Source organism: Cyprinodon tularosa, unplaced genomic scaffold (genome assembly GCF_016077235.1).
Source record: "Cyprinodon tularosa strain WSP-4 unplaced genomic scaffold, ASM1607723v1 ctg437, whole genome shotgun sequence".
Lineage (NCBI taxonomy): Eukaryota > Metazoa > Chordata > Actinopteri > Cyprinodontiformes > Cyprinodontidae > Cyprinodon > Cyprinodon tularosa.
The window spans coordinates 1-218,864 of record NW_024039160.1 but is presented as its reverse complement, the minus strand read 5'-3'; the positions used below and the strand labels follow the sequence as shown (position 1 = coordinate 218,864).

General features: G+C 38.2%; 1 protein-coding gene and 1 long non-coding RNA gene across 14 annotated transcripts; both read right to left on the bottom strand.

Annotated features, from left to right (window-relative positions):
* Positions 1–36,803: 36,803 nt before the first annotated feature.
* LOC119792960 lies at positions 36,804–37,560 on the bottom strand. Its single transcript, XR_005282047.1, has 3 exons — positions 37,310–37,560; positions 37,071–37,168; positions 36,804–36,966 (listed from the first exon to the last, which is right to left on the bottom strand). It is a non-coding gene; the product is annotated as an uncharacterized LOC119792960 (long non-coding RNA).
* A 16,984-nt stretch (positions 37,561–54,544) lies between these two features.
* LOC119792970 (ELKS/Rab6-interacting/CAST family member 1-like) lies at positions 54,545–218,404 on the bottom strand. 13 transcript variants are annotated; one of them, XM_038299841.1, is made up of 22 exons: positions 218,323–218,404; positions 217,994–218,149; positions 190,023–190,279; positions 189,755–189,926; positions 187,452–187,526; positions 186,317–186,472; positions 185,374–185,466; positions 183,592–183,759; positions 183,338–183,505; positions 177,183–177,320; positions 175,976–176,116; positions 171,115–171,255; positions 168,786–168,979; positions 161,306–161,317; positions 146,142–146,277; positions 138,773–138,904; positions 134,120–134,173; positions 127,955–128,115; positions 102,076–102,223; positions 94,354–94,461; positions 80,810–80,995; positions 54,545–54,756 (listed from the first exon to the last, which is right to left on the bottom strand). In XM_038299841.1, the coding sequence occupies exons 1-22, from the start codon at positions 218,383–218,385 to the stop codon at positions 54,619–54,621; spliced, it is 2,997 nt and encodes a 998-aa protein (XP_038155769.1). In that variant the 5' UTR covers positions 218,386–218,404; the 3' UTR covers positions 54,545–54,618. The 13 variants fall into 13 exon arrangements, 10 of the variants coding, with proteins under 10 accessions (XP_038155769.1, XP_038155770.1, XP_038155774.1 ...); XM_038299842.1 differs by having other exon boundaries at positions 185,383–185,466; XR_005282049.1 differs by lacking the exon at positions 54,545–54,756 and adding an exon at positions 94,087–94,164 and having other exon boundaries at positions 80,857–80,995.
* Positions 218,405–218,864: the final 460 nt, after the last annotated feature.

Genomic DNA, 218,864 nt, shown 5'->3' with positions numbered 1-218,864 from the left:
ATAAGAAGTGGTTGTGAGGAGTTGTAATGTCAATAGAGAATGCATGGAACAATGAAAGTTAAAATGAATGTTGCTTAAATTGGTACAATAATCAAAAATGAGGAAACCCCTGTCAGTCCAGATGATCCTAAGCTAGATATCTAAACCATGAGGAAATTTCCAGCGTGGAGTTATTTAATACAGAGCCTATAAAAGCCATTATTGAGACAGAGTAGCACTTTTATCGCTTAGTAAGTGAATTACAGTGAATTTGCATGCTGAATGAATTTAAAAAAGGCTTAGGGCATATAAGTCAGCATCTGCTGGCATTAGAAGATGTTTGCATGTTAGATATTTAAAGGAAAGAAGGGCAGAATTGTTCTTTTAGTCCTAAAACAGTATGTATGAGAATCCTGCTTTTGAACACACCAGTACAATTAAATAATAAACTACAACTTTAAGCTGATTCACAGATTAAAACTTATCATAAAATTTCAGCTTTAAAGTGAATAAAAGCAATAAATAAAAAAACAAAAATAAAATAAACAGAAAACATCCCTTATACTGAATTTTATTTCCCTTTACTGTATAAAAGCAGCCTCAGAAAGAATGCCAGGGATGTCCACAACAAAGTGTTGCAGAAACGTTTGGCAATTACTCTGCCATGATAAAAAAAAAAAAAAAAAAAAAAAAAACTCATCCAATATGACATTTTAGAATCATTTGCTATATATATATATATTAATATTGAAATATTTTCCATCTTGCTTTTTTTTAAATAAAGGAAAAAAATCTGCAATACTGTCTGATCTTAGCTTTATTGTACTGCTTACCAATGCAGTAATGCCAAAATTAGTAATAAGTGTATTTTAAGTGAAAGTTAAGAAATAGATTTTAATTGCATTATTATCTGTTCAAGAGGAACCACATACAACCGGTATAGAATTGGTCCTGATACTGATCCTTGGGGTATTTAGCCAATTCAATTAGCAAAAAACAAAAAAACAACAAAAAAACAACCTAGCTCCCCAATCTGAATTAACAGATGAGTTTATGGACAGGAAAGTTTTATTTTTAAGCTATTCTTGTAAACCTTACCAAATCTAATAAAACCAAACAATGTATCTATAGTTTCAGCTCACCTGACTTTTAGGATAAGATTTTCTTTTAGGAATTTATCAAATAAGTCTTTTTTTTCCTGAGAAAATAAACAATAGCTTAACTTGAGCTTAAATTTGGGTCACTGGGCTACGAGGAATCTGAAGTGAACTCTGTGGTGTCTGGATCCACAATAGTCATTTCAAAAGGAGACATGTATGAGACAAGCTCTGATATCAGGGATTAGGTTCTTTATATCTGTGAAGAAAATTTCCTTCAGTTTTTAGGGAATAATCAGTCAAGATAAGTAAGATTGGTCAGTAGCACCATGGAAAGCAAGAATAAGACAGCTGTGTGTTTAAAAATAGGTGTAAAATCTGACATTTAGAGAACCACGATGAGAATAAGACATGGGAGGAAGAATGAGAGAAAATAAGGGAAGAAACCGAGTGTGTAATATAAACAAGGGCTGCATTTACACCAGGTGTGCACGTCTCGTCCCTAAGGTCCTTCTAGCTGTCTTCTCCTATTGATTAGCCAATATTGATCTGGCCTGATGCATACACACACACACACACACACACACACACACACAAATACACACACACACCATGGTTCACTTGATTTATCCAGGTTTTGACACAGGGGACACAAGGGTACATTGTTAGCACACATGCAGGTACCCCCCCCCCCCCCCCCCCCCCCAAAAAAAAAAAAAAAAAAACATACCTGACCTCCAAAGACAGACCAACGCATTTTTTAGCCTCCTTAAAGGGCAACACACACATACACATGTCTCCTTGTCAAGAAGCAAACCCTTGTGATACTTGTTTACTATGTGCATTGGTTCTCTGGTGAAAAAAACAGCACAGAGTTAGGAAAAAAATATAAATTATCCCTGTTCACACTGATAAGTCTTATTTTTCTGGAAACCATTAGATTCAGTCTTTTAATCCCATGTGGAGCCGACCTTTCTGATTCCCCCAAGTTAGCAAGCAGCCAGATGAAGAAACCTTCATGGTCAGTTCTAAGCAGGGGTGGAAAGTAATGAATTACATTTACTCAAGTTACTGTAATTGAGTACTTTTTATGAGTAATTTGTAATTTTCTGAGTACTTTTTTACTCAAGTAAATTTTAACCTAAGTAGTTTTACTTTGCTACATTTAAAACCCCCTCACGTTACTGAGTAAAAAAAAAAAAAAATACTGATTGTGAAAAAATTAAATGTGGCCCTGCCTTGCAATTACCCTTTGTATTGTCTCATAATCCAGTGCTGCGCTTTGGAAGATGGCAGTTGCTAACCACAATTTAGGGAGTATGGATGAGGAAAGGCCTGAAGAGGAAACAGATTTTGGAGATGAAAGCCAGAAAAAACCTTGGCCATATTTGGAAGGATTATTTGTTTTCAAATGCACAAAAGGGAACAATGTAATAATGCAGTGCAACATGTGCCTGCCCAGCAAAACGGAGCTTTCGACTTTTAAAACATCAACATCCAATTTACGAAAAAATGTGGCGGTAAGTTAGTTATCATGGTGTTGTCAGTTGGACAGTAGGATTGAAAATTGTTTGCACTTTATGGTAAAGGTTGTGATTATCCTTGTGCTGTGAGGAAGTATGTTCCTTAGCCCAGCTGATCTTTTGCAAGTGTGGATGTATACTGAAATAAGCCTTGAAATCGATTAAAACACCTTGTGCTAAATTCGATTCATGACTCATCCTTTTTTTGCATTACATAACTCAAAGTAACTAAGTAACTTTTACTCAAATTACATTTTAAATGAAGTGATTTTGTACTTTTACTTGAGTAAATTTTGAGATGGGTAATTTTACTTTTACTCCGAGTAGAATTTAGGCAAAGTAAAGATACTTTTACTCAATTACAATTTTTTAGTACTCTTTCCACCTCTGGTTCTAGGTCTTAAAGGTAAAATTAGGATCTCGCAAATTTGAAAGGAATAAAGCAACAGACTCTCAGCAAAAAAAAAAAAAAAAAAAGCTAAATAGACTTAGATATTTGTTTTAAGTACCTTCTGGCAAATCTTCAAAGGTTTTGCAGGTATTGCTTACAGCAAGAAATACAACAAGGACGATCTGATCTTGATCGAGGACTATTTGGCTAGCGACCCTGGGATACTCCCATAGGAGTGGACCATTTTGCACATTTTAGACTCTCATCTACACTCCTGGAGCGGTTGCTATTCCCTAAGGGGAACAGAGGTACAAACGTTGGGCAAATGCATGAATTAACATACACTACAGAAACACAAAAATAAGACTAGCTTACCTCCAAAGGTTCTCTGAATGGCATCATTTATGTTTTTGCAACAAATTTGGTCCAGAGACATTAATTTGTAATAATGACCATGTCTGATACCATGTATTGATGATTATACCCCCCTAATGGTCCAGAGCGCTTAGTTTGCAATTCAAAGCTTTATTTCTTGCAAATTTTTTTGTTTAATTTTGCATGCATTAAGTTACTTGCCTAATTATTGTTTGCAAGTGTAAACCTACTTTTTACCTTTGCTAGTCTAATTTGTAGGACTTTAAAATCTGTTATACATTAAAGAACTTGCACAATGTTTTCACCCCTCGGTTACCCTATTATCCTACTCATATACAGCAGGTATATTCAAGCACGGCAACATTCGATAAATGCAAGATTCTACCAACTGTCAAGAACTGGAATTATGCTTCAGGGTTAGACTGTGCAGGGGTGTGTCTTGACAGTTTAATTTCTTACATGAGACGAGTGTTTAATTCGTTAATAATATACATTCAAATTCTAAAAAAATGTTGGATTGTGCTAAACCAATAAAAAATTTGATATAAAAACCTAGTGTAGATATAGAGAGAGTGGGTACGGCAGTTTCATGGCATGTTTATGAAACCCAGTCCATGGTTTGCAAAGCCAAGGTAAAAATATCTTTGTCTCCATCTTCAAATTTCTCTGTGAATCTCTCCAGTCATCTGTGTGCACCTCAGAAACTCATATCACTGACTTTGGCAACAGAAACACCTTTAGTACCCAGCATACATGGCAAAGGTAAAGGTTATGCACACAAACTGAAGTGAGATTTTACAGTGTGACATGTTACACCATAGAGAGGAAGATACCACACTGCATGATTTCTTGCTGCAGCAAAATCAAAGACAATTCCAATAGAGATATCAGACCAGTAATAAATGGGTAGCAGGTAATGGGCATTAACACACCTAATTAGAGCCAGACTTTGAACAGGTGCAGAGGAAGATGAGGAAAAAAAGCACTCCAAGGCTGGAAACAAGAGAATAGCCTGAAATATTTTGCAAAGTGAAGACCTTTTTTCAAAGATTTCAGAGTCTGATATTTTCTGCAGGTCAATTCTTCATTAAAATACTTGGAATCAGTGCAACATCTAAGTGAAAGACCAAAGATCAAAACTCAAATACTTTCTTTCAAGCCAAAAGAAAAAAAACTAAAGAAAAGCTTTCAATTTTACAACTGAATCTGGATAAAAGGGAATTATCTAAAAGATTCAACAGCAGAATGATTAAATATGAGAAATGTAATTTTAAAATAAATGTGAGAAAACACCCCGATCGATCGTACACAATTAGCAAAATAAAAGAAAAAAAATGCTTAAAGATATTACCTGCCCCCTATTTGACTGGATCCGTCGACACCAGCTTGAATTTTCTACCCATTCATGCCCTTTCAACTAATATTTTATTTCTTTTTTAGCCTTTTTAAGCTTACATTTTCAAAAAAAAAAAAAAGAAAAAACTTTTGTAAAATAAATTTCTTAACACAATATACTTAGATTATAAATAAACCTGAAAGAACCTGCAACATTGGAGGTATAATCATGTATTATACAATATTGAGGTGTTTTCCCTTCTTTGTATTTTGACACTTTCAGCCTGGAACTAAAAAGTCAAAGGCTCTATTCGAATCCAGCAAATCAGTAAGGGCACTTAAGCCAAAGCTGATGTGCATGATAAGTGCTGTCTGAATAGGGCTAGCAGTGGATAAGGGGGAGGAAGCAGGATGCTTTTTATCAATACTTCAGTTTGCATAGGGAGCTCCTACCATATAGGAGCATTACAGTTGCCCATAATCCTCCTGTGTGACACATAAAAAACCTTTTGTAAAAGAGAACTTCAGCCATACACTTCATTTGGTAATATTTTTGTAGTTCTGGGCTGCAGTCCGAATTCGAGAAGCATCATCCAGGAGGAAGTCCGTCTCAAAATGACGTCTGTAAATCTGAAGGCTTTTTGGATTTTAGCTTTGGTATAAGAGCACTTTGACCATTCAGATGCTTATTTTAAAAACTCATAATATGAAAAAAAGGGGTTAAAAAGACAATTTTTATGTTACAGTGAGGTTGTTTGGTCAGTTGCTCTCTATCTTTATAATATGATGGTTAGGAATTATTGGGTCACAATAAACCTTTTCTTTTGAGACTAAACAATCCCAGTCAAACATAGCAAAAAGCTGCAGTTGTAGCCTAGAGGCAGCAGCTGAAAGTAGCAGGTTTGGGACTGGAGGGTTAACTGTGCCAGCGCCCAGGCTGGCTGTGAAAAAGCAGCAAAGGGGCTACTTTTAAGAAATAAGATTTAAAAATACAGTCAGGTCAAGCTGCCCTTGAGCAAGATGTCTCACCTCCAACTGCTCTTGGGCTGTTCAGAGGCAGCTTTAGACCAGAGTATAGTTCAGAGCAGCCCCCCCCGGTGATTGTGAAGAGGTTTGAAGGTGAAGCAGGCTGTGGGTCAGGAGTCCAGTTGTGCTCATTTTGTGTACATTAAAGATGCTCAACACTGGATTGATTCATGACGGGGACTCGTGGAAGAGGTTCTGTGCATATATGTAAAGTCCCCTTTATATAAATGACAATCGTAACCAATCATCCTCTAAAGCGACCCTTTTATTTACATCTGTGGTGGTCTTCCATATACATGCATAAACGCTCACAAAAAAATAAATAAATACATTGTGTGCACAGCCACACAGACCTGCACGCACAGCAGCTCAAATACTCTGCCTTGTGCTGCTGTGATGGCTCCGAGCTGTCAAAACATCCTCGCTTTCTCTGCCTCCCTTTCTCACACACAAAAGCAGCTCGACTGTGCTTGTCTATGCAGGTTCACAGAGGCTGCCGTCGCTCCAGCCTCATTCTTCTCTTTGCTCTCACCATCTCCTCTTCATTTCTGTATCAGGGTACCTTCCTCAGTCGGTTCTCTACATGAAAATTTTTTAAGTGTTTGAAATTTTTGAATGGAAGAAGCAGCCCAGAATCAGTTCTCAACACTGGTCAGTTTTATATCTGGGTAACTAGTCATCTACTGTCATCTTCTAGTCATCTTCCTTTTATTAAAAAACAAATAAATATAAAATAATTAATTTCAGTGCAGTTATGAATTGCTGAAGCAACACTAAACTTCTCTGAATAAATGAAAAACATGAACAATAATGAATGCAAAAGCAAATAAAATGTATAAAATGGTCCACTGTTCAGCCTACAAAAGAAAAGGCTGGAGATAAGGAGAACTATCTGATGCAAATTGTGAATCACCTAATGCATTGCATGTGCAGTAAGAATTAATACACAGACCCTACAGTCATCTCCAGCAAAATTTCAGACTTTTCCCGCATTTGGACAGTTATCCCGTCCATTAAAACCTGACATGGTTTATAAAGCAAATACTGCTTTATTGTAACAATTAAATGAGTCCTAAATCCTAACCCTTCCAATAAATAACACAGGTACTGCATGCCTGATCTAATTGCAACTCATTATCATAGCATCTTATTCAATATTATAAAAAAAAAATTTAAAGTTACACAAAATATTACATTATTCTAAAATTCTGGTTTGTAGAGTAAAAAGAAAAAGAAAATACACTAATTGGAAAATCATAATTGTAGTTGTAGGAAACGATTCATTATATATATTTTTTTTAGAATAAAACATGAAATCAAGTCTTACAGTATGCTATAGATCTAGGTTAGAATGGTGACAGTGACTCAAAGTGACAAGCTACAATAAACTGCTGTATTTTGATCCTAAAATGAAAGCTGATCAGCTGATTAATGAAGCTTGAGTACAAAAATTAAAGATCAGTTAAACTGGATCTGTGCTCTTAAGAACTTCTACGGCTCTGCGGCAGCAGCCACCATCTTTTAGCTCAGGGGTAACCAATTAAAAATCAGCGGGGTCCGAATAAAGAAAATCATAAACCAGTAAAGGTCCGGAGACATTTTTAAATGATCTGCTACTTTAAAAAGCATTTAACACTGAAATAAAATTAGGTGTTTATGCATGTTATACACTGAATTTTTAAATAAAAAAAAATATAAAAAAAAAAATGGAAAATTTTTCAATTTTAAAATCTGAATTGTTTTTTGAAGTAGAGAAAAACAATCTTTCAGTTTGGTATATAGACAATTTCCTGATTCCCATATTTTCTAAAAGACCTGAACATTTGTTATTTTTCTTTTTTTCTGTCTTAATGAGAGCAGTGGGCTTTATGCTGCCCTGCAAGGCTTTAAACCTGGGTTTGAATGGAGACAAATCCATTCTAAAGCACATATCAAGGTGCTCATTTTGAGCCTGGATCTTTATTTGATTCTGTTCATGGTGGAGAATCCTGCTTAACAGCAGCAGGTTGAGCCAAACATACTCTAAATGTTCAGGGACCGCTCTGGTCCGGCCAGGGCAAGATCCGCTATTGCAGATCTGCTATTGCACCAAACAGGAAAAAGAATGGCGAGAAGATCCGGTTTGTCAAATTAAAATTTAGTAACAACAGATCGGTAACTACAAATTAACAGCATAACTCTTATACATTTAAAAAAACTAACACTGTTTATTTAAAAGATTGGATGCAACCTATTGGTACTTCAACGGACCAGGAAGCAGATTTCTCATTTCCATCAGAAACCGTACATACGTATGATGGATGCTGATGAGGATTTTTTTAAATATGTCATATTAAGCGTTCATTTCTGCATGTTTTGCTCCTACAAATTTAATGATAATATAGGTCATGCTCTCCTCAAGCTCCGAGGAGAAGTCGGAGGGCAGCAATATGGGAGGAACAGCGCAGGCTGTAGGCTTTGCTTTGTAGGAGGTCTGGTGCAGTGGCGGAGGATGTAGGACTTCGGGGGTAACAGGAGAAGCGGCACAAGTGCTGTTTAGACACTGTTGTCAGACAACATGTGGTATATTATAAATGTTTTAAATCAGGTTGGGTCCGGATTAGCCAGCAGGTGGGTCCGGATCCGGACCGCAGTCCGCTAATCCATGACTTATGTTTTAGGTTGTGGTTTAATGGAACAATTTACTTGCATCTCAAAAGAAGTGGCTGGGTTTATAGTAGGGACAGCTATTCTTGGATGCTCCCTGGATACAGCAAATAACCTTATCACTATTGGACAATGTCCCCCATTGATTGTATAAAGTTAGGCAGTTTCTTCAGTGGTAGAATGCTCCAGCCTTGGTGCAAAAAAAGGGCGCCTCCACAGATCCTTCCTCCCAACTGATGCTAGACTTTATAATCTCTGCTGCTCCCAACAGGCCCATTAAGAATTTAGAGCCATGACACCGTCTGCACATTTTTATGATCTGTATAAGAGCTCCCCCCCACGTTTAACACATAAATATCCTTGATGTTTTTGTACTCCAATGCCTTAATGTTAATGACTACAGAGTTCTTCCTTTTGCTTGCCTTCAATGATTTTCTTTCTACAATCATGGTCATTTTCACAGTTTCCTTCTTTTGGAATTGTTCATATTTTCTAACAAACATAATATATATTTTTTTCTTTTAACCTTTGCTGTGCAGTATATCTTCTAAAAATATGTTATTTAGTCTTCTGGGTAAATGAAAGTTTTCTTGTATCTGTTCTCTCCCTCCCACACCCACATTTCTCAACTCTTGGCCAGTAAGGGCGTTTCTATTATATTTTTTAGATTAGCTTAATGTTTTGAGAAAGTCACTTTGTTTTAGCTAAAGTAATAGTTTATATAGAGAGTAATCTTTAATAGTTGTTATACAATCAATGCAGACAAGGCTGTCTGGTTTCCTGCCAAGGACGTCTTGAAATCTAAAAATTCTGAGTAGAATTAAAGCAAATCTGTTCTCAAATGCAGGATAAAGTTTCAGGTCACAATTCTTGGAATCCCTTTTCTGCTGCAGTCCAGGCAACATCTGAGCAAAGCTGACACTGCAGAGGGCTCTCCTTTTGTCTGAAAAACTTATCACTTTAAGGCATAATTAAGAAGAACAAAATTGTTTTAAATTCAGCTTGTAGACGTTTATGCCCCAACAACCATACCTATTCAATTATAGCATAAGTCAGAAACCAATTTTTCTAACTAATTCGCTAACATTTTCAGTTTTTGCAAACCACATTAAAAAAATGCTTATGATTTTAACAATTGACCAAAAACCACCCAAGATGTTCTGTTGAGTAAATCCTACTGGGGTTTAGTGTTTAAGCCAAATTAGACAAGAACTAGGATCATAAATTGTAAAAAAGGAGAAATTAGTCAAATAAAAAACTAGCTGATCCTTTAAATTATAGTAATTATTTCAGAGGGAAGTGTATAAAAACAACAACAACAAAAATCATACTGCATCAGTAAAATCTGAGGAACAGGATGAAACACTTATGTAAAAAAGTTGAATAAGAGCTCAGGTACTGATTGTATCACAGCAGATTATTGAAAAGCTTAGCAAAACCTAATCACTTTTATTATATTTTGCTCAAGTACAGAACCCATTTTAGCTCATAAGACATGGAAGGAGTTTAGCATTGTAGGAAGAAAATTGGAGTTTTCTTTCATAACTTTATTTCACCTCTTGATGAAACATGTCTGGCAGTCATGCCAGAGGTTTTATGGTGAATTTCTCATCCATTTTCTATGTACTTCCCTCATTCTCCTCCAAATATTTCAGCAAAACTTTTCCAATTACATAAATATTACTACTATTTAATTAAATGTGATCTGCACCATGTCAGAGTATCATCGCTTGTCCATCTGCTACATCTTGTTCACTCAAAGTTAAAGGAGTGGATGAAGACAAGCATAGTTTGATAAAGCCAAACTTTACTATAGTGGGGGTTCTTTTTCCGGGTGGATCATCAAAATAAGTGGTCCTCCTAATTGTCAAGCATTCTGGTGATATGTTTACGTAAAGCCGTCCTACGTGCTCATCCCCATTTTCACTTATTGGTGGTGAGTCTGTTAAAGTGGAAAAACTGGGCTCTCTGGTGCACTGGTGGAGCTCAGCGTTTTGGGGTGGATGCCCGGGCGGGTACTGGCTTATTCCTGGCGGCTGCTCCGCGGGGCCTGGGCCCCCGGGGCTCCCGCCGGGGGTTTGGGTGCCCCTGTGGCCTCTGGTCCCCGCGGCCCATGGCCGGATCCACTTCAGGGTGGTTGGCTGCCGGTGGAGCCTGCATACTTATCCCCGCAGCTCCCGGGCGCTCCGGCGTTGCAGTGGCTGGGGGAATTCCTCTGGCTCGTCTCTCCTCCTCCCTTGCTTGGATTTCCTTGGTTGTCTCCTCCTGGGCGCCTTTGGGCGTCTGGGGCTTTGGGTCCCCTGGCGCTCGCCTCGGTGCTCTGGAGGGGCGCGTCTTTGGCTCTTCACAACCACTATTGAGCATTTTTTCTTTGGATAAACTTTACATGCACAAGTGCACTTTCACAAACAACTACAGGTGCTTGGTTCCAGGTACCCAGAGATTCCCTTCCATACAGAAAGCCCATATTCTTATCTTCAGCTACCACAGCATACATGTCAGATTAAATAATACTACTTATACGTCAGCGATAGTACCTAGGCTGTTTAGTGTATCTCCTATACTATATCTGAAGATGTTTTATCATCATCTCCCTGTTATCTCCTCTTTCTTTAATCTTTTCTCCTTTTTTCCTGTTTTTCCTTTCCTATTCCACTATGTCTTTAAACAAAACCAAAAGCCATTGTATTCTATTTTAGGAGGTCTTCAAACCTACCATCATGGAGGAATATAAATACATTGGAAGTGTAACAGTTCAACCCAAATGGAGGTAGTCAAGAACAGACACCACTGCTTCCATTTTCACCAAATTTGAAGTATTAAATTGAAGTGTTGAGTTTCTATCTTTTGCCGTTTTGAAAATATCACATCCAAGGAATCTGGGATCTTGGTGCGTTCAGGAACTTATTTCACGGGCTGCTTTAACCACCACTGTCTGCTGCGTATGAGGAGTGTGTGTATGAGGAGCAGGTGGGGCAAAAGGTGGGAGTAAACATTGAAAACCAAAACCAGCCTCTGCACAATCAGTTCAAACTGCTTCCCTCAGGATGTAGAGACAGAGGCACATAGGTCAGGAGAAATGAGGCGGAAAATTCATCCTTCCCCATGCAAGATATCTGCCCTCCCTTTTTAGTTATTTGATATTTAGTGGATTAAAACAGTTTTGTATTGTGGTGATTGTTGATGCAAGTTAAGTCTTTGGTTTACTGCATTGCTGAAGGATCTCTTGCTCACTGGGTTTTCCCAACTGAGTCAAAAGAAAGTAAAGAGGAGACTTTTCAGTTCCCTAACCCCCCCCCCCCCCCAATGCATATTAAATAACCCATGCAAACACTCTAACCTTCAACTCTTTCTTGCAGAATTTTGTTTACATTATTTTTCATATTTTAAAAGCTCATTACTTGTATTATTTAAGGACCAGGTATTAGTTTGAAGGTTTTTATAATTAGAGGTGCATCAGAGCATTTGCCTTTGCGCTGATTTTGAATACCAGCACAATTGTTGAAATGAATCACATCTCAGGAGAAACATAATCTTTGTTTACAACTTCTGGCCTCTGCTATGAATGATTCATACTGTGTGTTAATGTTATAATCGGGTTTTGGGAGGAGGCCCACATCTCCCAGTTACCAAGCAGTATAGGGAATCCCAGCTCTCCTGTCCACCATCAGAACAGATGAGTTTAACTCAACAATATAGACAAACTTCTTGTCTTTATCTCTATTCTCTCTCATAGATCAGAGTTTTTTTTTGTTTATATACAACTAAAATCCATCCGTTGTCTTTATGGAGTTAGAAAACCAGACCTGGAAATGTTGACAATTATTAAAATATTACAAAAACAATTTAAAGCTTAAACATGTATACTTGAACTGAACCATGTAATATCCATGTGTCTGAAAATGAAAATGCAGTCTTTCACAGGGTGTCCTAATTATTGCTCATAGCTGTAGTCAACCAACCCAGCATTGTTCATCCCAGCAAAGAGAATATTAATGCTTGACCCAATAGTTTTTATTAAAAACGACTGTGGCTAGGATCCCGTTGACCTCACTGTACAATGATGCATAAATTAGCATTTTAAAAACTGCAGATTATATAATTTTTCCCTCTAAAAAAATAAATTCTGATTAATATTCCTCGGCTTTCTCTCCTGGTCTGATTCACTTCTGTTTTGTTTCCTGGCTCTGCTATATGTTCACACACAATCAGACACCCACACACACTAGTGCCGAGTGTTTGGCCTGCAGGGTTTGCACAGCAGGGAGGAATCAACCATATGGCAGACATGAGGACGGAGCCAAATCTGGCTTGTACACATGCTCTGTGGCCGTGTTGCTCTGTGTGCTTTGTGTGTTCAGCTGACAGCAGCCTGCACTTAAATATATATCAGGGCCAGTAGTAGCTGTTAGGTGAACGCTGTGTGGTTTTCACTGGAAGGCTGCCGAACGAATGAATGAAAACCACTCTCCGTTCCGTCGCCAGTCGCTTTGCCCTTGAGCAAGGCACAGAAGCTCCTGCATTAAATCTCCATTGTAAAGGGGAAAGCAGCAATAATGCTTTGGAAACATAACAGTTTTTATATTTAAAGTCTTTATATTTAGGCAGCTGCTTGTTGCTAAGTGTATTTAAAAAAAAGGTAACGGTAAGACATTGGGTTAAGAAAATCCATTTACTCTTCTAATTCCTATACTGTAGGCTCAGATATTCATCTTTAAATCCGCTGCTACTATATGGTCTCATTGTAAATTAATCACCTAAATCGACTAAATACTGGTGCAGTTCTTGCTGAAGGTTTGACTGTTCCCCTTTAAGTACCGGTAATAGCCTATTTTAATTTGCAAATTTCCTGCCACAAACCTGGCATTTAAGCATCATCCATACATTTTTTTAGTTCATGGTAATTCTTATTGTTAACCTGTTTTTTCCATTCCGAGAAATATTACATGTGTGTTACTGTTTGCCCAATAGTCTAGCTGTTATTTAAGATGAAAGTGAATTATTCAAAAGGTACTTATTTCACCATTAACTCTTCTTACATTTGAAAGCTCAACCTCAATACAGGAATGGTATTTTTTGTCATAATTTTGGCCAGACATCTCTTATCTAATATAGATAAGAGATTTCAAACTTATCTCCCATAGATTTTTAAAACATCAAGCTTTGTTAAATAAGATCAGATATTCCATATGTCATTGTGTGCCAATGCCCAAGAATATGAGAATATACAGGTGCTGGTCATAAAATTAGAATATCATGAAAAAGTAGATTGATTTCAGTAATTCCATACAAGTGAAACTTGTATATTATATTCATACATTACATACAAACTCATATATTTCAGATGTTTATTTTGTTTAATTTTGATGATTACAAATGACAACAAATGAAAATCTCAAATACATCATATCAGAAAATTAGAATATTGTGAAAAGGTTCAAAATTGATGGCCCCTGGTGCCACACTCTAATCAGCTAATTAACTCAAACCACCTGCAAAAGCCTTTAAATGGTCTTTCAGTCTAGTTCTATAGGCTACACAATCATGGGGAAGACTGCTGACTTGACAGTTGTCCAAAAGACGACCATCGACACCTTGCACAAGGAGGGCAAGACACAAAAGGTCATCGCTAAAGAGGCTGGCTGTTCACAGAGCTCAGTGTCCAAGCACATTAATAGAGAGGCGAAGGGAAGGAAAAGATGTGGTCGAAAAAAGTGTACAAGCAAGAGAGATAACCGCACCCTGGAGAGGACTGTGAAACAAAACCCCTTCAAAAATGTGGGGGAGATTCACAAAGAGTGGACTGCAGCTGGAGTGAGTGCTTCAAGAACCACCACACACAGACGTATGAAAGACATGGGTTTCTGCTGTCGCATTCCTTGTGTCAAGCCACTCTTGAACCACAGACAGCGTCAGAAGCGTCTTGCCTGGGCTAAAGAGAAACAGGACTGGACTGCTGGTGAGTGGTCCAAAGTCATGTTCTCTGATGAAAGTAAATTTTGCATTTCCTTTGGAAATCAAGGTCCCAGAGTCTGGAGGAAAAGAAGAGAGGCACTTCATCCACGTTGCTTGAAGTCCAGTGTAAAGTTTCCACAGTCAGTGATGGTTTGGGGTGCCATGTCATCTGCTGGTGTTGGTCCATTGTGTTTTCTGAGGTCCAGGGTCAACGCAGCCACATACCAGGAAGTTTTAGAGCACTTCATGCTTCCTGCAGCTGACCAACTTTTTGGAGATGCAGATTTCATTTTCCAACAGGACTTGGCACCTGCACACAGTGCCAAAGCTACCAGTACCTGGTTGAAGGACCATGGTATCCCTGTTCTTAATTGGCCAGCAAACTCTCCTGACCTTAACCCCATAGAAAATCTATGGGGTATTGTGAAGAAGAAGATGCAATACACCAGACCCAACAATTCAGAAGAGCTAAAAGCCACTATTAGAGCAACCTGGGCTATCATAACACCTGAGCAGTGCCACAGACTGATCGACTCCATGCCACGCCGCATTGCTGCAATAATACAGGCCAAAGGAGGCCCAACTAAATACTGAGTGCTGTACATGCTCATACTTTTCATGTTCATACTTTTCAGTTGGCCAACATTTCTATAAATCCTTTGTTTTTATTGGTCTTCAGTAATATTCTAATTTTCTGATATGATGAATTTGAGATTTTCATTTGTTGTCATTTGTAATCATCAAAATTAAACAAAATAAACATCTGAAATATATGAGTTTGTATGTAATGTATGAATATAATATACAAGTTTCACTTTTTAAATGGAATTACTGAAATCAATCTACTTTTTCATGATATTCTAATTTTATGACCAGCACCTGTATTTGATTTTCTAGTGTGATGCAGACACTAAATATGCTAAGGGTTGAAGCCCTTGAAAGACACCTCCCTTTGCTTATGCTGATGAAGGTTCTCAGTCATCCAGGTCATAGTCATTCCGTAAAAATTCAAAAAATATCCACTGGACTTGGTTTTCAAGATTTGAAGTATATAAGACTCAAACTCACTGCGGATCCAGACATTTGAATTGAGAAAGCTTCCTGGAGAGGTGGCGAAACGTCTTCAAATCTTGAAAACAAGTTTCACTTTTTAAATGGAATTACTGAAATCAATCTATTTTTTCATGATATTCTAATTTTATGACCAGCACCTGTAGTCAGCACAAACTCACTTTTCTGACAGCGGCTGCCACAATTGTGTGGTTTCTGTGCAACTCTGCAAAAGCACATTTACTTGTATATCAGTCAGGTAGTATATATAATTTAACCCCTTAATAAATATTTAAAAACATATATGCAAAAAATTTGTGTTAATAAAAACCCTTGAAGTATGCTTTTGTGTAATTTCATCAAAAATCAAATTGCAGCTCTTCATAAAGATCAAAATGAATGTTCCATTCATGTTGATGCTTGCCTCTCTGCAACAGTGTTTTGTTCTACAGAGACAATTTTTTGCCCTCTTCAGGCCAATTCTCCAGTCGTATGAGAATTTTTGGATTGGACCGAGTTTCAGCCTCATCGTGTGTCCAGCATTGTGTAGTATTAAGGGGGTAACAAGAGGGGATTAGCCTCACACGACCCCCTACCGATCAGGAATCGTAAGGCTGGGAGAAAATGAAACATGTTTGAAATTCAGTTGGCCGTCGTAAGGTGTTTGTGGACAAATAATGCTGTTGAAGCAGAACTACAAGCTGATTTACCAGAAAAAAAAAAAAACCAGGGAGTTCTTATTTTTTCTCTCTTGAGGAGTCTGACCAGCGACCCCTCTTAGCTGAGTCTGATGTGTTTTTTTGATGTGCAGCATCGCATCAGAGCGTCGGGCTGCAGTGTGAGAACATGCATCGTGATCTGTGAACTTTTAAACACTGTTTCTTTGTACAATTTAAGCTATAACTGCATGCAACGACTGAAAATATCACACAGTGTATGCTCGGCTTTAGGCAACTCATTTTAGTCAGAACGCTTCTAGCCATCCATACTTACATTTATTCTGTGAATAAAGTGGAGTTTTAGTGATTTCAGCTGAAATGCAGGACTTTAAAGACTCCTTTATTTCATGCATTTAATTTACACCTAAATCTGTGATTTTTAGGTTATATTAGTTTAGAGATATAGGAAGATCATTAGCTACTGCAGTACAGCCGCCTCTGTTGGGAATACATTAAATAGTGCTGCCTTAATCTAGCTTTACATGGTTTGTGGATGTGCCATCAACACAGAACTCATTCTGCATGCAGATATAAGACTCTGCATCTAATTCAATTGTATGGACATGTAAGCATGTTATACATAAACCATTATGGCTGCTGGTGTGTGGGAGACTTCTGGGTCATGGAGGTCCAGTTCATTAAAATGTATTAATTCATGTTTCAGTGTTTTGCACACTCTAATCACTCATGTCTTGTATACTGCATACTTGCATACTCTTTTTACATGCAAGTTGGGCTATAACGTTCCTATATTTATCTTCAACTTTCCCCTTTCTCATCAGTTATTTCCTTTTTGCTGGATTGCTTCACCTACTCCCTTAAAAAGCTATGGGGGAAAAAGTAAAGGGGGGCGGGGGCAGGGGGGGAATTTGTGCCTGTGAGATGGTTCTGAAAAAATGCATACATCCTATAAGAGGCAGAAGGAAACGGAGCGAAGTGCAGGGAAAAATACAGCCTGTGTGCCCATTGTCAGTCGACTTGACATCTGATCTTGCTGAGTATGGTAAAGAAGAAGGCGCTGAAAGTTCTCCGTGTGTGTATGTGTGTGTGTGTGTGTGCTTTGTGGCCTGGATGTGTCCTCCTTTCTATGTGGGTGGTGAGAGGAGGTAGTAAGGGAATAGGCTGTGTGAGTGCATTTAGTTTAAGTGTCAGCGTGTGTGGCAAGCAGGAAGAAAAGAAAGGCAGTGGAGGAGAGGCTGAAAGATGGATGGCAGGGAGAGCAAAGGAGTCAAAAAGGAGAAACATTTTAGGTAAAAGTGATAGAAAAACATGGAGATGTTAACAGATTTCCCTGTTAGTCTAAAAATTTAATATTAATGGTTTAAGTTATGAACAAAATAGCCGCTTCCTGACAAATAGACAATTTAGATCAGGCCTTGTCTAGGCTCTTTCCTACTCATGTGTACTTTACTGTTTTTCCTGTTGTTTTCATGCATCGACAGGGAAGTGCACCGCTGATGAAAACATATCAATATTTCATTCCATAACTTCTGGAAATTCAAGCTTGATGTGCAAACAAAGAAAGGGGAGCATTAGCTGTGACAGCTGAATGCAGATCTAGTTCACCAGAAAGACTTTGAACAGAGAGGGGGGAAAAAATTACTTTGTTTTTTCCACATTTAAGTGTATTCATTGCTAAGATCCAGTGCCTTTTCAACATATTGGCATCTTACAAAGACCAACTTTAGCGTATTTTACTAGGGTCACACTTGAGAAACAAAAACAAAGTAGTATTTTTTAGTGAAATGGAAGAAGAATGCTGGATGCTTTTTGAAAAGTTATTAGGCATCAACATTGTTTAGGTAAGGCTGTAGCATGATGAAGAATAGGGTGAAAACAACAAACTTAGGAGTGAGTAAAAAGGCTTTTCAACTGCTGTAAAGAGGAAAACTTCTAAAATTCATAAATGGAAAAGCTTCTTAAATACCTAAAGCTCTGAAGTTGCCACTGTTGCGGTTTGTGTGAGCACATGCATCATTGGGAAAGGAGGGTCCTATATTCACTAGAAAACGCAAACCTGCCGGTTATTAGCTGGTTAAGCATTGTGTCACCTTTGAGCTCACTAAAAACATTCACAGCGAATTTCAAATGTTGGTTGTTTTTTCCAACACTTTATGTTGATGCATGTCAAATGCAACCAAACCTTAGCCTGATAAACCAGACTAAATGTGAAATTAAATGTGTAATTTAGTCTGGCCCCCATGAATGAGACATCGGAAGATTGTTGATGAGAACAACCTGATGTTTTTCAAACCATGTTTGTGCCTATTGGCCAACGCTCTGACCGATCGAGAAATTTAAAACATATCTCTGCGTTGTGATTGGCCCGCCAGTTCTAGGGCATTGGTCGAGGTTAGACCACTCGGAGGCAAAAATGATTTTAGCCACTGGCGGGTGGGACTAGTTTACTACGCTAACCAAACCTGCCTTTGTATGGACATCTTGTTAGATATATTGTAATCACAGTATATAAAGGTGAAATATTTTCACTAATTAGGAGATTTGAGGCTAATTTGATGCAACAGATTTTATATGAACAGCAAACATTTTAGATACAAAGTATTATGAGTCCAATTCTTTCCAATTCATTGTAAAAGCTTTCTGTTAATTAGGGGAGAAACAATCCGATTGATTATTGAAATAATTGTCAACAAATTTAGTAATCGATTAATTGTTAACTGAAGTATAGAGACTCTAAAACGTGTCTTTAGCTGACAGAGCAACCCAATTAATATTTTGCATTTAAGAAAAAAACGTCTCTATCCAGAACTCAAGTGGAAAAGATTTAGTTTCACCCTGGTTTAATTTCGAAAAAGTCTTCCAAGTCTCTAAGGAACCTTCGGGTATCCGATTTTTAATTGAAAAAATAATCACCAGATTAATCGATTTTAGAATAGAACAGAAATGGAATTTAAATTCCCTTTATTGTCCCACAATGGGAAAATGTAGGTGTTTATAGCATCCTCCATCACAGTATTCCTCTTGCTCTCCGTTCCTTCTTGCCCAACCATTTCCCTTCCTTCCCTCAGAGGAGACAAATTCTTGTGAGGATAAGCTGCCATACGGCCTACTGCATATGAACACAGACATGCCAAAGTGGCTACAAATTCAGATAAAAAAACAAAAATCATGCACAAATAAGAAAATGTAGCACAGGTCCCTCAGAGAGCGAGAATAGAGAGGAAACAAAGCCGCCATGCTGCGTTTAGAGGCTTTGGCAAAACCACCCCTGAGTGATGCCAATGTGTGTGCAGAGTCAAACAAGACAAAAAACCAACAACATGGAGGTAAAACATAAGAGGTACACAAAGCAACAGAGGAATTAGAAAAACAGAAAAACTGATTTTAAAGGAGTTTTGAACCACATAAGCAATCATATACTACCTCTAAAAACATGTTTGTGTTTAAATTAGATTTTGTAAGAAAAGAGATTTATAAAACACAAAAGTTTGAAGAGGTACGTATGCATTATAACTGCAAGTATTTTGTAATTCATCTCTACCAAAAATGCACATCAAGAGATCTTGATATTCATATAATAGTCTTAATTGTTTTCCTTCTTCCATGAAGGTGAAATTCTCTGCAGTTTGCAGTTGTGCTTTACCCCTTCCATTTCGAGATACTGGATGACACATGGCCTATATACTGATGAGTACTTCAGGCCATATGTAGCACAAAAGTTAATGAGTAAGAGTAAAGGTTTTAAAGATAGCAACATATTTAGGGATGTTGTGTGGAACAGTTAACTCTCTATAGGCCACCCAGTTAAACTTTACCTTTGTTAGTTTTATGAAATTTAGTTAAATCCAGAAACCTTTCTAAGGGATTATCCTTACTTTCAAATCCAAACTTTAACCTTAACGATGACTCCTAGCTCTCTTCAAAGCCCATTAAAGGCACAGACCAAAGTATCTATAAATGAACACTGGAGCAGAACATCTGTTTTACTTTTAACATGCAAAAGGTTTTTTGTTTTTTTTTACCCCCATATATTTCAATTTTCTTCTTTTTGTCACAGCTATCAAAAAAAAAAATCCAAACACCAATAATGATATCTTTAGTGAGAATTACTTCCCATTTGCTTGAAAAAAAAATAAGTAGAAGAACCTGGCATGTAGCAGTAGTAATTATGCCCTTTAAAAGGGATAAAATACAGGAATAATCTTTTCATTCCAACTTGGTTTACGCGTTTAAGATGTGTGTAAATGATACGAGAGATAAGTATATGTATTACTCAGATCTTTATCTTAGAAAAAATCTCCATATTTTATTAATATAACCAACACTGCTGGATTTGTGGAGCTCTGCAAGAGGACTGAACACCGTTTAATGTCTGCAGGATCTCCTGTTTTTCCTCCATTTCTGTCTCCAGCCAGAAGAAAACTTCTTCATTCCTCACATTCCTGCTCTAGATTTACCTTCTCCACCTCTCTCTGCATCAACATCACATATCCTCCTCCTTCTCTGCAGCTCAGTGCTGTTTGTCTGCTTCCATCTCTTTTTCTCTTTACCTTCTTCTTTTCTCAGGATCATTATCTCTTCTCCATGTCCACCCCCCTTTCCAGCTCTCTCTTTCTCCCCCCTCCTTCGTTTCCCAGCACGCTCCAGTAAGCTGGAGGAGGCAGGGGGCTTGCCTGAACCTTCCACCCCCAGCAGGGGCCCTTCAGCTCAGCCTGGCTGACTGGCAGGCACCCTGGCACACCTCCAGCACAACACACACACACTGAACATTTTCTCTTTATTTTCAAAACAGGCTTCTTATGCTTCTTTTTAGGTTAGAGTTATAACACACCTAAAGCCTGTCTAGGCAGATGGTGTCAGGGTACTCCTTGGTATTGCTTTGGCAGCACTTAACAGTATTATAATTGTGCTAAGAACTTTTTATTTTATTTTATCTAAAAGCAGAATTGTCATTAAAAAAACAAAACAGATGAAAAACAACATGACACTTAAAAACCTACTTTCAAAACAAACCCAAAAACCTTGAAAAACCTTGATAAAATAACTCTTTCCCCTGCAGTATATCAGAGCTGGACATGGGTTTAACAACATCACCAAACTAGGCTCTGAAATCCTTATACAGTCCTGGAAAAAGCAAAACAAAAACAAGTCATTGAACCGCTATTGTTTTCCTTTTTTGTCAGTTATATTCTTCAGGTTATGCATCTTTAAGGCCGATTTATACTTCGAAACCAGGTCGCCTGCGTAGGGGCGCTGGTGAACGCAGAGACTGCTGCACCTCTCCCAAATCTGCTCTACACTATGCACATTTCCTGTTTGGTACCTTCACAGCTTGTTTTGTTTGTATGACCGCTATTATGGAAAATTACTCTTGAAGATGGACCAGCTAGAAGAGCGAGGTGTGCGAAAATGCTGGGACCCTTTTTCCACCTTGATCCCCGCTCTTTTTCGCCCTAATGTCCCTCTGTTTTCCGACAAACTTGCCCCCACTTCCTCACCGCCTCGGACGTAGCTAGACCCACACCTAGTTCCTGATTGTCCCTCTTACGTTGTGTGGAATAACATAGTACAGACCATGCTTCAATATTGGGCCTAAATCAAAAATGTCTGACTCATAACTCCGAAAAGCTCATTGTGACACACTGCTGCAGGAGTATAACCAGCCCATCTTTAGAATGAGATACTGAATTAATTTTTTTGAGGAGTGTATAAAAAGCATAGTCAATGAAAAGAAAAATTAAGCGAACACGCAAACACCACAATATAAGAATTAATTAAGTCAAACTTCTGTGAAATCAAACCGTCCACATAGGAAGCAATACTGAATAAAAATTTCACTATAATCTTCAAATGCTGTCGTGGTTCTGCAGGTGGGGACCACAGAATACCTATGATTTCTAGCTGATTTTTGGTTAGTTTTGAATGTTGGTGGTGCTTTCAGAATTGTGGTAGCATGACACGGACCCTACAACCAACGCCAGAAGACATGTAGGAGGCCGTAGGAGGGCAAGAACTCAGCAGCAGGACTGCTACCTCCACCTTTGTGCAGACAGATCAGGAGGAGTACTCCCAGAGTCCTGCAAGAGGACCTTCAGCAGTCCACAAGTGTGCATGTGTCGGCACAAACTATTAGAAACAGATTCCATGAGGATGGTATGAGGGCCAGATGTCCACAGATGGGGGTTGTGCTCACAGCCCAACACCATGCAGTACACTTGGCATTTGCCAGAGAACACAAGGATTGGCAAATTCCTCAAGGAGATTATCTTCAGACCCCTTCTGAGACCATATGCTGGTTGGCCCTGGGTTCCTCCTAATGCAGGATGATGCTAGACCTCATGTGGCTGGAGTGTGTCAGCAGTTTGCGCAAAATGGGACCATTGAAGTTGCGGACTGGCCCACCCGTTCCCCAGACTTGAATCTGATTGAGCACATCTGGATCCATCTACCAACGTCACATTGCACTACAGGTTGTCCAGGAGTTTGTGGATGCTTTAGTCCAGATCTGGGAGGAGATCCCTGAGGAGACTATCAGCCGACTCATCAGGAGCATGCCCAGGCATTGTAGGGAGATCATACAGGCACATGGAGGCCTATATAATTTTTTTAAACCAGTTTTAAAGGACATTATATCAAAGTTGGATCAGCCTGCAGTAGTTTTTTTCAGCGAGTTTACTTTTGACTGTGGCTCCAAATCCAGTACAAAGTATTCAATGAGTATATTTCATTCATTCAGATCTAGGATGTGTTATTTTAGTGTTTCCTTCATTTTTTGGGGCAGTGTATATCCATCACTCTGACAATCGTAGAAAACGAAAGAAGAGAAAGAAAACAAAAAGGAGAGAGAACCGGAGTAATTTGGCATTTCCTTTTCAGACAGAGGAGGAAGGGCCAGTGCCCTCGATTTCGGCATGGAGTGCGTACACACTCACACACCCCTTTTTAATGACCCTTACATCCGGCCTAAGGCTCCAGAGCCCCAGAGAGAAAACAGACTGGATGGAAATCGAGAAAGAAAGAGATGGATAGATGCAGAGGAAGATGTGTAGATAGATGTAATATCAGATAGGTATGTGCCTAAGGTCAAAGATGAGAGTTTACAGACCTGACTCTCACACATAACCCCCCCCCCCCCCCCCCCCCCCACACACACACACACACACAAACACACACATCTATAAGAGTTCAACTGGGGGTTAGACCTTCAGGCCCCACAGCTCACAGAAATAAAGACACACAGAGAATTCATAAGCAGCTGGTTCAGCTCGGAGCCGACTGGTATGATTGCAGCAGACACGGAGGAAAAAAAAAAAAAAAAAAAAAAAAAAAAGGACATTTTCAGGACCATGTCCAGTTTAAAGAAAAAATGAATACGGTCTTAAAAAGAGACTGTGGCATTAGATTTCAGTTCAACAAGGTCAACAAGATGGAAAGTAAGTAAGAGACAAAGAGCTAAGTGAGTAATAACGACTTCTTCACAGTTTGAGCAACAGCTGAAGATGTTGCTTTGACTCCGAGTCGTCCCTCATACTAACAGGATCCCGACCTTGATGGTGGCAGCTGTTGACGTCACTCTGTTGCATACGAATAATATTTTTTCCTGCTTTAACCCACACATTCATGCAGGGGATAACCGCATCCCAAAGCTGCAGTCTTATTTGCTTTTTTGGAACGTTTCGTCCATCGGTTCCAGATACCTTTGAACCATAGCTGCCTCCAAAACCCTTATACTTCAGAATCACCATCTTGTACATTGTAACTCTCCAGGGTACGAACCTCTTTTTGCAAGGTCTGTGCCAGCTTTGCAACAGTAGACTGATATATGTATTTTTTCAGCTCTTGCTTTAGAGGTTGTGTGTGCAACAAATTAATGTGGTGCAGTTTTTGTCTGCACATTTTGTACCAGATAACATGCATGCCAGTTAATTTTCCATGAATAAGCATCGCAGTTTTAGTCGCAATGCAAAATCTTATGCCTCCATTCATGATATGCGGCTGCACACATTTTTTTAAGAGTTTTAAATGAGACACACCTTAATGCATAGACTACACTTTTAGAATATTTTCTACATCAATATACAGCTTTTCCCCTTTAACATTTAGATATCTTTGTTTGTCAAGTGTTGCAACAAAAACTTGATCCAGTCTTATCTTCACACGCTCCATCAGAGAACTTTAAAACAGTTGAAATTATCTTATTAGATTGCATTAATATACATAATAACCCATCACATTGTTCTACATCTGTAATTCAATGTCTTCAAGTAGACCAAATACTTTGGATAACACAGCATCACACTCCGCGCATCTATAACATTTCAAGATACATGTTGACATTTATGTTCCAATTTATAGAGACCATAAAGTAGAGCTGGGAAATGTGACCTCAAATCAATGTCATGATAAATTGGGCAGTTTTACCTTGATAACGATAAATGCTCTGACTCCTATCAGAAATAAAGGCATGTGCAAGAAATTCAACTGATCTATTTATAATTTATTGAATAAATCACATTATATTACTTTCAATTAGATATCAAAGCCTTGTACCCATTCAGGTTTAAACATTCAACAATGTCTCATTTAACAGGAGAAAAACATTTCTTCCCTTGCAAACATTTTAGCAAAGGTAATGGAGCCTTTTGCACATGTTTGAACTCAAGAGTGTGGTTGTGCTGTAGGTGGTGGAGGTTGGATGTGTTACTTTGGGTAGTGCCAGTTTTCAGGCAAGCTTTGCATTTTGTGTTCTTTTGCTCGACATCTATGGTGTAATTTTGGTGCCACCAAAGTGAGCATTCAGTGAGAACAATGTGCATCGTTTAAACTCTCACACCTTCACTGGAAACCTGTCTGCTGCATGCTCGACTCTGACAACGCAATCTCCACTTCTCTGTGCGCTCAGCTCCACAGGATTATCTGATGTAAATTCGTTTAAAGCTTTGTTAGACGATTCTTTACTGGGCTCATCCGCCATTATCTTTGTTTCTGACTGGATCGGTGGAGTCATGTGATTAGACACGTGCTGGAGTGACTCAAATGGGGAGGAAATGCCAGCCACCAGCACACACAGGAAAAACAGCAGAATTAAGTTTATTGATAAACTTAATTCTGCTCAAATTTCTCTATTATACACCCAGATCTCAACGCTGCACTGATGGGGATTCACTCGCCTGTGGTTGGTGGACGCTAGAGAGACCTTCGTAGCAGAAAATCTGATATTTTCCTAATTGTTTTAATTAATATATTTAACCTGTTGAAGAAATTTAGACTGTTGTACTTTTATCTCTAAATATTAAGAGAGCTAAAAACCATAAAGATAATTTAATGGCAAAAGTAACTTACTCGGTCAAGGGACACAACGATTATCATTATACACCCTTTATTCAAACAAAGATTTTATGAATTATAAACCAATTATAGGCAACAGACAAGTCATAAATGTGACAATTTTATCTTTTTAGAACTGGATGCAAAGCCTGAAGGATTCCCATAGCTGGACAAGCAGGTGACAAGATTTAGGATAGCATTTGGTCTGCTGGCTTCCGTAGCGTCGTGAATGCGCATGTGCGCGCTTTCAGGAAATCCTATACACTACTGTTTATGCTCTAAAAACATTCTAAATGACTTTGTTTCGAGTAAATTCTGGATGCTACCCACTCAGGACACTTGGAATACATTGGACGAGCAGTATGGAGGAATATTGACACGTTTTTTGTGGACTTTTATGGACCTTTCTGTCTCGGGCACCGTAGACCATTATTTGAATGTCAGCAGACAGCAAGAAGCCTCCCAGATCTCCAGATGCATTTGAGATATCAAAAAAGTACTCCAGAGTGTTGTTCAGCATGGGGGTGAGTAGAAAATGAAGGCTAATCATGTTTTGGGTGTACTATTCCTTTAAAGTACATTAACTGTACATGTTATTTGAAAAGTGTTTTTTTTTCTTTTTAGGATTTATTTAATGTAGAATAAATGTATTGAAAAACCTGAATGATTTTTTATTATTTACTTCAGTTTACAGGTCTTCCGTGAAAGTTTTTAAACATGTCATTCTAGCTGCTAGAATAAGATACCAAAATGTCCTTATAGGTCAAATCCAAGATTGCTGCATGGCTGAATCAAAGGGAGTTTTGAACCAGTCCAGCAGAACAGGCTTCTTAAACCAATCAGGTGTTACTACTCCAACCAAAATGTAAGCCCCCTCCACACAACACTAACATACACACAGAGCAACATTACACTCAGTGCAATCCTTAGCAATCATCCTACTTTGCTTTATAGGGCCAATCGGCCAATAAAGGGCTTAGAGCCTGTAACCGTGTGGTCAAAGCCAACCAGAAAATGTGTTTCTAGCCCAAGATCATCAAACTAAACTCATTTTATATATATATATATATATTTTTATTTTAATAAGGAAAAATAAGACAGACCTGGCTACTGTAAAGGAGAGTTAGATTTATGTAACAACCGACAACAAAGTGTCTGATAGAAAGATAGATGACCTGCTTGATGAACGTCAGGACAGATGAACTTGTGAGATGACAGATAGTTGATAGATGGATGAATGGACGGAGGAGGCCAAGGATTCAGTCTTTGATCCTCCCAGCAGAAATAATCAACAAAGCTCTGGAGCCTTAACTAGGAGTGTGTGTCTGTTTGGCCTCTTTATGCATGTGTGTGTGTGTGTGTGTGTAAGCTGTGGGGTTTTCTGGATGGATGCCAAGACCAGCTCCCACCAAGAGATAGATCAAAGACTCTCCCTCTCCATCAACCTCTGCTGCTCAGATTTCTTGCCTTTTGCCTCCTCTTCCCTTACAATTTCTTCCAAATTGTATTTTTGTACATAGGAGTAAAGACAATGACTAAACAATCTAGTATCAACAAAGTGAAGAGAAAAGAGTCAATGAGGGAACTTGGCAGTAATCCCGTTTAAAAGTGGGCATGTTTTTACCAATGTTTACAATAAAAAATATCCTAAAATTTGACAGACATAACTCCTTAGAATTTTCTGATTTTGGATCATTAAAGTGTGATTTTACTACCACCTATAGGCCTGGGACACGTGGTCAAGGTTGCAAAAAAATATATATTTTTAAATAAATGGAATATTTTTCCTCTGTAGATCTCCAGTTCTTCCATTTCTTCATTAATGGATATTGTAATTTGTATTATTTGCACTGCAGAATTAATCCCAACTTAACTTTTAGTTCTTTAATTTCACAGAGTTGCTGATTTTGTTGGGATTGTGCAGCATTAGCAGCAGGCAAACTTGCTGATTCAAAGTCACAGCAGGCAGCTAAATCGGCCTCGTCTTGCATTTTATAATTTCTAATATTTTCAGTATTTATATAAGTAAGTTGGTGGTTCTTTTCTAATCACTGTAAGCCCCATCTGACCTCTTTCTTGTAATTTCTCCTCCATCTATTGAATGTACTCATCCTTCATGCTCCCTTTCCAGAACCATCATTCAGCTCATCTCTCTCTGCTCTGCATCCCCCTTTCCTCTCGTCCTCCCATCTCTCCCCTCTTTCTGAGCATGATCCTTCCTATCCATCCAGCCATTTTTTCCTTCTCCTTCTGCCATTTTTTCCTCTCACACACACATGCGCATATGCAACACACATTCTGAAGCGGTAGTCATGCTACTTATAGCCTCGCCATAAATCAAGCTGTCATCCTCCGTCATGCTTGCCGGATCTCGCTTGGGTTGAGGGTGTACACACACACACACACTCACACACACCGACGTACACGCACACAGCCTCACAAATCTACACAAGTTAAAACAGATTGCCTCAGCCCAGATGTATAAAGCACAGAAATACACAAGTACAAGTGTTTAGACTCCACTGAAAAATCCTAAAACGACACGTACATAAACACACAAAATATTTTTTTTGCTCTTGTGGCCACTCGGTTGTTGGTTGAAAATGTTTTTGTTGTGGAAGAAGGATGACTCATGGGGTGAATCAGCAGCCAATGTTATGCAGCTTCCCTCAGATTCACCTCCGATTCTGTCGGTAATGTACATCAGGCACGGCTCAGCTGCAGCATGGTGCGTTAAGCCACAAAGGAGATTTACAGTACTGGACAATATTTCAATCACAAATAAATAATTGGTTTGAATCTATGCTGGGGCCTCTGAATAAAGTTCTCTGGAGTCTTTTCTCACCAAAAATAACAGTTACATTTAATGAACTCTTTAAATTGAACTTGGGTGGCTGTGGTCACTGATGGTGACCTGTCCAGGGTCTGTGTATGCCCACTTCTCCCCAAATGATCCCTGTATACACACACATTAAATAAGTGTGTGTGTGTGTGTGTATATATACATACATACATACACACACACACACACACACACATACACATTTTTAAACATATTCTTTGTCTCATCAGTTTAACCTGTTTTCTAGGGTGAAGGCCTTGTTGTTTTAACTTTATATTTGTAGCAGAACCATGTTTTACAAAAAAACCCAAATTCAGATCTTTTCTGTCTTCTAAATTATTAGAGTAATGACTTGAGGAAAATCCATGCAAACTTCAGCTCGCATCCTTGGCATTAACTTTACCCTGTAGGCTCTAGGGATTTTCTTCTTTCCGGAATTAGAGACATATTCTAAAGTGTGAAACAATGCTTTTAACTTTATGTAATCAGTGTTTTTAAGCAGATAGAAACTTTTTAGTCTGCTGGATACAGACACAAATGGAGCATAAATAAAAACCTTTAACATTACAGAATCATCAATGTGCAGTTTCCAGAAATATGACTGCATATTTGTGTCTAATGGTTGAACAGGTCTCGGAATTGTCCTCCGGTGACTGTGTGTCTATGCATCTTGTTTCTTGCCCACTAGGTAAGGCTCCGCACAATCGTTGCGGATCATGTGTGTGTGTTGGGGTGGGGGGGAATTTCTTTAAGGCCTCCATGACCAATGCAAAAGTCTCAATAAGTCTTCAGGGTTTTATGTGGCTTTGTGTTTGATTGCAATCAGAGCATTACAGTGCATGTGGTAAGGTCATGTAATGTTGTGGCTTCCAGATAGTGCTATCAGCACACAGATAGCGTTCAACCACCTGTGATAGCCTTGCATTTAGATAACTGAACTATGTTCTGGAATTAATGTCACAGTTTAACTGTTAAAAAAAGAAAACTGAGGTCTGATAGATCTTGGGTATTTTGGCATTAGGAAAACCACAACAAACCTTTAATTAGTCTGGATGATCTGCAGAGATCCACAGCTGCAGTGAAGCTCTTGCTAGAATGATTAAGCAATATTTGGTCTTTAAGAGCAAGGAAAAAAATAAAAATAACATAGGCAGCCCTGCTTGCAATAAATCCCAGACGATGCAGAGGGAACATCAGTTATGTAGGAAAAAAAGTTACCTGGTCAAATCAAGCCAACTTTACATATATGCCAGAAAAATCAGTGTGGAGGACATATTAACTTGTATGGTCAGCTAACTTTACAGAGAGGATATCAGTTTAACCAACCCTGAATCTGACAGTAGCTCTGCAATTGGTCCTTCAATTCTTATAGTTTGTTGGGGTATTAAAAAAGGTCTTAGATTTAATAAACAGGCTACTGCCATTCTCTATATGCTTGACTAGACAACTTTTATCTTTGCCGTCTGCAGTTCATCCAGAAGCTACTAGCCATCGGTTAGTCTAATAATAAAAAGGAAAATAAAGCTTTTTTTAATATATTAGGAAGACAATTACAGCAAAATACAGATTAATACGATAGAAAAACCTGCTAAATCTGCAAAAGACAAGCAGCTGTAATAGCAGCAAACTATGGTTCTACAATTAAAACACCAAACTCTTCAGATTATCCCAAAACAAATATACATCACTGTGTGGATGCAAACAATTCATAACTTGACAGGCTTAGGAGTTATGAACACTTCTATTCATTTCTAGTGTTAAATGCCAAGAAACAAACGCCAACTCTGATTCCACACATAAAAAAAAAAGGTAAAACATTAACTGGTTCAATTTGTTCATTACAGCAATAAATGTGGTGAGAATAAAGCTGAGCTTTTATAAAGAGTAAAGAAAAATTAAGTAAATTTTACCTCATCTTTTAAATGTGTTGCTTAACATATTTAAAAACACAGATATGTGAAGCAAACATAAGGCTTTATTCCAAGGTCACATTTCTGAATAGATCTTATACAAATCTTCCAGTTTCTCTCTGCGCTCCACTGCTCTCCTCTTCACCTCCTCTGAATTCTTCTCCGCTCCAGCTCTTGCCACCGTCTTTCACACAAACCACACTCACAACAAACAGTGCGTGTGCGCGCAGCACACACAGACACTAGTGTGCTCTCCAGAGACGTGTCCGCTGCTCTGACCTCTCTCTCGGGGGAAAGCTGGCTGTCTGCCCAGCTCTCTTTTTCCTCGTTCACTGCTTCACACATTTTCCTTTTCCTCTATATCTTTCTTCTTCTGATTCTATCTGTATCTCTCCATCTATTTTTCTAATCTCCTTTTGTCTCCCCTCCTCTGCTGCATGTCTCTCCTGCTCTCGCTTCCTCTTATCTCTTCATCCTCCTTTAATGCTGTTCACTCCTCTCCCCTCATCTTCTCCCCTTCTTGTTTCATTTTCTGCCCCCCCCTCCCTCCTCTCTTGGTGTTTCTTTTCAAGGTGCTGGTGTTGCTGTGGGGCTCCGCCTGGGGCTCCTTGCCCGGCTCATGTTGCCTCTATCTGGGCACAGCGCCCAGAGAGGGTTGGGGAGCGCTAAAGATGAGCCGGAGGGACATTTGTGGGTGTTTGTCTGTACCCAGTGATGAGGAAAGGGGTGGAGCAGGGGATGCAGAAAGTGGCAAAAGAGGGGAAGGGACAGAACGAAAAAGGGGGGAGGAGAATTGTTGACAGAGAAAACAAAAGAGCCAAAGAAGGAGAAAGAAGTGCAGAGTTCTGATGAGTCATGGTTTACTGGCTTGACTGTTACCGTGGTTACAGATGGACACCAAAGTTGAAAGTAGCATTTTGTGTTGGTGCAGGTCATCTTTGGCTCTTTGAATTTTGCTTTATTAAGAAATATAATGACTTGAATTAGGAAAAAAAAAATCTACATATTAAACACTTTTCCTGAGGCACTTTTCCTGAAACTGAAGCTTCTTGCAGGTGCAAACAGATCAGCAGCTCACCTGTCCTCAGCCACAAGCTGAGAGCTGCACTTCCCCTGCTGGTGAGCAATGGTAGTGTCCTGCTAGAGGGAGAGTAAATGGCCTGGATCCAACCATGAGATAGATGTCAGACAGAGAAAGAGGTTCAAACAAATAAAAGTTGAGGCTGTATGTTGTCTGTGCATGCCAAGTACCAGGAGCAGATGGTAAATTAAAGGTTTAATATTTGTTTAAACTCTTCCTATTCTTTCTCCATCTTTCCCTTCCTCCTTTTCCTTTAAGCATTCTCTTCTTGAAAGTTCCCTTCAACTAAAGAGCACCAGTGATTTAGCGCCCTCTGTCTGCAATTACTATAACTACAAGATGTCATCTTGAAACTTTTAATTTCAAGATTTTCAACTTTAACCTCACTGATCTGAAATGAGATTTAACCCAACTAAGGGGGAAAAAATGCAAAATGCAAACAAATCATGACTTGGGACTCAATTTATTAGATGATTAGACACTCTTTAAGCAGTTAAAGCCCTGTTGACTGAACAAGAAGTAGCATTTTGAAGCTGCTGACCATTTCATGTGTCTTGCTACCATCAGAGTGTTTTGCTATAAAAAAAAAACATAACTAAACACCATGAAGAGGTACACAAACATCCAATGACTGGCTCTGCTGGGGTAACAAACTACACATTAAAATGTGCAGGAGAACAGAAACTATGCCGATTCATATAGTTTTGCAGTCCGATCTTATTGCATTTTTTATTCTGTAATGTGATTTATGAGATTTTCTTATGCAAGGATTCCAGACTTCACATTAGGGCATCATCTCCTTAATCATCTGCAGTCCATCCCCAAGGCTGCTGGTTACTGCAGCCTAGAGTCATAAAGCCAAAGGAAACTGGGCAAACTGAGGTAACAGACTGCCTTCTTGTTATCTAAAAAGCTAAGCTGGCATAGCGTCTGCTCTCCCCGTTAAAGTAATGCAGAACTCTGCTCCTCTCCGTCCACTTTACAGACACCCTTAGCTGTGCTTTCTAATAAATCAGTTCAGCCAATCACTGATGGATGTTCTCTGGGAGAGAAAATATGTGCATGTGTGTGCCTGTTTGTGTGTAAATCAATGTCTGCTACTTCTGATGTTTTCCTGCCAGACGACTGACTAATGTTGTGTTGTTCCTTTATACTGGGCTCAAAAAGCAGCCGTGGGATTCATGGCGGACAGAAAGACTGGGGAGGAAATCAAAAAGAAAAGGAGGAACACTGAGGAAATAAAAAGGTGAGAGCAAGCCGGACGGAGAACAGCATGACGGATTGAACATTCAAAGGATGAGAGAGAGGGAGGGGCTCAGAAACAAGATAGAGCAAATAAATTTTAATTTGATCCTCTCTCTTCCCCTTTCCCACTCAGCACAGTATGTGTGTTGACAGATTGGGTATTGCTTTGGTTCCAAGACTCGCTACAAAACAAAAAAACACTCAGTAATTATCTAGAAAGAGCACCTGGGTGCTGTGAATCTCATTATATTAAAAGTACAACACACGAGTAAAGGGAGAGAGGATAGGAGTGATTAGTCAAACCCCTTAAAGGAGCTAGATGTCTTCACTGTGATTTTAATACCTGACCTACAATATAATTAAGTGTAGGCAAAATACTAAGTTTTTGTAATTAAAAAGACAAAATCTTTGGAACTCACTCTTTAAACCTGTGAAACAAACTAACAGTTACAGGCAAATGTAGAAGATGCTTTGCTGAGATGAGACCCAAAACACAGTGGTGGCAGCGTCATGCTTTTGAGATGTTTTATTCAGACGAAACTAAGAAACTTCTGATATAAATCAAATTTAAAGCAATATGCAATATTAAAACAGACAGGTCTTATAATAACCAATGTTCATAAATCATTGGCTGAGCTTAGAATGGGCCAAATTCAAATGGCCCTTCCACTTTACAAGTCGGCGCCACCTTTTCTGTGGCATCAAAGAAAAAAATTTAAACAAAATCCATTAAAGTTTGAGGTTGGATTATGCAAAGACAAGAGTATGGAAACTTTAAAGGCATTGTAGTAAACCACAAACCAGAGGAGAAACAAAAAAATAAAAATGTCTTTGTGCAATTGTGTCTGAAAGGTACCATGAGACTACACCCCCCCAGCATGAAGTGATAATGAGGCTCACCTTAGAGATATTTAGCAAATGAAATACATGTTCTATTGACGTCCTGCTCCATGGCAGCAAAAACAGGTAAATAACTGCTTTTGATCTATTGTAGTAGCAAAGAGTGACCAGTAAGAGGCAGCGTTTCCTCTCATCTGACTGACCACCATGCCTCTCCTTTTACCCTTTTTTTCTATTTTTTTTTTTATTATTTTTTTTTTTTTAACTTTCTTTTATTCCAGATGATACAAACTAAAGAGACTGAACAGATTCACCAATGGCTGCATTTTAGTTTCCTGTAAACATACCAGCCTAGAAGCCGGGTACGAGTCCTGTTGGCTTCTGATCTACAAATGTACTCGCACGGTAATTATCTGTAGCTGTATCAGTGGGCCTGCAGTGCCAAAGATCAACATGTCTGAAAGGTGAGCAGCCAGACTAAATCAACCCATAGACCATAGAGGATATTAGCCAAAAACAAATTAATAAATACTTAACTAAAATAAGCAGGTTGTGTGAGAATTCTGTATGAACTGTATGAATTCTGTTGACTACTGCTTAAAATCATGTTAAGTCAGAACTTCCAGTAAATTTTCCAACTACATAGTAAATGTTTAAATACATTTCTGTTGGTTTGATTAGTAAAGGTTAGCTATATAAGGTTATTGCTGAAGAAGCAGACCGTTCAAAAAGTTGCACCCATGCATGTAAGTGAATGCTGAGTGGAAGGAAGAACCTACAGCGATAAAAGGATGCACAATCATCAAGGCTATGGACGGCCTTAATTTCCATTCAGTGACCGTTTGTGCTGCCAGGTCATCTTCTGTTGTTCTGAGTTAACACAGACGTCTACCAGAATGTTTAAGAGAACATCGTGCTTCTGACCCCAGCAGAGCCAAAGTCACATTGATACAGTGAGCACACGGAGCCTGACTAAATAATCCTTATAAATTCAGTGAAGTAAACTAGGCTTGGAAAACATTGTGTATCAACTAGGGCTGCAACAAACTATTATTTTGCAAATCGATTAATCAGGCGATTATTTTTTCAATTAATACTGTAATCAGATGGCCAAAAGCAACTTTTTACAAAAGTAAACTGGGGGAAACTAAAACTTTTCCACTTGAGGAGTTCTGGATGCAGCATTTTAAAAGTTTTTTTTTTTTTTTTTTTTTTATCTTAAATGCAACATCTTTATTTTATTTTTACAATTTTGGTATAATTACTGCTCTAAGTGGGTTTCTCTGTCACCTAAAGGCATGTTTTACAGTCTATACATAATTGATTACTAAATTGACGATTATTTCAATAATCGATTAATCCCTATCAGTTTCAGCCCTAGTATTCACCCCAAATATTTAAGTTTAACTTTTTTTAAATGCAATTTTAAAACTACTTTCAACACATCCGACTGATAAAGCTCGACCAAAATACTTTAGACAGTTTTCCAAGATTAACATTGAAAGCTTATAGGAGGAAATAATGTCTGTATTAATCAACAGGCCATGCCGTCTCCACACATGACATTTAACCCTGCGGCAGGTGTGCTGTTGAGAGTTTTATCAGCTCTGCATCAGGGCTGCAGACAGGAAAATGAGTGAAAGTAAGGGGCTGCAACAGCAGAGAAAGGCTTTCTCTGTTATGAGATGTTTAGATGGTAGATTTACTGTAACTGGCCCAGTTAGTGCTGCCTGTCACTCTGTTTAAATTCCAAAAAGTTTCCCAGCCATGGAGATGCAATTCAATGAAAACATCAGCAGTGAGAAGCAGCATTTTCTCCTCCTCCTTGCAGTCAGGGGCGCAGCTGTTTTCATACTGGCCTGCTTGTGGCTCATCGGTCTGTGACTGCACCCCCCCACAACAACCAACGGATTTATAAAACGGTTTCAGGGCTTATAAAGTGTCCAATAAACCGTTTTTACTATTAGCCCAGGAAGCTGGTAGGATATAGCTACTAACCGCTGCCGCCACTAGTCCAACACGTCAACACACACACCCACAGACAAGCACATGCCTGGTGGTCAAGCAGAATCGGAGCATGAAGAGACATGCAGAAATACACCGAGTGGACCATAATGATGACCACAGTGTACTGTCAGCACACAGAGACTCCAAGCAGCCTCAGACCAAACTAATGTTCCTGAGTTGAGTCACCAGCTAATTTTATGTCCCGGCACAAAGCGGAGGAGATATTTTAATGATTCTAAGATAGAGGAGAGCAAAAAACAATTGCTATCTGCAAAAACACCTAGATCTTGTGTCAATAAAACTATTTTACTTCTGCTCTGTTAAACTACAGCCAGAGGTGAGATCTTTATAGAAATGAAACTGTGGTATGATACAGAGAAGTCCATTTATTCAGAGTCGGACCATCAGAGGTGGAATACAGCTGATGCTATAGTTTGGCTTTAATCTTTATTAGATTTGTTTGTAGGGGGGAAAAACTTAAATTTAAAATAAATATAAATTTGATATAGAGCTTTAGATGCCCTAAAACAATGGTACATGTTTTATCCTGATACTGGATTTTGCAATTTATTTTTCTTTTAGAGTTCTTAATAATAATTCAACTTTATTGATCTCACATTGTAGAAATTCATCTCTGCATTTAACCCATCCCCTTGGGGAGCAGTGTGGGGTTAAGGGTCAGAGACCCAGAGTGGTAGTCTCTGGGAGTTGGGCTTAAACTCAGAACCTCTGGATTCCAAGCTCTATTCCCAACGCCTAGGCCGCCACTCCACTCTGCTTAAATTGGACTTCATGTCTCACCTGACAAAACATAGAAAACCAGGCAGTTCATCCTTCCAGGAGAATGCAGCACATTTCTATTAAAGAAATTACAAAGAATAAGACTTTGGAGTCTAGGTCATTAGGCATTCCCCAGTCTGCGGATCATCCAATCCTTCCTTTCATGGATCTAAACATGTCTCAATTCTAAATTTTAAGACTTTGTTTTCTTTTTAATTTGAGTCATTTTTGAGTAATGTGAATATGCAGCATATTTGGTGGTTAGAACAGATCAAGGTTTTATATTAAAACTTCAATTTAGTTTATTCGAATGTTTCTGTGCTAGACCAAAAGTATGCATGTTAGATTTTTGAAGGTTTTCTGCCATCATTTGCAGCTTTGTATGAGAAAAAAAACAAAAAACAACCATGCATCCATGTTCATCAACTTCTAAAATATGCACTCCTTTATTAGTCAATCTCAAAACCAGAATATAGTGGGGAAAAAACAAAATATTACCACTTTTGCAATAATAAAATTCAAAAGATGGTAAGGATCATGAATGGAAATCTATGCGACAAGGAAAAACAAGGGGCAGAAAGACAACTACAGATTGTTTTATCAGGATTTACGGACTAAACCTGTATCTAAGAAAGAAAAAAAAAAAAAAAAAAAAACAATCTGAAGGCCTTTATCTCAACAACATGCAGTCACCATAAAGCATGCAGAATATCTCTCTGCCAAGTAATCATTATCCACAGTGGATAAGCACTCACATCCTGCACTGGGAGAAGTTCCCAGGATGCCACTCAGCCAATCAGATAAAAGTGTTTTAAATACCCGCTCTTCATCTGAAGAGGCCATCCTCTTCACTCAGACCACCATCTGGGAGTCCAACCTGATCATTAAAGCCAAGAGGAACCAACACACACTCACATACCAGACATGTCTCCATGCTGATGGAGGATTTTTATGTAAAAATAAAACAAAATATGACAATACCTTCTAATGCACTTCTGAATAACCTTGAGCATCCATGTGTGTCTGAGACAAAATATCTGGAGAAGGAGACTCGCTGACATTCCTTAATTACAGAGTCCCTTGGTGATGAAATCAAGGAAAGGAAGTCAAGGTTGGAAGTCAGACCCAGAGGTTTTATGGCCTCGACCATGAGACAAATGCATTCATCTTTAACTATGCAAAAAGAGACTCAATCCCAAAAGGCATAAATAAAAACATACCATAAAAGGAGGGAGGAGAAGGAGAAGAAGTTGGCTTGGATGCAGTCTGACGAGAGATTATCTCTCTCTAATGGCTGACTTGTTGACTGCAACACTTTTCGCCACCCCCATCTACACATCTAATGTTACCGTGGGCCCCAGCTCACAGCACACCCAGAGACGTACACTTCCTCTCCTCCTTGCAGGGTTTATCAGCCCTGTTGTCAGCTGCCTTAGGGATTTATGAAGATATCAGACTCTGAAACCATGAAAACCACCAAGCGAACCGGAGACGTCACCGTCAGAGCTTCCTCTCTGCTCCCATGCAGCCGACGCATGCTGAAAACAAATCGGACGATATGGGTTTACAAGCTTCAGCAGATGGAAAAGAAAAAGTAACTTCTTCTGCTGCATCTCTCATAAATCTGTCTCAGTGATTCACAGCATATTAAATAAAACTTTTGAATGACTTCCAGTCAATAAAATGTATTTGTTCCTCCTCTGCAGACATATAGAGGGCTATTTTACCAATCAAAATAAATTCAATCACACAGACTTTTATGACCAGCTTCTTATGTTTAAGAGCGGTTTTTGTTTAAATTAAAGTGAGCATTTGGGGGGGAAAAAATTTATACTGACCATAAAAACTTGAGAATGAAGCTAAAGTAGTCAACACTTTTCCAAAAGGGTGAGAGAAAGTATTATGGCCTTTGATTATATTTTTCCTAAATGTTGTATGGCTACTTAAAATTACTTAAGATGAGAGGATTTAACTTGTGAGTTTTCATGTTTGTAAATAAGGAAGCCAAAAGGAGCAACATTGCATTTTAGTACATGGTTGGATTATGGGTTAAAAAGCTCTTCATGGCACAAATATGTAGAAGGCCTCCAACAATAGAGCAGGATATCCAAAAAAGTCAAACTATGATCAAAGCAGATCCAGCTGCTTTTCTTTAGGCATTAGGAAAGTTTGGAGTTCCTCAATATTTATAATGAATAAATTGTCTTTTGGTAGGAAAACTTTTCATTCTTTCTGGCAATCATAACATTTTATCTTCTTATATCAGTATGTTCTTTCTGGTTGTTTTGCATCTTTTGTTTTCCTGTGGTGGAGATTTTCTTTTTATTAGATTTACATAATTTCTCTCAATGTTGCTCCATTTTTTGGCATTAAATGTATTCTTTTAACCAAAAAAATATTAAATCCTAATTTTTATATAGGTCTCAAAGCCTTTTATAGAGTTTTATATTTTAGCTTTTAGTTAATGTGCCTTTGTTTATCATTTTAGGCCTTTATGCTCAATTTAAATCAAGCTCGATGTGTTCGGCCTCTCTTTATCTCATTTAATATTTTTATTTAGACCATTTTCTACTTTAAAAGAAAAACATAAAAGTTGGCAAAATATAAAGTTGCCATATTTCAATAGATAAAAATTGCCCTCTTTAAAGACAGCTCTTTACACCGTTAGCAAAAGTCTGCTTTAGTAATAAATCTTAAAAGCTGTATAATAATCGATGCTTCAGTCTAGTTTCCATGCATGTTCAGTGTCTCTGCTTATCTGCAGCGCCAAAAGTATGTATATTTCTAAATTACAAATGCATATGCAAAGCAGTAAATCAGCGTGTTATATCATTTGTTATATGAAAGCTTTTCACACAGAGTGAGTCACTGCAGACACTTGTGTGTTTTATGATGGCTGTCAGAATGGTGAACTTGGTCCAGAGTTCCCTCAGAGCTGCAGTTAGTCAGACTTGGATTTCAAACAAGCCCCTGCACGGCCCAGATGAATGCAGAGCAATTTCTCTATACTGAGAGAAACATTTGTGCAAGATTTCGACCAAAATAGTCCTGGTCTGCACCGCAGAGCGGGAGAGCTGCCTTCATTTAGGTCGATGGGGTTGGCAAACACACACAAACACACACAGAGACAGATAGGCTGCCTTTCACCACTGTCAAGGGTAGCCAAAGTCATATGGAATGAGACCGTGACAATGAAAACATTAGGGTCCGACATAAATTCTTTAAGTTTAGATAAAATAAAGTCTAAACCTTTTTCACCTTGACAACATGTTGAATAACTCAGAGTCATTGCTCAAGTTCAAACCCATCATTTACAAAAAAAAAAAAAACTCCTACAGAGTTTAACTTGATGAACTCTAAGGCAGTGGAGCCACCAAATAGGGCTCCAAGGGACAGTGGTCTAACATACATGTCCTGTTTTATGAATTTAGGAAAACACAACTTTAACAATTTTCCCCCACATTGTCGTCAAACTTACTAGTCAGCAAATTAAAATACTTTTTTTTTCTTTTTTTTTTAAACTCTCCACCAGGGCATCCTCCTGATTTCACTAATATGCAAGTTCCTAACTTCAGCCATATAAAATTAAAGCAACTACAAATTTCTGAAAAATTGATTTAGGCTGCAAACAACAAATCAGCTGTAAATGACAGCTGAAGATGAACAGAAGCAGCTGCAGCTTTATGCTTCGGCTACTTTTCATTCATGTAAATATGGCTAAAATCTGCCACGTTTTCTTTAGTAGGCAAGTTAGGATTTGGTCAGCTTAAAAAAAAAAAAAAAAAAAAAAAAAAAAAAAAAAAAAAAAAAAAAGAATTTTAGGGAAGACAAATTATTGTTCTTCATAAAAAAAGGGTTAAAAACTCTAAAAGTCTCAGACATTTTTTTAAAATGACAAAAAAAACGTGAAAAATAGTGGCTAAGCAACTGATGTTGGCAAAAGACGGAAGATAATCAAGAGCTGTAATAGACTAGGATTTAAAATATATTAATTGAAAGAAAACCATTTTAAACTTAAAAATGTCCAGTTATACACTTTGAACATCAAACTTTATTTTAAACTCACTGGAATAAACACAGAATGGAATCTTGTTAAATTTTAGTCAGTCAAGACAATATTTAACATTTTTTAAATGTAGAAAAAAAAAGTTACAGCAGCAATACATCTACAATAAATAAGTAAATAAATGCTTGTCCATGATAGCTGGTACTAACTTATTTATTCTGTCAGCTAGAATAGCTCATGGTTCCAGTTTCAGTATTGGGTTTACATTTATACAAACTGGGAATTTAAACATCCAAAAACTTGATCGAAAGTACAGCAGTGATCACTTTTTTTTTTGGCTCCATGTTCCACCCTTTAAAAGAATGATGCCCTGGGTGGAGAGCCACCCTGCTGTACCTGACCATCCAAAGCTTCCTTACAGAAAACTTCTAAAAAAGTTCAGAAAAGAGTGAAATGAGTTAGAGAAAGTAAACTATCTAATCAGTTTCTTCCTACCGTATCTTCTCTAGAGGAAAAACTTCAGCTCAGCTGCGCAGGAAAACTTTCTCCTTCCACCATCCGAAGTGTTGGAGTCTTTCTGTCCGGTTGCAAACTTCACTCACTGCTGTTTTTTCCAGGCTGCTCCAGCTCCTCTTTATTTATTTATCTCTTTTAACTAGATGCGCACAGATTCCTTCCAGTGTCACTTTCTGAAACCCTTCCTTCCTGCTTTCATTTCACTCCTCGGTGTCTAAAGTCCTCCTCTTGGTCACAAAAGCGGCCGTTTTTATGAGGCGGTGCAGGGTGGAGGTGGTGGGGGTGTCCAAGCTGCAGCTGCTGCTGAAGCGATCCTTGGACACTGGTCTGGGTCAGTCCATAGTTGTCCCGGAGGGATAAAGTCCAGCTCTGCGCTTTCAGCAACAGGTGCCAGAAATAAAGTGAGATTTCTTCACAAGTTTGCAAAGCGCTTCCAGAGAATTACGCGCGGAGCGAGGAGGAGGAGACCAGCCGACAGGGCTCCCCAAAGGTTTTACGCGCAGGAGAACTGAGCGAGAAGTTGGAGCTTCAGACGCAGAGGGAGTGGAAAGAGACAGCAGAACTATGGACAAGGTTTACCTTCTCAACTGTCCACCATCACTGAGGGACAGGAGGACAAGAACTTCCAGATGATCCAATGGAGAGCTGCTGATCATCAGCTTAATGAGACTCACCTGGGAGATGCTGCACAGCTGCAGCTGATCTACATCTCATACTGTACACACCGGAAGTGGCTGTTAACCAGATACTTTACTTTTAGTATCTATTAAAAAATAAAAACTTGGTTAATAACTAAAGTAGGCTAACATGTTTTTGGCCACTCTGCCTGCAAGGCAAGGCAAATTTAATTGTATAGCACAATTTAATGTAGGAACATAAAACAAGATCAAAGCAAGAAGGAAAAAAGAATAAAATAAAAAATGCAGAAACAAAAAAAGAATATTAAAAACAGTTGGACTAAAGAAAATAAAAAAAGCTGAACTAATGATGTTTCAGTTGAACTGATTAACTAGAACAGTCCAAGGCAATCCTAAACAAATGTGTTTTTAGTCTTGATTTAAAGGAACTCAGGCTTTCCGCACTTTTACAGTTTTCTGGAAGTTTGTTCCAGATAAGTGGAGCATAGGAACTAAATGCTGCTTCTCCATGTTTAGTTCTGGTTCTAGGTATGCAGAGCAGGCTGGATAGCAGGTCTGTGATGTATTTAGGTGCTAAGCCATTCAAAGATTTATAAACTAACAGAAGTATTTTAAAGTCTATTCTCACTCAGAGGGTGTACACACACACCAGTAATAAACACCTAACTCTGTGGTGCTCCTCCTCAGATATAGATGGTATCTCCACTACTTGCTTTCAAAGGTTTATGTTGTAAAAAAAACAAAAAAACTTTTTGTTAATTTATTCTTCTATATCACATTTTAAATATGACTTCTTTGCTTGGAAAATACCAGAATTTCTTACATTGTTTAACATTTTAGTCTGTCTGATCTAACTTTATGGTCAAACTATTCATCAGTGCTTTACCTTATTTACATGTATGACTGTTACTATATTAGTTGTCTTATTTATTTGGTTACAAGGTTTGAAAATCAATCTGAGGAAGAGATGCAGGGAAACCTTAACAGACAAAATTAAGCTATAAAAATATTGCAAGAGAGATTTCCCCTCGCAACTCTAAGATCCCAAGAATCAATTTATTTATATTTAAAAGGCATTCTGACATCAAGTGACTGCAATTTGATTCTTGGTCCAAGTGATCCAGCAATATTTTGGTGGTAGTTTTTGGCTTTAAACCAACATTATTTAACTTTTCAACCTTCATAAAATATTTTCAGAACTTTTGTGATTATACATCAACTTACAACTAGTTAACTGACACCCCTGTCATGTTCCGAGGGGGTCTGTATCACTTTCACCAGCACTAAGCAACTTTCAGGAGGGTTGCACTAATCCTGCCACACAAAACAACTACAAATGTGCAGATTGCTTTATGGCACACATCACTTCCCACTTTGGAAGTTGATGTGATAAATTTCCCTGTGAGACTGTGGCCCTCTCTGAACATCCACCCTGACCCCTCAATCACTATATAGAGTGAGGACTTCGCCATCTTTGTTCTCTTTTGCCCCCAAAAATCCCATGATGCTTTGCGAGACCTTTTGCAAAGCATTGCGGGATATATTTCCTTGTCTAGTGACTATGGATGAACACTAATTTTCAACGTGTATTTCGGAAAATTTTGAGTCCACAACTTTTTTATCCACTTGACATTTGGACACTCATAAAATGTCATAAGCCATATATACTGCCGCAAATAGAGGTTAAGGTGGAGATTCGGATGCAGCCTGTATGGCCGAATCCCAAACCGGCCCCTAAGCACTACCCCTTCACTATCAAGTGTCACTCCCAATGAAGTCACTCTTGCAGCTGTGAAGGTGTCTTGATTGAAGGTGTAAGGGAGTATAACCGAGAACGGGATGGCCTCTTCCCTCCAATGGAAAAGGAGAGCCTGCACTGATGTGGACTCACTATTTAAGCGCTTAATGGTCCACTCCCCTTACCCACTATTGCTTTGGGACACTCCTTAATAAGGCAGACCCTCCACGGGGACACAAAAACTAAGGGTTAGGGTTTAGGATTCAGACTTTATTTGTGCAAATTGTGCAGGGTTGATATACAGCCAATGTGGCACCTACCTGTTGGGATCTATACGTGTGTTTACTTTGAAATTATGGAAGATAACATATTTTTCTGTTTCAAGGCTCTAAACTCGTCAGCACGAGTCGCTGGCAAGTCTGGTGAAGTGTGTATGTGTGCGGGGGTGCAGGAGCACAGTATTGAATTAATAAACAATAGAAACTACTATAATTTCAAATTATTTTTCATTTTACATCATTTAAGAAAATCTGTTCCATTCAACTTCTAATGGTAAAGCCATAGAGTTACTTGTTAGAAGGAGTAGATTTATTAGTTTTTTTCCCTACTATCTCAAATGGAAATGTTGAGTTTCTTAACCTTCCTGAGAATTTGAACTAGAGCTATCATTCTCAAATAAAGATTACAATGAGTATACAGTCAACAAACACCAGACAGGTTTTGCAAAAAAAAAAAAAAAAAAAAAAACAATTGTGTAGAAGCACAGTGGAGGATCTATGATGCTGTGGGCCTGTTGTGTAGCTTCATGAACCTACTATCTTATTTTACTCTGAAACTTTTAAAGTAGTGATAAATTTAGCCTTTATGTTTTTAAAAATATATACATACATTTATAAATACAGATTGTCAGTTTGAGATAAATCCATTTCAATAGATACATTTTTTAAAATGATACTTTTCAAGGTTACCAAGGCTCCACTCTCAGGGTGGAAAATTACATGTAAGCTTCCGTGTTCTGTTAAAACACATGTAAACACTCAAAATAACTACAAATTAAATCTGTCATGATCTCAAGACACATTCTGATTAAAATAAGGAGACATGTTCAAATTTAACTCTAATCTAACACCTAGAAAATCTTCAGGAACAAACTACAAGCTATTCCTGGCATGGTTAACGGTTGTTTTGTTTCCACTAGACTTCTAAAAGCCTGTAGCTTTCTAATCTGTCCCTGTCTGCAGGGGGAAAAGCTGCCAGATTTTCTGGATTTGAACTTAATCTAAATTTCTGACAGCTTGGACTGAAAACCAGCCAGCTGAGGGTTTAAAGGTGAGTCTCTTTGCCCACATGAACAAGTCTGAATCAGGCTGTCCCCGCCGCTTTGTGGTTCAGCAGCAAAAAAAACTGACAGAACTGGAACGACAGAAAGGGAAAATGTCATCAGTGTTGGAGGATGTTTGGCCTGTCGGTGGCTTACAGCTTATTTTAGCAGCATTACTCCATGATGTTGTTTATTTCCCTTTAAAGAGCTTCCTCCTCCATTCCTCTTTGATACACACATCCAACAGAAACTACAGTAATCAATTAACTTCAGCAAACATTTATTAGCAAACCAAACCACGACCGTCATTAATCTTCATTTTAGCATCAAAATCCTTCAATCCAGCCTGAATGTGTTGTGCAGGATGTCGGTTTCATTTTCTCTCAATCATCTTCTTCTCTTTTTTTGTCAGTCATATGTGATTCGATGATTTTTACCACAGTAGTGAACGCACCTTTTTAAATAAAACAAAATGAGACCATACTTACTTACCCTAAGTGGTTTTCTCTAAAATTTCATCTTGTACAATCCTGTAAAGTCATACACAATTCTTCTCTATAAAAAAATCAGTTTGCTAAAGTTAGTTTTCTTTACTGGATCTGGATAATTAAAATCAAATTTTTAGCTACTGCAAAGTTTCCAATCTGCACCAACTCAAAGCAGCGGGAAACTCCTCCAATCTGCTGCTCCCAGCAGGATAAAACCAACACCAACTTCTGTTTGGCAGTCAAGGGCGTAGGAATATGTTTACAATTGGGGGGGACACATGTCGGAAATCTGAGATTCGTAAATATTCAACAGAAACATATCTTAAGTACGCTACTTAAAAAAAAGGCTATTTAATCTTTTACTTTATTCCTTTATAAATGTGTTTGCAAAAATAATGCATTTAAAATGTACATAATGCATTTGTTCATAAGATGTGAGCATATCACCAAACAAAATGACTGGAGTCTTTTATTAAGCAAAGGGAGATGTCTTTCAAGGGCTTCAGCCCTTGGCATATTTAGTGTCCGCATACGCACTAGAAAATCAAAACAATTCAGTAGGCCACACAAGTGCAAAGTTTGATATGTTTTATTTTGTCAAACTTGCAGTAATGGTCAAAAATGAATTTATATAGGTTGACTGACAGAGGGAGGTGACAGTGTGTTGAAGAATTATGGACAGGGTGCTTTGAAGCATCTGGTTCAAAAACGCATTATCAACCTTTGGTAGAAATCCATCCATCCTTCCATTTTCTGTACACCCTGTCCCTTAGTGGGGTCGGGAGGTGCTGGTGCGGGATACACCCTAGACAGGTCGCCAGTCTGTCAAGACCTTTGGTAGAAATGGCGCCTTTAATTCCAATTTGCAGTACAGAACAGAGAAAACTACAGAGTTGTCAATGTTGTGTTAATCTGTTTATAGTCTAAAAAGAGGAGCCAGCAGTTTGAGGAAATAAAGGTGCAGAAGTTAATTAGTTGGTTAATTAGTGGTTGTACAACCAATGCGGCCGCCGCTGCTAAGAATTAAAATTAATTCTCCCTGTGGTTAACTAACGATCAGGAGTGCGACAGGTATAACATCTGTCCATTTCGGCGAATCAAAACCATGCAAAAAATAAAAAATCCTCGTAAAACGCACGCCCAGACCGGGCTAATTTCAACACAAGTTGTGTTAGGTGACTGTTACTCACACTGACGTTTCTCTTTTAAAAAAATCTGAGTAAGTCCTACTGCTGTTTCAGCCTTTTAGTTGGTGGTGGCATTGTACTGAAATGAGATATAAAAAAAAATATATAAAAAAAACATTTTGGCTAGCGTGGCAAACGTCTAGAGAAAGTTAGCAGTTAAATATTGGATGAGTGATCAGCCCAAGACTATGGAAGAGGATTAGGGCCACTGGAGAAAAAAAAAGTTAAGTGATTTTTACATTTTATTTCAGTTTAATACGGGAAAAAAGTCAGAATTAAGACTTTTTTTCTCAGAATTCTGACTTTAATCTCAGAATTCTGACTTTTATTTTCAGAATTAAGACTTTTTTTCTCAGAATTTTGGATCTTAATGTAGATGGGCACCATGAAGGCAGAGATGTGGAGCACTCAGCTTCACTGACAAAGATGTGAGTTGTTTGAGAGAGCCAGTGACACATTGGTGGAAAATGACAGAATTAGGCAACTTTTTACGTGCCCGAGGGGTCCCCCTCATTAATGGAGGAGCAGAAGGTCATTAAAACAAGAGAGCTAGTCTCTAAAATAGACATGGCTATGGCTTGATGCTAACATGTTTGTTGTTAAACATACTTTTCGTATATTACATTTGTGTTGTGTTTTCCAAATAGTGTAGAAAATTAATGGTGGGTTTATAATGTTTACCTTTTATGAGCAGGACAGGAAGCAGAGAAGTGTAGCATTACCTCCAACTAGTTAAACTCATAATTATGAAGTTATTCAACAAATTCCTCAAGTAAAAAAGTGCAACTTTTTTACTTATTTATTTATTTTTTTTTACCAGATTTGTGGATTAATTTCAAAATAATGTATTCCTTCCAAATCTGAAGAATTTTTTAAACCAATATCTACATTATTTAACATTTAGTTTATGTTTTAGCAGTACTTCCTGTTATATTTCTTATATTTCTTTATACGTATATTTTACATTTTCTTGCACAGCAAGCTCAGCAGATTTGAAATTGTGTGCTTGTGTAAACACTAGTCAATCTTTACTCTAAACATATATTCTGGTTATTTTTTAGGTAGACCTTCTTGTTTTTATATATCTGTATAGTCCCCCCTCCCCCCACCAAAAAAAAACTGTAAACTGATTAGAAATATTAATCATCTGTCAGATTTCTGAGAAAAAAGTCAGAATTCTGAGATTAAAGTCAGAAATCTGAGAAAAAAAGTCAGAAAAAAAAGTCAGAATTCTGAGATTAAAGTCAGAATTCTGAGAAAAGTCAGAATTCTGACTTTTCCCCCAATGTTAAACTAAAAAAACATTTAAAAATCAGTTAACGTTTTTCAGTGGCCCTAATCCTCTTCCTACAAGACTAAGATGCCTAAACCAAAAAGATTCAGTTTCTATATATGAAAGTGAACTGACAACAAGACGTTATAAATAAGCAATATTCATAGCAGCATTCCCGACAGACCATTTTACCTCATTCACAAGTTTCTGACTTTCTGTATCGCTGTTTCCCTCTGAGTGCTCAAACACTCAACAGTTCAGAGGGGAGGGGGAGTACAGTGACGTAACGCTATGCTGCGCCTTCAAAATAAAAGCACGATAGTTAAAAAATTGTCAAAATCTAATATTTTGCGGTACAATTTTTGGGGGGGACATATCCACCTGGCTTTTATATTGGGGGGGACATGTCCCCCCCGTCCCCCCCGCTTCCTACGCCGCTGTTGGCAGTACTTCTTTGCATCGCATCCCACACACTGTACAGCATTTTCACCCGATTTCAGTGTAAAATAGAGCAGCAGGCATAATCTACTCACTACAGGGGCAAATTTAGATTAAATTAAATCTGTTGAACATTCTTCTGAGCGGCAACATTAAAACCCGATTTCAGGCCTTCTGTTTCACTTTTAAAGAATAACTTGTAGAATAATTTAGATGCTTGGTCATAAAATATCTCTAGGTAAATAAATAGTACTCAAATACAAATATTTATAATAATATATTTAGTCAAAACAGTTATCATTTGAATGCCTTTAACATTTAATTTGAAGTATTCCTATTTGCATTATGCTGACTTTTATTTAAATATATTATGTTTGAAGTTCAAAATTAATCAAATTTGAGATGATTGTTAAAGGTTTCACTTGCTGTATAGAGAACAGATTAACCCTGTGCTGCTCCTCCCACACCTGTTACTCCATATTGCTGGTTAGCTGTCAGGAAATGGGCTCCTGCAGATTCTCCTTGCTTACAAACTTGCTTAATTTGAGACATTTCCACTTCCACTAGAGCAGGCTGCAGACATGCAACCTGAGCAGAAGCCAGTCTAATAACCATGCTAATATTTAAAAAGCCTGGTAAAGTTCTGGGTCCTTTTTTAAGGAATATGCATGTTTACCTATATTAGATGCTCTTTAATTCAATTCAATTAAGCTTATTCATATAGTGCATGTTCACAACACGTCATATTGAAACAATTTACAGAGAAAATACTTTCACACAAGTTAAAAGTTTCCATTAAGGAAAACCAGCTGATTGCATCCAGTCATTGATTTACAGGCTGCACTCCTCCTGGATGAACTTGCAGCAATGATAGTCGCTTGCATTTTTTCGTTGACTCTTCAGCAATTCCTCACACTGACCACACTGGACAACAAAAACTCCCTTTTAACAGGAAGAAACCTCCAGCAGAACCACGCTCAGTTTGAGTGGTCTTCTGCAGAGACCGACTGGGGTTCAAGGAGAGAAAAGCAGACATACTGTATAAAAAGAAGCAAATATACAAAACATACATAACTAAAAAGGTAAATAACTAGTTCCACAGGTGGCCAAGTCCAGGAAAGACACAGCCAGGCAGACATTCAAACAGGAACAGACTAGATGAAGCTACTATGACAAGAAAAAGCAGAGATAACATAAAGTTAGGCGATCAACTAAAATATACATCAGAATGGGAGAATAGAGATGGAATGAAACAGAATGATGAAAAGTGGTCCCTATATCCTCCAGCAGCCTAAGCCTATAGCAGCAGAAATATAGAAAACAGGCTAACGTGACTATTTTGGTTAAGATATGAGACTGACTTTATAATCTTTCTATGATAACAACAATTAATTCATGTTATCAATAATATCATTACCTCCACCAAGGAGTTTATATTTTAGGAGAGTTTGTTCGCCTGTCTGTGTGCAGGATAACTTGAAAAGTTCTGAACGGATTTTATGGACATTTATACAAAAGGGTGTTCCTCGTGCCAAAGAATTTGGAAAATTTGGTAATTATCCAAATCATGTGTGAGTTTTAGATATAGTCTGAATTTCGGGCAAAATTTGCTGCTTGGCGGAGGTCTGCACTTTGAGTGTTTTTCTCGATATCATGTTTTAGTGTTTGAAACTGTTCATTTTTAAAACTAAAATAAACAAATTATTCAGGGTTAACTCAATTTCAGATTTTTTTCTCATACTGATGCAAACAGGAAAAATATTTTTCTGTTTGCAGAAAATAAGGACTAAATCTTAAAGTACCATCGTAAAGAATTTCCCTAAATAATCTCTTACAGAATAATATCAGGCCAGACACTGATCAATCAGATTATTTACACATTAAACTGCTGATTGAAGCCATTTAGGATGAACATGTTTACTTTTTCTGATGTTAAACTGTTTGTTACATATATTAAAACATTATAAAAAAATCAGTTCATGCAATAATTCTAAGTCTGCAGGTCAAACTACACAGGAATAAATACTTATGGATGAGTAGGTAAAAATGTTTTTATTTGGTAAAGTAAGGCTCTTATTGGAGCAGTTTCATAAAATTAATACATTTTATGTAAAATATTTGTTTTTTAAATGTTCTGGGTTTTATCTAAAGTTTATTTGCTGTTAGTAATAAATCCAATTAACCTTATTTAATCTTAGATATCAAATACTTGTTCATCTCATATGGCTTTATTTTCAAACGTACATAATTTTTTACCGATTAAGAAATGAATGCCATTTTTGAAAGGTTTATGGTTAAAAGAAGCTTTTCATTCTCAAGACAATTTTTTTCTGTTAATATTCATTTTCAGGAATCTCACTTTCTGCACTCTGAAACAAATTCAAAAGAACTTGAGCAGGGATGATAAAATGATGCTTGCTGCTCAGTGTGGTGTGTCTCCATGTTTCCACCTATCTCTTTCCATCACATAAATCAGAGACTCATACAGCCGTATCTCTTCCTCCTCCCGCTCGCTCCGTCCATCCCCTCTGCCTCACTCCGCTGGCTTTTATTGGGACAGTAGATGGAGAAAACAGAAGCCTCTGCAGAAATCATGCACACAGACAGGGAGCGCTGCCATATGTGGGGGTAAACACATGTTACATTTACAGACTGTCGGGAGGTTGTTTTTTAAAGCATGGTGAGAAAGAGAGGGAGCACATTCACCTGAATGGAAGGTCAAGCGTCAGGTGAGGGTCAAAGTCAGGTCTGTTGAAGCACATTTTCTGGTTCAGTGAGCATCTACCAAACATCCATTAAGACTGTGTATGTTTGTGGGAGGCCTTCTCTGTCATTAATCTGTTTGCATACCCCCAGAAGCTGACTGAGTCGCCGTTAAGATCCAAAAAGTCAAAGAGTTTCCAGGCGGATGGCACAGCGGGGGTCAGTCTGTGTCTGTGTGCTGAAGAACTGGTGTGAGAAGAAGCCTTTCTGAAGGATGCAGGTTCAGATAAAGAGGCCTGGGGTATGCAATCATGTCCCCAAAGTAGGCGGAGAGGAAAATAAACCACTCGCAACAAGATAACAGGCACCGTTTAGTCTGCATGTGGAAGGAGATAGAGGGGAAATGGAGGAGGCGAATGGAAACCAGAGGAGAGTCTGTGAGGAGAGGATATGATATTATGCTTCGATACATGCAGCGCTGGTGTCCATAAAATTTTAACAGAGTCGGGCTGCGGCCATTACTGAAGCTTAACGTTTTCCTGCTGCATCCATATTAAAACCAGCTTCAATGTGCATGGGAAACATCAAACTTGTTCCAAGTTGTAAACTTCTAGCTGTCAATTTGAGGTGAAACCAAATTAATTTGAAGGGTAATTCATCTTCTTCAATATTTGTTTTTATTCAGAGGATGACATTTATAAAGTTAGCAGGCAGATCCCCTAAAGGTGGACTTCCAAATGGGAAAGCTTTGTGTCTATCACCTAATCAGAGCTTAAAATTCAACATGGCTGCTTTAAAAATAGAAATTAATTATATCTGATGGAAAATAAAACAAAACAAAGTTTATCTACATTTAAATGATTTTTAAATTTCATAAAAAAAACTTGAGATTGTATTACAGTTAGCCTGATAACTGAGCAGCTCAGTGGAAAAATCCTACTTGCTTTCAAGCAGCTGAGATTAATTTAATTTCATTCATCTAAGCTCTGCTTTTAGAGCTAAATTCAAAGATCACTCCTGGTTCAAATCGTCTGCTACAGTTTGTGCCGTGCATTTCTCTTTCTGCTCATTGGCTCTTCTTTACGATTGATTTGTTTGCATTTTTCTCATTTTTAGAACCTCTTAAAATGCAGTCCAAGTGCTTCCAGTAATACTTGTGTCCCAGATTAAGAACGATGGGTGGAACCAATGTTTTTTTTTCCCTAAAAGGGCGGCTGCTGGGGTCAAAACGCGCTCTTCCAACAGGAAAGTGAAACCACTTTTATTTAATGATAAAAAATGCAATATGATTTCTTAGACCTTGTTGTTTTAATCTAAATACTCATGGAGGTTTAGATTCATATAGTTAGTAAAGACTTTGTAGATTACAGCAATTTAAAAAGTTTAAAGCTCTAGCCCGTATTTCCTTTTTAGAAATAGAAAAAGATTATTTATTTTATCCTCAGTTCATTCTTAAATATAAAAAGTATAATTTAATCTAAACATACGTGGTACATTGTTACCTTTCCTTGCAGACACTGGCCCCTGCACCCGTTCCTCCTCTATCTTCTTCCATGTGCAGCCTAAATGGGGCCTGTTATCAATACATGTCTAAACAGAAACTCAAAAACAAGAGAAGAAATCATAAAAACTGACAGGACTTAAAACAAGAGTGAAGATAAAGCATTCATTTATTTATTTCTCTCATGTGTCCACAAGTTCAGAGCGAGTCGCAGTCACCGACCTTTATGGTATCGGTCAGAAACAGTAGAAACAATAACGAAAGAATGAACAACACGCAAGCTTAAATCTGACAGATTTTTTTCTTTAAATAAGACACACAGGTTTTATAAACCATCCGAAAAACATGTTTAATTAAAGAAGCCAGCGGCTTTCATGTGCGCATAAAAAAACCTGAAAACCAGTTAGATCTGAAAACATAAATCCAAATCTTCAAGCTTTGTTTCCAACCAGGTGACTTTTTAAAAGACAAAAGAAGTCTCAACAATCACACATCTGATTAAAAATAATAATCTGAACCATGCTAATACTGTCAGTGCCAAACTGAACAAGAACGAGATGAATCTGTCTCCCTGGTGGGAAACAGCTGCTGCAGGTTAAGCATACATCCATACAAACCAATTATTCACAAACTGACAAAAGAAAAGGATTTTTGACACGTCATGAATCAGACCAACAGATATATGATAATACTTTAATGCACACTTTCAAAAGAAACAAGAAAAACATATCTGTATATAACATTTACTTCCTTTATTCTCAGAAACGGTGACCTTTCAGTGAGTTCAGATTTTACCTCTTAACGCTTAAATGGACAGAGTGAAGGACGAGGTTTTAAAGGACGACTAACCTGAACAGAAGATGTTGGTTTTCCAGAAGTTGAGACGTGGTCTATATCTACAGTACATCTGTGTTTGAATAAAGTTTCTACTGCGAGATTCATTGTTGTTCATGAGCAACGACAAATTACAACTTCATGATATCAGTTAGACATATTCCTTTACAGTTTAAACAACGGAAAATCCAACTTACAACTGGAGCACCCTCACATTGCACAGCTGTGTGCACCTCTGGGAAGGATGGGTAGAAAGTCATTATGCAACACTAAAGGTATGCACTGAAAAAAATCTAAACCTAGATAGGTCATTTTTTCTTAAAATAAGTGCATTTGTTCTTGGATTGAGGAGGTAAAAGAGGCATTTTGCCAATGGAACAAGACAATTTACACTTAAAATAAGAAAACACAATTGCATTGTCTTATTTCAAGTGGATAGTATCTAATTATCTTATTTTAAGAGTAAAAATACTCATTCCATTGGCAAACTACCTCATTTACCTACTCAAATTAAGGGTAAATACACTTAATTTAAGAAACTTTTACGTAATTCTAGATCGTTTTTGCAGTGTGGGCGAAGAGTTTTTTTTTATTTTTTATTTTATTACATCTATTAAGAAGGAGAAAAAAATGTAAAAGAATATTAATATTACCTGGAAACAAAATGCAGCAAAATTTTTTTTTTGCTGATATTTTACTTCCTAAATGTGTCTTTAAAACTTTTAGTTAGTTATTAACCTACTTCTTTTTCCATTTGGGTCTAAACATGAAATGAAACGGAGGCGGGTTTCTCTCATCTACTATGAGAGGAAAACATGACATTTTAATAAGGCGTGTTTTAATTTTAAAAATTAACAGATACAATTGTTCATTTTTGCCTTAAATTTTTAGTATTAAAAGAGGCTGATTTTAATGTTTAAAATTAAAGTTAGACTGCAGGGCATCACAAATGCCAGGTAATACTGAAACATTGTAAATCAAAGTGTGGTAGAAAAAATACATTTTAACAGGATAATAAACTCAAACATTTGGGAAATAACCACCGTAAGGACAAATGGGCGACATAGAGAGACAGTGTAAAGATATATGATGCAATATCTCACTGCACCTGCTCTGAGTTTGTGATATAAAGACCATAAGCTCTCGAATGGGCAAAAGAAGGCTGTACAAAGTACTATGAACAGCAGAGCTAAAAATAATTATCCTGCTGTAAAAATGCACTTTTGAAGCTCTTTATCAATCCTTTCCAAGGTGCCTGTAGGCGAAGGAGGTACTGAGGAATTTAAGGACTTTCTAATCAAAACAAAAAAGGCCTAAATGTTAAAAAGAAAAAAAAAACATTATAGCAGCAAATGATGCAAAGAGCAAAAGGCAGCTGAAATAAAAATACTTCAACTAATCAAAAAAATGTGGCAAAAACGTGCAAGTCTAGCATCAGAAACAGCCTGGATCATTTTATGAAGCTTCAGTCTCAGGTTGAAAACGTTTTCCCACAGTGGAACCGCAGTCTGCCAGGACTTATGGTGAGTGGAACAGATGGTCAGGTGCTTTCTTTCTAAGAAGAGTTAGAAAAATATATCTATTCTGATTGAATCTGCCAATTAAGCACTTTAGACTGACCAAGGAACACCATTTCCTTCAGCTGGCAATGGAAATGTATTTTTCTCTCATAAAGTGTACCAAAAGTCTTCGTAAACTAAAGCACAGAGAACATCTCCAACAATGATGATCATTCTGCTTCAGGAAGATTGTGGCAGCTTGCAGGAGATGTTTGATTCTTTTTGTGTGTGCACGCTCAATTTTTCCTTTTTCTTTTTTTAATTTTGCATGCAAATGAGTGTGAACTCAGTCTCACTCTGAGTGTGTGCGTGTGTGTGTGTGCAAAGTCAGCAGCTGTCCTCCAAGGCGTTGACGACTTGTTCCAAAATGTCCGGGCATCGGTCGGCGATCTGCTGCAGGACCTGATTGGCATACTCCTGGAGCTCCGCCCCCTCCCTCTCACACAGTGCTAACTCCGCCTCCAACTAAAAGAAACAAGAAGAAGAACTGATAAGATTTTATTTTATTTACTTTCTTTCCATACCTTTTCATAGCATTTCAACCTTAGCTGGTAAACAACCAGGCAGCCAAAATATTCCAGTTGGTCAACTGGAGGTGAGAATGTTACAAAGTTTTGAAACCAAGAGCAGCAAACGACAAGTTGACCTGGCTTTGGGAGTAAGCAGCTCTTCCATAACTTTGCGCTGCAAGATGGATTGTTTCAAGATTCCTAATAATACGTCCGTCTCGTGACAATCAGTTAGTCCGACCAATGACATGCCAGCAGTGGTTTTTGGGGCGGGAGATGTATGAATGATGATAGTCATGAGCTGCCAGTGAGGGTCCTTAGGCAAGACGCTTCACGCTAATGCCTGCTTTGGGGAGTGGCAACCTAGTGGTTAGGACATGGCTCTTGGAATTCTGAGGTTCTGAGTTTAAGCCCCACTCCCACAGACTGCCACTCTGGGTCCCTAAGAAAGACCTTTAACCCCCACACTGCTTCCCCGGGCGCTGCACGATAGCAGCCCTCTGCTCTTTAAGGGGATGGGTTAAATGCAGAGATTTAATTTTGTTGCTCTGTACGTATGACAGAGTAATGACAATGAAACGCTGGAAAAAAAGTCAGAGAGGCCTTACCGGACATTACAGACAGGACTACGCTGGAGGACTCACCTGTTGATACCGTAATTGACTCGGTTGGACCTAAATTAGCGCCAATTTCTCGTTAAGAAAAGAGAAGCGCTTTGTGCATTTGAAGATGGGATTTGGAAAAAAAGGTTGATTTAACAGCTTACTCCACTAGTTGTGAAAACACGCAAGAAGCTGCAGATGAACCCTACTGTGATCATCCTGTCGATTGGCTGAAATTGTACTACAGAAGGCGGTACTAGCTGCCACGTCACCCAATCAGTTTTAAGCATTGTACTAAATGTCCATCTTTTTTTTAAACACAGATTAAACAGCAGCCATCCCAGATTGATAACGTAGAACTCAACTCAGTTCTACACATCAATCTGATTGTCAGGTTAGCTCTTCCAGGCAGAAAGACACAAAGCATGACTCCTAAGCAGCCACATGCCCTCCATAGAGGGGGTGGGTAGTGACGCACAGGAGCAACAGTTTCAGGCTGAGGAGGCTCTGATGGGGCTGCGGTCTGATCCTGCTCGGTCCAGCTATGGCTCTGAATGTGAAACGCTTCTTAAGAGAACACATAGGTACACTGTCTTTCTGGGCATGTTGAACAAAACCCATTATCCCAGCGCTCTGAACTACCAAAATAGCTGTAGCTGGAAATAGTAAAGGACTTCTGTCTTGTCTGAAGACCCCAAAGCTTTTTAACAACATTTAGCCATTCACACTCTGATATGTTAATTAAGCTACGTTAGCCACAACTGCCCTGGAAAAACACAAGAGGTTCCCATAGACTTTCTTAATTGTCATTTTGACTGATTTTTAAATAATAATAAAGCATTTCTAAACATTTTTATCACAATCCATGTCAAGAACGATTAATCTACCTCAACCATGATGTATATTTATAACTTTTCTCTGCAATTATAAAAAAAAACTCAACATAAAATAATGAAGTTAAGCAATTGCACTAAAACTTACCTGATGTGGCCTGAATGCATCGTCTCAAAATTCCTCCTCTTCTGTATTGACCTAAACTGTGTAATTAAATGCGTCAAGTTGGATTCCTACAAGGCTGTTTTCATTAGTTTTGGGAGTTTTGCCTCAAACAGATCATTATTGCACTTTAGCCACCAAGGGGTCAGGGTGTGAATTTCTATCTGTCAAAATGACAGATGGTTTTGAGATTTTTCAAATCCAAATGGTGGTGGCAGCCTTACGCCATGGGGCTGTTCAGCTGCCAGCGTTGCACAAGTAGATGGAGTAATAAAGAAGATGAAATACTCTTTAAATTCATTTTGTTTTACTCTAAATTGGCAGCTAGAGGTTTGAAATGTGCATAAAACTAGGGCTGGGTATTTTCGCCAAAGTCCTGAATCGATTCGATTTTGATTCATACAGTTCTAAATCGACTAATTTCGATTCAATCTGTTTTTACAATAATGAAAGTGGTTCAACTGTGTTTCGAAATACTGATGTATTTTATTTTTTTCCTGTCATGTAAAAACAAAGTGCAAACTTGTAAATCAGACAGTTTAAACTTGAGATATGAACAAAACGGTCTCAAAAGTGCAAACTTGTTTGTGAAAAGTGAAAAAGTGAAGCCTCACACAAGCAAGCAGATGTGACACAGTGTGGGCACAGCAGACATGGATGAGCTGCATTATCTCCACTGCACAAACCATATCTGCAGCATTGTCTGTAACAACTACAGGGTGTTTGCTTGTCAGCCTCCATTTGTTAATGTCTTCAGTCAAACTAGTGGCTATATTTGCAGCTGTCTGGCTTGAAGTCATCTTGAGAGCATCTTTCCTGCTTATTTGAATGTGAACGTCACAAGCGTGACTATAAAAGTAATCGATCCAAAATCGATTTTTTTACCCAGCCCTAATAATAACCAAAAATGGTAAAAACATGGAAGGTGTTTGGCAAAGGCGATTTAGGGAGACACTATTAGAGACGAGGCTGCCGTTACATCGACTCTGACCACCAACAGAATGCAAGATTGGTGAAGGTGTCTTCGCCAAGGACAGAACAACTGATATGGACAAAGTGGGACCGGTGTTCAGTCAGACCAGCATACCCTGTCAGACCAGCATACCCAGTCAGACCAGCATACCCAGTCAGACCAGCATACCCAGTCAGACCAGCATACCCTGTCAGACCAGCATACCCATAGTCAATGTGCATGCGCAAGATGTTAGATGTCTGGTCCTGTTTATCCCTTTAGCTTTGTACGAAAAATACACTTCAAACTACCTCGACAGGGGTGTATCCTTTTATTCATGTACAAAAAAACAGTTTAAGATTAGATCGCCATACGCTTAAAAAAAAAACAAACACCAAAAAGTTTAACATTTCTTTTTTTTTGTACATGACTAAAGGGATTTATGAGGTAGTTTAAAGTGTATTTTTTGTACACAACTAAAGGGATGAACGGGTATTGACTATGGGTATGCTGGTCTGACAGATTACCAGCAATCCACCAATCAGAGGACACCTACATGCTGAGGCACGACTGGAACTCAGAGGGAACGAGAGAGAAACATCTCAACTTTGGGGGAAGGACCCACGGAGGAACGTAACTCCGTTACTAACGCAGTCATTATGTAATGCTGTACTCCCAACATTAATATGGCTGGGGGGGGGGGGGTAGTTCTTGCTGACAGCAGAGAAATGAGGGTCTCTAGAGGATTAAACAGAGGAGCAGGATGGAGCCAAGTATCGAGAGAGGAGGAGGGCGTCATGGCGTAGGGCAGTAACCTCTGCCTCCAGTCCAATGTAGCCCAGTGGTTAGAGGTTTGCCGTTTGTAACTACTAAGCATGTTTGAAGTCAGACACAAAACAACTACAGACATTTAAACACATGAGTCTGTAATCTGAAAACACCACAGCGAGGCTCTCTCTCTGGAACATTTCTGTAGCAGAGCAACGCTGTTATTTTCTTTGGCCACGGTCGAGCTGAGACGTCAAATCTAACTGGCTTAATGACCGATACATCTGTATCAATAAGAGTGCCGCACAAACAGTCATGTAACACAAGCCTACATTTACCATGGTGTGTGTGTGTGAGGCCTGGGTCAGATACTGGCAAATATCCCCTCATTATATCTGAACCTCTCCACTCTCCTCTCATCCTTTAGCCAGAAAACCTTCGGTGGTTTTATATATAACAGTGGCGTTATTCATGTGTAAAAGTGCTCCAAGCAATAATACTAATGATTAATGAAACCCTCCCTATAAAGGACATGCATATATTGCTTATTATCCATATATTGGGCCGTTTTTATTATTGGAGAGACTGAAATAGTTAACTTTTTTTTTTTTTTACTGAATCTCGGCTCAAACCAGGGGATACAAATTAGGATATCTGAAACCAGTTTTAAACATTTCTATTAAATTCTGGCGGTCTTGGCAGCTTCAGTTTGTGATGCTTGATTCCAAACTGTTGAACTGAATTTGATTACATGATGATCAAAAAATATACAAACTAAAACATATTTATTCGACTAAGCATCTATTTATAGATGCTTAGTCGCTTAGATGCAGCTTCCTTCTAATTAGCAGTTTTCGCTTATTTTCATATCTATTTATCACTAATATTGTTTGCCGACAAAGCAAGTCAGTTTTTACAGAAACAGATTCTTATAAAATAAATATTAGAAAACCATCTAATTTCATCTACTTCAACTGTCAACTTAAATCTTAGAAAAATCTAATTGCAGGAGCTGCAAAGACCTTTAGCTCAGGAGGGAGAATCAACCACAAGTTTCGTACTAATGGAAGAACGTCAAGAAGGTAAGTAGACTGCAAATGGTTGCAGCTCGCCATGATCCCTGCAGGAAACACACCGATCTGGTCAAAGGCGTTAAGAACAGCATCATGCTGAGGGAAAGCTTTGCTTCAGCAGCATGAGGGACGTTTCAAAGAGTTAATGAGGAAATATAAGAGGCCAAATATAGGGAAATGCTAGAAATGACTTTAGACTGGAGGGAAGGTTGAGCTTAGAACGGGACAAGGATTCCTAAGATAGGCTAGTTTAGTCACAAACTAAAAAGCAACAGAAAATCTGTGCAAGGATTTGAAAGGTTAAGTTTCATTCATTCGGACAGAGGTTGAGCTAAATAGGAGGAATGTATGAAAGCTGGTAGAGACATAAAACAAGATATGCAGCTTTAGGAGCTTCATTATTGACCTTTTGCTTTTAGTTTATGCTCCTCCATAAGATGAAATCCAAATAAAAATATATATTTTGGATATATTTACTCAGTTTGCAAATGTTTACTGTGTAAAAGGGACAATGTAAGGAGCAGAACTAAGCAACGCAACATGTAGACAGTGCTGACGGTGTGCCATTTGGGGTTTTTAAAGGGGTTTATGATCCATTTGACCCAAGGAGGAAACTGCTTTTTGTCTTCTCAGTCATGAAACTCCTTTAGGGAAAAGCAATCACTCAAGTAATTGGTGATGGGGTAGTAAATGTCTAAAACAGACCAGCTTATCCATACCCGGCAGCGGTGTCATCATCTGCAATATGAATTTTATCTCCATTGGTGAAATGTGGTGAGGGGGGGTTTCAATGAACACAGATGTGGGGAAAACACAACAATAAAAGAAACGGTTCAGAGAAAATATGCGGGACAGTTTAATGCCATGTTAGAAGAGTAACTCTAGGCCCATTTGGGTGACTACCCCCAATACGCTCCAAACAATCAGTCTGACTCATTCACTCTTTCCAGGTGATGGATATAGGAAACACATGCTTTGAAAATCTACTGTGCACCACCCAAAAACCTCTGAGGAGAAAAAGGAAGATAGATTTTAGGGGCAATTTTGAATTTAAGGGAGAAAACTATGCAGCATTATCAGAGCTTTCAGGAATCTCAACCATATAACAGGCAAGGGAAATTCGATTTGAGGAGGAGCGGGGAGTTTTCAGCACATAGTCCAACTCTTATCAAGGTTATCTGTTACGTGACAGTTTTCACCCAGATTTTTATCATTTTCATCCTTTCATATCAGTTCTTCTAACCCTATCAGGCCACAGAGACCTTTGAGAGTGTTTCGATTGAGGGAAGGCTTTATTTTCCAGCGAACCCCAGTGACATCGCCAGCATCAAATTGACCGTGTTTTTAGGGAATTCAACTTAATAGCTTTGCATTTTAAGCTGCAATCTTTCTGAACAACACGGCAGTAAAGATAAGGGACGATTAAGAAGAGATAATTGGTTTAGTGGAGCTTTTTCACGCGGCCTTGACCCATGTTTGACAAAATCAGTCCAAAATAGGCCAGAAATGGGTTAAAAAGAACAGCTTTAGTACAAACAAATGAACAGGAGAAGAACTATGAACCGATAATTGATTTTTTAATTTTTTTATATCAGGATCAGAAAAGATAAAGATTGCAACACAGAAATAAAGTGTTAGTCCCTTTCTTGATGTTACATTTTCATTATCTTGCTTTTGTTTGATTACAGACTTCTGCTTCATGTGTGAGCTGCAAGACATTTAATTGAACTTAGTCTGTATCAAAAAAAAAAAAGCAATATTCCCCCCTAAGTTTTAGCACTTCTTAATAATTATTTGCCAACCATCAAGCTTGTTCTCTGTTTTGCTGTGTAAATTCTTGCTTGTTTCAAAGGTTTTGTTGTTTTCAAGGTTACATTTAGTCTCTTCCTTAGATACAAATATCTAATAGGTATAGATTAGGGCTGCAACTAACAATTTTTTTCCAAATCCGATTAATCTGTTGATTATTTTTTCGATTAATCGATTCATAATCTGACAGCTAAAGGTTAATTAAAGAAGATTTTTTATTAAATTAAACCAGTTGAAACCAAAACTTTTCCATTTGATGAGTTCTGGGTGGAAAATATTGACAAATAAATAATTTTTTTATCTTACATGCTAAATGTTTATATATTTTTTAACAGTTTTGATATAATTACTTCTCTAAGTGTGTCGCTCCGTCAGCTAAAGGTGTGTTTTAGAGTCTCTAGACTCCAGTAAACGATTAATCCATTAATTGTTTCAGCTCAAGTATAGATGTACACCGGTTAGAGGGATTTAGTTGGTCAATAAGAGATTTTTGCGAGTACTGGTCTAAATTTTTCATTGGAAATATGAATTACGCATTTTATTCTCATTATTAATATCCCTCTAATAGTAAGACTAGATAACTCAATCATTTGACTGATAGTAACTTGATGTTTTTCAATTTCTATGCAGAATATCGACACTATTCTTTATTGAAATCTGGTTTATTGTTAAGCTACTTAGTGGGCTTTGTAATTCCATCCCCCAATGAGAAAGTCCCACTTGAGGCTAAGCAATAAATGCTCCATCTGCGTCTAAATCTAAAGCTCTACTGCAGGAACAGCTTCAGTTTTTATGAATTTGGATGCTCTGTTTTAAATCAAAGTGTGTGGTTGAAAAAAACGGGGCAGATTAATGTAAGGGGAGAGAATGAAGAGGCCAGATTCGTCCTTCCTGACAGAACGTATGATACGGTAGTTTAGCCTTTTTAAAGTGACAGGTGAAGGAGTTCACAGCATGAGGTTAAAGATCCTATTCTGATTGACTGAGAAGGGTCTAAGGAAAGAAGGGAAGATGAAGGTGAAAAGGGTTATGTGTGTCTCTTACACAGAGAGGGTCTGTTTTGCTTTTTTTTACTGCAGCCATTAAAACTCCATTATCATGATTGATCATTATCTGTCTTAGGGGGAGGGGGGCACACACACAAACACTGCAGAAACAGCCTGTGCCCCATGTTCATTCACACACAGGTTATCAGCCCTAGAATGAGGATGACAGCTTAGATGTGTGTGTGCACTGACCTCCTGACACATGTTGCAGGGCTTGAACCTCTTTGCAGAGGAATGCTAATGTTTTCTAAAGACACCATAAGTCAGAAGAGGAAGATAGGAGCATGAACAAACACTCCACAAAGGAGGAAGAAAGGAAAGGAATTACCAATGTATCATCTGACTGTGAAGGACTTAATTACCTTTGGTTTCTCAAAGAGGGATTTAATTTAGAACAACTTAAACCAAATGTCTCTTTCCATCCACTTCACTGCTGTTTTGTTCAACACCCAAACTTTTTAAGGATTGGACTAATTTAACCTTACCTGAGTAGTGAATCTGGTGTCTCCTCAGAGAGAAAAAGTTCACTATGAAACTTTGACTTCATATTTTGTGATAAACCTTTCTTTTAACGTTAAAGGGAAAAGAAAAAAAACTCAAAATTATTTACAAATAGAAATATGGCGAATGTTAAGTTGCAAATGTGTAAAATCCTCTTCAAAATGATATGTCAAACCCTAAATTCCAAATACAACCCTAATTCCAACCTCCTCAGGGTCACTTACTATAGATATTAGCATTGCTTATTAAAGATTTTAAAATGTTTAAGCAGAGCTTTATTCAGAGCAGCAGCAAATAGGCTTATGGTGACTCTGGAGGAGCAGCAGAGATGCAGAGCCAAGGCGGAAAAAACAAATTTAAGTTGTTCACACCATAAATAGGTTGGAGTTGTTCAAAGAAAGTCCCAAGCAGTCCTATTTGCAGAATTAATGTGAGTATTGATGGATATAAAATAAATATAAAATAACCCTGGAGGCCAAACAAGTGGAGTCTGAAAAAGACTTAAGATTAGGGAGAAGGAGGAATACCCCCCCCCCCCCCCCCCCCACACACACACACACACGCACACGCACACACACAGCCCAAATAACTCTTACAGCAAGTGAAACAGTGAAATGGGTCTCGTCATGTTCAGATCAGTCCAGTCAATGGATTTTCAAGGGATTTTCTCTACTGAATCGACTAGCTATACTGCAGAACCCCCACAAAAAACTATGGAAATGCTGCACTTTTCTGCAAGCTGGTGAGACAGTGTAATGAGCTTTTATAAGGAGCCGTATAAACTGCATCAACAATATTCATTAGCCTAGTTTAGTTTGTTTGAATACAGCAACAGATATATTGAGAGGGGCCTTGGAAGAAGCTCAAATAAAGAAAAAAAAAATCAGGTGGTTAAAGATAAAGGGCCTTTTAATTAATGAAAGAAGATACTTTTGTCCTAATGAAATCTGAAACAAAATGAATTAGGGCAACTGTATTAACTAAGACTTTGTTTCTTATTAAAGCAACTGAATGTTCTCTTTAAACCATAATTACACCTAAATAATTATAAGAAAAAACATAGCATTTCCTAAAATCTTGTCTTTGAAAACTCTTTAAATAGGCTCAAACTGCAACAAAGCAAGCATGTTCGTCTTTTAAATATATAGGAAAACAACTATCAAATGCAGAACTCTAAAGTAGAAGCAGTACAGAAGAAAAACACTTAGGCGTAAAGAGAGCAAGGATCAGGAATCTGAAAATGTCTGCAGGGTGTATTTGAACCCATTTCTACTCTATAATGGGGGGAATTATATGATATAAAGCCTAAAGCAAAGTAGAAACACTAAAAAAGTGCCACAGAAATACTATTATGAGCAACAAAACATATAAATAGGCCTCTACAGACTTCAAATCTGCCTGTTTTTCTTCAAACTCTCCTGCTCTTACAGACTACACTGTGTGTAAAATGCTTCAGAAGTTGGCCGTGTGCGCTCCACCAAACCCAAACGTGCCCACATAATGTCCAGCACAGTCGCACTGGAGGCAGCTTGGCTAATAACATAAGCTAACGAGCGGTGGTGGGAACACTGCTTGACGACTTGTGGCTAAAAACTGCTCCTGGAGGAATGGAACACTGCGCTCTTTAACATCTCTGAAGAAAGTGTTTGGTGGGCAAAACAACATAAGTTGGTTATTTTATTTTAATGGGCTATTTAACAAGCTAAACTGGTTTTAGGAACAGATGCATATTTACAAGCTCAGACTTCAAAGGTTTCCACCATCTAACAAATAGGCCACATGGATCTGTAGCTTGCATTACAACAACATGGGGAACAGGACTTACAAGGCATATAAATGAGACTTGGATTGGCCCTCGAGGACCGAGGACACAGGGCTGGACTTACAATATAAACCGCTGAAGAGAGAAAACGAGAACAATCCTGCTGCATTAATTGTGTGCAGTCAAAGCAGATCTATTGAGACAATTTGAAGCATATAAAGAACATTAGTTCAACCTTTGTAAAGCAGATTAAGTTATAAACACCCTGGTTTTGATTTTATTGTAAAAATGTCACCTTTGAAAAGACGAATCATAGAAAAAATAAAAAAAATCAACATTTAAATTATATTATGGCCTTCTTCTTTAGCCTTCTTGGTGTTTGCTTAAATCTTCCTCTCTCCTCTATCATTTCTACTCTGGGCGAAGAGTAGAAATGATACTGACAAAAAAATATATAATTTCTCAGTAGAAACTTTATTTAACCCTTTATAGGGCACTCTGTGAAAGACTTTAAATATCTAAATTAAGTAATTTTCTCTTATAATAAGTGCATTTTTTCTTGAATTGAGCAGGTAAATGAGACACTTTGCAAATGGAATAACAAAATTTAGATTTAAAATAAGGAAAAAAAGTGCAGTCTCCTATTTCAAGTGCATAATATCAAATAATTTGATTTTAAGGATAAAAATGCTTCTTCCACTGGGAGATTTACTTATTTACCTGCTCAAATTAAGGGTGAATACACTTATTTTAAGACATTTTCACAATTTTTTAGATCATTTTTGTAGTGTGATACTGGAATCCAGCACGAGACCTTATTATCTTTGTAACATTAAAAAAATATGGATATTTTGATGGCAAAAATTAGTGTTAATGTATTAATAAGAAACACAAACTTGCCCGAATATATTAAGAAATTCATGAAAAACACTTTATTTTTTATTTTTTATACAACATAACCTTAAATGCATATTAACCCTTTAGCTTTACTTTCTAACTTTTCAATCAGCTTTTTACCCATTTTTCTTGACTTGCTATTCTTTTTTCCAACTTAATTTTCAGCAGGTCATCTATCATTCAAGGGCTCATCTATTTGGTCAAATACCAAAATAAGTTGTACAGCATCTGTAGAATGGCTGTATATAGATATTGTGCTTCTAGATCCATTTCTAAGGGGTATGCAAGTGATCCAAAACGGTAACTTGCCCTATAAAGGGTTAAATGCTTTGCTGGCATTTCCATATGTGGGGGTAGTGATAAGAAGGCAAGTCAAGTTCAATATTGTCCATTTCTGGTCACCAGCTGATTTTTTAGAGCCTTTCTAAGGCTTTCCCAGCTGCTAGCCTTAATGCTCATGATTTTTTTCTGAAATCAGACTATTAAAGGAATAGTACACCCAAAACATGATTAGCCTTCATTTTCTACTCACCCCCATGCTGAACAACACTCTGGAGTACTTTTTTGATATCTCAAATGCATCTGGAGATCTGGGAGGCTTCTTGCTGTCTGCTGACATTCAAATAATGGAGGTCTATGGTGACTGAGACAGAAAGGTCCATAAAAGTCCACAAAAAACGTGTCAATATTCCTCCATACTGCTCGTCCAATGTATTCCAAGTGTCCTGAGTGGGTAGCATCCAGAATTTACTCGAAACGAAGTCATTTAGAATGTTTTTAGAGCATAAACAGTAGTGGATAGGATTTCCTGAAAGCGCGCACATGCACGTTCACGACGCTACGGAAGCCGGCAGATCAAACCAGATGAAAGTGCGCATTCAGCGTCTGCTCTTCCAATAATGCAAGCGTAGAAGAAGAAATGTGCTGTTTACCTGTGCAAAGAAAGAAACAACGAAAGAAAAATAACTGAGGACTTCAGTGTTGAGGAAGAGCATGAGTTCTTTGCCGAGCTGAATGCGCTGGTTTGGTCTGCCGGCTTCCGTAGCGTCGTGAGCGCGCGTGTGCGCGCTTTCAGGAAATCCTATACACTACTGTTTATGCTCTAAAAACATTCTAAATGGCTTCGTTTCGAGTAAATTCTGGATGCTACCCACTCAGGACACTTGGAATACATTGGACGAGCAGTATGGAGGAATATTGACACGTTTTTTGTGGACTTTTATGGACCTTTCTGTCTCGGTCACCATAGACCTCCATTATTCGAATGTCAGCAGACAGCAAGAAGCCTCCCAGATCTCCAGATGCATTTGAGATATCAAAAAAGTACTCCAGAGTGTTGTTCAGCATGGGGGTGAGTAGAAAATGAAGGCTAATCATGTTTTGGGTGTACTATTCCTTTAAGCGTTCAGCATGTGCAGTAGAGGATGCAATGACGTCACACATAGCGAACATGCTGTTTTTATAGTAGTAAACATGGAGGGTAGTGCTGGAGCACATCTTTCATTTCTTTTCCAAATGCAGCCAGTACATTAACAATGCAAACTTCTTAAGGGAAGTTCTGCATCATCATCTATCATGGTTGTTGTTTATCCTTCGTTTTCTGTTAAGCAAAATGCAGAATAATGACCTTTGCCTAATATCAATACCATACAGGCTTGCATTTGAAAAAAAAAAAAAACGGACCTGTGTTGTTCAGGAAAAGATGGGAACGTAGCTTTAATTACTATGTTTTTTGTGTCTTATAAAACCTTACCTTTATTAAAACCCTACCCAGGGCTTCAAAGCCTACACTTTAAATCCATTTTAACAAAGGCCTGCCCCTCCCCCACATATTGTTTACACAGTAAGTCAACTGGCTGCAACCAGGCTATCAAACTTTATTTATGCTTATAGGATAAAAAAAAAAGTTTCAGCTGTTTGGAAATACATGATATAAAAAAAGAGAAAACTTATAGCTTATGGGCCATAATAATCTCATTTAAAAGCCTTTCAAAACTAGTACTGTATTCTGTAGTTTTTTATTTCTGATTTTTTAAAGAAGTTTTTAACTGAAATAACAAAGTTAAAAAAACAAAAAAACATTGTATACATGACATTACTTTAGCAGCAGCAGGACTAAGTGCTGCTTTTGGTCCAATGCCTACAGTGTCTTACAACAATCATGAAGTAAATTGTTCCAGTACGTCTGCAGAGGGCATGAACTTGTTGAGGGAGACATCTGCAACACTTATGCTGAATGAAAGTGTGAAGCTGGACCTCCGCTATGAATAACTCTGTGAGGAGTGCAGGACTTTGGATAAAAAATGGGAACGGCTTGAAGGTGGAAAGCAGCTCTCTGAACGTTTGACTTTGCGTGTAAATGGAAGTCTTTGGCCTTCACCTGTCGCCATGGTCAGCTTGTATTTGCATTACCACCGAACGAGGAAAGAAAGGGAAGCAACCGCAGAAAGGAAAGGCTGCAGCCAAAATGGGACCAGAGAAGAAGATGGAGCAGCCAGAGCGATGGGCAGTGACATTAGGAAAGTCAAGAAGAATGGGAAGAGACAAACAGAAGAGAGAAAGGGATACGCCAAGAGGAAAGTTCAAGGTTGAGGAGAGAAGGACAGAAAAAAAAAAACCTAGGCATGGGAAAAGAGGTCGCCTGGTAAAGCCATTAAGCCCGGATTCAACAAGTCTGAAAACCAGCAGTTTGTCAGTAATGACCAGTGAAGGCCAAAATGTGTGCGTTTGTGATTGTGTGGCTTTGAAATAGGTACTCAGACCTGGTGTGTGTCACTGAGTCCCACAATTTATTCATTTCTTTAATTTTTTTTTAATGTGTATTTGGTTTGTTCACACAAAATAAACACAAATGCCTCAAAGCACACACATGCATTAATCACTTCAGACTTTGTTTTTGGACCAGTTTGGTGTTTGTTTATTTTTGGCAGCAGGAGATAAGCTGATCTATTGTCCTTAAAGTAATGAGACACAGCGTATGGACATGTCTATGTGCACAACAGTCATAATGGTCCTATGTGTCATTATTTGAAGAGAAAACAACCATCCTTGGAGCAGGAAGCAGAGCCTCCAAATGAAAGCCTAGCCTAGACACCCTAAACCACAACTCCGAACAAACAGATGGGACTCAGTTTCTGCTAAACACAAACCTCATTTCTCCTCCTTTTTACTCTTCCCTGCAGTTTAAAGATGTCCTTTACATGTAGGTAATATGTAAAGTAAATATGTGTTAACATAATGTCCAGAAATTAAATCATATAGATATATTCAGCATTGTAATTTTTTTTTTCTATTCCGGGTATTATTTACAACTAAACCGCAGTATATAGTCAATTCTAATGTACAAAACAAGCACTTATGTACACACATCTGCAGTGCTAATTAATTTAGTGGATGTGTGCATCTCAATATTTCAGGTGTAGATTACTAAAGTATTCATACTTTTAATTTAGTTAGAGCCACAAATCTAAGGGCATTAAAATTACAGATAGGATAAATGCAAATGTTTGCCACAGATAACCAGGATGATATTTATAACCGTTGACTTTTCATGCGAGCTGCTAAAGAGGATGTACCTCTTTTTTAACCATGACTGAATGCTTTAATCGCAGCGGATGCTAAAATCCCACTTAAACAGACAGTCATGCACATAGCTGGACTTCCACTTCCATTGTTAGCCATGTATTTACAGTCTGCATTATCAGTGGTGATGTTTAGGTTCCAGCTCTGCCCTGTCCTGTTTTTGTATGTCCTGTCAATCAGATTTCACCCAATCTGTGACCTTAGAGCCAAAGCCTTGCTTTCACACAGACACATTATTGCTCACACATTGTTCCTGCCAGTCCAGGAAGAGGGCATCATTTTACCCTCCGGATATCAGAGGATAAAACTGGAAAAACAATGATTATATACATCGGAAACCAAATATATTACATTCTATATCTGGAACAAAGAAAACAGTTTTCCATGCTTGAATAAATGAGAGTGTAAATACGGACACTGGAAAAAGGGAAAACAAATTAAACAAACAACATCTAAGGTCTTGATATTGTTCTCAACAATTCATCCAATTGGAGATTTAAACAAAACTATTGTTAACAAACTAAAAGAGTTCATATGCATCATTTTCTCCCCTTTATCAATACCTTAAACTGACAGTGATGCATTAATACTATTTAAATTTAAAGAAAGGAACATAGCTGGTTGCCGTTGCTTGTTGGTTTGTAGAGCTCGCATACTATCCTTATTTCCTTCCCCTAAAATTAGAAAAACAATAAGTTTTGGATTCATTTTGCTTAAAAAAATGCAAAAAATCTGCATTTACTTAGAAAATTACCACAAGTTACTTCTAGAAATGTATAGGTATTATTGTATACATACAAATTTATTTTATAAATAATTTCAGACAAGCTTTAATAGAGTCTATAAATATTTTTAAACATCTACAATTCAGACCGTTGCAGTTGCATGTAAATAAATGAGGACATAATCAGCAAGTATATTCATCCAAGCAGTTTAAAAAGTGAACTCCAAATATTATGAATGGTTAATGTCTAAATTAAACAACTTTTATGATTATTGTCAGATTAAACTTACATACTGAAAATAACCTTTAAGCAAGTATTAAATGTTTTTATTATGCTGAAGTTTCTGTATTAAAAAGATTTTTTTATTGGTCCAATCTAAAATAATATTCCTTCCTTCCTTCCCTCCTTCCTTCCTTCCCTCCTTCCCTCCTTCCCTCCTTCCTTCCTTCTTTTTTCATCTTTTTTTCCTTCCTTCCTTCCTTCTTTTTTCATCTTTTTTTCCTTCCTTCCTTCCTTCTTTTTTCATCTTTTTTTCCTTCCTTCCTTCCTTCTTTTTTCATCTTTTTTTCCTTCCTTCCTTCCTTCTTTTTTCATCTTTTTTTCCTTCCTTCCTTCCTTCTTTTTTCATCTTTTTTTCCTTCCTTCCTTCCTTCTTTTTTCATCTTTTTTTCCTTCCTTCCTTCCTTCTTTTTTCATCTTTTTTTCCTTCCTTCCTTCCTTCTTTTTTCATCTTTTTTTCCTTCCTTCCTTCCTTCTTTTTTCATCTTTTTTTCCTTCCTTCCTTCCTTCTTTTTTCATCTTTTTTTCCTTCCTTCCTTCCTTCTTTTTTCATCTTTTTTTCCTTCCTTCCTTCCTTCCTTCCTTCCTTCCTTCCTTCCTTCCTTCCTTCCTTCCTTCCTTCCTTCCTTCCTTCCTTCCTTCCTTCCTTCTTTTTTCATCTTTTTTTCCTTCCTTCTTTTTTCATCTTTTTTTCCTTCCTTCTTTTTTCATCTTTTTTTCCTTCCTTCTTTTTTCATCTTTTTTTCCTTCCTTCCTTCCTTCCTTCCTTCCTTCCTTCCTTCCTTCCTTCCTTCCTTCCTTCCTTCCTTCCTTCCTTCCTTCATTTTATTAAAGCAGCTCTGATAAAGATGTTCTCATATCCTCAGGGAATGGACTCGTAGCTGTATTTGTCCTGTCAGATCTCTGTGCTGCATTTGATTCAGTCGCTCCTGTGGAATCACCGACCAATATCAGTCAACGAATTTGTTAAGGCCTTATGCTGAAGAGTCTAAGAAACTAAGTTTTGTTATAATTGTTTAAAAATCATAATCACCAAAACACTTAAAATCTGTGTTTGAAATGTATAAAGCCACAACGAATCTATATTTGACCTGAATTCCAAATGTCATCTTGAATAATTGAAGTAAATGTTATATTGATATACAAATTTATTAGACATAACTTGACGTTGTGAAAATTATACAAAGACTAGGCTTTGCTAAAGGTTTTAATTTAATCTTAAGTTGAGTTGTAGCTCAAAAAGTTACAACTTACTGGACCAAGAGTTAGTTATAAGGTGACTTTGATCTGTTCTAACAACATCCAACATTTATCTTATTGTATAAAAAAGTTGTAAACCCACAAACCTATTTTCTTTAACATAAAGACGTCCCAGTATAAGACTGACGTCTACATTCTGTAATTTTGTGGCTTTTTTTTTCATTGCAATAACTTGCCGAGTTGTACATACTGGATCAAGAGCCCATTTTTCTGATGTTTCTCCAGTTTGAGCTGGCCAAAAAACACGCACTTACCAACCTGGAACTATTTAAAGTTTAGCTGATAGAGAGTCACACGCTGACATTTCAGCCAGTAACACTTCATTCATTTTTATGGTACCAAAGACACACAAATATACAAGCTGGGGACTTAAATAGACTTACAGTAACACATACTCTAGTGCAAACATCCACCACAAGGTCCAGAGAGCTTCCAAACAGTAAGGCGGCGCAACACCCACATGCATTTGCACGAATAAAAACACAAAAAATACGTTTTTCTTTAACCACCATATTTCAGGCCTTTAATAGGGACAGAAAGAGACTTCCTGAGTTTGTGAGGGAGAGTGGAAAAATTTGCTGCCAGCTCTCTTCAGTGCTCATTAGAGGCGTCATTGAGCCATAAAGCTTCTTATTATTATGACTATGGTAGAGAAAACCGTGCTTTCAGGATAACCTCACCATACAAGACAGAACTTTGTAGTCCAACTGAGACTAAACAGAGAGATGAAGCTAACGCACATTAAGGGAGAAAAAGCATGCTTAGGTTCATTAAGAAAATATGCAAAGGCAAACATTTCCCAGTAAATGTCTAAATGTATGTATGGAGGACCAATCTGTGTGCCTTTACTGCTTTCATGCTTCAGAAAAGTCTGACTAAACAGTAAAGAGTTGCCTTACAGTACGTTACCAGCTTCAACCACATCTGGTGCGATTCTCTAACATCTGCGGTTCAAGAAAATCTCCAGTGAGAGCTTTTTGACATCCGTCACTCACATGTTTGTGCAGAACAAATATGCTTCCGCTTTATCTGATCTATCAATCCACACTGTCCTCACATTACATACGTGGGAAATACCCCCCCCACCAGTTGCGCTGTACAGCTTCATGCAGTTTATATGGTTTGAGTTTGCTCCAAACATTAAAGACTTCTTACAAAAAATGCATGTATTAAAACATTTTTTATCTTTTCTAAAACATCGTTTATCATGTGCTAGGCTGACAGGAGAGCAATGTAAGCGCTTGGAAGCATACATTACATTGGTATGTGATGAAAAAATTTGCCTTTCACAATGAGGTGACATCATGTTTTACAATCAGCTCCAAAAACATGAAGGTGTGCATCCTTCTGGAGGGGAAAATAACCTTCAAATAAAACATCACCTAATGCACTGATCAGGATAATCCAGGAGGGTTCCAGCTAAAATGTTTATTTAACAAGGAACTAAAAAATATATTAGTTGGAGATAAATTATTTAATCAGAATATCTAAGAGAACAGATGTGTAATTGGCTTTAAATCGCCAGTACATGAGGCTGAAAAAATAACCCTGTTTATAGAACTGACTTATATAACCAGGGTATGTCCAATTAAAGAGTCACATCAGCCATCTGGTGTGCTCCAGGATCATCTGCATTCAGATTGCTAAGCCACAGCAGATATTAATGTCTCGGAGTAACTCTGAAGCTGGACAGAAAGAAGCCATCTCGATCTATAATGAAGGTGTTCATATCTGGAGTGATGCTGTTTATGTGTGAGTGGATCATCCAGGAAACTTTACGCATTGGCTCTGTGAAGGGCTGCAACTAAGCTACTATATAAAAGTTGTTTTTTACTATATAAAAAATGCTAAAAATAAACCACTGGACTTTTTTTTTCAAATTTGAAGATGTTTCTCTTCCCATCCAGAAAGCTTTCTCAATTCAAAATGTCTGGAATAGCTTGAGCTCCAGGCTTTATAGAGTAGCTCAACAAAAACCTTGATATGGCTTAGAAAACATGCAAATTGAACCAAAAACAGGTCCACCCCTTTGTAATGGGGACCTGCATGACTGAGAATCTTCAACAGCATACTGGAGTAAATTTAAAGCCAAGAAATAATTCAAAGTCTGCACCTTTTGTCAGCAGAAACAAACAGTAGCTGTCTTTCCATTACAAATATGAACAACTGTCTGCAAATTTAAAACATTTTTTAAACTTGCTGTACTTCCATTTAATAACAAATATGGTTAAAATTGCAAATTAATAGATTTGTTCATGCAAGGAAAACAGAATAGCAGTAGTAGATGTAAAACATACAGACATATCCATATTTCAGCCACGGATCTAGAGGGCGCCTTCATCCCTTCTGGTCTACTTCGTGTTTTTGCAAGGCATTAAGGTCCAGTTGCAGATCATGTGACTCGTGAAATTTTTTTTTTTCAAATTGCAGTTTTGCGAAATAAACAAATTTCAATACAACAGAAAAAAACACCAAGTTTTATTGAAAAACAATCATAATTTGCTCTAGTTGATGGTTAATGGAATCACTGCTAGTAAATCTTTTTAAAGCTCCTGTTCAAAGTTGAACGGCCAATAGGGGTATTTTTCCTTAGTCCTCACCATATAGTAATGTGTGTAGTAAAGGTAGAGATCTCTGTAAGATATTTTGATAAAGTGAAAAAAATTGGATTTATATTTAGTTAGAACTCCACAACCAAACTAAATTCATGTTTTATGGTTTGTTTAAAAAACAAAACCATAAAAAAACAACCCAGGAATATAGAGCACTTTCATTATGATAAAAGGTTCAGAATGAAAATAATGCTGAATCCTGGACTAAACTGTAGACAGTATAGGGAACAAGAACGAGAAACAGAAATTTCCAAAAATTTATGAAATTAGAATTTTTTTTTGCATTGTTCCTGTGGTAAAATAAACTATTAGGAAAAACTGAAGTTAATAACTATAGAATCACAGTTATCATCTCAATTTTGTTAATGCAACATCAGCGACCCTAATGCTACGTTCAGACCGGACGCTGCAATAGCAGCAAAATCGCGTCTGCTGCTTCATTTTTGCTGCTTGTACCAGTTAGTTCTGACGCGCGGCTGAAGCAGCTTTGCTGCTCTGCCTGCGCGGTCCAAAAGTGGCTCTGACGCGCGTTGGGCGGAGCTTCACTATCCTTTCTCTGCCTTGCAGCTATATTTGCTGTGATCAGTGGGAATAAAGTAGTTTTAATATGTTTTTAAGTGAGAAAATACACCTGAAAACTTCCTCAGTGCAGTCAGTTCATCCAGATTACAATCCTGCCTCCCAATATTATTTCTGTCGGAGCCGCTCAGACCCCCACATAACGGCGGTGCGCCGACAGAAGGAATCAATTCATCAGCAGCCTCTGGCGGGTCGCCTCCTCGCGGTTTACCGCGGCTGCTGGTAGGTGTTTTTCATCTAAATATTCCGATCTGCAGGCACCACAATAATAAAAGCGAACATATTCTGCCGGCAGATGTATATATTTTAAGTTAATTATGCGTTAATAAACTGTTTAAGAGGAGTAATCAGAGCGGTCTGTGTCATCAGCGCTGTGTCTCTCTCCCAGCCAGCTCCCAGATCAGCTTCTCTGATTGGTTGACGCGGCGCGTCGAGCAGCAAAAATTCAATTTTTCCATCTCGAGCAGCAACGCGTTTGCGGCGCGTCACGCGCGTCAGATGCTAAAACGCGCCCGACGCGCTGCTTCAGCTGCTCAGACGCGCTGCGCCTGCTGCTCAAAACGCGCCGCGGGACCTTTTGCTGCGCCTTGATGCGCGTCAACCATTGACTTTGCATGTAAACTCGCTGCTTCTGTCGCGCCAGCTGCCCCCGGTGTGAACGCAGCATAAGAGCTTCTTGGCAATAAACATGTCCGGCTACTATATTTCCAAAGACATTTAGTAATACTTGATACTTCTAAACATTAGATACCAAAATCCTTTTATTCCCAAACCTTTATTTGTAGAATGAAAATGTTTTATTGTTATACCTGCTGTTATAGATGAGAGATTCACAGCTCTGTGTGTGAGGTTTTCCACACTGCAGGTGGAAATAAGTGTTTGAACTACTGTGTATGAAAAGACAACACATTTAACTCATGTACTGAAGCCCTCGCTGCTCAGGTATAAAAATCATGTACAGAATTTTCTAAGAGTTTGTGTCTTACATGCTATTTTAGCGCAAAGCTAATGTCTTTACAGAGTGCCGTGCATTTTAACAGAGCCAAGTAAAGGCTTGTAAAACACACACCGCCGCCACAAAACAGAGCAGAGAGGCTGGCACACTGTGGCCCGGTGGTCTGGAGGGAGTCTGTGTGCCAGTCTCAGTGTGTATTAACAGGGTCAGTCAGGGTGATGGCGACAAATGATGAAGGAAAATGAGAAACACGGCGCTGAATAAAAGACGACTGCTGTGCTCTTTGTGATTGTGTGTAAGCATTGTTGGTAGCTAGAAAAAAAACAAAAAACATTATGCATTTTGCCAAGTGGTAGGTAAAAAAAAACAACAAAACGAAAAAAAATAAAAATAAACAACAAAAACCCCTCATGCATTGTGCCAAGTGGCACTGCCTGAGTCTGGGTGAGTCTGGCCGGAGCATTAAGCAGAAAGATTCAAATTGTGAAGGGAATTGCTGTCAAGAGAAACCTCCCACCCCAAAATACTTCTTGTAAGGGCTTTAAAACCTCAAAAACAGCACCGACATGCAGTGAACGAGATGTGAATAGGAAATACAGAGTTAATGCAATGACTCCAGGGGGAACAAGCATAAAAGAGGGAGTGGTAGGAGACGGCAAGGCCAGAAGAAAATAGAACATAATGGAAATTATAAAAAATAGGAAGCATATTTTAAATAAAACCTTTTTTATTCTAACATTCAATCTTTACTGGAGAAGTTCATAAAAAAGATCACAGTCCTTTAAGTGTAAGCATTTCTTGAAACCTGTCTGACACTTTATCAAATAAATGAATTGGATACAAAGTCTTTATTTTTATTTTTGTGGTCATTACTTAATGTTTTTATTCACCACAGTTTGGTGATAACTTGTGCTACTTAATGTTAGCATATTTTCTCCCGGTTACAGCAGCAGTTTATGTTACTGTTTTGCATGAAGTCTTATAGAAGCAGTTCTCCACCCGTTTAAAAAAATTTGCTATTTTCTATTAACATCGTTAAATATAATCAGGACGGCTTTAGCATTTCTCTCCAACATAAACAACTATATGTAGAAAATGAACGCAGCTTGGATTGTGGGTGATATTAACCATACAGTCAGGAGGCTGTAGCAGCCAATACTGTCTCTTTCACTTTAAAAGTGAAGTAATGAAAAATAAAACCTTAAACTGATAAGATAAAGATGTGAGATGTGGTAAATTAAATATGTATGACATTGTCCAGATTTAGTTTAATATAAACAGCAAAAGTTACCTAATAAAGCTTTAAAACTCAAAATCTATCTAGTTTATTTTTTAAGGGTAAACCAGCGCAAAGTATGAAGATGTTAATATAACTACTAAGGAGCATTTTTATTTTCTATTTTCTAATGGGAACCATTATGATAATTTTCTTTAGCGCCTTTATAAAAACAGAATTCATAACAAATAATGACAAGAATGAGATTTAGGGTTTATTGTGTAAAGATCTGAACTATATGAGAGAAACTGAGTAATGGGGTGAATTTTCCAAAGGATTAAGATCAGGTGGCAGAACTAGGATGCTTAAAGGCAGCCGATTATAAGGTAATTCTCCTCACAGGCCACAACACAAAGTATTTAGATTTGGGTTTGAACACAGAAGTAATCTTTCTGATGGATGGAGCATTTAGCACCACGTAGCGGTATCCGTACTCGTCATACTTTCTAGATTTTGTACCATAGGAGTTGATGTATTTCATTAGATTTATATGCGACAGATGAACACAAAGAAGGGCAGAACTGGGGCATAAGAGAAAAAAAAATATCCATCCATATAAATACCAGAATAAACACCCTTTGCAATAACCCTGTATATTGATCCTACTATAAAAAAAAAAAAAAAAAAAAAAAAAACTCATATATGGACGCACTGTATATACTGTATATATATTCGATGAACCCGTTTCTTCCTTTGGCACATTCCTCTTCTTTGACCATATGAGCTGATTTAACAAGTAAATATCTTTACTGTGAGATCAATAAAGTTAGTCAATCAATCTAGAACCAGGTTTTACTTCAACTGAAGCAGGATGTTCTGGAAGTTGAGAGTGCTGAATCCAATATGGCCTGCACTCACAGAATGTAATGAAAGTTAGCGGCTTTAACTAAAGACACAGTCTGACTCATTAAACCTCTTCCAGCAGTGCATTAAAAAACAGACAAAATAAAACACTTTCTCTATACATGTCTATTAGCGGTTAGATCCCTGCTCTTCATCTAGAGTTTTTAATGTAACGTCTCTTCAGTCACTCAGACAAATTAAACAAATCACCAGAATAGTAAGATTTCAAACCTGAAGATATCATTTTAATGTTATTAACTTCTCTAAAACTCCTAAACCTGTCTTTTTTTCAGCTGTCTGCTGAATTCTTTGCTAATCATGATGCTTCATAACTCTCTTTAATAATCTAAACAGCTGGATTATAGTGATGACTAGATTGATCAAAGGCTATTTTAATTTGCAGGTATCAGATTAAATGGGGCTGAATAAAAATGCTGATTATCATCTTTCTATTTGTTTTGGTTTAATAGAAAATCACAGTTCAATTATTTTTTTGTGCCTGTAATGTGAAAAAAGTGGAAAAGTTCAACAGAAAAGATTATTTATTATCCATTGCTGATGGTTGTGTGATAAAGCAGGGCTTCTTACTAAGAGTTCAATTTAGAAAATGAAAAGGCAATGAAGTTGGGTCGATTTATTAGAAAGTTAGTTAGGATCATTTTTCATCCCAGCTGTACATTTGGCTGGTTTGTAACCATGAGAACTGTTATGGATCAAATATTTTTCGGTTCTCTCTGAAAATAATACACTGCAGGCTGCATTCCTTCTTAGATAAGCTTTAACAGCTGCCCACATAATCAGTTTTAATAGAGCGCGCTTTTGCATTTGAAAGCTAATGTCTGGCCTCCTGACCGCAAAATAAAGTCTGCATTTCAGGCTGATGATGAAAAATATGCATTATGTTTTCTCTGTCTGAGAAAGTCCCTCGGATTGTTTTATATGCATTGGGATAAAATGACAGCTTGATTCTGTATTTTCCAAGTTTATTCAAAGCAACAGGAAACCGAGCCGCTCCATATGTGAAGCGCTCCTGCTAAACAGAGACGTTTCTCAGCACTGAGACGTACAATAAGGCTTTCATGGAGACTGTAGGAAACTGGTAACCAAACCACACACTTTGTTACTGAGCTCCGCAAGTGTGTCTGCGTCTATAGTTACCGGTTTCAATGCGTACCACATGTAGCAACCATGTTTTAGCTGATATGTTTTCAATATGGAGAAAGAGGAAGCCTTAGACAGACCCAATTTGTTTAATTGAATAATGCACTGTTTATATTGAAAGCCTGAAAACACAAGTGGTAACCATGATAATGAAACAACATGTAGGCATTTCCCTGAGCCCCAATTCTGCCTTGATTTCTTCAGCAAAACAGAACCTCTTCCACTGTCTTGCTGCGGTGCACATGAACCCACCTTCCTCATCCTGTCAGAAACCTGAAGTAGAGTTCACTCCCTGCACTGTACGGTCAGATAAATGTCTTATCCAGTATTTGTTCTGCAGCCAGTTGCTTGTCAACAAGAGACCCGTTGAAGTAAATATTTCAGAAACGTCAAAACTATTGCCAGAAAACCTCCCAAGCCAGCCAGTGTGGGCCTTGAATCTCACTCATACACATGCCAAAATTCATATGTCAACAAATAGAACTCAGACACACTCAGGCTAGTTTTAGAACCTGAAGAAGTTGTGAATTTGATCCAGGTTCTGGGTAATAATTAGCCTAAAAACCTCAGATACAGGGAGGAAAATAAGTATTTGAACACCCTGCTATTTTGCAAGATCTTCCACTTAGAAATCATGGAAGGGTCTGAAATTGTCATTGTAGGTGCATGTCCACTGTGAGAGACATGAAAAAACATGACATGAAGAAGATAAAAATCCATAAATCACAATATAAGATTTTTTTAACTATGTATTTGTGTGTTACAGCTGCAAATACGTATTTGAACACCTGTCTATGAGCTAGAATCCTAACACTCAAAGTCCTGTTAGTCTGCCTTCAAAATGTCCACATCCACTCTATTTATTATCCTAAATTAGATGCACCTGTTGGAGGTTGTTAGCTACATAAAGACACTTGTCCGCCCAATACAAACAGTAAGAATCCAACTGCTAACATGGCAACGACCAAAGAGCTGTCCAGAGAAGCCAAAGACTAAATTGCAGGCCTCCACAAGGCTGAAAAGGGCGGTAGGGAAATTGCCAAGCAGCTTGGTGCACCTTTGGAGCAATCATTAGAAAATGGAAGAAACTAAACATGACTGTCAATCTCCCTCGGACTGGGGCTCCATGTAAGATTTCACCTCGTGGGGTCTCAAGGATCCTAAGAAAGGTGAGAAATCAGCCCAGAACAACACAGGAGGAGCTGATCAATGACCTGAAAATGAGCTGGGACCCCAGTTTCCATGGTTACTGTTGGTAATACACTAAGACATCACGGTTTCATGTATGGCACAGAAGGTTCCCCTGTTTAAATCAGCACATCAAGGCCCGTTTGTCACTGACCATTTGAATGATCCAGAGGAGTCATGGGAGAAAGCCATGAGATCAGGTGAGACCATAATAGATAGAACAATGATGAGTAGCTTCCCAAGAACACCATCCCTACTGAAAAGCATGGAGGTGGTAGCATCATGCTTTGGAGGTATTTTTCTGCATGTGACGGGGCGACTGAACTGTACTAACCAAGGAGTAGCTCTGGAAGAGACATATCAAGGTTCTGGCGTGGCCTAGCCAGTCTCCAGACCTAAATCCAATACAGAATCTTTGGAGGGAGCTCAAACTCTTTGTTTCTCAGTGACAGCCCAGAAACCTGACTGATCTAGAGAAGATCTATATGGAAGAGTGTGCCAAAATCCATCCTGCAGTGTAAAATAGAATGGAATAGAATTCAACTTTATTGGTAAGTACAAAGCAACGTAATTAACTCTCGGATTTAACCTTTCCCCTAGGGGAGCAGTGGGCTGCCATTGTGCGGCACCCACAATGGCAGCCCACCCCAGGGAGCAGTTTGGGGTTAAGGCATTTGCTCAGGGAGCCAGAGTGCAGGCTGTAGGGTTCGAACCGGGTACTTGCAACCCTCTCAGAGCCCAAGCACACTGTTCTAACCACTAGGCCATCACTCACCACTGTTTGCAAACCTGTTGAAAAACTACAGGAAATGTTTGACCTCTTAAATTGCAAACAAAGGCTACTGTACCGAATATTAACAGGGAATTTCTTAGGTGTTCAAATAAATATTTGCAGCTGTATCATACAGATAAATAGTTAGAAAATCATACATTGTGATTTCTGAATATTTTTTAAATTATGTCTCTCACACTGGACACGCACCTACGATGACAATTTCAGACACTTCCATGATTTCTAAGTGGGGGAACTTGCAACATAGCAGAGTGTTCAAATACTTATTTTCCCTCACTGTATATAGAAAGAAAGATAAACAAGTTTGCTTATCTTGACAATGATGCAAAAAGAAAAACAAACTCTGTCACCTGCTCCTCCGTCATGCTGTGCAGCTGCGTGTGCCAAGAGGCGGAGTCAGAGCGGTGATAAGCTGGGGGCGGGGCAAAGTCCTGCAATATGATTGGATCTCGCTCCTGACACAGAGAGGTTAGGTGACTTATGTACAGCTTCAGTTTATTGCGGTTCTGATGCAGGTCCAGGAGAGGAGAGAGAATCTATAGGAAGGGCAGAAAAAAATATTTAATTAATACAAATAAAAACGGAAAAAAAACAGTAATAATGGTTAGTTTAATAGTCGAGGAAAGAGAAAGGCATGCAGATATGGTTGGAAGAAGGTGAAACACAGACTTGATAGACACTTCAATGTGGAAAGTACAAACAATCAATTACAACCATCAATGGTACAAAGTAATGAATGAAATTTACAGAGTTAGTGGACTATGTATGCCAGAGATGTTAACCATTACTCATCAAAAAGTGATAAAACATTGGGATACAGGAAATCATTTTGGTACTGAATTCAAAAGCAACCAGTACCAAAACATCCTCGCGTGATTACTCAAAGGGCTTGTTTGATGTTTAATAACATTTGGAGTTAATATTTTGTGGTGTTATTACCTTAAACATCAATGCATTTAATTAAAATTAAGCTGCTGAGAGAAAGCAGAGTGTAACTGTGGAGTGGAGGGACAATTACGACACATTTTTAAAAAATAAACACTCCTTAAATCTGCAGATATGTCTAACATGTTCTTTGAGAACACTGCTATTTTACCAACACTGTACCCAGTGCAACACAATGGCTTGAGAAGGCACCTATTTATCATGAAGGTTCCATTGGGTAAAATTAACTCACTGCTTGTACTGAGATGGTCATAAAGAGTCCCATTAGGTTTATTCACAGGTTAAAGTAAATGTGCTCTGAATAGATGATGAAAAAAATTATACCGGTATGTTTGGTCTAAAACTGTGACACAACACACCCTACCTACTACCTTATTTATCTATTTTAAAGTAACCAAGGCTGCAACAGTGCTGCACATAATAAAGTAAAAATATTATACAAAATATTAAGAACACAACGTTTAAAAATAACAATAAATCATTCACTTGACTGTTGCCGGCATCATAATGAAAATCACTCCTACACTTTTAAAGTATAGAACCCATAGGTGTCAGGTTGTGTGGAGGTTTTGAGGACCCAAATGCAGAGAGGAGTTGGCACGGATGAGTTTGGATAATTTAATAAAAGTCCGAAGGGAACAGAGGAAAAAATACAAAAATACTGAAAACCAAACAAAAACCAATAACGTAAGGGGAAAATACTTGAGAAGAAACTAGAGACTAGAAGGAAACGACAAACTTCTACTACACACAAGAAACCCACCCTGAGTAAAGGCTCTGCTGCTCTTTTAAGCCCAGCACTCTGATTAAGAACATTATCTTCACCTGTGTAGGCTATGCAGGTTCTCCCCAAAGATCCTCTCTGAATGAAGATGCATAACTCGCACTCACTAACACACAGGAACCCTGACAATAGGGGCAAACAGAAGGAGAAAAGAAGGAGACCTATGACTGAGCCCTGTGGAACCCCACAGGATAAAGGAGAAGTAGAGGATTAAATAATCTGGTGTTTTAACACATATAGCTCTGTCTGCATGCAGAGGAAATAGCGAGGACACCCCTCAACAGCTTTTATTGTAATGGCCTAGTCAAAGTCCAGAAAATCACAACAAACAACAAAAACTAGAAACATGTAAAAGGGATGCAGAAACATTTCAGTTTATTTGATGGGCAGAGCTCTTAGAGACATGCCGCTTTAATTATAGCAGAATGTGGTTCAACAAGGTCTGACTCAGATGAGTTGAATGCAAATGCTCCTCACATTTTTATGAATATAAACCACATGGACATTTCCTCCTTCCCTTCACAATGTTGGACTTTGTGTTGCTCTATCACGTAAAACCACTAAAATACACTGAATTATATCTGTATAATTACAAGGCACCGGGTGTGACTGTAGTATTACACTACTAAAAACTACAAAGACTTAAAATATGCCTTAAAATGCTGTGTTCTGCCTAAAAAAAGGTTGGGCAGTGGCATTACACCAAACCAAACACTACTAAATTTTATATGTCTTTCATATTTTCAGATTTTACAGACAGAAAATCTTTATTTTTTACTGTGTAATCCATAGAAAATGCTTCTAAATAGCAGAAGGAAAAGTATTTTACATTACATTGTTTTTCAGTTAATCGTGTTTTTACATTGTAAACAGTACATTAGGTGATAAACAGGCTACGGTAACAATATATTCAAGATGTGTGTCTGGTTAGCGTGGGAACGGGGATGAGAGGAGCGAAAGAGGTGCAAGCGTTTAAGGGATCTGAGACAGGACCGCCCATGAGACGTGCCCATGACAGACACACACTCGCACAGATAAAACAAACAGACCAAACTCTTCCCCTTGTGGAATACCAGGATTTAAGTGCAGAGGAAGCATTTTAAGAGGGCCAGCAGTATAAGTGTGTGTTAGTGAGCTATATTTAACAAAGTACTGTCGTCCACACCAACCCTCTGTGCTTTTTTTATTCGGCAAACACACAAGCAGAATTAAAAAGTAAGATCCTGTCACTCATGTGAACTCCATCTTTGCTCTTTACTCATCCCTCTGATCAGCTTCTAGAATAGATATCAAGATCTGTACATTGTTATCTTGTCTTTTGGCTTTTTTTTTGCAGATGCCATTTCAAACTCTTCTATTGAATGTTCTAATTTTGCAATAGCACAGTTCTGAAGCTTTTAGCATTTTCTTTTCAAAACACCTTAATTGGGAAAAAAAATGCACAGTATTGGTCAGAAATGTTATAGTAGACGGCATTTTGTAAAACTCATTCTTAATTTATTTACTATTTGCCTCTGGGGAGGTTTATTTGAACCTCTTATTTTTCTAATACTTTATAAGAGATTTAGTCTTTAAGCATTTATAATAATCTACAATCAACACACTAAGCAGAACATCAAATAAAATCTTTAGGCAATTTATTATGGAAGTCTGCCACAAAGACAATTTGTTCCTAACTTTGTTTATTGGAATTATGACTAATGCCAGAAAAATCATGGTTTGATATGTAAACAGTATTTTATTTCAACCAAAGTGATTTGAAAACATCTATTAGGTGAAAACTCGGCACTCTGTCTACGTTTAGTTACAGGTCTCTCGTTGTGCAAACAACATGATTATGATACTGTGTTAGCTCTTTTGTCCTTCACTTGTCCATTCTTCTAATTCTTTAAGCAAACACTGAACCAGTGCTGCCACGGTCAGACACAAGGACTGCAGAGAAAACTGGTAAAAAAAAAAGAAAAAAAAAAGGAAGGAGCAAAGAAATTAATATAATCCAACAGTTCGAGGTAACAGGTTGGAGTCAAACAAGGAGGTTTGCTCAGAAAATTGGAAATAAGGCTTTCATATGCCAGACTATACCCAGACTGGATCCTTATGTTTGACTAAATCAAGGACAGACTAAAGGCAGCAAGAAAGTAGGGTATAATGACTGATGACTAGCTGAACTTTTAAGATGATGTTACCTCTGTTTCTCGATCTTGTTACTTGACACTACTAACATAAGAAAGATCTGGCCATACCTAACCCAACATGCTACCCAGCTCCTGGTGCAGTCTGTGGTTGTCTCCCACCTTGACTATTATAGTCAAGGTGGCCCAAATTGTCTCACGTCACCTTGCTCTGCTTGTCACAAGATCTGAGTTTTTAGTCTCACAACACTAATAAGTCAGTGTCGTAACACCAAGCGCGTTGGGCCAATGACATCCAAGCAGTGTGTTTTGGGTCAGGACATGTCGGAAATTACGACAGTCAGAATGGCCTTGCTGGGGCATTGCAAACATGGCTATGCTGGAGGACTCACCTGTCGATACTAAACTTGCGCTGCAAGACTTTTATGCAGAGGTTTTTCTGGCAAATTCTACAAAAATCATTGCACGATGACATGATGACTTCTCCGTAAACTTCCAACAATGGTCTACATTTCAGTAAACACGCCCCACCTGTCATTCCTGGCGCACGTCTAAAACGTTGTGATTTGCTGCTGCGATTGTAGCTGGGATGTCACCCAATCAGCTTCAAGTATGGTAGTAAACGTTCGTCCTTACAGACAGACTGTACGCCAGCCATTCCAGATTCTTAACGTAGAACTCAACTCAGTTCTACACATATCTATCTGGCTACTGCCAGGTTAGTTACCCCTGGCTGCCCACATCAAATACAAGACGCTGATGGTAGCATACAAAGTGCTTAAGGGTACGGCTCCCGTCTACTTGAACCCTCTGGCAAAGACTTACAGTATGTCACAACTCAGTCAAACCATTCAGCAATGGATTGTCTTCTAGCAGTGCCTACACCACGCTTAGGAAAATCCAGACTGTTTCCATGGCTTGTTCCAAAATGGTGGAATGACCTACAAGAACAGCAGCGTCCCTATCTATTTTCAACTCCTAAAGACCAACCTCTTTAAAGAGCATCTCCAATCCTAATTCTTACCTACACCTCTGTACCCCTCAACTACTTTTTATTCACTTCCCTCTTTGCTATCACCACTGATTCTGACTAGGAATTTTCCTCTAGAGAACTTATTGAGATAGTGATGATAACTGTAACATTGTGTCTACTAAATGCATCTGCTAAATGCATAAACATATATGTGGACAATATATAATCTTATTTATAAACTGGACTTTAAAGACTGAAATCACTGTCCCTATTGCCCATTCTCCAATAAATGAGCTGATATCAAACATTTGTAAAACACTTTTTAACTATATCTGTCGTTGAAGCCAGTTAGAGAGAGAATAATTGTTTAGTCAATGACAACACCAGCATTGTTCACTCACACAATGGATGCGTCTGTACTTGTAGAAGGTGAAACTGTGAAATATTATTCATCTATTATAAAATTTATTGTTTTCCCCTTTTTTTACAACAGAAAATCTGCAAGCATATTTACAGTCCCGGCAATCCATTATACTTCTAGCGGGAATGAAAACTTCCTTAGATTTCACCTGAATGAAGCCAAAAACATAAGACTCCACGTGGACACAATGCTTATTATTCAGTAACTTCTCGTGATTTACAAAGCTGACAAGCAAAGGAAACAATGTGGATGTGGGTGTTTTTAATGCTAAAATATTCTTTGCAAACGTTCCTCTCTGCACTAAATCTGCAATTAAAGCTGACAGTGAATCAGAGGATCTGTCACCTTTAATTTCACCTTATTGAAAGCGACCACAGACACGGTGATGCACGCCTACACATGTACACACTGAATGTTATTCTGAGCTGCTCCTGATTATCTCCACGACCCATAAAAAGCACCTTCTTGGATCAAACCCGCCACCAACACAAACAGGCGTACATAAATTGTATACATCCAGATATTTCAATGTTAAGGCAAGTGCCGCTGCAGTACACAGATGGAAATGCATCGCAATTTAGGACTCTTATCAGCACAGAGAGAAGCTTTGGTTGCAGTATTTTCCACAGAAAAGCTCCCTGTAGGAAACAGTCTATTAAAAAATCTATTGCTGTCCATTTCCGTTCAGTGGAAAAAGGGAGTTATGAGGAGAAGTGAGGAGCAAAGGATGGAATATAAGACTGCAGGGTTTTATATTCGGGCTTGCAAAAATTATATGCTGCCTATATGAAGACACTTCAACAGAGTTTGTTTTATAGCCCCAAAATAAACCTTGCATGTGGTCAACAGCTGGTATCTCACACGTTCTAATTTATACTATTCTGTCAAACAGTAAAAAAAAAAAATCCCTGTCGACACTTTCCAGACCTGCAGCAAAGCTCCGAGGATCAAACACAAGACAAACTAGAAGCAGACACAAAGAAAGGAATGAATGAAGTGATTTGGTAAATACTTTCACAGCAAAGGAACAACAGCAGCCATTTCTTTTGTCTCCTAAAATGTGTCCAAGTGGAAAACAAGATTTGGAAATCATAAAAAGAAATATGAAAACAAAAACTGAAATCTGAACTAAACACTATGAATTTAGCAAAAGAAAAGACAGAAACAAAAAAAATCTCAAAGCTTTTTTAACAGAAATTATGCTGAAATAATCTCTGGGTGTGGTTAATGGATCTACAGTGGTTTTCAGCATCTTTTTAAAACAATCCAAATACCCTGCTTTGGGACATAGTGGTAGCTTGAGCCATTTCATTAGCCTCACATGTCCCTGCAGGATTCTCACTGTAGTATAAAGAACGCCAAAGAGAAGCAATCAGGAATCTCTACAACAGTAACTGCACTAGAGGAAAGAGAACAATCGAGGACTAACCTGATCTTTTCTAGGCCTCCCTGGTTTAAAAAAAAAGAAAAAGGAAAAAAAAACTGTTATGGAGACTCTAAGATATGATTTTTTTACCATTTCCCTGAGGCTGATCACAGTGGGAGAGTTCTTTGATGGTCCCCTTTCTCTGAATCTCCAAAAATAATTCAGTCATACAGCTTTATGATCAACATCAACCTCTTCAGCCATTTCTACTAAAGGTTTAGAGCACACCACATGACCGTGACTACATTTGTATAAACACAATAAAATACACCCGAACTCAATCACACTGCTGGGTTTGACACTTCTGATCATAACACACTGATTGATAGATTGCAACAATGGGTGGTGGGATTGTGTGGTGCCATGCTCAGCAGTTTTTCAGGTCCTATTTGCTAGTAAGGGATTACTTTTTGTCATATGGTAATTATAAATCTGTGTAAACAAAAATAAACTGTGGCCTTCTCCAAGGATCCATTATTGGGTCATCTCTGTTTGATTAAAATTCCTTTATCTCAGAATATAGTGGGCCATGACATCTCTAGCCACGTTTGCTGATGCAATAAAAGCTTATGTCTATTCTCTGAGTCAGTTTGTAACTAATAGATAGGACACAAATAAATACTTAGGAGTCAGAAATATTACGATTAAAAAACAAGCTAGTTAGGCTTTGGACTCAGGTCTAAATTCTGTTAAATATCCACTTGCTGTCATAGAAAACATTGTTTAAATAGAAGGTTACCTGTCAAAGCAGGACACAGACAAACTGCTGCACATACACTATATTGCCAAAAGTATTTGCTCACCCATCCAAATTATTGGAATCAGGTGTTCCAATCACTTCCATGGCCACAGGTGTATAAATTCAAGCACCTAGGCATGCAGACTGTTTTTACAAACATTTGTGAAAGAATGGGTCGCTCTCAGGAGCTCAGTGAATTCCAGCGTGGAACTGTGATAGGATGCCACCTGTGCAACAAATCCAGTCGTGAAATTTCCTCGCTCCTAAATATTCCACAGTCAACTGTCAGCTGTATTATAAGAAAATGGAAGTGTTTAAGAACGACAGCAACTCAGCCACGAAGTGGTAGGCCACGTAAACTGACGGAGCGGGGTCAGCGGATGCTGAAGCGCATAGTGCGAAGAGGTCGCCAACTTTCTGCAGAGTCAATCACTACAGACCTCCAAACTTCATGTGGCCTTCAGATTAGCTCAAGAACAGTGCGCAGAGAGCTTCATGGAATGGGTTTCCATGGTCGAGCAGCTGCATCCAAGCCATACATCACCAAGTGCAATGCAAAGCGTCGGATGCGGTGGTGTAAAGCACGCCGCCACTGGACTCTAGAGCAGTGGAGACGCGTTCTCTGGAGTGACGAATCGCGCTTCTCCATCTGGCAATCTGATGGACGGGTCTGGGTTTGGCGGTTGCCAGGAGAACGGTACTTGTCTGACTGCATTGTGCCAAGTGTAAAGTTTGGTGGAGGGGGGATTATGGTGTGGGGTTGTTTTTCAGGAGCTGGGCTTGGCCCCTTAGTTCCAGTGAAAGGAACTCTGAATGCTTCAGCATACCAAGACATTTTGGACAATTCCATGCTCCCAACTTTGTGGGAACAGTTTGGAGCTGGCCCCTTCCTCTTCCAACATGACTGTGCACCAGTGCACAAAGCAAGGTCCATAAAGACATGGATGACAGAGTCTGGTGTGGATGAACTTGACTGGCCTGCACAGAGTCCTGACCTCAACCCGATAGAACACCTTTGGGATGAATTAGAGCGGAGACTGAGAGCCAGGCCTTCTCGTCCAACATCAGTGTGCGACCTCACAAATGCGCTTCTGGAAGAATGGTCAAAAATTCCCATAAACACACTCCTAAACCTTGTGGACAGCCTTCCCAGAAGAGTTGAAGCTGTTCTAGCTGCAAAGGGTGGACCGACGTCATATTGAACCCTATGGATTAGGAACGGGATGTCACTTAAGCTCATATGTGAGTCAAGGCAGGTGAGCAAATACTTTTGGCAATATAGTGTATATCCATGTGGACAAAATTGTTGTTTAATGAAAGAAAAACCCACAACCATGACAGAAATAATTTGAATCTGAAAAATTTTATGAAGACATAAAAGTCAGATGATTTTTAACTATGTTTCAGCAGAATGATAAAAAAAATAAAAAAAAAATAAGTATGTCTACGGGTCTATGAATAGGGCTACAGATGGTCACTGTGCTGTTTGGTGAGATGGTGTGTACCACACTCAACATTGGCCAGAGGAAGCAAAGGACAGAGTGGTCTCAAGAGTATTCTGGTAAAGCTAAAGACTATAGGAGCATATCCAAGCAACTGTGACTTCAGCTGCACATATTTAGAAATTTAGGATCCATGGGGCTGAAGCCAAACTCCCTGGATGTGGCTGCAGAAGCCAATTTGATGAAAAATCAAAGAAAATGATACAATGAATGGTATCAAAAGAGCCCAAAAACCTTCCAAAGAAGAGGAATGACGGAAACCTTCTTAAATGAGAGCTTCAAGCTCAAGGAATCTCAATGTCCGATTGCACCGTCCATTGTTTGAGAGACGACCGACAGGGACAACTTTGTTTTCAACGAATAAATATCTAGAACACCGTCTCTACTGTGAAACATGGAGGAGGCTCTGTTATGTTCTGGAGCTGCTTTGCATCATCTGGCACAGGATGTCTTGAATCTCTGCAAGGTAAAATAAATCTTAGGACTATCAAGTGATTCTAGCGGGAAATTTGCCTCCCAGCGTCAGAAAGCTTGGTCTTTGTTGCAGATCAATAGGATAATGACCCAAAACACACAGCTAACAACACCCAAGAATGGCTAAGAGGAAAACATTGGACTACTTTGAAGTGACCTCCTATGAGCCCTGATATAAATCCTATTGAGCATCTTTGGAAGGAGCTGAAACATGTCACTGAGGAAAGGCATCCTTCAAACTTGAGACAAGTGGAGCAGTTTGCTCACGAGGAGTGGGACAAAATACCTGCTGAGAGGGGCAGAAGTCTCATTGACACTTACAGAAATTGTATGATTTCAGTGATTGCCTCAAAGGTTGTGCAACAAAATATTAAGCTAAGGGTACAAGTATTTTTATTCAGGCCTGTTTCATATGTTTATTTTTGAAATCGTTGTGTTATTGCACTGTTAAAAAGCAATGTCTAACTTTCATTTGTTCATTTTCATAGCTTTTATGTTAATTATTACTTTGCCAGATTCAAGTTATGTCTATCCATTGTTGATTTTTTTCTTTCATTAGAAAATTCCTATACTGATTTGAAAAGTAGTATATAAAAAAAAATAGAATTTTTTAATTTTTCTAGCAAAGAGGATTTTATAAATTCTTCATTATTTCAACTGCTGCAATAAAAAATAAACAAAACATTTTTATTTTGCAAAGCTTTACAATCTGAACTAATATTTACAAAGAAAGCTGTAAAGACTATTGCAAGGGAAAATCATATGGTCATGTCTAAAAACTCCTCTCCTTTCACTGCTTAATAGTTTTAATGAACTAAAAGCTGAAACACATTTCAGCCAACATGAATTACACAAAACCTCAATTAAATGTAAAAAATTAATTAAGTATTTGGTTAAACAGAATATTAAACTTTGTGCATATCGTACATCTTTATATTTTTGGTTCAAATTTTACTTTATAAATAAAATTTAGAAACGATATGATGAGGAATTGCAGAAACAGTTTTCTGTCTATGATAATCATTTGTTTTATGGCTCAAACACACTGATTTAACATCTTGAGTAGTGTGCAGATTCCCTTCACTCCCCCATACTGACATACTGTAAGCTCACAAAATAGGGAGACTAAGGAACTCATAACACCAATTCATTCTGAATGTTGTGTTTCCAGCACGACGTATGGATAATAAACCGCTCTCAATAATGCTTGGGGTATGTTAAAGCTGCTCTCCCCTGCTCCTCTGCAGCAATTCATTCTCAACCTGCAGCTCAGAAACCCCTTACAGACATACACACAAGCGCTCACTGTTTGGATGAAATGTGCTATGGCAAATTAACCACCTAACACACCAGGAGGAAGCTAATGTAGCTGCAGGTGGTGATAGAAATGGAAAAAGATGGTAGATAGAGGTTGGGAGTGCTGGTTGCCCTGCTTCACTCAGCAGGAAGGTGCTCTGTCTAATTAATAAGAAGGGCTCAACTTAGATCTGGTAGAGAACCTTGGGGCTTTTAGCATCCCGATGGGAAATCCCATCAAGATGGGAGGCACTAAAGCCAAACTGTCTGGCTTGTATTACTATATTCTGATAAAGGGATTAAAACTAATATAGTTAAAATTTCATAACCAATAATTTAAATACTAAGTATTAGGAATGGGGGGGTTGTCTACAGTAGGATATTATGTAAAAACAAACAACAAAAATATAATAGCTTTAATCTAAATGACAGATTTGTGATAAATCATTTTCTCTGATTTAAAATCTCAGACCAATCATAAAAAACTCCCATTATAACGTGATCATTAGTGCATCAACAGGTTGAAGTAAGAATCAGTAAGAAATATTCTGCTTTACCTCAAATCGGAAACGCCGTCAGAGATTTTAGCAAAAAGAAGGAATGCAGAAGAGTTTTCCATAGAGATTGATGTGCACTCTAAAGAATATAACTCTATATTAGTACAGAGCTCTGATTATATATCTTAGTGAATAGAGTTCAGACAAAATCTCACATAAAAAAAAAACTAAATAAAAAATTGTGTTTTGAAACGATCTCTTTCAGGTTACAGTGTTACAGACACACAACTGATGAAGCATTAATTTCTGCATCATTATAAAGTTATACTATATATCCCTTTAGTTGCTTCCTAACTTTGCTTTATCATAGTTACTGTAGTTAACTAAAACTAATGAAAAACAATGTATAATGTATTTTGTGTTAAAGGTAATAAATTAAAACTGCAGTAAAAGGTAAAAAACCTATAATCAAGTCACACTATATTGTGCTTCTTTCAAACCAACTAAAAAGTCCTAAAAAATAGACACCTTTTGCTTTTATGTTCATCAATTTTCTTGGCAGCCTTGCAAAGTGGGTTTATATCAGCTGTGATAAAACCATTTTTTGAAAATGGTATCTTGTTGAGTTTTTATTGCATTAAAACCTTTTTATAAATGCAATACTTTTTAAAAAACATCACCGTACTGAATGCTGCGTCTAAAAGTGAATAAAAAAAAAAAGAAATGAACACATCACTCCTTGATTTAAACACTGCTAAAAAAAGAAACACTCAAATAACAAATCCTAGCACTGAAATAATTAAATATTATCATTGAAAACTTCGCTCTGTACAAAGATTAATGTGCTGACGACAACGTCACATAAAAATCATCATTGGAAATCTATTTTAGTAACCAATAAAGGCTTAGTTTTGGGCTAACACGAGAGGTGTAAGCATTTTCCTGCATTAGGAGGAATCAAGGGCCAACCAACCCAGCATATTGTCTCACAAGGGGTCTTAGGATCTAATCTCTGTACCTATCTACAGTCATGATTCCTCTGGAGAGTGCTTGGAGGGATGTGTGGCCCTCCAAAGAAATGCCGCCCCTCACCATTTCTGACCCACTACCAAAGCGGTCATGCTAAAGGATGTTTCAGGTAGCAGATCACTCTCCATGGTGTCTTCAGTCTGTCACATCTGTTGCTTGTGTGTACCTGCTTTCATCTCAGCAGAGCACAGTGCACCAGTGCCAAAGTTGCCTGCCCTGGTGTTCTCTAGCAAATGCAAAGTGTTCTGCAGGGTTTTGAGCTGTAAGTAAAACCCCGTCTGTGGACATCGGGGCCTCATACCATCCTCATGGAGTCAGTTTCTAACCGTTTGTGCAGAAATGCTCTTATGGCTAGTTGAATGTCATCTTGCAGGGCTCTGGCATTCCTCCTTGCACAAAGGTAGATGTAGTGGTCCTGCTGCTGGGTTGTCTCCCTACCTTCGGCTTCCTCCATATTTCCTGATTAACTGGTGTGTATCCTGGTAGCGCCACCATCTTGTGGACACTACGCTGACAGACACAGCAAACCTTCTTCCCACAGCTCGTACTGATGTGTCTGTCTCATGCTACGAGTGTGAAAGGAACCGCTCCTTTACTGTGTGTCTTGCTAATTGCCAATAATTTCCACCTGTTGTCTACTCAAATCTCACATCATGTGAAATTGATTGTCAATCAGCGATTTATTTAATTGACGTTATATTGTCTTCCCTTTATTTTTTGAGTAGTGTATGTAGCTTAAACTTCTTAAAGAAAGTTCACATGCTAATTTAAAGTAAGCTGGCACGTTACTTCTGACGTAACTCTAATCCCAAAGTGTTACAGTATATATGTACATATATGTATATGTGTTGAAGTATAAGCATCAAGCCACCAATGCAAGTCCTAGTTAAAAGTTAGTGATGATTAATTAACAAAAACACATGCAGGGGAAGAATTATGATAAGGCAAATGCTGTTACCAGCCTCCTACAAGGAGTATCATGGAGTATCATGTAAACAGGATTTAACAAATGTGCAACTAAACTATTGTCAAAAAAGCTTGTCAAAAAACAAACAAACAATAGAAATAAACATCTTTATCTGAATGGAAAGTGATGAAGACTGATGGTGAGATGGAACGATCTCTGATGTGTAAAAACGACAAGGACCAAGTGGATTTAAAAATTTGGACAGGTAAAAAAAATGAAGTTATTGAAATAAGCAGGAAATGCAGTAGAATTTTCAAGATTAAACGTTTTCTTGATTATAAAATGAAGAAAAGAGTGAAAAGATTTAGAAAAACAAGACAAAATGTGAAAAAAATGTATGAAAGAGAAACACTTAAGAAAACAGAAGCAAGACGGTGATCTCAGTCATGGATGAAAGAGGAACGACACCAAAAAGTGACCAGATCCAGTGAAAGAAGCTCACCCTTCTGTACAAAATGGCAGACTGAGGGTGAGAAAGAAGGCATGTGATTGGCTAGGCCCAAATGCCCTCCTCATCGTCCTATTGGTTAGTTCAGTCCAGCCGTAGCGCGAGTTCAGAAAAAGCAGGAAGTTAGTTAGGGAAAGATATTGTGGGTACAGCATGAGCAGTTATTGTTTTGTCATAATATTTTCTGGTAGTATTAAAACCATATCTTGGTAAGGCTTCCAAAACAGTTAAGGAGATTTAACAAACTTATGGTGTTGTTACCTGGTCCGGAGAGGGCTTGTGATTGTTGGGCTGGTCAGAGGTTGGGGAAGCCACCTTCAGATGGTCGTCCTCATAATTGTCCGCCATCAGCTTCATCCTGTTCTGTGTCTGCAGAAAGAAAGGCAAACATGATTTCTTAAAGTAGTACTAAACAACTTCCAGTTTCGGCCGATGTTGGCTCCCCCCAGTGGACAATAGCTGTACTGTTTCGCCTGAATGAAGACAGCATTTCCCATGAGCACCAGAGTGGTAAAGACCATAGTGTGGTGAAATCCTGATCTCGTGGTCATCTGCAGTTGGATTGAACTATATTTCTGTTTCCAGTGGCTGTGTGAAAGATGAATAGCAACAAGGTAATGAAGCTAATTGTGGTGAAACAATGTCATATGACGATGTTGAAAATAAGAAACATTTAACTTTGGTTTTGTACCATATTCCTGCAGAATTTCCAATTCTAAAAATCGCTTTGCATATCCTCCACCCATCAAATATAGTGCAGCTTGCTCATTAGAATGTCCTCTGCATATTAAAGGGAAACAGTGTTTTTTTTTGTTTTTTTTTACATTGGGTCGTTGATTTTAAGTTATTACATCATGTTCTACTCACCCATATGAGTTTTGTGTCATTTGGAGCTGTTCTGAAGATATTCTGTTAGGTTATATCCAAGTAGTGTTTTCCTATGGGCAAAATACTTGAAGCATAAACTAAACTGTCCATAATTTATGGTACGCCAGCATTCATAACATGTAGGTCAGGGGTGTCAAACTGGTTCCAGAAAGGGCCGTGTGGCTGCAGGTTTTCTTTCCAACCAAGCAATGGCACACCAGATTCAAGTCAACTCATCAAGGGAGTCCAATCTGAACATGATGACTTGATGAGATGACTGGAGTCATGACTGAATCACTGTCCCCCAGACATCCGCAGTTATATTTTTTTATATTTATATCTTTCAAAAAAGAAGCGGCATGTGTATGACGTCATCAGCGCGCGCCGGCTACTGTTCATTCTTCCTGTCTGCCGAACTGCTGCTACTTTTACTCACATGCCTGGAAGATGTCTAGTGCTACTACAACAGATGATCTCGCTCTCGAAATGGAATTGAATGATTCAGATTAGCTCGCCGAATGAATAGAAGGGGTAGAGCGTAGCCGCCTGTGGCTGTCTGTCACAACTCCAGTCAAAAATATAACCGCGGATGTCTGGGGGACAGTGATTCGCCTACATGTCATTCATGCTGCCGTACCATAAAGGATAAATCATGAAAAGTTTAGTTCGTGTCTTCAAGTTGTTGCCCATAGGAAGACGTTACTTGGATATAACCTAACGGAATATCTTCAGAACAGCTCCAAACGACACAAAACTCATATGGGCGAGTAGAACATGATGTAATAACGTAAAATCAAGGGCCCAACATAAAAAAAAAAAACAGCGCTTCCCTTTAATGTAGGAAACCAACATTAAATAGCTTACACCCACTTTATGCTATATAAAAAGCTCCAATCACTTGATCATTTTGCACCTTCTTTTAAGATCTGCTCTGCACGTACAAACAGGTTTGCCCCTATTTTGAGACACATAGACCTTCTGCACATTAGGCCCATAATGCCTAAGAAGCCTGGTGTGCATTCATGTTGGTCTACCTGAGTCAAAAATCTTGAGCAGCATTCAAGGCAGCAAGACTTAACTATGTCTCCATTAGATTTTTATATCTAAATGCAACATATTGGTTAAATACTTTTCTGCTACATAGCTCAAACAAGTTATCTGGATATATATACGTCCATGTGTGTGAGTGTATATATATCACACATCACACTTATCAGCACACAATTTAATTTTCTCATTTCCCTGTTCTATTTTTTCTTGCTTTTCTCCCATTATCACCTTGTCATCTCCTCACTCCTCCAACCGTAGGCTTCCTAGGATCCTCTTTCCATTTCCTCTCCTTGTCTCACAGCTTCAGGTTTCACACATTTTAGTCATACTTCGGGTTTCACAGTAGGCCTGTAAAGTGTGAGGGGTGGGGGGGAATTTAGAGATAAAAAGCGAGGGAGGGCGTGGGTCCAAATCTGTTGGTGTTGTACAATCTAAATCCCCTTAGTCTCTCAGTGAGCGCTTCAAGGAGCCTGTGCTTGAACAGACCAGACAAGTTTTGCATGTCAGTGTGGGCACTGATTTCATACAGGAGGAAAGAGAAAAATGTTAAATTTGATCTCATCTGTTTGAGGACCAGAAGAAAGATTGATTTTGTTTTTTTTAACGAATGACGGAAATTAAATCCAACTCTGAATGAACAAAATAACATTTCATTTTTGGAGGGGTCTATTCAAAGTCCGGCTTTAGATTTGATTACAAAACTATTACATGATGTTAAAAAGAAGATTTATTGTAAAACACTGAAAGGTGAGCAAATACAATAGTTTAAAGACAACTGGTCAAAAAACTTCTCCATTATGATGTAAAAGATGTAGCATAAATTAAAACTTTTATACAAAAGGAGCCATGGTTTGGAGAGCTTCTACCTCTAAGAATTAAATGCAGGTAAAATGATAGAAAATCATCATAATCACAAAGGTAGACAACGGTTAATGCAAAAGGAGACAAAGCTGAGAAAAAATGTCCCAATTTTTTATCTGGTTTTCTGTTACATCTTCTCCCATTTCTCTAATTGTCAGGAATGCTGACCTCAGCTCACTTGCTCCTGTGCCAATTCTCCCTCTCACTTAATCTAATCATCACACCATTATTTCACTCCTCCTCCCTCAGACCTCCCTTTGCCTCCATCTCCATCTCCCCTCCACTCCAAACGCCCCCAGACCCAGTCTCTGCTTCAACCGAACAACAAGTAAAAAAAAAAAAAAAAAGGAAATGAGGGGCAAACTGATGACTCAGGCTCAGAACTAAATTATTTCTTCTTGATAAGCCTCTGGGGAATTTTCCATCAGATTATTTTATCATGTATTGTAGCTTTTCATCGACAAAGGAAAACCTTTGTAAATATCAAAGCAATCATGGGCAATGAAAAGTTGCTGAGACATAGTTGTTCAAAAACTATTTTATCATGATAACACATTTAATTACTTTACCCATTTTTGTACATCAAAAAAGGCAACTGTTAATAAGTGGAAAATTAAAAATGATGGGGGAAAGGAGTTGAGTATAGTGCTGTGGGGAGTTATTTAATCCTGACAAAGTGTCTGCAGAGTAATTAAATTAGACCAAGACTTTTCACTTTGCTACAGTGGAAAATTTGAGTAATGGACCTCAGATTAGAGTTTGTCAATCAAATAAAAAGACCCTGGTTCTATACCATTATAACAACGTTATATGGTCATTAAAGTTCAGTATTTTAAAGGCTCCAAGTGGTTTTGGGATACGTGACTAACTCAGTTTATTTGCAACATGAAGAAAAAATACGTCTAACAAGAACAAGTTTTTTTTGCCAGAACAGAGGATATTCCTCAACATCTTGTTTGCCGTTTCAAATCATATGTTTTTGCTTTCACTAAAACTCTGCAAGAATTTATCTCTGCCCTTCCTGATCCAACATGCAGAAATGAAACGGGCTGGAGAGGAAGCAGACTGTGACAGTGGAGAAGAGAGTGAGGAGAGCTGAGGTCATCTTGATCTACAGCTGTCTGAAGGAAAGGGTCAAAGGCTGACAGAAAGGCAATGCTCTCAGGGCCAATTGCATTTTAATCACACAAACAGGAGGGTGGGGGGGTATGTGTGTGGTGAAAGTCTTACCACAACATGTTGTCACTTACAGGTATTCACATCTGCTCAGAATAAGTCGTTTTCAAAGCTATGTTACAGCACGTTCTCATGCAGGTTTATGAGTGGAGTTTATATCTACTCTGCAATTCCAGCTGAACAGGCCTAGTTTTGCAGTGCATGACTTCAAAACAGACAAAAATGATTATTTGGACATAATTTCAGTCACAGCCTTTTGGGGGCACATATAGAGATTGCAGAGCAGTCAGCATGGAGGTAGAGCAACTGAAAGTAATTTTTTTTAAGGTAATTTATTTAAGTCCTTTATATCAAGACAAGATCTTGATTCACAGCTTGAATCAAGATCTAGTCTTTAGCAATATGGTCCTTTCGCTACATGGATGTGCTTTTATATGAACCAATCTACTCTTAGCTCTGATTTTATTACTCACGCTCCTCCTGGAGGGTGAACCTGAACAAGCCGTTTGTATCCTCTGAAAAAGCAATAGCATCCACACAGCATAATGAATTCTACTGTATATCTGATCGCCTCTAAAATAAGCTTGAAAAAGTTGTTAACTTCCAGGGGTTGGTTCCAAGAAGCCATCCCCAATTGGGCCTTTCCCCCTGAAGGTTCCAATCCTACCCCCCCCCCCCCAAAAAAACAGAAAAAAAAATAAATAAAAATTATAAAACTTCAACTCCAGCTTTCTAGACTGAACTTGATCAAGCTTGACCACGACATGGATGACTGAGAATCTTCGCAAATATCGTCCAAAATCAACTCTTAGGTAAATTAACAGCTCATTAATGGCATAGTTTTGGAAGACATGTCTCTATTATCATTTTTCTTCCTGACACATAAGATTCTCTCATGGTTGATAAATCATGTCGGTGCTAAATGGTTACATTTTCATGGCCCTCTCCAAGTATTTTGCATGATCTGATAGATAGCATAAATACAGTATATTTATGGTGCAAACAGGCTAAATGGATTGCACAAGTTATTTTCCTCGTGTCACAGATGCATCTAGTCAACAGGTTACCTTTGCTCGCATTATCGCATTTGCATGTCTTAATAAATGCAAACCTTTAGTAGATCTCATTGTTTTTTTTCATACAGATTGAAAAGCCACATTTTGGTTTCATCTGAGCAGAGCAGCCTTTGTGTCTTCCAAACATTTGAGCCAAATTGAAACAGAGCATAAAATTACTTTCTTTCTTTCTTTTAACAATGACTTTTCTTTGGCTGACCGATTTGGAAGGGGGTTTTGAAGAAAATATAAATTTCCATCCACGGCTCGGTTATATTATATAATTTTTCGTTGGTTTATAAAAAAAAATCCCAATAAAATACATTCAAGTTTGTGGTTGTAATGTAAAAAGTGGAAAAGAGTTCAAAGGTGTGTGAATACGTTTGCAAAATACAGTAATAATTCGGAAAAGGTTTTTTTTTTTATGTGAATTTGACAGCAGTAGAGAAGTTTTTAGATAGGAAAACCTTGAACTTCTAGCAAAACTCTTTTCACACTGTACAAACAAACAAACCCACCCAAAGGAAGAGAGAGTTGGGCTTCTGTGCTGTCAGTTACCACCTTGGGGGCCCTGAGGTGTCATAAATGTCTTCATATGCAACATAAATAGACAAGATGGTGTGAGGAAGGAAGTGGAAGATGAGGGATGCTTGTTAAAGTGATTTCATTGGACACAGCTACTCTCTATAACACCAAACTCACCACCACCTCAGATTCAGATTCTCAATACTACTTTCTTAGACAAAACATTTAAAATTGAATCTGTTTTTTCTCATGTTCAGTAACTTTAACCTAAAATAAACTTTAGTCTTGTGTTATAAATTAGTAGTTTTACCAAGAACAACCCAACCTCTGAATACAGCCCTCTGCAACCACAAGGGTTTTTGGTCGTGTATATTGCTTTGCTTTTGGCCTTGGGTGAGTGTGAACATAGTGTCGACACCCCACAGTGGCGAATTACTCGATATGCAAGGCCTTTTGTTAGAGTATATCTGGGAAATGTGTCCATTGATCCAAATATCTAAGTCCGTATTGCCAGTAAATATGGGTTAAAGACTGGCTAAATTTTCTCCTGGTGGTTAGAGAGCTGTGGTCACATCTGGACTCACTTTCTGGCTGCCTTCCTTGTTTTCCTTTCTCTCCTCATCACTGCCACCTCACCTGAGCTCCCTTGCTTTTTATTTACACCTCTCTAAATATGGCTCCCACCTTCCTCAAGTTCATTCTATCGTTATTTTGTATCTACAGGTGCTGGTCATAAAATTAGAATATCATGAAAAAGTAGATTGATTTCAGTAATTCCATTTAAAAAGTGAAACTTGTATATTATATTCATACATTACATACAAACTCATATATTTCAGATGTTTATTTTGTTTAATTTTGATGATTACAAATGACAACAAATGAAAATCTCAAATTCATCATATCAGAAAATTAGAATATTGTGAAAAGGTTCAAAATTGATGGCCCCTGGTGCCACACTCTAATCAGCTAATTAACTCAAACCACCTGCAAAAGCCTTTAAATGGTCTTTCAGTCTAGTTCTATAGGCTACACAATCATGGGGAAGACTGCTGACTTGACAGTTGTCCAAAAGACGACCATCGACACCTTGCACAAGGAGGGCAAGACACAAAAGGTCATCGCTAAAGAGGCTGGCTGTTCACAGAGCTCAGTGTCCAAGCACATTAATAGAGAGGCGAAGGGAAGGAAAAGATGTGGTCGAAAAAAGTGTACAAGCAAGAGAGATAACCGCACCCTGGAGAGGATTGTGAAACAAAACCCATTCAAAAATGTGGGGGAGATTCACAAAGAGTGGACTGCAGCTGGAGTGAGTGCTTCAAGAACCACCACACACAGACGTATGAAAGACATGGGTTTCTGCTGTCGCATTCCTTGTGTCAAGCCACTCTTGAACCACAGACAGCGTCAGAAGCGTCTTGCCTGGGCTAAAGAGAAACAGGACTGGACTGCTGGTGAGTGGTCCAAAGTCATGTTCTCTGATGAAAGTAAATTTTGCATTTCCTTTGGAAATCAAGGTCCCAGAGTCTGGAGGAAAAGAAGAGAGGCACTTCATCCACGTTGCTTGAAGTCCAGTGTAAAGTTTCCACAGTCAGTGATGGTTTGGGGTGCCATGTCATCTGCTGGTGTTGGTCCATTGTGTTTTCTGAGGTCCAGGGTCAACGCAGCCACATACCAGGAAGTTTTAGAGCACTTCATGCTTCCTGCAGCTGACCAACTTTTTGGAGATGCAGATTTCATTTTCCAACAGGACTTGGCACCTGCACACAGTGCCAAAGCTACCAGTACCTGGTTGAAGGACCATGGTATCCCTGTTCTTAATTGGCCAGCAAACTCTCCTGACCTTAACCCCATAGAAAATCTATGGGGTATTGTGAAGAAGAAGATGCAATACACCAGACCCAACAATTCAGAAGAGCTAAAAGCCACTATTAGAGCAACCTGGGCTATCATAACACCTGAGCAGTGCCACAGACTGATCGACTCCATGCCACGCCGCATTGCTGCAGTAATACAGGCCAAAGGAGGCCCAACTAAATACTGAGTGCTGTACATGCTCATACTTTTCATGTTCATACTTTTCAGTTGGCCAACATTTCTATAAATCCTTTGTTTTTATTGGTCTTCAGTAATATTCTAATTTTCTGATATGATGAATTTGAGATTTTCATTTGTTGTCATTTGTAATCATCAAAATTAAACAAAATAAACATCTGAAATATATGAGTTTGTATGTAATGTATGAATATAATATACAAGTTTCACTTTTTAAATGGAATTACTGAAATCAATCTACTTTTTCATGATATTCTAATTTTATGACCAGCACCTGTATTTACCACTTCTTTTGTCATTTTTCCATCCCTGGTCCCCTTTGGTTATCTTTAAACCTGATCAAATATCTCTGCTCGGAAGCTTGCTGATGCAAGGCCTGAGCTTTCCATCTTACCTGCTGTTTGAGCTGCTGAACCAGGCTATCCTTCTCCCTCTTCAGGGCTGCCACCTCTTCCTGGGTTCTCTTCTTTTTGGATGAGGAGAGCTCCAGCAGGGCGATGTTGGCATCCTTCTCGCTTATGGCAGCCAGCAGCGCTTCTTGCCTGTGAAGAAAACAATCCAGGGTAGATATTTTATATTAAAATTTTCTTTGAAATATATTATCCAGAGCAGATTAGGATAAATGAATAGTTCATGCAAAGATATATAAAGGAAAGTTGTAACTTCATGAGGTATTGACCTCCTAAGGTCAATTCAAGTGAATCTCAGCCTGAAACTTTTAGAAACATTAACCTGAAATATTTCAATATGTTAGGACTATTATTATTTGAACACAAAAATTATTTAAAACCCTTACTTTAGCATCGACAAAGTCTAAAAGCAGCATTTGGTATTTGTGCCTGTTTCTTTACCTGATGGAGCTCTCAGGTCATTATTTTTATTGTATGGCAGTCATTAATGTTTAAATGGTAGTTTCCCTTATATGGTAATTTAGGTGTAGATAGTTTAGGTATGAAAACCTTAAAACTGAATAGTATTTAATCCCTTTCTTAATTATTATTATTTTCCCACATAATGAAATACAAATAAAAACTAAGAAGCAAAATAAATATAATAATCAAAACATGAAAACATTTTTGATTTAGAACCAAGATAACATGAGTTGAGTAATTTCGACTTCATTGACTATATTTTGAAATACAGGAAGATGATTCTGGGCTTCAGTGCAGCTCATTTCGGATCATACAGTAACCTTGATATGTTTGAAAAATGTGTTTCTTTCTAACCTCCAACGTGAAGTGGCGGGTCTTTTAAAAAATGTGGAAAAATCCTCCACAATATCTTTAACTTTATAATGGGATGTCTAATACTCAGTTGTGCATCTCATAATTTTTACATGATGTGTTTTAATGCAATTTTATTCTGAATAATAAAAGGAGCATTTGTTTATTTTATTATAAATAAAGATTTTTTTATGTTGCTTCTTGCTTTTACCCTTCTGATCTATAAGCACATGAGAACCAGTTTAACCAATTAGTTGCTCCTCAGATGTAATGAGCTCTCTCATTGGTCCTTTTGCGAACCAAGTGTTGCAGTCTAACCAATCAGAGGACCAAAAGGGTCACAGAGAAGGTAAATATAGAGGGTGAAGTAAAAGGAAAAAAACAACTGCAGAAAGAAAATGCAAGAAAACAAGGAATAAGGAATTATCTTTTGTAATTGTGTGATTAAGAAAGGTATTTATAATCAGATATATGAGTGTTTAAATCTCAGATAAGCCAAAGCAGGCCCCATCTCCAGCCTTCCTGTCCCCATATAACTCTCCCTCCTAGTTTGATTGGGAAGCTGACAGATGAATAACATGAATAACATTCTTTGTGGCCTGAAAGCAACAAGCCGCATCAAATTCATCCCATCAAATTGCACCGAGTTAAGATCCAAGGCTGTTAATTCTCAGAATCAAATGTTTTCAGAGGGAATCTAAATCACCAGAGGAATTTTTACATTCCCACAAAGCTGAAGTAAGGGACACACACACATAAATACACTGAAAGCTAAACATTTCTAAAAGAGCGGACTTTAAAGAGCATAACAATAGGCAAGACTTTTAATAAACAAATAAACAGCCTCTACACAATGTTAAAATGCGAAAAGGTCTGCATATCAGGATAAATTATGTAGTTAATTTAAAAACCTTAAACAAACAAGAGTTGGTGAATACAACCGTTTTAAGACAGGTGTAAAGGCTGGGTTGCTTTAACAAACACCAGATTGTTAAGTGTGATTAGCCTCCTGCTGGTCAGTAATTTGACCAATAGAGGCTCCAGCTGAAGCAAGCTATAATCCAACATCTGAGTGTTTGTGGATGTGCTGGAAGGAGTCCGATAGCTCCAGCATGAGCGCGATATCAGGGCCGATCCTTTCGGTGCTGCTTGAGGAGCAAACATCGGACCTGACAGCAGAGCTGGGGATGTTCTGTTACATCAGGACATCCACAAACGTCTATCCCAGAAATGACAGAGATGAAAAAAATTAATTAATCAAATGAGATGCTGTTCATTCCAGTTTTGTTCCTTATGTATACCAGTCTTGCATAAACACTGACACAGCCTTGCAGGGAGGAATGCAGGGATGAAGACATCTAAATGGAGATAGATTGTGTGTTTGGACTAAAGAAAAAAAGAATCCTCGGTCAACCTCACCGACCACAGCTGTCAGTGGAAAAATCTCCCATCATGCATCTAAAAGTAAGCAACCCTCTTGGGTTGGTACATCAACTCTAAGATAGTGAGACATCTGTGAGAGAGATAAGGTTATATCTATAAAAAGTATTTCTGTTTGGACTATAAACAGAAAGTATTTAAACATTATCAGCACCTTAACATATATAACATATATTTTAGCACATAAGCTGTTGCATTTTATGAGTGTTCCTGCCTTCATTTAGCCGATTCAGATGGCTGAACAAACTGCACAGCTTATTTGCAATTTACTGAAGTCTTGTAATGAACCAATTTTTTTGTTCAAGGTGATCTTAACCAGACATGTATCCAAAACATGCAGGACATCAGTTTAAAAAGACTATTATTAACATTCTCCTAAATTACATACACACAACTCCTATTACATACACTGTACGTAATCTGGAAATATATATATATATATATATATATATATATATATATATATACATATATATAATTTTTACTATAATTTTAACTTAATTTAACTTAATACTTTTTTGCCCTGTAAGCTGCTGGTAACCTTAATTTCCGGAGGGAGTCTTCCCAAGGGATCAATAAAGTACTGTCTAAGTCTAACTCTAAGTCTTCTGATGTGTTGTTTGGAGTTAATAGACCTTTGAAGCCAGAAGTTCACACCTAAAAAGATTAAACATGTCTAGTTGTTGGTGCTATTGTACTTCACTCTAAAAAATGTAATTACTGGAGTTTGCTCAGACTGCAAATATATTTTACAGTAGCCCTGGTTTAAAAAACTTGGAAAGACTAGAGATTGGAAGGTGGAAGGAAGAAGGATGGAAGGAAGCATAAAGAAAAAAATGGATGAATGTTTTTCCATGCCAGTTTCCTGGTCCATTCAGGCCTAGAAAATATGTGAATGGAATTCCAGACGTTTTCAGACTGCAAGTAAACCCTCGTACATGAGGAGTCTATTACAATTAAACATCTGAGCTACTAATTATAATAAAAACAACATCTTTTAAATGCATGTGCATCAATCAGTGTTCCATCTATGCACTAACAAAATAGTTTTACACTCCTTTCTCTGGACTAAAAATACTAAAAGTGAATTGACAGCATCAGAGAAAAGATTCACACAAAGAAAGACTAATGGAATATTATTCTTATTAAAGCTAACAGAGCGTCTTTTATAGACTTTTATACCATATTTGAGTTACCTGCCAGTACTCGGCACGTATAAATTGCTGGTGATAATACTATATTCATTCCAGATGCACTTGTCTCATTCTGGGCCTCTCCCTTCATCTCTGTCAGACTCATACACAAACACATACTTAAGACACTGGACTTGGCCTCCTCAGCTTGCAAAGCTAAAACACGTGCTCTTGACAGGCGCTGGCTGCAGCTACTGCTGTTGCTATGTAATCAGAAAGACACTGTTTCCAGAGCAGCAATCTTTTGGTAAATTGTGAGATGAGTCGTGTGTCAGATGGCTTACAGAACTGCGTGCTCCTGGCACTGCCTGCAATATGTCATTATCACAGAAAGTAGAAAGGACAGCAGAGCGAGCAATGGGAGGATGAAAGATCCCAAGAGGATAAAGATCTTTAGATCTGAAACTCCTCTTTCAAGTCAAAGGAACAGAGCAGAATAAAGGAAGGGCCACTAAAAGTAACTAAAGAATCAAAGCTTTTTGAGAAGGTTCACTTCAAGATGCTCCCCTATTCACCTCAATCCTTTGTTTCAAATTCTAAACTTATCAACAAATCCAAGGAGAAATGTATTACTTTATGTTAGGACTGTCCTATACAGTAGTAGGTCTGAATACCCAGAATGCCGAATGGCCGACTAATAACCACGCACAAGCTTCTAGACAACATTTCTATGAGCAGTGCGCTTGTGCTTTGAGAAGGTTGCAAGTATCCAGTTGGATCCCCAAAGCCTGCACTCTGGGTCCCTGAGCAGGACTTTTAACCTCAAACTGCTCCCTGGGCGCCGCACAATGGCAGCCCACTGCTCCCCAAGGGGATTGGATATATATCTCCAGTGTGAGATCAATAAAGTTCAATAAAAAAATTTAAAAAACACAAGTTAAACATACATAAAATAAAAAACTGTGAAAAAGTTCTATGCAACATAAAGAAGGTGACCAACAATTTTTTTCATCTGACCTTTTATTGTATTTAAACCAAAAAATGATCGTTCATTGTTTTCAATGCAATTTAAACATGGAACACTCACAAACAAAGAAGGAAAGAATTCTATAGATACAATATTTAAATCTTTGGCGCTCAGACCTCGGCACGAAACAGCAGTGCTGAAGTTTTACTTTAATCTCAGGCATGAGCTGATGAATGAGAAGGAGGATAATTACCCCCAGACCTGGAGCTGGTGGTGGAACGGAGATAGAATGAAGATGAATAACGGCTTGAATGAGGCACCGGTTCATATGAACGGAGTTAAGCAAGCATGGAGCGACAGTGGAGAGAAAAAACAAATCTCTGGCAGAACCAGGCTCAACATGGCAGTCTTCTGCAGGGCAGGTTGGGGATGCCTCCTGAATGCAGTAAAACCAGATGAATCGTCTGATAGAAGGAGGGCGGAAGCAGAGTGAAGAAGGGGACAGATGGAACTTTTGATAGAGGTGGAGAAATGGATGGAGGAGGGTTGAATCAAGGACATGGAATTCAAGTCCTACATTGCAGGCCAACTTAAAGGATGCTTGGTTGGGTAGAAGGCTGGGTTGTGAATAAAAAAGTAATTTAAACTATTGCTTTAGAACGAGGCATGGAGTTTCCAAATGCCAGATATGTGCATGCTAGGTTAACTGGACACTTTAAATATACAGTATGAGTGCCTGCATGCAGGATTAAGACATGAAGACCCTAAACAGAAAGTACTTTCAGCTGACACCGTTTTAAAGAGATGAAAAAACTTCATACACCCATTAACACACAGGTTTGTATGCCTTGCTTTTAACAAGGAAGAGCTAAAGCTACAAATGAAGCAAAAGCCTTAAACAAGCTTTAAAAGTCACGCAAAATAAATCTAGTTTATTATTTACTAATCTCTTGATGCTGCTTAAAAGTGTAAAATCCCTTTCAGAGCAGAAATACCCAGAATTTCATGAGTGTTTATATAAAAATTTTATAGCCAACTTGTAACAGGCTGCAAAATGTTCCCAACAGTTGGTAAAAGTGGCATAAAGTAAGGCTATCAGGTGTTTATAGGAACATTTCATAGGTTAGTCACACTTTACCAGGTTTGAGTTTATATTTCTACTCTCGTCCCACTTCTGACTTTAAGCCTAAAGCACATCTTACTCTGGTCTCCTTCTCTCTCTTAACGCCGCCATCTTAGTAACTTTCTGAATCGTTCCACTTTTTCCACCTCTCTATCTGTAAAATAGGTTGGGGGGGGCAGATTCTTTCCGTTATTCTCCAGTCGTGTGCCATGATGTCATCGCTGCGGCGACAGGGTAGACAGTAAGCAGAAATACACAAATGCACCAGGCACCTGACCCCAGCCCTAACACACACACACCGACACGCAGATGCAAAGGCAATCTCCTTCCTCCAACCACTTAAGGTCTCCCACTTTATCAGAGACCCTAATGCTTGGTCTTAGATCACTGGCATATTTCTACTCACACACTAAAGCTGCTTCACATGTATGCTGTCTTATCGCTTTCATGCAGTTAACATTGACTGCAATCTGCAGTGTTTAAGTTGTGCTCAAAGGGATGTGTGTTCACAGGTTGTATTTTAACCTCCTGTGCACATCGGTGTCCATGATGGTGTGTTCCTGCATGTGTGTATAGTAGATTTGAGTCCAGGGTGACATTAGCCAGCCTCTGTCTAAAACTAACAAATCTATTCTAGAATTAATCCCCTTTCTCTGCTCTCGGTTTCTGGCTCAACAAAACAACAATCCATTGTTTTCTCTGATACCTTCTGCTCCAGTTCACACAAAACACTGAATGCAGACCACCAGACTTTTACTTTTAAAGACTATTATGTGTGATCGACTAACTAATCGTCCTGATGTCTGATAAAGAAAGGTTCTCTTCTCACGTTACACATAGAAAAATAAACAGTTAACGCTTCCACATTTCTTTAAATAGACATTCACAAGTCAGATATTTTCTTACTTGAAGTGAAATCAGTCTCTATTGACTAAAAGTAATCTTTCCTGGTGAATGCATGAAATATCTTCCTATTTCAATTATTAAACCAGACTTTTTGGATAAAAGGTACCACCTATTTTACAGCCCAAATGATGAAGCGTAACAACATATTCAAACACTAAAAGGGTCGTTCTTACTAAAAGCCTATAATACTGCATTGTTGCGTTTAGCAGATATGAGCCCTCTACACATTTTTTAGCAAACTTAAGATGTTAAACTTTCCTCATAACCTAAATAACTATGAATAATAAAAAAAATGGTAGAATTAAATAATCAAAAAGACAAACATGAAGTGCTTTATTTTTAAGAACTTCGGGCATGTCTGGTGAAACATTCATCATCTGGTCATTTTTTGCTCATAGGCCTTCACTATGCAGCACATTATGGACATTTAAGGCTTTTCTTCAACTTAGTCAAATGTAATAAATTGTTTGGTTTTGTTAAGAATGAAATCTGTAGATTTGACTTTGAGTTCTGCAACCGATTGGGGAAAAAATGCAAATATTTAAAGATATAATTATTAATATTTATAAAAGCAACCTGAACCTGCATTTATCTTTCTATAAGATTTTTCAAATGATCTAACACTTAATGAAAACACGTCCAAGTGAAAAAGCAGCTTTCATTGTATTCTGATTTTTCAAAGAACTAAAGATTTATTTTGTTTGGATTCTTATCATGATAGCGCAAAGATGTCTGCCTCCATGGCTGCGAGACCCGCTCCTATGTAATTATAAATAACGAATTCTAAGGCAACGCAAATATTAAGGTTAAGAGGCTGAGCTCGTAGATGATGATAAATAACATAGTTATGTATAATATATTACATTTCTGACTGTATATCCCTGTAATTATTACACACTGTAGCTTTAAAAAAACGGAAACAAAACTGGAGTCTCAAAGATGATGATGTCTCTGATCTGAGCTTTAAAGGCACACTATGCAACATTTTTCAGTTAATTAATGTGTTCCATAACGTTATGGATGATTAAATGAGTCATTTCAGGTTGAACAAAGGTATTCTCGGCCGCCCTGGTGGTCTGTGGGGGAAATACTGCACTTGCAACTGCAGGAGCACCGACCCGCACCCACAGGCTCAGAAGTCTCGTGAGAGTCAGTCTTGCTTTACAGCGAGAACTGCTACACCCACCCAGTTAAAAGCATTCTCGTTGCTAGCACAGTGGCAATCTTTGTGCAGTAATGCTACGTTCACGCAGCAAAAGCACGTCTGCTGCTTCATTTTTGCTGCTTGTACCAGTTTGTTCTGACGCGCGGCTGAAGCAGCTTTGCTGCTTTGGCTGCGCGGTGCAAAAGTGTGTCTGACGCGCGTTGGGCGGAGCTTCACTAACCTTTCTCTGCCTTGTAGCTATATTTGCTGTGATCAGTGGGAATAAAGTAGTTTTAATATGTGTTTAAGTGAGAAAATACACCTGAAAACGTAATCAGTGCAGTCAGTTCATTCAGATTATTATCCTGCCTTCAATATTTTTTCTGTCGGAGCCGCTCAGACCCCCACATACCAGGGATGCGCCGAAAGTATGGATCCCTTCATCAGCAGCGGTTCACCGCGGCAGCTGGTAGGTGTTTTTCATCTAAATAATCCAAACTGCATATTCTGCCGGCAGATTTCTGCATTTTAAGTTAATTTAGGCGTCAATAAACTGTTTAAGAGGAGTGATCATCAGCCCTGTGTCTCTCTCCCTGCGTTAAACGCGCCCGATGCGCTGCTTCAGCTGCTCAGACGTGCTGCGCCTGGTGCTCAAAACGCGCCGCTGGACCTTTTGCTGCGCCTTGACGCGCGTCAACCATTGACTTTGCATGTAAACTCGCTGCTTCTGTCGCGCCAGCTATGTCCAGTGTGAACGCAGCATTAGTCATTCGCTGCTAAGCTCAAAACAACCGCGCCTGGCTTGACGGAGAAACCAGGAGAACAGCTGAGCATATTTACGACAGTGCACTTTTACTTTCGCCCTCTGGGGGGAGCCTCGCTGGAAAATCAACACCGGTTGCATAGTGTACCTTTAAAACAGAACCAAACAATTTGAGAACAAAAACACTTTGGTAGTATATGTGAAAGCCAACATTAAACACAAAAAAAAGGAAATGGATGTTTGGAGATTTTTTTCTTTGTTGAAAGCTTTCAGTAATGCAATAAACAGTTAAAGTCTATTACTTTTTTCATTTAATTTTGATCTAAATCAGTAGTTAATATGTACATTTTCCAATAAATATTTCTTCTAATCCTCTTTGCCAATTTCCAAAGCTTCTAATAGGGGCAGTGTGATAGTATGAGGCTAAATCTCTTAATGGAAGAACAAGTTTGATTAGCAATGGGGCTGCTCAGTGGGGCAGTGGGTAGCACTGCTGTCTTGCAGCAGGAAGGGCTTGATTCCCAGCCTGTTGTCTTTCTGCATGGAGTTTGCATGTTCTCCCTGAGCATGCGTGGGTTCTCTCCGGGTACTCCGGCTTCCTCCCACAGTCCAAAAACTTGACCGTTAGGCTAATTGGCTCTTCTAAAGTCCCCTTAGGTGTGAGTGTGTGTCTGCTATGGACTGCCGACCTGTCCAGGGTGTACACCGCTTCTCGCCCGTAGACAGCTGGAGATAGGCACCCGCACCCCTCGCGACCCCACTTGGGATTAAGCGTGTTGGAAAATGGATGGAAGTTTGATTAGCAATAAAGGCAACCTCAGTATAGAGAGATATTGCCTTGTGCTTTCAACCCAGTGACAATCCCATAATTCCAATCTTAGGAAGTAAACTCATCATGCAAGATATCACTCCTGGCCTACTCAGATCAGAAGCTACCTCCAGAACCTGGGAGCAGACACGATGGTCTGCTGGCCTACAGCGATAAACTCAACCCCCCTTTAACACTAATTTGCATTATCCATGATATGCAGTTTGTTCTACAGATGGATTCCTGGTTAAGGAAACCAAGCTGATGACTAGCATTAGAAAAGTGATGAGGTTGCTGTGATCAGTTAACCACAAACATTCGATGGCCCTTAGAAAAACTGCTTTGTTTCCTAGACCAATCTAATCAATGACGCCAAACAAGAGTCAATGATTTGCTTGGAATTACTAAAAAAAAAGATCCATAAACTCAATTTACCTGCTCGACCCATTGTTGCATTTTCCTTACACATGTGACTCCATACAGGAGGATTAAACAAACCTAGAGAATAAAGTTAGATTTATTGCCAATGAGCATTTTTATTCAAAAATCTTTTTCTTTCAGAGCAGATTTTAGTTCCAGTTCTTTCCTTTGTCTCTGCCCGTCTCATTTTCCCCCTTTCACACATATCAGCACACACACACTCACACATTTGACTAGTTTTTAGTCTCCTGAGTGAAATCCTGCAGAGAAGTATTTCTCGCCCAGCTGACAGCTTTTGACCTGCGGCATACAACCAGCGAGCAGTGAGCCAGCTCCCCTCCATTCTTATCTGCACTAAAACAATACCCTTTTTCTCTCCATCTCCCACAGACTCAAACCCTCACAGACATCATGGATTTAATTTATGCAGCAAAAATATACATGCAAAATGAAGTGGGTAGTCCTGGTTGCTTGGTGCTTTGCCTCCAGATTAACTCCCTCTAACAGGATCTCAGGGAAACTCCCCAACAACTACCGTTGCACCCTGTTTTATAGCCCGACTAGAGTAAAACACATCCCAGCGGGTCTTTATGGAACATGTGTTATAGCCCGTCTGCCATGTGAGCGGCATCAAAGTGAAGAGATCCAATAAAGCTCTGGTTTATTGTTGAGTGTTAACTGTAGCTGAGCTCCATCATTAAGTTTCCCTGCAGTGGTTTAAAACAGAGCTTATTAAAGAAAACTATCAACAACTAACATAATAATTACATGCGTTTAGAACTTTAAAGCTGGGCCACGCTGCACATAAAACACACAAAAGGACTAAAAGCCTGAAAGAAGATGAAATGATTATATATGAAAGCAGGTACTGTAAGAATAACTGATTCTCATCAAGTTTTAACTGATCTGAAAAGTTTACTTGTTTAAGAAGTATAAGAGTTAAAAGATGGTAAAAAAATATATTGTCGACAATCTGGTCTTAAACTACTTTCTTTACAATTCACAGTAGTTTGGGGTTTAAGGTTCTCGTTCTGCTTCAATGCAAACCTCTGTTCTCATCCAAAGCGTTTTGCAGACACTAAATGCCTTATTTTTAATTCCATCATTCCAGTAACTTTAACTAGATTCCCTATAATATATAAATCTTTTATTTGCTATTATCTTTCATCATTTATCCTGTATTATAACCCCAGTAATATATAACCCAGACCCTAACTTTCCTATAATCTGTATATAGTTTTCATATTTATCTTATTTTAATTTTATTTATTCATTTCACAGAGAGTGTACATTAAAAAGCATTCCTGCAAATGAACCAGAATTAGCCAAAAGGCTATTTTTCATCTATTGTCCCTGGACAGATCTTAAAATTGTGTACCTAAAAAAAAACACAACAGTAAGCATGCTACAATGAAAAATACAAATATAAAAAGAAATAAAAACAGCTATGACTCTTTAAAACGGATTTAAAAATACAGAATAAGTGTTTGCTGGATTAGAGCCTGTTACAATTACTCTCCGTTTATATATATACAATTTATAGTCAATACATACATAGTCTCTGTGTTCATGTAAACAAATATTTATGTCCTGTACCGCACTTCTGGATAGATGCATTTCATTGCTTTGTACTTGTAGTGCTTACAGTGCAATGATAATAAAGTTGAATCCTATTCTATTCTATTCAGTCAGTGCTGAAGGACAGCGTCCCTATGGCATTATGCTGCTGCGAAATAATTTTGCATAGAGTCTAAAGGTTTTAGTCCTGTTGCATCATCACCTAAATGGCTTCTATGCTGCTAGTTTGCCCATATAAGCCAACTTTATGTGGAGCAGTTCTAATAGTTCTCCTGCTTGAACTTTCTCCAAAGCAGTGAATGGAGAATGCTTCTCCGGTTCAATTTAAGAGGACCACTGTGAGCCGTAGTGTTCTCATTTTTGATTGATTGGTTTAACAGTGCTCTCTGAGAGTGTTTGGAGATTTAAATGCTGTTTCATAATATTTTACTCAGCTTTAAAATTTAAAATAAAAGTTTTCAAACATTTTCTTGGTCTCTGTGATGTTGAATGTTGACTCATCTACTATTTCATTGTGGTAAAATTAGGAAAAAGGATGTAGTGACTTTTAAAAGTTTGAGTAAAAAAAAAAGAAAAGCACAGCAGGATTTTGGGGAGAATCTCTTGGAGAATTGTCTCTATCCTGTCTGCGCCTTTAAACTAAACTGGAACTAGGTCAGAGAGGCTGGACATGAATGATTTAGCACAGAGTCAGAGGATGGCACCGTCAGAGGGAAGTGTTGGGGAAATAGGTTAAAGCTGGTGCATGGGATATCTCTGTGTTTTCGTGTGTTTTGGTGTTCCAGAGCGGAAAGAAAGCTCCCCTCAAGAGCTGTTGTACATCAGAGAGCTTTAGAGAGAGGAGAAAAAAAAGCTTCATAACACACACACATGCTGAAACGGGCAGAGTAACGGCACTGACAGGGAAGGGAATAGAATAACTGGAGGATTTGGAGGGAAAACAAATCAAAGAGACATGAAGGGGGAGAGGGAGGTGGAGAGACAAAGACGATGAGGAGGGAAGAGAACGCGAGCAGGAGAAGAGGGCAGGTGGGACTACTGGATGACAGAATGAGGATCTGTTCTTGACACATTCCCCATTTTTCTCACTCCCTTTTTTCTCCCTCCCCCCAAAAAAAAAAACAACTTCTCTCGCTCCCTTGCAGTTTTTCTTTTTACCCGTCACTCAGACTCTCTCACACATTCACAAATACATATAAAAAAAAACACACTGTGACTAATAAGAGAAGTGTAGAAAAAGGCTTTAGCTATGGTCGGCAGGAGCTGGCTCCGTCCAGCAGACCACACACAAACAGCGGCTCAGAGGTGTGACTAAAGATGCAGCTTTGTCTTCACCGGGGCTCTGAACAGTAAATCCATTCCAACGCTCTGCTACTGAGACCAAGACATCTGCTAACAATCTGTCAGCACTCAAACACTAAGCAGCCACAGTAACGGACACCTGCGACTTCCAGATTTGCACCAAGGAATGCTGTAAATTTGAAATATTTCTGCAAAGTGTTTGACGATAATGACCTTTATGATGAGACCTGCTTTTCGAGTAAATTCCTCCTATAGCAGGAGCATAATCTAAAAACAAAACACCTAATCTTAAGTTTTATTGAGTTATGTTAAAAATCTAATGCAGAAATTCAAACATGTTTGATAAACATAGTATATTTATTTTCTAACAGGAACTTTTCTCATTTAAAAATGTTTTAGTCATTTAGACTTTCAAGGAATTTTTTTTCGGGGAAAACTTTTGTTTCCCCTAAGTGTAATTTCGCGTGTACTTGGTCCAAATACTGAAACTGGGTCATCGTTGGGCAGCATAGCGATCCAAACAACAGAAAAATGGCTCACATAAAACAAAATCAACTTTCCTTCATGTTCATCTCAGTCCCAAGAGCCGCATCCTTTAGAAGAACTGTGAGGAAAGATCCCCTACTGTGTGCACAAATCTTTTGAAATGTCATGAAGGGAAAACTATGAGCACTTCAATTGGAAAAAAATTAGCTTTCCATGTATTCAGTGAGCTTTAACAGCAGGGGTGCCAATAATCTACCTCACTGAACCAATGTTTCTTAATGTAGGGTTGATTTTTTTGTTCTGCATAAACATTCTTGTATTAAAGATGGGATTTTTAAAAAAAATGTCTGAGAAACTGCTATAAAATGTGGATTAATTTTAAGATTTTGTTTTAACACATCATTACCAGAGGTAACAATTATTGGGGAAATCATTTCCCTTTAATGATCTAACTTCTTAGGTTAATGAATATGAATTATATTGTAATATTATTGTGAAAAGGTAGGTTTTAAGCTTCTGAGCATGTTTTTTTAGTAGCCATAACAAAAATCTGGCAAAATACTTTAAAAACAAATCTGTTTTGATGATGTTGTTGATCCGTTTGTGGCTCTTGTTTATTGCTGTTTAATAAAGTTTGGTGGGTTGGCCTAAAAACCAATTAGCAGAGGAAAAATATTAGTTGGGGTTCATTTTGCATCCTTTATTTACATTTTTCCCTTTAATATATTAGTTCCAGCTTAACATTTCTTGCTTCCTGTAATAATATTCCATCCAATTAGCTTTAATTGCTGCAAAACATTCACTTTATAAACTGCAAATAAAATAATGGTTTAACATTTTATTTTTAATGAAAAATACGTTTTGTCACAATCTTTAAGTCTACAGTATTTTATATAAGAGGAAAAAACTAAGTGGTGAAAAATGGTCAAAATGCAAACATAAGCCGCTATTGGAACACTGCAGATGTGGATTAAACTCACTGGCGTGTGAAAGAATCAGTGCACGAGTTTCCTCTGGTGTTGCCATAAGCATGTGTACATGCATTCGTGTGGGAGGATTTTTTTTTTTTTTTTTGAGGGGGTTGGTTGCATCTTTATGTGTGGGTTTGCATCTTGGAGGGCTGTTTTCAGTGTGAAAGCAATGAACAGCTTTTGGAAGTAACGACACGTGTGTTTGGGATGCTCACATTTACTTCCTTTGTTGGTGGTAGCATAGCTGATGGTGTGTGTGTGCGTGTGTGGGGGTGTGTGTTGTGAGAGCCTTGCTCACATCTTGTTATATCTGCAGAGATGATGGCTGCAAAAAGCGGAAATGTCGTTCTGCTGGCAGAGCCGCTGGAAATGGGATCTTTGACAACACTCTGAGTCGCACACATCATTGATTAGTTTCAGCATGCAGTGACAAGTGTGACGACAAACACGGCGAGAGAGGATGAAATACGGCCAGAAAAAACACTGATCGGGTCATAACGGCATTTCCACACGACTCAAAGAATGGAAACTAGGGGGGGAAAAAAGATGGAAGGAGGAAATGATGAGGAGGAAAAGGAGGATGAGATGTATAGAGCTGAGGTATTTCACAGTGAAGGATGGAGTGAAGGAGGGGCAGGAGGAATGATGGGAGGGAGATAAAACAGAACAGAGCAGCTCAAGAGGAATAAACTGAATTTATTGTGTTCACCTTGAAGCATCAGCCAACCGTCCCGGTGCAGGAAGCTTAGAGACAGAAAACTATCTTGGAGGATTCGCACAATGTGTTTAAAGTTCAGAATCGCACCAACCTCAGCGATGCTAAGCAACATTTAACAAAAATAAACAGTAACCCCTGAAAATATTTACCTGATTATGTTTTTATCAAACGAGACGAGGATCTGCTGAAAAGTCTGTTGATTTAAATGAAGAAAGTTTTCCCAATCTGAACCCTGCCAGAAAGCATGTCTAAGAATAACAAAAACACACCTTTTATTTAGCCAGAAAACATGTAGACTGAAAAAAAAAAAAGTCACGCTTTGCACTGCCAAACTCAGAACTATAAACTCAGCAAGAAAGCACAGAATTATGTGTTTAGTGGATTATTTCCTGTTTGAAACGATGTTGCTTGGCGAGAAATGCAACACCGTAGCAAAGCCTGTTTATTTCCCTTCAAATGTTTCCAAAATGCATTTATGTGTTGAGCAGCAGAGTTCAGCATGTGGGTTGCAACCAGTAAAAACAAATCTGGATCATTGACTACAATCTGAAGAAACAAAACATTAGGAAAACTCAACAATTTATCCATTTAGCAAACAGGGATTTCAAAGACTGACTCGGTCACAAACACCACTTCCTGCCACTTAATAAAACTGGTCCCCAGTTTGGTCACATACTAATAAACCAGAGACTTAATAAAAACAAGCTCTCTGCTGCCCTGGCTTCCTTACATGGCATTCTTATTTGATTTTCTTTAATTACTTCACAGATTATAAAGCATGACGTTTAGCAAGATATTTTGCTTCAGATTCATTTACACCCCTCTGAAACCGATCCCTGCCGAGTACGGACCGAACTTCGATCAGTTAACTGTACAGAGCTTGGTTCTTACGACTGTTTACACACCACGCTAGCACGGTTCCTCACCTCCTATCGACGGTCCACGACACTACAGCTCTCGAGGTAGGAATTACGCAAACAAAAATGACGGCCCCCATAAAATTCAGAAACTTATGTGCTTGGATAGCGACCTCTGCCCAAATTTCAAATGGAGCCTCGGTCTCTGCATCATCCCAGGTCGGACCACGCTCTTTTAATGCCATTTATCGTTAATAGGCTGAGAAGAAGTTCCTGTAGTGAACAGGTGAAGAGATCTGGGAATTGCAAAGCCAGAAACACAGAAAAAATCCACGAAATGACTCATCTGACTGTAAATAGGGGATCATGTGGTTTGTTCATGCGCTTTTTGTTATCAGAGAACCGAACCAACACTGAACTGTGTCGAGCCTTACTGTTGAACTAGTAGATTTAATGCGGTTTGGTTGTGTCTGGCACGTTCCAACTCAGTTGCGTTACATTTACACTCAGTTATCTTGGTTACCGTACTCAGACCTTTCTCAGCACGGTTTCAAAAGGGCAGTGTGAATGGAGCTAGAACGTTTCATGCTTTGATTTTAAGGATGATAAAAAACAAAAACAAAACTATACTGGAGGTTAAAGGGGGACAAAGAAAAGTTGAGAAAAGTTCAGTGTGAAGAATTGAATCCAAGCAACTGGTGCAAGGAGGAACCAGAAATATAATATTCAACAACATGCTTTTTATTGGAACAATTAAGGTGGTTAACATCTGTCTTTCTTTCCTGTTTTTTCTTGCAATCCTTTTTTTTTTCTACCAGCTGAAAAAACTTTTTTTTTGGATACATTTCAAACAATATTAATCCTAACCTGATCTAGTCAGTGTCATCTTATGATTTTTTATTCTTTCCTACATTCAACTCTGCTTCTCTCCAATATCCTCGTTATATAACCCCGCTAAATCAAGCTGTATCTCTTTTTTCCATTGCATAAATGCAATCTAGAACGGCAGCTTTACCTCACATGCCTGTTTTGGACTTTAGGAGAACACGCAGAGTGAAAAATGCAAATTCCAGGCTGGGATTCTAACACTGGGCAAAGAAGCAGAGCTTAAACTTTGTGCAAAGCAACAAAAATGTAATTGAAGTCCCATCCTCAGACACTCCCAAAGACAGGAGTAGAGAAAATTGACAAAAAGAAAGAGGGATGCATCATAAAAGAGGTGTACAAAGCAGAACAGTGGAGGTGTTTGATTCAAACGGATCTCACACCGCCTTCCCTGCTGTTACACACACATTGTCAGCACATTCCTCCTACTGTATCACAGAATTGGTTTGCATGGTCCTGGAAAATGCACACCGCCACAGCGCACTGTGTGTGTGTGTGTGTAAAGAGGAAACAGGAGGGTGCATGTGTGCTCTCCCAGCTGTATCTGTTATGCATTGCTTCATGGGAATGAGCGTGTGTGCATGTGCGTTAAGGTATCCTGTGTCCGTGAAACACTTGGTATCATATATCACGTCTTAGAACAACATTAAACCCTACACCGATTTAAAGCGAGGCATGAAATCAGACATGAGACCCCCGGGAATTACAGCCGCCCCCGTGAGTACACACACAGTTTGGTGTGAGATATATGAACGCAGCGCCGTTTAAAAAGCAGGGCGTTTAACTGTGGGAGAGAGCCAGAAACAAATGACGTATTTGCTCACATCTTGTGAAATATGGGAGCAACCGTGTCATTAGCATAACTCAGTCCGACAAGCAGCAGCTATCTCTGCAGCAGTTCTTTACTGTGAAGTGTCAGACGTTCTTAGTGCTGTAAGCTCCTACAGGTGATTCAGGGGAGTTTTCCTATAAAAAGGGATTTCCTGATGGATTTTCAGTAGGCTGCTTTTAATCAGATAAAAACCAGAACACAGGAGAAAATAGTAGGTTTGATGAAGCTCAGCCAAATTACCATAAACTGCTGACTGGTACTGAACACTTTGCCAACTATAATCAGTTTTTTTTAGAACAGAGAGGAAATTTGGCTCCAGAGAGAAATATTGTCAAAGAGTTTATGATTTAAACATGTTTTCTTAACATTTAGTTATATGTGAAATAAAGAGCTTCCTCTCATCTTTATATATTGAAGTTAAATCAGGAAAGACGTGCTCTTATTTAGTCATGCAAATCCAAGTGGGATGGTGCCCAATTCTTTTTCTATCCAGGAAGGCTTTTAATGCTTTTCCAGATTATTGCAGTTTGTTTTAAATCTTTCCAGGTCTTAAAAGTTGGATTCTTATCTAATGATGCTGAAAAGCTTTGACACTACCTGACTGAAAGAAAGTCAGTTTAAAGGTGGCATCTCTCACTGTCCTTAGTTTTACTCACACAACATTTTCTATGGAAGCAAATCGTCACCATATTTCAAATGAAAATAATCCTGTTTGCATTTTCACTTTCTTCTTTAACACTGCTCATCCTTTTACTTAATTAAAATGAAAAATACATTTGAGATTTATTTTTCAAAATTACCCCAGCAAATACATACTAAAATTAAATTTGAAATGTAAAATTTGAAAATGAAAAAGCATTTCCAGAAATGCTTTTTCATTTTAAGAATGTGGCTGCATTACTTGACTCATAAATTAAATTAGTAATCAATCATCCTATTTGCATTTGCATTTTCTTCTTTAAGACTGCTCATTTTATGCCATAATCAAGGAGAAAATACAGCGGACATTGCCTTTTCGTTTTCATGGTCTGCCAGCAAAGTACTGTTCATAACTCGAAAACGAAAAAGAATTCTGAGCAGCGGGGGCAGCAGAGTGACGTCAGCAGCCGTTCTTCCTCAGGTCATTGCAGTCAGGCTACCCATCTTGTTCAGTAGGGGGCCCTGATTATAGCAGTTTTTTTTTAAGTATTTATATGTATTTGCTTGGGTACATTTTGAAAAATAAATCTCAAAAGTCTTTTTCTTTTTCATTTTAATTAAGTAAAAGGATGAGTATTCTTGAAGAAGAAAATGAAAATGCAAACAGGATTATTTATTACTAATTTCATTTGTGAGTCAAACAATGCAGCCACATTCATAAAATGAAAAAGCATTTCTAAAAATGCCTTTTCATTTGAAATATGGTAACGATTTGCTTCCATAATTTTCTGCCCCTAATCAGATGTTTTACATCCACTCAACATCAGCATAAGTGCAATTTTCGTTCTGGATTATCAGATATTTCTATGTATCATTTATTTTATTTTGGGAAGATTAGACAGCATATCCCTTTAAAGATAAATTCCCAAACATATAGGCATAATTCATTCATTTGCAACAGTGAATTCAAGGAGCTTAAAATAAGCTTTCCAAAACCAGTTCTTATTTATGTTAACTAAATCTGTTCAAATTATACTCATTTGACCCAAACCATTATAACTTTAAGCAAGTTAGTAAGAATGTTTGATAAACCAGAAGATGCTAAACTGGAGCCACCAGTATATTACTATGAAATGAGAGTCTGCAGACCAGGAAAGCAGCCCCTGCTGTACAGTCTAGCATTGAAATGTGCAGGTTCCCACATTATCAAGGTGAAAACTTTCTAGAGAAAAGTTTTATGGCCAGAGCTGAAAGACATTAAATTCTTCAGCCACAATAAAAAGAATATCTTTAAAAGGCATTTAAATCCGAGGATTGTTAAGCATGTTGGAGGTAGCATCATACTGAGGGTTGCTTTAAGAGTCTGTACTGATGAATGTCATAATGGACGACTTCCAACAGATACTTGCTGAAAGATGGACACAGCTGGATATCCCAGTAAAAAAAAATCCCAAAAAACTCATCCAAACTACTTTTGAATTGGATAAGGCAAGTTAACATCAAGCTTCTGGAGGGACAATAGGCTTAACCAGATAAAAAAGATATAATTACTATTCAAGAAATAAAAAAAAATCTGAAAAAACGCTCCGATTTCTGATAGGATGAGTTGTTAAATATTTGGTCAGAATCCTACCTTCAACTTGTTGATGGCTATAACCAGCTTTGCAAAAACTCTAATAACCAAATGTTATTAGAGTTTAACAGTATATTTCACATCAGTCATAATTCCGCACCTCTGGAGATCAGAGAAAACTTGTAGAAACTCTCAGAGAAAAAGTACAGAACAAAATTATAAAAAATGCACAAAAATACAAACACGCACACAAAGAAATATTGAGCCAGATTATGCATATATGGGAAGAATCTTAATGATCGAAGTAGGTTTATTTGGAGTCCCACAATGTTTAGATTCTTTTCTTTGCAACGTTAACTCAGCTGTTAGTTTTCTGCAAGGAAAGAAACACAAACAGCTGGATAGTATTTGGTTATCATGCTCTGTGAATGTAAAACAGCCTGAATATTTGATACAGATCAGCATAAAGGCTTAAAATAAGTGTCAATAATCTGAAGAAAGAGTAGCATCAGAGTATTTTCTATTAAAGCAAAATTTAAAAATAGGCTCTCAAAAAATTACTCTAGTAAAAATAAAAAGGTATTTTTTTATAAAAGCTCCTTCAGTGCTGATGAACTTGCTACTCGTGGTCATAACCTCTGATTTAATATCATTAAAATGATGTAATGTTACACAACATTTCAAGTTACATGCAGATTCTATAAGATTAGGATTTAAAAAATAAATATAGTAACCAGCAAATAATCAAATTTAAGTGGATGAAATCATTTAAAATCTATTTAATGCATTTATCAGTACAGAGAGTATATATGAATATTGGGTAAGAATATGATAAGCTACTTCCAGTGACCCAGAAAGTTAAAAAATAAATAAAATTGGATATAAAAATTAAGTCTAACTTAAACATCCAAAGTATCTGTGTCTCATTCAGGTGCATTTTTGGTTAAACAAGCTAAAAATTGGTGGAGTAGCCAGAGATCGACTCAGGTACAAGTCTGAATTACAATGCTGTAAAAACAAATAAGTTAAGTAAATGCAACTAAGTAAATGTATTTAATCATCACCTCCGGATTTAAAGCCTCAAATCGGAAAAAACAACAACTTTCTTTTACATAAAAAGTGCACACTGACATCAGAAATAGCACCATGGCGGGAAGGTAGGTTGGCTTCTATGATGCTGCCCACTGACCCTTGAGTTGTTTTGGTCTGGAGCAGCAAGGAGTTTACACTGCTCTACCAGATTTCCTGTCTTGGATCAAATGCTTTGGTTCAAATGGAAGGAATGAGACTTTGGGTTTGATTTAGAACCAGCACTGGATTCAGCACTTTAGTGTTAAAAGGTGCCTCAGTAGCGGAGCCAAGTAAACACAGGCATGGAGAAGAGGAAACACGGCTTCCAATATTACATTTAGCATTTCACTAGTTGTAAGTAACACTATATGTGTGCATATATTGTATATAGTTAACGCATGTAGATGCAACATTTGTAATTTTAGTAAAAAGAGACAATCTTTTTGGTTGATTTTTATTTTTTACACAAATTATACCAAATACTGAAAAAAAAAGACTGTTACAACTTCCGAAGTTAACAAATTTTTTTTTTCTATGATTTGGGGTCAAACTACTACTGAAATCTTGCCATATTTTTCTACGATGATAAAGAGGGAAGCAACGTTTACTTAAAATCCAAGGACAGATTTGCCTCTTAACTTAAATTAACCAATCAGACTAAATGTATGTTTTAATATCTGAAATATATATATATATATATATATATATATATATATATATATATATATATATATAAAATTTCAAATTGTATTAAAATATTACATAAAAACAAAACATCTCTAGAGCTCCAGGGTTTTATGTTTGAAAATTGAAGAACTGAGTTGGTTTTGCCACATGCATACTAAACAGGTTAACTCTCTATGGAGCAGACATAAATCAGGATGAGGCACTAAATTATACATATATCTGTGCTCACTGAGCATCAATAATAACATGGAGGAAACACTGCACCAGTGTGTTTGACTTTTATAGTCTGATATTAACTTAACTCTGCATATATGAGCAACTAAATGGACTCCATAAAGAGAGGTGAACAGCAGTTATTACCAGTTATCCTGTTTAGATAAATGCTGCTGGCAGATGTGCAGCATCCTGTTTCTTTACTTGAAGGTGGACCTAGAGCACCTTTTTTTGCATATTTTTTGCAGCCTCCATAATGTTGGTGATGAACTGTTTTATTCCTGAACATAATTTCTACCAATAAAGTGCCTTATTACACATGCAGCACGCTCTGTATTTATGAGCATGGCTGATTAAGATTTTACAAAAGGTTTAATTTATCTTTTAAAGCAGCAGTTTCATTTTTTGTTAAATGTACATAAAATGTCTGGACATTATAAGAACATTTCAATGCTCCATGAGTTTACGGAAAATGATCAATAAGTAAAGGAAGCCTCGACGGGTTCAGTTCTAGTTTAAATGCTACAGGATCTCAAGGTGAACGAACAGCCTGCATAGCAAAGCATGAGATTATGTAACGTTATTAATGGGTCACTGCTGTTTGAGATGCACTTACGTTAGTCTGTAGCAGCTGTGCACATGTGCAGTTCAGGGGCTCTGCTGTGTTGATTAAATGATGTATGCTACAGTGTTAAACGCCTCGGAAGGCAGCGTGGGTGAATCATTTCATTCTGGCATCTTGTCCTCCAAAACTATTAAAAGAAAAGGCTGATAAGAACTTGCAGAGAGCTAATAAAGCTAAAAAGATAAATCCTTTTGAGTTACCCTTACTTTATCAGGACTAGGCTACTGTTAAAGGAAAACAAGGAGGCAGAGGGTGTTAAGTATCCGAGTATTGATTCTTTTTCCAACTTCTTCTGCAGGAGCATAAATATTTAAAGGCAAATGAGACAATATGAGAGTTTAGAGTGAAATATTTGAGTTTTGACCCACTGCAGGAAAAAAAACCTAACCTCGTCCACTTAGAGGGAACAAGAGACGGAAAATAAAATCATAATAAAATCAAATCAGATAAACATCGTAATCAACCTGTAACACTTTCACACAAAAACAAAGAAATACAATCCTAAAGGAAAACGTAGAGGTCACAGTGCAGGGGAGTAAAATCACAGGGTTTATTTCCCATTTGGTCATAATAAAACATTGTCTCATAGCCCGCTTTAAGAGGAAGGACATGCCTAACATGGATATTCTCCATGGCTTCAATTTCATCCCAAAGTGTTGTTCCACTAAATCAGATGTCAGTGAGGCTCGGAGAGGATGTAAATTTGAAGAAAATACATGACTGCTTGACTCATCTCAGCAGCACTTAAAACACAAACCCATCTATTAAAACAACATTAAAACGAACACGGGCGCACAGCCTGGTGTCTGCATATGTAATCAATCATGCGAAGAGTCGGACAGTGGGACACGGTCGCTGCATTAGCATCATCTCAGCAGCTTTAAAGTGCAGAGTGAAGGAGAAGGACGATGAAGAGAGGAGAAGAAATGAGAGGAGAGTTAATGAGGTGTCTGGTGAGGATCGTGTCATTGGGTCCAATCACCATCTTCCTGGATCATTGAAGCTACATGGAGAAACTACTGCAGATAGCAAGAGATCAAGGACTTAACGATGGCGAGTTAAATGAGCTGAGCGCAGAAAATTATTATTTTTTTTTTAAAGAGGCTGATTGGATATGTTGTACTGTAGCTCCTGCTCACAGCGTCAGATAGGACAGAAATGTGGAAGAAAACACACATTCTGAATTTAATATCAGATGAGGATTCTAGAGATGATACAGCAGGACAACATTTGTCTTAACACTGCAAAGAAAGTCTGTACTTCATTTAGTCAGTTTACAAACAATTAAAACAATCTAAATGACTAAAATACATCTTTATTTGTGACAAAACTTTGTGGGCAAATAATCCTGTGCCGCAGGAAAGCCTGGTTGTTTTCCTATAACTGGAGCCACATTTGTAAGGAAAACGAATCAACAGAGTGGGGTTTATCTGAGACTATCCATGGAAGGAACACAGAGGGACCAACAGAACCACAACTAATGGCAATGCTGGTTGAAGAATGGGACTTCATCCCACAGCAGCGTGTGACCAAACCGCTGAAAGCACGCGAGGAAATGCCCGGCTGCTGTCATGGTAACATTCCTCCTCCATGGTGGCCTCTGCTTATATATCGCTATATAGCTAAAGAGCTTCGTTTCTACAGTCCAAACAAGAGCCGGTAGCAGGATAAATTGTTTGGAATATGACGTCAGCAATTGGCAAGTTTTCCATGTGTACATGCATTTCTTTACAACTGTGGCACCATATAAGGGCCCTGTCACACTTTGATGATCCAGCCAGCATATGCCCGACTACCCATAAGCTCCTGAAACGCTGGCATACGCTGAAGTTTCTATGTATTTTTTCAATTTTGGGCGTATGCATAGCGTATTCATAACGAGTCCAGAACTTATGCCCAGCCTGCATGAAAAGACTTATTTGATTGCTGTGTTAACCTGGCTGCTTTTTACCACCTGCCCAAAAAAAAGAATAAAGAAAATAGAAGAAGAAGGTTTGCAGTTGCAGCAGATTCAGCATCATGTCTGCTAGGAAGTTTGTTGGTCGCGGCCATGGGCGTGAACGCAGGGAGGATTCAACATACTCACCTTCACGCGAACCCTATGATGGGGATGAAGTCTGGAGGATTATTGACCGTTTCCTCCTGTGAGACCCCTTTTATAGCAAAACGCTGCCAATATGCCATTATACTGTAGCTGTACATTAGAAACACGTTCAGCGGTCCTCTGGAACACTTCAAATATGTTGATATGCATTGGAGACAATTTCTCGATAAGTTATTCACAAGTTACTCATAGGTTTTAGATAAGCTAAACACCACGACCTATGAGTAACCTACACTTAACGTATTTTAATGATCAGATGACTTACCTGTAACTTATGCCCCATGTACTCACCATATGTCGACGTGTTCCAGTGGGCTTCAACATATTCATAACTTATACAAAACGTACCTATAACTTATCCAACGTTTGCCAGTGTTTTTGCCAGATTTTATGTACGTCAGGCAAATCGTCAGGGTGTGACAGGGGCTTAAGGTGATAGTATAAGAAGTATGGTTTCTACAAAGACAATAAGGACTAATGACAATGTTTTTATGTTATTTATTTATGTTTTATGTTATTTATTTGTTTTTGAACATTAATATATTGTAAACTTTATTGAGTTAAAAAAGCGACAATGCTTTAATGAATTTTAAGCTTGGTTAAAAGCCTAATCTCAATGTTCAGTGAAGCTCAGATTTATTAAGTGTGTTTGATGAATCATATATTTTATATTTTCCTTAAATTAAGAAAGTTACTTTAAACGGTCAGTTGTTATGATGGGTAAAAGTTGACGCTTCGGTAAAGGAGGTGGCGGCGCAGAAACATGGTAACAGTCAGGCTGTGTCAGTGCTTTTTATTTCAATTTATAAAGAATTTATAAAGTCAAATCATTTATAAAGAATTAGAACATTTTGTATACACAGAGTATATACAAAACAAAATTTCGATGCATACAGCTTTTCAACAGTGAATGAGCAGGTTACAACAGTGAAATGAACATTTCCATTTATAAAGTGCAGCAGAGATCAAAATGTAAACTCCGAACTCAGGGGATTCATTACTGATCTAAATACTTTATTCTTCTTTCTTTCAAATACGAGTAATGGATCTTTAAGTTGTTACCACTGCTTTTTTCCCCCCACATTTGACAAACCATAGAGTTTTTTTGTCTTCCAAAACCCGGTTATACTATTTAACGCCAGATGCATACATCTCTATATGTTCTGCTCAGTGATGTCAAAGCTTTTTTCCAACCAAAGCTTGGTGTCTTTGAGAAACAGGCTATTTATTGACCCCATGAGAACCGTACACCCTAGCATTTATGTGGCTGATAGCTATTAAATTTAATACACCACGGTACAAAATGCTCAGCCCATAAAGCCTGAAAGATGGCATTAAAAAGTAATAGCATCTTTGTTTGCAGTGGATTTCTAGTCGTTAAAATGACCATTACAGAGCAAGCCAACTTCCTGAAGGAAAGACACAAGAATGAAAACAGAAGCCACATCCTGAGAACAATCATCTAATACTAAAATGATTTTTATAAGTCCTAAAGTATTTATTATATTGGAAAAAAATGAAACCACAGCAACTAAATGAACCTGAATAAGAACTTTTCTTAAGAAAAGCCTAAACAGATTAGAGAATGGTGAAAATCAAAAATGGGATTTTTTGTGTAACCTTTGACTTCCTTTATTGGTACATGTTTCGAATGTGTGTGCTTGAGCAGAAATATCTGTATTGGCTCACTACCTTATAGTTGGACGGATAAAACATGTAAAAACACCTAAAGAACAGCTGAAATATACATTACTGTAAAGAAAAACACTAAAACATGAGAGATGAGCATTTTTTTATATTCTTACTTCATCTCAAGGACCTCCTCCAGGTGCTTCCGCCTCTCGGCTCGCAGGGCAGTCAGATGGCCTTCCTTCTCAGCCAATGAGAGCTGGGTCGACGACAGCTTGGCTTTCATCACCTCCAGTTCCTGTTTCACCTTTTCCATGGCAACCAGTAGGTCCTCCACCTGACCCAGGAGCATAAACATATATTTAACATTTTCTTCCTAAAGATCCTCTATAGTTTGAAGGGTTTACTTAAAGCTACAGTGTGTAATTTTCAGCGACATCTAGCGGTCAGACTGCAGACTGCAGCAACATGAACGTCTCCCCCCCACCGCTTCTCCCCCCCAACAGTACGGCGAGCGTTACGGGACAAAATGTCTTCCACGACGTCCGCATCACCTACCTTCTCAAGTGATGAGGTTTGTTTACATAGATAATTTTACAGATAGTATTTCATTAGTCTGTGTAGGGTATAGATTTCATGTAGACTTAAGATAATAAATATACCCGTTATTTTTTCTACGTCGTCGTGACATTTTGGTGAGCTGCTTTGCATGGTGATATAAACAGACGAAGTAATTGTAGTCATTAGTTTAACAGCGAGATTGTGTTCGCTGGAAGAATATATATTCCCCGTTTACAGAGTCCAAGTCTTGTTTGTGGCACGGGGGTTACAAGGCAAGGAAGAGGGAAAGGAAGAGGGCAGAGAGGCCGGGGTGAGCGTGCAGCTAGGGCCAGGCGAGAGAGGGGAGCCAGCGGGGTGAGAGCAGAGGAGGAAAGGCTTGAAGATCTCCAAAGGAGCCGGAGAGAAGTAACCGAGGTATATATCCAGAAAATTATTTTACAGAAAATTACTGAATCATTACCTGTGAAACGTCAGGGACGTTGCTGAATAAGTATACTGGAGAGTAACAGCATCATCACGCAGCATGTTATTGTTTTAGACAGGTCTGAGCATCCTGTACTCCAAAAACTGCAGTGATATAAGACAATTGTGTGTATAGGATTAATTACCTGTCCAAGAGAAAACTGGCAACTTGAGCGTCACTTTGAAAACCTTTTTCCTCCATCAGTGACTTCCATCGTGTAAATGCCGTGCCAATGTTGATCCGTGTTTTTTGTCGTTTCTTGTCACTCTTGCGTTTATTCTCGTCGTGTTTCCGCTTCTTAGATGACGGGGGTTCGGTGTCCGCCGCTTTTCGTTGTGATACAGAGTAGGCATGATCCTCCATTCGTCTGATGTTTGGCCACACAGTGTCAAACAGTTTGCAAAGTCACTCACGCCTGCCGCCTTGTTTACCTTTCTTGTTACCGAGGCGCAGTATACTTGCTTCTTCTTCTTCTTTGGTTTCAGGCAGACTAAACGCTTCTCAGGCATAATACTGCCATCTACTGTTCAGTACCGTCTCAGTTCATCTCTCTCAACTTGCCGTAGTTATTTTCGAGCGTCATGGGAGATCTCGCAATCGCTAGTTTGTTGCCTCTGCGCTGCCGTAGCGCAAAGATGTCAGCCTCCATGGCTGCGAGACCCGCTCCTATGTAATTATAAATAACGAATTCTAAGGCAACGCAAATGTTATGGTTAAAAGGCTGAGCTCATAGGTGATGATAAATAACATAGTTATGTATAATATATTAAATTTCTGAATTTATATGCCTGTAATTATTACACACTGTAGCTTTAATTTATCTGTTTTTGTTAAACTCGCTCCACGGCAGAACATCAAGCAGCTCATTTTCCTACTCCCCATTTTGCCTTTTTATAATCTCCAAGTTGTTTCTCTTTCTCCCTCACTTTTCTAATACATATTTCATCTCAGCCTGTTCCTTTCACTGGCTGTATATCACCGTGTCAGTTTAATGCGTGTGAGGTCAGTCTGTATTTCTTAAGGCCAGACAACGACTCGGCTAAGATCCAAAGAAAGGAAAAAGCAGAGAGAAGGGAAAGAAAACCATCCAACAGAAAAGGTGAACAATTAAAAAAAGTAAGGTTTTCAAAGGAAAAGTCAGATTCTGCATTCAAAAAAAGATTTATTTCAAACAAAATAAACCAAAAAAGTGACCTTAGCTACAATTCTGAACCATCTATTAACAACTTAAAATGGTAGGGATTACGAACTAATTAGCATTAACATTTAATTAGAACATAAACCGAAGATTTTTTTGGAGATCTTAATATTTAAAGTACATTTACAACACCATAAAGAACTTAATGAATGTTAGAATTAGTGGGTTTTCTCCTACTCGTTCAGGCGCAAACATACAGTGGTACTTAAAGCTACAGTGTGTAATAATTACAGGCATATAAAGTCAGAAATTTAATATATTATACATAACTATGTTATTTATCATCACCTATGAGCTCAGCCTTTTAACCATAATATTTGCGCTGCCTTAGAATTCGTTATTTATAATTACATAGGAGCGGGTCTCGCAGCCATGGAGGCTGACATCTTTGCGCTACGGCAGCGCAGAGGCAACAAACTAGCGATTGCGAGATCTCCCATGACGCTCAAAAATAACTACGGCAAGTTGAGAGAGATGAACTGAGACGGTACTGAACAGTAGATGGCAGTATTATGCCTGGGAAGCGTTTAGTCTGCCTGAAACCAAAGAAGAAGAAGAAGCAGGTATACTGCGCATCAGTAACAAGAAAGGTGAACAAAGGCGGCAGGCGTGAGTGACTTTGCAAACTGTTTGGCACTGTGTGGCCAAACATCAGACGAATGGAGGATCATGCCTACTCTGTATCACAACGAAAAGCGGCGGACACCGAACCCCCGTCATCTAAGAAGCGGAAACACGACGAGAATAAACGCAAGCGTGACAAGAAACGACAAAAAACACGGATCAACATTGGCACGGCATTTACACGATGGAAGTCACTGATGGAGGAAAAAGGTTTTCAAAGTGACGCTCAAGTTGCCAGTTTTCTCTTGGACAGGTAATTAATCCTACACACACAATTGTCTAATATCACTGCAGTTTTTGGAGTACAGGATGCTCAGACCTGTCTAAAACAATAACATGCTGCGGCGTGATGATGCTGTTCCTCTCCAGTATACTTATTCAGCAACGTCCCTGACGTTTCACAGGTAATGATTCAGTAATTTTCTGTAAAATAATTTTCTGGATATATACCTCGGTTACTTCTCTCCGGCTCCTTTGGAGATCTTCAAGCGTTTCCTCCTCTGCTCTCACCCCGCTGGCACCCCTCTCTCGCCTGGCCCTAGCTGCACGGCCTCCCTGCCTTCGCCCTCGTCCTCTCCCTCTTCCTCGCGTTGTAACCCCCGTGCCACCAAAATGACTTGGACTCTGTAAACGGGGAATATATATTCTTCCAGCGAACACAATCTCGCTGTTAAACTAATGACTACAATTAGTAGTCTGTTTATATCACCATGCAAAGCAGCTCACCAAAACGTCACAACGATGTAGAAAAAATAACGGGTATATTTATTATCTTAAGTCTACATGAAATCTATACCCTACTCAGACTAATGAAATACTATCTGTAAAATTATCTATGTAAACAAACCTCATCACTTGAGAGGGTAGGTGATGCGGACGTCGTGGAAGAAATTTTGTCCCGTAACGCTCGCCGTACTGTTGGGGGGGAGAAGCGGTGGGGGGGGAGATGTTCATGTTGCTGCGGTCTGCAGTCTGACCGCTAGATGTCGCTGAAAATTACACACTGTAGCTTTAAGGTTACAAAATGCCTTCGCAACTTCTTGTGATTGTCTTTGATTGACTGCAGCCTCGAGTTTCTCTTGGCAAGCGTACAAAGGTTCTGTTTGAAACCAAAAGTCAGAACAAAGCAGGAAACCTCTTTGAAGATCTAAAGAATATTCTATCTATCTAATCAATCTAATATCGCTTTGCAAGAAATTATTTAGAGCCGTTTCTAAACCAGATCGGAAGTTCAAGCAAATCCACATGAAAATCCTATTTGGAAGCATCGAATCTAAACCAAAAAACACCGTTAGATGAAAGGCGATTGCTTTGGATGTTCAGCAGCAAATCTGGATCGAGTCAGACTCACCGAATGGAAAACTGCTTTTTTTCACTTAAGGCTGCACAATTAATCATATTTGCAAGAAAATCACAATTTTATAGCGACTTTATTCCACCCTGGTTCATTTTAAAAGCCCTAAAGTCAACGATAGCCATATCCATCAGGGGTTTATGTAAACGTTTCACTGAAATGTTTCCCTTAATTTACTGACTTTACTACAATTTAGAAAAGGGCAAAATTCTGCAGACGTTTGCAACATCAGGATCAGCCATTAAACACAGAAATATACATAAAAAAATGTCTATTAATGACTGGAATGAGTGAGGATTAGGCAGATAAACTAAAAGAAAGACATATTCCAACATTTTACATATCTAGAATTTAAATAATTAATTAATTTTGTTGTTTTTTTTTTTTATTACTTATTTTTTTCCATATCTGACACCAAGTTCCAATATGTACACTATATTGCCAAAAGTATTTGCTCACCCATCCAAATTATTGGAATCAGGTGTTCCAATCACTTCCATGGCCACAGGTGTATAAATTCAAGCACCTAGGCATGCAGACTGTTTTTACAAACATTTGTGAAAGAATGGGTCGCTCTCAGGAGCTCAGTGAATTCCAGCGTGGAACTGTGATAGGATGCCACCTGTGCAACAAATCCAGTCGTGAAATTTCCTCGCTCCTAAATATTCCACAGTCAACTGTCAGCTGTATTATAAGAAAATGGAAGTGTTTGGGAACGACAGCAACTCAGCCACGAAGTGGTAGGCCACGTAAACTGACGGAGCGGGGTCAGCGGATGCTGACGCGCATAGTGCGAAGAGGTCGCCAACTTTCTGCAGAGTCAATCACTACAGACCTCCAAACTTCATGTGGCCTTCAGATTAGCTCAAGAACAGTGCGCAGAGAGCTTCATGGAATGGGTTTCCATGGTCGAGCAGCTGCATCCAAGCCATACATCACCAAGTGCAATGCAAAGCGTCGGATGCGGTGGTGTAAAGCACGCCGCCACTGGACTCTAGAGCAGTGGAGACGCGTTCTCTGGAGTGACGAATCGCGCTTCTCCATCTGGCAATCTGATGGACGGGTCTGGGTTTGGCGGTTGCCAGGAGAACGGTACTTGTCTGACTGCATTGTGCCAAGTGTAAAGTTTGGTGGAGGGGGGATTATGGTGTGAGGTTGTTTTTCAGGAGCTGGGCTTGGCCCCTTAGTTCCAGTGAAAGGAACTCTGAATGCTTCAGCATACCAAGACATTTTGGACAATTCCATGCTCCCAACTTTGTGGGAACAGTTTGGAGCTGGCCCCTTCCTCTTCCAACATGACTGTGCACCAGTGCACAAAGCAAGGTCCATAAAGACATGGATGACAGAGTCTGGTGTGGATGAACTTGACTGGCCTGCACAGAGTCCTGACCTCAACCCGATAGAACACCTTTGGGATGAATTAGAGCGGAGACTGAGAGCCAGGCCTTCTCGTCCAACATCAGTGTGCGACCTCACAAATGCGCTTCTGGAAGAATGGTCAAAAATTCCCATAAACACACTCCTAAACCTTGTGGACAGCCTTCCCAGAAGAGTTGAAGCTGTTCTAGCTGCAAAGGGTGGACCGACGTCATATTGAACCCTATGGATTAGGAACGGGATGTCACTTAAGCTCATATGTGAGTCAAGGCAGGTGAGCAAATACTTTTGGCAATATAGTGTATGTGTCATATATTAATATTTATATGGACAGACACACTTTGGGATTTTTATCCAAACATTTTTTTCTTGTTAGCCATTCCATTGCCTTCAGAGAGGAGAGCGACCTACATTTTGTCCACAGATAGCTTATAAATACTGTCATACAATAATACAAAACAGAGGGGTCTGATGTAAGACGTCAGAGAAATGTGAAACAGAAATTAGAAAAAAAAAAACAAGACCAAAAACAAAGGGATATTTTCTTCATAGTCTGATTGATGCAAAGTTCTCAAACTAAAATCGTTTGAGCCGACGAGACAACCAGTGGAAGGGAAAAAAAGAAAGAATTCCCCATCCGGCTGTTCATTAAAAACAACTTTCGCAGATAGATAAATGAAAGAATGGAATAAAAAAAAAAAACGAAATAACCATCTGATAACAGGGGAAATATAAATAAATGGTATTTGAGGATTCTTGGTTACCTTCGACCATCTAAATCCGCTTGTGGTGAACTCATGAATTGGAATGTGAGACAGCTGCATACAAATGACAGAAAAAAGAGAGACGTGAGAAGAAGGAGTGATTGCAGTGAGGGGAGACGAGTTTAAGGAAGGGGAGAGTAATTAAAAAAGGGGCCTCAGGATGCAGAGTAAAGTAAAGAGAAATCAAAAGGTATGAAGGAAAAATATATAAGGACAGGGAGGCTGTTTAAGACCGGAGAAGACGAGATATAAGAGATGATGAGGGATAAATACCGATTACACAGTAGACTGCAAAATACAAAGCAGTGAGAAATATAAGCAGCACTTAATCAAGTAATTTATAAAAAAAAGGATGGAAAAGGTGACACTGAACAATAAGCATGTCTCAGTGAGAGAGGGGTGGAGGACAGGGCCAAGCAGGGGAAGTGAGGAACTGGAAAGAAGACGCTTCGTTTGGAAATATTTCTGATGTTAGGGTTTCAAACTGCCCCAAAATCAAATATATATTTTTAGTTAAACAGAAATACTGAGGTTTACTATGATCGTATTGTATGGATGCAGCTCTGTGAACCTGCAGACTGAACATTATAGAAACAGCAGGCTCCATTTGGAGGTTTCTGTTTAGGAAGGATTTCAGGTTTATTTAAAGATCAAAACAAGATGAACCACAAGAGAAAGAGCAGCGAGTTCAAGAATAAAAATTCTCCCTTAATAGAAACCGGGATGCAAAGGAGGGGCACGTCTGTCTCCAGTTTGAGACAGATGGAGTGCGTCCCGCTGCCGGCTCACTGCTGCGTCACACACATGCGCACCTTTCTGTGCAGATCACACATACAGTAGTGACTCATGTCTAGCTGCAAAGGTTTGGTTTGTTTTCATGTGGTTCTGGTAAAAACGGTTTTGACAGGCAAATCAGATTCATAAGGCAGCCCCCCCTCCCGCCCCACACACACACACTTGTTGACAGTATGGTTGAATATAAAAGCCGTCTGCGTACCAGTATTGAGTCAGAGTGTTTATAAGTGGGTCTAGTTTGGCAGCATTTGCATGTGGGAGCCTTTGAACCGGCCGGCCTCATTACGGGAGGAAATCTTCTTCTCCCGTCATCTTTTTATAAATAATTATGTTAAAGGTTAATTGCCCTGACGCAGCTGCATGAAAAGAAACTCAAAAATATTTATTTATGATTTACTTGCGCCCACAAAGACGCATTTCCAGGTCGAAATCCAAAGCTGGTTTCCATTTGGTTTCTGCTAAATGTGCGATTTTAAATGGTCAGAGCTCGGTTTAAACATCGGATTGCCCTTCATTCCGCCATATTTGTCTGTTTGTGTTTGAAAAAAATGTGTCCTCTGTCCTGCCTGCTAGCGCCACATAACACACATGTGTACGCTTGCTGAAAGGTTGAGTTAGAGTTGTTGATGTTGGGAGAGGACTGCAATGGGTGTTTGGCTGACATCTCCACTCATTCACCACAAACTGACATCCCTGTCCTTTCCTCTTTGGAGCATTTTGAGACCGGGCCCCACTCCACCCTTAATGGCCTCCGCTCTCCCTAATTAAAGTTGCACTTGCAGCTTTTTGATTCCTTTCAACGTTTCCCAACCAATATAAAGTTAAAACAGTTACTTTCAGAGGGAAAAATAAATAAAACCTTTTGTTTTTATTTTAGAAACCTGTTGTTTTTAAACAACCTGTTCAAATTCTTCACTTATTCAAGTAGATGACAACAAAGAGTCCAAGATGACATGCAAACTAGATCCCTTCCCTATCAGTCTGCTTCAGGTTAAGGTCACATACTGACGGAAGGACGTCCCCCCTAAAATTACACAACCTATTAAAACCTGAATTAGTTTCTGCATGAAAAAAATTTCATGTTTCTCTAATCAGTCTAGATCAGGGGTGGGCAACTCCAGTCCTTGAGGGCCGGTTTCCTGAAACATTTAGGCTATGTTCACACTGCAGGCCTTGATGCTCAATTCCGATTTTTTTTTTTAAATCTGATTTTTTTGCCTTGCCGTTCACATTTCCAAATATATGCGACATGTATGTGATCTCCTGTGTAAACTGCATTCTTTCAGCTTAAGTTTCCAACATGCGCAGTAGAGGAAGCAATGACGTCACAAGCCAGCATGCTTCATGTTTACAGAAGTAAACATGGATGGTAGTGCCGGAGCGCATCTAGTGAACTTTCTAGACCTTAAAACCTCAATCTTTTCAAAACAGGTCGGACACAGGTCGCATCTCAAAAGACCAGATTCGTATCGAATCCAGGACCACATAGCCAAGTGGCCTGGGTTGCATTGGAAAAAAAGGTTGTGTTGTTCAGACTGCCATGAGAAGATCAGATCCAGGTTGCATGTGGGCAAAAAAAAAAAAAATGGATTTGGGTCTCTTCAGGTAGCATTTGAACATAGCCTTAGATTCATCCTTGGTCCATCATACCTGAATCAAATGGTTGAATTACCTCCCCAGTATGCAATCAATTTCTCCAGAGTCTTTTTAATTATCTATTTACTTGATTCAGGTAGTTAAGTCAAGGACATACACTGCAAAAAATATAAATCTCAATAAGTTATTTTTTCTTAAAATAAGTGTGTTTTTCCTTGATTTGAGGAGATAAGTAAGACACTTTGCCAATGGAACAAGACAATTTCCTTTTAAAATAAGAAAAAACTATTTTATCGTCTTATTTCAAGTAAATATTATCTAACTATCTTATTTTAAGAGTGAAAATACTCATTCCATTGGCAAATCATCTTATTTACCTGCTCAAATTAAGGCTAAATATACTTAATTTAAGCCATTTTTTACTTATTTCTGGATTGTTTTTGCAGTGTATCTAAAAGTTGATGGACACAGGCCCTCCAGGACTGGAGTTGCCCACTCCTGCTCTAGATTGATAATAGTTATAAATGAACTTTATTGATTTCACATTGGAGAAATTTACCTCTGCGTTTAACCCATCCCCTTGGGGAGCAGTGGCTGCCATCGTGGGACGCCCGGCAAGCATTAGGGGTTAAGGGTCTTTGCTCAGGGACCCAGAGTGGCAGTCTGTGGGAGTGGGGCTTAAACTCAGAACCTCAGGATTTCAAGCTCTATGCCCTAACCACTAGGCCACCAAGTTTGTGGTCCAACTATTCTACTTTGTTTACTATCTGCTTTTATCTTTACTTACTTATATCTTCCTTATATTCTATTGTTTAATTTGTGTAAAGCACTTTGAATTGTCTTTGTTCTCAACTGTGTTAAATAAATAAACCTGTCTTTCGTTTCTCGCCTTTCTCTCTGCATAGCTAAAATATTTTTGGGTAAATGGCAGAAAGGCCCTAATTTGACCATTTCTTTGTTGATGCAAAACATCAACATGCAAAATGAAAAACAGAGGAGAGCCGTTAAGAGTTTTTCCAGGCAATTTAGCTGAGGATGGTATTTAAAGGATACGTCCTCAGTTATAAAACATAACATTTGAATCCTTCTCATTTCCCCCTGCAATATGAAATCTACGTACAGTCTGTGTTATTGTTCCTGTCAAATGCGCTCATCAAAACGGTTTCTTTTTCGTTGCATCATTACATCATGAGGGCAATCTAACCTGTCAGCTGCATCACTTTAAACTGATTTTCTTGTGTTTGATGTCTCTGAAACTTGACTGGAATTTGAAACGGCATGTTTGATCTTTTTTTCTTCTTCCAGCAGACGAAAATGTTTTGTAAGCTGTATTTCACCTTCACACATCCGTGTGACTGCCTTACTCTGTCCACCGGGCCTTTAATTATCTGTCCTTCCTCTACACCGTCTGTCTGTGCGAAGCGTCTTCTGCCGTGCGGCTCGTTAGCACCCTCCTCGGAGGAGGACGTGAGGAAGCATACCTCAGGAGTAAAACATCTGTTTTCATGCCTGCCTTTACACGTCTCTTCAGAAGCCGGCCAGTAAGTAAAGGCCGGAGCAGACGTTTAGAGGCAGTAATAACAAGAGTCCAGCCGTTTTGCCAACATCTACAGCAGGCCGTGTTTTCTCAGTGCAGCTTTAGTCCTCAGCCCACACTGCATTCCAGCCCCCTCCACTTGTCAAAACCCATCGTGGCAGTGGGGAACGTTTCCCATCTCTATGGCCTCGTTAAGTCACCGCCGCTCCGGGGAGCGAAACACACAAACACACTCCTCGCGGTCTGAGGTTGCATCCGCCGAACCGTTCCCTTCTGAGCCTCCATTTACCACCGCCGTGAGCTCTCCCACTGTCTCCATTTAGATGAACTGCAATACGACTTAAAGCGGTTGGTGCACAGTCCATTTAAAATCATGGCTGGTTGTGTGTTGACTGTATAGAGGGACAAAATGTAGCTGTTCTTAAAATAGGAATGTGTTTACTTCTGCTCTAAATGAAGAGTGACTGGGCAAACACAGAGCCGCACCTGAAGGGGCTCCGCCGGGAGTGGGCGTGCTGGTTGCTGCTCCCGTTTTTAGTGGGGAGGATATGTAGATGTTAGAGAATTTTTTGCTTCAACTAGTCTGTTTTAGGTGAACTAAGCACAGTCTGATAAAACATGGACTGAGTTTAGGAAAAGTTTAGGATAGAGCTTGGTTCACAGATTTACCATTCAGGGGAAACCAACTCGTGCATCACAGCGGGAGTCCACCGCACACACTTTACCTGCTTCTCAGCATGTGAGCGTGCGTGCTCCTCCTGGGCCAACACCACCTCCCGCTCTGCTGTGATCTGAACACTTTCCCTCAGTGCCTCCTCCAGCTCCTCAATGCGCTCCTCCTTCTGTCGCAGAGAATCCTGCAGAGAACAGGGATGGGAAGATAGAGATCTGATCAAAACCTGTTTTCTCACCACGTTCATCTATCCAACTGTTTAAACATGAGAGTTGCTAATAGAAAAAAAAAAAACGATTTTCAGCTTGACCCTGACTGGTAACAAGCTGGCAAGAAACGTGAAAAATCTCCAGGTGACAAAGGCAGTTCATGATCTAAATGTTGGTATCAAAAAATATGGGCTCCTTATATGACTCTAAATGTACCCATTTCTCTTAGCCACCATTTTAAAGCAGAGACACTAAAGAACATAAATCCAAGACAGACGTCTACTAATAATCAAAACTCTAGAAAACATCTAAACCTGCTCCTGTCTGCAGTCAGAGATGTAATGATTAGGTGAAACAGCTTGTAAAAATGGGTCTTAACACAGATCTAAGTTTGTTCTGCTAACATGCAGCGTGGGAAGGATGGGAGGTAAAATACTTTGCGAGTCTGCAGTTTTAAAAAGGGACCAAAAACCGGCGAGCATCTTATAATCTTTGTCTAGAGCAGAGGTCTTCAACAAGGGGTCCGTGAGCCTTAGGAGGTCCACGGAGGTACTGCATGGGGGTCGCGAAAGACTTTTTTTAAAATATTCCCCCTGCCCTTTTTTCCACTAACTGAAATGTTTTAAATCCACATTATTGTGAATTCAACACACTGTAGTAAACAGATATATGGAGGCAGAAGATGTCTTTCAGGCATCAATGCACACATTCAGCGATACACGGGAGCTCTTTTAATCTGGGCACCGTTTCATTCACAACACCTGTCCCATCAACCAGGAATCAGAATCGTACAATTCATACAACATACAGGTGCTGGTCATAAAATTAGAATATCATGAAAAAGTAGATTGATTTCAGTAATTCCATTTAAAAAGTGAAACTTGTATATTATATTCATACATTACATACAAACTCATATATTTCAGATGTTTATTTTGTTTAATTTTGATGATTACAAATGACAACAAATGAAAATCTCAAATTCATCATATCAGAAAATTAGAATATTACTGAAGACCAATAAAAACAAAGGATTTATAGAAATGTTGGCCAACTGAAAAGTATGAACATGAAAAGTATGAGCATGTACAGCACTCAGTATTTAGTTGGGCCTCCTTTGGCCTGTATTACTGCAGCAATGCGGCGTGGCATGGAGTCGATCAGTCTGTGGCACTGCTCAGGTGTTATGATAGCCCAGGTTGCTCTAATAGTGGCTTTTAGCTCTTCTGAATTGTTGGGTCTGGTGTATTGCATCTTCTTCCTCACAATACCCCATAGATTTTCTATGGGGTTAAGGTCAGGAGAGTTTGCTGGCCAATTAAGAACAGGGATACCATGGTCCTTCAACCAGGTACTGGTAGCTTTGGCACTGTGTGCAGGTGCCAAGTCCTGTTGGAAAATGAAATCTGCATCTCCAAAAAGTTGGTCAGCTGCAGGAAGCATGAAGTGCTCTAAAACTTCCTGGTATGTGGCTGCGTTGACCCTGGACCTCAGAAAACACAATGGACCAACACCAGCAGATGACATGGCACCCCAAACCATCACTGACTGTGGAAACTTTACACTGGACTTCAAGCAACGTGGATGAAGTGCCTCTCTTCTTTTCCTCCAGACTCTGGGACCTTGATTTCCAAAGGAAATGCAAAATTTACTTTCATCAGAGAACATGACTTTGGACCACTCACCAGCAGTCCAGTCCTGTTTCTCTTTAGCCCAGGCAAGACGCTTCTGACGCTGTCTGTGGTTCAAGAGTGGCTTGACACAAGGAATGCGACAGCAGAAACCCATGTCTTTCATACGTCTGTGTGTGGTGGTTCTTGAAGCACTCACTCCAGCTGCAGTCCACTCTTTGTGAATCTCCCCCACATTTTTGAATGGGTTTTGTTTCACAATCCTCTCCAGGGTGCAGTTATCTCTCTTGCTTGTACACTTTTTTCGACCACATCTTTTCCTTCCCTTCGCCTCTCTATTAATGTGCTTGGACACTGAGCTCTGTGAACAGCTAGCCTCTTTAGCGATGACCTTTTGTGTCTTGCCCTCCTTGTGCAAGGTGTCGATGGTCGTCTTTTGGACAACTGTCAAGTCAGCAGTCTTCCCCATGATTGTGTAGCCTATAGAACTAGACTGAAAGACCATTTAAAGGCTTTTGCAGGTGGTTTGAGTTAATTAGCTGATTAGAGTGTGGCACCAGGGGCCATCAATTTTGAACCTTTTCACAATATTCTAATTTTCTGATATGATGAATTTGAGATTTTCATTTGTTGTCATTTGTAATCATCAAAATTAAACAAAATAAACATCTGAAATATATGAGTTTGTATGTAATGTATGAATATAATATACAAGTATCACTTTTTAAATGGAATTACTGAAATCAATCTACTTTTTCATGATATTCTAATTTTATGACCAGCACCTGTATATATAATAAGGGGGTCCCCGCTCCATCTTGCCATCAGTTTGGGGGTCCTTGGCCTGGAAAACGTTGAAGACCCCTGGTCTAGAGCTTTGAAAGAGCGTTTTGCTTGTCAATCAAAAACATAAACACTTACATTTCTGAACTTAACTCGAACTCTGGAACTCCGTCAAATGCAGACTAACATTGCAGTAAAACCGTCCTTATAAATGTGTAGAAATAAAACTCCTGCTTCCAATTAGGTGCAGATCTGAGATGCTGTGGGCCTTTTCATCTTCTAAAGGCTTAAGGAACCTACTGGAGGCCATTATGGTAGAAAAAAAGAAATAAAATTCATATGACTAAGCTGCTGTATGCTCAGATTTTCAGCATAAACCTTGATAACATCTATAAATATTGCCCATATTTCCCCTCTAATGCAGCATGTAGGCATCTGCTTCATGAACAATGAGCAAGAAAATCAAATTAGCACAAGTTTATCATTATTTAATCTCCTTATGACTAATCCACATATAAAATTCTACTATAGTAAATGGAGGCTCTGAGGTGTACTGTTCACTGCACGCAGATTTCAGTATGGAGGTCAAACAGGGAAAAAGGCAAGTGTTGAAGAATGACGGAAACGCAGGGTGTAATTCAACAAAATTCTAAACCTGGAAACCTTAAAGAAAGCTCTGTACAAGTAATTATCACCCGGAACCATCTCAATCCTGACTGCATCAAAGATTAACCAAACAGAAAAACTATTACCTTTTAAAAGTGTTATTTCCTCTGACACATTATGTAAATAAATGCTCAATAGTAGAGGAGGATACTCCACCCTGGTGCCAAATAAGTTGTTTTTAACCAGAGGGAGGCGGTCAGTTGAGTTGGTGGTCCTTCACTGCATTAAGGACCACCTGTGAAAATGCTCTAAATGACTGGAACTCAAAGAATCCAAAATGTGTCCTGGGTACGATCACATGGGCAATTAAGAGATTTTGGGCTCACTTCGATCGACTCGCCCAGGATGCACGTTAATTCCAGATGTGCACAGGGCCAAAGTGTACCTCAGGTGGAAGGGAATTGGTTGTAAAACAGAACACATTATGGTGTGTGGATTTTTCCTCTCCTTTCGCTGTGTGATGCAGCTATGTATCTATGTATCTATTTAAAGGAAAAAACTATTCGAAACATGAAATAAAAAATATTTTTTCTATATTATTGCACCAAATTCCTTATCTGTTTGTTTTGGACAGGATGTCTCTTGAAATGTGAACGATTTCAACCACTAATCAAACCCAAGTAACTCTAAATGACCTCCTGCTGGCACATTTTAATAGTTTGATCCACAAATACTTACATGCATTATAGAAAATTATTTATACATTATATGTATTAAATGCTCTCTCGGAGGAGTTAAGTTTTTACCATTTGGTATCAAGACAAAATGCTAATTAAAGTCAAAATGAAGGGTCAATTTCACACCTGGAAAGCTTTAAGTCCTCTTCAGCAAACTAAAGGGCCTGAATAATATAATAATGTAGCATTTTTTTCTACAGAGCATCATGTTGCTCTGTTTACCTGAGACGACTGCAAAAAAGAAAAAGAAAAGAGAGCTGGAGAAACCGAATTTTCTTCTACACAGACCCAAACCAAGGTATTGTAAGAATGACTTATAAGTCACCAGATGGTTAATTGTTGTTTTTGGTCACTTAAATAATAGAGGACTCTGAGGAAGAAGTATGGCCCACAAACCTGACTCTGTTACATCTGCTCTCTCAGGAGGAATGGGTCAAATTTCCAGAAAACTACGATGACAATCTTGGGAGGAAAAATCTAAAACATTTTACCCAAATAAAAATAAAAAATCCACTAAATACAAAGGATGTATTTTAAGCACAAAAAATGTAAAAATCCCTTAAAATTTCATAATTTTGACAGTACTGCATGTTGCCACTGTTACCACTGCTTCTTTGAAGCAAGCAAGTCCTTACTTTAAATTATGATTGGGGACTTTCTGCAAGAAAGTATTCTTGGGGTCGATATTCTGCTAAATCACAATCGTGGAATTTCCATTAAATGACAAATACAGTTAAAATTGTATGTGAATACATTTGTCCCACTATATTTCAACGTGGTGGATGTAAACAAATGATGCATCCAAATCTCAGCCCTAATGGTTGCCACCATCCTTCAACTAAGAGTTTTGATTCAATCGAAAAAAAACCTCATCGAAGTGTTTTTTTTTTTTTTTTGGAATTGCAGTGGAACGGTAACGTTAAGCAAATTCATTTCGTAATTATAATTTGCGCAATTTGATGGTTTATAGAAAAACACCTTACGGTGTCCTTTGGTATAAGTGCGTGTTTTTGCATCAGTTTATCCTGCGTTGCCATTAGGGGTGTAAATCACATCCATCATGGCGATTCGATTCAGTATCGATTTCCTGACCCAACGATTCGATTATTTTCGATTCTCAAGAATACACCACGATTTCGATTCGATTAATCGATTAATCGGTTACATTTTTCCTTTATTATTTTTTACACCTTACATGCTAAACAAAGTTTCAAGTTTGAAATAAATCAATGAAAGCTGTAATATCATTATGCATTTTCTTTAGAAACAACAGCAAATAACAGAAGTGGAAAAGTTGCATCAAAAAATACTGCAAGAATACTGCACAATATCAGTGTAATGAGTTCAATGCAATACCTCGGCTCCAAAGAAACTGTCCAACATATTTTTTTAGAATGTAATAAATATACTCAGGAAAGAGAGATGTTGTCTAGAGAGTTAGACAGGAATAAAAATAAACTAGATATAAGGGAATTGTTTAAAAGGTCATCTGGGGATGTAGTTTTTGGGAGTATTTTTAATTTTCTAAGAAGAACGGGTATTTTAGGGAGAATATAATAGTTTGTCTGGTCCATACTCCATTCTGGAAGGTGGCGGTAATGCACCTATAAGTTGTTTGCCAACCGCCATAAAAAAAAAGAAGAAGAAGAAGGCTCCAGTGTGTCGACGTCACCGCCCCCTTGAGAGACGCTCCGCTGCACCTCTCCCAGATTGTAGCTGACCACAAACAGTGCAGCAGACAGGAGGCCGGCTTGTTTTGTTTTTATGACCGAAATTGCGGAAAACAACTCGTGAAGTTTGACCCGCTAGAAGAGCGAGGTGCGCGAGAACGCTGGGACCCTTTTTCCACCTGGATCTCCGCTCTTTTTGGCTCTCATGTCCCTCCGTCGTCGGACTAAACTCGCCCCCATTTCCTCACCGCCTCGGCCGTATCTAGACCCACAGTGTGTAGCTCAGACCACGCTTCAATACTGAGCATAATTTAAAAATGTCTGTGTCAAGCTTACTGCAACACACTGCTGTAAGAGTATAACCAGGAAGCGCGGTAGGAGGGCAAAATAGGTTTAGCGGCACCGCAGCACGGGAGGGAGAATTACGCCCAGGAGCAAATGGATAATCGATACAAAACGATTATTATTTACACCCCTAGTTGCCATGTGATGGATTGGTGACCCACAAAGACAGGCACCTGATGGATCATTCTGGTAACAAGTGAACAAAAAGCTTAGCTAAAACAGGCAAAGGTAAATTCATCTTTAGTCATTTTTTTTCTCTCTAGAACTAAAATAATCAAAACGCTCATAGACTATCCATACTGATCTCTCATTAGCCTTGGAGGATTCTAGTCACACATAGAGGATAGTCACTGCATGGCGTTCCCACAAACTCCCAATTAAAAAAGGTCAATTTTTCTTCTTCTTTGCAGGGTAAATTAGGTCTGAATGAATAACTGATGGGGACAGGAAGGAAGCGGGACGATGAGGCATTACAGTGGCCGTGAGCAAATCTCCAGAACATCTCCAACACATGTGCTGAGAATCCGAACCCCCGATGAGACAACATTACTTGGTGTCTAACTATGCAGAGCACAGTGGAATTCATTTGGAACAAAGCCGGCACTTTTTGTATCGAATTAAATTTACAGTCCTGTCCTGTTAGCGTCTGCAGGGTTGTTTAGGTTATGCATGCTGGCCCGGAACCGACACACACACACACAAGTTCTGGTTGTAACCGCTGCGGTCTCATGTGTCTCAGTGACTCACATCGACTCATCCTCCAGCCGCATACACACACTGCAAATGACAGCTTCCTAACTACTTAAACCAAATCAACCATAGCTAAAGGGTGCATAAGCTTGTTCACACAAAACACACACACACACACACAGAATGACAGTTTTCATCTGTCTATAATCAGCGAGCCATTGAGGTTAGCAATTACTGGAAGAGAAGAACGAGGATGAGGAGGAAGAAAAAAACAGGCTGAAGGATTTCAGGGGAGGCCAGGAAGAAATTTAAGGTGAAAGGGTGAAGTTAAATGAAAAAGAAGCAAAAGAGAACCTATTATCTGCAGCTATATGGCGAAAACCACACAGAATCATCACACCACATGGGAGTCTTATCTCGGGTGACTTGATGCACCCAGCAAACAATTAGGAGTGCTCCTCAACCACAGAGAAGCTTTTTAAAACCCAAAAGCATTAATTTTTTCCTTCTCCTTTAATCACTCCCCTCTTCTCCATCTTCCATGGGCTCCCCCTGCCAATTATCCACGTTGGCCTACTCCTCTCACATCTTCTCAGCTGAGAGCTGCAGCATGTGGGAGTGAGTGTGTTTGACATTGCCTCAGGCTGCTCTGGATCACGTTATGACAACATGGTGTTGTTGTAGCAGAAGTTACTCAGAGGACATAGACAGAAACTTTTCTCCAGCTTTCTACAGGCTTTCGTCCTTTACCTTTATCTGCTGAGAACTTTCGTTGAGATTGTCCTCCCTCTTCTTGGCCTCCTCCATCAGCTGGGCATTTCTGTTCTTTTCCACTTGCTCCTTGTGTTTCATGTTGGCCACCTTCTTCGACTGGTCCTTAATTTGTCTGCAAAAACACAATAATATTTTACAAACAATACATCATCTGCATGTTCATGACTGATGCTTTTTGTTTATGATATTCATAATGACTTCACTGAAGCTAATTTAGACTAAATAGCTCAGAACGGGGCTATTATTCTTAACAGGCCTCCAGTTCTTTCTGGTTTTGCTTCTTAAATTAGAGTTTAAAATCTTTAAAAGTTATTTTGCACCCCAGTAGTCCAAGCTTTCTCCACAAAATTGTACAGCTGCAAAACACTTTCACATTTTCAAACTTGTTTTTCAATTATCACCATTATTATCATTATGGTTTTGCTAAGCCACTTGGAGGCAAAATAGTCCACGGTCATTATGCAAACACAGGAGCATAACAGAGTTTAGTTTGGGGCATCACAGCTTTGACGAGGACATTAACAGTGGCATCAAAAATGTATCAGTGAGGTTGGAATTGGAGTAATTAAGTGTGGCAAATAGTGCAAAACAGAGTCTAAAGAGAAGTGATGGCCTAGACAGCTCTAGGGAAGAAGATGTCTTTAAAGCTGTTAGTCTGTGTTTTGTTGTACAGCTCTCCTGAAGGCAGCAGTACAAAGAGTCTGTATGAAGGTAGGCAGTGATATGCCTGACTCTGTTCTCAACCTGTCCAACATAAATGGAATCAATATTGCAGAGAGGATATCCCACAATCCTCAGGGCTGTGGTCATTACTTAAACTCTCATACCACACTGCTTCAATTAGACATGGGATGGTCTCAGTTATTGCCCCCTAAATGTTGACAAGCACTCTGGGGAAGAAAGAGGCCATGTTAAGCTTCATGTGTAAGAGGATCCTCTGAGTTTCAATCTGGTTTTAGAGCTCATCATAGCACTGAAACAGCTCTGGTGAAAGTCACTAATGATATTCTCATGGCCTCAGATAATGGACCAAATAGTCCAAGATTTGTAGGAATCAAAAACACAGCAATTGGCTGGTTTAAATCTTATTTATCAGACCGATTTCAATTTTTTCACGATAATAATAAATCCTCCTCAGAAACCAGGGTTACCTAATCCAGGGATCAGTGCTAGGACCAATTCTCTTTACTATATACAGGTGCTGGTCATAAAATTAGAATATCATGAAAAAGTAGATTGATTTCAGTAATTCCATTTAAAAAGTGAAACTTGTATATTATATTCATACATTACATACAAACTCATATATTTCAGATGTTTATTTTGTTTAATTTTGATGATTACAAATGACAACAAATGAAAATCTCAAATTCATCATATCAGAAAATTAGAATATTGTGAAAAGGTTCAAAATTGATGGCCCCTGGTGCCACACTCTAATCAGCTAATTAACTCAAACCACCTGCAAAAGCCTTTAAATGGTCTTTCAGTCTAGTTCTATAGGCTACACAATCATGGGGAAGACTGCTGACTTGACAGTTGTCCAAAAGACGACCATCGACACCTTGCACAAGGAGGGCAAGACACAAAAGGTCATCGCTAAAGAGGCTGGCTGTTCACAGAGCTCAGTGTCCAAGCACATTAATAGAGAGGCGAAGGGAAGGAAAAGATGTGGTCGAAAAAAGTGTACAAGCAAGAGAGATAACCGCACCCTGGAGAGGATTGTGAAACAAAACCCATTCAAAAATGTGGGGGAGATTCACAAAGAGTGGACTGCAGCTGGAGTGAGTGCTTCAAGAACCACCACACACAGACGTATGAAAGACATGGGTTTCTGCTGTCGCATTCCTTGTGTCAAGCCACTCTTGAACCACAGACAGCGTCAGAAGCGTCTTGCCTGGGCTAAAGAGAAACAGGACTGGACTGCTGGTGAGTGGTCCAAAGTCATGTTCTCTGATGAAAGTAAATTTTGCATTTCCTTTGGAAATCAAGGTCCCAGAGTCTGGAGGAAAAGAAGAGAGGCACTTCATCCACGTTGCTTGAAGTCCAGTGTAAAGTTTCCACAGTCAGTGATGGTTTGGGGTGCCATGTCATCTGCTGGTGTTGGTCCATTGTGTTTTCTGAGGTCCAGGGTCAACGCAGCCACATACCAGGAAGTTTTAGAGCACTTCATGCTTCCTGCAGCTGACCAACTTTTTGGAGATGCAGATTTCATTTTCCAACAGGACTTGGCACCTGCACACAGTGCCAAAGCTACCAGTACCTGGTTGAAGGACCATGGTATCCCTGTTCTTAATTGGCCAGCAAACTCTCCTGACCTTAACCCCATAGAAAATCTATGGGGTATTGTGAAGAAGAAGATGCAATACACCAGACCCAACAATTCAGAAGAGCTAAAAGCCACTATTAGAGCAACCTGGGCTATCATAACACCTGAGCAGTGCCACAGACTGATCGACTCCATGCCACGCCGCATTGCTGCTGTAATACAGGCCAAAGGAGGCCCAACTAAATACTGAGTGCTGTACATGCTCATACTTTTCATGTTCATACTTTTCAGTTGGCCAACATTTCTATAAATCCTTTGTTTTTATTGGTCTTCAGTAATATTCTAATTTTCTGATATGATGAATTTGAGATTTTCATTTGTTGTCATTTGTAATCATCAAAATTAAACAAAATAAACATCTGAAATATATGAGTTTGTATGTAATGTATGAATATAATATACAAGTTTCACTTTTTAAATGGAATTACTGAAATCAATCTACTTTTTCATGATATTCTAATTTTATGACCAGCACCTGTATATGCTCCCAATCTGTAGAATTATTAAACAGCATGGGATAAATTTCCGCTGTAATGCTGATGATACACAACTATTTATGTCTATAAATCAAAATGAATCCATTATATAGACTACAGGCATGTCTTGAAGACATAAAAACCTGGATCACTCTTAACTTTCTGCTCCTGTCCTCAGACAAAACAGACGTTTTAGTCTTTGGACCAGAGCCTTTGAAAAAGAGGTTAGTCAGTCACTTCATTTGGATGGGATTCAATTGATCTCAGATAATAAAGTAATAAATATTGGTTATTTCACTTCCTGTTAAAAGGGAGTTTTTGACTAGAGCAGAGGAGGAAAGGCTTGAAGATCTCCAAAGGAGCCGGAGAGAAGTAACCGAGGTATATATCCAGAAAATTATTTTACAGAAAATTACTGAATCATTACCTGTGAAACGTCGGGGACGTTGCTGAATAAGTATACTGGAGAGTAACAGCATCATCACGCAGCATGTTTTTGTAATGGGCGATCTCGCAATCGCTAGTTTGTTGGCTCTGCGCTGCCGTAGCGCAAAGATGTCTGCCTCCATGGCTGCGAGACCCGCTCCTATGTAATTATAAATAACGAATTCTAAGGCAACACAAATATTAAGGTTAAGAGGCTGAGCTCGTAGATGATGATAAATAACATAGTTATGTATAATATATTAAATTTCTGACTGTATATCCCTGTAATTATTACACACTGTAGCTTTAAGTCTGGCCTGTAAGTCTTTAAAACATAAACAAGCTTACAAAGTGAAACAAGCTGTTTTATTCAAAGCAACAAAAAAAGATGAAAACAGAAGGCTGTTTTCCACCATTAAGCCACATATACTCAGATATAAACCTAGCCAAACTCATTGCCTTCAGAAATTCCCCAGCAATTCAACAGTCTACTTGTCTATATGAGCACCATTAGTTTGTGAGAAGTCACAGGTTTGCTAGAGAGCATTAGTGAACAAACATTGAAGACAAAATGAAAAACAGAAGGTTGTGGGGATGTTTAAAACATGATAAGGTTTTAAGACTATTACCAAGCTAGGTTTTTGTGAAGTTTTGCTGTGTTTGGATATGCGTTCATGTGGTCTCTGAGGATGGACTAAAATATGCATGAAGGCTCCACATATATGTGTATTTATGTTGAGAATAACTGAGTTTTAGTTTCAAATTTGCACAGTTACTGCTGTGCTAAGCAAAAGGCAACTGTAGTGAAACCAGTTTTACAAAGTACTGATATACTGTAGGAGGATAGGATACAAATGCCTGCCACACTTATCAGAAAAGATCTACACAGCATCATTTTAAACCATTTCATACTGATCTATATAATAAATTCCTCACAAGATACATTAAAGGCTCCTTATGTTTCATAACAAAGTGAAAAACTTTGTGGATAGTAAAATTATTTTGCAATGATCTATCAAATAATAACACAAATGTACCTCTGTCAAGAAATTTGAACTTTACATCAGGATTCTGTGCAACACAATGCTGTCCTAAATACCCTGGAGTCGATATAATGTCAAAATCGGTCGAGGAATTTGGTGAAAAGCTATGAATCAAATACTGGATGACATATTTGATGTCTGCACAGCGGGAAGCAGGAGGGCCTCGTCACAAAGGGATTACTGGGTGTCGGGAAGCGGGGTTTAAATCATCATCAGGAAAATGAACGAGACTGTAATGGCTAGTAAAGAGCGGGAAGAGCAGAAAGTCTTTCCTTGTGGGAGATGCAGGCTTTACAAGATGGAGAAATAGTTTAATCCCTGTTCAAGACGCCTGGAAGCCATTGTGGCTCTGTCACAGAGCTATCAGATAACAGCAGCTTTACTTGATCAGGACCTCTTACGGGCCCCAGACATGAACACAGGCACAAATGCTGAAAAAGTAAACCTCAATAACATCAATGGAATAAAAACACTAGGAAAAACCAAAGGAATGTGTAAGCATACTGTTAAAAAAAAACACTAGGGGACATAACAAAGACACTAAACTGCAGGCTAGGTAGTTCTTACTTTCACTAGGTTTGCCCGTGACTATAGTAAGCCTCTCTGCACAAAGCATATCTTTATCCATTTTGCGTCGGTCTTAACCCTTTATAGGGCATTCACTTTAAACATCTACATTTCAAGCAAAGAGTACACTGCAAAAAACTGAAATCTAAGTAAGTCAGGTTTTCTTAAAATAAGTTTATTTTTTCTTGAACTGAGCAGGTAAGTAAGATACTTTGCAAATGGAATAAGAAATTTTACATTCAAAATAAGGAAAAAAATGCAGTTTCCCATTTCAAGAGCATAATATCAAATAATCTGATTTAAAGGATAAAAATGCTACTTCAGCTGGGAGATTTTCTTATTTACCAACTCAAAGTAAGGGTAAATACACTTATTTTAAGACATTTTCACAACTTTAAAGATATTTTTTTTAGTGTGTCATTGGAATCCACGACAAGACCTTATTACCTTTATAACATTAAAAAAATATGTATATTTTGATGGCATAAATGAATGTCAATGTAATTACAAGAAACACCAACTTGCCCGAAAAATAACAAAAGTATCTCTATAAGAAACTAATGAAAAACACTGATCAAAAATGGTAACTTGCCCTATAAAGGGTTAACCGTTTTACTGCATACATTAATTATTTTTCCAACGGCTCCAAAGTATTCAGACCTACTGACAATCCTTTTAGGGCTCTAGGATAATTTAACAAAGCACATGCTCTTTACTTCCTGATTCCTGGAGTAGATTTAATCTGATGAAACATGCCAATTAAGTGCAGCAGCTGTGAACATTTTGGTTTTATCCGTTTCTGTGATTATCACAGAGATCAAAATGTACAATCACTGAAAGAAATGGTGTGACTGCACCAATACCTGAAGTGGACAAGCTCAAATGTTTGCCCGAATAAAGATAAACCCCTTAATTTAAATTAACAATTTAAACAAATATTACCAACAATTTCCAACCCCAAGTCTTTGAAATTGGAAAACCTCCTTGCCATAACACTAATCTTTAAATCAGATTTGAGCAGGTTCAGTTCAGGACTCTCTAGACCATAAAAATAAAATTGCTATTGTTTCAACTCAGAAAATAACTAAAGATGACCTCCAATCTGAGTCTTTTAAGGGTAGAAATAAATTTAGGCTGTGCAGCTCGTCCCACTGAATGATACATAAATAGTTCCCAAGATCGACTTCTTCTGGATTATTTTTACCACCTTTTTTTAAAGGTGCTGAAAGCAGTGGTGATCTTTAAATTAAAAAAAAATTTGCATTATCATTTACTCAAATATGGTGAAAATTGGAGCAAATGCTATAATGATGTATAATTTAATAGTGGTCTGTATTATTTCAGTGGGACTAAATTCAGGATTAAAATTTAGATCCTGTTTTGAAATTAAACCATTGCGTGCATTCAGCATGCAGAAATGTCTCCATGCATATCGGTATATATTGTTGCAGAAGGTGTAAACAGGGCTTTACATTCAAATGACCTTCGAGCCTCAACATATATAGCTCTACTCTCAGCCCTAACCCTTTCTGATAGTGCTTTTAGTTTACTCAGCTTAGCGCAAAGCATAAAAAGATAAATGTACTCAAATATATAACCCATTTATGACAAGCCTTAGCTTTCATCTTCCTTGTCTGTGTAAGCCATAAACTACCTTCTAAAGTTACATAAAGTAACAGGAGTAATCCATCAAGTGGCTTTTACATCAATATTGCTGCCAGAAAAGTTGAGAAATGATATTGGCAAAAAAGGGTAGCATAAAATCGGTTTGCTAAAAAGGTCCAAGGGGCCTAATTCCAAACTGTCCTGAGATATCTGGGAGAAGAGAAATTGAAAAGCAGAGAAGCAGCCAAAACCGCTCAGCAGCACCTGCATGTTCAAAGCTCACACCATAATCATCAGCCTTTGTGTGTGTGTGTGTGTATCGACGTTTCTCACTTAAAGGTCTGCCATTGGAAAAGCCATGTGTGGCTCTTGTGTTTACATCCAAATTGGGTTTGAATGTTAAGTGAGAACGCAGATGTAGTAAGTGAGCCCTCTCATTTGTTATTTTGTTCCCTTTGTTAGGCCATGATTTTAGCTTCCATGTACAGTAACTGTGGGATACGGTTATTTCAATATTTGGGGTTCAGTTTGGTTCTGTATGCCCTGCCTTAGTGTAACAGGCCATAAACAGGCAGGAATGTTCCTATTGGAGGTTTTCCAGGAAGCCCCAAACATCTGGTTGGATCGCTGAGGTTTTCTTACTTCACGCTGCATTTGCTCTGTGTTTTATATATATATATATATCTTTTTCCAATTGATTCAGCACAGTCAGGGCATTTTCTGACCCTTTTTCCTATTTTTTGAGGAAAATAAACATTTGTTTTAGTATTTATTCTCATCATTGCGTTGCACCTCTAGTATTTTCTCACCTGAATCAGCTCTTTTTTAGACACTTCATCTGCTTGTTTCAGTCTTGCATAAACTCTGTTATCTTTCTTCAACAAAATTGCAAGACTAAAGTATATCCTTATTTACTTTGTTTCATATACTGCTTTAAAATGAAAAAATTCTCAGAATAAATACTCTTTTTACAGATATTAGACCACCATTGAATTGCAATGATTCTTTAATCTTCATAATACTTTGTGGCAGCCATTTTTTCATTTCTACTTTAGGTCTGTAAATTCAATAAAACTTGAGGCCTAATTCCTCTGGCAAACTTATATTTTAATATTACTATTTTTTTCTTCTAACAGGAGGTGATAATTATGTTTAAGGTTAGCTCAGATGGCAAGAAGGCCGATTCTCACTAATGATGTACCAATCAGTCGGCCAGTGACTAAACTCATCCAACTTTACCTCCATTTGTTCTGACCGGTGACTTGAAGGCCACAAACTGAAACATTTTACCTCTTCATTAAAAATGCATCATTATGAAAACTGCCAACATCCAAAACAGGCTCTGCTATATTTTTTGAGTAGAAATTCTGGTTTTCAAACCTGTTAATTATAAAATGTCTTTAAATCCAAAATTGGCACAAGGGGGTCATGGCCCAAGCGTTTGTCCTGGATCATAAAATTTTAGGCTTTATATAATAAATACGCTAACAGGGATTTATTGATCCCACTGGACACCAAATACCAGACACCGAGTTGGTGCCCCACCAGGTGAGAACATGAGTGGACTGGAAATAAAGCACAGCCCTGTACTTTTCTCCTGGATATATGCTCTATGTTTAATAGGATAAAAGTGAAAATAAACAATCTATTCTTGCAACTTTCAGCAAGCAGCCATTTCACATGGGACAACTGACTTTTCGCTTTACTGCATGTCAGTCTTATGAAAATAAAGTTATAAATGATAACTTTACAGATGATTTGAAGTGATTTAGGAATGAAGACAATAATGTATTTCGTTTAAGTATTTTATGCATCATTCTATAAAATAAATGCTTCATTTATTATTTATCTGATCTCTTCCAGTTTAGGGCTTTTTTAAAATAATAATGCAACAGATGTCTGTTCCCTATTTTTTATGCATCGCCTTTCCTTAAAAGCTGCTCTCTAAGGTAACAGAAACTGCCCTTTAAACCTCATGGTTTATAAATCTCTGGCCCACTCCCATTCAAAGTTACTTAAATATGCAAAACCTATTTTTCTCCTGCAAAACAACTGAATCTAATCGGCCGAGGAACCGGAATTACTGGAGATTTTCTCTAACCGCGGCGCAGTAAACACCAACACGGATATCTGCACACACAGAAGCGAAGACCAAACACGAACGGTTAAACATTCCTCAACACACGATTCGAATTTCTCTGGGTTGGACCACACACAAAAAGCCGAACACACGCATAATAACGCAACGCAAACACCCGAGATCCATTTGCCAAGATTCACACAGATGTAAACACACACCGTACAAACAAGATGGCAACCACGGCAAATATATATCATGTGCTAAGATTAACCCACACTGGTATACTTGTTAATGACATTTTGATTTCTTGATTCTTATTTTACTCCCTTCCAAAATACACATAAAAAGTGCTTTTGAACTAGTTGCTAATATACACAGAAACATAAGAAATACTTTATCTGAACTTTTGGCAGTGAAAAATGCAGGTTATTGCTTTTAATTAGAAGGAAAACACACATGCAATCTGAGAAATTTCCGTAAACCTCCCAACCTCCTCATTAGCATGCTGCTCATACTCAGGGAGCCACATAAAGGTGATATTAATATTACATTTGGACCCCTGTATAAATATTTGATCAAAAAATGCTTGTGGGCCTCATCTATGTTTACTGCTTGTAGTTTGCCCAAAATTAACATCAAGCAGTTCCTTCAAACCACAGGGAAATCAGTATTTCCTTTGAAAAAAAAAAAGGAAGGAAACATGGATTTGGTTTTCTTCATCCTTAAAAGAAAAATTATACAGCAGATTAAAAAACATAATTCAAAACATAACAGGTCCATCTTACAACATGATAATAAACCAGATAATAAAAGATTGTTTTTTTAAAAACAAAAAGGGGAAAACACTTTATTAAACAATTAATGTGGACAAATGCCTCAGAAAAAGATTTAGAGTTGAAATAGGCATGTGCTGTCTGCCACATCTGCCATCATTTTAAATTGTAGGAGGTTAAATTCACACTTGGAATGAAAAACGCTTTAATTTTAATGCTAATTCAGAAGGTAATATTATCATAAATAACTGCTTTGTTTTAAAAGTGTTTTGTTATACCAGTGGCCATTACTTATTAGTAGCTAGAAAGGAAGAGGGTGCTGCTAATAAAATTTGAATATCGTGAAAGAGTTGATTTATTTTAGTAGTTTCATTCATGAAACGTGTACTTTATATTAATTAAACACAGTCTGGCATATTTAAAGTGTTATTTGTTTTAATTTTGATGATTTAAAGTGACAGCTAATGAAACCCCGAAATTCAGCACCCCAGAAAAAGAAGAATATTGTGAAATGGTACAAAATTGCAGGGACCGTGTGTCAGCTAATTAATCCAAAACACCTGCAAAGGTCTTTACATTGCCTGTCAGCGTAGTGGCCACACAATCATAGGGGAGACGGCTGAGCTGACAGACAAAAAGAAGACCATTGATATCTTGGAGAAGGAGGGCAAGACACAAAAGGTCATTGCTAAAGAGGCTGGCTGTTCACAGAGCTCAGTGTTAAAGCACATTAATAGGGAGGTGAAGGGAAGGAACAGCTCTTGTGACGAAAGTGTACAAGCAATAGGGATAACCACACCCTGAAGGGGATTATGACACAAATCCCACTCAAAAATGTGAGGGAGATTGGCAAAGAGTGAGTGGACTGCAGCTAGAGATTGATTCAATGATCACCAAGTACAGATGTAGGAAAGACATGGATTATGCCATTTTGTCAAGCCATTTTTTAACCTCTTAAAACCCAACGGTGGGCCTTAAGTGGGGGGTAATAATTCAGAATGCATTAAATTTCACCTGTAAAATTTCTACCAGCAGGTGGAGCTATTGCGCTCAGCTCCAAGCTGACGTCAAAGGTTCCAAAGCTCACAGCTCTGGAACTGTTATAGCTAGAGGTCTGCAATTTTCTGCATTTTTGGTTGACATGATGAAGAACAAATATAATACTGCCTTTTCTCAAGAATGTATTTATTACTGCTGTTTAAAAAATACCTATCATTTCCGAAATTAAAAAAACAACAACTTTGAGTGATGTTTGAACTCATGCAGGTTGGTCTGTGTTCTAGTCACCCAATGTTAATGTATATATTAGGAAACTAAAGTGTGTTAGCTTTCAAATAATCTATTGCACATGTAATTTGGGCTTGCAGGTCCTAAGTTATTTGCTTTTCCATTTGGGTATACAAAATAGGCGAGGATTACCAAAATGAGGTGGATGTTGAGAGGTTAACAATAGACGGCGTTGGAAGCATCTCATCTGGGCTAAAGAAAGAGGATTGCTGCTTATTGGTCCATAGATATGTTCTCCGATCAAATTAAATTGCATTTGGAAATGTAAGGCCCCAGAAGAGGCACAGAATCCAGGTTGCTCGAGGTTCAGTGTAAAGTTTCCATATCTAGTGATGTTTGGGGTGCCATGTCATTTGCTGGTGTTTCTCCCTTTTCTGAGGTCAAATGTCGCAGACGTTTACCAGGAAGTTTCAGAGCATTTCAAGCTTCCTTAGCTGATCAATGTCTTGGAAACACAGATTTCATTTTCCAACAGGACTTAGCACCTGCGCACAATGCCAAAGCTGCTACCACCACCAGCTTTAAGGACTATGGTATCTCTGTTCTTAATTGGCCCGCAAACTTGCCTGACCTTAACCCCATAGAAAGGCTATGGGCTATTGTAAAGAGGGAGTTATTATCAGAGCAACCTGGACTCTAATAACACCCGAGCAGGACCCCAGACTGATGGACTCCATGCCGCACCGCATTGCTGCAGCAATCCAGACCACAAGAGCCCTAACTGAGTACTGAGCTCTGTGCAGGTTTATACTTTTCAGTTGACCAGCATTTCTGGAAATCCCTCTTGGTGTTGGTCTTAATATTCAAATTTTCTGAGAAATTGAATTTGGGGTTTTAGTTTGTTGTCAGTTATAACATGAAAAGGAATAAACAATTGAAACATAGCAGCCAAGTTCCACTTTTTCATTCAAATCATTGAAAATAAAATCAACTTTTTCATGATATTCTAATTCTATAATTAGTGCCTGTTTACTTTCTTTTTAAGCTGATCAGGTTTTCTAGTAACTTCTAAGCAGTTACTCATCTTTTGATTTATGTTTTGTTTGAGAGATAAATATGTCAAGACAAAGACGGTAATTTTTTCGAGGCTCTGCACAAAACAGGAAAAATAAGCAAGCTTTAGAATTTAAGAAGTTTCTAGAAAAAAAACAGCCATTTTCCTAAACTTGCCCAAATTGTCATAATTATTAACATTTCAAACAACTGCGACTAAAAGGGCTGGATGAGGATCTGAGGTTACCTTGTAGCCAAGCACAGTGGAAAACATCTATGTAGCTCTATAGTGACAGAGCTAAATATAAGAGAGCTTTTCAATGGCATCTTTGAATTAACTACCATGTCCTACCATCTCAAAAGTAAACAGCTGGAGCCTAAACTGGAACTATGCAATTTGGTCTCAGAGGGTTTAGTTTGAGCTTTTCAGTAAGATTAAACAACTGCTGCCAAGTATGGTGAAGGATCTGTGATGCTTTGGGCCCATTTCTCTTGTCATAAACAAAACTAGAACCTGTATGGCACTTAAAACTCTTCCTAGGATATTTATATAAATATCTCACAGCCACTCCTATGGTCCTTCAACAGGGTTAAGATCTGAAACATGCAGCCAAATCAACACAACATAACTAAGAGCAGAGAATTTCAGATAAAAAATACCAAAGTGCTTCCAGTTGTATGCAAAAGGTAAAAACAGCAGCAATAACCAAGGTAAACTGCTGATTTTTTTAAACCAACAAAAGCTCTTTTATATTCTTCAATAGTGCGAATGAATTTAATGAGATAAATCTCTGCAGTTTTCAGCTCTTTGGTGTTTTCACCTAATTGCTGCCAAATTCCTCCTCAGAAGTGTTCTATTGCATGTGTGCAACACAAAACAAACAGAAAAAAACACGCATTATGCTTTGTTTGTGATGGCAGGAGTGTGCCTATACTTGCTGTCACCCAATAGCTCACAAATCCCTGCAAAAGCTCAACACTCAGGACCTCCGCTAGATCAAACACAAACTAAAGCGCACATACAAAATGAAACCCTGCAATGGAGCTTTGGAAACATTGACGTTGGACGTTTTTAGAGTTCTTCAGTTCAGATCAAAACAGGAAATAAAAAATACAGAGGAGGAGATTCTATGTAAAAAAAAAAAAAAAAGTCTCTGTCATCTACCAGAAAGTGAGATTGTACCAGCTTTTTTCTTTGTTTGCTCTCCTTCTAAAGCAGAATCGCAAAGCTGCAGAAAACCGGCAATGAAAAGGCAGACAAGATGCCAGGGGATTCGTGGCTTTAGAAGTTAGAGGAAAAGAAAGAAAAAAAACATAGGAAGAGCTGGTACTGTGGAGAATTAACAACACATCTGAGGACACAAAACACTCAAACCAGCAGATTTATGCAAAAACCAGAAGGAACAATTATGTGGCTCATCGCAATGCGTAGGTCAGAAAGTTTATATGATTTTGATAGATCTATTAAAAAGGAGCATATTCAGACCCCAGATTTCACATAATGAAATCCCATTACAATGGTGACCTCTAAAGAGCAAATAGGAGAGCTAAAAAGCAAAGAAACTATAAATTAAGGCTATAAACATTGCTATATTATGGTATCTGTTAAAATAATGGGTAATAAAACTAATAAAATGTTGATATCGTTTGTTTTGTCAGACTATTTGTTCTGGTTAACTGACTGTCCATATTTTGATCAAAGACGTCTTTAATTTATGTGAGATCTTCCTGCAAATGAGTAAAAAGTCTAATATTAACCTTCTATCCAGCGGACCAGCAGTCCACTGCAACAGGTGAGGGACAGAAGTTCTGGGATTTTCTATTCACTCCCAGTCAATAAGAAGAAACAGCGCCTTTTGTAGCATTTTAGTAAAAGGAATTTAAAACAAAGGATTATATGATGAAACAAAAGTCTGTTTAAAACCACAAAACAACCTTAAATTGGAGAGAACCAGAGTTTCAGTTTTTCTGACATGGTTTCAACACCTTTTGTGGTGTTGAAACTGGTGGCTCCGCTAAACCGATTTGTAGTTGGATTTGAAGAATTTGAAGGCCGATCCTTCTAATCCAGTTCCAAGTCAGATGCTAAGTCCCCCCTCCCAGTCTTTCTCCCTGTCATTAGAGTCTGTTTTGGTTTTGGCTGTTTGAATCATGATTGTTGTGTGACTGCTTGTGTTTTTGGAACAAGTACCAAGTAAGACTTCTATCACTTGGGAAATGAAACCGAAAAGTTCCTGCTCTGTTCGGTGATGACTCTTCTTTTTCAACAAAGATGTTTTCCTTCACCCTTCTTTTAAAACACCTGTTCTTAGTCCTAAATCTGAACATCTGTTTAAATCCAACTTTTTAGAACAATGATACACCATTGTACCAGAAAGATGTTAATTACCCACCACCATAGTTCTACAGTTGTCCACAAGTTACCTAGATGTAGCAGTTCTTTCTGTGTCTGGACTCTAAGGGTTATATATATAAGGGTGGACCATATCATCTCAAGCAAATTAAGGTGCTTAGCTGGAAGATTTTGTATTTGCCTTCATATTGTTGTGTATTAGTTGAACTTCTGTTCCAGAGATCCATGGAAAAAGGTGAAATAATAAACAGCCTATCAACACATCTGATAAGGTAAATAATTTTGGACCTGCAATTAACAAAAAAAAAAAGAAAAAGAAAATCAAGAATAATAATATTACTTTATGACATGCTACGCCACACAGACCCTCTGTATGCACCCAGGAAGATTTACTCACCTCAGCTTACTCTATGCTTAAGGTGGCAAACTCTGCAGAGGAGTTGGCCTTATTTTCTGACTATTTAAGTTGTTAGTTTTAATACCTGGGGGCACTTATAGTATTTAGTCTGAGACTGTTTTCATCAATAAGTTTTTGATAAAATAATAATTAGAAAATTATGTCACAACAAAAGGTACTAACCCTGTCATGGCACAATAACATCGTACGTCTTCCCTCTTCATCCCAATACAATGCATCATCACCAACATTTATTTTATAGTTTTTCGTGCCACAAATCTGCAACTGCTGCAGTAAATTGTGATAAAATGAACAAAAAAAAAAAACACAAAAATTCTGAAATATATTCAATACAGACAAAACGTCCACAAAGAATATGGGTAAAAAGACCTAAATAAAAGTACAAAGCTGTCCGAGAATTTGGTGGCCACAATTGATTACATTTCATCAGTTATAATGTCTGTATAATGTTAGATTTTTTTTTCTGTGATACCTTACATTTACATTTTTTTTTAAAACTGTTTGCGTCAATGTTAAGACACGTGTAAAGTGAATAGACCAGCAAAAATGTTATACAACACAGATGGGAAGAAAGAAACGATGATGTTTCCTGTTCAAAGAGGGAGCAATGTGACAGAAAGTGAAGAGAAAGTCAAGGTGTTTCCTACAAAGACAGACTTGATGAGAATTATTAGACGCAGTTTGTGACAGAGTGTCTCCATGCAAGGACACGCAGTATGACAATGAAGGAGAGAGATGAAAAAACGAAGGGAGACGGGCTTAAGAAGAAAGATAGGCGTGCGATACTAACCTTGAGGCAAGACTGGGTAGCGCAGCAGACAACGTGGCATCGTAAAGATAAAAGAAAGACAGAGAGAAGGAAAAGAGAAAGGTGAGAGAGGGGAAAGAAGGGTTGAGTTCTGGGTTAGCTGGCTTGATCAATCTTCAAAGAACAGGAAAGACAGAAGAGCTGCTAGAGAAACATAATTAACCAGAGAGACAGCTGGCAGACATTTATGCAGGGAGACGGACATGACAGGGCAGACAGACACCAAGATCACCTCTTGCTCTATTTTGTAAATGAATGTTAAATAATAAGAGTCATGCTTTCCTCAACTCATTCCCTCACCAATAAAGCTCCTTTGAATCAGCCAATCAAAGCATGAGATGGTCCAAGTTCATTATTATAATTTCTTGAATGGATTAGCCCAGTAACCAAACTTCCCACACTGACAGCATGCACTCCGTGGATCTGCACTCAGCACTAAATTTCATGCAACTTTCAAAGTATACAAAAATACAAAGAAAAAAAAAGGACTTTCCCAGTCTCCACAAAATGGTTCACATGCTAAAGTTGGCACAGCCCTAATCCCAACATAGTTTTATAGTCTAGAACATGCTAATGACAAAGTGTAAGAGACAAATTTGTCCATAAAAGAACAATACAGCTATAAAATCTGTGAATTTCTCATTAGTTGGGTTTATAGGCACAAATCTCTCCCAACCCTGTCAGGTTTTCTTACATCTCCACCCATTAATAAATGACATTCTTACTGTTTTTCTTCCTCTACCACCTTCCTTTCACTTCCCCTGCTGCTCTCCCTCTCTCTGTTTTCCACTCGTCCTTCCAAATCCTTTATTTTGGCCATCGGGGCAGATTTTCAGCTCCATTTCCCCTCAGTGTGAAGTCACTTTAGAATGCTCCAATTACCATCCCAGTTCTTGAAATAAATAATCTGGTACCTGTACAGCTGGATTTACACGAGGGGAGAAAGAGGCCTGATTTCTACTCCTGTTGCTCTCTTGTTTAAACTACGGCTGAACTTTTTACTCAACATATTCCCGTGATTAAATCACTGCACTGAGTCTACCATTTAATGTAAATATAATTGCAGTTGTTCTGAAAAGGCCTCAGAGGTTTATTGGAGAACATATGTGAACAAGTAACATCCTGGAGCACACCATACAGGTCATAGATAAAGTTGAGGATATGTTCCAGCCAGAATTTGACTATAAAACAATATCACAAGATTTTAACATCTTACTGAGCACCTTAAAGGTCAATAGTAACTGGAGAAGCAGCAGCGATCCGGGGTTCACATGAGAGATTCTGAAAAAAATTTCCCCACACATGGTAATGGAAGCATCATGCTATGGGGAAGCTTTTCTTCAGCTAAGATGAGGCTGCTCATGATGACATTGGAGAGGAATGGAGATCGTTTAGTTAAATCTAGTCCAGACCTAAATTCAATATAGAGTATATTGCAAGACTAATAATTTAATTTTAAGACTCTCCCATTTAATCTGACCCTGAGCAAGACCCTTGTCCCCACAATGCTCCCCGGGCGCCGCACAATGGCAGCCCACTGCTTCCCAAGGGGATGGGTTAAATGCAGAGATGTAATATCCCTCTGGGATTATTAGAGTATTAAAAAAAACACCCTGATCCCATAAATAGCCTATAGCTGGAATTGCAGTTAAAGCTGATTCAACAAATAATGTCTCACAAAGGCTGAATAAATAAAACTATTTTTTCCATTAAACTATTAATTTTGTGTTTTAACCCTTAAATCCAAATAAAATCCATCCCTGATATACGAAGAGTTGAAAGGTATGAAAAATTTTGTTTGAGTTTTCTTTTTAAGTAAATACAGTTTGCCAAAATACATCAATCTTAATGTTTGATGTGGCAAACCAAATACAAATGGTGGCATATACTAATAGCTAAAAAAATAATATTTTTAATTAATTTTCTGTATTTTCCCAGGCAGGTTAATGATGTCTGGATCTGAATTTCTTTCATTTTTAAACTAATTCTAACCTTGAAATGGGAAAAAGCTATATATTTCCAGACTTGTTAATCCTGAAGCCTTTTCTGGATGTTGTAGATGGCATAATTTTATCTAATCTATCATAATCTATCATAATTTTATCTAATGACATCTAGATTATTTTAGCTACAGGATTAGGCAGCGGAGGCAGAAATAAAAAACTACCTTTTTAAAGGCAGTTTCCTGTAGATTAACCAAACTATATTTTCAAAAACTTTTAATAAATCTGTCTGTTAAATTAGAGGGTGTTGAAATTGTCACAATAGTTTTTGATTCTGGATGACTCCCATAAAACAGCAAATTATAGTTCCCAGGGAATAAGCAGGGGGCTTAAACTCACTGATTAAATTCACTTTAGTTAGACAAACACAATTGTTTTCAGAGAATTGCCTTTTCATCAGTCCCAATCTGCAGAATAAACCCACAGCACTTCTAAAAGTATAAAAAAGTGAATTAAATCAGAGTCTGTCTGCCTTCTTTTATTCTTTGAAAGTTTGCTGCCCCGAGGTTTGCTGTAGTCTTTTGTTGGAACATTAAATAATCATTTTTTTTTTAAAGTTAAACCTTCCTTTATACTTCTACCCAAACATATTCACTCAGTTTAATAGAAATAAGTGTACTTTACTCCTAAAGAGTTTTTTAAACAGCATGTAATGACATTTTTTGATATCAGAATGCCACAATAATGACAAGATGTAAACACAAGAAACCCCATAACTGTTAGGATTCCAGTTTGTGTGGGTTGTTTTTGTGTTTTTTCTTCTCTCCACCACCAGATGGTGCCCTGTCCTCGTTGGGCCTTGACAACCTGCGGCTCGTTGGGTCATTACCAGAGGAGTATTTGAGCAGTGGGCTGTCACTACCTCGACACCAGAGTGTTTGCCAGTATTGGCTACTCTAGAGGTTAGACTCTGAGATTAGCAGAGTCTAACCTTAGTCTGGTCTCTCTGAGTCTAAGCTTGTTTTGTCATTGTTCTTCGGCAGGAAGCCTTCCTGAAACACTGGATCAGCCTGGACCTTCTACCCCCCTGGAATGATTATCTGAGTCACACTGAGCAAGGGGAAATCTCCACATGATCCGTTCAAGTCCACTACTGGAAAACCAGGTGACAGTCCGCTCCTTTACTCCCCTGAGTCCAACGTTAGTCTGTCTGTCTGCTTTCCAATGAGTTCCTTCTTCTCTGGATTAAACTCCACAAACTGGAACCAAGGAATAACCAAAGCGTGAGTGCCACTCCAGTAAAATACAAGCCTCAGTCCTTTTTTCTCACGGTCCCTGAACTGATCATAGTGATCTTCCCTTCAGTGTTTCTGGTTCCGGTTCACGTGTTCACTGAGGTCCGACATAACCCAGCAGAACATCACTCTCCATCTGTGTTTCTTTGCCAACCTTCAATAAACCTGTTAACTTTTATTCTTGGTCTCTGAGTCGGTACATTATTCGAAAGATTAATATATTAGAATATTAAATTCTTCGCAGAGGAAAATGCCAATACAATTAGGTGACAAGTTTTATCAAAAAGTTTTGATCCCATCTAATCTAAAAATAGGGTTGCAGCCCATTTTATATGTGTTGATGAATGGATGGAATCTCTTTAGTTTTCCATTATGCAAAAAAAGGAACAAAAAAAATGCTCCAACACAACCAACATGTTTATTAGTCAATACATATAATTACGAGTGAGGGAAGAATGGAGCGGGAGATCGATAGACGGATCGGTGCGGCTGCTGCAATAATGCGGACGCTGCACCGGTCTGTCGTGGTGAAGAGAGAGCTGAGCGAAAAGGCAAAGCTCTCAATTTACCGTTCGGTCTACTTTCCTACCCTCACCTATGGTCATGAAATTTGGATCATGACCGAAAGAACGAGATCCCGGATACAAGCGGCTGAAATGAGCTTCCTCCGCAGGGTGGCTGGGCTCTCCCTTAGAGATAGGGTGAGGAGCTCGGTCATTCGGGAGAGGCTCAGTGTAGAGCCGGTTCTCCTCCACATCGAGAGGAGTCAGTTGAGGTGGCTCGGACATCTTCTTCGGATGCCCCCTGGACGCCTCCCTCGGGAGGTGTTCCAGGCACGTCCCACTGGGAGGAGGCCCAGGGGACGGCCCAGGACACGCTGGAGAGACTACGTCTCTCGGCTGGCCTGGGAGCGCCTAGGGCTTCCCTCAACAGAGCTGGAGGAGGTGTCTGCGGAGAGGGAAGTCTGGGAGTCTCTGCTTAGTCTGCTGCCCCCGCGACCCGGTTCCGGATAAAGCGGGAGACGACGAGTACGAGTACGAGTACGAGTACATATAATTATAAAATATTTTTGTTTTACTCATTGGGGGGAAAAAAGCAAGAACTTGAGTTGCAATCCAAACCCTACAGTATTTAAACCTTTAAGAGTTTAACCCTCCATTAACAGTGTTTAACTTGACGGCAAAGCTTTTCTCTGCTTATATTACCCAGAATGCTGTGCAGTTTTGTCAGAATTCAAATTATATTGTGACAATAATTCAAATGTCTATTGTGACATACACTATATTGCCAAAAGTATTTGCTCACCTGCCTTGACTCACATATGAGCTTAAGTGACATCCCGTTCCTAATCCATAGGGTTCAATATGACGTCGGTCCACCCTTTGCAGCTAGAACAGCTTCAACTCTTCTGGGAAGGCTGTCCACAAGGTTTAGGAGTGTGTTTATGGGAATTTTTGACCATTCTTCCAGAAGCGCATTTGTGAGGTCGCACACTGATGTTGGACGAGAAGGCCTGGCTCTCAGTCTCCGCTCTAATTCATCCCAAAGGTGTTCTATCGGGTTGAGGTCAGGACTCTGTGCAGGCCAGTCAAGTTCATCCACACCAGACTCTGTCATCCATGTCTTTATGGACCTTGCTTTGTGCACTGGTGCACAGTCATGTTGGAAGAGGAAGGGGCCAGCTCCAAACTGTTCCCACAAAGTTGGGAGCATGGAATTGTCCAAAATGTCTTGGTATGCTGAAGCATTCAGAGTTCCTTTCACTGGAACTAAGGGGCCAAGCCCAGCTCCTGAAAAACAACCTCACACCATAATCCCCCCTCCACCAAACTTTACACTTGGCACAATGCAGTCAGACAAGTACCGTTCTCCTGGCAACCGCCAAACCCAGACCCGTCCATCAGATTGCCAGATGGAGAAGCGCGATTCGTCACTCCAGAGAACGCGTCTCCACTGCTCTAGAGTCCAGTGGCGGCGTGCTTTACACCACCGCATCCGACGCTTTGCATTGCACTTGGTGATGTATGGCTTGGATGCAGCTGCTCGACCATGGAAACCCATTCCATGAAGCTCTCTGCGCACTGTTCTTGAGCTAATCTGAAGGCCACATGAAGTTTGGAGGTCTGTAGTGATTGACTCTGCAGAAAGTTGGCGACCTCTTCGCACTATGCGCGTCAGCATCCGCTGACCCCGCTCCGTCAGTTTACGTGGCCTACCACTTCGTGGCTGAGTTGCTGTCGTTCCCAAACACTTCCATTTTCTTATAATACAGCTGACAGTTGACCGTGGAATATTTAGGAGCGAGGAAATTTCACGACTGGATTTGTTGCACAGGTGGCATCCTATCACAGTTCCACGCTGGAATTCACTGAGCTCCTGAGAGCGACCCATTCTTTCACAAATGTTTGTAAAAACAGTCTGCATGCCTAGGTGCTTGAATTTATACACCTGTGGCCATGGAAGTGATTGGAACACCTGATTCCAATAATTTGGATGGGTGAGCAAATACTTTTGGCAATATAGTGTATATTGACATTGTTTTATTGCCTAGCCCTAGTAAGAGACAAGTACAAGAGTTAGAACAGCATGCAGAGGAAACAGGCAGACGATCTGACAGATAAAAATAATTTAAAAGGTAAACATAAGGTTTTGTGGAAGACAGAGAGGTGATTGATCCAAAATGAAATAGATAATTGAAAAGAGGTTAGAAACACATAATATTAGTTAACCTTTACATTCGTAATACAAGATAAAAAAAAAAGGTGAGTTAGAAGTTTAAAGTCAAGCATCCTCTGCTGAAAGTTAAGCAAAAGTGAAGCCAGAGAACAGAACCGCAAACTTAATAAAAAGAGTTGCATCATTGACAAGAACAGAGGCTCAGAGAGCGCCAGGCCAGGCAGCAACAGCAGCGCCTCATTTTACAAAGCTGTTTGGCTTGTCATGCCGCAGCAACAGACGACCCAAACTCTGCTAATGTGGAGTGTGTGTCAGCGTACAAGTGAGCACAATTTCTGGATTCCAGAGACGGAGCTGTCCAAATGTGCAATAAAGTGTGATTTGTGAGTAATGAGCCAATGCCACAACTCTTTGTTGGTGATTATTAGTGAGCATACGTACTCAGCCCGGCCCATGTGGAAAAGACAAATATGTCACCTTAAGCTTAAATTCTGAAAGTTTACACAACCAAAGATATTACTGCCGTTTTAACCTTGGTCGAGTCTACTGTTAATTGTGCAAAATGGAGCCAAATAAGGACCTTACAGGTACATTACCTACGGCTTGCAAAAGTAGTTACATCCCTTAAATCTTTGCACATTTTGGGCAATTTTATAAGGATTTTATATCATAGACAGGCAAAAATTTGTCTGCAGAGCCTGAGCTATTTTAGAAACAGTTAAAGGTCAAAATGCAAAGCTGGTAAAGACTTTACTTTGAAGAAAGGCTGAAAACAAATGGACCTCCACCACACAAAACTAGGCATGCTTTGCATTTTCACTGATGCATTTTGTGTTTTACATAAAAAAAAAAAAAACACAGATGTGTGTGATTGTCATCTGAGAAACCTTGTTAAAAATGATCAGCGCTTTTGCAAGGCTCTGTAGGATCCCAGCTTGTGGTTATGATACTTTAAACAGCATCCTGTTATCAAGCAGCAGCTTCTCAAGGACTTTTCCACATGGGTGGTTGTAATAATCGTGCCCTTATCGTGCAGTGGTCTCGAGTTAACCGAAAGGGGCCACCAGCCACTCACGTGCCCAAGTAGTCCCACACCAGCCCCCCCATTGGCTGCTGAGAGGCAGCCGGGGGAGGGGCCTGTTTTTGCGAGCGCCACAGATGAGAAGCTGAAGGATTTCTGAGATGTTATGAGTCATACAGGCAGACATAAACGCACTCATCCCAGTTCAAACATAAATGAGTATAAGTTTGAACACACACGCATACATGAAGAAAAGAGTTGACATGTAAAGGAAAGCAGAAGAAGGGGAGGGGGAAAATAATACAGTGATAAATAACGTGTCATTTATACCAGAGATTTCCATCAACTTCAGCATTATGTTGTTTAAAACTAAGCAGACGAGGAACGAATGGAAATTAAAGTCGTTTTGTTTTAATTACTCAGTTTTTCCTTCTTACTTTTATGCTGAAATAAGAAGGAAAAAAATCAGGAAAGAGTTAGAAATGGTTGATTTTGTTTCCCTAACAAATCTAATTCTTCTCTCTCACCTCTCCAACTCATGGATCTTTTTCTCCTTGTCGTTCTTTTCATTCTCCATCTCCCTAAGGATCTCCAGAAGTCGCTCCACCTCCGACTGTGCCTTCCCAGCCTCCTCTCTGCACCGGGTCACTTCCTGCTCCAGGGACGAGATGCGTTCAGTAAGTTCAGTGTTGGCCTGGGACTCTGCCGCTGCACTTTGAGCCTGGAACAGAAAATTATTATTAAAAATAAACCAAGCATTGGCTTTCAAAATAAGCGGACCACCGTTTGATCAAAACAATACTCGACCCAGAATAAATGTGCTTGGCCTAATGTGAGAGCTGGGAGGTGAAACAGATACATCCTCAGGGGACTAATGGAGCCACAAAATTAAAACGCCGCTCTAAAGACACTTTATATTTGAACCTTCATATAAAGAAATTCCTATAGAGCTACAACTAATGATTATTTTGCAAATTGATTAATCTGTTGATTTTTTTTTTTGTTTTATTGATTAATAATCGGATAGCCAAAGGTTCCTTAAAAAATATTTTTTTACTAAATCAAACCAGGTGAAACTAAAACTTTTCCATTTAAGGATTTCTGGATAGAGCATATTGACAAAAAACTTTTTTAAAATCTTTTTTACAATTTTGGTATTACTGCCACTCAAGGTGGGTCGCTTTATCAGCTAAAGGCGCGTTTTAAAATCTATGTCTTCCAGTTAACAATTAATTGATTACTCAATTAATAAATGATTATTCAAAATTAATCAGATTAATTTTTCAGCCCTAAATTCCTTTATTTTGAACAATCTTAGATTCATACAAGCTGATGACCCTTAGCATGACGCAGCCTCTACCATGCTATTGGGAGAGGCCCTTCAAGTTAGAACCTAAACTCCTCCAAGTATACTTTTTGTCACTGATGCCACATATTTTATTTTTTGGATATCGGATGCTTCCTCCCCCCCTTTTCTCACTTCCTGTTTAATGTGAAAATTCCACCTCCACTGTTGGTGCAGTCAGAAGTCACCATGTCACCTTGTTTCATTTCACATTCCCAGTTTTTTTCATGCTCGCTTATAAAAATGTGTTAATAAGCACATAAACACAGCTGAGGCTCAGGGTTGTGTAAATGTTTGACTGGGACGCGGTCATAAATCATCACATTTGCATGGGGAAAGTCTTCACTACGGTTCAGGAAAAGCAATTAAGTCATTCCATTTATAGATTTAAAGTATATTGTTTAGCATTTTTTAGTGTCACTAAAGATATGCGAACGTGTATGCCAGTGGAAAGTTCTACTGCAGGCATTTCCTGATAGGTTAAAATCATCATGTCTTATGGTATATTAATTTATCTTCACATTTTAAAGCTGACCTACAGTAATTAGACATAAGAAATTATTGAAAAGTTAGGTAAATAAATAGGGATTGATTGATGCTAAATTATCATTGTGTTACTAAAACATTTTTTTAATGTCTCTGCATAGCCAATAACTGTAATTTAGTCTGAAATATTGTTCGTGTCTAGTTGAGCTAAGTTTAAACATCAAAGCTGAAGCTTCTTGTTATGGACATCATATTTCTGAACTCCAAGGGGCAAATTACAGTCAATTCAAGTGGTTTTTATCTTTTTTTTTCTTTTTAACTCAGCTGTAATGATGGAACAAATTGGTTGCAGAAGAAAAAATAGATAAAAGAAAAATACAACAGGTTAAAACCAGCTTAGAGGTTAGAACAGCTGTGTGTTTTCCCAGAAGTAAATGTTGCTCTTGGGACAGATTGACGCTGTGTGTGTGTGCGCGTCTATGTGCGTGCGCCCTGGTCCAACAATACATAAACCCCTATTAGTTTTGGAAATGGACGACAATTTTAACAGCTCCTTATGTGGAGAGGAAATGTTTGGGTGGCTCACGATATACTAGGAACTTGGTGGAGTAAAGAAATACGGCGGAAAGTCTTGCATCTTACCTCCATCCATTGTGGGGGAAAAAGAAAGAGACTAAAAATAAAGGCTGGCGAGGGGAAACGCTGCACAGACATGTTCGTACATATTCTTCTTTTCTCTGTTTCTCACATTTTTTCACATGTTAACACACACACAGCCAAACACACTCAGGGTGTCATGGTGGTGATGTCTTCCCGAGCCTGTGAAAATGACTGTAAGGCTGTCAGCAGGCTGTCACACATACACACACTTCTCTACTGTGAGGGAGAAGACATCTGATACACAAGCAAGCGCAAACACACACATACAAATGTATTTTCATTTCCCTCCCTTTCTATAAGACAAGGAAATATTAGGAATGAAAACATAATTATCTCCTTTCATCCACAGGCCAGAATCCACTAACCTTTTTGAGCTGGTTCTCCAGTTTGATGCACTCTTCCTTCTTCTGTTCCAGATTGATTTCTAGATTCTTCAGCCTGTTTTCCTTCTTTAGAGTTGAGGATGCAAGTGAGGAGGCCTTTTCTTTCAGATCCAACACCGAGGTCTAAAGGGAAATGATTACCAGGATGAAGAGAAACAGTTAAAGGGAACAAGATGAATCCCATTTTAATTTAGACTTCAACTTAGACAGCTTTTATTGTTATCTTGCATACACAAAGTGTAAACAAAACGAAACTCTGTTTTGTGCAGCTTTAAGAACATTTCAGTTTCATAAAGTGCAGCAGTGATCAAATGTAAACAGTGCGAAAGAAAGAAAAAAAAAACTGTTGCAAAACCGCATCGATACAGAGGTGCAGAGCATTAAACATATATGGTGCAAACATACAGCAGTCAATCTAATAAAAGTTGTCTAAAGCTGGCCTAAAGTAATTAGTCATAAGTTATTAATGAAAAGGGAAATTAGGTAAATAAATAGGGACTTGATTGATGCTAAAAGATTCGTTTTGTTACTAAAATCTTTTACCAGAGAACATTTCCCTCCTTTTAATAATATCTTCTCAGAAAAATATACTGAAATTTGTTCCATAGTGGATGGATGAGCAAATGGATAGAATATATGAAGTTACAGTAGAACCTTAGACCTCAATGCATTTTATTTATCTTTTATGTTCTAGACAGTCGTAGCTCATAAGTTCCAACTATACAGCAACTGAGAAGTGGATGGAAAACCATGTTATTTTAAAGTCTTGTATGAATAAATATCTCGAAAGATTGGTGTTCGTCATCATTATTCAGCCCTGCTGAGTAGACATTTTCTAAAACCACCGTTTGAAGCAACTACAGCTGCGAGTCCCTTAAAGTCTCTAGCAGCTTTGTACGTCAGGAGACTGAACCTTTCTGCCTATTTCTCTTTAAAAAAAAAACAGTCCAGATGGTCTCCGTTGGATGGAGGGCGTCTGTGAACAGCTATTTCCAGTTCTTATCAGGGGTCTCATCTTGATTTGGGTCTGGGTTTTGACAGGACATGAGTTTGCTTTGATATTAACCATTCTTTTGTAGCTTTGCTGTAGGTTAAGGTGGAGATCCTGCTGGAAAACAGACCTTCAGTTTCTGTCCTTTACAGATTCATTCAGTTTTTTCTTCTCTGGATTTCTGTTAACCTGAAACCCCAACTCAACATTTTAAATTTAGATATCATGTGACCATGAAGCCCTTCTTTTGTCTCCTACATGGTACTTCTTTCTTTCAGCTTTGGGATCAGGTTTGTGGCCAAATGTGGATCTCTTCAGCTCCTCAAAAGGCACCATGAGGCTTTCTTTTTATTAATGCTTTTTCACCAGGCATCTTTCCTTAGGAAAAGCTTGATATATTTTTTCCATCCAATTCCTGCTTTAAACATCTCGCCTGTCCAGCCAGGCCAACAATTCCCCCCTAACGACCCCCTTTCAGAGACATAGACCAGTATCAGGTATTGCAGGATAAAAAAAGAACACAAATACCCCCCATTCCTAAGGGGGGGACCCGTTCCATCCATCCATCAATCCATCTTCTTTACATGCTAAATCCCAAGTGAGGTCGCGAGGGGTGTGGGTGCCTATCTCCAGCTGTCTACGTGCGAGAGGCGGGGTCCACCCTAGACAGGTCACCAGTCCATCGCAGGGCAACACAGAGACAAACAGGACAAATTTACTCACACACTCACAACTAAGGACAATTTAGAGAAGCCAATTAACCTAACAGTCAAGTTTTTGGACTGTAGGAGGAAGCCGAAGTACCCGGAGAGAACCCATGCATGCTCAGGAAGAACATGCAAACTCCATGCAGAAAGACCCCGGGCCAGAAATCAAACCCAGAACCTTCTTGCTGCAAGGCAGCAGTGCTACCCACTGCACCACTGAGCAGCCCGGGGACCGTTCCTCAGGTTCAATTAGGAAGTTTTCTAAGCCAAAACTACGCCTTGTTTTGTTCCACTCTATAAAGCCTCAAACTCAACGCTAGTTCTGGCATTTTGAATTGAAAAGGTTTCCTGGATGGGAAGCGAAACGTCTTCAAAGGTGGAAACAAAGTCCAGTGGATTGTTTTTTAAATTTCTTTTGGAATAACTATAACCTGAAAGACTGATAATCTTCACCAGCATACTGCTTTAAACTTCTTTACAGCTTTACCCATCTCCGTGTGTTCCTAGGTGTTGTAGGTTACTCACCAAAGTCATCTAAAATCCTAATTACATGTTTTGATTCTTTTGGTTAAAAGAGGTATGAATAGTTTTCCATGGCACTGCATGTAAACACATATCTGCCTCCCCTTTGTTCACATTTAAAGGCTGAAAGTATTTTAGCTTATAAAAACATCCCAACCTGCTTATTTCCTGGCAGCATCTTTCAACAGAAAGGTTCCTGAGGGAAACCTTTACTGGGACCTTTCTGATTATAATTTGCATGCTTTGTTTGTTGCTGGATGGATTTTTTCCAGGTGATCCAGTTTCCCGTCACGGTCTTCAGTTATGCATGCTAGGTTGATTAGTTTTTCTAAGTTGTGTGACGGTGCAAAGGTGGGTGGAATCTGCGACAAGAGAGGAGTTTGTCTTGCCCTTTTAGCCCAAAGTCAAGTGGTTTAACACGGATTTATCCTTTTTCCTTGTCTGGATGTAATACTTCCTATGACCTGGCTCTTCTCACACTTTTAGGCTCAATCCTTCCATCTGTGAAAATCTCTCTCGCCTTCCTTCTCGTCTTCTCTTTTGGTAGAGACAGTGAAACAGAAACCAACGGGACCAGAAGGAGAGATGCTCAGACATGTAATTTCACCCATGACTGACCTTACCAACTTCAGACTTCAGATCATCATGTTTGACTGGGTTTTGGTCAGAGAAACCTTCCTGCTTACTCAGAGTATATTTAGGGTTGTGTATACACTGGTGTTGTCAGACAAACCTCACATCTGCGTTCGGCAGTGCAGAAAGGAATGCTTGTTCTCTTGGGAGACTCTGTGTATTTTTCAACACAAACGGACAGGTTTTATGATCCCACAATCACTAAAATTAGCCCAAAAAAGAGGAATTTTCACAAAAAATATCTCTCGTTAACTTTTAAAAGTAAAATTTTGATTGTGTGAACTTTGCAAACGCATTTTGAGATCAAAAGTAGAATAAACTTGTACTTTTACCACAGAGTTTCATGCTGCCAGTAGATTAACAGGACATGAGTTTCTCCTTTTATACCAGCTTGTCGTAATTTAGCTTAGCACAGCTAAGCTTTTTATCCATATTGATTCATTGATTGATTGATTGATTGATAAGGCTTTATTGATATTGCAAAGGAGAAGGTGTCAAAAGGAGGAAAAGGTGCATGGGGTTTATACAGTATATACAGTTCCTCCACATAAATATATATATAAGTCTCTTATTTAAAAGGATTATTACACAGGGTGATTGAACAGGGTATTAATGGGTGTTTATATAAATAGGCATTTATATATAAATATATATATATATAGTTATTGCACTGGATATTAAATATAAAAGATGTAATTGCACAGGGTATTAAATAGTGATTGCACATTAGTTGTTGCACACGTATCTTTATCTTTGAAAGTGTCTCTTTAACACATCAAAACTTAAGAAATATCTAAGGTTTGGAAATGATTTAAATGCAACCTTAGATCAATAGAAATTAACAGAGATTCTATGTAGTCATTGGTAATGAAAGAAATAAGGAAAAGCTTGAAATGTGCAGAAAAGTTAAATATGCCATATAAGCTTTTGAGAGAAAGTCATGACCTTCATTTATCTCAGAATGTTTAAAAGAAAAAGAGGAGGAAAATAATCCAGACGTTGCAACCGAGTCAAAGTTTGGACCTCAGCATGACTAAAGTGCAGCCAGGATCTTTGTATTTTATTTTAGATTTACTTTACAGAACTTCAGTGTTCTTAAAAAATCTTAAAAATAATTTTTTACATCCTGCATCATATTATTACCCAATTTGACTCCTAATGTACCTATTTAAGAAACAAAACAAAAACGTCAGGTGTTTTTTTTCCTGCAAGAAGCATTTTGCCTTTCGCTGCTTTGTATGAAAGATGATCCAGAAATAAAGTTAAATTGACTCAGTGACGTTAAAACTGAGAGGGGGTATATCTCAATAAAATAAAGCAGGGAAGAGTGGGCCGATAAAGCCATATAGAAAACCATTACTTTGACTTATGCTGCTAAAAATGGCTCTACAAGCTATTCAATAAAATCGTCTATTTAATTTCCTTACATGCTGCTTTGCCAAACTGTCTTTGTTTTCTAACCATAGTTTTTGCAAAGCTGCGGTTTCAACTTCAATAAATAAAACCTGGTAAAAACCCGCAGATTTCTACATCAACAGAACCTAGATTTGGATCGAGGCGTTTTGTTTGTCCCTTTTTTCCTCATCAGCACATATCTGGTTATTAATATGCTTTCAAAGGGTATTATTGTCCATCTCACCAACATGTTTCCGCATTGATTATCTAGATTGACACCTATAGAGTTCTGGAAATCTAATCATTTTAATTACTCGTGGTTTTCCTGACATAGTCAGCTATAACTTTCCTGCTGTGCTTCCCGACAGCTCTGGGGTGAAAACAAGGAAAATGAAGCGAGTAAATGCTTCATCTCTCTTCCTACAGCCCTGTGCAGCTCACAAGGGTCACAACTGGAAAATAGATCATTGTTTCTAACTGTTTATCTGTGCATTTCACACATTTAAAATAGATTTACAGTAAGGCTTTTCTCCTGCGACATATCAAGTTGGTTTGCATTAAAACCAAGTTTTCCGAGTTTTTGTGGAGATTTTACCTCCCGATCAGCCAGTTCAGCCTGCAGCTGAGAGACCTTTTCTCTCAGCTCCTTCAGCTCCTTCTTACTGGTCTCCATCTCATCTCCCTTTTCTCTCTCCTCCTTTTCTCGCTGCTCCTTCAGTCGCTCTATTATCCGCTCCTGGTGAATGAAATAAAACAGAAACTACTAAGTTAGACAAAAAAAAAAAAAACAATCCATTCAGAAAAAGAAAGATAACAGAATGGAGAAGGAAAGCGGACAATGTGAAAGAGCCATTAAAGAAAAAGAGAATAAAACACCTTTTAGTTTCCAAGAAGCATTCACCGTCACTTAATATCAAATTTCTCTACTAATAACTGTCACATTAAAGTTTATGTACATGGCAGCTTTGACAGGCTCTGACAGCCAAGGGTGATTTTACATACGTAATGTACTTTGGCGCAAAATGTAGAATTTGCAAGCAGTAAAACAGAAAGTCCCATCTCTATAGCTACAGGACAACAGAACGGCCAGTTCAAAGAAAAGAAAAGTTCACACACCTAAAAAGAATTAAAAAAAAAAAGCAAAAGGCTAAAGAGTACACACTAATGAATGTAGGAGAAGAAATGTTGAAAGGCTTGAATGTAAAAAACAGGTCAGAAAGCAGAGAAGGGATGGAAATAAAAGGGAAGGAGGTTGGATAGCAGGAGTTTGTCAGCTGCTTCTTCCTGCCAACAATCACACACCTCCCCGACACCGTGAATATCAGTCATTGGTCAATTCAAAGCGTGCTTCCTGAGTGTGTTTGAAGGGCCAAAGAGGATAGAGTTTATAACATAATCATCTATAAGAGTAAAAAACTAAAACTTTAATGGTTTTATTTTCTGAGAATTAAAGCGGGGGTCCCCTGAAAAAGCAGCCTGCAGAGTCATAAACCCTTCAATGCAGTTTTGAACCTAAATGTTCACACATAAACAGTGATCAATGGGTAAATCTGAGCCATGTGGCTGCATGCCGGCCGGCTCCTTGTGTTTTATAAAAACAGCCTGTGAATAATTTCATATTATGACAGCTAGTGTAATTATTGGTTCATTTCCATTTATTTCGAGTCACCGGGTCAACATGTGGGTGGTCGGTGGTTTTGCTCATAAAGCTTTTATTAATGTAACCTTGCTCGGGCGCTGACCTGAGGTTGACCAGCGGTGGGCGTCGATGTGTTCACGTACGTGCGTCTGTGTATGTGTACCTTCTCAGCCAGAGCTTCCTCCAGCGTTCCCAGCGCGGTGTCGGTGTTGGACGTGTCCGTCTGCAAAGACTTGACTCTGTCTTTCAGGCCGCTCAGCTGTTTTTCCTTATCCCGCAGCTGATCCTGGAGGTTCTCTATCTGCAGACGGAAACAATCATCAGCTACACTAGTTTTTATGCATATTTCATTGCCGAACATTGAGAATTAAAATTTTTGGGCTAGTGTTTTTGCTCCAGGAGTTCCTAACATAGAGAATACTACCTGAAAACACAAAGCTAAACATCTACAAATGTTTTTTCAGTCTCTAAATGAGCCAAAAGATAATTTCAATTATGTTACTTAAAGAAATATTTATTTTTGACACGTATATCGCCTCCAGAACTTTCAAAAATAAATCATAAGAACTAGCAATAACAGGAGAGAAAAAAGCTAATAATGTTAATTTGAATTAAAATAAAACTAATATTGTTTTAAATCATTTTAAGAACATAAAGTGACCAAAGAAATAATTTTTTGTTAAGCAATAATGAAATAAGGAGAACTTGTGAAGCATCTTTTGAACGAGGAGATTGTAAAATCGTCTCAGCTTATTTTAAAAACATTTTACCACCTCCAAGAAAGCATTAAAACATGTAAAGTTAGCCACTTTTATTGATAATCTCTATGCTTTGGATTTAGAATGTACTAACTTACATACTTTTGGAATAACTGCAAATGTAAACACATCTAAAACTTATGAACTAGGCTTTAAATTGAAATATATAAGCACAGTCTCCTTTAGAAAACATGTCAGTCAAGTTTTTAGCTAATTCTAAACTCAATCCAGGGCTGCAATCTCTGCTAGAAGTCACACATGTTCTAATCCAGCTGTGTGTAATCCAGTCTCAAGTATAAATCCAGCTGTTCTTAAAGGTCAGAGGTTTAAAAGTCAATTACTTGCATCTATAATTGCATTGGAGCCTTATCTGCGTCTTTGAGTTAATAAAATAAAACCCCAATAAAAAAAAATCTGACACATTTGGTGATAATGTGATAAAACCACATATATTGAAAGTATTAAAACATCTGGTTCCTGTTTCACAACCAAAAGAGAAAGACAAGGCACTGTATATCAAACTAAACCTTTAATACCTTAAAGCTTATTTCTATAGTAACTTTCCCTTCTTTTCATTTCTTTTCTCCTATTTCAAATTCTTTTCGAAGCAAAACAATTTTCTCTTAAAAAAAGCAAACTAAATTTCTCACAAGCCTCTGAAACAAAAATAGAATCACTTCTTTCTGCAAGTTTCAGGCAATTGAAGAGTGAGAGGTAGGATTTCATATACAACCTCTCACTTTGCTCCCTTTAACCCACAATCCAAATACACATTTCTCTCCTTATTCTCCTTTCCTTCTCAACCCTTGTATTCCAGTTATGATTTGGTAAAACATTGATGTTTCTCCCCTAAAACACCAAACTACCAGATATAATCTAGATGAAAAACACAGTATCTCCCAAAACGGAATAGTACACCTTAAATTTTAAACACTTTATCTTATTAGAACCAGATTTTTTTTTCTACACACAAGCAAACTGTAGTGGAAAATTGTTAATTATAAAGAAAATTAATAGTAAGGCTGCAGCTAATGATTATTTTGCAAATTGATTAATCTGCTGATAATTTTTCCAATTAATCAATTAATAATCAGATAGCAAAAGGTTCCTTTTTTTAACAAAATTAAACCAAGTGAAACTAAAACTTTTCCACTTGAGGAGTTCTGGATATAGCAACTTTATCTTAAAGATAAAATATTTATTCCTTAATATACAATTTTGATATAATTACTGTTGTTCTGTTGGCTAAATGTATGTTTTAGATCCTCAATACTCCAGTTAACGATTCATCGATTACTAAATTAGTTGATATTAATCCGATTAATTGTTTCAGCTCTAATTAATAGGTTATGTTTTTTTTTTATAAAAGTTAAAATCAGAAAGCATACTTATATAAATGTACTCAGCTCTGATAGATCAAATAAACTCCAATGCATCTTATTGACTCTTTAATGTTTTGCCTGAAAAATAACAGCTAGTGTAGTTGTTGTGGCCTTTATGCACTAGTGGCCCAGAAATAGCACAACACACCATCAAAGTGAGGAAGATCAGACCAGAATAGATTAATTTCAACATTTTGGCTTAAATATAAAATACCATACATGGTAAACAGCTGAAATTACCAATAACCCTTAAACCACAATACATTTTGATGATGATGACATGATGTTATAGAGATGTTTTACTTCAGCAGAGAAATGGGAGCTGGACAGAACTGTAGAAAAGATGATATATTTATAACGCTGAGGGAACACCTATAGAAGACGCTTAACCTGACAAGCTTAACATTTTTATCAGAGCAACAGATCAAATGGTTTAGATCAAAGCATCACCAGACATTAGGATAATCCGGCCAATTGCAGAATTAAATCCAATCAGACATATTTGGTAAGATTATTGAAGACAATCAATTCTTTCCACTAGGACTACCCCTACATTTATTTAGCAAATTGATTAATCTGTGGATAATTTTTTTGATTCATCAATTAATAATCAATAGCCAAATGCTCCTTTAAAAAGACTTTTTGCGGAATTAAAACAGGTGAAACTAAAACTTTTCCACATGAGGAGTTCTGGATAGAGATAGATTGATAAACGAAAACTTTTTTCAAAACTTTTTTTTACAATTTTGTATTACTGCCACTCAAGATGGGCTTCTTTGTCAGCTAAATGCATGTTTTAAAACCTATATTACCTATAATATCTAAATTAATTAATGATTATTTTAATAATCAATTAATCAGATTAATTGTTTAAGCCCTAAATTCCTCTATTTCAAACAATCTTCGATTCAAACAAGCTGATGACCCTTAGCATGACGCAGCCTCTACCATGCTATTGGGAGAGGAAACCTTGAGTTTGAACCTAAAGAAATATATTTTTTGTCATTGATGCCACATATTTTCTTATATATCTTAGTGTAGTTCCTGCTCTAAGTTGCTCTGTCAGCTAAATACATTTTTTCAGTCCCTATACTCCAGTTAATGATTCATCTATTACTAAAAAAGTTGACAATTATTCCAATAATCGATTAATCACGATAAAATCCGATTAATTGGTTAAGCCCTACTTTCCACCCAAAACAACTATACTTCAGTCAAATACTGGAATAGTAGAGACATCAAATAAATACAGGTGATGAGCAACAGGTAAAACAGTCAAGAAAAAAACAACAATCTTTAAAAAACAATGTTCGGGTGTCATATATAGCTGGTTGGAAGAAGTGCAAAAGTTATTTTTACGTTTCTAATTGTCTACATTTTTGGATTTCTATCTGGAAAAACTGGCAGCATCACTCAAAAAATAAGAGAGGAAAAAAAAAAACTTGATGTGTAACCTCCTCTGCAGGTGAGAGATGCACATTTCCAGCAGTGGAGAAAAGTGTGTGTTCATACAGTAAAACATTTCAAGCACCTCATTAATCAACCGTTAGTCTGACAGCTTGACTGACACGTCCTCCTCCTCCTCACACTCCTGCACACACACAGAGGAGCCCTCACACTTGACATTGAGAGGCTGCGGGTCGCTTTGATCTTGATGGCAAATGAGCGCCACACTTATATACATATAGAAACGCCGTCTGCGCATTCTTCTCCTTCTATTTCAGCCCAAAGAAGATCACACGGATACCTTTGCTACTAATCGGCTCTACGTTCCTGGTAATTCACTTACAAGGAGCAAGTTAAAACATAGGAAAGGGTGTAAAAAAAGCAAGAATAAAGAGAGGAAATGAGGAAATCAAGGAGCAGGAAACAGCAGCGTCTCTCACATGCCTGCTCTGAACTGTATTCTTTTTGAAGACAGCAGAGGTCATCATTTATTAAACAAGAGGAAGTCATTAGTATGCATCAGATTTTAAACGCACCATGTCTCTCTCCTCCCCCTCCGTGTCTCTGCTTTATATCTGCCCGTTTGATTTTGCATATCGATTATCCACACATATCTTTAATATTCTGACATGTTCCTCAGCTAAGATAGAGAAAAAGGTTAAAAATGAGGGTTTGGAGAGGAAAAGCAAAAATACAGGAGACAGGATTATAATAAAGGGGACAATACCGCGTCTTCCTAAGCTTGTTATCCCCTAATTACTTTATTCCAGTTAATTTTATAATATATATAGGAATGGATAATCAAGACTGCCTATCAAACATTATTTCCAATGAGATCCTCCCACACATGCCACTTTTTCTAACCTGCAGAACGACCAGCCTCTTCTCTGTCCTACACCGCCATCTAGTGGCTAACATCAGAAACAGATTAACAAAAACTTTTTTATATTTTGAAACTATAGATCTCTCACCTGTCCTATATGCTGATCAGAAAAAGGAAAATTCCAAAGATGTAAAAAAAAAAATAAAAAATAAAAATTGATTTTGTAGGGATGAAACATGAGTAGTTCTCAAAAAACTATATTAACATTGGTGTTTACTGATGCAGGAGCTAAAAGTATCAAAGCTGTTAAGTTGATGGATGTGTGAGTAAGTACTGCAAAAATGTGTTTTTTATGGTGCAAAAATAATTTTCAGGGTCAAAAGAGACTGAGTAAACACTACTAAGACAAACGCTTGTTGTATACAGACTTATTAAATATAAGTTTGTTTGTTTTTTAAAGGTAGAGAAAAAGATCAAACATATTTAGGAAAAGGACGTGTGTGCAGAAGTTTAATCATTTTTTTTTTTAATGTCCTCCAATCCACACAGGCTCAAACAAATTTTAAAATTGCTTTAGCATTCAATTGCCTTTAAACAGGGTAGGAATACTAAACACATCCTAAAAGTGGCTAAATTTAAGCTTCTGAAATCACCTTAACCTTGGGCTGGATGATGTCAATGGGGTAAGATAGCCTTTAATAAAAATGTAAGTATGCTTGAATTTAAAAATGTAAATCAATAAAGATAAAAATCACAAATTTACGAGTAGGAACACCTTGGTGAAGCTGTTAAACTACTTACCAGCTGGTGGTAATGCACCTAAAAAGTTATTTCCCCAAATAGCATTAAAGGAATGGTGGAAATATTTGGCGAATTTTTGAAAAGACTCGCCCTCTCCACGTTTAAAAATAGAGCACATGAACAACCCTGTAACTGCTCCCGAGAGGGAACACCTACTGCAACAGACTGTTGTAGTTGTGTTTTGTAAATAGTTTTGTAAATTCCAAGTAGGTGGGATGTTTACACCTATTTGAGAAGAAGATCTAAGGTCAGACTAAGATTCAGATCTGATTTGGAGGATGGTAGTTGGGGATGTTTTTAACAATTTATAGGGCACTCACTGAAATACCTTGGAAATCTAAATTTTAAGCTAAGAGAGCTATCGGAAGATAGAACAAGACCTTTTTTGTAACATAAAAAAGCATATTTCTATGGCAAAAATCAGAGGCCATGTAATAAGAAACATTCCTTAATATATTAAAAAAAATAACAAAGGTTCTTTTTGAATAAATTATTGAAAAATGCTCAAGAGTGACGGAAATATTTTTTTGTTAAAAATAACCTTAGAACATTAATGCCAATGCAAGAACTTGCATTTTCTACTTTTTAAATAAGAACCTCTTATTTTTTAATTAGCATTTAACTTTTTCATCTGATTTATTAACCTATATTTTTTCAAATTAATTTACTGTAGGTAACATATCTTTCAAAGGCTCATTTAACAGATCAAATACCAAAATTATGTGAATCTTTGCTGAATAGCTGGATATATATTGTGCTTCTAGACTTCACTGACAGATGGAGGGACTCCATTCATTAGTGATATATACAAGTGAATAAAAAATGTCAACTTGCCCCATAAAGGGTTAAGACGTTTTAAATAGCTGGTGGGTTGCTAGTGGAGATGCTCTTGTTTAGCTACACAACGTAGGTTCTCTTAACTGATTTGATCTACTTAGTTTGTTTCTTGTTTTCTTTTACAGCACCCAATCCTTAATGCTGTCAGCTTAACTCATTTTCCCATGTAGTTTCCTTACATTTAAGGTTTAACTTTACTGTATTTGTGAATTCTCTTAGTTTGCAAAAGAGTTTAAAGGGTTTGTTGGATGCACAGGATCAGGCTCCTCACCTTTTTCTGTAGCACATTAACTTTGCGCTCCTTAACATCCAGCATGTCTTTGAGATCAGTGATCTCTCCTTGCTGAGTGCTTTTCTCCTCCGTCAGCTCCGAGATCTGCTGACTCTTTTTTGAGAGGAGAGACTCCTTTTCTTCCAGACGGAGACGCAGAGCATCCACCTGAGTAGAAACAAGATCCAGCTAGTAGAAATAAAGCACAGATCAAACACGAATAAACGGCGGTAAGTGAGAAATAAAAGGTTTACCTCGGTCTGAAGTATGGCAGCTCTCTGCTCCTTGGCGGTGAGTGACTCTTTGAGTACGTCCACATGCTGTTTGCTGTCAGAAAACTGATTGTTTAAAGTTTCCAGTTTGGTCCTGAGAGCCAGCAGCTCGCTGTCTTTACGACTCAGCTCCTGCTTTGCCTGCTCCATCTGGGAAACATGCAGGAAGGACAAGAACAATATGAAATGTTTGCTTTAGAACATTAAACAGTCTCTTTATGATATTCATTCATGTTAAAATTCACTGCAGGTCTTCCATGCTTTTATTTTTGAGAGGTCTTGTTATGCAACAAACAACTTCAATAATTAATATTAATAAATATTAACAATTTGTTAATTTATGCCAGTTACAATAATTTGTTTTGCTGGGAGGTCATTATTTCCCTGATTTTAGAATCCTTACAGTCTATGTAGACAGTAAACTGGCTTCACACTTTACAGAGACATAAACATTTCATCATCTTACAGTTTAGGGTCCGACCATCTTGTCATTAGAGGTCGGACTTTGGCTCAAACAAATTGATTTTGAAAACACAAAAACTGGTTTTAGATTAGATAAACCAGCTGGATGGTCTGAGGCCTCTGCCATAAAACCTAGACAACACAAATGAGCTCCACTAATTTGCCCCAGAAGAGTTAGTAAACCAAACATTCCACTGAAGGTTGCTGACGTCAAGACAAATTCTCAAACTTTTGTTTGAAGTAATAAGCAAATAAAACAGGGAACATCTACAGAGAAATCCTACAATAATAAACAGTTTATGTCAAATCCCTGTTTTTAAAAACTTGTTTGTTGTTTCATTAGCCCATCGCTGCAAAAGAACAGTTCAAATTATTCATTCAAAGAATGACATTTTGTACTATTGTTTAACGGTCTAAAGCAAAAGTCCGATTGAAAGAAATAGGATCTCCATAGTTGGCTTATAAACAAGTTAGTTATGAAGCATCTATTTATTTTGATCATTTCCTTTTTGCTAAAAGGAGAAGAGTTAAAAACACATGGAAGTCAGTCAATAACTTTGCCCTACAGTTAAAATGAGGTCTGGTTCTATTCTGTTCTGAAGCCATCTTTGGGTTGGAAGTCTTAACTCAAACCCAGAGGTAAATAGTTGATGCTACTGTAACATAAAAACTAAATCCTCCTATTTACAGTAAGAAATGTTCAAATTATAAGAATTATAAACTTCAGTTAATCCGCTGATTAACCCCTTATTCTACACGATAAAGGCTTCAGAAGAGAATCGAAACCAAACCTTTTAGAGAGATATTGGTTTTAGACAACAGAATGGAGTTCATCAGCAAACGGATCCACTCGATAGGTCATTCAAGAAGAAAGAGATGCAGGTTAGAGATGAAAATCTGCAGAAGTCTGTTAAGCAGCTATTTCACTCACACTACAGAAACAGAGTCAAAATGCTACAGATCCCACCCACAGTGGTGTAATACACTCCGTTTAAACAGCAGCTCTGCAAGTGTGTTTTTTTTTTTATATAACATTGAAAAAAAACTGATAAGGGGAATTTTCTCCAACTTCATGTGCATTAGAAATGATGCAGTGCTTCTGATGGAGCAGTGGCAGCAATTTAATCAGAGAGTGCATGCAGAACTTTATAATGTGCCGACTTATTACAGCGCTGCTGTGAGATCTGAGCGATCGCTGCTTACAGCCGTCCCCACACATCGTAGAGCTGCGATTCTACTGAGAGAGACTAATCAAGCCTAAGAAAGGAAGGAAGGAAGGAAGGACAGAGGTGCTTCTCTTACTGCAGACACCTCCTGCTGGAGCTCATTGGCTCGTTGCTTCAGCTTCTCCTTCTCTGATTGGCTGTGAGTTAGCTCTTCCTTTAGCTGTTCCACCTGGCAGGAGAGGAGGGGGGTTAAGGCTCATGGAGGCTACTTATTATGAGGCCCGGCTTCGTGGCCTTCAGCTATACTTAGACGTGTACTTTTCCCTCATATCTCAGCTCTGTAATCAGCTGTGATGGTAGGAAGAGGAGGAGCCCTGATCATGACACTCAGCTTGTAAATGTTGCACAAAATAGAAGAGCAGCAAAAATGTCATAGAAATAAAAAAAACAGCTTTTACTGCAGTTAAAAGAGAAAAAAAAGTAGAATTTAGAAGCAAAATACCAGCTTTAATTAAAGTAATTTAAGCAGCCTTTCATGTTCTATGTATTTTTTTATTAAGTTAATTCAAACGTCTTTGTCTCTAGAAACACATCTCTATGAGACGCATCATTATTTCTATAATATATTAGCCTTTCAAGCTCCTCTGCTTCTGATCACTGTGGATGTGGGTGCTCTGTGATTTACACCCCCACATGATATTTCAGAAGAAATGGAAGCATAAATCTGACCCAGTTGGACCAGGCATCACATTCCCAGGGATGTCAGGATGAAGAACGAGAATCATAAACGTTGTCTGGACGTCTGTGTTATTGGATTTCTCTCAAACAGATCAATGAAACCATTAATATTATCGTTGTAAACAGTATAACACATCCTCAGGTACGGCGCACATAATCTAAACCAAACTCCATGGAGGCATAACTGCACTAAAAAGAAACTGCTGCCTTTCACAGTCTATAGCCAGTTAGCTCACCATAAATGTCAAACTGCTAAACTGACTAAATAGTTAGTGAGAAAATATTAAATGTTCATTTGTTTCCCCTAAATAGGAGGAAATGCATTTTAATGCATTGATCACCTTGTTCTTCATAAACTTGGAGTGGGATCTGTAGACCTCCATCTGTTTGATCTCCTCCTCTCTCTCCTCGCTGCTCAGAGCTCCGTTGGACTTCAGCATCATCACCTCCTCCTCCAGCTCCCTCATGCCACGCTCCATAGAGCTGATCTTTGCATCCTACCGGATGAAAGAAAGAAAAAATAATACAAATAAGTTTGTTAAATCACTGGACGTTTGATCTCATCTACAACAACATTCGAAATATATTACATAAAACCTATGTAATATAAGGCAGGTTTAAATCATCATTTTTCTTCTAATTCATCAGATTGTCCACAACCATCCTAGATACAGTATGGTTCCCGTCTCTGACTGGACCATTTTAAGACCTTCATTCTTATTAGTTTTAAGCTTTGACTCACATATTCTTCACTTTTCCAGCAGAAACCTGTAGGGATTTGACCATAACTGTCATCATGGCTTTTTATTCTCCCTAGAGAAATATTTCTCTGCTTCACAGAAATTCCTGCAGCCTCCTCAGTGATGCAGCCGACCTCTTAGCAGCCTCACCGACTATCCTTTGTATTTTTAATGAAATTCCATTCTTGCAACGACAGCATTGTCCAAATTGTCTTCTAGTCATTGATGAATGGCTTTATTGTGATCTGCTGCAGAGATAACTCCATGCATTGTGTGTGGTACCCTTCTCCAGACGGATTATATTGTACCATAAGATTCTCCTCATCTGGCCGTGATTTCTTTTAGACTAAACAGATTTAATGCAACTGAGGAAAACTAAATAAATCATAAAGTGTTCTAGAATGTTTAATAGTCTGCAGACTTGAGCAGCTTTGTTTCTGTGTTTTCATTTCTATATTTTAACATTTAATCTCAGCTTTTGGGCTGAATTGAACATAAAAAATATCAAATTAGAGTAGCTAAAGATTGTTTGGAAGTAAATGACAGCTTTTTATCACAAAACCTACTATTAGTGTTTCAAAGACTTACTTGCATTACTTTATATTACCAGGATTATTTTTATTTGAATTCATGCTCCAGGAAGACTTAGATGGTTCATCTAATAATAGAGCAATATAAGCTATGATTAACAAATGAAATAAAGATATGAAATTAAATTGATTATCCAGACGTTTACCTTCATTTCGATAACAGTCTGCAGGGCCTTGGTCTTCGTTGATTCTGGAGCTGCTTCATATCTCCTGTGCAGCTCCTGGGACACAGAGACACCCCAATGGTCAGCAGAGGAAAAAGAGGAAGACACAGAGGGATGAAGGGGAGGACGCAAGGAGGAAGGAGACATGGCAAGGGTGGCTGATTGAAAAGGATGACGGGAAGGCTGGATGACTGGGGTAGGCCTTGGAGCAGGAACAGGGAAGGACGGGGAATGCTGGATGGGAGATCGGTGGGAAGGATGGGCTGAAGAAATGACGACAAAAGAAGGAGAGTGAGCAAGACAGGATGAGGGGAAGGAGACGGGATGGATGGAGTGGCGTCTGGGAGGGGGTAATGGGGCAGGGAAGGACGGAGAAAAAGGGAGTGAGGGATGATGTGACGGGGACAATACTGGAGAAGGCAGAAAAAGAGGGGACACATGGAAAGGAGCTGAGGCAGGGATGGAGGGAGGAACCGGAGAGGACAGGGAGGTAGGGAAGAGAGGTTTCCTTTGAGCAGAGGCGCTGGATTTTCGCTTTCTGCGGTCGATCCGGCCGTCCCACATAGTTAAAACAGGGTCGAAAGAGGCTGATGCCACTGACACAGTTTCAGGAAGCAATCCGATCTGACAGCCTGAGGTGAGGCTAATTCGATTAGTTTTCTCACAAAATCACTATAAAAGATCTTTGACAGAAACAAGCCGAAGTCTGAAACTAAATCCTAAATTTCCTAAATTCTAACTGATTTCTAAAAACACAGCTGCCTCAAGATTCAAAGAGATCTGTGACTAGATCCTACAAATCTGGTTGATCCTAGTCCATCACAGCCAGCTCATCTAATGAAACAGGAGCGAAGAGGAGAGGTAGATGGGGGAGTGCAACGTTTAATGTAGAGGCACAAAAGGAGTGGACAGAGTGGAAAAGAGCCGAGCAGGGACAGAAGAAAGCCGATAGGAGGAGATGACAGTATGCATGGCTGAATTTCTTTAGCTTCTTACAGTTTGACAAAGACAGCAAATGCAAAAAGCCAGGAAGCATAAAATCCTACACATGTGAAGCTGGCAGTAGGAAGATGTCACTGGAAATGCAGGCGAAAATGACCACAAAGTCAAACAACTCCTTAAAATAAATGATAAAACAATGACAGACATATTTTCGGTATGGAAATAAATACCATCTGTTTGATTTATTGGTGAAAGAAATAAGCAAGTTAAAATTTTCTAAGCATTCCCAGAACATGCATCTTTACTGAGTTACTAAACACAGCAACATAAGGTCATTTTTTTCATTGTGGGTTTTCCACATTTAAATCCCTTTAATAAAGATAAATAAATAGATTGACATTAAAACAAGAAAATTATCTTTTTAATAACCGTTTTTTTAAATGACTGCACAAGTAAAGTTGCTGCTAAAGGCTCACACACAGTGTTATACTTGCTTTGCCCTAAAAAAAAAAAAAAAAAAATCATAAAGCTGGTTAAGATAAATCTTAATAATTTCAAATCAAACCAAGCTGGTAATCTGAAAGAGACCAGCAAAAAATCCTAGTCCATGCATCCCAAATAATAACCTCTAAAGCCGTTTTTTAATTTTTGGTTTGATTTTTAAGTTTATTTAACTCAACTATAGCGGAGATCTTTCATTAAGTGAACAGCAGCTCTGCTCCCGGGAGGGAGCAGGAGGTGTGCCATCAGAACATCAGGAAATTAATAAGAGAAAACCTCAATAGGAATCATCTTTGAAAGACTGCATAATGGCATCGAAGTTCCTCAGGAGACTGAAGTTCCTGTATTTCTCTGAACGCTGTATGAGAGGAAAGCAGCTGAAAAACACAGGAAATTTGTGCAGAAACAATGATAGCAAACAAGGGCTGGGCATTAAAGGACTGCATTAAGCAGTTGTTGATAGAAGCCCCTAATTAATGACTAGAGCCTTTAAAGGATCATTTTCAGATTCTGTCCTGTTAAAATCACCAACTATTAATGTATGGTTTAAGCATACTTAAAGGAAAGTTTTTGCAAATGAACATCTATAAGAAGCAACTTTTTTTAATTATTTGCAATAATTTTCCTATCAGCAGATTTTGCATTAGTACCATGCTTTGTTTCACCTTTATGAACACTAGGGGGAGCTGTTTGACAAAACAGAAGCATGGTAAATATGAATATAAAGTGAAAAGGGTGAGAATTTAAGTAAGAAATAAGAGACTAAAAGAGGGATGTAGGATGAGAAATGCATAAGGGATTATTACTAGATAAATTCTGCACCCCGTGCTGATCACACACACCTCTCTGAGCTGAAGCATCTCCTTGTCTTTCTGCTCCAGCAGCCCCTCCAGTTGGTGGATGGTCATCTCTGCGTCAGCCAGTCGTCTCGTTCTCTCGTGGTCCTCCTCCGCCGCCCGCGATGACAGACCTTTACTCTGCAACATCTCCAGTAACTTCTTTATTGACTCATCCCTGTCAGACAGGAAGGACGCACAAGTCATGTAGAGCCTGAGGCGTTTTTTCAGCCAGAAGACGTTACACAACGGTCACATTTCTGTCCATCCATACCTGGCGGTCAGGGTGTGTTTCTGTGTGTCTATCCTCAGCTCCATTTCTTCCACCGTCTTCCTCAGGAGGAAGAGCTCCTTGGCCTGCCGCTCGAACTCGCTGTGAAGACGGAGGAAGTTCTCTTCGGTCATCTCCTGAGGGGGAATGGGCTGGGCTCCAAGTCGACCCGACTCAGAGTAATCGGATTGGAAGAGCTGATTGAGATCTCGCTGGATCCTGAGCTCATCTTGTAAGGCCTGGATGGTGCACTGAAGATGCTGGGAGAGGTAGAAAAATCATCGGTTCATCACTGGCAGCATTTAGGGACGTTAATGAGGTGATTAATAGAGCACAAGAAAGAGCAGAATAAAGCAGCTTTTGGTTAAAACTGACATACGCTCTGCTGTAATAACAGGAGCTTTATCTCAACACAAAGCATGTTCTTTTCCCTCCTGCTTTTCTTTTTATGTGTTCTGGCTCATCCCAGAACATGCTGTGGGGATTATATTTCCCTGGTGACCTGTGAGCTCCTGGGGATCACCAGGTTGAGCCGAGGTAAGCTGCAGAGCAAAAGCACATTTGCCTGGGCTGCCATCATCCTTTTGTCTACTCGGCGGAGGATAAACGGGAACCACCGGAGCTGAAACTTTCAGCGTTTCAGCATGCTTTGCTTTAACAGCGGCTGCTGATAAAATATGTGAAGAAATGCCTGAACTAAACCGCTTTACAGATGCAAACACTTCCGATCCAGTGTGACAAATTCAGGGGGATAAATCTGATCAAATGCAACAAGATGCCACTTTGTTAAACATAATAAATCACTACATGTGTGTTTATAAGACATACATTCCAGCTTCTGTTGCGAGGGCTATGCAGGCTTTCATTTTCACACTATTTATTTTTAAATTTCTTTAAACAGTCACTCTACTTTAATTGAATATGATTATTATTGCACATTGTAGATTATTTAGCCTTCCAGGTGGGTTTTAATTTAAATCCAAACCTCACTAAATACTTATATTTTTACTTTTCTGGTAAAATATGTTTTAAAGGAATTAAAATTAAAATCAGACCCAAGCTATAAAAAATGTAATTAAATTTATTGGTAATCCTCATATTAAGTTATGAACTCTAATCATAATCCTAATCATAATGTAATCCTAATCATATGCAATATTCTAATCAGTGATAGACAACAACATTTATGTACAATTTATATTTATTCTACATCTGTATATTAACCATGTTTGACTAGACAGTGCGCACTTCACACTTATTTCTACATGATTAAATTGTATATATTTCACATACTTTTCTTATTTCCTTTTCTCCTACTGTGCCTTTGCACTGATATTGATCATTTTATTGTAACACATATAATGATAATAAAGGCATTCTGATTTTCCTGATTCTAAAGAAAATGGTGCACCCAAATATTACTTTTTTTGCAAAAAGGCTATTTAAAAATGCATTCTGTTTACTGGACAATGAGGCGAAACCTGGAAAAAAAAAAACGTTATATATTCTTAATGCAAAAAAATAAATAATCTAATCTTTAAGCGCTGCATCCTTTTAGTTTAGTGGAGACTTTTGGATCAGATTTGCATCATAATGCCACCAGGTGACTGCGAACTGATCAGAGTGTTGAGAAAATGCTTAGAACTGATCAATATGTGGATATTCAATCATTTTCTATAACTGAATAAAAGCCAAACTGAGGTAATAAACTTCAGAACAAAGGAGGAGAGATTCAGAATTAACTCAAAGCTTTAGCTACTACAGATATAAACCATTATGGCTGAAATCTTGTTGTCATGATGGACATTTCCAGAATTAAAGAACTAATGTCCAATTAGGGTGTAGAAAAATTCATTCATACAGCATTAACGAAAAACAAAAACGAAAGTCAATTAATAAATTACAGGCAAACAGAGCCTGGAAACCTGATACTTCTATTATAAGATAAAATAATTAAAGTCCAAGCACTTCTTCATGGTATGCAAACTTCTTTCAGTCATGTCGCTGTAAGGTTAAACCTCCAATACACCGTGCAACCTCAGCTGTGTGGTTCCAGAGGAGACAGAATGTTCTGATTCTCATCAACAGTGGAGCTATTGTTAATGCAACAGAGACAGAAACAAAAGGGAAAACAATCTACAACAACTCAGCTTTGTTAAATTATTCATCATAAAACTACTGGAATGAAGCAGGAGGCATTTAGAAGTTGGTTGTAATTTAAAGCATCAAAGCCAGGTGTCACTATACTGCACAATTCCTTCATCCCTCTGCAATCTGTGCAGGAATACCTACTGATATGGAAGTTTGTGTTGGATTAAAAAAAATCCCATAGATAATTATCTGTGCAAGAAAGTATAAAGTCCATATTGCATCGTATATGATGTAGGAAAACACTGCTTTGTACTTTAAATCCTCTTACAGTGAGGATCAAGACTCTTAAGCAACGTCTCGGACGCAGACAGAGGCTGACAGAGAGAGCATATGTGTGTCATCTTTGCAGATGTGTTACTAAAGCAAGCTGACAGGTGCATATTCACAGCTAGCCTGGCTAAAGGAGATCTGACACAACCAGGACTGAGTCAGTGTGAATTAAAACCGTTAGTCATGTCATCGTGTGGTCTGCTTAAACGTGTCACACGGGACTCGTACGGCAGCCGGGTCGTCACCCCCAGAGTCATGATGTGGTCCCAGAGCTGATGCAGGTAGTTAAGAGAAAGAGAGAAAACTGCAAATAAAAGGTGAACTAAACAAAGCAAAGGATGATTGTCTTGAGCTTAGAAAAGAGAAACGACTGCATCACCTTCCTGCAGCAACAGCTAAACAGCAATTGGAAGAAAATTAAGGAGGAAACATGTACAGAACTGATAAAGAGTTCAAATAAATAAGAAGGTAAAGCAGAAATACAGAAATAACAGTTAGCATTAAAGGAGCTATTACAAGTAAAACCGTTTTAGCTGAAACTCTCCAGTTTTTGTTTCCTGGAACCCAGGAAAGATTCCCGTTTGCTTTCTCTCTCCCCATGAGTTTATTGCAACCCGACTGACACATATAGAAGACAATTGACAGTTTTATATCATCTCAATCTTCCTGTCTCTCTTGTATCCCTCTGTGAGAATGTGGGTTAGTTTGCTGACTCATACAGTTGAGCTGCTTAACACAGACCCAAATAGGCTGATCGCTGACATTTCTGGGACTTCCCTCGACACTGAGAGGCTGACGATGGAATAAAGACTCTTGTTTTCTTCATTTTGGTTTCTTTTCCTGGACTAATCACCATCTTACTGCCAACAGCACCTCATATATGAGATTACACTGGCTTGATCCAGCTGTCAAAGTATCCTTCCACATAAATAAGTTAATCGTAAATAAAAAAAATAATACTTTATAATGCAAGGAATAAATAAATATTGGTAATTGTTTTCTAATTTCTCTTTACAAGAAACGTTTGTAAAATATTCACTAAATTTAGCAGATTTAACAAGCTGCCAGCGCGCATAACATAACACCTCAATAAAAATACATTAAATGTTATTACCCTCTGAAGTAACTTTACTAGTAAAGAAATGCTCACATGCAAGTTATTTCTTCTCAGTATTAATGCAGCTGTCATGGAAAAAATTAAAGGTTTTCTTCAGAAAAAAAAAGAATAAAGTTAAGAAGTAGTTAAAAAACAGAATTCGGGTTATAAAACAATATTTTATTTTAAAAAATATTGACAGTTTAGACAAGGAGAACATTAATTGGAGAACAATCCCAGGTATAGTCTCTGAGGAACTGCAGATAAACCACAACTAAGGTGAGAAGACGTAATACCAGGATAACTAATATTCCACAAATCCATCCTTTATAAGAGAAACTAATTTTCTAAATTAAGTCATAAATCTCCTGCTTGGACTTTATAACCAGTCATGTAGGGGACTTAAAAAGGAGAATGTCTTCAGAGAGAAACAGATTTTTGATGTTGGCCTAAAAAATAAAAAATAAAAAATAAACATTCATCAAATAATGTGGTTTCCTATATTTGTAAGGAGGTTTTTAAAATCATGCACCTTCTACAATCTACCCAAAATGAGTAATGAGGGAAGGCGCTTCAGTAGATAAACCATTGCTATAACACTAAACAGGTGCAGAGGCCAGATCTAGATATCTTCTTAAATTTTGCAGAAACAAACTTTAATTGTCAGGAGAAGCAAAACTCTCATTAAATATTTCAACAAAATACAAAGTTTTGGCTTCAAGTAGAAAAGAAGGCTAGCACAAGCATGGTGGTGGCTGCATCATACTGTGGGGATTATTTTCTGTCAGGAATTAGGTGCATAAACAAAGATGGCAGTTGATTAATGCGTGGATATCAAATTAAGGTTTAAGGGAAGAAACAAATTAAATCTGTTTGGTAAAAGGCCGAAACATTTATTATACGGTAAGTCAAATAAATAGTTTCATATTTGCTGTAGTAGGATTTATGAGCACGATGAGGAGCTTTGTAAACATGGAAGAAATGACCATTCATCCAACTAAATGTTTTTGTTACAGAAATAGATGCACCACCTTAAAATTCTCAGGGGGGGAAAGCCTCGGCGGTCTTCCTCAAATGTAAATAAAGTGGACTCCAGCAAGAAATCAGGCAGATGCAGTATGAGCACTGGCACACAACTTCAAAGGGCTACATAAGAGGAATTCAGAAGGAAGGAGAGTGCGGCCATCCATGCAGCTGGAATGCAGAGCTGAGAAATGCCAGACCAGGAGGAGAAGGAGGAAAGAAAATATCACAAGGAGAAAAAGAAAAATATCCCACAGAGGGAAATAAGAACAGATTAAGGAGAGAAAACTGGTTAACTCTGTTTGCCAGAAACAGAAGGAAGGGAGAGGGTTTTAGGACAGAGGTCAGAAGAAGCTTTATTTTCTTCTTCTTAGTTTTCACTGAGTCGTCTTTGGCATCGTCAGCTTTAAACCTGACAGAAGCTTTTTGATTGTACGGGAGAAAGAGGAGTTCATCCAAATACATATATCCACCCAAACACAGCCAAACATAATGGGTGGAAAGATTGAATAAAACACACAAACAGGTAGAGGTGATCCAAAAGCCACATTTAGGTAAAAACCTGAACTTTTAACTGCTTGGATACCGTTTTACTCAAATTCTGTGTAAAACTTTCACTTTATCCCATTATTCATGCCAATCAAGCTTCCTCAACAGTCCTGACATGTTTGCAACAGAAACATCCTCCAGGATGTCAGCTACATGTGCAGGGCATGCAGCAGCCATGAAGACTCATTTACAATGAGTGAGGATGCAGATCTGGAAACACATATGAGTGCAGCAGACTGAAATGATGTGCTTTATATGAGCAGTGATCTCATCATATTTTAATGATGTAAAATAATTTCAGCAGAAAGCAGAATCAGTTTATATCCTGCATGAATTCCTCAGCAACCTTAGCTGCCCTCTGCATCAACATCCAAACAATAAACAACATTTCTGTCGTCTATTACTTAAAATATATGAGATGGAAACATAAGTACAATTGATCCAAACGTTTTTGATATGTATAAGGTAGAAAAAAAAACAATATAGTCATGTGATTGAAATCAATCCTCTAATCAGCTTCTCAAGACGTTTAACATTTTTAATAAGTCAGAAAATGAGAGATGATGTTGGAAAAATATGGAGGACCGATCCTGCCATAATTAAAAATACGTACAGAAATAAAGGACTTAATAATATAAAATTGCTTAAAAAAGTAGCTAATAATATGAATTTGTCTGCGCCAAAATGTGACAAAATAATAAAAACAACACATTTCTTCAACAATTGATCAATTATTCATCAAAAAAATATATATTTTAACTTACACTTTTATTTTACTTTCCTACTTTTGCTCCCCTCCCTCTCCCTTCCCGGCATCGTTTAAACATTAAAGGAATAGTACACCCAAAACATGATTAGCCTTCATTTTCTACTCACCCCCATGCTAAACAACACTCTGGAGTACTTTTTTGATATCTCAAATGCATCTGGAGATCTGGGAGGCTTCTTGCTGTCTGCTGACATTCAAATAATGGATTTCTATGGTGACCGAGACAGAAAGGTCCATAAAAGTCCACAAAAAACGTGTCAATATTCCTCCATACTGCTCGTCCAATGTATTCCAAGTGTCCTGAGTGGGTAGCATCCAGAATTTACTCGAAACGAAGTAATTTAGAATGTTTTTAGAGCCTAAACAGTAGTGTATAGGATTTCCTGAAAGCGCGCACACGCGCACTCACGACGCTACGGAAGCCGGCAGACCAAACCAGATGAAAGTGCGCATTCAGCGTCTGCTCTTCCAATAATGCAAGCGTAGAAGAAGAAATGTGCTGTTTACCTGTGCAAAGAAAGAAACAACGAAAGAAAAATGTCTGAGGACTTCAGTGTTGAGGAAGAGCATGAGTTCTTTGCCGAGCTGAATGCGCACTTTCATCCGGTTTGGTCTGCCGCGGTTTCCGTAGCGTCGTGAGCGCGCGTGTGCGCGCTTTCAGGAAATCCTATACACTACTGTTAATGCTCTAAAAACATTCTAAATGACTTCGTTTCGAGTAAATTCTGGATGCTACCCACTCAGGACACTTGGAATACATTGGACGAGCAGTATGGAGGAATATTGACACGTTTTTGTGGACTTTTATGGACCTTTCTGCCTCGGGCGCTGGGCACCTCCATTATTTGAATGTCAGCAGACAGCAAATAGCCTCCCAGATCTCCAGACGCATTTGAGATATCAAAAAAGTACTCCAGGGTATTGTTCAGCATGGGGGTGAGTAGAAAATGAAGGCTAATCATGTTTTGGGTGTACTATTCCTTTAAGGACTGCAGACGACCCAAGTGGACGAAGTGGAAAAAGAGAAGCAAATAATAAGGGCAGGCGTAAAAAAAAGAGTTAAGTTAGAGGCAGAAATAAATCATTCTTTCAGAAATACAAGGATGATAAAAAAAAAATTAAAAGCAATATTTATGGTGAAGTAAAAACATGCTTTGAAAATGTTGTGGTGTAAATCATTATTAGACAAAAATAAAAACATCTTTTAAAAATGTTGGTGTGAATAAATATGAAAAAATAAAAAAGGTTGCAGTGAAAATACAGAACAAAAAAACCCCCCTTGAAATATATACACAAAGACAAAATAAAGACTTCAATAAAAATGTTAAAAGTTAAAATATATATTTTTTGATGAAGAAATATTTTCTTTTTATTATTTTTGTCACATTTAATGGCACACAAATTAATATTATTAGCTACTTTTTCAAGCAATTTTATATTAGTAAGTCCTTCATTTATTTCTGTACGTATTTTTAATGATGGCAGGATCGGTCCTCCATAGAATAAGCTACACCCCCTGGCTTCCACATTCCTCCTCACAGGTAGAGGGCCCACATGGAGGGCGCTCCTGCTGCTTTCTCAGGCTGAGCCGGATCCACCAGCATGTGATATAGACCCCTCACCCCCTGGAAGGACCATATAGCAGCATCTCAAAACATGGGAATATTATCAATAATAAAATAGAGTTAAAAAATTATAAGTTATATAGATTCAAAACAGTGATTTATTTTAGTGTTTACTTTTGGTTAATATAATTATCATTTATTAAATTGAAAATATAAAAAATACAAATAGAAAACGGCACAAAAAAAAAACATCAAGAAGCTGGCCATTTAGATTTCCATGACCATGCATGTTAATGGGAAATTTAGTGAAAGGAAAAAATGTGATTAAGGATCTCGTTACATCCCAGTAGTCTTTAGCTGATCCCCCCCTAAACCATGCTGCAATGAGGCAGTAATTAATGATAAAGGAGCCACTTTTTAAAAAGTTGTATTTAGCCTTCAAATTCATTTTATAAGGGTAATTTGGGGTTTTGCTCATCTTTAAGCTATTTAGAAAATACAGAAATATTTTTTTTATATAGAACAAAATAGAATATAAAATCCCTTTATTGTCCCTCAATGGGGAAATTCTGGTGTTTACAGCAGCAAAAAGATTATAGAAAAAAATGAGGACCTTAGAAAAATCTATAAGAATAACATAATAGTGGCTACTTAGGGAATTATTAAGCTTTACTGCTTAAAAATTATTACAGGATGAAACGGAGGCGAGAGGAATGATGAGGTGGAGTAAGAGAAATCTAGAATAAAACTTTATTTGAATTCCAGCATTAGGCAGAAATCTTAAGGAGTGGAGAGATGATGACTTGCACTATTGTTAAACACCTACACAAATATGAGGGTAACAAAGGACTCAGAGGAAAATGTCCTCCACACACAAAAGGGAAGCAAACATCATGGTAGAAAGTAAAGTTTAATCAATTTGCTGTCTTTAAAAAATATAAACTGCAGGATTTTGAGACAGTAAACTAAATCAGGATTTGCAGCAGCAAATAATTTCTTTATGGATGATGTTTTTATCAAGACAAAGACTGCAAGTAAATCAGTAAAGAGTCCAATCATTCTTTAATGGTTCAGAGGAATAAAAATGCTATTGCTTTTTACAAAAAATAAATAAAAAGATTTTAATCCTTGAGACGTTTCAATAACTTAACTCTTCTTTATTCTAATAAAACAGTTGCTGGATATTAGAGCTTAAGAGACAAATTTCCAACAAACTTCAAGGTAAAAATTTTGACATTTTATGTTTAAATTTAGGTTCTATTTGGACCGATAGTTCCTAATAATTTTTCCGCTACTAATAAAAAAAAAATGCACCACAAGTTACATTATTTTAATTTTCTAAATGATACTAAAATAGTTTAAAAATGCTCTTTTTAAATCTATATTGTGCAAATCAGCAGCAATCTTTCCTACTTTACAATCAGTAAGTACAACTTTAAAAAAATATATAAGAAAAGGACGGATAAATGATGTCTTGGACCAAAATGAGCAATCACTAGAAATTAAACTCAGACTCAGAGAGGACAGGATGAGAGGAAATCAGCTTGTAAATATAGTGACAATTTTTTCCATCCTTCCCTCTGGCCAGTGCTCATCTGTCATCCAAAATTAAGCATCCCTTCCTCATTACTCCTCCATCTTATCTTTCGCTTATCCTGCTCTCCCAGGGTGAGTCATGCCTCCCCCTGTTTTTTGTAAACAACACACGCTGTGACAGAAGAACACATGTACACACTTTTCCACGGACACAAACACACGCGGCAAGCGCACGCCAAAGCCCACATGTGATGTTAGAAGCAGTCGCCATGCTTCGTGTGTGTCTGTGTGTGTGTGTGTAATGACCGTGAGGGAGTTTGAAAGCATCGCCCACTCAGGCATTAGACAAGAGGGAGATTAACACACACTTTTCTGTTTCTTTGAGGATAAAGGTGGAGGATAAAGAGCATAATGAGGAGGAGGAAATTGATTTAGAAAAAGTTGAGGGCTTATTTCCACAGGAACAAGAAAAAATAAGGAGAAAGTATACGAAGGGTTTTCTTCCGAAGAAAACATCCAGACTTGGGAAAAACCCTCCATAAACCTTGTGGGAGCATAGATTAGGTTCCTGCAAGCTCTGTTTAAAAGGTTGCTTTCCAAAAACCTTAATTTTCAAATGAAAATTTGCACATTTCCTACTATGTCAGACTCAGTACTGGTAAGTGAAAATGTGGACGAGCACGTAGGACGGCCTTACGTAAACATATCACCAGAATGATTGACAATTAGGAGGACCATTTATTTTGATGATTCACCCGGAAAAAGAACATCCACCACTTTACCTTTAATACATACTTTGAACCTAAACAACAAATACAAATGGCAGCATCATGCCCCACGGCATTACTTTTCTTAAATAAACCTTGGTTTTAGCGACAGTGGAGGAAAATATAACCAACCCAAAGCTTGTCTTAGTTTGGATCCAAATAAAAAAGTTCAACATGAAAAAGGATTAAAAATACCCGATTCAAAAAGAATAATGGGAACATGTAAATAACACAATATAACTTCAATTACATCAAACTTCTGTGAAATCAAACTGTCCACTTAGGAAGGAACACTGATTGACAATCAATTTCACATCCTATTGTGTAAATGGAAAAGATAACAGGAGGAAATTAATGGCAAATAGCAAAACACCATAAAGGAGTAATTCTGCAGGTGGGGACCACATACCAATTATCAGTACCTATGCTTTTTGGCTGAGGTTTTGGTCACTTTTGAATGTTAGTGATGCTCTCACACTAGTGGTAGCATGAGAAGGACCAACCAACCCACACAAGTGGCTCAGGTAGTGCAGTTTGTCCAGGAAGGCACATCAATGCAAGCTGTGGTAAGGTTTGCTGTGTCTGTCAGCGTAGTGTCCAGAGGCTTAAAGGCACTGCCAGGTGACAGGCCGGTACACCAGGACACATGGAGAGGGCGTTAAGAGGGCAACAACTCAGCAGCAGGACCGCTACCTCTGCCTCTGAGCAAGGAGGAACAGGAGGAGCACTGCCACAGCCCTGCAAATTGACCTCCAGCAGGCCACACATATGCATGTGTCTGCACAAACAGAAACCAATCCTCAGACCCCTTCTAAGATCTTATGGTGTTGCGGTTGGCCCTGGGTTCCTACTAATGCAGGACAATGCTATAGACCTCATGTGGCTGGAGTGTGACAGCAGTTCCTGCAAGATGGAGGCAATTAAGCTATGGACTGGCCCGCCTGTTCACCAGACCTGGATCCATCCACCATTGTTACTTTGCACCACAGACTTTCAAGGAGTTGGTGGATGCATTAGTCCAGGTCTGAGATGACATTCCTAAAAACACCATCCGCCACCTCATTAGAGCATGCACAGGTGTTGTAGGGTCCTACAGGCAAATGGAGGCCAGTAACAACACTGAGCCTCATTTTGACCAGATTTAAGGACATTATGTCAAAGTTGAATCAGCCTGCAGTGAGTTTTTACACTTTAATTATGTCTGTGACTCCAAATCCAGGCCTCAATTGGTTAATACATTTCCATTGATGATTTTTTTTTTATTTTGTTTTCAGCACATTCAACTTTGTACAGAACAAAATATTCAATGAAAATATGACTTTCATTCAGATCTAGGATGTGTTATTTGAGTGTTCCCTTAAATGTTTTGTGCAGTGTATTAGATCCATAGTGTGTCCAAGCTTCTAAATGTACAAAAGAATCAGTTAATCGGTTGATGTTATCCATATGTGATGACATTAGGGTCAGATGGGGACATATCAGTCCTCCTTTCATCTATAACCTTATTGGAAACTGATAAAACCAAAGTTAAACTTTTGGCCCACACTGAATGGAGCTTAGGTTTTATTTCTACCATCGACTAGGACAATGATTCAACAAAAGGATGGCTTTAGCAGAATAAATCAGAAATTTTGAAATAGCTCATAGCGCCCAGAGCTAAATATGCCAGAAAATATTCAGGATCTTCTAAAGAACATTAAGAGCAAAAAATGAGGTTTCAATCTGTAGGATAAACTCTGGAGAACCTTTACAAAGAAACGCAGACAAAAGCTGTCAAATTAGGACATTACAACCTGGGCCTGAGTGCTAATTGAATCAGTACCAATGAACACTTCCATTGAGATGGAACAATAATTTTACCTCCAACTTTTCAAGATTTGGTCAAATCACAACCATGAACCTTAATGTATTCTATTGGGATACTTGGTGACAACACTTATGATTTCCCCAAAAGAAGCATCTATCAAAACTTCTTCCAAAACCAACTTTGGCCTCTACCAGAATTACACATCTAGAGATTGAGTTATTTTTCCCAGTCATCTTTGCAAAAATAACCCAGACTTTGTCAAAAAGAATAGAGAGCATCAGTAAAAATTTTATCTCCCGTGTTGCTAAAGGATCCCAACTAGCATAAGGTTCAGACTCTGCAGCTACCCCAGAGTAACATCCACCTTTTTAGTCATTTCTTTGAGCAACGCAGTCATTGTGTGTTGACCCGTCTGTTCTCCATCTCAATGCCGTTTTACCAAAAAGTTGACCCCCTAATGCAACATTTCGCTCTTGATTTTAAACAGACATGACAAAGTAAAGGGGGCCGAGTAAAAATCTACCCCGCACTTTAACAATTTTATATTATCAGTTTGTATCACGTATATGGTTAGGGTTACAAAATTGGTGAAAAGAGGAAATAGTTTTGTTTGCAGGTGGTTCTTACGCCTGTTTAATTGCATTTTTGTTTTTTTCTCTGTCAACGTTCTGTTATTAAACTGCTCAGTTTTGCAGGAGCAGAGAAAAAAAGGTGGGAGTGGCTGCACTGTTATTCTGTTCACTCCCTGACAACTTCTCCCAGACTCACTCCTTATAAGGGAAGACATGACTACTGCAGGGACAGGAGGGAGAAAGTGGATGAAGTGAAAGCAAAGTCACAGCCTTGTGTAAAACAAACTGAACCTCTCTTTCTCTTTACATTTCTCATCAGTCTTGTCTCCCTTTTGTTCCACTGATAAATGAATGCAGCTAAATGTCGTTCCCCTGTTTGACTTTAGGTTTTATAAGCCTCCTGCGTGTTAAAGCCTCTGCTCCTTCCCTCTTCTCTCTCTGTGTGAAATTTTCACCACACATCCTTCGTCATGTTTGTAATCCAGGCCCCCTCCCGCCTCTTTCTCTATATTTATTTTATCCCCTCATTCTCTCGCTCACCTACCCCTTCCTCCTGGCTGAGCAAACACGCCGGTTTAAGGACCATCTGTTACTGATGAGCATTCATAGGTGGAAAAACACACAGAACACAGCAGAGCACAAATAACATTATACAAATCACTATTTCTAGCTGCTTCTTAGGTTTAAAAACACAAGTAAGTGAAAAACTTCACACAGAGAGGAATGAGTCATACGTCCACAAGCAGAACAGAAGTAGCAAGATATGATAGTTTCTCTTAAACACCGCTTTCAAACATTTCTGCTGAGTGTGCGAGCTGCTTCCTTCAGCTCCGCTCCGTGTAATATTCCCCCTGACAAACAGAATCACGCTCAGATAGGTTTCTCCACTGAACATCGCTTTCTCTATTGCTTGCTGTGCAGAAGCTAACGTTAGAGGAAGGTTTCAGTTTAGTCTGCAATAACAGGTTTTCATGCTTTTTGGAGAAGTTGCAATTACAAGATCTGAACAAGAAGAAACTCCTAATAATAAGAGATTAGTACAAATAAATATGACTGACATTTGGTAATGACAAACATATTAAGTAAAACCTAAAAGACTCATAAAAGTTTTGTCCAATTTCATGAGACAAAAGGTCCTTTTTATGCAATGCATGTAAATATCTGGTTCAGCTGTGAATGGGCACATATACAAATTTATTTAACTAATGAGCTTACAAATGGAAAGCTCAGAAGAAATGATCAGAAGAGGAGAAAACAGATATTTATGTGAGGTCAGAATATTTTCCATAGGAAAATCTCATTACGTTAAAAAACAACCTAATGTCACATTCATGTCACTTTCTGATTTTTTTTTTTATCCTGGAATTAAGAATAAGTACAGAAGAGTAGAAGTACCACCAGATAACAAGAAATGTACATATACTCTTTATTTACTATTCAGCAGGACTGGGCGATTTCAATATTTCTCATACCAAGTTCAACCAAAGGATTTTATTCCTCCTTTTTTAATAAAAAATGTACAAATAAAAAAAAATATTTCTACATTTGCCTTTATAAATAAAAGTGGTAAAAAATTCATTTTGATCTATCAGTCTGGTCCTGTTCTTGAACAAAAATGAAAACAAAAAAAGTAAATCTTTTCAGTTAGTGGTTTCAGATAATTTGTTAGTTTTTCAATGGCTTTACGTCTAAGACCGAAAAGTCTCAGGGTTATATTAGCCACTCTGCATAATGGGAACTCAAGGAATCCATCAGGTTGGTAAAATAAAAAAAAATAAAATCAAGATTTTAAAAAAAATCTTCATTAGTAAATAATGCATTGGTACATGTAATCCTAGCTAAAAAATAAAAACCAATAGAAATTCTATTGCAAGCTGTAGATACATAAAAGCTAAGAACATTGCCAACTATAAAATCTATGTTTTGAACTTGATAAAATACGGTTAATACAAATATGAGTAAATCTTGCAAATACAAAAATTATGCCAATGCACAAAACACAGGCAAAGGAAAAGTGCTGCAAGTAGCAAAAACTCCAAGTCACGATAAGCAGCGAAATAGGCTACATCATGGAGGTGCTCCAGACCACTAGGGGGAGATAATCATCATCTCATATTTACTCATAAGTAAAGGCGTAAACAGGATGCTAAGAGATTAAATGTTTTTTAAAAATGCCTATTTTTAAAAAACATATTCCATATGTCGTCTGGAATCGCATCACATTTAAGGGTCTGATAATAGATTGCAGTAATGTCAAAGTTTTGGTCCAACATGAGTTGATGATCATCTCCCCCTAGTGGTCTGGAGCATTTCTGTTAAAGGGGGCTAGTTTTTGTAAATTGCAGTATTTTTGCTACATGCAGGATTTTTCCATTGCATGTGTTGTTGGGTCATTTATGCAGTGGGTTTTGTGTTTGTAGAATGTTTCACTTTGCTGCTTGGTTTTCTGTGATTGCAGTTTTTCTTACCTTGCAGCTGTTTTCTTGCAGTTGCTACATGCAATACCATTTCCTTTGTATTTGTTTTATGTTAGTCTAATTTTGTGTTTGTTTTTGTGTTTGCTTGTCTCCTCTTTGTGTTTGTAATATGCTTTATTGATTTTTTTTTTTTTTTTTTTTTGCTGCGCCTTTGCACACCTCGGCCACCAAAGACTGACTCCGCCTTACAGCAAAAGTAGATTGGGGTAAATTTTTGGTGGATGGCAGCCCCATATTATAATCATAGGTATTAGTGCTCTCATTTATCATATTTGGTGTTGATTTACTAGGCCTGAAACTATTAATTGGATTAATCGTGATTAATTGATTATTGAAATAATCTTCAACCTAATCTAATATCTACAGATAATTAGGGCTAAAACAATTAATCAGATTAATCAAGATTAATTGATCATTGATGTACTCATCAACTAATTCAGTAATTGATTAATAGTTAACTGGGGTATAAAGACACAAAAATATGCCTTTAGCTAATAGAGAAACTCAGAGGTGTAATGGTGTATTTCTGTAAAAAATTCTTCACAGTGCCGTTTGCTATCAAATAATTAATCAAACGATTGGGAAAAATAATAGAAAGATGAATTGATTAGTATAATAATTGTTAATTGCAGCCCTGGTATTTACAGGATAGTTCACACACAACCAAGAGCAGCCAGAACCGTTAAACAGAAACTTATCCGGTTTCTGCTTTATGATTTTAGAATTTACGTTTCCAGCTACCGAGAGCTGTTTAATAATACAGGATAAAGGTCAGTGTAAATGTGCAAAAACCTCTAAAATGATTAGTCACCGTCTTATAAAAAAAAACTAGAGTATAGCTTCTACACCCACTGTAGAGACGTAGATGGGAAGTAAAGCTACATTTACTAGGTGTTACCATGAGTAATGTAGAAAAGTCTTGTAAAATCTCTGTGCATATGTCTGTTAAATGCATGCTCAGCATTTTTCCAGGGAATCACTTTTCACGCCCCCTTCCAATCTATTTTTTTGCTGAAAGACTCTTGTAATCGTCACTTACAGACGAGGCGATCTTCTGTAGTGTTGTTATTGTGTTGATCGTGATTTATCCGCTTTCCTCACACAAACCTGCACTAAACCACCTCATTCATCCACTTTCTCTCCATCCAGTCCCCACAGGTTCAGCATCAATCTGCCCCATATCAACATTTCCTCCGCTCCTTCAGCTCAGTTTGGCATCATCATCTGTTCCTTTCTTTCCCTCGCTCCTCTCAGAATCCACTTTCTGTCTTCATCCATCCTTTTGTCTGCTGATTTATTCTCTTTTCCTCTTAAACATTTTACACATCTTTACATTTCACTCCATCCTCCCGGTCCATTATTCACCAGCTGCCACACCCCCATCCATCTCTCCCTATTTCTTTTGCGACTATGGCAGTGCACAGATCGCTGGGCAAAGCGTTTCTAAGAGCCAGCTGGCATCCAAACTCTCGATGGGGCCTTTTTTTTTCTCTTTTCTATACAGTAAAAAGAAACCCAACACAGGAAAGCTGTTGGCAACATAAATTTCCTTTAGATTTGAGCTCTGTGCAGAAAACCTCAGAGCTGAGGCAAAGTAATGAAATGAGAAATGCAAGATGCTCAAATAGGATTCTGTTGTAATAACATTAAGTGCTTTGAAGTGATTATAAGTCTTCACTCAGGGAGTAAAGATGCTGAATCGAAGTATTATGAATCTTTCTGACAGCTGTTTCAGCTTTAACATGTTCAAACAACACAAGCAAATCATTCCTACTTGTAATAATACAAGCAAAGATGCCACATTAAGATGTTATACAAGAGCTAAATCAAATTACTGTCTTTAAACTTCAGAATAAAATGTTTAATTTTCTAGGACTAAGTTACTTAATTAACACAATCAGCCAGACAAATGTTTTGTTTAAACAGGTAAATCATTATTAATAGTTCTTTATGTAATGTATACACTTAGTTCCGTAAGCAACATTATCTGGCTGGGCCCCATATGAAGTAGAACACGTGATAAAGGTTCAGGATAAGGCGATAGTTCCATAAATCGGCCAAGAAGATACAATTATGAAATTCTTAGTAGTGTATGATCACACATTTTTTTTGGAATCCGCTCAAATACCTCTTTTTGGTATCCATCGTCGCTAACACATTGTACGTAACGGTTATGGTGTTAATCTACGCTCTGGGTTGCCCATAATTTCAAGCTGTAGTGTAAAAAATAAAATACTCAAATACATTGTTCTTTTAAGATCTTTACTGAGGTTTCAAACATATTATATGAGCAGGTGTCAGTGGCTCTAAGAGGTTGTGGGCCCTTAAGCAACTGCTGTCTCTGATTACCGATATTTACGCAATTGCTTAGTTCCCCTTTCATCCTATCGGCTCCATTGGAAAATATACAAATTTCAAGTGTAAATTTTTCTTATTTCTGTTTATTTTTTGTCTAATAGATCATAACTGCAGTTTTAGAATAGAATAGAGTTCAACTTTATTGTCATTACACTGTCACAAGTACAAAGCAACCAAATGTAGTTTGCAACTATCTAGAAGGACTATGTATGGACTATCCAGGAGACTATGTATGTATTGAATATAAATCTTTTATATAAACAGGGAGTAATTGTAAGAGGCTATAAGATTAATAAATATATGTGGGGTTATAATTCAGGATAAATAGTGAAAGATAATTGCAGATAAAAGATTTGCAGATTAAGTGCAGCTAATATTGAGAAGTACATGTTAGTGGTGTTAAATCCGTGAGAGATCTTCCCCAGGTCCTAAGGAGTCCTACTTCATGTCTTATGCTTTTTTCCTCAGCCTTTCTATAAGAGTTATTTCTTTCTGGAAACAGAAAATAGAGGTTTATCAAAAGAAAAAAATTAACATGTTAGCTTACTCATTATACTGTGTCTTTAAAAAAAAAAAAAAATGAAAAAGACCCACATGCTAGTTATTTCTTTGCCTTACTATTGCTATACCCTTTCCTTGTTGGTTTTTAAGAATTGCATGCATTTTATGAGTTCTAAATGCAATTTATTGTGTTTAGATGGACAACTAAAAATGCAAAATTATAGATTTAATTCAAACACCATCATTAATTACTAGAGATTTTATCTTGATGGCTTTTTAAACCAATAACCTACTAGATTTACTTTTCTTTAAAATAATAGTTTGTCAGTTAATAATTTCCTCTGCAAAAAAAACGTATAGCAAGTTTGGTTTGTGTGTGCGTTCTGGTTGTGATCATGAAGTGGAAAATACACTTGAGATTGAGTTTCTCTCTCCTGATGTCAAAAAAGCATTACAGGAAAAGATGGATGGACGACAGGAAGCAACAGAAAGGTGTAAAAGAAGTGCTCTGATTTTCTGTCTCACCTCCATCCATCTAATCCAATCTCTGACCTGTAAGGCAGCCCAGGTCTAACAGGGACTGTCTGTTTGACTTTAACTCCTGAAGTCACACCAACATACAGCAACACACTGCTACTTTGATATGAGGACAGATAAACCTGGATAAAACTCGATCAAACAAGAACTAATAAACACTAACTCTCTAATCTATGAATATGCATTTACATCTAAAACTACATGAATAGACTTCTGCTTCCCACCAATGCTCGGACTGTTAAGAGAGAAAAGACAATGCAGCAGAAATATGCAACAGGAAGCTGCAGCATCTTCAAAATACAAAGAACTTTTGTGCATCGAGCCACAAATAATCTCCTATAATTTCATTGAAAACACAAACACTGGCTTTATGCAAGAAAAAATTTGCTCCACTATATTTACTGAAACTATAATTTGATTGGAAAATAATGGATCAATGAAAAAATTACAAATTTGCTGAAAAGAATAACCCACCTAAGAGGTCTAATTAAACAAAACGTTTTTTTCTTATTTCCGACTTAAAATGACAAATCTTTGTAAAACATTCTCTATCCAAAACTCCATCAGCTGTGGTGTTGTTTTATAAAATGCTCATTTATATATATATATATATATATATATATATATATATATATATATATATATATATATATATATATATATATATATATATATATATATATATATATATATATATATATATATATATATATATAAAAGCTAACCAAGCAGCTTTTGCTGTACAATTAATAGTGTTGTGAACACTGAACTGACTTGTACATTCTTTGCTCCACCACCACAGTGTTTCAGCATTGAGATAAGGCGTTCCAGTAGTGTCAGTTTTTCCACCACTATTAGAAGTTACATCTCGGTCTCAAATTATCAAACAACCTTCTTCCATGTTTGCTGTATGTAGTAAACTGGACTGTTGATACAAATTAGATTGCTTATGGCATAAAGGTAGGAATCTGTGATGGAAGATATGTCCAACGGCCCTTTGTGTATTTTTGAATCGTGCGCCTGCATCAGTGCTCACTCCTTCGTAATAGAAACGCCTCCGCCGGTAATTTTCTATTTCATCTAGAGGCAGCAAAGTGCCACGATGCACGTTTTTCGACTCTACATGTTTCATGATTTTAAAAAATACAGCGTTAACTACAGAGCTAAACATAATTTTCCTGATCAGCAGAAGTTTTGCAACCAAAACATCAGTTTTCAGACCCTTCTGCTCCTTCGGGGCACACCACCTCTGCAAAGAATCTCCTAAACACTCATTTAGCGGGCTCCCTTCTCTGCTCACCCTCATCCAATAAAAGGCTTTCTTTTCCGGTTTGGTTTGTCAGGAATCTTTTTCGGCCATTGATGCTCCAGTTGAGCTAAAAAAAAAAGAACAGCAGCAAAAAAGCGTAGGAGTACTTTTTCGTGCTTCGGTGTAACGGCGGACCGCTTGCCAAACGCTTGGAGCCTTGGTAAATACGTACTAGGGGCACGAACGCAAAATGGTTGATTAACAAACAAGTAGCCAATCCACTTTCCACAGTAGGCGAAGTGGATTGGTTAATGCTTTGTAGGCCCCACAATGGCCAGAGTTTATGGATTTTATTTTTTCTTGGTGGGGAACCATAAGTGCAAGAAGGCCAACCATCAATAAGTCATGTTAGATTAATGATGGCCCAGTGGGTAAATATGTGATAATCTTATGGAAATACATTTTCTCTTTTAAAGCTCCATCTTTTAATCAATAACCACTACAGTGTTGGTCTTCAGTTGGTCATATTACACATGAAAATATGGACTTAGTAATTTATTCCATTGATAGTGTTGCCACCAATTTAAAATGGCTGCACCAACTAGAATAATCTATCTAAAATAAAGAAAGATTCAGTTTTGCATGATCAATGGACATTGAATTTCTGAAAAAAAAAAAAACTGTTTCATACCTTAGAAAAATGGTTTTCGACACTTCAATATAAAAAAACTGTGAAAACATTTTACATAAACATACAGAGGCCAGGAAGCAGGTAGAAAATGTTTTCTACTGAAAATCTGCTGGTAAAAACATTATATATCTGAAGCCTTTTTTTCCTCTTCAACTCTCTCAGGCGCTTTCACACTCGTGTTGCCTCTGACGTCAGCATGGCTTGCTCGCAGTACAGCGGATGATAGATTGCATCTCACACTCACAGAAACAGACAGACAAACAGAGTGGTCATTGTTCATCTGCAGTGATTTAGTGCTAGGACTAGCTTCTGCCAAGGAAGGAGTACGATGCACACGCTACAGAGAAATCCAAACTTGATTTATGGGAACGTTGAGGTGTCATTTGGACGCAGTGATGCTGTTTCTCCTGCAGCTTAACTTCGGATTATGTCGGAGTATCGGGTTTAAGAAAAGGGCCAGAAAGGAGGGCACAGAAAAGTAAGGGTGAAATAGTGGGGGAAAGCGTTTGTACATTCCACACATTCCTATAATTTTCCCTCCCATTCCTGGTTTCTCCACCTTTCTGCCCTAACCTTCTGTGATCACAGAGGTGGAACAAACACATTCAGACCCAAGCAACAGAGTGAAGCACGGCAGCGGGGTGAAGGTGATAAATGGGACCGACCACACTCATCGTAACCAGCAGACTGAATGCTGGATTTAGTCAGAAAGCCGTGTGTCCAGTGTTTTATAATGAATTCTGGAACGAACCGAGCAGCTCCACGGGTCCAGATGGAGAGTGGGGCGTGTGGGGGGGCGGCTGTGACAGGGAAGGAATGTGGTGGTGGGAGTGAAACGACAGTGGAACAAAGATCAGTTAGAAAAGAGATGGAGAGTTGCAATTAGTAGAAGGTGCAGCGAGGGAAAGTTTACCCACTGGGCATAAAATAAAGGCCAAAGATATAATGATATTTAGAAAGCACTGGGTTAGAACTGATAGATTTTTTATTGGTTTAAACACCAAGAAGGTTCAATGTTTTGCTCTTTTTTTGATTCGTTACAGTGCTGCCAGTCAGTGTGATATTCTCTAAGCAGCTGCTGTTTTTTTTATTTTTTTTTATTTTATTGGTACTTGTGAGTATTTAGTTTCTATATTAAGGACTGTGACACATTTTTGCCTGCATACTTTCCTAGGCATGTCCCGATCCGATACGTGGATCAGATCGGGACGCCGATATTGGCAAAAGAATGCGTATGGGCAAAGAATGTAAAAATGCAGATCCAGACTGCCGATACAGTTTTTTTTTAAAAATCCGGTCCGTATTTTCCAGTTTCGCCGATTGAAACGATCCATTCCACTATTTTGCGCCAGTGTTCCCCGAATCTGGTCCGCATTTTTCAGAACACCTTCAACACACCCACAGGTTTTTTTTGGGTCTGTCTCCCGGCCTAACCATTAAAACAGGTGAATTGGAAGATAGCGGGGAAAATGTCAGCCGTGTGGGATTATTTTATCCTGCACGATGTGTAGATGGAGACTAGGTGTGGAGGAGATTGGGGAGTATAAGGCATTTTTGTGTAATAGTTCACTATTATTTGCACTGATTTTTTTTTTAAGCAGTGTCTTTTTTCAAGAGTAGAGTCCTGATTCTAAGTTAATAGAATATTTTCCACTCTTGTCTGTTTTGCATTTTTATTAAAACTTACAGTAATACTTGCACCTTTAACTGTTTACGGTTTTACTGTTCACTGTGCAATTTCAGATTGCTATTCATAATTTTGTCCAGTTTGTGTTTATCTCTTAATAAACAGGTAAATTTGTTGTTACCAATCACTGTGTTTTATTCAATCTCACCTAATTCAGCTGGCTAGATGTTATCAAGAGTACTAAAACCCTTTTCAACATGAGTCTTACAACTAAGGCTAAATACTTAAACTTAAATGCATGCTTGAATAGGCTGGTATCGGCCAGTATCGGTATCGGATCGGAAGACCAAAAACAATATCGGTATCGGATCGGAAGTGCAAAAACCTGGATCGGGACATCTCTATACTTTCCTTCTCCCTTCCACCCTTATGCAGACATTTGATAGAAAATATGTTGGGGAGTCAAGTAAAGCTTGATCTCAGTCAAAATTTCTGGGGGAAAAAAACCCATCAGGATGCAGAGGGAAACATTTATGCTTTAGGGTTAAACTAGCTGCTTCCTCTTTTTAAAGAAGGGGGGGACCGAGTACTCTAGTGGGTACCATGGGTACAAATGTTTTTTAGGCTTAGGTGTTAGACTTAGGACTAAGGTGTGAACTGAGTTAAAGGTAAGGATAAGGGTTAGATATGAAGCCGTAATGGCTTAAAGGAGAAGTTCGTTTTTTTACACTTTAAGCCCATTTTCTGTAGTGTCCAGGATGAAATCGAATGATCGACACCAAAAGTTTGACAATTGCTCCTGTCTCTGCTTTTTGGCTCATTTAGAATCACCCCCTGGCTGCTTTAGAATGGCTAGCATAGAGCATGTCCGATAATGTCCTTAAAACAATCTTAAACGTTCTTTTTTTAAAACATGCTACTCACCGGGTCGTCAGCGCTGTTCAATGACGTTCCAAGAAAAGTTTCGTAAAGAAAAAACGTTCCTGTAGTGTTTTATTTAGCATTTTGTAAATCCCATTGAGTTCTGTAGGAATAGTCAATATTCCGCTGCCACCGGAAACGGAAATGGGGCCTGTTTACACAGTTGTAGTCTTTTCGCTTCACTCTGTGTACTCCGACGTCGAGGTGCTAACGTCTCTGTTAAACACTTTAAAAAACTCTGAAAATGGAATACGAAAGGTGGATTCTTGATTCTCGACGTCGGAGTACACAGAGTGAAGCGAAAAGACTACAACTGTGTAAACAGGCCCCATTTCCGTTTCCGGTGGCAGCGGAATATTGACTATTCCTACAGAACTCAATGGGATTTACAAAATGCTAAATAAAACACTACAGGAACGTTTTTTCTTTACGAAACTTTTTTTGGAACGTCATTGAACAGCGCTGACGACACGGTGAGTAGCATATTTTTAAAAAAGAACGTTTAAGGTTGTTTTAAGGACATTATCGGACATGCTCTATGCTAGCCATTCTAAAGCAGCCAGGGGTTGATTCTAAATGAGCCAAAAAGCAGAGACAGGAGCAATTGTCAAACTTTTGGTGTCGATCATTCGATTTCATCCTGGACACTACAGAAAATGGGCTTAAAGTGTAAAAAACCGAACTTCTCCTTTAAGGTTAGGATTAGGGTCACGGTTAGGCTGTAGAAAAAGGTTAGCAATGAATGGAAGTCAATAGAAAGTCCCCACGAGGATATAGAAACATGCTTGCAGTGTATGTACAGATACACGTGTAATGCTTTGTCTTTCTGTTTATTTTCAATCAAAGCTGACCATTAAAAAGCTTAACTGTATTATCATTATTTATATTATAAGCTATTATATCTATATAGGGCGTCAATAACTTCCTATTCTTTTCTCCAAACCTTATGAGTCTCAATGAAGATGCCAACAATTAATGGAGAAGTATAAATTACTAATATATTTAACAAACTAGGTATTTTATGGTCTAACAGGTCTTATTATGAATTATAAAGATTAATGCCAACACTGGATATGTTTTTTTTTCTGTATTTACATCAGGCAAAGGAACTAACAATAAGAACTAGCTGATTGGCCAACTTGCTAACTGTTTCACCGAGGTATAGCTTTCATACTTAAATAAAAAAAAACAAAAAGAGAGAAATCAGGAGGGATACCAGGACAGCATCTGTCCTACCATCACATACATAAACATGTTGACATTGCTAAATTCTAGCAATTCTATCTTTTAGGCCACTAACACACCAACATGACAAGCTTAAAAACAAAGCACAGCTGTAAAAGCCCTGCTGTTTACTGTTAAGTAAGGTGTAGGGTCTGGCAGGCTGTGGGCTGATCATCTTATACAGCTCCTAGGAAACTTGTAAGAGTGGCATTGTGCCCAGACACACCAGACACTGGATACTGGATCTTCCAGATGAACAATGATGAACAACTATGGACAGATGAAGACGAACACAGGCCTTCTTCTGCGGGAATCCCTAAAATGTCAACTTATATAAATCTGTGGGGCAAGCTAAAGAGCAGGGCATTGCAACCTGGTGAAATGTTATAGGAGAAGACAAAGTGCTGCTGGGAAAAAGTCTTTCCAGTAAAGGTATTAATTTGCAACGACATTAATTTTCAGAAAAAAATATATGTTTAATACATTTCTTTAAATTAATAGTTGGATTTTTAATAAATATTTAGCTTAGGATTTACTTTTACAACTTTTAGTCATTTGTACCAAAAATGAATAGGGAACTTTGACGTAATTAATCAGCATAGTTGAGTGTGAATATTTTACAGGATATTATAGAGACCAAGTAAATGTGAGATTAAAAATGTCCAGTCTGCTTTTTAAATTTATGCAAAAAAGGGCAAAAGAGAGAATTGATAAAAGAAGAAAAAGATAAAGAGAAGCTGGAGGAAAAGAGAAGAAGATAATGAGTCAGACATGAAGGAGGAGGTGGAAGTAGAGAAATGTGGAGGGAGGAAAAAAGGCAGAGGGTGAAGAAGAGAAGAGTCCTCCTCAGCGGGGGAGTAAGTTGGCTTTTATGTGTCTGGACTCATATTTATTAAAATTTCTGGAAGGTAATTTAATCCTATTTCTAACACCAAGATGACGGCAACGACTGAGTGGGGAGGACAGAGAAAGGAGAGCCGGCGCTAAACGAAGAGAAGGTTCAAGCCTGGAAAGTGGAAATAATGAAGAAAAAGGTGAAAGCAAGAAATAGAAAACTCTCCAGAGAGAATATTTCTTAATTGTTGCAACATGTGCGATTATTCTCTGTTAAAGCACAGAATAAACATCCAGAGGGAAAAGAGTCTGCATTTGAGGGCAGCACTATCAGCTCCTATGTGAGACTTAATTCATTAACGATTTGTGCATCTGATCATCTTCACTGAAGGCTTCACTCTAACTCAATGCATTTGCAAGAAACATCTACATATCATACAAATGGAAATGCATTCCTACTAGTACTATACATGAAATAAATGAACATGAATGTTAGATACACATGCCACTAAGCAACTAAAAAAGCAATATGTTGAAAGGTCTAAAGAAAGCTTTCTGAAGTGGATTCCCAGTGATGATGTGAGAAACGAGGCGCTGTGGCTGCAGCGAGCGTGTGTGCATGTCATCTCTTGTATAATATTTCAGCCTGCTGCCAGACATGCAGAGTCTCTGTCTCATCCAGATGGCTGCAGCACCAACAGACAGCTGGGAGTCCCCAAACCAGGCCGCGCTGCCTCATCTGTGGCTCCTCACTCACAGCAGTGAGACAAATCCACCAACACCGTCCATTTAAATAAGCCCTGCCTGCAGCCGTGGCGGCAGGCTGACACTGGATCACGCTAAAATCATTTTCAATCTGTTATCTCTAACTTTCATTTGTAGGGGGATAATCCTGACAAATTAATGCAATAATCCCACATCATTCTGAACCTAAAGGAGAGCATTTTATTTTTTCTTAAACTCGGAGAAGAAAGAAAAGAAAAAGGAAATTCTGATTGCTATTAGCCATATAGAGAAACATTGAAGAAGATGAGCCCTGATGTATTCAGAAACCAGTCTGAACTGTATGAATCAATTTATCAATTTATAAATCAATTTAACACTTGTAGTTTGATTTACTTGTATTTCTAAATGATTGAATTTACTGCACCTATTTGTTTACTCTTATTTAGGGCTGAAACAATTAAACGGATTAATCCGATTATTGAAATAATCGTCTACTAATTTAGTAATGGATTAATTAAACTGGAGTATAGAGACTGTAAAACATCTCTATAGCGGACAGAGCGACCCACTTAGAGCAGGAATTACGGTATACCGAAATTGTAAAAAAAAATATGTAAAAATTTTGCATTAAAGATAAAAAAAAAATTTTTTTCGTCTATCAGTATTCTCTATCCAGAACTCCTCAGGTAGAAAATATTTAGTTTCACATGGTTTAATTTAGTAAAACCTTTTAATCGATTAATTGAAAAAAAATAATCAACAGATTAATCGATTTGCAAAATAATCATTAGTTGCACCCCTACTTTTATTGTTATAAAAAATAAATCTAAGTCAGCTGTCCTAATTAAAGGCAGATTTTTTTCTCTGTTTATTGATTTATAATCTTTTTTTATAATTACTATGATTTGTATTATTATCAGTCATCTTAATTTGAACCGTTTCTGTTTGGATTGTCCATCTCTCCTGCACATCCTCATCCTCAAATCCTTCCTTTCAACATTACATCTGTTAACCAGAGCTCTCAGGGCAGCGTTTTACTCTCCGTTCCAAGCCCTGTTTACCTCATTATTCATCTCCTGTCTGCATCATCATTGTTGCCTTGTTATCGTTTCCTGTTCAAGCAAAGAGCTTCACCTTTGTGTTCCCCTCATTAAACCTGAAAGTTACTTAACTTGAACTTTGTGCAGCAAAATTTTAAAATAAAGAAAAATGCACACCACTTTGCAAACAATCCGTACACTGAAAAATGTTAGCTGCAGTATCATGCTCTGGGGATTTTTTTCTGTAGAAGAAATGGGAAGGCTGGTAAGATAAGCCTAGATAGATAGAGCATATTTAAGTGTTAGAATGGCCCAGGTAGAATCCAGGTGAGAAGCCGCGGCAATCTCTAGTATTTTAGAGCTGGTAGAGACCTGGTAAATACCTGCAAAGTGTTCATTAAGGTGGGCTAAATGCATGCTGCACTTTTTAGATTTCACTTCACAATTTGAACGACTTTCTGTTGGTCTTCTGAGTCTTGATAAAGCGTCATCAAAGGTACACTATGACTGACTTTCTACAAAACTCCAATCTGCTGTTAAGCAACAATGCAGGCAAAAAGCAAAATCGTCAAAACTTGAACCCTTTCAGTGAAAAGAAATTACAAGGAGATTGGAACAATATAACTGATTAAAGGTGTAATATAAGGTGTAATAGCCACACATCTCTAATAAATACACGTTGATGAGGTCTAATCACACCACTGATACAAAAAACTAGGGCTGAAACAATTAATCTGATTAATTGTGATTAACTGGTTATTGAAATAATTGTCAACTAATTTAGTAATAGATTAATCTTTAACTGGGGTATATAGTTTAGACTATAAAATAGGCCTTTAACTGACAAAGCAACCCACTTAGAGCAGTAATTATACCAAGATTGTACAAATTATACAAACATTTTGCATTCAAAATATTTTGTCAATCAATATTCTCTACCCAGAACTCCTCAAGAGGAAAAGTTTTAGTTTCATCTGGTTTAATTTCGTAAAAAAATCTTCAAGGAACCTTTTGTACCTTGTGTAAACACACATTTGCTTAGGATGGTCTTCGACTGTTCTAGTTAAACAGTTCAACTGAAACATCATTACTTCAACTTTTTAATGTTTTTAATGTTATTTTTTGTTTCTGCATTTTTTATTTTATTTATTTATCTATTTATTTATTTTTTGTTTTTTCCTACTTGCTTTGATTCTGTTTTATTTTCCTATATTTTAATCATGTAAAGCACTTTGCATTGTCTTTGTACTGAATTGAGCTATACAAATAAATTTGCCTTGCCTTGCCTTTTGCTATCAGAATAATAATCGACAGATAAATCGATTTGCAAAACAATCGTTAGTTGCAGCGCTAAAAAAAGACCTCATGCCTTTATTTTTACTTGTACATTACCTGAGAGCATGGGTTCCAGTTAGGTTGGAAATAATGAATTTCTATCCCATTTAATGGTTTTTCAGCTCATCAAATTAGCCTTTTGATTTCTGCCACCGTCTCCATCTTGTAGTTTAGGCTTATATCTGAAACGGTCCTACTCACTCATACAGGCTTGAATAAAGGCTTCCTGTTGTTCTATGTTCTCTGTTTAATATAATGCAAATGTCTGTATGTTATTAAGTAATGTTGCTTTTCCTTTATTTTTCTATAAAGACAGAAAACAGTCACAAAAACAGGTTTATATTCCTACCTGCGTCTCCTCCTGCACCACCCTGTACTGTTCCTTCCACACAGCCATCTTTGTTGCTTCATCTTTTCTCACCGCTCTCTCTTTCTTCAGCTCTGGACTCCAGAATGTCTTTATGGAGTTCATAGAGGAGCTCAATTTGGACTCTTTGGAATCCAGCTGCATAAAAACAACAAAAAACATCCATTAAATTAATCTGGGCGCTCATTTCCAACAAAAGATTTCAATAATAATCTCAGTTGTCATCAGATAAGACAATAGAATGTTTCACAGGAGGTGAACGTAAAGTGAACATTAAAAAAATAACAATAAAAATAGAAATGCAGGCTTACTTCTCTACGCAGCAGTTCGTTTTCTCTAAGAACTTCTCTCAACTGCGTTTGCAGGTCAGACATTGCCCCGTCTCTGACCTGGAATAACACAAAAGATTTTTTTTTTTTCAATGAAACAAATTTCATTGCTCTGCTACAACATCTAATACAGTAGTATCTAAGTCCAGTCCTCGAGAGCTGCCATCCCTCCCATTTAAATGCATCTCTTCCACAACACACCTGGATTTAATGAGCAACTCGTTACCAGGCCTCTGCTGAGCTGAATGACATCATTTTTGGGGGGTTGCTTTTATTTAATTTTCCTCTGACTGATACTATAAACTATAGTTTAAACCAAGTTATGCAAATGATTAAAACAATAATAACCTTAGATTAATAACTCTAGGTTTACAGGGTTCAGATTCGCTATAATAATGAAAACTCTAAAATAGGAGAGGAAGCTGAAAGTGAATCAAAAGATGCTTCAAAGGTTGATCTGTATAGGATGTAAAAATCCAATTGAAGGGATTTTTGTTTAGAATACTTAATCCTTAATTCTGCAC

Bases quoted from the DNA above. Each gene is read 5' to 3' on its own strand.
- LOC119792970 (XM_038299841.1), bottom strand. From the start codon at position 218,385: ATGTCTGACCTGCAAACGCAGTTGAGAGAAGTTCTTAGAGAAAACGAA. The intron at 183,760-185,373 runs GTAAGAGAAGCA...CATGTTTCCCAG, and splicing joins TCCAGCAGGAGGTGTCTGCA to ATGGAGCAGGCAAAGCAGGA. The intron at 102,224-127,954 runs GTAAGAATATAA...TTTTCTTCACAG, and splicing joins GAGGAGGTCCTTGAGATGAA to GCAAGAAGCGCTGCTGGCTG.